The following is a 288,358-nucleotide window of genomic DNA, read 5'->3' as shown; positions in this document are numbered from 1 at the left end:
GGCCCCCTCAATGTCCCCTCGAGGACTTTGAATGGCCCCACAAACCGCGGGCCCAGCATCCGGCAGGGCAGGCGGAGGGGCAGGTTTCGGGTCGAGAGCCAGACCCGGTCCCCCAGGCCTCACTGCGGTGTCAGTCGGCGCTCATCTTCTGACGCCTCACGGCCCGTTGCAGGTGTACATGAGCGGCATCCCAGGTCTCCTCCGAGCGCTTAAACCACTCGTCCACCGCAGGAGCCTCGATCTGGCTCTGATGCCAAGGTGCCAGACCTGGCTGATACCCCAGTACGCACTGGAAGGGGGAGAGGTTAGTGGAGGAGTGGAGGAGCAAGTTTTGGGCAATCTCTGCCCAGGGGATGAACGCCGCCCACTCCCCCGGCCACTCCTGGCAATGAGAAAGCAGAAACCTGCCCACATCCTGGTTTACGCTCTCCACCTGCCCATTACTCTCGGAGTGAAAAACCCTCGGTAAGGCTGACCGAGACCCCCAGATGTTCCATGAATGCCCTCCAGACGCTTCACGTGAACTGTGGACCTCGATCAGACGCTATGTCCTCAGGCAACACGTAGTGACGGAAGACGTGTGTTAACAGGGCCTCTGCAGTCTGTAGGGCCGTAGTGAGACCGGGCAAAGGAAGGAGACTTAGAGAACTGACCCACAATAACAAGGATCGTGGTGTTACCCTGTGAGGGAGGAAGATTGGTGAGGAAGTCCACGATAGGTGTGACCACGGCCGTTGTGGAATGGGTAAGTGCTGTAACTTCCCTCTGGGCAGGTGCCTAGGGGCCTTGCACTGGGCACACAGAGCAGGAGGAAACATAAACCCTCACGTCCTTATCCAAAGTGGGCCACCAGTACTTCCCACTAAGACAGCACACTGTCCGACCAATGCCCGGATGACCAGAGGAGGGTGACGCGTGGGCCCAATAGATCAAACCGTTGCGGACAGCAGATGAAACGTACAGACGCCCAGCTGGACACTGGAGGGGAGTGGGCTCTGTACGTAACGCCCGCTCGATGTCCGCATCCAGCTCCCACACCACCGGAGACCGGAAGTATGGGAGTGTGATCTGTGGACCGCTCCTCTGTGTCATACATCTGGAACAGTGTGTCTGCCATTAGCATTCTGGGAACCTGGTCTGTAGGACAGGGTGAAAACAAATTGGTAAAGAACAGGGCCCACCTTGCCCAGTGAGAGTTCAGTCTCCTCGCCGCCCGGATGTACTCCAGATTGCGCTAGTTAGTCCAGATGAGAAAAGGGTGTTTATGGACTGGATCTTTATATATACCACTTGGGTCCTGTTTCAGTAATAATGATATCAGACCTTCTTGTTGCATGTCTGATAATCTACTGTTTATATAGGAGTGGTTAAAACATGCTAATAATGGTCCTCTGAGTACATCAAAAAAAGGTTTTGTATACTTCCACTGGTATGCCATCCAGCCCTGGAGTTTTCCCAGCCTTAAAGGCCCCAATTGCAGTTCCTCTGTAATTTGGCCTTCACATGAGTCTGTCTGTACAGATGTTAATTTAACATTATTATTAGGAAAAAATCCATACAATTAGTTTCAGTTAGCAGAGATGGAGGAGACTGAAATGAAAACATATTCTTAAAGTACTTTACTTCCTCTTTTAAAATATCATTTGGTGAATCATGCGTGACTCCATAATTTGTAAGTTTCAATATATTTTTTGCTAGCATTTCTACAGTATATAGAAGATTGAAAAATAATTTGGTGCATTTTTCCCATATTCCCTCCAGTTTGCTTTATTTTTCATAATATATTACACTGGATCTTTCTTGAATAAGTACCTCCATTTATTTGTAGTAACTTATTCTGTGCCTCTATGGTAGTTTTTATTGCTATCTAACTGTACTGTTAGTCCTTCAATTTCCTTAGTTAATATGGACTCTTTTGATCTAAATTGCTTTTGTTTTATAGATGAGTACTGTATTGCATTGCCTCTAAAGGCACATTTAAAAGTGTCCCATACAATAAGGGGATCTGCTGTACCTATATTTGTCTGAAAAAGTCCATTAAAAATTCTTCTGTCCTAGTTGTAAACAATTTATCATCCAGTAGGCTTTGATTAAATTTCCAATATCCTCGCCCACGTGGAAATTCTGTAAGAGTAATATATATGCCAATTATTGTGATGATCCGACCGCATTCTGTCCCCTATCAACACTTTTACAATTTTTGGTGCCAGAGAGAATGGCACAAGAAAGTAGTCAAGATGACTAGCTTGATTTAGCCTCCGCCATGTATATCTCACTAGGTCAAGGTATGTAAGTCTCTACATATCCACTAACTCCAATATATCCATGCCATTCATGATTTCCTTAAGTGCCTGAGGATGATAGTTTGTAGTGTGATTTCCTTTCTGGTCCATAGAGGTATTTAAGACCGTATTAAAATCTCCCACCATAATAATAGAGTTTAGTGTTGCTTGTAGAGTTGATCAATTCTTATATATATTTTCAAAGAAGCTTGGATCGTCATTATTTGGACCGTATAAGTTAATAAGCCATACATGTTTAGCCATTGGGTATGGGTAGCCATTTGATTAGCTGTTCAGGAGTCTTATGGCTTGGTGGTAGAAACAGTCTATGACTAGGGTGGCTGGAGTCTTTGACAATTTCTAGGGCTTTCCTCTGACACCGCCTGGTATAGAAGTCCTGGATGGCAGGAAGCTTGGCCCTGGTGATGTACTGGGCCGTATGCACTACCCTCTGTAGTACTTTGCGGTCGGAGGCCGAGCAGTTGCCATACCAGGCATTGATGCAACCCGTCAAGATGTGATTGATGGTGCAGCTGTAACATCTTTTGAGGGTCTGAGGACCCATGCCAAATCTTTTCAATCTCCTGAGGGGGAATAGATTTTTTCGTGCCCTCTTCACGACTGTCTTGGTGTGCTTGAACCATGTTAGTTTGTTGTTGATGTGGACGCCAAGGAACTCAAAGCTCTCAGCCTGCTCCACTACAGCCCCGTCAATGAGAATTGGGGCGTACTCGGCCCTCCTTTTCCTGTAGTCCTCAATCATCTCCTTAGTCTTGATCACGTTGAGGGAGAGGTTGTTGTCCTTGCACCACATGGTCAGGTCTCTGAGGCCTGGACAAGTGGCTGAGGCTGGTGCCTGAACTAGGGGCTGTGTCTGGGCTCTGAGCTGGTAATAGACCCCTCCTGCTCTGTGGAAATACAACTGACATTGAAGCAAAATACTTACCCCACAAGGCCATGCTCCAGTTAGATGTTGGATGTTCTGCCATTTGTCCCACACGCCCAGGCCTCTCAGCCCACAAACCTCCAGCCCACCGGCCACCCAGCCCACCAGCACTGGTACCCAGCCCACCCCAGCCTGAGCCCATCCAGGCCTGCTGCCTGCTTTCTGTGGCTTCCCCTCCTTCTGGGTGGTCAACAGCTCAAGATGTGACTCGGGATAAGTCATGTGTGCTCCACATTCAATCTTCAGAGTGAGGGAACAAGAGAAAGAGAAAAAGAGAGGAAGACACAGAGGTAGAAGGAGGGGAGAGAGAGTTGAAACAGTATAGAACTGTCAGACATAATGACATTAGAGAGGACCATGTAGTGACCTTGTAGTGACCTGTAGTACTCACTTCCTATTCTAGATTTCTCTGTTTCCTGCAGAAACACACAGAGGGACATCATGTTTTTTCTTGCTGTAAATATTGTAGGCAACTTAGACACGGTTCAATATTGTACAGACCTGTATCATACTGTATGATCAGACCTACAGTCCACGGACCACAGAGCACATCAGGAGCGGCTGATCAACATAAAAGCTGTGTAAAAAAATGAGAAGAGCAGAGTTGCCTTCCAACTGCTCAGGGTAGTAAAGAGGCAGTACGATGCATTCATACTAGGCGCTTCCTACAGACCACACACACACACACACACATACACACACACCACTCACAGCACGGCTGCTATTTTATTACATCAGTGGGCGTTTTTCTTTCAAGGCATAGCGCTAAACCTCAGGAATGCTCAAACAATTCATTTGAGCGTACAGCCAGCAGAGCTATCGGACACACTCTTTGAAGTGCCTCGTCCAAATTCCATGTCGCTCGCTGGAATGTTCCACACATGGAAGGGGGTTGGGTAAGGGGAGGGGAGGGGGTGAAGTCAGAGGGAAAGAAACAGAGGGGATGAGAGGAGGAGGAGGAGTTGGAGGAGGAGTATAGGGGGGCTTTATATGGTTCTGGTTATTCTGTCGATTTAGATCTTGAATTATGTGGCAATTAAATGTTATTCATTTAACCACTAGGACAGCTAACATTGTGCATGAGCTGACTACATTTGGATTAAGGTTTACATTGCTTCAAAGATTATATTTAGATAAACAGTCAAACCACACTTGACAGATCCAGGGCTAAATACCTACATGGTTAATACCAATGCAAATCTTTTACATAGCAAGTAAACACGGCTGGGATATAAGGTTAGGGCTATATGGGCTCACACCTGGGTAAAGAGACTGTGTTGTTCTGGGTTGAGCTGTGTGCTTTCAGGTTCAGGAAGCTCTGGTTAGGACTGGGAGAGGCCTGTAGGGTGTAGGTCTGTAGGGTATATTAGGTTTAATAAAGATTACACGTGTCATTACATAAAGCACCGACTGCTGTTCTACATTTAGTAATGTAGGGCAACATAAATATTACATTAGTTCTCACACAGGGATACAGTGGCAGGTTTGACACTTCATTTATGGACAGATATAATTAGCTACTGTTTGTCTAAAAGGTTCATTATTCACCCTCCCTCCCCCTCCCCCTCCCCCTCCCCCTTCCCTACCTCCCTCCCTCCCTCCCTCCCTCCCCCCCCCCTCCTCCCTCCCTCCCCCTCCTTCCCTCCCTCCCTCCCCCTCCTCCCTCCCTCCCCCTCCTCCCTCCCTCCCTCCCTCCTTCCCTCCCTCCCCCTCCTTCTCTCCCTCCCTCCCCCTCCCTCCCTCCCTCCACATCTCTCTTTCTCTAATAGTAAATGTTTATTTGCATTTCAAAGAGGAAGTGTTGTGAATTTATTTGAATGATTTACAATGATGCATTTATGCACAGGCAAGACATTGTCCCTGGCCCAGTGCGGTGCACACACACACACACACACACACACACACACACACACACACACACACACACACGGTATGGTTATGTCAGTGTGTTAAGTGCAGACTGATTAGTAATAGGGTCTGAACAGCCTGGGGTTAATGATGATTAATTAACGTTGATACATATTAATTATCTGTGAAAACACTTTGATCTTCTAAATCACCTCCAGATGGATGAAGGAGTACATATACTGAACAAAAAATGTCAACGCAACATACAACAATTTCAAAGATTTTTGAAAGTTACAGTTCATTATAATGAAGTCAGTCAATTGAAATAAATTCATTAGGCCCTAATCTATGGATTCCACATAACTGGGCAGGGGTGCAGCCTTGGGTGTGCCTGGGAGGGCATAGGACTGCCCACTGGGGAGCCAAGCTCAGCCAATCTGTCAAACCTCCCCAAGGAGATGGGGGTGTGGAGTCAGGCGCAGGAGAAACAAGTTCAGAATGAAAAGGGTGTTTAATAAACCAGCTCAAAAATCACAGGACACCTGACTACAGCAGTAGCCATGAAACCCACTCAGACACAGTCCAGGAGAACACCACCTGTAAAACATGAACTAGCGAAAAACGCAACCCAAACAGACAGTAAATGAAAACAATCCCTCACAAAAACCCAAAGGAAATGTCAAGATAAATACCCCCCAAAATTAACCAAAATGAAACCAGGTGAAAACACAAAACAGACAAATCCAAAAGAAAAGGAAAAAGGATCGGGGGCAGCTAGTAGACCGGCGAGCGCCGCCCGAACAGGGAGAGGAGCCACCTTCGGTGGAAGTCGCGACACAAACAGAATTAGTTTTTCCCCCCAAAAGGGCTTTATTACAGACAGAAATGCTCCTCAGCAACCCCCTCAACCCATCCCCCCTCAGATAATATTGTTTAGCACAATCGTTAACTACTACCAAAAGCAGGTGGACACCCTTTCAAATGAATGGATTCGGGCTATTTCAGCAAGAACCTGTTGCTAACAGGTGTATAAAATCGAGCAAACAGACATGCAATCTCCATAGACAAACATTGGCAGTAGAATGGCCTGTACTGAAGAGCTCAGTGACTTTCAACGTGGCACCGTCACAGGATGCAACCTTTCCAACAAGTAAGTTTGTCAAATTTCTGCGCTGAGAGCAGAAATTTGAGCTGCCCCGGTCAACTGTAAGTGCTGTTATTGTGAAGTGGAAATGTCTAGGAGCAACAACGGCTCAGCCGCGTAGTGGTAGGCCACACAAGCTCACAGAATGGAACCGCCGAGTGCTGAAGAGCGTAACACGTTAAAATCGCCTGTCCTTAGTTGCAACACTCACAACCGAGTTCCAAACTGCCTCTGGAAACAACGTCAGCAAAGGAACTGTTCATCGGGAGCTTCATGGTATGGGTTTCCATGGCAGAGCAGCCGCACACAAGTCTAAGATCACCATGCACAATGCCAAGTGTAGGCTAGAGTTGTGTAAAACTCGCCACCTTTGGACTCTGGAGGAGTGGAAACGCGTTCTCTGGAGTGATAATTCACACTTCAATATCTGGCAGTCCAACGGACTAATCTGGGTTTGGCGGATGTCAGGAAAACGCTACCTTCCTGAATGCATAGCAGCAACTGTAAAGTTTGGTGTAGGAGAAATAAAGGTCTGGGGCTGTTTTTCGTGGTTCGGGCTAGGCCCGTTAGTTCCAGTGAAGGGACATTTTAATGCTACAATATACAGTGACAATCTAGACGATTCTGTGCTTCCAACTTTGTGGCAAAAGTTTGGGGAAGGTCCTTTCCTGTTTCAGCATGACAATGCCCCTGTGCACAAAGTGAGGTTCATACAGAAAAGGTTTGTTGAGATCGGTGTGGAAAAACTTGACTGGCCTGCACAGAACACCTTTGGGATGAATTGAAACGCCAACTGCCAACCAGGCCTATTCGCCCAACATCAGTGCGCGACCTCATTAATGCTTTTGTGGTTGAATGGAAGCAAGTCCCCGCAGCAATATTTCAAAATCTAGTGGAACGCCTTCCCAGAAGAGTGGAGGCTGTTATAGCAGGAAAGGGGGAACTCCATATGAATGCCCACGACTTTGGAATGAGATGTTCGATGAGCAGGTGTCCACATACTTTTGATCATTTAGTATATGTAGAATGGATGGTACTCTGCCTCTTACTGCAGCGTAGCCAACTATTTAACCTTGTTTGTCTCTGGTTTCAAGGGATAACATGAGAAAGGCTAAGCTTTTTAAAAATACAAGGGTAGTCTGTTGTTCCGATACCAAATTACCCCTATAGTTTTGCTCTTGTGCAAACCTCAAATGTGAATATCATTGGAAGTATTGAAAAAACTGAAAATGTACACTCTAAAATGTTCCTGTAATGAATTCCATAACAACAATTGAATTTTATAGCACTCATAATAAGAGACTGACACACACACCTTCAAGGGAAAGGTGGGAGAGTTCTTCTCTAGGAGAGAAGGGGAGTGTTTTCCTCTCTAGGATAGAAGGGGGAGTGTTCCTCTCTAGGAGACAAGGGGAGTGTTCCTCTCTAATAGAGAAGGGGGAGTGTTCTTCTCCAGGAGAGAAGGAGGAGCGTTCCTCTCTAGAAGAGAAGGGGGAGTGTTCCTCTCTAGGTGAGAAGGGGGAGTGTTCCTCTCCAGGATAGAAGGGGGAGTGTTCCTCTCAAAGAGAGAAGGGGGAGTGTTCCTCTCTAGGAGAGAAAGGGGGAGTGTTCCTCTCTAAGAGAGAAGGGGGAGTGTTCCTTTCTAGGAGAGAAAGGGGGAGTGTTCCTCTCTAGGAGAGAAAGGGGGAGTGTTCCTCTCTAGGAGAGAAAGGGGGAGTGTTCCTCTCTCGGAAAGAAGGGGGAGTGTTCCTCTCTAGGAGAGAAGGGGGAGTGTTCCTCTAGGTTTGAGGCCCTCAGTATTTCTTGTTGGCCAAGCCTCCTGCTGGCCCAGAGAAGATGCTGGGTCAGATTATTACAAATCAACATGGCTGCTCTCTGCTTTTGAACCGGACTATGTGTGAACTAGACGGGGGCTGCCCTCCTGTGCTAAGCCCTTTAAGTCACGTGCAGTTTGTCAAGCCTTGTCAGGAATAGAGAAGAAGCAGAAAGTTGAGGGGATGTGTGTTGCAAAGCGGCTCTGTCTCCATGGTGATGATGCTAGTTAGGCAGAGAGGGCCTTGAGAGACATGACAATACAAGGACTGAGCTGTGTGTGTGTGTGTGCATGCGAGCATGCGTGCAGCGTGCGTGTGTGTGTGACAATACAAGGACGTAAAAGCTCAGCTGAGGAGGATGAATTAATGAGATATTTCACAGTTATTATCCCTAGTGCAGTGAGCGCACACACGTAGGTGGGTACAGAGTTGTGTTGGTAGGGGGGAGCAGGGAGGGAAGGAAGGGGGAGGAAGGATAGGGAGTAGTGAAGAGGAGGGAATGAATACAGTTAAATCACATCCACAACAACAGCTCTAACTGGAGGCTTAGAACTAAGGGCCTTCATCTGTCTGGATCTTTGTTTGCTTATGAAGTGTGTGTGTGTGTGTGTGTGTGTGTGTGTGTGTGTGTGTGTGCGTTTTGTGTGTGTGTGTGTGTGTGTGTGTGTGTGTGTGTGTGTGTGTGTGTGTGTGTGTGTGTGTGCGTGCCGCACTGGTCCGGGGATAATAACTGTGAAACATCTCATTAATTCATCCTCCTCACCCTCTCCATCCTTGACACACACACACACACACACACACACACACACACACACACACACACACACACACACACACACACACACACACACACACACACACACACACACAAACCCACTTCATAAACAAACAAATAAACAAAGACACAGACAGATGATGCCCCCCCCTAAACCCTGACTATATCCTCCCACCTCCTCCCAGAGCCATCCATTTTCATCAGTACATTCCTCGTGAAATGGGGAATTGGGGTTCATTAGGCCTCTCTGACATCACATGATCCCTGGAGGCTAGAGAGGGCAAAGGGGAAAGACCCCTGTCACCGTGGCAACATTGTTCCCAGGGAGGATATTCACACAGAGCTGCTGTGTGTTCAGGTGCTTGATCTAAACTTGATCTGAAACATGGATCCCACTTTAAACAAACTCCAACTTAGAAAGGCTTGATAAAGCATACATAAAATCTTCCTAAGCACTAGATAGTTTCTTCACAAGTCATTTATAAGCTGATGTCATACTCTAAAATAGGGCTGTTCATTGTCGGTCCTGGAGGGATGAAATACTTCTGGTTTTCATCCTCTCCTTCTAATAAGGGATTAATTCAGACCTGGGACACCAGGTGAGTGCAATTAACTACTAGTTAAAACCATAAACCAGAAGGGTTTCGGCCCTCCAGCCCTGTGTCATGAACAAATCTTCTCCATCTATAAAGTGTGACATAACAGCTCCCTCCATTGGGTGTACAGTATTGCGTGCTCGTCAGGTGGTCGGGGGGGACTCTATCATCATGTCCCTGTTTGATGATATAACACATTTCCGGGAATAGTCACAGCCAATCAGTTGCCAGCAGTAACAGACACACTGTACTGTGATGAACGATCTTCTTTCATGTCAGACTTTAGAACAAAGCTATCCGCGCTAAGAAAAGTAATTACACATTTTTCCTCTGAAGAAAGAGCCAAGCAAATATTGAAATCTGATTTCAGTCTAACTCTTAATGCTGTATAGGGCTAAAGCAACACATTTAACAATCCCCTTCTCCTCCTGCTGTTCCTCCTTCTTCTGATCATTTTCCTGCACCTCTTCCTCTTCCCCCACCTTCCTCCAGTCACCACTCGGGTCTGGAGTCAGGGGAACAGATGGACCCAGAGGGAGAGAAAATTGTCTCACAACAGTCCCGTTGCGCTCCCTCTCTCCCCTCTCCTCCCTCAGCCCCGACAGGGAGCCACAGCATGTCTCAGACACAGAACAGAACATGTTAGACACACAGAGGTGAAATAGAGGTGAACCCTGACTCAACTGTACAGAGACAGAGAAGCAGAGAGAAACCTAAAACCCAACGCTGTTGAAACAACAGGTGAAACCAGAGGAGAATGAGAGGAGAGGATGTGGTTCTGTTTCTGGTGCTCCTTACACTGTAAATTCTAGAGACTAGAATAGAGCAAATGAGGTGGTTACACTGTCAACTGGGATTGATCATGTTTGTTCTGACTCACCAGGAGCTGAGTGAAGTCAGAGAAAGCAGTCCAGTAGGGATACAGCATGGCTCTTAGTGGAGGAGGTTAAGAGAAGCACCAGCAGGACTGACACCGGCACCGGCACCAGCACAACCCGATCACTGATAAAGACTGATGCAACCCAGCACTTAGAGGGTAGAGGGATCTGGCTCCAGCACAGTGAATCACAGCTCCAACAGAACTGCCCTGGATCCTTTGTGCTTTTTGAAACAGACAGACTGGGACTCTGAATTCAGTTGTCAACCATTATGCCTGTTTGCTTGTCTATGTCCCATGATGCATTGTGAGATTCCTTCCACAGACAACCTTTCTTTCTTTCTTTCGTTATTTTTTTATTTCTTTCTTTCTTTCTTTCTTTCTTTCTTTCTTTCTTTCTTTCTTTCTTTCTTTCTTTCTCATCCCAGGTCAGAGGAGGAATGTAGAAAGGTTATGGTAACAGTGTGGGTTGTGTAAATCTGTTTTCTTCTCCTATCCGGTATGATCTGTAGTGAAGTGATCTGTGAAGTGATCTGCTGCTGATAACAATAATTGAATAATTGCATTGAGAGTGCCGTCATACAGATTAGTGGTGTGTGTCTGCTGTGTCTGCTGCCTGGTACATGGAATGATATATCCTGTTGGTTTGTCTCTGGCAGGCAGGAAACAGCTCTGATGGGTTGTTCCAGCAGCAGAGGCAGCAGCAACAGCATCATGTTGCTCTGAGTGTCTCCTCTCCTCCATCCATCAGAACGTATTAGATTTTCACCAGTTCTCTAGTCCGCAGGCTAAGGCACTGCTACATTACTGCAGAGGAAGATCAGATTTGACAAGAGCAGCAGCAGTAATACGAACTGAGATTCATCATTCGGAACTTTGGGTTTCTAAGGCTGCAGTTTGTGTTGATAGTTCTGCCACAGCTTAAAATCTGGGGAAGAAAACACCTCCGGGAGCTGAAGGTTTGGTAATAAATGGATGGGGATGAAGCAGGGGTGGTTTAAAGTAGGTGAAGAGACATTCATAATAACTGTTGAGTGATAAAATTGTGCTCTGTCAGGGATGATGTCAGTAACCTCTGACACAATTTTTTTTTTAAACCCTAATGACTTTACTACCGCAGGACAAGAGGAACAACACACAGACACACATCTTCTGTCTCCAAACGGAGCCGGCGTCGTATCAGTCTGTCTACAAGGCTGTTCTTATCTTGTTGTTCAGAAGGAAGGAATGAAAGGAACTGAATTGTTTAGCTGTGGGTTTGAGTTTGGGGTGGGTGTGTGTTGAATGCAACTGAATGGTTTAGTTGTGGGTGTGAGTTTATGGTGGGTGTATGTTGAATGGAACTGAATGGTTTAGTTGTGGGTGTGAGTTTGGGGTGGATGTGTGTTGAATGGAACTGAATGGTTTAGTTGTGGGTGTGAGTTTGGGGTGGGTGTGTGTTGAATGGAACTGAATGGTTTAGTTGTGGGTATGAGTTTGGGGTGGGTGTGTGTTGAATGGAACTGAATGGTTTAGCCATGGGTGTGAGTTTGGGGTGGGTGTGTGTTGAATGGAACTGAATTGTTTAGTTGTGGGTGTGAGTTTGTGGTGGGTGTGTGTTGAATGGAACTGAATGGTTTAGTTGTGGGTGTGAGTTTGTAGTGGGTGTATGTTGAATGGAACTGAATGGTTTAGTTGTGGGTGTGAGTTTGGGGTGGGTGCATGTTGAATGGAACGGAATGGTTTAGTTGTGCGTGTGAGTTTATGGTGGGTGTATGTTGAATGGAACTGATTGGTTTAGTTGTGGGTGTGAGTTTGTGGTGGGTGTATGTTGAATGGAACTGAATGGTTTACTTGTGGGTGTGAGTTTGGGGTGGGTGTATGTTGAATGGAACTGAATGGTGTAGATAATAACCCTGATAACATCTCCAAGGTATTCACAGCCAGGAGGAGAAGATGCTGCATTCGTTATATCTCTGCAGTGATGAGTGAAATAAACTCTGTGGTTGACAGCCAGTCTGCTTTCTCTCTCAGGTATCTACCTACACCAGGGCTCTCCAACCCTGTTCCTGGAGAGCTACCATCCTGTAGCTATTGGCTCCAACCCCAATCTAGCCATCTGAGTCTAAGAATTAGCTGGTTTATCAGCTGAATCAGGTTCATTACAATTGGGGTTGGAGTGAAAACGTACAGGAGGGTACTTCTCCAGGAACAGGGTTGGAGTGAAAACTTACAGGAGGGTATCTCTCCAGGAACAGGGTTGGAGTGAAAACCTACAGGAAGGAGGGTATCTCTCCAGGAACAGGGTTGGAGTGAAAACTTACAGGAGGGTATCTCTCCAGGAACAGGGTTGGAGTGAAAACTTACAGGAGGGTATCTCTCCAGGAACAGGGTTGGAGTGAAAACCTACAGGAAGGAGGGTATCTCTCCAGGAACAGGGTTGGAGTGAAAACTTACAGGAGGGTATCTCTCCAGGAACAGGGTTGGAGAGCCCTGATGCATCTGATGTCATCCACCCATCAGATACCAACATACCTAGTGTACATTCCTTTAGACAGAGACCCTGGTAAGATGCTAACCACACTCTGCGCCCGTCCTGCCCAGCAACCAACACGCAGAAACCATCTGATTAATGTGTTGAATATTCTAATAGGGGTTAAATGTACAAATTAATATCTGGGAAATAGGAAACAATGTTGCTAATTTATGCACATTTCAACAGATGTCGCACTTAGGCGGGAAAGAAAAAGAGTAAATGTGTTGTAACTGTAAGATAATTATAGGAGGTGGAGGACTAATCAGTCCATTTGCGGTGCAGCTCTTAAAGGTGCATCTGAAAGGTGATAGATTTTTGTGTGGTTTCAGAGGCCAGACAGACACACAGCAGAAGGAACCGATGATCAATGTCTGCCTCCCAGCCAGCCAGGCTGTAGGTATTAACAGCTTCATCTCCATCCTGAACCAATTGAACTCTACTATAATACAGATGAATGGAGCTGGATGGAAAACTAGAAACAGACAGAAAGAAACAGAGCATTGAGAAAGGGCAAAGCTCACCCAGAACCCACAAAATGGCCCCCTGTTTCTATGCACTATTTTTTCCATGAAGATAAAAAATATATATAAAAAACATTAACAGGTTTAAAGATTTGAAATAACATTGACTGTTGTCCTTCTAAGTGTTTGGTGTTCCTGGGAATTGTGTTTGAAGTTTTTAATCCAGACAGAATATATGGGAACAAAAGAAATGTGTTTTTACAGAGGTAGAGTATTTTCTTAGCAAGTCATTGTCTGTTCTGCACTGACAGATAAAGCTGTTTCTTTCATGACTGTTGCAGGTTTAGGTCTCTGGATAATACTGGTGTGTCTTGTTGTTGTTACACAGGCTGCTTACATGGCACTGTGATCAGTCGCACATGTGTGTATGTGTGTTGTATTGTGGCACCGTGGTGGTTTGACATTTATTTTCCAGAGCAATCACAGACACAGGAAGTGAGATGAGCAGTTTGTGTGTTTAACCTGCTTATAACGGCTGTTGGAAGGAGAGGACCAAGATGCAGCGTGGTAAGTGTTCATGTTAGATTTATTCGATAAACTGAAGACTGAAACACAAAGTAAACAAAAGAACAACCGAAACAGTCCTGTCTGGTAGAGACACAGAGACAGAAAACAACTACCCACAACTCAAGTGGGAAAAACAGGCTGCCTAAGTATGGTTCTCAATCAGAGGCAACGATTGCCAGCTGCATCTGATTGGGAACCATACCAGACCAAACACATAGAAATGGAAAACATAGAACACAAAACATAGAATGCCCACCCCATCTCACGCCCTGACCAAACTAAAACGGAGACATAAAAAAAAGAACTAAGGTCAGGACGTGACACTGTTCTACAAAACCCTTCACCACTACAGTATCTATAGTACGGTTTACTTAAGTGATAATGCCCGAGATGCTGGTGTTTGGAGGATATATTGGCACAGCTGGTCGTTTGTTCAATCAGTTCGGTTGCTAGAGATGCGGGCCAATCGTTCAGTCTATTTGTTCTGTATCTATGGATGGGAGCGACCCAGCCATTCGTTGTAAATGTTCCATTGCCATACTGGCTGACAACGTTCTTATCCCTTGCTTGCTAGCTAGCCAACTACGGGTAACTTACAGTCACATCAAAGAGTGCAGCCAGAATAACAGCAAAGTAGCTGCATTGGCATTTGTTTAAGCTGTTTTCTAGTGACATTTATTTGGACACATCCATAACAATGAGCTAATGAGGCACGATTTACCCTGGCATAGCAAATGTGTTCACTCATTAGGGCACTGTTGTTCAGAGGAGCTAGCCAACGACACAGCTAACACAATCACTTCAAACTGAAGCTGGAAAGACTGCAAACTAGCTGCACTTTGTTTCATTTGGTCTTTTTTCAATTGAAATGTCTTTGTATATATCCATGAAAATGATGCCAGCTGATTCATGATTTTGACTGGCTGAGAAACGCTGCCTGCCTGTCTGTTTCATCCCGACTTCCGACACGTTCATTACTATGGGACAGTTGGAGATCGAATTTAAATATTGAAACGATGTTGCAAATGTCAGAGAGACATTGTTGATAACTAAATGTTAGTCTAAAAGAAATAGGAGATAATGTCTAGATGCTTTCAATGGTTGAGATCCAGTTTATTCGTTTCTTGGTTAATGAGACATTTGATTGCGCAATCAGACGGAACAGATTAAATAGGCATTTTAACGTCATAGACTTAGCCGGTGGTAATTTGTGGAACAGACACCGGCTGGAATGTGGTTTAAACCAATCAGCATTCAGGATTAGACACACCCGTTGTATAATGATCTATAAAAATCACACATATCCCAGACAGACTACTATGGATGAAGAGGGTGAATAGGCGGCCTTGGAAGAACAGAAAGCTGAGAGAGATTTTATGGGACCGAATGACTTACATTAATACCATAATAACTTATTAATTCCATTTAATAGTGTCTACCAGATCAACTGAGGGTTTTAGGGATAAGCAACCTAAACTGTTGTCTTACTCTGTATGAAATGGGCTAATATAATGGACATACATTCATCAGTTAGGCCTGCTAAACACACCTTTCTTTGATATAACGACAAAAGTATTAAATTGACTAAAAATGTGTGCCTTTAAGATGTGATTGTGTGTGTGTGTGTGTGTGTGTGTTCTAAACAAAGCAGTATAGGTGTAGCAGAGAGAGGTAGAGAACAGAAGGAAACCTCACTCACTGTCTGTCTGCATCTATCTTTTACCTTGTAGTGGGCTGCTCTCAACAGTGCCTTAAACACATACAAGCAGAAACACACACACACACACACACGTACACGCACACACACGTGAAAACGTAAAGCCTCAGAAGCACCCACATCCTGAGGCTGGGTGGGAGGTGAGCTGGTCTACAGAGGCTGTGTGAATGTCAGGCGTAGGAAGACACTGCGGTGTGTGCATGTGTGTGTGTGCATGTGTGCGTATGCACGTGTGTGTGCGTGCACGCGTGTGTGTCTGTGTGTGAAAACTGAGTCTCACAGAGACAGAGTGGCTGTAAGCTTCAAAGGTTGTTTGTGGACCATCACAGGGCTGCAGACAGAGAGAACCAGAGAGAAGGCAGATAAACAGAGCAGAGCCAGTGAGAAGGCTGGACCTCACAATCAACATCCCAACCATCCCAAACATCCTGTTGACACTAATAAACCTCTGTACAGTAAAGGACTGAAACCAGAAAACGAAACCTATAGACTTCACCTCTCTACAGTAAAGGACTGAAACCAGCAAACTAAACCTACAGACTTCACCTCTCTACAGTAAAGGACTGAAACCAGCAAACTAAACCTACAGTATAGCCTTCCTATAAGAGCAGCGTTCCCTATCACCTGTGCGTACAGACGTCTCTCTTTACTGTACAGGAGGTGGCGCTGGTCCACCTTCAGATGTCCCTGGGTGTGATGAAGCCATTTTGTCATGACTTAAGTCAGGGTAACAGCAGGATAAAACCTTACTAACAACCACTGTCTCCACTGGAACCTACCCTGGACTCAGTCACAGCACTCAATACTGCCTGGATAGCTAATAGAACATGTACAGTATATCCACAGCACTTTGTCCTGCCTGTGGTGATCGATCCAGACCAGCAGATGGTGAAATGTACAGCTGCAGGAGTCCAGAATAACACATGTCCAGGATCCATACAGTTAGATGACAATCCAGGAGCAGGATAAGGCCTGGGATGGAAAGCTGGAGGTGTGGGGCTGGGGGTTGGGGCTGGTTGCTGGGGCTAAGGCTGGAGGCTGAGGCTGGGGCTGCGTTTATTATTATTATTTTTTAAAATAATTTCACCTTTATTTAACCAGGTAGGCTAGTTGAGGACAAGTTCTCATTTGCAACTGCGACCTGGTAAGATAAAGCATAGCAATTCGATACTGTCACGTTCGTTATAATGAGTGGACCAAGATGCAGCGTGGTATGGTTCCATTCTCTTTATTAGGAGGTGAAACTCAGAGAAAATAATAAATCTCAAAATGAAACATGAAGCAACAATAGTGGTCACAGGTACATAGTCAAGATCCCACAAAGCACAAAGTGGAAATGGCTGCCTAAATATGATCCCCAATCAGAGACAACGATAAACAGCTGCCTCTGATTGGGACCATACCAGGCCAACATAGAAATATAATCACCTAGATGACCCACCCTAGTCACACCCCGACCTAACCAACATAGAGAATAAAAAGCTCTCTATGGTCAGGGCGTGACAGATACATACAACAACACAGAGTTACACATGGAATAAACAAAACACGCAGTCAATAATACAGTAGAACAAAAGAAAACAGAAAGTCTATATACAGTGAGTACAAATGAGGTAAGGAGGTAAGGCAATAAATAGGCCATGGTGGCGAAGTAATTACAATATACAGTTAGACTGCAAACTCTCCTTCCAGACTCATATTAACATTCTCCAATCCAATTTTTTTTATCTAGAATCGGCTTCCTATATCGCAACAAAGCATCCTTCACTCATGCTGCCAATCATACCCTCGTAAAACTGACCATCCGACCGATCCTCGACGACGGTGATGTCATCTATGAAATAGCCTCAGGTATTTGTAGGTTGGGGCTGGGAGGAGTGGGGCTCTGGGGGTCCGGGTTGACTTACTTCATGCTGCTGCTGCTGCTAATGTGAACCAGACCTTCCTCGTCCGTCTTCAACCGCTGACACCTCGTAACACTGGACAGTTTCAGGAGGGGGGGATGTGTAAAGAAGTGGAGGTGGTGAGGAGGGAGGAGTGAGGGGGGTGAGGGGCGAGTCCATATGTTCCTGCAGGAGACAGAGGGAAGGTGGGACGAAGGAGGGATGTGTTTTATTTTTTTTGAGTCGGCAGACTCTCCCCTTCCATTGCTGGTCTAAACCCCTGTGCCATGTGGACTGTTACTCCAGTGGACCCAACGGACTGCTCTACAGCCTGACAGAGATGCATAGCAAGGCCTCATACCTCACCTCCATGCAGATATACTGCAGATGGTTTGAATATAATGTGTAATCTATCTACTTGAATACTTTATGAAAATATTCTATGTTGGGGAGCACTTACATTCATAGCAAAGTTGGGTAACATCTTCAATGAGGTCCTGAAGTGTTAATTCGGGAATAAAAAGGGATTATGTTGTGTTGGAGAGCCCGGTCCCCTGCGGCCCCCTGCCACCAGCTCAGCTCAGCTTTGATGGAGTGTGTGTGTGCGTGCGTGAGTGAGTGCGTGTGTGAAAGCGTGTGATGGAGTGTGTTTGGGCCTGCATAATAAAAGGCAATCAGCCAGCAGCCTTTTTAAATGAAGGCAGCCGCTGCACGGCGAGAGAAAGAAAGGAGAGAGAGGGAGGAGGAGGAGGAGGAGGAGGAGGAGGAGGAGGAGGAGGAGGAGGAGGAGGAGGGGGAAAGAGAGGAGGAGGAGGGGGAAAAGAGAAAGAGAGGGAGGAGGAGGAGGAGGGGGAAAGAGAGGGAGGAGGAGGAGGGGGAAAAGAGAAAGAGAGGGAGGAGGAGGGGGAAAGAGAAAGAGAGGGAGGAGGAGGAGGAGGGGGGGAAAGAGAAAGAGAGGGAGGAGGAGGAGGAGGGGGAAAAGAGAATGAGAGGGAGGAGGAGGAGGGGGAAAGAGAAAGAGAGGGAGGAGGAGGGGGGAAAGAGAAAGAGAGGGAGGAGGAGGGGGAAAGAGAAAGAGAAGAGAGGAGGAGGAGGGGGAAAGCTTAAAGAGAGGGAGGAGGAGGGGGAAAGAGAAAGAGAGGGAGGAGGAGGAGGGGGAAAGAGAAAGAGAGGGAGGAGGAGGAGGGGGAAAGAGAAAGAGAGGGAGGAAGAGGGGGAAAGAGAAAGAGGGAGGAGGAGGGGGAAAGAGAAAGAGAGGGAGGAGGAGGGGGAAAGAGAAAGAGAGGGAGGAGGAGGGGGAAAGAGAAAGAGAGGGAGGAGGAGGGGGAAAGAGAAAGAGAGGGAGGAGGAGGGGGGGAAAGAGAAAGAGAGGGAGGAGGAGGGGGAAAAGAGAAAGAGAGGGAGAGGAGGAGGGGGGAAAGAGAAAGAGAGGGAGGAGGAGGAGGGGGAAAAAGAGAAAGAGAGGGAGGAGGAGGAGGGGGAAAGAGAAAGAGAGGGAGGAGGAGGGGGAAAGAGAAAGAGAGGGAGGAGGAGGAGGGGGAAAAGAGAAAGAGAGGGAGGAGGAGGGGGAAAGAGAAAGAGAGGGAGGAGGAGGGGGAAAGAGAATGAGAGAGGAGGAGGAGGGGGAAAGAGAAAGAGAGGGAGGAGGAGGGGGAAAGAGAAAGAGAGGAGGAGGAGGAGGGGGAAAGAGAAAGAGAGGGAGGAGGAGGAGGGGGAAAGAGAAAGAGAGGGAGGAGGAGGAGGGGGAAAGAGAAAGAGAGGGAGGAGGAGGGGGAAAGAGAAAGAGAGGGAGGAGGAGGGGGAAAGAGAAAGAGAGGGAGGAGGAGGAGGGGGAAAGAGAAAGAGAGGGAGGAGGAGGAGGGGGAAAGAGAAAGAGAGGGAGGAGGAGGAGGGGGAAAGAGAAAGAGAGGGAGGAGGAGGGGGGAAAGAGAAGAGAGGGAGGAGGAGGAGGGGGAAAGAGAAAGAGAGGGAGGAGGAGGAGGGGGAAAAGAGAAAGAAAGGGGGAGGAGGAGGGGTGAAAGAGAAAGAGAGGGAGGAGGAGGGGGAAAGAGAAAGAGAGGGAGGAGGAGGGGGGGAAAGAGAAAGAGAGGGAGGAGGAGGAGGGGGGGAAAGAGAAAGAGAGGGAGGAAGAGGGGGAAAGAGAAAGAGAGGGAGGAGGAGGGGGAAAGAGAAAGAAGGGAGGAGGAGGAGGGGGAAAGAGAAAGAGAGGGGGAGGAGGAGGGGGGAAAGAGAAAGAGAGGGAGGAGGAGGGGGAAAAGAAAGAGAAGAGAGGGAGGAGGAGGGGGGAAAGAGAAAGAGAGGAGGAGGAGGAGGGGAAAAGAGAAAGAGAGGGAGGAGGAGGGGGAAAGAGAAAAGAGAGGGAGGAGGAGGGGGAAAGAGAAAGAGAGGGAGGAAGAGGGGGAAAGAGAAAGAGAGAGGGAGGAGGAGGGGGAAAAGAGAAAGAGAGGGAGGAGGAGGGGGAAAGAGAAAGAGAGGGAGGAGGAGGGGGAAAGAGAAAGAGAGGGAGGAGGAGGGGGAAAGAGAAAGAGAGGGAGGAAGAGGGGGAAAGAGAAAGAGAGGGAGGAGGAGGGGGAAAGAGAAAGAGAGGGAGGAAGAGGGGGAAAGAGAAAGAGAGGGAGAAGGAGGGGGAAAGAGAAAGAGAGGGAGGAATAGGGGGAAAGAGAAAGAGAGGGAGGAAGAGGGGGAAAGAGAAAGAGAGGGAGGAGGAGGGGGAAGAGAGGGAGGAGGAGGAGGGGGAAAGAGAAAGAGAGGGAGGAGGAGGAGGGGGAAAGAGAAAGAGAGGGAGGAAAAGGGGGAAAGAGAAAGAGAGGTAGGAAAAGGGGGAAAGAGAAAGAGAGGGAGGAAGAGGGGGAAAGAGAAAGAGAGGGAGGAGGAGGGGGGAAAGAGAAAGAGAGGGAGGAAGAGGGGGAAAGAGAAAGAGAGGGAGAAGGAGGGGGAAAGAGAAAGAGAGGGAGGAAGAGGGGGAAAGAGAAAGAGAGGGAGGGAGGAGGAGGGGGAAGAGAAAGAGAGTGAGGAAGAGGGGGAAAGCAGCAGAAGAAATGGGGACATGTTTACCTCTGTTCTCCAGAGGCCACTGCTCCGTGTCCTTACTTGGTGGGGGTGAGGGGGGATGAGAGGCGGGTGAGAAGGGGTGAGGGGACTTTCAGGGGGTACACTCCTCTACTTCTCCATTGCTCTTTCAGCTCCTCTCCCCAGGCCTGTAGTGTTCAGCAGGGTTTGCTGTGAAAACACATTAAGAGAAGCCAAGTCATGCCCCAGTCAGAGAAAAAAAACACACCCCACCCTTCTACCCCCACCAGCCTCCCCTTTCACCCCCTTCTACCCCTATCCTCTCCTACACCCCCATTACACACGCACGCACACACACAAAACCCTGCCAACAAAGAAGGGGTGAGGGGAGGGGTAACAAAAAAAAGCAAGCGAGAGGGAGAGAAGGAGAAGAAGGAAAACCAGTGCATTACTAAATCCTGCATTCAGCCTCTGTGGTTCTTTCTCTTTTCTCTGGTTTGGAATAAAAGCAGCATTGTTTCTCTGAGCCTCTGACCTTGACATCTACACACACACACACACACACACACACACACACACACACACACACACACACACACACACACACACACACACACACACACACACACACACACACACACACACACAGGGAAGCTGATCGCAGATTGATGTTGTTTTGGTTCAATCAGGGAGTCCGAGAGCTCCAGCTTGCAAATAAACACTCTGCTGGGATCCTTCTGCAGCCTACACACAGCACATCTCTCTCTGCCTCTCTCTCTCTCTCTCTCTCTCTCTCTCGCTCTCTCTCTCTCTCTGCCTCTCTCTCTCGCGTTCACTCTCTCTCTTACTTTCACACCCTCTCCAGCTGACTTTCATGCTATAATCAAATCAAATTGTATTTGTCACATGTGCCGAATACAACAGGTGTAGTAGACCTTACAGTCAAATGCTTACTAACAAGCCCTTAACCAACATTGCAGTTCTAAGAAAAATAAGAGTTAAGAAAGTATTCACTAAAATAAAGTGAAGTTTAAAAAAATCCGACTTTTTTTTTCAAGAGCATCAATGAAATAACACTAGCGAGGCTATATACAGGGGGTACTGGTAAAGAGTCAATATGCGGGGGCACAGATCTTTGTCTAACCCAAACCCTCCAACCCTCTGTGAGTCTGCCTATCGGCTCTGTCCTTGGTGCAGTAGGCCTGCTGTGAGGCAGGGGTCGTATCAACCCCTAACCTTCCTGTCTTCCACCTCTAACCAAACTAACCAAACTGCTGTCAGTCGACAGATGACCGAGTTCTTTGAAGCCTCTCCACTTAGGGGAGCATTCTGTTACAGGTTAGGTGTGTGTGCGTGTGTGTGTGTGTGTTTATGAAGACAGAGGGTATCTTTTTCTGCAGTACACTGAGTAGATAAGCGGATCTGTGTGTAGCCCTGGAGATGTTTGTCATCATGTTTACCATTACACTCAGCACTGTTTGCTCTGTGAGCCCACACCACCCTGTACAGTGCTGCTCAGACATCTTCCTCTCATCTGTCCCGGCTGTGATGTGCTCAGCAGGATGGTTTTTGCTCTGCACTGTGTGTCTGCTACTCTCAGGCTGCACTCGGCTCCTTGAATGAGGGCGTCTGCTGAACAAATGAGGCCTTAACAATAATGACGATGATTATTATGGGACACAGAGAGAGAGGACGAGGTAGATAACCTAGTTGAAGCGGACAGGGAGTGGGTTCTAGGGTTATAGAGCTGTGGAGAGAGAGGCAGGAGCTCCCAGTCTGGTTGTAATTTACAGGAGAGCAGGTAGAAGACAATTAACCTCACTTCCTGATGATGTCACTTCCTGAGTAGGAAGAGTATGAAATGATCAACTTAAAAAATACACCAAGGGGGGAGAACGGAGTTCCTCTATGCTTTTATACTGCAGCCTTTCAACTCTGCAGTGTGTCGTTAATGTTTAATGCCCACTCTGTTAGCAGACAGACTGCAGAGCTGTGGTCTCCGAGAGATAGACACAGACAGACAGACAGTCAGACAGACAGACAGACAGACAGACAGAGTGGTGCCAGAACCATGGAGTCAGTAACTTCAGAGTGTTTCCATCTAGTAGTGCAGAGAAAGGACATCTCACGCCACCATGCCTGCTTCTGACCAGGACAGTGGAACCGAAACACAGCAGTATAAAAGTTGACGTTGCGGCACTAGAAATGTGTTGTCAATCATCGCCGGCTCTGGGGGAGGCCGTAAAAGTACAGCTTTGCTTATGTTGAGCAGCTCCACTCTGTCTCTCCCTCTATGAGATCATCATCATGACTTCCACACAGAGACAGTGTCACGTACGGCAGAACTCCTTAATCATAGAAACAGAGATTCAGAGGGTAGAGGGATGGAGTGGTAGAGGGGATGATTTGGGAGGTTCCTCCTCCTCCTCCTCCCCCCTCATTCTCATGACTAGCTGACAGTGGAGTCGTTTAAATACTCTCTATATATTTCCGGATGTTCCTTTGTGATTCAACATGGCTGGATTAGATCTCTTAATCTGCTGGGATCCAGTTTCAAGCAGAGGACCACTGGACTCTGACATGTGGTCCAGTAATGGAGGGAAGAAAAGTGGCTTTAAGACTCAGATTGCTGTCTGCCTTCAGGGTCTGTGTCTTTGTGTAACACTGAAACCAGTTAGAGGAAAGAAGAAGAACAATGATCTTCTAGGGAGTAAAAGGGAAAGTTACTGTACTGCTTTCAGGGAACTCAGATCCATTCCTTCCTGCAGCAGGACTGGCCTCCAGCTCCAGTAGCAGGAAATGATGTGTTTAGTCTTGGCCAGAACATTGTTGTTTTCTCTGCCTCAGTAAACAGACAGCTGGATAATGTGGATGATGTATGACATGTTTACTGTGTAATATTGGGTTTATCTGTTATCGGTTAGGGCAGCTACAGAGCAAATAAATAATGTAGTTTAATAATGTTCTCATGTAATAATGTAGGCTAGTCCTGTAATATGTGATTGTGATTGTAAACACCTCAGGGCAAGTCTCTCTCTCCCTCTCTCCATCCCTCCCTCTCTCCCTCAGTCTCTCTCAACATCTCTGTGTTTCTCTGCCTCTCTCCCATGAATGTAAACATTGTTAGGGCTACTGATTTCAAGTGTCAGGGAGAGAGAAGAGAGTTTTTGCTCTATTATTGTCCTGTCAGACAGTAGAACGCTCTCAGCAGCTGCTACAGTCATAGCAACATTCTCAAAACCAGAGAATTCTCAGAGTTTTGACCGTTTGGCCCAGTAGATGCGTTTGCATCCAGACACTCTTTAAATGAATTTGACTTCCCTGATGATCTCAGTCTATTTATGTTCCTTGACTGTGAAATATAGTTTTATAAAACAGATGTTTTGTTTTACTCCCTTTAACCTTCAGTGAACTCTCTCTGATGGTGTTATTGGAGCCTAATCAGGACTGGGCCAGCATGCTTTGTGATGAATTAATAAACTGTAACAGAGTACTTCCATTTGATTTTATTTTTTTTGATTTGATTTGATTTGGTCTGTTCTTTATGCAGACCAGCATACGTCTTATATAGTTGTAGTGACCTCTGCTGGCCATGTGACATATTGTAGGTATGTTTCATTTTGAAAGGTGCAACAAAAACTACCTCAACAAACAGCTATACCTAGTTTTAGTCAATTGATTTAATGTATTTTTTTTAATGCAACAGGGCAGACGTGTGTGGAGCTGTAAGACCGACCAAGAGAGTGCACAGACAGAGCGGGCTTAATGCAGAAGAAATAGTGGAATTAAATACTTACCCGTCATCTTTACCGTTTAGTTGTGTATCTAGCAGTTGTGTAAAATACATCAGTAAAAAATACTTGAAGGTAGCTGTACTTTAAAAAATGTATGTTTTTGAAATGTTTTACTTTTACTTCACTATATTCCAAAAGAAAATAATGTACTTTTAAACAACATAAATTTTCCCTTACACTCAAAAGTACTCTTACATTTTGAATGCTTATCAAGAGAACATCCCTGGTCATTCCTACTGCCTCTCATCTGGCGGACTCACTAAACACATGCTTCATTTGTAAATGATATCTGAGTGTTGAATCGTGCCCCTGGCTATCCGTAAATGTAAAAAATAATAATTGTAATGGTGCCGTCTGGTTTGCTTAATATAAACTATTTATTCTTTCACTTTTAATACTTAAGTATATTTTAGCAATTACATTTACTGTTGATACATAAATATATTTAAAACCAAATACTTTTAGACTTTTACTCAAGTAATATGTTACTAGGTGACTTTCACTTTTACCTAAATCATTTTCTACTAACATATCTTTACTTTTACTCAAGTATGACAAATGGCTCCTTTTTCCACCACTGGTGTCTAGATACATGCTCTGGGTGAGTAGGCGTAGATTTACTTTGATTAGAATATCTGATTCTTTCAGATACCTCTAGCTAAGGTCTGCCACACTAGTTGTTTTGCAATACTTCAAACCTTCCTGATGCCATACCTGGGCGTTGTTTTCCACTGCCACCAAGCTCTAATATTTAGGAATCATCTACCAGGCACTATTTTTGGACTGCATGGCTATACTGATACTGGGTGAGGTTCCCTAAAACATAAATACCATCTTTACCCAAATTATAAAATGATACAATCTGTACTGCATTCTGTATCAATGTCTGGGCTGGGGCTTCCTATGCAAACCTATTAAAACTGTGGTGCGCATGTGCAATGACCTCAGAAGACGCACTCCCCTGTGTATTTCCTTAGAAAGTGAAGCAAAAACGTCTCATTTGGCTCTATACTCCAGCATTTTGGATTTGAGATCAAATGTTTTATGTGTGTATTTTCATACATGTCTGTTTTACTGTTTTGAAATGAAAGCACTTGATGTATCTAGTCCCCCATATGAAGGTGTGATAAGTATTTGGACCAGTTCACTTATGGATGCTACCATGATTCTGGATAATCATGAATGAATTGTGAATAATGATAAGGCATGCTTGGGGGTTTGAGGGGGGGAGGGTATGATATTAGTGCATTTGTCCACATTTAGAAACATTTAGAAACATTTGTCCACATTTAGAAACTGTCAGAAGGTGAATATAGCTGGTGCATGAAGTCAGGCGCAGGAAAGCAAAATGAGTGAGCAACGTACTTCACTCAAAAATAAAGGCACAAGGTAAACCAATACAAACGGTAATATTACGCACGGGTGAAAATAGCACCCATCGAAAAACCAGCCATCATGAACCGAAATTAACAATGAAACAATCACTCACAAAAACATGGGGGAAACAGAGGGTTAAATACATGAACATGTAATTGGGGAATGAAAACCAGGTGTGTAGAAAACAAAGACAAAATCAATGGAAAATGAAAGGTGGATCAGCGATGGCTAGAAGACCGGTGACGTCGACCGCCAAACGCCACCGGAACACGGAGAGGAACCGACTTCGATGGAAGTCGTGACAGAAACATATTCTATTCGTATTTACAATAAAAGTGACTCCAAAATGACACAATACATTATTTACCATTTATTTCTATTGGGCTAAAAAATAATCGGAAACAACCAAAACAAACAGAAAATGCACCCAAAATGTTTGTAAAGTCACAACCTTGATGTAGTCATTGTGAGCTATGAATATGGGACCAAATATTTATCTTTTTACTACTTGAATACTTTATTTAAGTGAATTTGTCCAATGTACAGAAGTGCTGTAATTTCTAAACAGTTCACACATGTGAAAGATACACAAAGGGTCAAATTGTTATAAAACAGACTGTAATCCTATTTTTATACAAGGAAAACAAAAAACACACACAGAAAATATACATTTGAACTTTTTTAAAGGAAAGAAAAATTGAAATAGAGAAGAGAAAATAGTAGATACGATTGGGAATAAATTGTTCAGGTAATCTCACTAGTCATATTAGAAGGAATCGTTTGTTATCGATTTCCATAGATTTCCATAGAGGCCGTCTAGGTCAACATCTTGAAACGTATGGGAATCAAATCATAAAGGAGCTAGCTAAATGTAATTGCCTATAGTCTACTAATTTAAGTGTGGCAGTTTTTCAATCAGTAGGAAGAGAAGAGAGATCCTCAAAGTACGAGTTAAAGGGTTGCCAAAGTGAGTAGAACCTGTCTGTTGATCCTCTCAAGGTGAATTTGATATTTTCTAACTTAAGAACAAATATAATGTATTTGAACCACACAGCAAGAGAGGGAGGGACTGAGGATTTCCAACTCAATTCTGTGAAAAGAAAGAAGAGTTGTGGAAATCAATAATATCTGTGTTTGGATGATATAAGAGTGGGGTCTTCTACAGTTCCAAAAGTAGCAACATGGAGTGATGGTTGAAGTTGAATAGCTCTGACATGTGACAACATTTCAAAGATGGAAATCCAGAAGCTTATCAGTTATAATCAAAACCAGATCATGTGTGTGAGGTTAGCAGGAGAATGTGAGCAATGTTCACACTTGTTGTCTAAATCAGGGTATATCTCTGCTAGTCTGGGCTTGCTCATATGAACTGATGGAGCACCTTAAACTGGATTATTCCAAGTCAAGCACAGGAAGAAGATGAGTTTACTTTTTTATAGCGCTTTGCCACCAACAAGTTCAACTCAGCTTCCCACCTCTCCCTAGTTCTGTTAAAGGAGTGTTATCGAAACCCATAAAACACGAGTATGAGATTAACCCCTTCTGGCCAGGTAGATTTTTAAGCTGTTTGTTCCATGACAATGCCACCGGAAGGTTGGGAAAAGAAGGACATTTATTAGCTATTTAACTAGGCAAGTCAGTTAAGAACAAATTCTCATTTATAATGACAGCCTACCACGGCCAAACCCTAACGACGCGGGGCCAATTGTGCGCTGCCCTATGGGATTCCCAATCACAGCCGGTTGTGATACAGCCTGGAATCTAACCAGGGTCTTTAGTGACGCCTCTAGCACTGAGATGCAGTGCCTTAGACCACTGCTCCACTTGTGAGCCTCAAAATAAGTATGAATGCAGTGCCTGACTTGAAAGTAGCAAAAGAGGTTGTTAAGTGACAAACCATATTTGGAACAAAGATCTTTAAAACTGCAGAGGACTTTGAAGCTTATCAAGCCTTTATTTTTCCAGATAGAAAAGGCGGAATCCAAAGTAGTCTGACCTCCATGATAATCTGAGTCTATTATTGTTTCTGGGCTGGAAAATATGATTTTATGAAACAGTAGTTTTGCTTTACTCACTTTAACGTTCAGTGAACTCTCCATGACGGTGTTATTAGAACTGAATCAGGACTGAGCCAGCACGCTTTGTGATGAATCAAAAAAGGTTGCTGGACTGAACTGTAACTGGGTATTTCCTTGGCCTGTTCTGTGTTGAGACCAGCTTTCATGCCTAATTATCTGTGGTTATAGTGATCTCTACTGGCCATGTGATATATTGTAGTTATGTTTCTATTTTGAAAAGGAACAACAACAACAACACCAACAATAGCATCAAACTACTGTACCTGAATGACATTTAAAAAATGAAAGCTAACTCTTGCAACAATTTAGTCTCTGAGTTAAGAAGTCGTCTTAAAGATAATATTACATTTGTCAAATCTCTTGATTTATTTTTTAGATACATCTGGGTTAACATCTGGAGGCATGAGTTTGGCATGTTCTCAAGGCAGAGCTTTTATTTGATCTGGACAGACTGGTCAAAATCACCCCCTCTGCAAGAACAGAGTTGATATTATTCATCAACAATCAATACACATAAGTACTTTACATTTTTGCTCATAAAATGTTCTGGTATCCACTGCCTCTGAATGTCACTGGTGAATTGGCAAAAAAAAGTATCTGGCAGAACATTCTGATATATTTTCATTTAAAGGTGCACTATGCAGAAATTGCTCCTCCATTTCCCGTCTTTTATTTTCTGTTTTGTACATCAGCTTCAAACAGCAGAAAACAAAATGTTTTGAGATATTTCACAGCGGTTTCAATGGTTTTTAGCACATTAATGGAAATTAGGCAAACTCTTAGAACTTTTGCAACCAGGAAATGGTGGAGTGATTCCTGCATTTCTGCTGTACAGGCTGCATAGTGTATTGGCCACGCAAACTAGTCTAATACTGCAGTAAACAGTGGAGTGGCTCACATAAATTGATAAGGCATTTGGAGATCACCAACACAACTGCAACTACAGAAAATCTTGCCCCAAGTCCAAAGAGATGCACAGGAAATGTAGTCCGAAGCTGATTCTTCCCAACAAAGTATAGGACCGAGGCAAGTAGCACTGATGTGACCTCGGGTCCACATCAGAGCCATGTGCCACATCTTAGACAATGTATACTAAGAAAAGTCAAACGGATCTAGACACTATTTTTTGGAAGTAGCGCTAAGTCTGAGCTATCACCGAGAACACGTATCCAGACGTAAAACTACACTAAACTAAACTAGACTAAATATGAATGCAAGTACTGTATGGCGACGTATTGCAGATAAAATATTTTCTATTATTATTACGAGATACGATCGTGCTTTTAAGAAATTATTCAATAACTCGTTATAACAAGAAAGATACCGTTATAGTGAGAAAGGTGTCGTTATTTTGAAATGCGTGTTGCGTGTTATTATGAAAATTAGCCTTCACTGTGCTGAAATGTTAGCATTGGCTACTCTGCAATCTTGGCATCCTCTCGTGAACAGGTTGGCATTATGCCCGGTTTGCACGAGTTGATCAACTTTTATTTTTTCCTCGGTTTGAGGCATTGGGAGATATTAGTGTCATTAAGAAATATAGATGGTGTTGTCATTAGTTTACGAACATTGCTTACATTGCTAGATACCTTACCTTTACAACCAAGAGGGCAAAGAGGAACAGCTTGAGTAAGTGTCCTTTTTGATTTCACATGTGGAAAGTGTATTGAAACAATTAGCTTGCACGGGGCTGCGAACTTCCAAAGATAGTTTGGAGTGAGATGTTCTACCATAAATGTCATTGGTTCCACCCCTGGCCATGAACTGGCCATGACTGACCCAGCAGACCAGCTGCGCGACTCCATCTCCTCCTAAGGAGCCACCATCGGGAGGAACTGCTTTGTGGCCTTTTGGAAGGGGTACAAACTTTGGCTGAACGGCATGACCGGGCATTGGACGGTTTGCTGGAGCAATTCTACGGGTTGTCTGGGAGGCAGCCTACCATGGTGGTAACCCCACAGCCCCTCAGTAACCCAGATGCTAGCAGCACCGTCTCATCGGCCACTCCACCTTTTTTGGAGCCCATTCTGCCACGTCCATTGCCGGAAGTCAGCACAACCTGCCCCGGGGCGTCTTCCTGGGGGCTCGGAAGGTGCCCCAGACCTCCGCGCCATTCCCCCGGAGTACCAGGACCTCTGGGAGATGTTCAGCAAGGCCCGGGCCACGTCGCTTCGGCCTCACCGAACCTATGACTGCGGGATTGACCTTCTTCTTAGCACCATGCCGCCCCGGGGACGTCTGTACTCTCTGTCAGGACCGGAGACCAAGACTATGGATACCTACATTGGGGACTTCCTAGCTGCTGGATTTATCCATCCCTCTTCCTCTCCTGGCAGAGAGACGGCCCGACTCATGGTACAGCACGTCTTCCAGATTCATGGACTCAGTGGACTCCTCAGTTCTCATCCCAGTTCTGGAAGGCGTGCTGCCTTCCAGATATGCTGCCGGCATACCTTCTGCCAAGATGTGTGTGCGCCACTGTCATCATACCTGGAGGAGAGCCGGGTCGGCCCTCTTCAAGACCACCTCCAGGTATCGACAACAAGCGAATCGCCATCGGACCCCGGCTTCCTCGTATCGTCTCGGGCAGAAGGTATAGCTCTCCACCCTGGATCTGCCCCTCCGGGTGGAGTCTCGCAAACTGTGCCCCCGATTTATCGGCCCTTTTCCCATCTCCATGGTCATTAGCCCCTCTGCTGTTTGTCTTCTGTTGCCCCGTTCCTTTCGTATACACCCCACCTTTCCCGTATCAAGCCCGTGTCTCACAGTCCCTTGTCTTTAATTTCCAGGACCACCTCTCCTCCCCGTGTCATCGATGGCCATCCGGCTTACACGGTGAGACGACTCCTGAGTGTTCGACCATGGGGCAGGTGTTTCCAGTACCTGGGTGACCGAGAAGGGTTATGGCCCGGAAGAGAGGTGCTGGGTCCCCACTAGAGACATGCTGGACCCAGCCCTCATCGCCAACTTCCACCGCTGACACCCCGGTCAACCAGGTATGCGCCCAGGCAGGACGCCAGGTGGCGCTCCTAGAGTGGTACGGTCACGCCCTGATCTGTTTCACCTGTCTTTGTGATTGTTTCCATCCCCCTCCAGGTGTCGCCCATCTTCCCCATTATCCTCTGTGTATTTATACCTGTGTTTTCTGTTCGTCTATTGCCAGTTTGTCTTGTTTGTCAAGCTTACCAGTATTTTGTATGCTAGCAAAGCCACTACACAACACAACGCTAAACAATACATGAATTGCACTATAACGGTGACAAACTGTGCCTACAAACTGTTAGGGCCTACAGTACATAAAGCTGTCCCTCTCGACAGCAGTCCCAACATCTTACCACTGCTACACCTGGCTATCAGCAGAGCCTTGTCTGCCAGCGAAACAGTTTATTCAGCCTCATTTACTGCCTTTTGGCTGACCTGCTTAAACAAATGTGGTTTCTAATGACAATTGAGATGTACAAACTGTGGCATAAGCAGTTAAGACAATGAGTGAGCGAGGATGGATGTAACGTTAGTCAGTATAACTATTTGCTCAGCACTTCTGAAATGTACAGTGACAGAATTCAGAACATAGGCCACAATGTTCTTTCTGTACACCAAGTTAGAGCCGTATGATAAGTAAACCGGGAAAATAAGCAGACAATGAAAGCTCTTACTATATTCAATGATTATCTTTCCCTAAAACAGGTTACAGGCTACAGTAGAAAAGTCAGAACAGTTGGTGAAATAAGAGGGGTAAATAGACCAAATTATTAGGGTGAGGCACATGAGCTACTTTCTTAGCTACAGTATACATGTCTCCCTGGCATATTACATCATTTAGGAAGCAGCATACAATACATTTGTTGTGCTCAGCTCACTTGAACAGGAAGATCGTGCCGTGGTCTTCAAGTTAACAGTTGTTTTGAGCGTGGAACAAATCATGCCTCATTGACAGCATGGCCCATGCTGATGGTTCATCATTTTAAACTTGGAAGAGTCCCTTAATCCCAGCCTCTGTGTGTAATGTTTATGTCCAACACTGATACATTTTATATATAATTCATCTTCATTATTTATCTTCATATGACAAGGATTAAAAAGGATTTGCCAGTAGATTGTCGACTTGATTCATGATGATGACTGCTAGCTAAGATTTTGAAAGTATGATGTTGACATGATCAGTCCAAGCAAAGCTACTGTACAAATAACGTAATTTGACGTAATTTAATCTGTGGCCAATGACCTTGAGCCTTCTTGGATGTGCACTTCTATGGAGCAGCAGAAGGGCTAGAATTTTCAATGTCTCCTCATACACTTGGCAGTGATGTAAAGTCCTCATGAGTGACAGAACACTGAGCCTATCACGGCACAAAGTTCCATATTTTCTGCTGGCTTGCCCCACCACCACAGAAAGCACTGAGCTAGGTTGAAACACCTGCATTTTGGACCTGCCTTACTAAAGAAAACAAAAAAAGAGACCATGTTTGTATACGGCTTTATTAACTCAATGATATATATGATTTTTGACATTGTTTGCAAACTGATATGTGACACGTATTAATGCCCCCCCGCCCCCCCCAACAAAACATAAAATGCCCTGAATGACGGGTCGCAACTGGCCTCTAGTGCAAATGTTGCATCTGGTTTCAAAGACTATGTGGTAGTGGGGGAAAGGAATGCAGTTTGTAAAATATGTTGGTCTAAAATCAGTGATGCATTGCAATTGCAAAACACTTCATCTTTGACTTGAACTCTTGAAACCACAAATTAGGGACTTGTGACTTGACTCGACCTTAGCTTTGGAACTTGAACTTTCTCCGGTGAGAGCGTTTCAACAGAGGCAGAGGCTAAGCGGGAGGGCTCACTCTCGCCAAAATCTGTCCAGAATAAGCCCAATACGTTTCCATGGGCATAATATGCAGCCGAAAGTTGAGCATCTCATCATTATATACAGATCTCTGGTTTCAGCCTCTTGCGAATTGGACATTAATGTTGGAGGGTGCACAGTGTACTGTTAGGATGCTGGCTTCCCCTAAAGTAATTGTACGCTACTGGTCAAAAGCTTTAGAACACCTACTCAAGGTTTTTTCTTTCTTATTTTTTAAACTATTTTCTATATTGTAGAATAATAGTGAAGACATCAAAACTATGAAATAACACATATGGCATCATGTACTAACCAAAATAATGTTAAACAACTCAAAATGTTTTTTGTTCCAACATTTTTAATAGCGCCCCCTAATGCATAACTGGTTAAAAAGCAGCATGTCTTTTTCCGTTCATATTTCGGAGTACACATGACTCGACCTTCGCCTCTCCCGAGCTCGTTACGGAGTTGCAACAATGAGACAAGATCGTACTCACCGATTGGATATCACCAAAAAGGGGGTAAAATTACAACAGCAAAAAAAGTTTGCATCAATGGATCCAAAGGTTATTCTCTTGATGTGGCAGAAGTAGCTTTCACCATTACAGTCCTTGGTCTCGTTGGATTTGGAGCTGGGCTATCTGCAAGTGCAGCTGTGTGTGTGATCTACAAATGCCTTATCAATTTATGTCAGTCACTCCACTGTTTACTGCAGTATTAAATTAGTTTGCATAGCCAGTACACTATGCAGCCTATACTATATAGCAAAAATGCAGAAATGCAGAAATTGCTTTCCTGGATGCAAAAATTCTTATAGTTTGCCTAATTTCCATTTATGTGATGAAAACAAGAAATGTATAGTGTAGAGAATCATTCTACCATCTGAACTGCTGTGAAATGTATTTTCAATACCCCAAAATATATTTTTTAAATTTTCTGCTGTTTGAAGCTGTTTAACAAAACCCAAAGTAAAAGACAGGAAAAAGCAGAGTGATTTCTGCATAGTGCACCTTTAATTATTTCATTTTTTTGTCAATTCAACAGTGATATCTCAGAAGCAGTGGATACCAGACCATTTTATGAGCAAAAATGTAAAGTACTTATGTGTTGATGATTGATTGATTGTTGATGAATAATATCAACTCTGTTCTTGCAGAAGGGGTGATTTTGACCAGTGGGCTGCATGGGGATGAAGTCAGATCAACTAAAGATATGGCTTCAGCTCCACTTTGAGAACATGCCAAACGCACGTCTCCAGACATTTACCAAGATGTATCTAAAAATAAATGAAGAGAATTGACAAATTGAATATGATATTCAAGACTGCTTCTTAACTCTAAGACTGAATTGTCTTAAGTGTAAGATTTCATTTTTTTAATGTAATTTGGTACAGCAGTTTGTTTCTATTGTTGGTGTTGTTGTTGTTGTTGTTGTTTTTCAAAATGAAAAGGATTCAAGGTCTTACAAAAAGAGAAACATAACTACAATACATCACATGGCCAGCAGAGATCACTATAACCACAGTTGCTACTTCCAAGTCAGGCACTACATTCGTACTCGATATCCTTCTTTTCCCAACCTGCCGTTGGCATTGCCATGAGACAAACAGCTTAAAAAGCTACCTGGCCAGAAGGGGTTAATCTCATACTTGTGTTTTATGGGTTTCGATAACACTCCTTTAACAGAACTAGGGAGAGGTGGGAAGCTGAGTTGAACTTGTTGGTGGCAAAGCGCTATAAAAAAAGTAAACTCATCTTCTTCCTGTGCTTGACTTGGAATAATCCAGTTTAAGGTGCTCCATCAGTTCATATGAGCAAACCCAGACTAGCAGAGATATACCCTGATTTAGACAACAAGTGTGAACATTGCTCACATTCTCCTGCTAACCTCACACACATGATCTGGTTTTGATTCTAACTGATAAGCTTCTGGATTTCCATCTTTGAAATGTTGTCACATGTCAGAGCTATTCAACTTCAACCATCACTCCATGTTGCTACTTTTGGAACTGTAGAAGAACCCACTCTTATATAATCCAAACACAGATATTATTGATTTCCACAACTCTTCTTTCTTTTCACAGAATTGAGTTGGAAATCCTCAGTCCCTCCCTCTCTTGCTGTGTGGTTCAAATACATTATATTTGTTCTTAAGTTAGAAAATATAAAATTAACTTTGAGAGGATCAACAGACTCCCTGTGGCAACCCTTCTACCCCCCTTGGTCAACCCTTTATCTCATATTTTGGGGATCTCTCTTCTCTTTCTACTGAATGAACTGCCGCACTTAAATTAGTAGGCTATAGGCAATTACATTTAGCTAGCTCCTTCATGATTTGACCCCCATACCGTTTCAGGATGTTGACCTAGACTGCCTCTATGGCAGTAGAAAACAAACGATTCCTTCTAATATGACTAGTGAGATTACCTGAACAACTAATTCCCACTCTTATCTACTGCTCCATCTTCTCTTTTTTTTCTTGTTTTCCTTACATAAAAAATACTATTAAAGTCTGTTTAATTTTTTAAAATCCCTTTACGCATATGTGTATTGTTTACATGGGTGAACCGATTAGAAGTTACAGCACTTTTTGAACATAGTCCCCCCATTTTAGTGGGACCAAAACTATTGGACAAGTACATTTGTATGAAAGTAGTAAAAAGTTAAGTATTTGGTCCCATATTCATATCAAATCAAATGTATTTATAAAGCCCTTCTTACATCAGCTGATGTCACAAAGTGCTGTACAGAAACCCAGCCTAAATCCCCAAACAGCAAGCAATGCAGGTGTAGAAGCACAGTGGCTAGGAAAAACTCCCTAGAAAGGCCAGAACCTAGGAAGAAACCTAGAGAGGAACCAGGCTATGAGGGGTGGCCAGTCCTCTTCTGGCTGTGCTGGGTGGAGATTATACCAGAACATGGCCAAGATGTTCAAATGTTCATAGATGACCAGCAGGGTCAAATAATAATAATCACAGTGGTTGTTGAGGGTGCAACAGGTCAGCACCTCAGGAGTAAATGTCAGTTGGTTATTCATAGCCGATCATTCAGAGTATCTCTACTGCTCCTGCTTTCTCTAGAGAGTTGAAAACAGCAGGTCTGGGACAGGTAGCACGTCAGGTGAACAGGTCAGGGTTCCATAGCCGCAGGCAGAACAGTTGGAACTGGAGCAGCAGCACGGCCAGGACACCGGATAAGACAGGATAAATACTCCAGATATAACAGACTGACCCTAGCCCCCCGACACATAAACTACTGCAGCATAAATACTGGAGGCTGAGACTGAAGGGGTCAGGAGACACTGTGGTCCCGTCCGACGATACCCCTGGACAGGGCCAAACAGGCAGGATATAACCCCACCCACTTTGTCAAAGCACAGCCCCCACACCACTAGAGGGATATCTTCAACCACCAACTTACCATCCTGAGACAAGACCGAGTATAGCCCACAAAGATCTCCGCCACGGCACAACCCAAGGGGGAGCGGGGTATGTACGGCAGGACTAAATCGTAAAGATAGGTAAGAGCAAGCCCATGTAATGCTTTGTAGGTTAGCAGTAAAACTTTGAAATCAGCCCTTGCCTTAACAGGAAGCCAGTGTAGAGAGGCTAGCACTGGAGTAATATGATCAAATATTTTGGTTCTAGTCAAGATTCTAGCAGCCGTGTTAAGCACTAACTGACGTTTATTTAGTCCTTTATCCGGGTAGCAGGAAAGTAGAGCATTGCAGTAGTCTAACCTAGAAGTGACAAAAGCATGGATACATTTTTCTACATCATTTCTGGACAGAAAGTTTCTGATTTTTGCAATGTTACTTAGATGGAAAAAGCTGTCCTTGTGAAACAGTCTTGATATGTTCGTTAAATGAGAAATCAGGGTCCAGAGTAACGCCGAGGTCCTTCACAGTTTTCTTTGAGACGACTGTACAACCATCAAGATTGAAAGCAGAACATTTGCAGCCATCCACTTCCTTATGTCTGAAACACAGTCTTCCAGGGAGGGCAATTTTCGGGCTTCACCATGTTTCATAGCACGCAATGACTACACCAAGGTTGTGACTTGTTGGAGGCATTTGCTGTTTGTTTTGGTTGTGTTTCAGATTATTTTGTGACCAATAGAAATTAATGGTAAAAAATGTATTCTGTAACTTTGCAGTCACTTTTATTTGAATTAGACTCCAATAACATCATCAGAGAGAGTTCACAGAGGGTTAAAGGGAGTAAAACAAAACAAAACTTCTGTTTTTATAAAACTATGTTTCCCAGCCAAGAAACATAAATAGACCGAGATCATCAGGGAAGTCAGATTCATTTAAAGAGTGTCTGGATGCAAACGCATCTACTGGGCCAAACGGTCAAAACTCTGAGAATTCTCTGGTTTTGAGAATGTTGCTATGACTGTAGCAGCTGCTGAGAGCGTTCTACTGTCTGACAGGACAATATTAGAGCAAAAACTCTCTTCTCTCTCCCTGACACTTGAAATCAGTAGCCCTAACAATGTTAACAGTCATGGGAGAGAGGCAGAGAAACACAGAGATGTTGAGAGAGACTGAGGGAGAGAGGGAGGGATGGAGAGAGGGAGAGAGAGACTTGCCCTGAGGTGTTTACAATCACAATCACATATTACAGGACTAGCCTACATTATTACATGAGAACATTATTAAACTACATTATTTATTTGCTCTGTAGCTGCCCTAACCGATAACAGATAAACCCAATATTACACAGTAAACATGTCATACATCATCCACATTATCCAGCTGTCTGTTTACTGAGGCAGAGAAAACAACAATGTTCTGGCCAAGACTAAACACATCATTTCCTGCTACTGGAGCTGGAGGCCAGTCCTGCTGCAGGAAGGAATGGATCTGAGTTCCCTGAAAGCAGTACAGTAACTTTCCCTTTTACCCCCTAGAAGATCATTGTTCTTCTTCTTTCCTCTAACTGGTTTCAGTGTTACACAAAGACACAGACCCTGAAGGCAGACAGCAATCTGAGTCTTAAAGCCACTTTTCTTCCCTCCATTACTGGACCACATGTCAGAGTCCAGTGGTCCTCTGCTTGAAACTGGATCCCAGCAGATTAAGAGATCTAATCCAGCCATGTTGAATCACAAAGGAACATCCGGAAATATATAGAGAGTATTTAGACGACTCCACTGTTAGCTAGTCATGAGAACGAGGGGGGGGGGGGTTCCCAAATCATCCCCTCTACCCTCTGTAGTGGTGTAAAGTACTTAATTAAAAATACTTTCAAGTACTACTTCATTAAGTACTTTACTTTACTATTTTTGACTACTTATACTTGTACTTCACTACATTCCTTAAGAAAATGTAATTTTTACTCCATACAGTTTCCCTGACACCCAAAAGTCCTCCTTACATTTTGAATGCTTAGCAGGACAGGAAAATGGTCCAATTCACACACTTACAGTATCAAGAGAACATCCCTGGTCATCCCTACTACCTGATCTGGCGCACTCACTAAACACAAATGCTTCATTTGTAAATTATGTCTGAATGTTGGAGTGTGCCACTAGCTATCTGTAAATTTAAAAAACAAGAAGATGGTGCTGTCTGGCTTGCTTAATATAAGGAATTTGAAATGATCTATACTTTTGATACTTAAGTACATTTCAGCAATTATACTTACTTTTGATACTTAAGTATATTTAAAATCAAATACTTTTAGACTTTTACTCGTGGTATTAATAATGACTTTCACTATTACTTGAGTCATTTTCTATTAAGGTATCTTTACTTTTACTCAAGTATGACAATTGGGTACTTTATCCACCACTAACCCTCTGAATCTGTTTCTATGATTAAGGAGTTCTGTCGAATGTGACACTATCTCTGCGTGGAAATCATGATGATGAGCTCAGAGTGGAGCTGCTCAACGTAAGCAAAGCTATTCCCTTACGGCCTCCTTACACATTAATGACACACTGCAGAGTTGGGTGAAGAAAAACTGCAGTAGAAAAGCATAGAGGAACTCTGTTCTCCCTTGGTGTATTTTTTAAGTTGATAATTTCATACTCTTCCTACTCAGGAAGTGACATCATCAGGAAGTGAGGTTAATTGTCTGCTACCTGCTCTCCTGTAAATTACTACCAGACTGAGAGATCCTGCCTCTCCCTCTACAGATATATAACCATGGAACCCGCTCCCTGCCTGCTTTAACTCGGTTATCTATCTTGTCCTCTCTCTCTGCGTCGCATAATAATGATTGTCACTATTGTTACGGCCTCCTTTGTTCAGCAGACACACAGTGCAGAGCAAACACATCCTGCTGAGCACATCACAGCCGACATAAATGAGAGGAAGATATCTGAGCAGCACCGTATAGTGTGGTGTGGGCTCACAGAGCAAACACATCCTGCTGAGCACATCGCAGCCGACATAAATGAGAGGAAGATGTCTGAGCAGCACTGTATAGTGTGGTGTGGGCTCACAGAGCAAACACATCCTGCTGAGCACATCACAGCCGACATAAATGAGAGGAAGATGTCTGAGCAGCACTGTACAGTGTGGTGTGGGCTCACAGAGCAAACACATCCTGCTGAGCACATCACAGCCGACATAAATGAGAGGAAGATGTCTGAGCAGCACTGTACAGTGTGGTGTGGGCTCACAGAGCAAACACATCCTGCTGAGCACATCACAGCCGACATAAATGAGAGGAAGATGTCTGAGCAGCACTGTACAGTGTGGTGTGGGCTCACAGAGCAAACACATCCTGCTGAGCACATCACAGCCGACATAAATGAGAGGAAGATGTCTGAGCAGCACTGTACAGTGTGGTGTGGGCTCACAGAGCAAACACATCCTGCTGAGCACATCACAGCCGACATAAATGAGAGGAAGATGTCTGAGCAGCACTGTATAGTGTGGTGTGGGCTCACAGAGAGTCCAGTGCTGAATACAATGGTAAACATGATGACAAACATCTCAATGGCTACACACTGTATGCTGCTGGAAAAATGTATATCTTATGGCTCGACACCCCCTGCTATACTGCGGATTGAGAGTTACAGAGCCTTCGGAGCCTTTACTTTTTCCACATTTTGTTACGTTACAGACTTGTTCAAAATTGGATTAAATTTGTATTTTTCCTCATCTATCTGCACACAGAACCCCATATTGAAAAGGCAAAAACAGGTCTGTAGACATTTTTGATAATTTATTTAAAAAATTTTTTAAATGAAATATCACATTTACATAAGTATTCTGACCCTTTACTCAGTACTTTGTTGAAGCACATTTGGCAGCGATTACAGCCTTGAGTCTTCGGTATGATGCTACAAGCTTGTCCCACCTGTATTTGGGGACCCATTCATCTCTGCAGATCCTCTCAAGTGTACAACTTTCACATTTAACCCAGCCCCTCTGAATCAGAAAGGTGCAGGGGGTTGCTATAATCAACATCCACAGAACCCATGCAACAGTTGGTGAACTGCCTTGCTCAGTGGTAGAACAACAGATTTTTCCCTGGTCAGTTTCGGGATTTGATCCAGCAACCTTTCAGTTACTGTCCCAACGCTCTAACCACTAGGCTATCTACCGCCTTGGATGGGAAATGTTGCTGCACAGCTATTTTCAGGTCTCTAGAGAGACGTTCAATCGGGATCTGGCTGGGCCACTCAAGGACATTCAGAGACTTGTCCCGAAGTCATTCCTGCATTGTCTTGGCTGTGTGCTTAGAGTCGTTGTCCTGTTGGGAGGTGAACCTTTGCACCTGTCTGAGGTCCTGAGCACTCTGGAGCCGGTTTTCATCAAGGATCTCTCTGCACTTGGCTCTGTTCACCTTTGCCTTGATCCTGAATAATCTCCCAGTCCCTGTCACTGAAAAACATCCCCACTGCATGATGCTGCCACCATCATACTTCATCATAGGGATGGTGTCAGGTTTCCTCCAGACGTGACACTTGGCATTCAGGCCAAAGAGATCAATCTTGGTTTCATCAGACCAGACAATCTTGTTTCTCATGGTCTGAGAGTCTTTAGGTGCCTTCCGGCAAACTCCAAGCGGACTGTCATGTGCCTTTTACTGAGGAGTGACTTCTGTCTGGCCACTCTACCATAAAGGCCTGATTGTTGGAGTGCTGCAGAGATGGTTGTCCTTCTGGAAGTTTCTCCCATCTCCACAGAGGATCTCTGGAGCTCTGTCAGAGGGACCATTGGGTTCTTGGTCACCTCCCTGACCAGGGCCCTTTTATTTATTTTAATTTTATTTAACCTTTATTTAACTAGGCAAGTCAGTTAAGAAATAATTCTTATTTACAATGATGGCCTACCCTTCTCCCCCGATTGCTCAGTTTGGAGGCCACAGTGTTCTTTGGAACTTTCAATGCTGGTACCCTTTCCCAGATCTGTGCCTCGACACAAACCTATCTCTAAGCTCTACAGACAATTCCTTTGACTCATGGCTTAGTTTTTTATTCTGACATGCACTGCCAACTGTGGGACCTTATATAGACAGGGGTGTGTCTTTCCATGTCCAATCATTTGAATTTACCACAGGTGGACTCCAATCAAGTTGTAGAAACATCTCATTGATGATCAATGGACACAGGATGCACCTGAGCTCAATTTTTGAGTCTCTGGAGAGACGTGAAAATAGCTGTGCAGCAATACACCTCACCCAACCCGACAGAGCTTGAGAGGATCTGAAGAGAAGAATGGGAGAAAGTCCCCAAATACTGGTGTGCCAAGCTTGCAGTGTCATTCCCAAGAAGACTCGAGGCTGTAATCATAGCCAAAGGTGCTTCAACAAAGTACTGAGTACAGGGTCTGAATACTTATGTAAATGTGCTATTTCCGTTTTTTTGTTTATACATGTGCAAAAAATTCTAAAAACCTGTTTTTGCTTTGTCATTATGGGGTATTGTGTGTAGATTGATGAGTAAAAAAAACAATCACTTTTAGAATAAGGCTGTAATGTAAAAAATGTGGAAAGTGAAGTGGTCTGAATACTTTCCGAATGCACTGTACTACCATACCCCGTTCAAAGGCACTTCCATTTTTTGTCTTGCCCATTCACCCTCTGATAAATCATTATTTAGCCTGTCTCCTATCCTTAATCTACACGGATGGAAGTGGATTTAACAAGTACCATCCAGAAGGGACCATAGCTTTCACATGGATTCACCTGGTCAGTCTATGTCATGGAAAGAGCAGGTGTTCTTAATGTTTTGTGTGCTCAGTGTACAGTAGCCTACACAGTACAGCATTTAAATATTTTAGAATCTCCCACAGGTTGAGTTTTTCAATATACTTGTGATAGTGATATTCCGAGGCAGTGGATACAGGGACATATTATGAGCAACAAGACACAGTACTTATCTTTTTACTGATCGTTTACTAATAATATCAACCTCATTGTTGCAGAAGCAGAAAAAATGGAAAACGCATACTAGGCATTCCCTACAATGATTTCCAAGACCAGCCTACCGAAGTCATGATAGAATTAGCCCATTCCAATGAGATACATGGACACTGAAAACACATATTATAAAAAAAGGAAATACATGAATAGTATGTAAGTCAATGATTGTCAATAATGGTTCTATGGATGTGTGTGTGAATGGGTGTGTGAAGGCGTGGTGTGTGAATGAAGGAGTATGGATGAGTGGGTGGAGTGGGTGGATGTGTAGAGGGGTGGTGAGGCGTATGAGAGGAGGGGAGTGAGGAAAAGACGGAGGTTGGGATGAACTGGGTCTGGGTGGGTAAGGGAGGGCAAGGAGTGAAGGTGGTGATAAGCTTGGCTTGGGGCATGGCAAGGGTGGCTAAGGATGGGTGGGTAGGATACGCTTGGCTTGGGGGGTAAGGGGGAGTTAGGATGGGAGGTGGGGATAAGCTTGGCTTGGGTGGGGTAGAAGGGGGGGTGGAGACGGATGGATTTGATTGGGGAGGGAGAGAGACGGAAAGACTTCATTATAAATGAGTGAGAGTGCTGGCCAGCTTAGGAAAGGAAGTCAATTCGTTATTGTTTTTTTGTTTGTCATTGCAACTAGGATTTGATGGTGGTTGTTGGTGAGAGTGGAGAGGGTCTGTGTCCGGGGGATTGCGAGGAGGGGACTGGTAGTGCATATAAGGTTCATTTTTGTTTTTTGTTCTTTCAGTAGTGGGATCAGTTAGCATAGTATCTATTGTTGATCGCTAGGTCTGTGCATGCATTTTGAATTATTGATAATCATGTTTTATGTTGGACATGCTTTGACAATCTAATTGTTATTTGTCCAATGATTTATGCTGCCTATTGCTTGAACATATAATACAACAATTGATCTAAAACATATGTTTATGCTCTGTGGCTTAATGATTTCACACGCCGTCATTAATCACTGTAAAGGATCAGGGTTGGGCTGCCTGTATAAACGCAGCCATAATGTCCTGTGACTGTTTGTGGTTGATCATGTCTAGGGCCAGTTGTCTTGGTTGGTGGACGGCAGATAGCGAATGTGCCCTTCAGCAAAGCATTTAACCCTAATTGCTCCTGGAAGTCGCTCAGGATAAGACTGTCTGCTAAATGACTAAAATATAATTAGCCTTGTAATATATGTCCATTATATTAACCCATTTCAGTGGACAACAGTTTAGGTTGTGGCATTCTATTGTTTATCCCTAATACCCTCAGTTGATCTGGTAGCCTGGCTGGCTGGGAGGCAAACATTGATCATCGGTTCCTTCTGCTGTGTGTCTGTCTGGCCTCTGAAACCACACAAAAATCTATCACCTTTAAGATGCACCTTTAAGAGCTGCACCGCAAATGGACTGATTAGTCCTCCACCTCCTATAATTATCTTACAGTTACAACACATTTACTCTTTTTCTTTCCCGCCTAAGTGCGACATCTGTTGAAATGTGCATAAATTAGCAACATTGTTTCCTATTTCCCAGATATTAATTTGTACATTTAACCCCTATTAGAATATTCAACACATTAATCAGATGGTTTCTGCGTGTTGGTTGCTGGGCAGGACGGGCGCAGAGTGTGGTTAGCATCTTACCAGGGTCTCTGTCTAAAGGAATGTACACTAGGTATGTTGGTATCTGATGGGTGGATGACATCAGATGCATCAGGGCTCTCCAACCCTGTTCCTGGAGAGATACCCTCCTGTAAGTTTTCACTCCAACCCTGTTCCTGGAGAGATACCCTCCTGTAAGGTTTCACTCCAACCCTGTTCCTGGAGATACCCTCCTGTAAGTTTTCACTCCAACCCTGTTCCTGGAGAGATACCCTCCTGTAGGTTTTCACTCCAACCCTGTTCCTAGAGAGATACCCTCCTGTAGGATTTCACTCCAACCCCAGTTGTAATGAACCTGATCCAGCTGATAAACCAGCTAATTCTTAGACTCAGATGGCTAGATTGGGGTTGGAGCCAATAGCTACAGGATGGTAGCTCTCCAGGAACAGGGTTGGAGAGCCCTGGTGTAGGTAGATACCTGAGAGAGAAAGCAGACTGGCTGTCAACCACAGAGTTTATTTCACTCATCACTGCAGAGATATAACGAATGCAGCATCTTCTCCTCCTGGCTGTGAATACCTTGGAGATGTTATCAGGGTTATTAGCTAAACCATTCAGTTCCATTCAACATACACCCACCATAAACTCACACGTACAAGTAAACCATTCAGTTCCATTCAACATACACCCACCACAAACTCACACCCACAAGTAAACCATTCAGTTCCATTCAACATACACCCACCATAAACTCACACGCACAAGTAAACCATTCAGTTCCATTCAACATACACCCACCCCAAACTCACACCCACAACTAAACCATTCAGTTCCATTCCTTCCTTCTGAACAGCAAGATAAGAACAGCCTTGTAGACAGACTGATACGACGGCGGCTCCGTTTGGAGACAGAAGATGTGTGTCTATGTGTTGTTCCGGATTCCATTTATTACCAAACCTTCAGGTCCCAGAGGTATTTTCTTTCCAGATTTTAAGGTTTGGCAAAACTATCAACACAAACTGTAGCCTCAGCAACCGAAAGTTCAGAATAATGAATCTCAGTTCGTATTACTGCTGCTTCTCTTGTCAAATCGGATCTTCCTCGGCAGTAATGTAGCAGTGCCGTAGCCTGCGGACTAGAGGCTGAGGAACTGGTGAATATCTAATACTTTCTGATGGATGGAAGAGAGGAGACACTCAGAGCAACATGATGCTGCTGCTGCCTCTGCTGCTGGAACAACCCATCAGAGCTGTTTCCTGCCTGCCAGAGACAAACCAACACAATATATAATTCCATGTACCAGGCAGCAGACACAGCAGACACACACCACTAATCTGTATGACAATATAATACTCCTTGACGGCACTCTCAATGCAATTATTCAGCCAGGAGCCAGATCCCTCTGCCCTCTAAGTGCTGGGTTACATCAGTCTTTATCAGTGATCGGGTTGTGCTGGTGCCGGTGCCGGTGTCAGTCCTGCTGGTGCTTCTCTTAACCTCCTCTACTAAGAGCCATGCTGTATCCCTACTGGACTGCTTTCTCTGACTTCACTCAGCTCCTGGTGAGTCAGAACAAACACGATCAATCCCAGTTGACAGTGTAACCACCTCATTTGCTCTATTCTAGTCTCTAGAATTTACAGTGTAAGGAGCACCAGAAACAGAACCACATCCTCTCCTCTCATTCTCCTCTGGTTTGGCCTGTTGTTTCAACAGCGTTGGGTTTTAGGTTTCTCTCTGCTTCTCTGTCTCTGTACAGTTGAGTCAGGGTTCACCTCTATTTCACCTCTGTGTGTCTAACATGTTCTGTTCTGTGTCTGAGACATGCTGTGGCTCCCTGTCGGGGCTGAGGGAGGAGAGGGGAGAGAGGGAGCGCAACAGGACTGCCGTGAGACAATTTTCTCTCCCTCTGGGTCCATCTGTTCCCTTCACTCCAGACCCAAGTGGTGAGTGGAGGAAGAGGGGGAGAAGGTGGGGCAAGAGGAGGAGGTGGGGGAAGAGGAAGAGGTGGAGGAATAGGAGCAGGAGCAGGAGGGGGAGCAGCAGGAGGAGGAGGAGATTGTTAAATGTGTTCCTTTAGCCCTATACAGCATTTATAGTGAGACCAAAGTTGATATCTTTGTTCAAAAGTCTGACATGAAAGAAGATCGTTCATCACAGTACAGTGTGTCTGTTACTGCTGGCAACTGATTGGCTGTGACAGGTTCCGGAGATATGTTACATCATCAAACAGGGGCGTGATGATAGAGATAGTCTCTCCAGTTAGAGCTGTTGTTGTGGATGTGATTTAACTGTATTCATTCCCTCCTCGTCACTACTCCCCCTTCCTTCCCTCCCTGCTCCCCCCTACCAACACAACTCTGTACCCTCCTACGTGTGTGCGCTCACCGCACTAGGGATAATAACTGTGAAATATCTCATTAATTCATCCTCCTCAGCTCAACCTCTACAACCTTGCATGGTCATACACACACACGCACGTTGCACATACACGCACGGTGCACACACACAAGACACACAGAAAGTTATTTTTGTGAGTTTAATGCTTAATGCACTGCTGCAAAAACAATGCCTTGCCTTAAATTATAATTTTACAACTGTTTGTTATAGAAGTGTCCAGAAATGATTCGGTCATTTTCACTTGTTTTTGAGAAACATACCCCAACCAGCGATTTCGCTTCCTCGTCCTCGTTGTGCAGTATGGGGGCTCTGAGAAAACATGAATAAATGTCCAAAAACACCCAAAAACTTCCTTTTAGAAAATGGAGAAGCTCTCAGTATAGGAATGCAGGACTCTGCTTCCTTTACTTTTACTCTCTCTTCTGAATGCACTCGGCGACCAGTTCTTCTAGCCTTTATCCCTTATTCTTCTTCTCCTCTGTTCCTCTGGTGATGTAGAGGTTAACCCAGGCCCTGCAGCCCCCAGAACCACTCCCATTCCCCAGGCGCTCTCTACTGCAGAGATAGCCTGCAGAGTTCTGTCATACTATCCAGGTCTATGCCCAAACCATTTGAGCTTCTACTTTTAAAAATCCACCTTTCCAGAAACAAGTCTCTCACTGTTGCCGCTTGCTATAGACCCCGCTCAGACCCCAGCTGTGCCCTGGACACCATATGTGAATTGATTGCCTCCCGTTTATCTTCAGATTTCGTACTGTTAGGTGACCTAAACTGGGATATGCTTAACACTCCGGCCTACAATCTATGCTAGATGCCCTCAATCTCACACAAACCTTAAATCCGTAACCATGGGCAACCTCTTAGATATCATCCTGACCAACTTGCCCTCTTAAATACACCTCTGCTTTCTTCAACCAGGATCTCAGCGATGACTGCCTCATTGCCTGCATCCTTAATGGGTCCGCAGTCAAACGACCACCACTCATCACTGTCAAACGCTCCCTAAATCACTTCAGCGAGCAGGCCTTTCTAATCGACCTGGCCCGGGTATCCTGGAAGGATATTGACCACATCCTGTCAATAGAGGATGCCTGTTTGCTCGTTAAAAGTGATTTCCTCACCATCTTAAATAAGCATGCCCCTTTCAAAAAATGTAGAACCAGGAACAGATATAGCCCTTGGATCACTCCAGACTTGACTGCCCTTGACCAGCACAAAAACATCCTGTGGCGTTCTGCATTAGCATCAAATAGCCCCTGCGATATGCACATTTTCAGGGACGTTAGGAACCAATATACACACTCAGTTAGGAAAGCTAAGGCTAGCTTTTTCAAAGAGAAATTTGCATCCTGTATCACTAATTCCAAATAGTCTTTGGACACTGTAAAGTCCATGGAGAACAAGAGCATGTCCTCCCAGCTGCCCATGGCACTGAGGCTAGGAAACACAGTCACCACAGATAAATTAACGACAAGCAATCATTTCAACAAGCATTTATGTACGGCTGGCCATGCTTTCCACCTGGCTACCTCTACCCCGGACAACAGCTCTGCACCCCCCACAGCAACATGCCCAAGCCCCCCCCGATTCTCCTTCACCCAAATCCAGACAGCTGATGTCCTGAAAGAACTGCAAAATATGGATCCCTACAAATCAGCTGGGCTTGACAATCTGGACGCTCTCTTTCTAAAATTATCAGCAGAAATTGTTGCAACCCCTATTACTAGCCTGTTCAATCTATCTTTCGTATCGTCTAAGATCCCCAAAGATTGGAAAGCTGCCGTGGTCATCCCCCTCTTCTAAGGGGGAAACACTCTAGACCCCAACTGTTATAGCCCTATATCCATCCTGCCCTGCCTTTCTAAAATCTTCAAAAGCCAAGTTAACAAACAGATGACCGACCATTTCGAATCCCACCGTACCTTCTCTACCATGCAATCTGGTTTCCGAGCTGGTCATGGGTGCACCTCTTCCACACTCAAGGTCATAAACGATATCATAACCACCATCGATAAAAGACAGTACTGTGCAGACGTATTCATCGACCTGGCCAAGGCTTTCAACTCTGTCAATCACTGCATTCTTATCGGCAGACTCAATAGCCTTGGTTTCTCAAATGACTGCCTCGCCTGGTTCACCAACTACTTCTCAGATATAGTTCAGTGCTTTAAATCGGAGGGCCTGTTGTCCGGACCTCTGGCAGTCTCTATGGGGGTGCCACAGGGTTCAATTCTTGAGCCGACTCTTTTCTCTGTATATATCAATGATGTCGCTCTTGCTGCTGGTGATTCTCTGATCCACCACTACGCAGACGACACCATTCTGTATACATCTGGCCCTTCTTTGGACAATGTGTTAACAAACCTCCAAACGAGCTTCAATGCCATACACTACTCCTTCCATGGCCTCCAACTGCTTTGAAATGCTAGTAAAACTACTGCCCACACCCACCCGCCCGACTAGCATCACTACTCTGGACGGTTCTGACTTAGGATATGTGGACAACTACACATACCTAGGTGTCTGGTTAGACTGCAAACTACTCAGCAAATTGGATGTAGTTTATCAGAGTGCCATCCGTTTGGTAACCAAAGTCCCATATATTACCCACCACTGCGACGAATACGCTCTCGTTGGCTGGCCCTCGCTACATATTTGTCGCCAAACCCACTGGCTCCAGGTCATCTATAAGTCTTTGCTAGGTAAATCCCCGCCTTATCTCAGCTCACTGATCATCATAGCAACACCCACCTGTAGCATGCACTCCAGCAGGTATATTTCACTGGTCACCCCCAAAGCCAACACTTCCTTTGGCCGCCTTTCCTTCCAGTTCTCTGCTGCCAATGACTGGAACAAACTGCAAGAAATCACTGAAGCTGGAGACTTATATCTCTCTAACTTTAAGCATCAGCTGTCAGAGCAGCTTACAAATCACTGTACCTGTACTCAACCAATCTGTGAATAGCACACCCATACCTCATCCCCATATAGTTATTTATCTTCTTGCTCTTTTGCACCCCAGTATCTCTACTTGCACATCTATCACTCCAGCGGCAATGCTAATGTCACACCCTGATCTGTTTCACCTGTCCTTGTGATTGTCTCCAGCCCCTCCAGGTGTTGCTTACTTACTGTAACCACACTTCAATTAGCCCTGTAAGACACACTCACCACCCTGTTCATGACAGTGAGTGAGTCACGTGGCCATGGCTTGCTGTATAAAGCGCGCACACACACACACACACACACACACACACACACACACACACACACACACACACACACACACACACACACACAGCTCAGTCCTTTGTATTGTCCTTGTATTGTCACATCTCTCAAGGCCCTCTCTGCCTTACTAGCATCATCACCATGGAGACCGAGCCGCTATTTAACATACATCCCCTCGACTTTCTGCTTCTTCTCTAATCTTGACAAGGCTTGACAAACCGCATGTGACTTAAAGCTTAGCACAGGAGGGCAGGGTCACCCCTGTCTAATTCACACATGGTCCGATTGTAATAATATTTTGTTTTAATTTTAAGCATTTTCTCTGGGCCGGTAGGAGGCTTGGCCAACAACACATATGAATAAATGACACTCCCCTTCTCTCCTAGAGAGGAACACTCCCCCTTCTCTCCTAGAGAGGAACACTCCCCCTTCTCTCCAAGAGGGGAACACTCCCCCTTTCTCTCCTAGAGAGGAACACTCCCCCTTTCTCTCCTAGAGAGGAACACTCCCCCTTCTCTCCTAGAAAGGGACACTCCTCTTCTCTCCTGGAGAGGAACACTCCCCATCTCTTTGAGAGAGGAACACTCCCCCTTCTCTTTGAGAGAGGAACTCCCCCCTTCTCACCTAGAGAGGAACACTTCCCCTTCTCTTCTAGAGAGGAACACTTCCCCTTCTCTTCTAGAGAGGAACACTTCCCCTTCTCTCCTAGAGAGGAACACTTCCCCTTCTCTCCTAGAGAGGAACACTTCCCCTTCTCTCCAAGAGAGGAACACTCCCCCTTCTATTCTAGAAAGGGACACTCCCCTTCTCTCCTAGAGAGAACACTCCCCCTTCTCTCCTAGAGAGAACACTCCCACTTCACTCCTAGAGAGGAACACTCCCCTTCTCTTTGAGAGAGGAACACTCTCCCTTCTCTTCTAGAGAGGAACACTCCCCCTTCTCTTCTAGAGAGGAACACTCCCCCTTCTCTTCTAGAGAGGAGCACTCCTCCTTCTCTCCTAGAGAGGAACACTCCCCCTTCTCTCTTAGAGAGGAACACTTCCCCTTTCTCTTCTAGAGAGGAGACTGACATTTTTTCCCATTCCTCTTTGCAAAACAGCTCGAGCTCAGTGAGGTTGGATGGAGAGCATTTGTGAACAGCAGTTTTCAGTTCTTTCCACGGATTCTCGATTGGATTCAGGTCTGGACTTTGACTTGGCCATTCTAACACCTGGATATGTTTATTTTTGAACCATTCCATTGTAGATTTTGCTTTATGTTTTGGATCATTGTCTTGTTGGAAGACAAATCTCCGTCCCAGTCTCAGGTCTTTTGCAGACTCCATCAGGTTTTCTTCCAGAATGGTCCTGTATTTGGCTCCATCCATCTTCCCATCAATTTTAACCATCTTCCCTGTCCCTGCTGAAGAAAAGTAGGCCCAAACCATGATGCTGCCACCACCATGTTTGACAGTGGGGATGGTGTGTTCAGGGTGATGAGCTGTGTTGCTTTTACGCATTGTTGCCAAAAAGTTCAATTTCGGTTTCATCTGACCAGAGCACCTTCTTCCACATTTTGGTGTGTCTCCCAGGTGGCTGTGGCAAACTTTAAACAACACTTTTTATGGATATCTTTAAGAAATGGCTTTCTTCTTGCCACTCTTCCATAAAGGCCAGATTTGTGTAATATACGACTGATTGTTGTCCTATGGACAGAGTCTCCCACCTCAGCTGTAGATCTCTGCAGTTCATCCAGAGTTATCATGGGCCTCTTGGCTGCATCTCTGATCAGTCTTCTCCTTGTATGAGCTGAAAGTTTAGAGGGACGGCCAGGTCTTGGTAGATTTGCAGTTTTCTGATACTCCTTCCACTTCAATATTATCGCTTGCACAGTGCTCCTTGGGATGTTTAAAGCTTGGGAAATCGTTTTGTATCCAAATCCGGCTTTAAACTTCTTCACAACAGTATCTCGGACCTGCCTGGTGTGTTCCTTGTTCTTCATGATGCTCTCTGCGCTTTTAACGGACCTCTGAGACTATCACAGTGCAGGTGCATATATACGGAGACTTGATTACACACAGGTGGATTGTATTTATCATCATTAGTCATTTAGGTCAACATTGGATCATTCAGAGATCCACACTGAACTTCTGCAGAGAGTTTGCTGCACTGAAAGTAAAGGGGCTGAATAATTTTGCACGCCCAATTTTTCAGTTTTTGATTTGTTAAAAAAGTTTGAAATATCCAATAAATGTCGTTCCACTTCATGATAGTGTCCCACTTGTTGTTGATTCTTCAAAAAAAATACAGTTTTATATCTTTATGTTTGAAGCCTGAAATGTGGCAAAAGGTCGCAAAGTTCAAGGGGGCCCGAATACTTTCGCAAGGCACTGTATATTACTCCTTTATCCATCTGAAGGTGATTTAAAATATCAAGGTGTTTTCACAGATATTGAATTTGTATCAAAGTTAATTAATCGTCATTAACCCCAGGCTGTTCAGACCCTATTACTAATCAGTCTGCACTTAACACACTGACATAATCATACCGTGTGTGTGTGTGTGTGTGTGTGTGTGTGTGTTCACCGCACTGGGCCAGGGACAATGTCTTGCCTGTGCATACATGTATCATTGTAAATCATTCAAATAAATTCACAAAACTTCCTCTTTGAAATGCAAATAAACATTTACTATTAGAGAAAGAGAGACATGGAGGGGGGGGAATAATGAAACTTTTAGACAAACAGTAGCTAATTATATCTGTCCATGGCTAAATGAAGTGTCAAACCTGCCACTGTATCCCTGGGTGAGAACTAATGTAATATTTATGTTGCCCTACATTACTAAATGTAGAACAGCAGTCAGTGCTTTATGTAATGACACGTGTAATCTTTATTAAACCTAATATACCCTACAGACCCTACAGCTCAACCCAGAACAACACAATCTCTTTACCCAGGTGTGAGCCCATATAGCCCTAACCTTATATCCCAGCCGTGTTTACTTGCTATTTAAAAGGTTTGCATTGGAATGATGTAGATATTCATCCCTGGATCTGTCAAGTGTGGTTTGACTGTTTATCTAAATATAATCTTTGAAGCAATGTAAACCTTAATCCAAATTTAGTCAGCTCATACACAATGTTAGCTGTCCTAGTGGTTAAATGAGCAACATTAATTGGGACATAATTCAAGACCTAAATCAACAGAATAAGCAGAACCATATCAAGCCTCCCTATACTCCCCCCTCATCTTCCTCCTCAACCTCCTCCACCCCTCCTCCTCCTCCTCCCACCTCTCATTCTCCTCCTCCCCCTCATCCTACTCATCCTCCTCCCACCTCTCATCCTCCTCCTCCCACCTCTCATCCTCCTCCTCCCCCTCATCCTACTCATCCTCCTCCTCAACCTCCTCCTCCCACCACTCCTCATCCCACCCCTCCTCCTGCTCCTCCCCCTCATCCTCCTGCCGCCCCCTCGTCCCCCTCTTCCTCCTCCTCCTCTCCTCTCATCCTCTCTGTTTCTTTGTCTCTGACTTCACCCCCCCTTCCATGTGTGGAACATTCCAGCGACCAACATGGAATTCAGATGAGGCTCCTCAAAGAGCGTATCCGATAGATCTGCTGGCCGTACTCCACTCAAGTGAATTGTTTGAGCATTCCTGAGGGTTAGCGCTACGCCCACTGATGTAATAAAATAGCACCCATGCTTTGAGTGGTGTGTGTGTGTGTGAGTGTGTGTGTGAGTGTGTGTGTGTGTGTGTGTGTGTGTGTGTGTGTGTGTGTGTGTGTGTGTGTGTGTGTGTGTGTGTGTGTGTGTGTGTGTGTGTGTGTGTGTGTGTGTGTGTGTGTGTGTGTGTGTGTGTGTGGTCTGTAGGAAGCGCCTAGTATGAATGCATCGGTCTGCCTCTTTACTACCCTGAGCAGTTGGAAGGCAACTCTGCTCTTCTCATTTTTTTACACAGCTTTTATCTTGATCAGCCGCTCCTGATGTGCTCTGTGGTCCGTGGACTGTAGGTCTGATCATACAGTATGATACAGGTCTGTACAATATTGAACCGTGTCTAAGTTGCCTACAATATTTACAGCAAGAAAAAACATGATGTCCCTCTGTGTGTTTCTGCAGGAAACAGAGAAATCTAGAATAGGAAGTGAGTACTACAGGTCACTACAAGGTCACTACATGGTCCTCTCTAATGTCATTATGTCTGACAGTTCTATACTGTTTCAACTCTCTCTCCCCTCCTTCTACCTCTGTGTCTTCCTCTCTTTTTCTCTTTCTCTTGTTCCCTCACTCTGAAGATTGAATGTGGAGCACACATGAGTCACCCCGAGTCACATCTTGAGCTGTTGACCACCCAGAAGGAGGAGAAGCCACAGAAAGCAGGCAGCAGGCCTGGATGGGCTCAGGCTGGGGTGGGCTGGGTACCAGTGCTGGTGGGCCTGGTGGCCGGTAGGCTGGAGGTTTGTGGGCTGAGAGGCCTGGGCGTGTGGGACAAATGGCTGCACATCCAACATCTAACTGGAGCATGGCCTTGTGGGGTAAGTATTTTGCTTCAGTGTCAGTTGTGTTTTCCACAGAGCAGGAGGGGTCTATTACCAGCCCCAGTCCCAGCCCAAGCCCCAGCCCCAACCCAGTCTTAGTTATATTCCTAATCCTAGCCCAAGCCCACACAGCCCAGTTCAAGCTCCAGCCCCAACACAGCCTTGCCCATGGGGAGTCCTGTGTTCCTAAGAGCAGAGTTGTTAAAGCCATGCATTCATCCTGGTCAATGCTATTTACTGATGACATTTTGAAGGCTCGCACACATCACACTGAATGTGGATTGAGCATTTATGCTGTATGACATGATGAGTGTTTGAATCTTTGTTTGTGTATTTTAAATTAATACGGAGCCACCCAGACCAGAAACAGACATAGAAATCTGAGGTAGGAGAGAGAGACAGAGCGAGAGATGGAGAGAGATAAGGTGAGCCAGCCGTGCCTCCTGAAACTGGGCAGACCTTACAGTAGGCCACCCTGCCAGACACAGAGGCTGGCATCATGTACAACCATTCATCTGCCAACACAAGTGAGAGAAATATCTTTACCCAGATTAAACAGGAGTGATATCCTCGACACCTCAACACTGCCGAGATGTTATGTTCCACCAGCCTTGGTATAAACTGGAATATAATTAAATCAAATTATGGAAATGTTTGTCGAAACCATCTAGAATGGATCATTTTAACCCAAATTAATCTCTGTTTACTCTTTACTCCTATTGAATTACCTCGATGCAGAGACACACGTTGGGTTTTGTTCCGGCAACACTGAACTATAATTAGATTTAACGGTATTATATATTTAGGAGCTTCTGCCTGCCTGGCTGGCTCAGAATGATTTCAGCTCCTTATCCAATAGATTAGCGGCATCAAATGTATATAACAGAGGTATTATGTTGCAGATACCATAACAACAGGAATGTGTCCATAATAATACGATACACTATCCTTTAAACCCCTAGAGTCGAAGTCCTCGCCCTCACGAAAATCGAATTAGCATAATAAAAAGATTCCCCCCCCCCAAAAAAAGTTGGTCCCCCTTTGCTGCTTTAACTGTCTCCAGTCTTCTGGGAAGGCTTTCCACTAGATGTTGGAACATTGCTGAGGGGACGTCCTTCCATTCAGCCACAAGAGCATGACGGATGTCGGGCACTGATGTCGGGCGACTAGGCCTGGCTCGCAGTCGGCTTTGTGCACAGGGGCATTGTCATGGTGAAACAGGAAAGGGCCTTCCCAAAACTGTTGCCACAAAGTTGGAAGCACAGAATCATCTAGAATGTCATTGTATGCTGTAGCGTTAAGATTTCCCTTCACTGGAACTAAGGGGCCTGAACCATGAAAAACAGCCACAGACCATTATTTCTCCTGCACCAAACTTTATAGTTGGCACTATGCATTCGGACAGATAGCGTTCCTCTGGCACCCGCCAAACCCAGATACATCCATTGCACTGCCAGATGGTGTAGCGTGATTCATCACTTCAGAGAACGCTTTTCCACTGATCCAGAGTCCAATAGTGGCGAGCGTTACACCACTCCATCCAACGCTTGGCATTGCGCATGGTGATCTTAGGTTTGTGTTTGGCTGCTCAGCAATGGAAACCCATTTCATGATGCTCATAACGAACATTTATTGTGCTGACGTTGCTTCCAAAGGCAGTTTGGAACTCGATAGTGAGTGTAGCAACAGAAGACGTTTATGCGCTTCAGTACTCTGCGGTCCCGTTCTGTGAGCTTGTGTAGCCTACCACTTCCGGGCTGAGACGTTGTTGCTCCTAGACCTTTCCACTTCACAATGACAGCACTTACAATTGATCGGAGCAGCACGAGCAGGGCAGAAATTTGAAGAACTGACTTTTGGGAAAAGTGGCATCCTATGATGGTGCCACAATTAAGTCACTGAGCTCTTCAATACGGGCCATTCTACTGCAAATGTTTGTCTATGGAGATTGCATGGCTGTGTGCTCGATTTTATACACTTGTTAGCAACGGGTATGGCTGAATTGTCCAAATACACTAATTTCAAGGGGTGTCCACATACTTTTGTAGTGTTGCTCTCAAAGGGGGTTGGCCACCTCTTACAAATACCGGGGGTTTGAATATGTTCATGTGACATTTGATTCCCACAAATGACTCCACATTCAAGATAAATCTAATGAATATCGGTCTTCAGTTGATTGAGGCTGATTTGCAAAACCTTTTCATCATCTTACTCTACACATAAGCAACATCTTTTGCGACTTGAGAAAAAAACACTTGCCTCCAGACTTCGAGTTGAGCATCTATGACTCGTGACTTAACTTGGACTTGAGCTGTATGACTCGAGAGACTCTATTTGTAATCTTGTGCACTATGTAAGCCTATCTGTCCTTTATATCGGAGTGCTGCAGGTTCTGTGTGTTCTGTTCTGTGTCTTGACCAACCAGATTCACGTAAATCACTGGTTGAGCAGGTCAGGCACAAAGCACATTATCTAGCAAAGTGCGCACAGTTCCACTGTCCTCCGGTATTTATTTAGCAAACGTGATAACACATAATTCCCGACATACACAAGCAGGAACTCTTCACAGAAATGTTGCAGCAGCCTACACCTGAACTGTATGTGAAGAAAACAAAATGATTTCTTTCTGATCAACTAGACTATTGATAACTACAGCCAGCAGCTGCAAATCCTACAGACAATGCACCCTGACCCCTCTTGCCCTCTTGCCAGGGTTATGTAGCCTATTTATAGCCAAATTATTTGTGTTCGGGAAAAAAATGTGAACGTGATCAAAAAATTGTGGCTATATTCAGATGTGAGTTGGCTACCTTGACCTTTTCAATCCATAATTCTTAACTGATATGACTGAAATGACTGAAACAACACAATACAATACAATATTGTGGCGGCAGGCAGCCTAGTGGTTAGAGCATTGGGCCAGTAATTGAAAGGTTGCTGAATCAAATCCCTGAGCTGATGAGGTAAAAATCTGTAGTTCTGACCCTGAGCAAGGTAATTAACCCACTTTGTGAGTTATCTTGCGGTTGCATAGGCCTATATGCTGAAAGCTCAGCCCTGTGAGTTATTTTGTCCAATTGCAGTGTCTGTGTAAAGTCTCATTTTAAAATATAATTCATAATAACAAGTACAAGGTTGCTGGAGTTTGACAGGGTTTTCGTTCCTAAAAACCCTGTGACGTGTTTAGAAAATATCTGTATACCTAGGCGGCAGTAAGTGAAAGGTCAAGGGTTCAAATCCCTGAGCTGACTAGGTGAAAATGTATCGGTGTGCCCTTGAGCAAGGATCTTAATCCTTATTCGCTCGGGATAGGAGAGTCTGGTTAAATGACTATAAAGTAAATGTGGTTGCATTTCCCATACAACTACTTAATCCCTTTCAGACCCTACAACAGGGTTGTGATTTATACATGGTTACTAGAATAGGAAACGCTCCGGGCCCCAGGGGAAACAATTTGCCCCACCACTCCAGGACCTGTAGTGCCACCTCCGCATATGGGCATCATCAGTCCCAAAAATTGTTGCATTCAGTTTCAAAGACTATGTGATAGTGGGGGAAAGGGATGCCGTTTGTAACACACGTGGGTCCAAAATCAGTGATGCATTTTCATTGCAAAACACTTAACCTTTGACTTGAGGATTCGAAATCCAAAATTAGGGACTTGTGACTCGACCTGAGCTGTGGAACTTGGGACTTTCTCCAGTGAGAGCATTTCAGCAGAGGAAGAGGCTAATCAAGAGGGCTCACTCTCGCCAAAATCTGTCCAGAATAAGCCCAATGCATCTCCATGGGCATAATATCCAGCCCTAAACTTGTCACCTGTCTTCGTGCCTTTGGGACACGCTATTGTTAGGGTGGAGACATGAGCATCTCATCATTATATACAAATCTCTGGTTTCAGCCTCTTGCGAATTGGAAAGGAAAGTTGGTGGGGTTTGCAATGCAGTGTTATCATGCTGACTTCCCATAAAGTAAATGTAAATTTTGCCCAAATTATATAAATGCTCCTGTCTAAATAAAAACAAAAAATATATACTTCACCAGAGAGCATGACTGAGCCAGAGAGGATTGTTAGCTTTTTTTGTGTTGCTGTGGATTGTTTCAAATCACAAGTGTGTAGGCCTTTGCCTATTTGGGAAGCCCACAATTTTGGCAGGGTGGGTTGAACCGATTAGAAATGACAGCACTTTTTGTACACAGTCTGCCCATTTAAGGGGACCAAAAGCATTGGGACAAATATATGTGTATTAAAGTTGCAAAAAGTTTAGTATTTGGTCCAGTATTCATAGTACGCAATGACTACATCAAGGTTGTGACGCTACAAATGTGTTGGATCCATTTGTTTGTTTTGGTTGCGTTTTAGATTATTTTGTACCAAATATAAATTCATGTTAAATAATGTATTGTGTCAATTTGGAGTCACTTATTGTGATTAGGCTCCAATAACACCATCATAGAGAATACACCAATGGTTAAAAGGAGTTAAATAAACGCTCTGCTGAGAGCATTTTACTGTCTGACAGGACAATATTAGTGTAAAAACTCTCTTCTCTCTCCCTGACACTTGAAATCAGTAGCCCTAACAATGTTTACATTCATGGGAGAGAGGCAGAGAAACACAGAGATGTTGAGAGAGACTGAGGGAGAGAGGGAGGGATGGAGAGAGGGAGAGAGAGACTTGCCCTGAGGTGTTTACAATCACAATCACATATTACAGGACTAGCCTACATTATTACATGAGAACATTATTAAACTACATTATTTATTTGCTCTGTAGCTGCCCTAACCGATAACAGATAAACCCAATATTACACAGTAAACATGTCATACATCATCCACATTATCCAGCTGTCTGTTTACTGAGGCAGAGAAAACAACAATGTTCTGGCCAAGACTAAACACATCATTTCCTGCTACTGGAGCTGGAGGCCAGTCCTGCTGCAGGAAGGAATGGATCTGAGTTCCCTGAAAGCAGTACAGTAACTTTCCCTTTTACTCCCTAGAAGATCATTGTTCTTCTTCTTTCCTCTAACTGGTTTCAGTGTTTCAGAGTCTTAAAGCCACTTATTCTTCTCTCCAATTCTGGCCCACATATCAGAGTCTGGTGGTCCTCTGGGTGAAACTGGATCCCAACAGATTAAACTGATCTGAAGAGATCTGATCCAGCCATGTTGAATCACAAAGGAACATCCGGAAATGTATAGAGGGTATTTAGACGACTCCACTGTCAGCTTGTCATGAGAACGAGGAGGGAGGAGGAGGAGGGGGAACCTCCCAAATCATCCCCTCTACCACTCCACCCTTCTACGCTCTGGAATCTCTGTTTCTCTCAATAAAGAGTTCTTCCGTGTGTATGGAAGTCATGAGAATGAGCTCACAGAGGGAGAGACAAAGTGGAGCTGCTCAATGTATGCAAAGCTATACTCTTACAGCCTCCTCCAGAACCAGCAGCGATTGAGAAAACATTTGCACCGTCACCTTTAATACCGCTGTGTCCTGGTTCCAGTGTCCTGGTCAGGATGGAGATGAAATGGGAGCAGGCATGGTGGCGTGAGACGTCCTCTCTCTGCACCGTCACCTTTAATACCGCTGTGTCCTGGTCAGGATGGCGATGAAATGGGAGCAGGCATGGTGGCGTGAGATGTCTTCTCTCTGCACCGTCACCTTTTATACCGCTGTGTTATGGTTCCAGTGTCCTGGTCAGGATGGAGATGAAATGGGAGCAGGCATGGTGGCGTGAGATGTCCTCTCTCTGCACCGTCACCTTTAATACCGCTGTGTCCTGGTCAGGATGGAGGTGAAATGGGAGCAGGCATGGTGGCGTGAGATGTCCTCTCTCTGCACCGTCACCTTTAATACCGCTGTGTTCTGGTCAGGATGGAGGTGAAATGGGAGCAGGCATGGTGGCGTGAGATGTCCTCTCTCTGCACCGTCACCTTTAATACCGCTGTGTTCTGGTCAGGATGGAGGTGAAATGGGAGCAGGCATGGTGGCGTGAGACGTCCTCTCTCTGCACCGCTGGATGGAAACCCTCTGAAGTTACTGACTTCATGGTTCTGGCACCAGTCAGGAAAGCTCTGTCATCTCCTCTCTGTCTGTCGCTCTCGCTCTGTCTCTCTCAGAGACCACAGCTCTGCAGTCTGTCTGCTAACAGAGTCGGCATTAAACATTAACGACACACTGCAGAGTTGGGAAAGAGAAAAACTGCAACATAAAAGCACAGAGGAGTCCATTCTCTCCTCCTGTGAGTGTTTTTTATGTTGATTATTTCCTTCTCATGACTCTGGAGGGCAGGCTCTGACATTATCAGGAAGTGACATCATCAGGAAGTGAGGTTAATTGTCTTCTACCTGCTCTCCTGTAAATTACAACCAGACTGGGAGCTCCTGCCTCTCTCTCCACAGCTCTATAACCCTAGAACCCACTCCCTGCCCGCTTCAACTAGGTTATCTACCTCGTCCTCTCTCTCTGCGTCCCATAATAATCATTGTCATTATTGTTAAGGCCTCATTTGTTCAGCGGATGCCCTCATTCAAGGCAGCAAGTGCAGCCTGAGAGGAGCAGACACACAGTGCAGAGCAAACACATCCTGCTGAGCACATCACAGCCGGGACAGATGAGAGGAAGATGTCTGAGCAGCACTGTACAGGGTGGTGTGGGCTCACAGAGCAAACAGTGCTGAGCACAATGTTAAAAATGACAAACATTTCCAGGTCTACACACAGTATGCTACTGGAAAACCGTATATGTTATGGCTTTACACCCCCTGCTATACGGTGGATTGAGAGTTACCTGTCTAACATAACACAGAGGGTGTTCTTTAATGGTAGCCTCCCCAACATAATCCAGGTAGAATCAGACATTCCCCAGGGCAGCTGTCTAGGCCCCTTACTTTTTTCAATCTTTACTAATGACCTGCCACTGGCTCTGAGTAAAGCCTGTGTGTCTATGTATGAAGATGACTCAAAACTATACAGTGAGTGAAATCACTGCAACTCTTAACAAAGAGTGGGTGGCAATATGGGTGGCAATAAATGAGTTAGTTCTAAATATTTCAAATTTTCTAAAAGCATTTTATTTGGGACAAATCATTCACTAAACCCTAAACCTCAACTAAACCTTGTAATAAATAATGTGGAAATTTAGTTGAGGAGACTGAACTGCTTGGAGTAACCCTGGATTGTAAACTCTTATGGTCAAAACATATTGATACAACAGTAGCTAAGATGGGGAGAGGTCTGTCCATAATAAAGCGCTACTCTGCCTTCTTAACATCAATATCAACAAGGCAGGTCCTACAGGCCCTAGTTTTGTCACACCTGGGCTTACTGCCCAGTCGTGTGGTCAGGTGCCACAAAGAGGGACTTCAGAAAATTACAACTGTCCCAGAACATGGCAGCACAGCTGGCCCTTAAATGTACACGTAGAGCTAACATTAATGATATGCATGTCAATCTCTCATGGCACAAAGTAGAGGACAGATTGACCTTGTCACTACTTGTTTTTGTAAGAGGTGACATGTTGAATGCACCATGCTGTCTTTTTGAACTACTAACACCCATGCAAACAGTTCATTCAGCCTCATTTACTGCCTTTCAAAAAAGCATCACTGATATGGCTGACTTGCTTTGTAATGGCTGTTGGAAGGAGTGGACCAAAGAGCAGCACGTGTTCATCTTATTTATTTAGAACTGAACACTGATTAACAAAAACAACAAGAGAATAACAGAAACAGTTCTGTCTGGTGCAGACACAAAACAGAAAACAACTACCCACAAAACACAGGTGGGAAAAGGCTACCTAAGTATGGTCCTCAATCAGAGACAACGATAGACAGCTGCCTCCTATTGAGAACCACACCCGGCCAAACACACAGAAATAGAAAACATAGAACACAAAACATAGAATGCCCACCCCAACTCACGCCCTGACCAAACCAAAATAGAGACATAAAAAGGATCTCTACGGTCAGGGCGTGACAGTACCCCCCCCCAAAGGTGCGGCCCTATAGGGGAGGGTCTGGGTGGGCATTATTCCGCTGTGGCGGCTCTGGTGAGGGACGTGGACCTCGCTCCACCTTTGGCTTGTCCCACTTAGGTGACGCCTCTAGAGCGGGGACCCTCACCGCCGACCCCGGACTGAAGGCCCTCGTAGAGAGCCCCGGACTGATGGGCGCCTCTGGACTGAGGGGCTGCAAAGACCATGTCCATATTATGGCAAGAACAGCTCAACTAACCAAAGAGAAACAAAATTCCATCATTACTTTAAGACATGAAGGTCAGTCAATATGGAGCATTTCAAGAACTTTTGAAGTTTCTTCAAGTGCAGTCGCAAAAACTGACCTCAGAAATTGCAGCCCAAATAAATGCTTCACAGAGTTCAAGTAACAGACTCATCTCAACATCAACTGTTTAGAGGAGACTGTGTAAATGTTAGTGTTAGTTTCTTTTTTTTAAATGTAATTAAGGTACAATATTTGATTGCTATTGTTGGTGATGGTGTTGTTGTTTTTCCTTAAAAAAAAAAGATTTACAATCCTACAAAAAGAGAAACATATACAAAACTACAATATATCATATGGCCAGTAGAGATCACTATAACCACAGATAATTAGGCATGAAAGCTGGTCTCAACACAGAACAGGCCAAGGAAATACCCAGTTACAGTTCAGTCCAGCAACCTTTTTTGATTCATCACAAAGCGTGCTGGCTCAGTCCTGATTCAGTTCTAATAACACCGTCATGGAGAGTTCACTGAACGTTAATGTGAGTAAAGCAAAACTACTGTTTCATAAAATCCTATTTTCCAGCCAAGGAACAATAATAGACTCAGATTATCATGGAGGTCAGACTACTTTGGATTCCGACCTTTTCTATCTGGAAAAATAAAGGCTTGATAAGCTTCAAAGACCTCTGCAGTTTTAAAGATCTTTGTTCCAAATATGGTTTGCCACTTCATAACCTCTTATAATACATTTAGCTTTCTCCTTCATGATGACTCCCATACCATTTCATGATGTTGACCTAGACTGCTTCTATGACAGTAGAAAACAAACGATTCCTTCTAATATGACTAGTGAGATTACCTGAACAACTAATTCCCACTCTTATCTACTGCGTTATCTTCTCTCTTTCAAATTTTCTTTTCTTTAAAAATCCAAAGGGTGGGAGGGTGGGATGGGATATGTTTCATATATGGCTATTTTTCTATTTTTGGTCTTTTTTGGTCTTTATTGCTTGCTAGGTCTGTGCATGTATTATAAATGTACACGCTCTGACAATCTAATTGTCATTTGTCCAATGATTTATTCGGCCTATTGCTTGAACATATCATACAAAAATTGATCTAAAACATATTTTTATGCTCTGTGGCTCAATGATTTCTCTTGCCGTCATTAGTCAGTGTAAAGGATCGGAGTTGGGCTGCCTGTATAAACGCAGCCATAATGTCCTGTGACTTGGGCCCTGTATTCTGGTTGATCATGTCTGGGGCCAGTTGGCTCGGTAGGTGGGCGGCAGGTAGCCCAGCAGTTAGGAGTGTTGGGTCAGTATCCAAAAGGTTGCTGGTTCTGTTAATGTGCCCTTCAGCAAGGCACTTAACCCTAGTTGTTCCTGGAGAGATACCCTCCTGTAAGTTTTCACTCCAACCCCAGTTGTAACGAACCTGATCCAGCTTGTCAACCAGCTAATTCTTAGACTCAGGTGGCTAGATTGGGGTTGGAGCCAACAGCTACAGGATGGTAGCTCTCCAACAATTAACCTTTTAGACCAAGGGTGGGCAACTCCAGTCCTCGAGGTCCTGATTGGTGTCACACTTTTTCTCCATCCCTAGCAAACACAGCATCCAGGGTGGCAGGTAGCCTAGTGGTTAGAGCATTGGGCCAGTAACTGAAAGGGTGCTAGATTGAATCCCTAAGCTGACACAGTACAAATCTGTTGTTCTGTCCATGAACAAGACAGTTAACCCACTGTTCCTAGACTATCATTGTAAATAAGAATTTGTTCTTAACTGACTTGCCTAGTTAAATAAAGGTTCAAATTATCATAAATCCAGAGTCACATCTTGAATTGTTGACCACCCAGAAGGAGAGGAAGTCACAGAAGGTGGGCAGAGAGGCCTAGGTACGTAGGACAAATAGCAGAACATTTAAGTGGGGAAAAGCCTTGTTGGGTAAGCATTTCGCTTCTGTGCCAGTTGTGTTTTCCACAGTGGTCTATTACCAGCCCAGAGCCCAGCCTCAGCCCGAGGCCTGTCTGAGCTCCAGTCCCAACACAGCCTTGCCTATAGGGAGTCTTGTGGTCCTAAGAGCAAAGCTGTTACAGCCATGCGTTCATCCTTGTCAATGCTATTCACATTTAAAGGTTTGCATACATCCCATCGAATGTGGATCTAGCGTTCATCTGCCGACTTGATGCTCTATACCTACGTGATGTCTGTTTAAATCTTTGTTTGTGTATTTTAAATGAATACGGAGCTACGCAAACCAGAAACAGACACAGACATCTGAGCTAGGAGAGAGACAGAGTGAGGGAAAGAGAGATGAAGAGCAGACCAAGATAAGATAACCTTATCTCTCTCCATCTCTCTTTCCCTCACTCTGTCTCTCTCTCCTAGCTCAGATGTCTGTGTCTGTTTCTGGTCTGGGTGGCTCCGTATTCATTTAAAAACACCTCAACACTGCCGAGATGTCATGTTTCACCCAGCCTTGGTATAAACTGGAATATAATTAAATCAAATTATGGAAATATTTGCCGAAACAATCTCGAATGGATCATTTTAACCCGAATTAATCTCTGTTTACTCTTTACTCCTATTGAATTACCTCGATGCAGAGACACACGTTGGGTTTTGTTCCGGCAACACTGAACTATAATTAGATTTAACGGTATTATATATTTAGGAGCTTCTGCCTGCCTGGCTGGCTCAGAATGATTTCAGCTCCCTATCCGCTAGATTAGCAGTGTCAAATGTATATAACAGATGTATTATGTTGTTGTCTGACTGACTGTCAGCCGATACCATAACAACACGAATGTGTCCACAATAAAAAGATGCACTATCCTTAAAACTGATGTCATCGCCCCACTCTCTTTTTTTAAGGAAAAAAGTTTTAGGGAGCAGGGAATGTAGAAAAGGACAGAAAGAGAGGGAGAGAGATATTAGGGGAGAAAGAAAGGCTGCTGTGTTCTGAGCCCCTCACTAATCCTGCAGATTAACAGAGGTGTTTCAGAACTCCGACCTCAGAGGGTCTTCCATATCACTGAGCAACATGGTTCAAAGGTCATCATCTGGATATTTTTAACTATTAGAAAAGGTCCCATTTAGCCCTGATTGGTGTTACACCAAGCCCCCCGAGACCTGTGACCCTTAATCCTACTGCAGTCATGTGGCCTCGGGAGAGTTTCTGCTCTCTACCTCTCTACTCCTCTCTCTGCTGTGAGTGCCAGTCAGCCAGCTTGCCAGCCAGCTCTGACCAAGCGGTGGCGAGGTGACACTTCATCTACAAGGTTGTGTTCATACAGTATTGTTAATATAATAACAAAGTGTTAATAACAGGTTTTATGGAATGTGTACTCTAATTAAATAATGTATGGTAGGGATGACACTGAGGGGATGCTGTTTTTCGCCATGCGGTTAAAGTTGTGGTCCTGTAGACTACAAGGATAGTCTTCAAGATGGACAGGGTGTAATGGTCTACAGATGGCGCTCAGCGGTCGGCTCGGCCTGCAGACGAGGAGCAGCGGGAGGCCAACTGAAAGCTGCTCCACATTTTACTGACTGAGCCCCATATTACTGAGCCCCACATCTACATTATTGAGACCGGGGCAGGAACTAACTGGAGCCTCACATGGCTGACTGCGGTACCTGACCTGCCACATATCTGATCCCAGGCTCTACCAGACCTATGCCAGACACTCGACACACCTGGGTCCAAAAAGTGTTTGACATCTTTCAAATCTAAGTGTGTTTGCTTGAGCCTGCCTGGACTGTCATCTGAGTGGGGGTTTTGTACTTACGGGACTCTGCCATTGGTTCCATTGCACCACGCAAGCTCAAGTAAACACAAATGAAATATTGCAAAGGTTTCCGATACTATTTGAACCCAGGTCTGGCTCGCACCACCTCTCCAGCCCAGAGCAGACCAAATCATTATTGGTCACATACACATGGTTAGCAGATGTTAATGCAAGTGTAGCGAAATGCTTGTGCTTCTAGTTCCGACTATGCAGTAATATCTAACAAGTAATCTAACAAATTCACAACAACTGCCTTATATACATACACACAAAAATGTAAAGAGATGAATTAGAATACGTACATATAAATATACGGATGAGCGATGGCTGTGCGGCATAGGCAAGATGCAGTAAATGGTGTAGAATACAGTATATACATATGAGATGAGAAATGTAGGATATGTAATCATTATTATAGTGGCATTATTTTAAGTGACGAGTGATACCTGTATTTAGTCCATTTATTTATGTGGCCAGAGATTTGAGTCAGTGTGTTGGCAGCAGCCTCTCTATGTTAGTGATGGCTGTTTAACAGTCTGATGGCCTTGAGATAGAAGCTGTTTTTAAGTCTCTCGGTCACCAGCTTTGATGCGCCTGTACTGACCTCGCCTTCTGGATGATAGTGGGGTGACAGGCAGTGGCTCGGGTGATTGTTGTCCTTGATGATCTTTTTAGCCTTCCTGTGACATCGGGGGCTGTAAGTGTCCTGGAGGGCAGGTAGTTTGCCTCAAGTGGTGCGTTGTGCAGACCGTACTACCCTCTGAAGAGCCTTGCAGTTGCTGTACCAGACGGTGATACAGCTGTTGGGATTCGTTCCTCCTTGTTCCTTGTCAATCATTGGCTCATGGGTAAAATTAGCATTATGACAATATCTTTAATTAAATAATTCAAAAACCTGTATTAATGCAATTGCAGACAGAATATGACAATCAGGAACATGTTTCTAAGTAAGTTCTGCATCAAAGAAAAGGTTGCATGTTATTTTATCAAACTCGAAGTCCATGCCTGCAAAGCTATATAAACAAGGCTTTTAGTGTTATCTAAAAGCCTAGCAGTAAATGTCCACTCCCCAAAGTGGATTTATCGTGGAATGTCTGACTAGTCCAATCTCCTACACTCCCCTGCAGAGTTCTGTCTCAGTCACACTTTTCTCAGAGGGGTCTCTTTATAAGAGAGAGAGAGAGAACTATAAAACAACTGTGGAACAATTCTAAACCTCTATAATTAATATATATATATTTTTAATCTGCAGTCTAGGACCCTATAAATGTAAGGAGGGAGGGGTCTTATAACCCCTCCCCTTTAATTAATACAACATAAGCATAATAAATTATTCTAATACATCAAACATGTGTACAGCCCCAATCATGACCCCTAGTGAACCTCTAACACAGCCCAACAGGATGCTCTCGATTGTGCACCTGTAAAAGTTTGTGAGTGTTTTAGATGACAAGCCACATTTCTTCAGCCTCCTGAGGTTGAAGAGGCGCTGTTGCTCCTTCTCCACCACACTGTCTGTGTGGGTGGACCATTTCAGTTTGTCCGTGATGTGCACGCCGAGGAACTTAAACTTTCCACCTTCTCCACTACTGTCCCGTCGAAGTGGGTGGGGTGGGGTGGAGGGGGGGCTCCCTCTGCTGTTTGCTGAAGTCCACGAACATCTCCTTTGTTTTGTTGATGTTTAGTGAGAGGTCATTTTCCTGACACCACACTCCAAGGGCCCTCACCTTCTCCCTGTAGGCCATCTCGTCGTTGTTGGTAATCAGGCCTACCACTGTAGTGTTGTCTACAAACTTGATGATTGAGTTGGAAGCGTGCATGGCCACGCAGTTATGGGTGAACAGGGAGTACAGGAGAGGGCTGAGAACGCACCCTTTTGGGGCCTCAGTGTTGAGGATCAGCGGGGTGGAGATGTTGTTTCCTACCTTCACCATCTGGGGGCAGATGACTAGTATTATGACTAGTCTCTCAAAGCATTTCATGATGACAGAAGTGAGTGCAATGGGACGATAGTCATTTTGTTCAGTTACCTTAGCTTTCTAGGGAACAGGAACAATGGTGGCCATCTTGAAGCATGTGGGGACAACAGACTGGGATATGGATTGATTGAATATGTCCGTAAACACACCAGCCAGCTGGTCTGCGCATGCTCTGAGGACACGGCTAGGAATGCCGTCTGGGCCGGCAGCCTTGTGAGGGTTAACACGTTTAAATGTTTTACTCACGTTGTCAATGGCACAGTATTGTACTCAAAGCGAGAAAATAAGTTGTTTAATTTGTCTAGGAGCAAGACATCGATGTCCGCGACGGGGCTGGTTTTCTTTTTGTAATCCGTGATTGACTGTGGACCCTGCCACATGCGTCTTGTGTTTGAGCCGTTGAATTGCTACTCTACTTTGTCTCTATACTGACGCTTTGCTTGTTTGCCTTGCCTCAGCCTTGATTGCCTTGCCTCAGCCTATGCTGCCCTCAGTTCCTTGATATTTTTGGCCCTGACGGAGAAATGGATCACCCCAGCTGCACTGCTACTCCAGCTGCACTTTCTTCATCTGTCTATGTTTTCTCTCATAGTCCGAGAGCATCTGGTCGTGGAGGTTGTGGCACAGGTCTACTCATTTCAAGTGGAGATTTTCTATTTTCTCCTTCGCTCACCTGTCTATCTCCTCATTTGAATTCCATGCTGTCACTGTCACTTGTCCACTCAAACTTAACATTCTTGTCATCTATCACCCACCAGGTGCCCTTGGAGAGTTCCTCAATGAGCTTGACACCTTGATAAGCTCATCTCCTGACAATGGCTCACCACTCTTTGTACTTGGTGACTTCAACCTCGATTAGTTTCTTTCCAACTCTTTCTTTCCCCTCCTTGCCTCTTTTGACCTCACCCTTTCCCAATCCCCTCCAATTTACAAGGCAGGCAATATGCATGAACTCATCTATTCTAGAAGCTGCTCACCTACTAATCTCAATGCAGCAACCCTCCAGGTCTCTGATCACCACATTGTTTCCTTCTCTGTCTCCCTTTCCTCCAATCCTAACCACTCAGCCCCTACCCATATGGTCATGTGCCAATGCAATCGTCGCTCTCTCTCTCTCCGACTACTCTCTCCTCTTCTCTCCTGTCATCTCTTCTTTCTGCTAAATCCTTCTCTCTCCTGATTCTGCCTATTCAACCCTACTCTTTTCCCTTTCCGCATCCTATGACTCGCACTGTCAAAGGCACACAACTGTCTATAAAGTCCCACAGTTGACAGTGCATGTCAGAACAAAAACCAAGGAATGAGCTCAAAGGAATTGTCAGTAAAGCTCAGAGAAAGGATTGTGTAGGGGCACAGATCTGGAGAAGGGTACTGAAAACTTTCTGCAGCATTGAAGGTCACCAAGAACACAGTGGCCTCCATTCTTAAATGGAAGAAATTTGGAACCACCAAGACTCTTCCTGGAGCTGGCCACCCGGCCAAACTGAGCAATTAGGGGAGAAGGGCCTTGGTCAGGGAGGTGACCAAGAACCCGGTGGTCACTCTGACAGAACTCCAGAGTTCCTCTGTGCAGCATCATGCTGTGGGGATGTTTTTCAACAGCAGGGACTGGGAGACTAGTGAGGATTGAGGGAAATATGAACAGAGCAAAGCACAGAGAGATCATTGATGAAAACCTGCACCAGAGCGGTTCAGGACCTCAAACCTGCTCAGGACCTCAGACTGGGGTGAAGATTCACCTTCCAACAGGACAATGACCCTAAGCACACAGCCAAGACAACGCAGTAGCGGCTTCGGTCCTTGAGTGGCTCACCAGAGCTCGAACTGGAACCCAATCGAACATCTCTGGAGAGACCTGAAAATAGCTGTGCTTAGGTTGGATGCTCCCCATCCAACCTGACAGACCTTGAGAGGATCTGCAGAGAAGAATGGTAGTAACTCCCCAAATACACATGTGCAAAGCTTTTAGTATCATACCCAAGAAGACACAAGGCTGTAATCGCTGCCAAAGGTGATTCAACAAAGTACTTATTACAGGCTCTGAATACTTATGTAAATGTGTCATTTCCTTTTTTTTTGTATAAAAAAATACAAACTGTTTTTGCTTCATCATTATGTGGTATTGTGTGTAGATTGATTAGGGGGGAAACAATTTAATCCATTTTTAGAATAAGGCAGTGAAAATCGGAATACTTCCCAAAGTCACTGTAAATAGAAAGGGAGAATATCCACTCACTGTTAAACTGCTCCCAAATAGGTCTATTTTTTTAATGAACATATATCAAACCGCATTCACACATCTCCAGAAGCCACGGACGTTGTCACGATAAAATCAGGAAGGTGAATAAGTTTGGTTGTAATAAAATTAAACGAAAAACAAGCAATCCATTGTTATTTTAGAACAACAACGATAAATAAATACCTGTAAAATGTTGTGATGTCATAAAATCGCATAATAAAAGAGATCCGCCTTCGTTATAGTAGGCCTAAGGGAGGGCTTTGGTTTGAACATAACAAACAGAAGATAAGCAATTTTCCACAGGTTACGGATAACTTGTAAATATGAGGTTCACCGGTATTCACCAAGGTTCTCATCTTCATGATGCGCATGGACACGTAGCCTATATCATCGAGGGGGCGTTAAGCACGTCCAAAACGTGTCCTGCATGGCTAAAATAATGTGGGCCTGCATACCTTGCATAGATAAAAAGGGAATGACAGCTCACTTTTTTCCTCCTCTCAGACTTGATATTTTAATAATGCTTTGGTGATAAAGATGTATTTACAAGTGGTCTCAGGAGCCAATCCCTTTATTGACAGCCTTGACTACTTTGGGATTGCAATGAGCAGACAAAAAAGCCTTCATTAAGAGGAGGGAAGGCTATGCTTGGTTTTTAATCAAATTAAACTGAATGGGGGGAAAAACATTTTTTTTAATGTTTCTAAATACAAAGTATACAGGCACAAAAGCACATTAGGCTACTCTAGGTCCTTGGGCATATGTGCAGTGTACGTCGCGGCTGGATAGGCTGCGTTTCCACTGTTAACATTTGTACCATAACTAACTGTGTTACCGCTAAAACCAGCTTTTGGTTGGTCTTTAATATCCCTATCAGCGCTGTCTGAAATTAGCATTTTGGATCATGTCTTTAAGGACAAACTTCAAATATTTCCAACCCGCCCATCTGAGATCAAGCGAGCTGATATAAGACAGGTAATTCGCCGGTAATACGCCGTTAGGGCTTGAAAATGCTCGTTTTGCAGTTTTTACGTGACAAATAATGTTACGTAGATGGAAAAAAGCTGTCCTTGAAACAGTCTTGATATGTTCGTCAAAAGAGAGATCAGGGTCCATAGTAACGCAGAGGTCCTTCACAGTTTTATTTGAGACGACTGTACAACCATTAAGATTAATTGTCAGATTCAACAGAAAATCTCTTTGTTTCTCGGGTCCTAGAACAAGCATCTCTGTTTTGTCCGAGTTTAAAAGTAAAAAGTTTGCAGCCATCCACTTCCTTATGTCTGAAACACAGGCTTCTAGCGAGGGCAATTTTGTGGCTTCACCATGTTTCATTGAAATGTACAGCTGTGTGTAATCCGCATAGCAGTGAAAGTTCACATTATGTTTTTGAATGACATCCCTAAGAGGTCAAATATATATTGAAAACAATAGTTAAAAGGTCATATGGCAGCACCCAAAGGGCTTGAATTGTCGAGCTCTTCCTGTAGATTTTGCAGTGATGTAGTGTTCCCATAAGCACTGAGCCAATCAAAGCACAACTAGAGAACATGACCTATTACCTATTGTATTTTCCGCTGGCTGCTCCACCACAACAGAAAGCACTGAGCCAGGTTTAAACACCTGCATTTTGGAGCGGCCTTATTTAAGAAAGCAAAAAAGAGACCATGTTTGTATCCTGCTATATAACTCAAACATTTTTTTTTTTACATTGTTTGCAAAACAGGCAACAACAAAAAAAATTTAAAAATAAGTAATATATGTATAAATATATACACGCATAAATATGTTTGCTAAACAGGTAGGGCTCAAAACAGGTGGGCTCTGCCACACCGGCCCTGAATGACTGGTGCCCACTGAATACAAATATAGTAAGTACTGTCTATTTTTGCTCATAAAATACAATACTGAAATAAATCAACAGTGGATTTAATACCAGGGGTAGTTTTGTAGATCAAAACCCCAATTGCACCGACAGTAACCACTGCTGTTATTGCAACGAGAGCAGGGCCTGTAACAGAGCAAGTTGCGGCTGTAACGGCACCACTAGCGACTGCAACAGACACAAATCTTCTGGAGAAAAACAAGTACTTGATTATATTGATTCATATCAAAACTTTTCATTTGTAACCCATCAGTAAACTATCAGACTATATTCAGACCGGCAGACAGACGGAAGGCAGCTAAGATTATACAGATTCACCAATAGATAGAACTGACAGCAGGCAAAGGCATAACATTACAGTGTCACTGTAAAATAATTGTTTCAGAGACAGAGGATGCTAATGCAGAGTAAATAATGAAACAAATTACTCACATGTCAATCTTTAGTTTAGTTAAGTATAGTTTGGTGTCTCGATAGTTGTTCTTGGTGATAGCTCTGACTTAGTGCGTCACTACCGAACAATTGTGTCTAAATCTGTTTCACTTTCCTATACATTTGTCAATGGTGTGACACATGAACCTGGTGTTGAACAGAGGACACACAGGCTATGTGACTTGGTCCCATAGTTGGACTGCTGCGGTTGCTGCAGGGAACAGAAGATTGCTGGTTAATTCCCATAAAAGAACAGACAATCTTCCTTGTTACACACACATATAGGAAAACTCAAAAGTATTCCCGCAAATGTATCTTTATACTGTAAATATAATATTATACCGATACTATCTGACTTTGGCTCAGACTGTTGATCACGCTCTCTGCAGCCGATGTAAGACCTTTAAACAGGTCAACATCCACAAGGCCGCAGAGCCAGTCGGATTACCAGAACGCGTACTCCGAGCATGCGCTGATCAACTGGCAAGTGTCTTCACTGACATTTTCAAACTGTCCCTGACTGAATCTGTAATACCAACATGTTTCAAGCAGACCACCATAGTCCCTGTGCCCAAGAACACTAAGGCACAACCTGCCTAAATGACGACCTACCCGTAGCACTCACGTCTGTAGCCATGAAGTGCTTTGAAAGGCTGGTCATGGCTCACATCAACACCATTATCACAGAAACCCTAGACCCACTCCAATTTGCATACCACCCCAACAGATCCACAGAAGATGCAATTTCTATTGCACTCAACACTGCCCGCCTGGACAAAAGGAACACCTATGTGAGAATGCTATTCATTGACTACAGCTCAGTGTTCAACACCATAGTGCCCTCAAAGCTCATCACTAAGCTAAGGACCCTGGGACTAAACACCTCCCTCTGCAACTGGATCCTGGACTTCCTGACGGGCCTCCCCCAGGTGGTAAGGATGGGTAACAACATATCCGCACGCTGATCCTCAAAAGGGGGGCTCCTCAGGGGTGCGGGCTCAGTCCCCTCCTGTACTCCCTGTTCACACATGACTGCATGGCCAGGCACAACTCCAACATCATCATCAAGTTTGCTGATGACACAACAGTGGTAGGCCTGATTACCGACAACGATGAGAAGGCCTTTAGGGAGGAGGTCAGTGACCTGGCCGTGTGGTGCCAGGACAACAACCACTCCCTCAACGTGATCAAGACAAAGGAGGTGATTGTGGACTACAGGAAAAGGAGGACCGAGCACGCCCCCATTCTCATCGACAGGGCTGTAGTGGAACAGGTTGAGAGCTTCAAGTTCCTTGATGTCGACATCACCAACAAACTATCATTGTCCAAACACATCAAGACAGTCGTGAAGAAGGCATGACAATGCCTAATTCCCCCTCATCATGAGACTGAAAAGATTTGGCATGGGTCCTCAGATCCTCAAAAGGTTCTCAACCTGACTGGTTGCATCACTGCCTGGTATGGCAACTGCTCGGCCTCCGACTGCAAGCCACTACAGAGGGTAGTGCGTATGGCCTAGTACATCGCTGGAGCCAAGCTTCCTGCCATTCCTGCCACCTCTTTGCCAGGTGGTGTAAGAGGAAGGCTGTAAAAATTTTCAGACTCCAGCCACCCTAGTCATAGACTGTTCCGGAGGGCCAAGTCTAGGTCCAAAAGGCTTCTTATCAGCTTCTACCCCCAAGCAATAAGACTCCTGAACAGCTGATCAAAGGGCTAGCCTTTTACGCTTTTGCTACTCTCTGTTTATTATCTATGCATAGTCACTTTAACTCCACCTACTTGTACATATTGCTATTGTTATTTTACCTCTGCTGTTTAATATTTTTTTACTTTTTTATTTTTATATTTTTTACTTTAAACTTGTTTTTCTTAACTTCTCAAAGAATTGTTGGTTAAGGGCTTGTACAGTTGAAGTCGTAAGATTACATACACTTAAATTGGAGTCATTAAAACTTGTTTTTCAACCACTCCACAAAATTCTTGTTAACAAACTATAGTTTTGGCAAGTCGGTGAGGACATCTACTTTGTGCATGACACAAGTCATTTTTACAACAATTGTTTACAGACAGATTATTTCACTTATAATTCACTGTATCACAATTCCAGTGGGTAATAACTTTACAAATTCCAGAAAATTGTGTCATGGCTTTAGAAGCTTCTGATAGGCTAATTGACATAAATTGAGTCAATTGGAGGTGTACCTGTGGATGTATTTTAAGGCCAACCTTCAAACTCAGTGCCTCTTTGCTTGACATCATGGGAAAATCAAAATAAATCAGCCAAGACCTCCGAAAATAAATTGTAGACCTTATCAAGTCTGGTTCATCCTTGAGTGCAATTTCCAAATGCCTGAAGGTGCAACATTCATCTGTACAAACAATAGTGCGCAAGTATAAACACCTTGGGACCACGCAGCCGTCATACCGCTCCCGAAGGAGTCGCGTTCTGTCTCCTAGAGATGAACGTACTTTGGTGCGAAAAGAGCAAATCAATCCCAGAACAACAGCAAAGGACCTTGTGAAGATGCTGGAGGAAACGGGTATAAAATGTTTTTATTCACAGTAAAACAAATATCATACTTTTTGGAGAAATGTCCTCTGGTCAGATGAAACAAAAATAGAACTGTTTGGCCATAATGACCATCATTATGTTTGGAGGAATAAAGGGGAGGCTTGCAAGCCGAAGAACACCATCCCAACCGTGAAGCACGGGGGTGGCAGCATCATGTTGTGGGGGTGCTTTGCTGCAGGAGGGACTGGTGCACTTCACAAACTAGATGGCATCATGAGGTAGGAAAATTATGTGGCTATATTGAAGCAACATCTCAAGACATCAGCCAGGAAGTTTGAGCTTGGTCGCAAATGGGTCTTCCAAATGGACAATGACCCCCAAGCATCCTTCCAAAGTTGTGGCAAAATGGCTTAAGGACAACAAAGTCAAGGTATTGGAGTGGCCTTCACAAAGCCCTGACCTCAATCCTATAGAACATTTGTGGGCATTACTGAAAAATCGTGTGCGGGCAAGGAGGCCTACAAACCTGACTCAATTACACCAGCTCTGTCAGGAGGAATGGGCCAAAATTCACCCAACTTATTGTGGGAAGCTTGTGGAAGGCTACCCAAAACGTTTGACCTAAGTTAAACAATTTAAAGGCAACGCTTCCAAATACTAATTGAGTGTATGTAAACTTCTGACCCACTGGGAATGTGATGAAAGAAATAAAAGCTTAAATAAATCATTCTCTCTACTATTATTCTGACATTTCACATTCTTAAAATAAAGTGGTGATCCTAACTGACCTATGACAGGGAATTTTTACTTGGATTAAATGTCAGGAATAGTGAAAAGCTGAGTTTAAATGTTGTTACGGTAATATTGTCCTGTCAGACAGTAGAACACTCTCAAAGCTGCAGTCACACTAACATTCCCCAAGCAGAGAGAATAGAATCTTTGAGTTTTGACCGTTTTGCCCCGGCAGAGACATGCGGCAGAAACTCTGTAAATGAGTCTGACCTCCCTGATGACCTCAATCTGTTTCTGGACTGGAAAACAAGATTGAATTTTTCTCCTCTTCAACCCTAAGTGTTATTAGAACTTAATCAGGAATTAGCCAGCATGCTTTGTGATTAACCAATTAAAAGTTGCTGGACTAAACTGTAACTGTGTATTTCCTTGGCCTGTTCTGTGTTGAGACCAGCCTTCATCCCTCATGGTTGTAGTGACCTCTGCTGGCCATATGATATATTATAGTTATATAAAATCCAATTTATTGTTTTTCTATTTCAGAAAATTATTTGTATTTTTAAAGGTGCAATAACAACAACAACAACAACAACAAGCACAATACACACAGACAAAAAAAATGAATAGTTTCAGTCCAATTTCTTTATTAATTGTTGAATGCATCAGAGCAAACATGTTGAGCCTTGAGTTTTGCCTGGTCTCAAAGGAGAGCTGGAAACATATTTTCAGTTGATCTGACCTCATCCCCATGCAGGTTAGGTTGTTTAAAATCCCCTTTTTGCAACAACAGCGTAGGTATTATTCATCAACAATCAATACAAATGCACAGTGAGGTCCAAAAGTATTGGGACAGTGACACATGCGTTGTTGTTTTATCTCTGTACTCCAGCACTGGATTTGAAATGATACAATGACTATAAGGTTGAAGTGCAGACTGTCAGCTTAAATGTTAGCACTTTTTATACACAGTCTCACCATTTTAGGGGACCTAAAGTATTTGGACAAATTCACTTATATGTGCATTAAAGTAGTCCAAAGTTTAGTATTTGGTCCCGTATTCCTATCAGACAATGATTACCTCAAGCTTGTTGGATGCATTTGCTGTTTGTTTTGGTTGCGTTACCGATTATTTTGTGCTCAATAGAAATTAATGATAAATAATGTGTTGTTTCATTTTGGAGTCACCTTTATTGTTAATAAGAATAATATGTTTTTAAACACTTCTACATGAATGTGGATGCTACCATGATTACAGATAGTCCTGAGTAAATTGTGAATAAATATCATCCCCGCAAAAAAATGCTAACCTCTAACCATTACAATAACAGGGGAGGTTAGCATTTTTTTGCGGGGATGATATTTGTGCGTCTAACTTTCTCACTTATCATTATTCACGATTCATTCAGGACTATCCGTAATCATGGTAGCATTCACATTGCTTGGTACCTAAAGACGGCCACATGCTTCCCCGCCAAAACAGTTCAGAAGAGTTTGTGTATAAATTATGACAAAATCTTTTGACGTTTTTGTTTGTTTTTGTACGTTTTTTTACGGCTGTTCGGGCACACCAATTTTTTCTGGAAGCAAGCTGATGTTCAGAGCAGGTCTAGAACAGCCCTTAGCCATGGTATATTGCCCATAACCACACCCCCTGTGGCCTTATTGAAATGATAATGCCAAGAAGCCAGTGTTTGGAGGATATATTGGCATAGGTGTTGTTAGGCCCGAGACAAAGTCGAACTAACATTAGCAATTTTATACAACAGGTTACACATGTTCAAATAATGATTATGCATATTTTCATTAAAAACTTTATTTTGCTGAGTTTATTCATACTATTTCATCCTTCCACAAGATATAGTCCCGACACAAATCTAGGGTTGCTACCTAAGCCGGCTGGTCGTTCATTCTATCGGTTTGGTCACTGGAGAGCTACCCAGTAGTTCAGTCTTTTTGTTCTGTATCTATGGATGCGACCCAGTTGTTTGTTCTAAATGTTTCATTGCTATCTAGCCAACTACAGCCAACTTACTCAAAAGGTGCAGCCGGGAATAACAGCGAAGTAGCTGCATTTGTTTAAGCATGACATTTGTTTTCTAGTGATAATTATTTGGCTACATCCATAACAATGAGCTAATGATGCCTGATTTTGCCTGGCATTGAACATTTGCTCACCCATCAGGAAACTGTTGTTCAGGGGAGCTAGCCAACAACACAGCGAACACAATACCTTGAAACTGAAGCTGGAAAGACTGCAAACATCTGTGCTTCATTTTGTTTAACCTTTTTTCAATCGCCATTTCTTTGTACAGTGGCTTGCAAAAGTATTCACCCCCTTGGCATTTGTCCTATTTTGTTGCCTTACAACCTGGAATTAAAATTGATTTTTTGGGGGGGTTTGTATCATTTGATTTACACAACATGCCTACCACTTTGAAAATGCAAAATATGTTTTTATTGTGAAACAAACAAGAAATAAGACAAAAAGAGACCTTGAGCGTGCATAACTATTCACCCCCCAAAGTCAATACTTTGTAGAGCCACCTTTTGCAGCAATTACAGCTACAAGTCTCTTGGGGTATGTCTCTATAAGCTTGGCACATCTAGCCACTGGGATTTTTGCCCATTCTTCAATGCAAAACTGCTCCAGCTCTTGCAAGTTGGATGGGTTCCGCTGGTGTACAGCAATCTTTAAGTCATACCACAGATTCTCAATTGGATTGAGGTCTGGGCTTTGACTAGGCCATTCTAAGACGTTTAAATGTTTCTCCTTAAACCACTCGAGTGTTGCTTCAGCAGCATTGTCCTGCTGGAAGGTGAAGCTCCATCCCAGTCTCAAATCTCTAGAAGACTGAAACAGGTTTCCCTCAAAAATGTCCCTGTATTTAGCCCATCCATCATTCCTTAAATTCTGACCAGTTTCCCAGTCCCTACAGCATGAACATCCCCACAGCATGATGCTGCCACCACCATGCTTCACTGTGGGGATGGTATTCTTAGGGTGATGAGAGGTGTTGGGTTTGCGCCAAACATAAAGTTATCCTTGATGGCCAAAAAGCTACATTTTAGTCTCATCTGACCAGAGTACCTTCTTCCACATGTTTGTGGATTCTTTCACATGCCTTTTGGCGAACACCAAACGTGTTTGCTTTTTTTCTGGCCACTCTTCCGTAAAGCCCAGCTCTGTGGAGTGTACTGCTTAAAGTGGACAGACACTCCAATCTCCGCTGTGGAGCTTTGCAGCTCCTTCATGGTTACCTTTGGTCTCTTTGTTGCCTCTCTGATTAATGCCCTCCTTGCCTGGGGTTGAGCTCCTTGATCTTCATGGTGCCGCTTGCTTGGTGGTGAGCCTTGCTTGGTGGTGTTGCAGACTCTGGTGCCTTTCAGAACATGTGTATATATACTGAGATCATGTGACAGATCATGTGACACTTAGATTGCACACAGGTGGACTTTATTTAACTAATTATGTGACTTCTAAAGGTAATTGGTTGCACCAGATCTTATTTAGGGACTTCATTGCAAAGGGGTGAATACATATGCACGCAACACTTTTCCATTCCATTTTTTTAATATTTTTTTTTTAAGTACTTTTTTTCATTTCATTTCACCAATTTGGACTATTTTGAGTATGTCCATTACATGAAATCCAAATAAAAATACATTTAAATTACAGCTTGTATTGCAACAAAATAGGAAAAACTGTATGTATCCATATAAATGATGCCAGCTGATTCATGATTTGGACTGGCTGAGAAACGCTGCCTGCCTGTTTGTCTCGTCCTGACATGTTCATGTCTTTGAATATTGAAACAATGTTGCAAATGTCAGAGAGACAGAAATCAAGGTTTATACAAATCTCTGGTGTTGAAAACTAAAGACATGTGACACGTCTTAAAGTTAGAGAGAGAGATATGAGTCTCCAGATTCAGTGATTTTTTTTTATAGTGGAGATCAAGTCTAGACCTTGCCTGGCTGGGCTGATGAGACAGTGGTTTGCTCAGTCAGATGGAACAGAGTAAATAGGCATTTTAATGTCATAGATTTAGCTGTTGGTAACTTGTGGAATGACACCGCAGTTTTAACCAGGATTAAACCCATCTGTTGTATAATGCTTAATTATAAACTGGTTGGTTTGAACCCTGATTGGCTGACAGCTGTGGTATATTTATTTTACTAGGCAAGACAAGAACAAATTCTTATTTTCAATGACAGCCTAGGAACAGTGGGTTAACTGCCTTGCTCAGAATGACATATTTTTACCTTGTCAGCTCAGGGATTTGATCTTGCAACCTTTCGGTTACTAGTCCAACACTCTAACCACTAGGCCACACTGCCACCCTGTATATCAGACCATATACCACAGGTATGACAAAACACTTATTTTTACTGCTTTAATTACATTGATAAACAGTTCATAATAGCAATAAGGCCCCTCAGGGGTTTGTGATGTAACGCCAATAAGGGCTGAGGGCTGTGTCCAGGCACTCCAGTCCTTAGCCGTGGTATATTGGCCATATAAATCAAATCAAATGTTATTGGTTGCATAAACATATTTAGCAGATGTTATTGTAGGTGTAGCAGATGCATGTGTTCCTAGCTCCAACAGTGCAGTAGTATCTAACAATTCACAACAATACACACATCTGAAAGTAAAAGAATGGAATTAAGAAATATATATTAATATTAGGACGAGCAATGTCAGCGTGGCATTGACCAAAATAGAGTAGAATAGAATACAGTATATTCATATGAGATGAGTAAAGCAGTATGTAAACATTATTAAAGTGACTAGTGATTCCGTGTCTACAGTATGTACATAGGGCAGCAGCCTCTAAGGGGCAGGGTTGAGTAGCCAGGTGGGAGCCGGCTAGTGATGGCTATTTAACAGTCTGATGGCCTTGAGATAGAAGCTGTTTTCCAGTCTCTCTGTCCCAGCTTTGATGCACATGTACTGACCTCGCTTTTTGGATGATAGCGGGGTGAACAGACCGTGGCTCGGGTGGTTGCTTAAATAACCCTTGCTGAAGACCAAAACTAACAAAAACTAACAAAATGTTGTCACGATATATGCAGGAACTGTTCCAAACTGTTCCGGCTGGGAAGGATGCGAACGCCTAAGGCCAGGGGCCGGTCCAAATCATACTACAGAACACAATCACACCTAGAGCAGATAGTGGTCCAGTGGTGAGAGCAACTTTGTTGCATTTTCTGGGGAGAAAGAAGACTTGCTTTAACTTTTCACCATTGATTTAGTTGAGCACTCTCCCTTAGTAAACTATTAGACTATGTTCAGATACACAGACAGACAAGCAATAAGTCAGATTGCTTGTTTGATTGATCAATTGGTAAACTGGAGCGGAGAGGTCAGCTAAACACCAAGCAGAAGTAGAAATGAAGGGAAATTGAATAGACAGACCAAGAGATAAAGAGACAAACACTATCAGTTCAGATGATTACAGGCCTGGTCATCCATTTTGAATTGCTTTGTTTTTTTCTTTGAAAGGGAAAGGGGGGGATACCTAGTTAGTTTTACAACTAAATGCATCCAACTGAAATATGTCTTCCACATTGAACCCAACCCCTCTGAATCAGTAACAAGGGTCCTGTCCTGACCGACAAGGTTATATCATTACAGTATCACTTTCAAATAACACGTTCATAAACAACGTAGACTAACGCAGCAGAAATGATGTAACAAAATACTCACACCTCCATCTTTAGTTTAAATGTAATATTGCGCCTAGATACCAGCTCTGGTGGTAGCTGTGGCTTAGTGCTCCTTCCTAACAATATTCTCTAGCTCTTTCACTTGACTTTAGACACATGTATAAAGGGTGTGGCACCGGTAGTCGATGGGGAACAGAAATGGACAGTGTTAGTAATAATCCTTGGAAGCCAACATTAGAGTCTGCCCGACTGCAGGTGTTGCTGCGGGGGCCAGAAGATTGCTGCTTGTTGCCCACTGTAGAGATGGGACATAATCTACTCTGTCACAAACACAAGTCATAAAATATTCAGGCAAATTCATCTTTATACTATATGTAGTATCATACTGATACTATCTGTAGACTGTAAGTTAGGCTATTTTATCAACATCTGTCTGGGTCGTCATGCCGACCGTGCCAACATCCCAAAATATGGGCACATGTGCAATGACATCCACAGTCCACTGGACTGCAGTCTAAGCTTGGGACAGGTAGTTTAGTAGTATGTCAATTGATTCAATGCCAGACCAATATGAACTACATTATCTAACATCTGATATATGTATTTCTGGTCAGTCCATAATACTCCATTTGTAACTATGATTAATGTTTTAAATATTACTTTGACAAACTTTGTTACTATCAAAGTGACACTTCTGATCTCGACCAAACTGTTATGATCTCAAATAATACAACTATTATAGATCCTACATAACATAGTAATATCTTAAAGTTATGGATATTTTTCAGATGCACCTTCAGGCCTAACTCCCACATTCTGTTTGAGGCCTTAATCAGGATGAAATGATATTCACTTTTGGTTTCTTTATAGTGCACACAATAACACAACAGGCCTAGAGTAGAAAAACATGAGTGTTTAGAATGATGTTTACAGTGTGAGGGGAGGAGGTAGCTTCACACACAGAGTCAACAGACACCCAGCAGGTCAAGAGATGCTCCTGTAGCCTCGCAGCTTGGAGCAGAGGGCTGGGCTGCAGCTGTTCCGTTCTGCAGGCGTCTCCATGCCTCCAGAATGCAGACACAGCTCACACACACACACACACACACACACACACACACACACACACACACACACACACACACACACACACACACACACACACACACACACACACACACACACACACCATGACCATGCTGCTTTATACAGTTACAGAAATCTCTATCCTCATGGCTGGCCCTGAATAACTTGGTGTCTTTCTTGGCATATTATGTGGATCTCTCTACTAAGCATATCAATTATTTCTAGTAAAAAAAATAGGACTAAGGGGTGTATACAACACAGAGTTAGAGCAGTAAAAATACATGTTTTCTCATACCCGTGGTATACAGTCTGATATACTACAGCTTTCACCCAATCAGCATTCAGGGCTCGAACCACATAGTTTATAATGCTTATTCTAAACCAGATAGTTTGGGTCCTAAGCATTATAAACTGGGTGGTTCAAGCCCTGAATGCTGATTGGGTGACAGCTGTGGTATATCAGACCATATCAAATCAAATTTTATTTGTCACATACACATGGTTAGCAGATGTTAATGCGAGTGTAGCGAAATACCACAGGTAGAACAATTCCTGTATTTTTGCTGCTCTAATTACTTTGGTAACCAGTTTATATTAGCAATATGACACCTCGGGGGTTTGTGGTATATTGCCAATATACCACGGCAAAGGGCTGTATCCAGGCACTCCGCAAGAACGGTCCTTAGCCGTGGTATAATGGCCAATGGCATCGCGTCCCCTGGCGTCTTGGAGGACGTGTGTTTTGGGAGGGTTGAAAGCTGAAAACGTTCATGCAGGAGCTCGATGATGTCATCTGCGAACTCACTCCCCCAAGTCAGAGGCACCGATTTGTTGTCTTCGTTTCATTTCCCCCCTGAAGTTTCTCCAATGCGTCTCGGACCGCAGCACAAACCGAGAAAGTCAGTTAACTAAACTTTGCTGTCTAAACGACGTGGGATTTAAGGGATTTAGCGACTGGACATAGACCCGAACAGCCCCTTTTCTGTGGGCGAGCGCGTGAACTTTTACTGGAACCGCAAAAATGAATCGGAGTTTTAATAAATCCCAATCTTCCCTGCAATATTTTGATTGCATCGCGGTTGAAGTGAAAAGCAAGGTAAGCCGACTAGTCTATCGTTGGAACACATTTAGACACCATCATGACAATTTTCTTTGAAGTAGGCTAAATAGTTAGCCTTAGCTACTTCACATGCTCTGGAATGGGGTTTCTGGCTAAATAGACTCGGCTGTGGTGGAAGAGGTAGTAGACTGTACTGCTACTTGTCTAGATTTGACCAGCTACATGCAATGGGAATACTCACAAACTCTCAACATTAACGCCACAGTTGGTTAGTTGATGAATTGGTTGTAAACTACTGTGATTTTCACAAGGCAACTTTTTGAAATTTCTAGTGGAAAACCCGCTGAAGATTGGGACTATTCATGCGAATCCTAATGCCATGGCAGATGTTCTAGAAAAACGGGTTTTGCATTGAGGAAGGATCGATTAAATGTGTTAATTATTCTAAAGAAAGTATCGTGGTAATTCCCAAGAGTAGTGGTCGAGATATGGTTATTTTTTGCAACATTTGTTGCAACTACTCTTGATTGTTTTGCTACTAACAGAGTTGACACTGACAGCGTGTTGATTTCAACACAACAATACACCGACTGACTTTACAATATCATAGCCGAGCTTTCTCAACCAAATTACATTCCAATAGACCTAATACCGATTTATTTCGTTATTTTAATACAAATATGCTCTCTCATTGTTGTAAAACTGTAATGTAATCGTCTATCGATGTGGGCTAGAAACCGAGACATGTTGTATTTTAGTTATTCGGTCAAGCAGCTCTTGACCTGCTGGGTGTCTGTCGCTCTCGTGTGTGTGTGTGTGAGTGAAACTACCTCCTCCCCTCATACTGTAAACATCACTTAAGTCTGGAGTGTGTGCCAGTTGCCTACCAACCAACAGACACTGGTGGGTGATAAGACGAATATGTGCCATTGAAACCATTAGTGGAATAGATCAGTTCTCCATCCTGACATGTCAATATATTGTACTGATAGTATATTTTTCTACTTCTATGATATCTGTTGCCCATTTATGTTCCTCCATCATTCTTCTCTTTCCTCCTCTCTTACAAGGTTTAGGATGGTGCTGATGTTGTTTAGTTTATCCTCAGGTGGATTTTACAGCCTGGACATTTCTTAGGCGGGTTGTATAATCGAAGGCTCAAGGCTCTCGTTGGTGAAGTGCATCAATGCACCTTGCCTGCCTGCCGCAGAGCTGATCCACCTCTATTGTTTCAGAGGGCTGAGTGAGTATTCAGCTCTAATTCAGAGTTAATATTCAGTCTCACTAATTCATACCGGGGCTGGAATGCTGCTGACCCATTGTCTGTCTCACTGTCTGTGGTGAAAGGAGGTCCTCTTTCAGGAGCCCTATCAGAGTGTTAGGGCCCCCTTCTGGCTTATTTCTCCTGGGAACCCCTTAAGGAGCAAGCAGTTTAACATTTTGTTTGTGTGTTTTAAAACAACCTCTGACAGGTGGAGAGGAAACTTGTCAACTTTAGGAGAAACTTGTCATCAAGAGCCATATTGGGTTGGGCTTGGTAGGGCAGGACTAAATGTGTCATCACAGAACTAATTGGCTGTTGTAGTGAGTCAACCGGTGTCATCCTCTAGTGACACGACAACCTAACTCACCATCACCACTCTATTCAGGCCTGTTGGAGTGTGACCTCAATCAGGCACCATCTCTCCCCACTGAGGGAGGGAATCGGTATCAGCCTCTTAGTGATGTCATAAAGGAGTTTAGTTTCTGTTTTTCACTGACCCAGGAGGAGAACCTGTTCTCGGGAATTGTTCTGATAACACCAGACTCGGAACAACGTGGCTTCTCAAAGATGAGCTGTGTTGCAACGGGCTGGTTTGTCTCAGCGCCAGCTGTTCTCTGTAGAGATGTCTTTAGACGGTACTGTAGCATGTCTTCATTCACCCGACAGTATCTACCTCACCCTCCCTCACCCATCACGGTTCATCTCTCAACCACTGGAATTTGCATCTCCATACAAAAACTGGTCGGCTGGGTAGTTTAGATTGTCACGCGGGGAAGAAGCGCGATAAGACCGAGAAGCCATTAGCAAACTTAGTCTGGCCTCCATCCATGTCAGTCAGTGTGTCGGGCCTAATGCTTGAGCAGCGCAGCCTGTCAGTCTGTACCTGTCTGGACCCGTTTTAACATTCTCCCGTGAAAGAGGAGGAGGTACTCTTTGTTAGTGTGATGTATTATTTTCAGGTTCTGATTCAAATTTAGCTCATGATCTTGTCCAGACTTGAAGCTGGCTGACTCCCTTTAGGCTGTGTTCATGTTTTAAACACAGGCTGGTTTAACAGCTCAGTCAGACGGATGACATGGTAACATACTGAAACACTGACCTCTACTTTTCAACAGCTAACATATCTAGCACTTTTAGGATTCTGTTTTTGAATCTATTTTATTGAGGGTTTTTTTTCTTCATAAAATCATATCATGACTCAGTGGTTTTCACAAGACCTCATCAGCCCACAAGCTGAGGGAGAACAGTCTGTCACAAACCCATCACTTATTGCTAAATGTAGGTTTCATTTGATGATTTATTTTGGTCTGTGTGTGTGTGTGTGTGTGTGTGTGTGTGTGTGTGTGTGTGTGTGTTTATTCATGTTTGGCATCAGTATGAGTTGGATAACACACCTGGCATCACACTGCCTCACCAACATATTCAGATGATATTTCACATTGTAATGACAAACTGCATGACAGGCCCAGTCTAACACAAACCTTCCAGCAGTCTAACCTAGGCCTTACTCTAGAACAGACTGTCATCCGGCCTTCCTCTCTGAGCAGATAATTACCGCATCATAGCATAGTGCAGCACAGTTCACCACCATCCACAAGTGACTACTGTTGTAATGTGACTGCTATTGTCAGAGACAAAGCCCAGCTTGTGTTATGCAGACCCAGTGCCCACGCATACAGTGATAGGGTTTCTACTGGCTATGTCAGTTACATGACCAGAGCTGTGACCCCTGGGTCACCCCAGCTGCTCTCCATGGTGGTCCAGTCTCTCTCTCTCTCTCACACACAGACACAGACACGCCAGTACAGACAATCACGCCTCTGGGCATCCTGTTTGAGCAAACCTTGGTGTGTGTGTGCATGCTCAGTCAGTTTGTCCACCCCTATATAATGTTGTTCTGACCCGAACTGTTTTGTCTGTTGGCGTCATCTCATCCAGATAGGCTTGTTTACTGCTGACTCATTCACCTGCATTGTTCCTTTGTCTCAGACTCCTTCCCAAATGGCACCCTACTCCCTATATAGTGCACTACTTTTGACCCGGGTCCTTGATCAAGAGTACTGGACTAGAGTGAGCTCCAAAAGTATTGGGACCGTGACAATGTTAATGTTGTTTTGGCTCTGTACTCCAGCTCTTTTGATTTGAAATGATACAATGGCTATGAGAGTAAAGTGCAGACTGTCAGCTCTAGTTTGAGGGTTATTTTCATCCGTTATCGTGTGAACCGTTTAAAAATGAAAGCACTTTTTGTACATAGGTAGCATCCACGTTAATGTAGAAGTGTTTAGACACATTCTATTCTTATTTACAATGAAAGTGACTCCAAAATGGCAATACATTATTTACTATTAATTTCTATTGGACTCAAAATATTCTAAAACACAACCAAAATAAACAGCAAGTGCATTCAACAAGTTTGTACGGGACCAAATACTAAACCTTTGACTACTTTAATACACACGTGAATTTGTCCCAATAACTTAGTCCCAACATTTCAGGGGACCAATGTACGAAAAAGTGCTGTCATTTCTAAATGGTTCACCCGATATGAATGAAAATACTCTCAAATTAATGCTAATTAACCTCAGTCATTATAATTTCAAATCCAAAGTTCTGGAGTACAGAGCCCCAAAAAACAAACAATTGTCACTTTCCCAATTCTTTTGGAGCTCACTGTGTATTTAGGGAAAAGGGTGCATTTGGGACAAGCCTAAACCTCCACTTCCCTCTTGCTTCAGTGGGATAAATGGAAGACATGGACATAGCAATTACGTCTCTTTTCTTTTTTTCATGGCTTGTTTGAGTGTTACATTGTGTAAATCGTTTTATTGTGGTTAGACTGTCTGTGAAGTTCCCGAAAAATCATCTTCTTTAGACATCCTGAAGGAATATTGTGTCTGTCTGATTCTGTTTTGGCTGAACATCGTCTGGCCTTGGTGGTGGATTAGAGAACAATGTGAAACAGTTGTGACACTGATTACCTAGCATTTTAGGACTCTGTCCCACTGAGGTCCCTTGTGTCTAACTATACGTTTATAGGCCAGGTCGATATCGATCGAGATTCAAGTATAAGGTCGGCTCAAATTGTGTTCAGTGCTGTGCTCGGTCACCAAGCAGCTGTCTTGCTAACTCACCCCTATGTGTTGTCCTTGCAGTACGGAGCAGAGTTCCGGCGGTTCTCCGTGGACCGGTTCAAACCGGGGAAGTTCGAGGACTTCTATAAGCTCGTCATGCACGTTCACCGCATCGCCAACATGGAGGTCATGATTGGCTACGCTGACATCCACGGAGACCTGCTGCCAATCAACAACGACGACAACTTCTGCAAGGCGGTGTCTACGGCCCACCCACTGCTCCGGGTCTTCATACAGAGACAAGGTGAGGAGGAGCTCGACTAATATATATATATATATATATATAGTGATGCTGTTTCTGATCGAGCAGACTTATCGTTTTCTTCTGCGTCGTCATTGGTTGTAATGATTTAGGGTCTGTTTTCTCACCTATCGGTCAGGATCCTTTTCATTTCGCTCACACTGGGGGGGGGTTTACTGTCCTGTACTGCTGGTCCGCCGTGGGTGGGTGGGTGTGTGTGATGGGTCAGTCCTGTGTGCTATCTAAAAGGGGAATGCTTGCAGGCGAAAGCAGCCAATAGAAAGGAGGTCGATGGGAAAGTATTCTTTCATGCCAGGCATGACTTTGAACAAAAGCCCTGCTTGAATGAGATGCTCCTCACTATGTAGGGCTGAACTGAGCGCAGCTACTCCAAAGGCACCGCTCCTAAACACTGAATGGGAGCCCCCCCACCCCCCATATACACAAGGCCTGCGGAGGCCTCTTCCCCTGTATACCAGGCATGGGACCAGGCATGGGCATCCGACTGCAGCCGGCCCCAATGAGGGTGGAATATTCACCCTCATTGGCCGTGTTGCGTTTCAAATCAAATTTTATTTGTCACATACACATGGTTAGCAGATGTTAATGCGAGTGTAGCGAAATGCTTGTGCTTCTAGTTCCGACAGTGCAGTAATAACCAACAAGTAATCTAACTAACAATTCCAAAACTACTGTCTTATACACAGTGTAAGGGGATAAAGAATATGTACATAAGGATATATGAATGAGTGATGGTACAGAGCAGCATAGGCAAGATACAGTAGATGGTATCGAGTACAGTATATACATATGAGATGAGTATGTAAACAAAGTGGCATAATTAAAGTGGCTAGTGATACATGTATTACATAAGGATGCAGTCGATGATATAGAGTACAGTATATACGTATGCATATGAGATGAATAATGTAGGGTAAGTAACATTATATAAGGTAGCATTGTTTAAAGTGGCTAGTGATATATTTACATCATTTCCCATCAATTCCCATTATTAAAGTGGCTGTTGAGTCACTGTGTGTCAGTGTGTTGGCAGCAGCCACTCAATGTTAGTGGTGGCTGTTTAACAGTCTGATGGCCTTGAGATAGAAGCTGTTTTTCAGTCTCTCGGTCCCAGCTTTGATGCACCTGTACTGACCTCGCCTTCTGGATGATAGCGGGGTGAACAGGCAGTGGCTCGGGTGGTTGATGTCCTTGATGATCTTTATGGCCTTCCTGTAACATCGGGTGGTGTAGGTGTCCTGGAGGGCAGGTAGTTTGCCCCCGGTGATGCGTTGTGCAGACCTCACTACCCTCTGGAGAGCCTTACGGTTGAGGGCGGAGCAGTTGCCGTACCAGGCGGTGATACAGCCCGCCAGGATGCTCTCGATTGTGCATCTGTAGAAGTTTGTGAGTGCTTTTGGTGACAAGCCGAATTTCTTCAGCCTCCTGAGGTTGAAGAGGCGCTGCTGCGCCTTCTTCACGATGCTGTCTGTGTGAGTGGACCATTTTCAGTTTGTCTGTGATGTGTATGCCGAGGAACTTAACTTGCTACCCTCTCCACTACTGTTCCATCGATGTGGATAGGGGGGTATTCCCTCTGCTGTTTCTTGAAGTCCACAATCATCTCCTTAGTTTTGTTGACGTTGAGTGTGAGGTTATTTTCCTGACACCACACTCCGAGGGCCCTCACCTCCTCCCTGTAGGCCGTCTCGTCGTTGTTGGTAATCAAGCCTACCACTGTTGTGTCGTCCGCAAACTTGATGATTGAGTTGGAGGCGTGCGTGGCCACGCAGTCGTGGGTGAACAGGGAGTACAGGAGAGGGCTCAGAACGCACCCTTGTGGGGCCCCAGTGTTGAGGATCAGCGGGGAGGAGATGTTGTTGTCTACGCTCACCACCTGGGGGCGGCCCGTCAGGAAGTCCAGTACCCAGTTGCACAGGGCGGGGTCGAGACCCAGGGTCTCGAGCTTGATGACGAGCTTGGAGGGTACTATGGTGTTGCATGCCGAGCTGTAGTCGATGAACAGCATTCTCACATAGGTATTCCTCTTGTCCAGATGGGTTGGTGGTGTACTGTCCCGCTACGTACTGCTACAGTTCGTGTTATGACAATACTCCCAATGGTTGTAATGCAAGAGGCTGAACAAAGTGGGGTGTTATCATGGCACATTGCTGACACAAAGGATTTGTCTGTTGAAAGGATTGCGGCTCCAGTAGGAAGGAAGATTATACAATGCCTCTCCTAACAAAGAGTTAGTTTTATCAGGTGGTTGTTGTGAAGAGTTAAGTAATGATAGTGAAGTATTCATGTGTGTGCAGCAGGGTAAGGTGAACTTATTGCATTGGAACTCACGGTGTAAGCGTGGGTACTATTTACAGGAATTCGCACTGTAGTTACTTTGGAGATGAGTCAGCATTCTGGAGCCGTGTATTGAACTTTACTGGAGGCCATTGTTCTAACGTCTATTCATACTGAGGCCTATTCCTGCCTGTGTATCTGGGGGTAAAAATCCCCTGTGATGAGTAGTGCTGGGTAGTACCAACCTACAAGCACCACAGGTTTCCCGTCAATCACGCTGTCCAAGCATCTCCTGACCACCCGGAGAACAATCCAGGCCTCTGTCAGAGACGGTCAGTAGTTAGAACTGCTGCCCTCTCTCAGGGCCTCGCATAGAGACATTAGTTTGACTCAGCGTCACGACTCTGTCACTCTGATCACACGGATCCTATTCTAACGCAGTATGGGTCGTCTGGACCCACTGACTGAACAAACACTTAACTAGATCCTAAGATCACAGAGACAGCAATACTGCTCATAACAGCAACAGTCTTAAACATTGTCCCTCTTTCTGTTTTGTGAAAAAGCTGGAAAGGAAATTCCTTATGCAAAACACTCCTCTCTGAGTGAAACTCTGGAATGGGTTTATAAGACTGAACAGAGCAGGTAAATGTCCCTGACAATTGAGTTCCAAAGCCCAGAACCCCTCACTGTCTGTCAATTTATAGTCTTCTCTCTCCCACCACATGACCTCGGACCCAGCCAATCAGAGTAGAGACATAAAGTCAGATGAGGCCCCTGGGGCCAGGGTAGGGTGGTCACTAGATCACCTCCATGGTCCACTGCCATGAGAAGGACCCATTTGATGTGCTGCTGCACAGGTGCACTTCTCCCCTCTGCCCGGGACCCACTAAGACCCTCAGATCTCTGGGTAATGACTAATCTGAGTCCAGGGGGGAACTGAACCTGTAAGAGCCCCGCAAAGGGCCCACTTCCTCCTGGTTTAATTTGAACTCACCACCCTACCCCCTACCTTTCCCCAACCCCCTCCCCCGTGTGAGTGTGGAGACCTTGCTGCTGCTTTTACAAGGTTGTCTTTCTCTCTGGCCGGTAACCAGGCCTGTCGGCAGTTTAGAGGGCTCAGTCAGTAGCCACATGCATCATTGCATCTGGCTTTCACCCATCCTTCCTGTGCTCTCCGTTGTTCAGTGAGTTATGAGGTTGTAGGACAATCAACATCGGACTGAGGAAGAGCGGGTTAAGGATCGTTCTCCACCTGCTGTTATGCAGTATTTTCCTGTTTAACGGGGAGATCCAGGGAGATTGGAATGATTCCTTTTGCATAATTTACTAATCCTGTTACTGGAGCCACGTCTGTTTGCAAAATCATGATTAATGAAGTGCAGAGATGGGGAAGCTGTGGCCTCGACTAGTAAGCTGATTACGGAGGGGCAACAGTATTAGGATTGTCCTGTAGACGTATAGAGCAGAGACAGTTGAACTCTGGAACAGTCCATTCTAGTGTACAACTGTTACAGTTCGGGAGCTTTGGAAGATACAGCATGAGTATGAGGACAGAGGGGAAAGGAGTAGTGGGAAAGCATGCCTGTATTCAGGCTCCCTGCCTGAGATGATGGTGTGGGTGTGATTGTAGCTGTCCAGTCATGTGGAGCCTGCTGGTCACTCACATTAGCTCTGGGTCAGAGAGCTGCAGGGGTGGAGCTTTGTCTGGCCTCCCTGGTTCTGCAGTGGTGGAGCTTTAGGTTGTCTCTGAAATGTCACCTTGTTCACCATATAATTCACTACTTTTGAGCAGGGCCCTATAGAGAATAGGGAGACATTGTGGAAGCGGCCTTTAGTCTGGCCTCCTCTTTAGACCAGCTCTGGCATGACCACTTCTAATGGAGCTCAAGCTGATAATTGCTGCATAGGGTTAAGGTTCAACTTGTGAGTTGTAACTTTTTAATAAAAATCTTTGCCACGATGCAAATGGATTCAAATTGCATTATAAATACAGAATGAAATAGCTGGCACTCATGGTGTGTATCAGGGGTAGGCAAATAGTTTCAGCTGTGGGATGGTTTTGTCAGAGTGAAAAGTCGTGGGGGCGGCCGGAACATAATTATAATAATTTTTACACTGCAAATTGATCAAAAATAAATTGTATTTGAAAAGAATTGCATACAGTGCCTTCAGAAAGTATTCACAACCCTTTTCACACATTTTGCTGTGTTACAAAGTGGGAATAAAATGTCATTTCTTTGTTATAGACAAAATACTCAATGTCAAAGTGGAAGAAAAATTCTAACCTTTGTAAAAAAGAAAATCATGAAAAATGAAACTATCCCTATAGATATGTATTTGACCCTCTCAGTCAATGCAAATTAGAATCACCTTTGACAGTGATTATAGCTGAGAGTCTTTCAGGGTAAGCCCATTTATTATTTTCAAAATTCTTCATGCTCTGTCACATTTGTTTTTGATCAATGCTAGACAACCGTTTTCAGGCAGATAGTCTGTAACTCGGCCACACAGGTACATTCACTGTCTTGGTAAACATCTCCAGTGTAGATTTGGGCTTGTCCTTTAGGTTATTATACTGCTGAAAGGGGAATTCATCTCCCAGTGTCTGGTGGAAAACGGACAACCAGGTTTTCCTCTAGGATTTTGCCCCTTGGCTCCATTCCGTTTATTTTGTATCATTAAGTAATGGGGAGTTTAATAGGGACCGACTGGCGCAGCTGTCTAAGGCACTGCATTGCAATGCTAAAGGCGTCACTACAGACCTGAGTTCGAGCCCGAGCTGTATCACAACCGGCCGTAATCGGGAGCCCCATAGGGCGATGCACAATTGGCCCAGCGTCGTCCGGGTTAGGGGAGAATTTGGCCAGGGTAGGCAGTCTTAACTGACTTGCCTAGTTAAATAACATTAAAAAAAGATATACAATCATACCCATAACATGATGCAGCCACCACTATGCTTGAAAATATGGAGAGTGGTACTCAGACATTTTTGGGGTAAATCCAATATTACCACGACTTTGTATTCAGGACAAAAAGTGAATTGCTTTGCAAGGATGCCTGTATCTTTGTAGTGACTGGGTGTATTGATACACCATCCAAAGTGTAATTAATAACTTTACCATGCTCAAAGGCATATTCAATGTTGGCTTTTAATTTTTTTTACCCATCTACCCTTCTATGCCCTTCTTTGCAAGGCATTGGAAAACCTCCCTGATCTTTGGTTGAATCTGTGTATGAAATTCACTGCTTGTCTGAGGGACCTTTTTAGAAGATAATTGTATGTGTGGGGGTATAAGGATGAGGTAGTCATTCAGAACTCGTGTTCAACACTATTGCGCACAGAGTGAGTCCACACAACTCATTATGTGACTTGTTAGGCAAATGTGTACTCCTGAACTTATTTAGGCTTGCCATATGGACTGAATACATTACAAATATAAATGTTTGAATCATTTGTAAAAATGAAATTTGTCTTTGACCTTATGGGGTATTGTGTGTACGCCAGTGACAGAACGTTTTTAAATTCAAACCAAATGTGGAAAAAGGTGAGGGGTATTGGCACTTTCTGAAGGCGATGTACCTTGATTACATACAGACATGATCACATGTCTTTAAAAAAAATATATATATTAATGGGAGTACTTAGATTTCCTAAATTGAACTCATTTTTTAAAGCTAAATTCCTGGTGATTTTATAGATAGTTAGATCTATCTACCTACCTACCTTTCTACACACACAAAACAACTTTGGGGGACCAAAATAAATGACTCGCTGGCTGATTTTTGCATCACGGGCCACCTGTTGCTACCACTGGTGTACATGCAGAGCATAGATAGATTGGTTTTATTGTTTTGCATTGGGTCAGTTCCACAATAACAGAATTTCAACGTTTAACAAACTATACAACTCTATGCACAAGGACTACTTTTAACAATTTCCACAGAAAAAATGTATCAAAAAGAATTTAGTGGAAGCTGTGGTGATGTAAACTTTGGGAACAGAATTTTGGTAAAATCTCCCTCTGGTTTTTATGCGACCACGTTTGCCAAAAACTCTGTTAAATATCTGCACCGAATTTTACTTTTACCTACTTTTCTCCCCAATTTCGTGGTATCCAATTGGTAGTTACACTCTTGTCTCATCGCTGCAACTCCCGTACGGACTCGGGAGAGGCAAAGGTCGAGAGCCTTGCATCCTCCGAAATACAACCCAACCCAGCCAAGCCACACTGCTACTTGACACCATGCCTGCTTAACCCGGAAGCCAGCCGCACCAATGTGTGGGAGGAAACACCGTACACCTGGCGACCGTGTCAGCGTGCATTGCGCCCGGCCTGCACAGGAGTCGCTAGAGCACGATGGGACAAGAACATCCCTGCCAACCAAACCCTCCCCTAACCCGGATGACGCTGGGCCAATTATGCGCCGCTCCATGGGTCTCCAGGTCACGGCCGGCTGGGACAGAGCCTGGACTCTAATCAGGTTCTCTAGTGGCACAGCTAGCACTGCAATGCAGTGTCTTAGACCACTGTGCAACTCGGGAGGCATCTGCTCCGGATTAACATGACACATAGAAAAAATTGTTTTTGGTTATTGAACTACAGTAAGTGAAGTGGATTTACACCCAGTAACAGAATTACGGTAATGGAATTACATCACGGGTCCCTGATCTGTAGTACATAGAAATGCATCATTATGGATATGAATGAGATTCTCCAAAAGTCATGTTTCACAAGTTTGAACAGCAGAGCAGAGTAGAGTTCCGTGCAGTACAATCTAGCAGAGTAGAGTATAGTACATTATACTATACTTTACTGTACTCTTTCTTTGCTGTATTGGACTGTACTCTGCTGTGCTCTGCTTACTGTATTGTCCAAACTTGTGAAACATACGCCTATGATTGGTCCAGTCCGTCTGTGGACTTTAACAGCAAGGCCAGGGTGAACCGACCAAATTTCAACTACTTTTCAACGTCCATGGATGTCCGGTGTTGGTCGGTGCTCAGTGGGTGAGGATGCTGGTTACAGTAAATGGAGAGAGAGGGGGCTCATGGGTAGGTTTCAGTAAGAGCTGGGAGAGGTGACATTAACTGGAGAGAGAGAGCGCGCAAGGGATGGGTTCTCCAGACTCTTGTCCTTTGGTAAAACCAAGAGTGTTAACAGAAAGACAAAGAGAACTGCTATGAGCTGAACTTAGTATGCCAGTGGAAGGGAGGACAGTAGCAGGTGACCCAACTGTGGTTTGTGACCAATTTCCCATTGTAGCCAATTCCCTTGGAGTAATTCTGTTACTCAATCTAATTTATTTAAAAAGCCCTTTTTACATCAGCAGATGTCACAAAGTGCTATACAGATCCCAACCTAAAACCCCAAACAGCAAGCAATGCAGATGTAGAAGCACAGTGGATAGGAAAAACTCCCTAGAAAGTAGAAAGGCAGAAACCTAGAGAGGAACCAGACTCTGAGGGGTGGCCAGTCCTCTTCTGGCTGTGCTGGGTGGAGATTATAAGAGTACATGGCCTTAAGGCCAGATCGTTCTTCAAGATGTTCCAACGTTCATAGATGACCAGCAAGGTCAAATAATAATCACCGGGGTTGTAGAGGGTGCAACAGGTCAGTACCTCAGGAGTAAATGTCAGTTGGTGTTACTAATGTTTTAAAATGTATTTTATTATTCTGAATTTTAATCACTTAATAATTAATAAACAAAATTGAAATCCGTTAAATCACTGCAAGTCATTGGTAGGTCTACCATTACTTGTTACTTATGAACTTTCTTCATCCTCTCAGGAGAGAAACTAGAAAATATCTTAAAGATGAGTGGGATTTTGATAATGGAATTACAAGGCACAAGGAAATATTTCTTACATTTACAGAAGCTAAAACAATTCTACAAAACTAAATGTGTTGAGATTATTCGGCATGGCTCTTTTACGTCAACATATTTGTGTTTTGATGTATTTCTTAAATGGTCATTTCCATGTAAAAGACCCATGAACACCAAAATGTGAAGTTCATAGGAGCATTTCAAATTTGGTGTCAAATAAATGCTAAGAGTCTCTATATTTCAGGGAAATAAAGGCATGTATACATTTTTTTCAACCATTTCCATCCTAAAAATTAGGACTAAGCAAAATGCTTTGCTTTCTGGTCAAACGGAAAACATCTCCCAGAAAAAGTCTTAAAAGGTATTAGAAATACAAAGCTCGGTGATGTTGAGGTAAAGACCAATGCCAACTAATATCAACACTTATATTTCGTTTTGGAGATATTATACTGTCTTCTTTAATTTGAATAAATATTGCCTTGTGCCTTGAAATTCCATTACCAAAAACCCAGATCTTTAAAATAAATTCTCATTATTAAAATTAAATTCTAATTCTCCTCCCTCATGGAGGACAATGAAAGTTCACAGAAGTAACAAGTAAAGGTAGACATATCAATTACTTCGTGTTTTTACTATCAATTTTGTTTATGAATTAACTTCTTGACGCACCCATCCGTTAGCGGGATCATTTTCGTCAACATCCTCTGAATTGCAGAGCGCCAAATTCAAATTAAATTACTAAAAATATTTAATTTTCATGAAATCACAAGTGCAATATAGCAAAACACAGCTTAGTTTGTTGATAATCCACCTGGCATGTCAGATTTCAAAAAAGCTTTTCGGCGAAAGCATACCAAGCGTTTATGTAAGGACATTTCTCTCAGCAGATAAAACATTTCAAACAGCTAGCAGCAAAGTAGATTGGTCACGGAAGTCAGAAAAGCAATAAAATGAATTGCTTACCTTTGATGATCTTTGGATGTTTGCACTCACGAGACTCCCAGTTACACGATAAATGTTCCTTTTGTTCCATAAAGATAATTTTTATATCCAAAATACCTCCATTTTGTTTGGCGTGTTATGTTCAGAAATCCACAGGCTCGAGCGGTCATGACCGGGCAGACGGAAATTCCAAATAGTATCTGTAAAGTTCGTAGATACATGTCAAACGTTTTTTTATAATCAATCCTCAGGTTGTTTATACAATATATCATCGATAATATTTCAACCGGACTGTAGCTTCAATAGGAGAGAGAGAGAAAATATCTGCTCCACTCTGTTGGCGCATGCAAAACGCTGCTGGCACCCAGCCATCCAATGACGTGATGTGATCTTTCTCGCTCGATGTGATCTGGTTGATATCCTTTTAAATGGACGGAAGGCATGCAATGGAACAGAGAGCTTTCAGGAAAAACCTTCCCTTCCTGGTGGGATTTTCCTCAGGTTTTCGCCTGCAACAGCAGTTCTATCTGTTGTCACAAACAATATTTTGACAGTTTTGGAAACTTTAGAGTTTTCTAATCTGACAATTATATGCATATTCTAGATTCTTCGCCTGAGAAATAGGGTACGTTTTTCATCCAAACATCAAATTACTGCCCCCTACACTCAAGAGGTTAAGTGATTAAAATGTGAAAATCTGTTACCTTTTTGGTAGTTTCAGCTCAGGTAAGTGTCTTGCGCTTTTGTCGTGTTGCTGTTTTTGTTTGTCTTTCTGTTTTTTCATTTGCGAGTTTGACTTTGAGCATCTCTGGATGTTAGCAAGTCCTCCATGGATGGGTAGGTTGGTTCTGATGCGATGTCCCATCAACATTTGTGCTGGTGAAAGTCTGTTCTGCAGCAGTGCGCTGCGGTAGATCATTACACTTTTGAGGAAATCCTCCTTTCCATCTTGTGCCCTTTTCATCAGACCTTTGCCAATTTTGACTGAACTCACTGCTAAGCCGTTGGGACTTGAGGTGTTATCTGAATCCCCAGTCGTTAGCGAATGATTGGGATTCGGAACTTGAGAACTGCGGGCCATTGTCCGAGTACAGTTCAGACGCAACCCCATGTCTAGCGAAGACTGATTCCAGGTAGGTGATTACAGCGTTGCTGGAGGTAGGTGGCAGTGTTGCTACTTCAGAGTAGTTTAGGTAGTAGTCAGTAACAACAATGTATTTTTTGCCATTGCAGTCAAAAAAGTAAACTCCAACTTTGTAGTAGGGTCTGTTGGGTGCTGGATGAGGCATTAGTGGTTCTGCTTGCTGCTTTGGCCTGTAGGTCAAACACAGTTCACATGAAGCAGTGGTCTGGCTGATTTCCTGGTTGATTCTTGGCCAGTACATTACTTCTCATGCTCGTTGTTTGCATTTTACCTCAGCCAAGTAGCCTGTGTGTGTTTTCTGTAGCATTGCTTTGCGTAGTGTCATGGCAATGACAATCTTGTTGCCTTTGAATACTGTCATCCACAATGGTGAGCTCTGCTCTGCACATCCAGCAATCCTGTATTCTCCTTGGACAGTTGTTTTGTTCTGTGTGGGCCATCCTATCAGTATTGTTTCTTTCAACTCTGTCATTGTTTCATCAGCTGCTGTCTCTCTTTTGATCTGCTCCATTATCTCAGAAGACACAGGAAGTGATGCTACGATCATATCGACATAGGCCTGAATCTGATTTTCTGTGTGTTGGCACTCCTCTTTCTTGTCAACTACTCGAGAAAGAGTGTCAGCGGCAAACTTAGCTTTCCCGGGGTGTAGATCATCTTCACTTCATACTTTTGCAGTATGATCAACATTCTGGATTCTCATTGGACAATCATTCAGTTGCTTAGACATGATTGACACCAATGGTTTGTAGTCAGTTTCTACTTCAAGGCTTGTCTATAGACTTATTGGTGAAACCTTTTGCAAACTCATGTTCGCCTGTAGTTCTTTCTCTATTCGTGCATAACTTGTTTCTGCACCTGTTAAGACTCTGGACGCATAAGCAATGGGTAGCCATGTGTCGTCATGCTGAAGAACTACTCACAGGCCAAACTGTGACACGAATGCAGAAATCCTTGTGCTTTTTTCTGGATCATAGAACCTGAGCACTGGCTCTTCTGTGATTGTCTTCGGGTTGTTTTTTGAAGCAGTTTTCCTGCTCATGATTCCATATCCATTTGTTTATCTGTTCCAGAAGACATCAGAGTGGTGCAGACAGTTGAGAGATTAACTTTTCAGACACTTCGTGCATGAAGCGTCTGAAGTCATCCTTGTTCTTCGGGTACTCCATGTTGTTGAAGGCTGATATTTTTCCTCGGGTTTGGTTTGACTAGATCCTCTGAAATTATGTCTCTCACAAAGGTATGTGTTTTCACATCACTCTCATTTGACCTTGTTTAGTTTCAGGCTGACTTTCCGTGTCAGGTCCAGCACTTGTCTCACTCTCACGTCATGTTCTTCTTTTGTTGACCCCCAGACGATGATATTGTCCATGGTCTCTAGTCCTGGAATGTGCTCATAGATTGTCTTGTGGTAGACCTCTGGCGCTGAGAGAATCCCATATGGTAGACCAAGAAATCTGTTTCTGCCCTCAGGTGTGTTGAATGTGCCTAGCCCTTGAGCTTGCATCATCTAGCTTCATTTGCCAGAATCCTGATGAGGCATCAAGCTTACTGAACCACTTTGCTCCAGCAAACTGCAAAATTATGTCTTCTCTGGTTGGCAACTTGAAATGCTCTCGCTTGATAGCTTTTTGAGATCTCTCCGGTCTAAATATATCCTGAGATCGCCGTTCTTTTTCATCACAATAACCAGTGATCTTACCCAATCTGTAGGTTCATCCATGTTTGTGATCACATCCATCTTTTCCATGCGTCAGAGTTCCTTCCTCCTTGAGCTTTTTTCATGCACAACTGGAGTAATTTTGTCATCAATACATATTTTGTGTTCTCCAGGTTAACATCCGAGACCCTAAAACACATCCTCGTACTCAGTCAGTAGTGACTCTTGGTCATTTTCAGTCTGTCACTACATACTCTTTTCACCAAATGTAGCTTTTCACAAGCACTGATTCCTAGGATAAGCTGTACACTCTTTTCCACATTTAGCAGCTGTGCTTTGAAATGTTTTTCCTTTGTGCTGTAAAGTTACTATGTAGCTTCCTTTGACTGCTATGTTCTCCCCAGTATACAGTGAGGGGGAAAAAAGTATTTGATCCCCTGCTGATTTTGTACGTTTGCCCACTGACAAAGAAATGATCCGTCTATAATTTTAATGTTAGGTTTAGTTGAACAGTGAGGATGTCAGGGACAAGATTGTAGACCTACACAAGGATTGGAATGGGCTACAAGGCTGGAATGGGCTTCAAGACCATCGCCAAGCAGCTTGGTGAGAAGGTGACAACAGTTGGTGCGATTATTCGCAAATGGAAGAAACACAAAAGAACTGTCAATCTCCCTCGGCCTGGGGCTCCATGCAAGATCTCACCTCGTGGAGTTGCAATGATCATGAGAACGGTGAGGAATCAGCCCAGAACTACACGGGAGGATCTTGTCAATGATCTCAAGGCAGCTGGGACCATAGTCACCAAGAAGCCAGGTCAGGTCGCAGATCGCAATTGTAAATGAGAACTTGTTCTCAACTTGCCTACCTGGTTAAATAAAGGTAAAATAAATAAAAAAGAAAACAATTGGTAACACACTACGCCCTGAAGGACTGAAATCCTGCAGCGCACACAAGGACCCCTCTGCTCAAGAAAGCACATATACGTGCCCGTCTGAAGATGTCCTCTGAATCATTCAGATGTTCATTGGCAAACTGGGTGATAGTGTTGTGGTCAGATGGGACCAAAATGGAGCTCTTTGGCATCAACTCAACTCGCAGTGTTTGGAGGAGGAGGAATGCTGCCTATGACCCCAAGAACACCATCCCCACTGTCAAACATGGAGGTGGAAACATTATGCTTTGGGTTTGTTTTTCTGCTAAAGGGACAGGACAACTTCACCGCATCAAAGGGACGATGGACGGGGCCATGTACCGTCAAATCTTGGGTGAGAACCTCCTTCCCTCAACCAGAGCATTGAAAATGGGTCGTGGATGGGTATTCCAGCATGACAATGACCCAAAACACACGGCCAAGGCAACAGAGTGGCTCAGGAAGAAGCACATTAAGGTCCTGGAGTGGCCTAGACAGTCTCCAGACCATAATCTCATAGGAAATCTGTGGTGGGAGCTGAAGGTTCGAGTTGCCAAACGTCAGCCTCAAAACCTTAATGACTCGGAGAAGATCTGCAAAGAGGAGTGGGACAAAATCCCTCCTGAGATGTGTGCAAACCTGGTGGCCATCTACAAGAAACGTCTGACCTCTGTGATTGCCAACAAGGGTTTTTCCACCAAGTAGTAAGTCATGTTTTGCAGAGGGGTCAAATACTTATTTCCCTCATTAAAATGCAAATCAATTTATAACATTTTTGACCTGCGTTTTTCTGAATTTGGTTGTTATTCTCTGTCTCTCACTGTTCAAATAAACCTACCATTAAAATTACAGATGGATCATTTCTTTGTCAGTGGGCAAAAGTACAAAATCAGCAGGGGATCAAATACTTTTTTCCCTCACTCTAACCAGTAACCATGATTTTCATAGGGTGTATTTTGCTCTTCACATTCAGTGTTTTGTTGTCATCCAGCACCAACAGGTTAACCTGAGCTCCAGTATCGGGCTTGAATGGTATTATAGTTTAATTCGCAGTCAATGGCACAATCCATTCAGCTTTTGTTGTTATATAATTTGCCATATGCAGGGCAATTTTTGGGCTTGTGGATAACTCCACATTTTCCACATGTGGTATTTAGATTTTTCTCTTTTGGTTGTTTTTGTTTTGTGTGTGTGTGGCTCCTCTCTTTGTATTGCATGCACTGACGTCTCATCCCTGTGCAGCTCTTTAGCTTGTGCTCTGGTGGATTCAGCTGCTCGCCACGTTCACTGCTTTATCCAAAGTTACATCTTGCTCACGCAGCAATCTCTCCTTGAGTCAATTATCAAGTATGCCACAGACAATCCTGTCTTTCACTCGTGAAAATATGAAGACTCACATGTTATGCTCAGTGTGTTCAGCTCTGCCAAGTACTGGTCAACTGACTCCCTGTTTCTGATCATTAGAGAAACATCTCTCAAACGTGATGTTCTGGCTTGATACAAAGTACTCCTCAAATTTAGCCACGAGGACTGTCAAGTTTGCCTCGTCTAGCTGAAAGCTATTGTAAATGTCCAATACATCCCCATCAAAAACATGCTGAAAAATGGAAGCTTTCAATTGATCTCCCTTTGCTCCCCTGGTTGCTATGTAGATATTGGATTTCTGCTTGAAACGTTTCCATTTGTCGGCTAGATTGCCTGTTAACTGCATAGGAGTAGGAAGGTTAATCCTATCCATGATCGTGAAACCGGTACAGTTTCAATTTCTCTTTGGTAAGTTGCTCATCAACTTGCTCATATATTCCAACATATTCCAACTCAGCCCTGTTCTTCGTATGATGACAAACCAGAGCTTAGGTTGAACTACTTTTACTAAACAGATACTTCAGCTAGAAATGTCCTTGTGTAGCCATGCAAGGCATACTTCAACTCCCCCACCCTCGCATAGCCTGCTGGGTGACACAGTCTTAATGTGATTAACACGTAACAACACAACTTATGCTTAATTCTTAAGATGGAAAATGGTTCAAATGTATCTATGCCTTCATTTCTCAATAAAGACTTCAATTTCCTTTTGACACCCAATTTGAAATGCTCCAATGGACTTCACATGTTGGTTCTTTTGTTGACCCCCAGATGATGATATTGTCCATGGTCTCTAGTCCTGGAATGTTCTCATAGATTGTCTTGTGGTAGACCTCTGGCGCTGAGAGAATCCCATATGGTAGACCAAGAAATCTGTTTCTGCCCTCAGGTGTGTTGAATGTGCCTAGCCCTTGAGCTTGCATCATCTAGCTTCATTTGCCAGAATCCTGATGAGGCTTCAAGCTTACTGAACCACTTTGCTCCAGCAAACTGCAAAATTATGTCTTCTCTGGTTGGCAACTTGAAATGCTCTCGCTTGATAGCTTTTTGAGATCTCTCCGGTCTAAATATATCCTGAGATCGCCGTTCTTTTTCATCACAATAACCAGTGATCTTACCCAATCTGTAGGTTCATCCATGTTTGTGATCACATCCATCTTTTCCATGCGTCAGAGTTCCTTCCTTCTTGAGCTTTTTTCATGCACAACTGGAGTAATTTTGTCATCAATACATATTTTGTGTTCTCCAGGTTAACATCCGAGACCCTAAAACACATCCTCGTACTCAGTCAGTAGTGTCTCTTGGTCATTTTCAGTCTGTCACTACATACTCTTTTCACCAAATGTAGCTTTTCACAAGCACTGATTCCTAGGATAAGCTGTACACTCTTTTCCACATTCAGCAGCTGTGCTTTGAAATGTTTTTCCTTTGTGCTGTAAAGTTACTATGTAGCTTCCTTTGACAATTTGAAATGATCCAATGGACTTCACATGTTGGTGCTCATGGGTCCTTTTCCATGGAAATGCCCATAGACATTTCACTTAACATGTTACTGAGGTGCACACAGTCAACACAGGTTTTCTTTAAGGGTCTTATTGACCTCCATTGTCAGGTACAGTTAAGTGTTTTTCTTCTGGCTCAAAGCACTGCTTGTTTGACGTACCAGAATCCCCTCCAGTGCAAGGAATTAATCAAAACTGAAAGAAAAACACTAATGTAGAGTTATAAAGTTAATGTTGAGTGTGTGCCAGTCATAATCCTACCTACAACTACACTAATGTAGCGGACTTCCTGCCTTTAAGCAAAATATGTTTTTGCTTTGGTTTTGGGGGAAAGTTTTTTTTTTTAAGACAATGCCAGCGCTAAACAGACTGAACTTTAAACAGACAAGAGCACCTCTTTCGCAAAACCCACAGTTTAAATAAATACTGGGAAGTTGGGATCTAGGAGGTGGGTGATATAGGCCAAGGTCGTCTCGGTGGCGGTGTAGCTTGTTTAACATGTGGTGTTATGGGTACATAACCTGATTAACCTTCTAGAAACCCGCCCGGGACACTAGACTGATAATAGTGTTAGCGAAACAGTGTCTCCCTTGTTTTAGTACAAATGCACAGTACTGGCTGTCAGAAGGAAACTGCTTTAGCAACATTTAAGTTGAACTCTTAGTGCATCTTTAAGCGTTAAATGTGGTCGAGCTATTGTAGAAATCTCTTCGCTATTTCCTGGTTGCAAAAATTCTAATAGTTCTCTGATTTTCAGTTTGTGACGAAGCAAGCACGGATACTGTAGAGAATCATTGTGCCATCCAAACCGCTGTGAAATATATTCTCCATTACCAAAAAGATTGTGTTTTCATCTGTTTTGAAGCGGGTGTACAAAACCCGAAAGTAAAAGACACAAAACTAAACTTAGGAACTGGAATCATAGAACATAGCTTCTTAGACTTGCTTTCAATGAGAGTGACAGATCTATAACACACACACATTTCTATGTGGGTTTGGTCAGGTTGCCCAAAAAGTTAGATATTGCAGCTTTAATGTGGCATGGAGAACTAAAATTCAGTCCATCATAGTGAACCAATTGTTACTATTGTTTTTGCTGCTTTTAGACTCAAACGTGTATTGAGTTGTTTGCGCAGCAGACGTTCAGGGAAAGTATTATTGTAATTACACTGAGTATACAAACATTAAGAACACACTCTTTCTATGACTGACCAGGGGAATCCAGGTGGAAGCTATGATCCCTTATTGATGTCATTTGTTAAATCCACTTCAATCAGTGTAGATGAATGGGAGGAGAAGGGTTAAAGAAGGATGTTTAAGCCTTGAGACATGGATTGTGTATGTCTGCCATTCAGAGGTTGAATGGGATAGACAAAAAATGTAAGTGCCTTTTGAACGGGGTATGGTATTGAGACCCGGGCGCATCGGTTTGTGTCAACAACGGCAACGCTACTGGGTTTTTCACTCAACAGTTTCCTGTGTGTGTCAAGAATGGTCCACCACTCAAAGGACATCCAGCCAACTTGACAAACCTGTGGGACACATTAGAGTCAACAAGGGCCAGCATCCCTGTGGAACGTTTTCGACACCTTGTAGAGTCCATGCCCTGACGAATGTATACTCTGTGTATAGACTCTATTTCAAGCATAAATCGGTTGTTGAGGAATGTAACTTGGCATGGTCCGAATAGAGGAATGTCATACACACTGCAACAGAACCCTGCTGTGGGACAGTGAACTGGACTGAGTGAACCAGCTGCTTTGTTTAATTTCTCTAATTGCTAATCAAAGTGTGGTGGTGCTTTACAAAGTGTCGCAACAAACATCCCTCTACAGTAAGTATAATTTAATTCCCCAGAGAGGACCAGACCCGTGTCTGAAGTCCCAACAGATGTCTGAGATGGAGAGCCAAGACTGCAGACTGTATTGGCCAGCTAGAGACCTAGAGAAGGCCCAGACTGACAAATAACCCCTCAGATGAGATCTAATTGGGTCGAACTTGTAACGAGATGGAAGTAAAATTGTTATTGCCATTTTAGATTTGAATTTTATCCATAGTTAATCTTCCGTGACATTGTTTTTCTTAGATCCATAAGTTTCTCCTTCTCATCATGATAATGTGTTATTGTTGGAGCAACATGTCTCCTTTCCCCCAGGTGTAGCCCCCCGCCCACCAAAAACAAAAAATCCTGAAGACTTGCCTGTAGCTTCACTGCACCATTAGTCTGTCAATGCATCCCTCTTATGAAGGCTGGGTGTTATTTGTGTCTGTCTACCACAGCAGCCAACCACGGGGTACTGTCTGAACATCTGGTCCGCCCAGACCCAGACCTTTCATGATGACGGGGCTTCAGAGAACGCTCCCTGGAACAGGACCACGATTTGTTACCACCGTCATTGTACTGGAGACTCCTCCTGACGAGACACACACCTGACAGACGTGTTTTCACCTCTCCACCAGTGTAGTGTACAAAGCTGTGCCCTCTGAGCGTTTTGAACCAGGGTGTAGAGTCATATAGCATTAGCCCTTTATCCCCCCCCCCCAGACAGAACAGTGACAGCAGAGCAGGGTTAGGGATGTCACTCCTGTGCTGAGCTCGGATTAGATGTCTGATTAGTTTAATGTAGTATTTATTCATGCAAGAGTTCTGCCTTTCTCCTCCTCTCCAGGCCTTATGTAAGTGTGCTACTGGATTATGCAACTCACATGCTGCCTGGCCAGAGGAGAGGACTGCAGCAACCCTTGTATTATCGGCCATGGCTCCCTTCCAGAGGACAAAAGAACGGCTACAGCATGAAAGTAGAGGCCTGCTGTCAGGGCCACGTTGACTTGAAATAAAAAAGAATCTGAGCAGGAGATGGACAATGAGACAGGTCTAGTGCACAGTTAATTAGTGATGCACCGATATGACATTTTTGACCGATACCGTTATCCGATATTTTCCTTGCCAAAAGAAAAAAACGATAACGATTTATTTTTACATTTTTGCGGCCTTTTTAAGCATTCTAGCACAGTTAAATAGTTAACACACACGGATGCACACACGCACACACAGACGCAGCGGTCTAAGGCACTGCATCTCAGTGCAAGAGGCATCACTACAGTCTCTGGTTCAAATCCAGGCTGTATCACATCCGGGTGTGATTGGGAGTCCCATGGGGTGGCGCACAATTGGCCCAGTGTCGTCCGGGCTGTCATTGTAAATTAGAATTTGTTCTTGTCTAGTTTAATAAAGGTTACTTACACACCACACTGACCCAAAAAATATTTTGTTGGCATTTTACATATGTCCCCATTACCAGTAAAGCATAATCAAAACCTATTTCTTTCACTTACTTGCTGTGCTGTTTCGTTGTTCAGTCGTTTCATTCTCAACCAGGATTTCTATGGAATGCTGTTTAGCTAACTATATATAGCTTGGTGTCATCTAAAATAACCCTAATTTATAAGACCGTTCTTATTTGATTAATGGTGGTTGGACCCATCTATGTGAAGCTAGCCACAATAAGGATTAGCCACAATAGTGGACGTTGCTGTTAGCCTTCAACATTAAAGTATGGCATAATTCTACTATTTGTATTCACTGTCAATGACATACTTTTATTTTGAAGGCAAACCGCAAATTCCGCTATTGTGCCTAATCCTTATTGTGGCTAGCTTCACAACACATAACCAAGTCCGGTCAAGCCTCACTAGCCAGATGAAGCTAGCTGGCTGCTTATAATGTTAGCTTTGGGCAACAGGGTTAACTAGCTAGCTATTTATTTTTATGAATTGAAGTTCAATTTCAATAGGCGAACAACAAGTGGCAACCTAGCTAATACTTACTCACAAGGATTCCTAAATCATTGCTAAGAATAATGAAAATGACTGCAGTTTCTACTGGTCATTGTTTTCAGGCTGGTTGTACTGGTGCTAGCTAGGTACCAAGCTAAAGCTAGCTACCGCAGATGTTGCGGTCGAACAAATGATGCTTTATTACCAACGCGGTATTGTAAACACATCGTTCTTGGCCGGTGTCTGCAGACTTTTGTTTGTACAGCTTTGACAGTGCTACTGTATATTTTTTGACACGCAAAGACCCAAACCGCGTTTCATAGTATGTATGCAGTGACGCTATTACTGTGTAACTCCGGTTGGGCAACATCTGAAAAATAGCACACATGGTAGTGTGTACCGGTGCTCGACCAGGCATCGGAAGCCAACATCACCCACGACAGAGAACGGTTGGTTGTCAAGGGCAATGAATTCCATTATCTTGGCTTTGATGGATTTCGCATTCGAGTTGTCAAGCTTGTTGACTGCTTGAACCACACAGCAGACATTGTGGGCTAGGTTAGGAATGCTGTGTTGCACGTGTAGCGCAACATTTTACGTGGCGTCATTACATCATGTACCTACATTATGTAGGTATGGCACAGTAGCTTTTACATGGGTTTTTAACACCAGTGTTAAACTAGACATCTGGCTGATACCGATGTTGGCATTTTTAAGTTTTATTATTATTTAGATTTATTTATTTATTCAAAAAAATATATATTAAAAAGAAAAATGTATATTATTATTTAAAAAAATAATATGGTGCATCCCTACAGTTAATGCATTTCCGATATCTGAATGCTCTGCAGGGATAAAAGCCTGGTTCTGTTTGGGATAGAGTGGTTCTGAAATGGGTCCATATGTATGAGCTGGTCCACATGTTGCTCTGGACAAACAGACAGGCTCTTGAAAGGGGAGGAAGGAACCAGCTGTCAGTAGCCCCTCCACCCCTGTGCCCCTCCCCCACTCCCCAGCGTTAGGTTTCTTTCCTCTCACTTTGGTGAAAGTGCTGAAGCTGACGGTATGACCGTTCAGAGAAAGTCTGAAAGAGGGTGAGCTGAAAGGGAGAGAATGGCCTCTGCAGGTTTAGGCTAGTCCCGTCTGCTGTGGTTCTGTTACTCCGCTGTCAGACATCAGACAGCCCTGTCTGGGTCATTGGTAATCCCAGTCATATCCAGAGGGGAGACAGTCTGAGCATCACAGCACCATACTGGACAAATAACTCCCAGAGAGGGGGGACACTTGCTGGCTGCAGATGAACAGACCAACATGCTGTTCCTATTTGTTTCATAGCAGGTCTGTATTTGGCTTACCTCTACAGTATATTTGCTTATCCTGCCTGCTTCTGGTAGTAGGCTGTCCTTTGTGTGTTCCTGGACCATGTCAAGTGTATCTACTCTAAGGTGGTATGGTGGCATGGCTAGAGCAGTTAAAAGTGGTTAGTGTGTGTGGAAGGGGGATCGTTTTTCTCCTGTGCTCCTCACAGAGAGGGAGAGAGAGAGAGCAGGAGTTGGAGTGTGATGGCGCTAGGAGCAGCATGGAGGGGTAGCACCATGCCTGATTGGGACAGGCCCTCTGTCCGCCGGCTCTGTTGTAGCAGGACCATTATCGGCAGTTTAGATGGGCCCTAAGTCAACCCACTTGTTAGTGTCTCAGTCGTGCCACACCTCCCCCTCCTTCACCCCTGCTCTTCCCATCAACAGGGGCCAAATAGTTTGGTTTAGTTTACACAGGCAAGTTTTTTTCCCCCATGGCTTTACTCTGATTTCCCCTGTTTGTGTCTTTGTGTTTGTTGATGTTTTGTAGTTTAATGGTTGTTTGTGGAGTTGGTCATTATACGTTCATGGCAACAACACAGCAGCTGCTTGTTGTTTAGGAGATTCACGGGAGCAGGGATGGTTGGGATGAGAGCAGACGTGTGGAGGATTGGTGGGAGGAATCTGCACTCCTTCCTTTATTAATCTCCCCCCCTCCTTGGATTCCTCCTTCCTGGTCGCCTCTCTCCTCTGTCTGCTCCTGAGATCACACACACTCCTTCCTTTATTAATCTCCCCCTCCTTGGATTCCTCCTTGGTCGCCTCTCTCCTCTGTCTGCTCCTGAGATCACACACACTCCTTCCCATCCTCTCTCTCTGATCCCTACACTAGAGTGGAGGGAGGAGGGTGTTCACTTTAATTCAACTCTAAACGTCTGTTGTATTTGGCAAACTTGGAGGTGTTTTTTTAAATTCTCTCTCCCTGTTTTGTTTAACGACCTGCTTTGAAAAGGCCTCGCTGTGTCAGGCCTCGCTGTGTCAGGCCTCGCTGTGTCAGGCCTCGCTGTGTCAGGCCTCGCTGTGTCAGGCCTCGCTGTGTCAGGCCTCGCTGTGTCAGGCCTCGCTGTGTCAGGCCTCGCTGTGTCAGGCCTCGCTGCGTCAGCTCCCACAACCTATGTTTCCAGACACACTGCCATGATTCCTGTGTGAGTTTCTCTCCCACATAATCTGAGACTGTTTCTGTACCAATACATGTTTAGCCTATACGACCTGTTGTGATTAATATGGCTGCAGTTCTCCGGAGACTAACAGTTTAACAACCACCAGCAAACCCTTTCTGTCAGCTCTGTAAATACAACTGTCTACCTATTCCCTCCAACCCTGCAGCAGCTTCAACCATGAGTGTATGTTTTTAGACCGGGTAAATGAGGGGAGGTTAAGCCTAGAGCGAGGCTATCGTTGTTTATAGCCCCAGCCAGGCTGTGTTTAGTGGATTCTGGACCCGACCCAGTCACATGTGGTTTAGGAGAGAACTATCCCTGTGCTGGGCGAACCCTGGAAGAGGTTCATTGTGGGTGCTGGTTGGGGAGGGAAGCATTTAGTGTACTTCGTCTGCGGGCTGTTTGAGCAGAGGAGAGGTTAGGATGGGAGCAGGCAGTGTATCTATGCAAACCAGAGACCAGCTCTCTCTAGTTCCTCTAATTACTGATCTACTGTAGGACAAGGCCGTGTGTGTGTGTGTGTGTGTGCGCGTGTGCGTGCTTGCTTGCTTGCGTGGAGATTATGGTGCCCTTAACCTAGTTCCTTCTCTATCTTGTTTTAAAGTCTCGCTGCATTCACCGTAAATTGGCACAGACATGCCTCGTCTCCTGTCGAGTGCTGTGCTGAGATGACGTCCTTTATTCTAGTTCTCACATTTTTTAACCAACCAGTCTATTTCTGTTAGTTTTACTGTCTCGTACATCGTGGTAAGACTATATTAAGGTTAACTTTTGCTTTCAGCATTTTTCTTGTCTTTCCCACAAAAAAAAATGGTCTCTCTCTAAAGCATTCTGGAAAGCTGTAAACATTAATATCTCTGTCCCTGTAGAATCCTGTGGTGTTTGATGACCGGGCAACAGAGAGATGAGTTCTGTAGCAGTATATAATCAGGCCCATTTGTCTCTCAGGCAGCACAGCTACATGTGCTACTGGGCCTTTAACAGTCCCAGAAGCTATTGAACACATAAAAATTTTTTTAATGTAACCTTTTATTTAACTAGACAAGTCAGTTAAGAACAAATTCTTATTTACAATGACGGCCTACCGGAGAACAGTGGGTTAACCTTTTTCATGGATTTGAGCTGTGAGGAAAAAGTAGTGCGAGAGTCAACGGAGCGGTGCAGGGAGAGTTGTTGTGTTCTAAACATCGCCACTGCCTCCCGTGCCACAGTTTTATTTCTGGAGGACATAATTACTAAGGAGGGCTTCTCCTCCTCATCTACTCACAACACCAAACACCCAGCAATACGCTGGTCTGTCTGGGAAGCAGAAGTATGGTATGGACCATGAAACACAGAATTAGAAGAACAGAATTGCTCTAGGAAGCTTAGATTTGGTTATTTAGGGACGTCCACATGTATTTGTTGCAGTATTGCCCGATACCTAGCATGTAGGGATCCACATATCCCGTCACCTGAAAGCCATCACATCTTCATCCACAAGACCAGCCACCCTGTGTACATGTTGACGGCAGTCAATATCTAGTCTATGAAGCAATGGAAGAAAAAAAAAACATATCTGCATGGTCCCAAGTTCACTTTGCCTGATCAAGCCCTGCTGGGGGGGGCTCTCTCGCTACAGCCTCTCCCCCTCCACCCCTTCTCACTGAACTAACATGATTAGCCCTGATGCAGCGATTCATTGGGCACAAGTAAAATATCTGTTTTTCCTAGAAAGGCTCAGTTGTGACTTGCAGTCAGATGAGATGGGGTGTTCTACAGGGTGTGATTGTTCATCTGCTTTATTCTGGATCACCTTGGCGATAGCATGTTAAATTCTGATTCTCTGTTTGTCCTTGTTTCGCTGATCTCCAAATGGTGTTATGAATAGATGAAGTATGAACAGGCTTAAACAACACTCTTTGGACTGTAGTATGGGCTTCTAGTCCACGGTTGGTGGGTGTGGGGTGCTGAATCCGCTGAAGGGGAAGTAAAGGAACAATTAAGCTGAGTTTTTAGAATGTGTTCAAAGAAGAAGCATATATAGGTCATCGTGCTGTAAAACAATGAGACAGCCTGCTGTGCCATACCCCCCCCCCTCTTCACTCTAACCTCCCCCACCCCACAAGGACCAGGGAGGCACTTGTTCAATGTTTGATTGGCTGCAGTGGACCAGGAGAGCTGTCAATCACAAATATATTGGCTGAGCTGGGACATGCAGGCAGGTGACAGACCTGCTCATGAACTTTTGAAATAAAACAATGATGCCCAACCTCTTTAGTCATATTGCAGAAAATATATTTTAGAGGATAACAATTTCAGTTGTTTAAGCATAATCCCATCCCTTGTGTACCTAATATAAACATCCCTATCCTTCTCTATGGTCCTTTGCTCACAGGAGGTCTGTGATTTAAGCCCTCTCTTATTGTCTGTGTGACTGCTCCCCAATAACTGACAGCAGACAGACACACAGAGGGAGAAAGGGAGAGAAGGAAGGATGGAGGAGACTGCCCCTTTGGCCAAAAGCCCAGATGTTTGTAATCAGGCCAGATCAGCAGTTCAACCGTTCAGGGCAGTGGGATGGCGGGAGGAGGAGTTATGAGCTCCAACTCTTCTCAGATGACTTGAGGAGACTAGACCTGTAGACAATATGAATTGTTTAGATTTGTAGTCGATAGATACTGACAGCTAGAATGGAAGCACTTCAGTTGATCATACAGAAGTTTGGCTCAGCAATCTGGGGAAGCTCTGATGCTACATTATAATACATCCATTTATTGAGGACAATTTGTGTTCCTGTCTTATCGCTGTTGTTAGCAGTCCTTACCTTTAAAGTAGAGGCCTTCACTGGTCCAAAATCATGTCTTAGGTATTCAGGTACAGGTGGACCTGTGATATTATCTCAGCGGGCCCATTGTAGCAAAATGGTTATATTTCACTTTTTTGCTTTGTTGGAGAAATTGAGATCTGGGCAGGGTAGGATCTCGTTAATGTGTGTCATCGTCTACAAACAGAGTCAGTGGAGCCTGGCAGGAGGCATGCAGGAGTGGAGAACCTGACACTTGAGAAGCACACAGGAAGCAGTCTGGTTGTGTACAAAGGTGTGGATGGTTCAGGTGTAGCAGCAGAGCTCCAGACCAGTCATGTTGTTGTTTCAGGTGTAGTTCTAGCCCGGGCCTGTCCCAGCATGCAGCCTGCCTAACGGTTACCCAACAACACCCAGGGACGGTGAGCCTCAACTGGGGAGGAGAGGCTGATACTGCCCCGTGTGGACATAACCATCCTGTGTCTTGCACAATGTAAACAGGGGAATTTCACAATGTGATACAGTATTATGGCTAAGGAACATAATGAACCATATTCTCTGCACAGTAGGACTTTACATACGCAGGATATTATCAGATTATCTCGCGTTGTTATGGAGATGTGATTTACATACAGTAAATTGAATTTCATATTCTTGTCAACCACCGAATAAGATGCATCTCTGAGGGAATCATAGTGAAAGCAGTTTTACTGTGGTTGAATTAAACCCTAATCAGCATTAGGTGTGTGTGTTGTCTGTCTTTAATGGTGGATGAAACATGAATCTTTGCCACCATTAGACTGCAATTACCCGTCCAAATCCCTTCTTTCCCGTTCCTCCTCCCCTACCATCGTGTTAATGATACGTACTAGTTCACTTCTCCCTGTGCCTGACATGAAAACCACAAGTTAATAGGCCGCGGTGAAGTCCCAACTCCACTTGGCCGCTGGTGTGATTCTCACTAGTACGTGAGTTTTTGTTTGCCAGTATGAGTCGTGTGTGTTTGCCAGTGTACATTGATAGAGCTGGTATGTGAATGTCAACCTGGATTGTTGTGCTTGGACAGGCTGGGTATTAGGATTAACATCGGTAACCAGGATCCTGTCCCGGTAACACTACACATTTTCAGAAAAAAATGACATTACAAGACCCGGGAAACATTTCCCTCCTATGTCACACTAATGCAATTCCCGAAAACACACATGTGCAGTAGCAGATTAGCAAAACAATAAAAGGGCACATTATCCAAACCGGTTGTAGCATGGAAGCCACAAAGTCGCCATAAATTCAAAGCGCACGCTTAATTGACACTGCCGATTACACACGTGACCCAAAAGCAGTTAATAAACCCTATAAGAAACCCCTACAGTAATAGCCCATCAAATGTTTGCCTCTGATCTGTCATTGTGACTCTTCACACTGTCACAAATGTGATCGGCCTATGCACAATACACTACCGTTAACAATTCAGAGAGACATGAAGGAAAATTCTATTGTCCTAGAGCCTAGACTATTTTTCTATTCAGTCCCAATGCCACTGAAACCCAAAATCATGACTCCTGTCTCGCATGAAAATTCCTAACTTTATTCTGTAATCCATAGGTTGCATTATCAACGCACGTCTCTCACCCATGCATGTGATCAACAAACCGTATAAGAGTAGTTATGAATATTTTTTAAACGGAGTTGGTCGCCGTTAAGAGCTTGCTATTTTAAACGATTTCCACCCTTGGTCTCACTGTTTTATTAATGAGCTCATTCATTTGAAGGAGGTTCTCTAGCAAGTTTAGCAACTTTGGTAATTTGACAAAGTGTGTGTGAGATTCTGTAACGTTATAGGCGTACTCTTGGTGCACCCTGAGTGCTCTCTGTGTTGATAACCGACTGCTGAATTAATTGAGGAACATGATAAAGCTCTGAATTTATGAAAGACCTGTTTGGCAATTCACAACAATGTAATTGTTGTTCAAAGGTAGTTACTGTCATTACTAAATATCAGTTTAATTTACGTTGAAATCTTCACATAGTGGCACAGCCAATCCTTACTTTGGGAGAACCCTAGAATTGTGACCATATTTTGGTTTTAAACCCTTTAAATGTCCCGGGACTCTCAGGATAAATATGATTTATTCCCGGTATTAAAACATGGTAGATTTTCGGGCAACAATTAATCCCTACTGGGTATAGAGCACCATGTGGCATGGTAGTCAGACTCCCCAGATCCTCTCTGATGAGGGGGAGAAGTGGGGTCACAGGAGATGTTGGATGGGGATAGAGAGATGGGGGTGTCTGTCGGTGGGGGTACAGTCCTTATCCTAACTTCTCTCAGGACCTGTTAGTTGTTACCCAGAACCTGGGGAGATTAGAGAGAGGGTTATGAGGAGGTTAGGTTTAGGAGGTCTGGCTCTGCTCACTGACAGAGACAGCCAGGCTGGTGAGGGGGTGGAGAGAGGTCAGGCTAGGCCAGACCAGACCAGACCAGGCCAGGGAGAGGCTGTATCTAGTGTCGAGGCAGGGATGGCATCATCGGTACACCCTCATTGACCCCCACACTGAGTTTATCAGTGGGCCCTCTTCTTTCCCCTCCATTGCTGCCCAGGTAGATGTCTCACTGGGACAGTGGTGGAAAGACTTCTCTTTGGAGTTTAGGAAACTCCATTATTGGGCACTTTAATCAAATAGCACGCCCTCTCACCCCCTCCCCTGAACTAATAAACCATTCTGATATCATTACTGGAACATCCAACATCCAATGATACCCTTGATTTACAGTCTAAATGAGGCTGTCTATGACTAATACAGCTCTGTGAGTCTAGTTTATTAGGTTACTCCTCTTCAGCCTGGATCAGTGTAAATTACTTCTAATGTATCCACCAAGGACACATACATGTTCTCTCGTAATGAACAGTGTGAACCAGATCGAATAGGAATCTAATCTTTCAATCCGGAGCAGGTTAAACATTATTAAAGGACTAAAGAGTCTGAAGTTCTCGCTAATGTAGCTGTCCTCTGTCGGCGTGCTTTGTCTGACTCCTACTCTGTAGTGCTGTCTCTATCTGTCCCTTCCTACTCTATAGCGCTGTCTCTCTTCCTAAAGCTTAAAGCTCTATTGTAGCAGGCTAGAAACGGCAGCAGTCTCCTGCTGTTGTGGTTCTAATAACATCTGTCCCCAATGCACCATCTCTCCCCTCACTCTCACACTCTAGTGGACTAAGATGGCCATGAGCTCTAAATATGTCATTTTTTTAGAAAGAAGATTTTTGGACATCCTTTGTGGAAGCTTTTAGAAATCCCTTTTTTCCCCATTTTTGGAAAGTAGGAGGCCGTTGGACTCGCTCCCTCATATGAACTCCCTCCCTGGCGAGGTCCAGACTCCGATGTCTATTAGGAGAGATGTATTCCTTCGTGTTCTCTGTCTCTCCTTCCAGTCTATCTCTTGTTTGTAAACAGACGGGTGGCCCTGACTCCCAGCATGCCACTGTGATTTAAGTCACCCTGCTCCGATACTGTGCCAAAATCTGCCCCACAACCTCCTCTGTTTCTAAATTCTGCTGTGCTTGGCTGCTACTTTAAATGTGAAGTGGACAAAATTGCAATGCTATTAGCCTGTATTCACAGATCATCTGAGATCTAGGATGAGTCGTCGTCGTCCCCCCCCCTCCCTTATTCATTTTGATTTAAATGGCAAAGTCCGATGTCAAATATGGGTCCTGAACTCCCAATTCACTGCTAAAAGCCTGGAAGGCTTGTGGAACTTATGGACAGCGGTAAGACAACGCTCAACATTAACCGCCAACACGTGTTCTGACTTCTCTGGGTGGAGACCATTTATCATTTACCCCCCTGCCAACCACTAGACAAGTCGGCAACCATGACCTGTGTTAAAAAATGTGATGCGTCTGAAAATGAGGAGGAGAGAAGAGCTAATCCTCCATCGTAGTGCTGCCGTTCCTGTTCTCCACCCTGATCTCTTCAGCAGCAGCCCCCTAACTGGTCCCAGATGTCTGGTGGTAACAGGCAGGGGGGAGAGGAGGAAGGGGGAGGGCCGTGCTGCTGACTGTGCACTCTCAGGGAGCACGAGCTCCTCCCTCGCCCGTCTGTCTCTTGAGAGTATTTGAGTAAAGTCAAATCTCCCTCTGTCTTCCCCTGTCTCCAGCCTCTAGCTCTGCTCCCAGTTCTGGAGGAGCAGTGGTTGGAAGGGGTCAGTCTAATAGGTCTTGCTCGGGTTCTTTGAACTTCGTGTGTGACGAGCGAGACGACAGGATATTTCTGTTGTTATGGTAGAGCTGGAACTTAAATAACGTCCTCCCTCACCGGCCACTCTAGCTGTCATCTACTATGTAGATGTTCTTAGGCCCCTAAACATTCCCCCCTGACCCTGCTACCGTGGCAAACATGTTTGCTTATTTTAAATTCTAGGCGATTCCCTTTTTCCATGTTAGTGTTAAAGGAATGCCTTGGCAGCAGTCTTCCTGCTGCAACTCAGACCTCCCTGATGCTGGACGGACAGACGGGATCACACAGGTTTTAGAACCTCTAACTGACCCTTTCCCTGCAGGTGATGCAACACCTCTGGTGGCTGGTGTGGAGATGAGTGGATGGGGAATTTCTCGAGTAATCTCTGGCCAGGCTAGCCACGGCAGCCAGTCACATAATGGGAAAGGCAGCTGTGTCCCGTGCCCTGCATACCCTCTATACACCTCTCTGTGGTGGTTATGGTCTTTACCTCATGTCAAACTCATTCCACGTCGGGTTTTCGCTCCTCCCTTGCACTTGATTGATTGAATTAAGGTCACTGAAGAACTCCCCTCACCTGGTTGTCTAGGTCCATGGAATGAGTTTGACACCCCTGGTCTATACTGGCAGTAAGAGCAGTTAGTCACTGTTTAGTCCATGGGTAGTCACTTTGTTCCTGTGGTGGTGGAGGAAAGACCCTTTTTATTGTCTCTATGGAAGATGGATAGCCTAGCTGTGTTGTGTGAGTGGTGTTTGCGTAAGCCAGAGTAGTTTGTTGGCCCAGAGTATTGGTTACCCATGCTGTTTTTAAAGGAGGCTCTTGATCTTTGAGGTCATGTGTTCTTCAGTGAGCTGGCTGTTCAGGCCTAGCAGGGGTCTGTAGCAGGGTCACGTCTAAATACTAACATCTCTTCCAGTGGTCACTCCCAGTGGCTAGCCCAAGCCTGGCCTGGGGGGGAGGATGTTCTCACCCCTCTCTCTCCCTGACCTCTAACCTCCAATCTCTCACACCAGCCTGGCAGAAACCTGCTGGTTTGTTCCTCTCTGGCTACTGCTCGCTGACCAACATGGTTCTGAGGAGTCTATGTTTAGTAATGTACTCAAACTGAAGGAACATTCAAGGTCTAGTTCCCGTAGCCGACACCTGGTGAACAGAGGGGATCCTAGATGCCTACAGTATACCTGGTGAGCAGAGGGGATCCTAGATGCCTACAGTATACCTGGTGAACAGAGGGGATCCTAGATGCCTACAGTATACCTGGTGAGCAGAGGGGATCCTAGATGCCTACAGTATACCTGGTGAGCAGAGGGGATCCTAGATGCCTACAGTATACCTGGTGAGCAGAGGGGATCCTAGATGCCTACATCTAGGATCAACCAAACATCTCTGCATCATAACTGTTGCGTAATGGAGGTGTAATATGCCACGTGTTGTCGTCCATCACAAACACCACAAACACAAACACCAGACCCTGAATGTTCCCTCAGATCGGTAGGCTCACGTCAACGGAACAAGTCAACATGTGAGTTATGTTGCTTATTAATGTTCTGTATAGCTAGTGTTTGGTGTTTATTAACGTTTTGTAAAGCCAGGCTTACGATTGGTTTGTCACAGAGGTGTAGAATGTTACCATTATTTACCAGTCTTTGTTATGCAGAGTTCATTTTTTACATTTTTTTTTAACCTTTATTTAACTAGGCAAGTCAATTAAGAACAAATTCTTATTCACAATGACGGCCTAGGAACAGTGGGTTAACTGTCTTGTTCAGGGGCAGAACGACAGATTTTTACCTTGTCAGCTCGGGGTTTCGATCTAGCAACCTTTCGGTTACTGGCCCAACGCTCTAACCGCTAGGCTACCTGCCGCAACATTATACAGAGCCGACAGATTAGTCTAGACTAATGTATGTTAGTTTTCCCATCCACGTGAACTTATTATCACGACAACACTACATCACAACAATATGCACTGTTCTTGGATTTGAACTGAACAAATGGGCTCAGAAATAGTGGCTCAAAATATAACATTTTATTTTCTACTTTGTGTTTTATCGTTGTACTCTGTGCTGGCCAGTAGGCTACATTCTGGCCTAACACATTCCGCTTGCTGGCGAATACATACATTCAGCACTAAACGTACAACAAGGTGTTTGAGAACAGAGCACATGGGGAGGCCTAATGACTGATCATAAAACCCTTTATTGGACTTGAAAAGAGGCTCTTTTTCACAGGTCCAGTTAACAAGGAGGAGGAGAGTACTATGTAGGGAATAGGATGCCATTTCTGACCTAGCCCAGCCTAAAGGGGATGCAGGATTAGGACTAGGCAAGGCTAGAGTAGACACAGCTACAGAAACTGAGTTAAGTTAAACCTGTCCAGAGATATCTCCATATCTATCAAGTGCCACATTCCTGACTGGTGAAACCCTACAGAGCCAGCCTGGCAGTCTGACCGGATTGTGGGTGGGAGGCCCTCTCGGCCCTCTTACAAACAGAGGAATTTAGGCACTTCACCTTTAACCCCTAAACCCTGACCCATACTGGGATGGGAGAGCCAGGTCAGGTGACTGGCAGCATCACATGGCTTGGTTGAGGCTGTTTGTTGTTGTACCTTATAACTTAAATGCCACCCTATTCCCTAAATGGTAAAGTACTTTTGACCAGAGCCTATGGGGATGCCATTTCGGGTGCCACCTAATTAGTTTTCAGATTAGTTATCTTGGGGAAGATGTTTATTTGGTTCCTGTCAGTGTTTTCAGTTCCATGCCAAACTATTTAGCTGTATTCCCTCCGCATTAGTACCTTTATTACATGTCTTGTTTTGTGCTGTGTCAGTCAACATCAGACTGAAGGTATTGACTCGAAGCATTCAGACTTTTTCTAAATTCCATTTCCCCCCGATGCTCTACAAGCCACATAATCATCATGCTCTGATGATCATTCTCTTTTATCCAACAGGGCTGCAGCTCTTACATTACTGGGCTAATTGTCCTTCCATCTTACCATCCAATTATTTGTGTTTGTATAAATAGTCTTTCCATTCTAGTCAGCAGTCTGTTCATGTGGCCTGGATCTTGGTGAGATTCACTCTCTCTCTCTCTCTCTCGCTTGTGTTTCTCAGATAGTTCAGAGACTCTTGACCCTCAACTTTGTTGGTTTGGAAAGGACTTTGGGATTCAGTGGGGGGAATGTGTTGTTCTGTTTCATATCAGTGCCTGGGGTTTTGGGACAAGGTGTGCCTGGGGTTTTGGGACAAGGTAGGCCTGGGGTTTTGGGACAAGGTGTGCCTGGGGGTTTTTGGGACAAGGTGTGCCTGGGGGTTTTTGGGACAAGGTGTGCCTGGGGGTTTTGGGACAAGGTGTGCCTGGGGGTTTTTGGGACAAGGTGTGCCTGGGGGTTTTTGGGACAAGGTGTGCCTGGGGGTTTTGGGACAAGGTGTGCCTGGGGGTTTTGGGACAAGGTGTGCCTGGGGGTTTTTGGGACAAGGTGTGCCTGGGGGTTTTTGGGACAAGGTGTGCCTGGGGGTTTTTGGGACAAGGTGTGCCTGGGGGTATTTGGGACAAGGTGTGCCTGGGGGTTTTTGGGACAAGGTGAGCCTGGGGGTTTTTGGGACAAGGTGAGCCTGGGGGTTTTGGGACAAGGTGTGCCTGGGGGTTTTGGGACAAGGTGTGCCTGGGGGTTTTGGGACAAGGTGTGCCTGGGGGTTTTTGGGACAAGGTGTGCCTGGGGGTTTTGGGACAAGGTGTGCCTGGGGGTTTTTGGGACAAGGTGTGCCTGGGGGTTTTGGGACAAGGTGAGCCTGGGGGTTTTTGGTACAAGGTGTGCCTGGGGGTTTTTGGGACAAGGTGTGCCTGGGGGTTTTGGGACAAGGTGTGCCTGGGGGTTTTTGGGACAAGGTGTGCCTGGGGGTTTTTGGGACTAAAGGCGGGACAGTGGAGTGAAGTGTTTGTGCACCAGTCCACCTCGGTAATGAGATGGAGCAGTACAGCCTCAATGTGTTTCCCATCAGCAGACTTGCACTTGTGGCATAAATTCCTCCCCATAATAAAAGCCTGTCTGGCTTCAATCTAAATAATTATACTTCCTGCTGCCTCGACCCGACAACTAAGAATAATTTCTGCACCCTACTTTGATGATATTCAGAAGCTTTGGGAAGCTTTCTTAAAAACAAGAGTTGAAAGCAGCAGTGAAACAGAAAAGGGTGTCTACGGGTATTTTCCAGCCTCTCTCTGACAGGGTGGGCAGGGTAGGAGCTGGATCTGGAGCCGGCAGGGCAGGAGCTGGAGCCGGCAGGGCAGGAGCTGGAGCCGGCAGGGCAGGAGCTGGAGCCGGCAGGGTAGGAGCTGGAGCCGGCAGGGTGGCTTCTATATGAAAATCCACAGTAGAGCTGGCCAGACTGGGTTCTGTGGCTTGTGGTTCTGTACCTTCTATAGCTGTGGCTAGAGTTGCACATTTTGTGGAATATTCAGAGGTGGAAACCTTCTGTGAGAATATATGGGTATTAATGGAAATATATGAAAATTCATATATCATTTAAATATAGATGTTTTTTTTGCATTGGGTATATTTACCATATCATATAGAGACAAACATAAACCTTTTAACCTAATCATAAGTAGACATAATTGAAAATGATTAAATCCTCCCAATATACATTTTTAAAAGCAATTTAGTTACGAATTGAACTTTAATTAAATGAGTTGACTCTTCATATGGGATGATTTCACTGAACAATGAAAGAAAGGGAATATTGAATGATCCCCAATGATCCATTGCATCTCCCAAAAACATTTTCAACATACATCTGTAAAATGATTGAACTAAAGCTTTGGTTGTCCTCCTCTCAGGCTTCCATGTCTTCTCACTAGACCTCCTCAATGTCCACCTCTTGAACATCAGACTCTGAGGCCTCATCTTCCCTGTCACTTTCCAACCTTGTTGAGAATGGCTCATTGTCAGGCTCAACAAGCCTCAAATTTGCGCGGATGGCCACCAATTTTTCAACTCTTGAATTGGTCAGCTTTGGTGTGTGTGTTCCCAAACAAGGACCAGTTGCGCTCTGAGGCAGCTGATGTTTGTGGGATTTGGAGGATGATGGAGGAAACGGGAAAGAGCCTCAGATCCACAAAGTCCTACCAGGTGGCTGATGAGATATGTTGGCACGACTTCCATATTGCATCTCCATTCCAAAGCCCTTGCTTGGAAGTGTAGTTTGCCACTGCTAAGAACCTTGTCCTCATCCAGGCCAAGGTAGCGAGACACGGTAGTGATGACACTGTAGGCCTTGTTGATCTCTGCACCAGACAGGATGCTCTTGCCAGCATACTTGGGGTCCAACATGTACGCTGTGGCGTGTGTGGGCTTCAGGCAGAAATCTTCACACTTTTTGATGCATTTCAGAACTGCAGTTTCCTCTGCTTGGAGCAACAGTGAAGTGGGCAGGGCTGTACAGATTTCTTCTCTTACATCTGCAAGCAGAGTCTGAACATCAGACAGGGTGGCATTGTCTCTCTCAATCCGTGCAATTGCTATAGGTTTCAGGAGTTTCAGGCTGCTTATCACTCTCTCCCAAAATACATCATCCAAGAGGATCCTCTTGATGGGGCTGTCCATGTCGGCAGACTGTGATGTGGCCATTTCTTGGAGAGACTCCTTCCCCTCCAGGAGACTGTCAAACATGATGACAACACCACCCCAACGGGTGCTGATGGGCAGCTTCAATTTGGTGCTCTTATTCTTCTCACTTTGCTTGGTGAGGTAGATTGCTGCTATAACTTGATGACCCTTCACATACCTAACCATTGCCTTGGCTCTCTTGTAGAGTGTATGCATTGTTTTCAGTGCCATGATGTCCTTGATGAGCATATTCAATGCATGAGCAGCACAGCCAATGGGTGTGATGTGAGGGTAGGACTCCTCCACTTTAGACCAAGCAGCCTTCATGTTTGCAGCATTGTCTGTCACCAGTGCAAATACCTTCTGTGGTCCAAGGTCATTGATGACTGCTTTCAGCTCATCTGCAATGTAGAGACCAGTGTGTCTGTTGTCCCTTGTGTCTGTGCTCTTGTAGAATATGGGTTGAGGGGTGGAGATGTAGTTAATTATTCCTTGTCCACGAACATTTGACCACCCATCAGAGATGATTGCAATACAGTTTGCTTTCTCTATGATTTGCTTGACCTTCAACTCTGCATCCAGCAAATGAGTAGATAAATCATGTCTGGTTGGAGGGTGTATGCTGGGTGAAGAACATTCAGAAATCTCTTCCAATACACATTGCCTGTGAGCATCTGAGGTGAATGAGCTGCATACACAGCTCGAGCAAGACATTCATCAGCATTTCTCTGACTACGTTCCTCCAGTGAGTCAAAAAGAGCTTCTGATTCCAGGAGGACCACGAGCTGTTGCTATCGATAAAGTGTCTGATTCATCATTTTCAACTCTACTAGAAGTAGTGGGACTTTTGTCAGAGGTTGCTTGTTGTAAGTGCTGAGGGAACTTTATGCCCTTGGCCAGATGATTCTGCATCTTTGTTGCATTATTCACATATGATTTGGCACAGTATTTGCAAATGTACACAGCTTTTCCTTCTACATTAGCTGCAGTGAAATGTCTCCACACATCAGATAGTACCCGTGGCATTTTCCTGTAAAGATTAGACAAAAATGTGTAAAAAATATATATAACATTCCATGTACAAATAAATAGTTAAGCAAATTTGATTAAACTCCTTTTTAAGAAATGTTTTTTTTTAAATCCCCATTTTATTTCACCATTTATATTTATATATATATATATATGATTATATATATATAGAAACAGTGAATTAACACTCCTCAGTTCACAGGCTCAAGCAAGCTAAAACCCACATGGTAACAAAAACTAACTAGCAGAAGTTGCTAACAAGTTAGAAATGATTTATTAAACACACTTTGCTGTAGGCTACTATTTACTAGTTAACAAAAAATCATGTATGTCATATAAAATATATTCATCCCACCCAGTATTGTAATCAAAACTTACCAGAAAGCATGTAGTCCTTGACTCTGACAGTGTAGCAGTGTGGGCTCATTAGTGTGCAAGATCTTGAGAATCAGCTGTACATGTGTTGGAAGAATGCACTGTGCATGCAGAGGGTTGCAATTCCATTGAATTGGGGATGGTTTAACCAAAATATGACGCAATACCTAGAATTGCCTTCTATCTATCCCACAAAAAAGGTTCACTGTTAGCTTATAACTTTTTAAAAATACATTTTGAGCAAAATTCCCCAAATTCACAGACTTAACGTCCCATGGAAAATTTCTGGAAATTTACCAGAAAGTTTCCGACCCTTTGCAAACCTACCTGTGGCCATCTGTATATGTAGCAAGGAGTGCAGCAGTTTGCTTTCAGAACAGCGTTATTAAAACAGTGTGTTGTGTCCTGTCATTAGATTCTGTCATTAGTGGGGAGGAGATGCAGAAAGTCATTAGTCGGCCTGGGAGGTTGGGTCAGTACAGTGGTGCACAAAATACTCCCACTGAAACTATTAGCACAGAGAATTGGCCCCTCCAAAAATACTTTAGCATAGGTACTAACACACTTTTCCAGCAGAGGGAACACATCTATACCACGTGACCATATGGTTATCCCACTTGCATATGCTATAACATCAAACACATACACCCAGGCAAGTGTCCACCCCAGGAGGGACTATGACTCGTGGCCCATTGCCATGGAAGTGGTGGATGTCCCCCCCCCCTTGTAGGACCTCTAGTTCCTGTTCCTGCAGCACTGTGCTTCACACTGTCCGGACCAACTTCCTCCTTGGATCTGGATCAACACAGCTAGCAGTACAGACATGTCCTGAGAGGAAGATCACAGGATGAGTTTATTATGCCTGAGCAGTCCTCTCACTATCATACTGTAGCTCTGTTTCTGGCATTCTCTGTCTCTCTTTATTTCTCTTCCTGTCATTGTCAAGCTGGATAGATAGTAGCTACCTAGTGTCATTTTCAGTGAGTGTTTACATTTTACAAACGGAAGTGAATGAGAGAAATTGTGCAAATGAACAAAGTTGTGATGAATGCTTTTCTGAAGGAAGAGCATTATGTGTACAAGGAGCAGAGGGGAGAAGAAAGGAGGAGGGGGAAAAAATGCTAGGAGGAAGCACAGGGGGGAAAATGCTAGTAGGAAGCACAGGGGGGAAAAATGCTAGTAGGAAGCACAGGGGGGAAAAATGGCATCTGTACAGAACTGATCCAGAGCTTTTTGACTTCTCAAACACGGCAGAAAGATGTAAGATATCTGATGGCAAAAATGTAGTAGTGAATTGCATACAGGTGTAACTTCATCACCTCATGTGCGCTGCACAACAGAGACTTACCGATAGATATACAATGCTTTGGACTCACCAGCTCCCGCTGTTTATAATGTGAGGGGTGGAATGAAAAGGGCAATCTGCTTTGTCTCCGAACGTATTGCACAAGTTGACTGTAGGTATTAACTTAAAAAGTTGCTATAAATATTCAAATATATTGAACAACTTCAAAGAAGTAGTTTTGACGGTATTGAAAAACCATCCTGAGGTTTTTTTTCCCCCAAATACCCCAGTATATCGTATACCGCCTAGACATATTGGGTTGGTTGAAATGTTTTTATATATTTTTTGAACTGTGAAAATAGTTTTGCGTGAACACACTCCGTTGCCCTTGCTTGCAGACAGCGAGTCGTGTACAACTGAAGCTCAGAATGATCGGTATTCCAACTGTAATCCCATCCTGGTGTTTGCTTACAACTGTTCTTCCTGTGGCTCTGTTCCACCCCACTGACTGCAGAGCTACACCAGAGCAGCACAGCACTCGTCAGGCTTTCTCTACGGCCCAGAGTGCAACAGGGTCCGCCACAAGTTCAGCCCAGTTGAAGCTTTGTTCTGAAGTGGAGGGAAAGGATTTCACAGTAAACAAGCTGTGGAGTTTTAATGATAAACTTCCCTTCGTCCTCAACTCCTTGTGTGGGTGTTTCTTTAGAGTGGGACTGGTAAACAGTCAGTACGCTGTGACTCTGGTCCCATTTTGGCCATGGTTTGGCTTGGCAGGCAGGCAGGGCCTCCCCACCAGCAGCTGTCTAAGCAGTACCAGTAAAGCGGGACAGCTCTGTCAGCACTGTCAGCACAGACAGGAACGCCCCACACACACACACACCCCCACGCTGTCAGCTCAGCTCTGCCCTCTCAGCGTTTTATTAATGACTCTAGGACTGCAATCTGGAATGTATTGGCAGCTTCACTATTCTGTTGTGTTGATGTCCCAAGTCTGGAATAGTTCATCTGTGTTCATGTTGTCATCTTGCAGTTTCATGTGTGTTTTGGTCATTTGTCCATTTTTAAAAACATGAAGGGTTGATGCTTGCTTTACCCAGGGGTAGAGTTAGAGGAGTTTGGACTAAGACCTGTTGATGTGTATGGTAATGAGCACTGCATACATTTCTTGCTACAAATAAAACCTTTATGTATTGTGTTCTTTCAAAGGAAAACATCTGCTCACCATTTGAGGCTCATATGCTTTAAGTGAAGTGTTCCTGAGAGCTAAGCTGTTCTAAGTAGTTCTGTTCTGTGTTTCAGACATAGTTCTGAGCAGTTGTTTTCTCCTGTCTTCCAGAGGCCTTAACGGGTTCTATATTTTCTGTGTTTCAGTTCTTAGCAGTTCTGTTCTGGGTTTCAGAAAAGGCTCTAACCAGTTCTATTTCTCCTGTTGTGTTTCAGAGGAGGTCGACTACAGCAGCTATGGGACTCACTCTCTGACCCGAAAGAAGAAGGCTGTGGTGGCGCTGCGGAACGACGTCAACAGGAAGCGACCTCACATCCGTATTGGCATGCCGCAGGACTTCCGGCCAGTCTCCTCCATCATCGATGTGGACATCTTACCAGAGTCCCACCGCCGCGTTCGTCTCTACCGCCATGGTTCTGACAAACCCCTGGGGTTCTACATCCGGGATGGGACAAGCGTACGGGTGACGCCCCATGGCCTGGAGAAGGTGCCTGGGATTTTTATCTCCCGCATGGTGCCTGGGGGCCTGGCTGAGAGCACGGGCCTGCTGGCCGTCAATGACGAGGTCCTGGAGGTCAACGGCATTGAGGTGACTGGGAAGACGCTAGACCAGGTAACGGACATGATGATCGCCAACAGTCACAACCTGATTGTCACAGTGAAGCCGGTGAACCAGCGGAACAATGTGGTGCGAGCCAGCCGGATATCCGGCAGCTCCGGTCAGTCGTCAGACAGCAGCGGTTCCACTGGCTACCCCAGCCTGTCCACCGCAGCAATGGCAACCGGTGCCCATGGCTACCCCGACGAGCTGGAAAGCGATGAGGAGTCAGACATCGTTATCGAGAGCACCCTCAAGCGGCCGTCGAGGCGCTCCAGCGCATCAATGGTGTCCGTGACTTCAAGAACGTCACGCTCCCATATCCAAGCCCCTCCCCAGGCCCCCGTGGAACCCACCAACCCCCCGATCCGACCCCTCTCTGTGGTTTCCACCTCCTCCTCCCACTCCCAGGCCAGCCTCAATGGCCTTTCTCACCACGGCAGCCTCAGCTACATGCTGCACAGGGACCTGAACCTCCAGCAGCCCCAGTTACAGAACCCGCAGCATCACCAAACCCAGCACCACAGCAGCAACCCAGCCCTCCGGGAGAGCAACAGCAGCCTGCACAAAATCCTCAGCACCATGAGGACGGACCCTCGACACAGCCTGGCTCTGCCCCGGGGAGGGGTGGAAGAGGATGGCACCGTCATCACCCTATAATACACACACCTACACTAATAATACACACATACACACACACATTGGACGTGAGCTGGAGCATCCCCTGCCCGGTATACCCACCATGAGAATGAACGTTGTTCCTCAAACCTCCTACTAATTTTATTACATTTTTTATAAAACAAATACGGACAGTTTATTCTGTATTGTTTGAGTTAAGGTTTTCAATGTCTTGTAAATGAGCATTTTAGGCCACTAATGTGTAGGCCTGATGGGGTTCACCTGCTATCCTATAGTGGCCACTTTTAATCTGAACCTCGATCTCCTCTTTGGGACCAACTTTGAGCTTTTGTTTTTAAGAACAATTCTATGTTTCTGTACGATGCTGCCTGTCTACTGATTCTCTATATCTGTATTTTACCTGTGTATTCACAGGTGATTTATCTTCTCCAATAAATTATTCTAAGCTTTAATAAGGAGAAGTGTTGGATCATCACATGTACTAAAACTCTTACTTCCCTTACCAGCAGTCATTTATACCTGGTACATTTTGAACTGCTATCAAGCAATACTTCCTACACTGAACATAGTCTATATCCTGTTTCGTCTTCTCCACTGGTTGTCTGTTTTTGGAGCTCCAGGAATGCAACATGCTCTCTGGAAAAAAGCCACTATCTGACTAGCACCCCTCTCACTTCACCGCTAATGGATCCTTATCTTTACTGTTTACTCACCTTCTTGGCTGTGAACCCTGTTAGTTACAGCAGGCAGGGGGATGTGAACCCTGTTACAGCAGGCAGGACTGCTAAGAGGTGAAGGTGATAACACCTGAATCTGCATCTGCTTAACCTCACTCATTCACTTTCCTACACTGTGTTGGGCACACACATTGAGACCCATGTATGGATCCAGTGGTACTTTGGTTAACAAACGTCATCTATCCATCCATGGTATGATTAACTTTCATAGAGTACATGGATTCTGTGGGACACTAAGCCATCATCCATTGGTGGTTTGATTTTTGTATGGGATTCTTCTCACCATTATTCACATTGTAGTTCAAGGCTTTTAAGCTGTCAAGGTTTGCAAAGTATTTTTTTTAACAGTCTTGTTGTTGTTTCAACTCTTTAAATCTCCAGGATTAACATTGGATTATCGCCCTATTTTGGTTCACAAATATGTCATTTGTGTTGCTCTTTCCTTTTCCTCTCCCCATAGGCTGCTTTGGTTACCTTGACACTGTTCTTATGACCATAGTGCGGTTATTCCATGCATATCTTTACTATGCACAGTCAGTTCAACCCTGTTGAGTAGTGCTATAATGTGTTGGTCACTGCCCCCTTCTGGTAGTACCCTGTACCATCGACTGTGTGAGCCAACATATTCACGCCTAGGAAATATTACAGGTTTTATATTTATTACAGAAACATCTAGATTTTTCTGGAATGATGTCTATTGTTTTACTGTCTTTTTAATGTACATACGGATTTTATAATAGATTTTTACAAGGGAAAAACAATGACATATGAACAAATAATCCCATGAGGTGTTATGGTACGAGGATGATTATGATGGGGAATATTTCAGCATATCATGTAAACTGGACTGTTTTTATTCTATGGGATGATGATGATGCTGTACAGACATTGCTATACATTCTCCACACTTATTGGAGAAAAGGTTTGTAAAACACTTTGTGCCTTTTAATTCATTTTCGTCCAGATATGTACTGAGCACTCAAATGTAAACAACAATTGAATGGATATTAGGGCTTGATCTGTAATTGCTCAATCAATATTTAGTAGGCCTAGTTGCTCTTTCAACATAGTAAACCATAATTATCACTTCAACTAATTTCCACAGTTGAAATTCAAACCCTTAATGCAATTAATTTGAATTGTATTGTGAATATTGTGTTTATATTTTCTTACTGTTTTGTACGTTTTGGGAGATACATTTTGAAATAAAGGTTTAAAATGCACTTGCTGTCCAGTTGTTCATTCCCATTTTCTACTGTGGAAAGTTGACTCATTGTTTCCTGTGTTTTTACACGTTTCTAATGGCGATTGAGTCATCAGATTTCAGTATTCAACTTCAGAGGAAATTAGTGAGAAAGAGCCCTGATTTAACATTGCGCCTTTTCGCTTAGCTCTACTTGATCCTTGTAAGCCGCCATTAAAATATTCAACCACGTGATTTAATCAGCTGACAATCATAACACGGTAGCTGAAAACCAAAATAAACAAAAGGGGGAAAGATGGAGCCTAGGATGGAAAATAGGGTAGATGTTCTCTCCCCGCTGGAGGAGTCCAGTGCCGAGGTGAGTCGGGACAGTGGCATCGTGTCGCAGAGTGTGAGCAGTTTATCCATGTTGAGCGAGGCCCTAAGCAATGGTACCGTGTCGCAAAGCCCCAGCTTCGACGCAGCAGTCTTGCGGAGTCCGAGCTTCAACTCCGAGGAACCCGACACGGACCCAGACCACAACGAGGAGGATGATATCCTGAGACACACTACCCTAAGTTACTCCTCTTACATCAGAGATACTGCTGGAGACGAGGTTAGAATTAATCAACCTTTCTGATGAATGTAAAATATATCATACCGTCTATGCTGGGAGGTGCAATAGCGCTGGCCAAAGCTAGCTATAACTGGATACGCGTGACAAGGGAAATGTCACTTGACTGGTTATAACCATGTCCTGCTTTCTATACCCCACAGATCCTGGGTTTGGAGAAAAGTCTGGAGGAAATGCTTACTAGGGTGGATGAATTTGTTGGAATGCTTGACATGGTACGTGCTCAAAGATCGGCAGTATTTGATATATGTATTACGTTTACTTGAGTAATTTGTATTACACAAGGCTGAACTGCACTCTATTGTATTTTTTAACAAGATACTTTCAGGAGCTGTAATTTTGTATTTTCAAAATACTAAAATCCTTTTCTATACAATGCATTTTTTATAGCGCTTCAGTGTTGTGGGCCCCTCGCCCTGCATTGGTATCAGAAGTCTGATGGCACTATGGTGTGATAAAATAATCTGCGAAATCAGGGCTGTCCAACCCTGATCCTGGAGAGCTGCCATCCTGTAGGTTTTCATTCCAACCCTAATCTAGCACACCTGATTTGTAATAATTAGCTGGTTGATAAACTGAACCAGGTTAGTTACAACTGTGGTTGGAGTAAAAAGATACAAGGTACCTCTCCAGGAACAGGATTGGACACCCCTGTGCCGAATTAACTAAATATAATTGTATATGTAAAAATTGACATTTGCAAAACATGCCGAGTATTATTGTAATGAGTTCTGACTGACACAAGGCTAATTATACCTAGTGTGCTTTGCAGTTCATTTTGGTATGTTCATTTTCACATTTTGGTAATTTAACTGACGCTTATCCAAAGTGACTAACAGTCAGTGCATTCAACTAAAGTAGATAAACAACATGTTACAATTAGAGCAAGTCAAATGTTTCTGTAACCGTTACTTATTGAGAATGTTGTTGCTGTTCGGGCCGACTACTTGGAAATGTATTTTGTAGTTTGATACATAGCTTTTTATGGTATATTGCCATTTGTGCGCATCCCTTTATGTGCTGCTCATGTCTTTGTCTGTGACAGTGGGTGAGAAATTACATTTTCTTGTTCTGGTTATAGATCCGCAACGACACATCACAGATTGTCAACGAGAACCTACCTCAAATACATAGAAAATCAGAAGAGATGAGACAAATATACAGAAAGATTGACAAGTTGGATGTAAGTGTGATTTACTTAACGTAATTGTTAATGACCAGTATGACGTCATTGAAATCCTGACATGATCTGTGTACCAAATGACACCCTATTCTCTATATTTGGTGCACAGATATGGTAGTTCTGTATCTGACTCTGTTCCCTGGTGTTGTGTCCAGGTGTTTGTGAAGATGGTGGGTGCCAATGTGAATGTCATGGAGGAGCATGTCACTCAGGCAGAGAAGGAACAAGGAACCCTGCCGGGCGCCTTTAGAAAGATCTTCCGTACCATTAGTGTCCCGAGCTTTCTAAATGTGAGGAGTCAATCAATCAATGCACATCTCAGTCAACCATTAAGGCAATATCCATTTGGAGTGTAAATGCTGTATTCCTATACTTAATCACTATCCCCCTGAACCAGTATCTCTGTGTTTTTAAAATTTTATTTAACCATTATTTAACTAGACAAGTCAGTTCTGAACAAATTATTATTTACAATGAAGGCTTAACCTGGCCTAACCCGCACAATGCTGGGCCAATTATGCGCCGCCCTATGGGACTCCCAATCACGACCGGGTGTGTTACAGCCTGGAATCGAACCAGGGTCTGTAGTGACGCCTCTAGCAAAGTCTTCTGTAACACCCAAGAAGTTCCAACTCAAACTGTCATTCACCAGCTCTGCAAGTGTTATAATGTCAAAATATGTTTGCTGATCACCAATTGTGGAGTTTCGCTGAGCAACTATCTTCATTTTCTCCAGTTATGGCCGGTATGTACTTCCAAAAAAAGGTATAAATAAGAATGTACAAGCATCTGAAAAAAAAGCCTTTTTGGCACCTCCAATCACTCATTATTGCCACGCACAGGTCGGAAGTCTATAACAGCTCAAAACATTGGAGGTGCCGAAGAAGCATTTTTTTCAGTTGCTTATAAAAAATGTCCATAACGTTAGTAACATCAAAATCAAATGTTTCTTGTCACATGGGGGCAGCAGGTAGCCTAGTGGTTAGAGTGTTGGACTAGTAACCGAAAGGTTGCAAGAACGAATCCCCAAGCTGACAAGGTAAAAATCTGTCGTTCTGCCTTTGAACAAGGCAGTTAACCCACTGTTCCTAGGCCGTCTTTGAAAATAATAATTTGTTCTTAACTGACTTGCCTAGTTAAATAAAAGTTTAAAAAAATACATGAAATGCTGAATACAACAGTTGTAGACCTTACTGTGAAACGCGACACTGCTTCTTGACACTGCTTGCTTAGCCCGGAAGCCAGCCGGACCAATGTGTCAGAGGGAACACTATACAACTGGTGACTGAAGTCAGCGTGCATGCACCTGGCCTGCCACAAGGAATCGCTAGAGCGCGATGGGACAAGGACATCCCGACCGGCCAAACCCTCCCCTAACCCGGACACCGCTGGCCCAATTGTGCGCCGCCTCATGGGTCTCCCGGTCGTGGCTGGCTGCGACACAGCCTGGGGTCGAACCCGGGTGTGTAGTGACGCCTTAGACTGCTGTGCCACTCGGGAGGCTCTATAATTATTATTATTAAATGTTAGTTCTCCATTGCTCTCAGTGGATATATTTGTATTTTCAGAACTGCATTGTTGGTTAAGGGCTTGTAAGTAAGCATTTCACGGTAAGGTCTACAACTGTTGTATTCGGCACATGTGACTTAATTTAATTTAAATCCATAACTTCTGTCTCTACAGAAACCAGCCAGCCCCAGTAGGCAGCAGCATCAGGAGCTTCCCCCAGTGTTGAGAACAGATGATTATTTCATCCCACACCCAGGACACTGAAAGCTTGTCTCAAATAGCACCCTATTCCTTACATATTGTATTACCCATTGTTTTCTGGTCAACAATAGTGCACTATATAGGGAATAGGGTGCCATTTTAGGAGGCTACTTGAAACGGATGCCTGCAGCTCCCACACATCGCACATGCAATGGTCAGCCTGACTCCTCTAGGTCAGGTGACCTCAGTCTGCATGGCTGTCTTAACTGGACCAGAGCCATAGATGGATACGGCTCTGGACCTGACTATAGACAATAATACTAGTGTCCTCTGGACTGGAGGATCTGACAGTACAACAGTTTCAACAAGCAATATAGTGTTGGCTCTCTCACTATCAAGTGGCTGTGAAGACGCTGAAGAAATCAGATGATGCGGACACCTGAAAAAGGAAAATTGTGTTATTGATCTGAAGACTTCTTCAAGATTCTGTTTTTCAAGTGCCTCTGAGTGTTTTCCTTTATTTTATTGCGTGGTCACCTGTTGAATTAAATTGCTATAAGGACAATGTTATTAATCATCACACTTGTACTCTCACCAATTGTATGATTTGAAGTATATGATGTTCAAGCTTGAGTAAACCTTAACATGATGTTTTTATAATGCTATTGTTTCCTGTTTGTATGGCCTAATACTGGAGTGGAATTGGCACTTAGTAATTCTCAACACACTGCACCAAGCAACATTTATTTGTTGAACATATTTTTTCATAGTTGTATATTATTTGATACTTTTGTCACTCGTGATCATCATACTAAATAATTATCAACAAAGTGGTTTCTTTCTTATTGACTATCAGTAAACCATCTGGAAAGCTGTTACTGAGTTTCACACCACCACAGATATCAAAATATATCAGAGGAATACACAGCTAGCTGCTACATAAAGCACTTGTTGAAAACTAAACTATTTTATGTCACTTTCTCTTGGCTACAAAGAGCTCATGTGTATAATAACTAAATAAAATGTGTTCTTAACTGACTTGCCTAGTTAAATAAAGGCTTAATTAAAAACATCTGATTCTCAATGCTATATAAAAGTATACATTGTCATATCCATTAACTCACAGTTGTCCATGTAGGAATTTGTTCTTAACTGACTTGCCTGGTTAAATAAAAAATATTCTCAATGTTATACAAAAGTATACATTGTCATTAAACGTAACATTTAATATACATTTAATTATCAATGGGCTGAAAATAATTGAGCTACCAAGGTTGGTTGCACTTTGGTATTTCTCCCATATCATTTTGATGGAAACGCCCATTTGGGTGCCATTCCCGCTCGTAGGTACCCGTCAATCAAGTTGAAGAGCGCATCTATTGGTTGTTTGGCCCCAGTATATGACAACACAAGTTTTTCTCCGGATGAAGCGGGAGAGACCTGTTGTGCATCCACACTGGATTACTAGCAAATTGCATATTAAGGTAAGTTCCATATGAAGTTTTATACAACTATTCAACAATAAAACATGTAGTTTATAGGGGAAATTATTCTTTGCAACACAAAGTAAAAGTTTAGCTTTCTTTTTCTGAGTGGAATAATGTACTGACATTAAACTAGTTAGCGAGCTAGCTTGCTCCTGTATATAACTAGTTCGCTATGTAACGCAGTATTCATTCCGTTAACTGACGTTAGCTAGTGTTTCCAGTTTTGAGATCTAGATAGCTAGTTAGCCATTCTCGTGCTCATGTTCTCTTGATAAGTAGATAAATACATGATGACAAACTGTGAAGTTTTATCTTTTCCATTCATTATAATTCAGAATGATTCTGCAACACGTGGAATGTGCTCATCAGAGATGCGCTGTTGGCTACGTCATATTCAAGTCGCATTTTCCTCTCCAGATTCCAACCTGCACTTTGAATCATGGCAAGCAAACCGGTTTGGGAGCAGATAGGTGCAGGCTTTGTGCAACATTATTACCAACAGTTTGATTCTGATAGAACCAAACTCGCCGATCTCTATGTGAGTATTTACATTTCAACACAGTTAGAGATGTGTAATGGTGTTTCATGGACCAACCTTGTCATCTGGAAACCTGGGGTGACTCCTCTCTTAATTCCTTGCCTACTTCACTTGGACACTCTCCTTCAAATAACCCTACAGTTTTCAGCTTTGCTCATGTGAACCACAATCCCAACGCTGTGTTTTAACGTTTAGAAACGTCAATCATTGCTTACAATATGGCTTCTGAAACATATGGCCCTTTCATCGTTGAGAAAAAAAGCATTAAAATAAAGATACTTACTGTTGCAATTTTTCAAGATCCATACAGCTATGGGTACTGCAAGCGATGCGTGTTAATGTTCAGATTGAGTGTCAGGACTTAACTCCCCTGTACAGAAGACGCCTTAGTCCAATGACTTATGTGTAATGGATTGGAATTGAGTCATGTTCAAGGGCTATCCTCCGAAGTGCTTTGAGAAAGTGGCATGGATGAGAGGATAGAAGGAATCGAGGAAAACTTTTGAGATGGACCCATGGGGTGTATTCATTGGTCAGATTCCGTTGCAAAACATTTGGGTTGGTAACCGTTTACTCCAAGCGGAAAACATTTTACAACGAAAACAATCATTTCTATTGGTCCAATTCAGGTAGGTCCCTCCCATTCCGCAAAGCGTCATGCAACGGAATCTAACGAATACACAGCTGCTCATGTTGTTCAGTGTGTAACTGATGTGAGAGCTCGCTGTCTTAATAAATTATTGATGTTTGTGTGTCCAGACTGATGCGTCATGTTTAACATGGGAAGGAGTTGGTTTCCAGGGGCATAAAGCCATTATGGAGAAGATCACTGTAAGTGACATCTTCATTTAAACTTCAAAGTAATTATAATATATAGCCTAATTATTTTAACATGGTACAGACATAAAATACCTCTTCTCTCCCTTACTGCAGAGCTTACCGTTCCAGTCAATTCAGCACAGCATCACCGCACAGGACCACCAGCCCACGCCAGACAGCTGTGTAATGAGCATGGTGATGGGACAGCTCAAGGTAGGTAATTTCAAAAGTAGTGGACACACGTTGAGTGACTTGCTGGTGTAACAGGGAGATCGTACCAGAAACTCACCCACAGCTTGAGGTGGCGCCAGTGATATGCATCCTTTTCAGTGGCACAACTGGTGTATATATTGTCAAGTTGACAGTCATGTGTGTTAACTGTTTGTAGCAGAGGATTGTAGTCAAGCCAAGTCAGAGGCAAGTTGAGAGAATAAGCTAACACAGTGACGCGGGTTATAGTGGTGCCGTGACCTGGATTCACAGTTAAGTTAGATCAACAGCTGGGGTCAATGTAGTGCAAGTTGAGGGGCGAGAGTAACTGAGTGACATCGAACCAGAAACTCACCAACTGCTTGAAATGACCCTACTTTAATCCCAGTCAAAGATAAGTTGAGGAAAGGAATGAAGCTGCTAAGCTAGCATAGTGACACCGGTGAACCTGGGTACAAAAAATGTCACGAAATAAAGTTGGATATCTGCACACTTGGGCTGAAATGTTGCACAATAAATTGCAGGAACATTCATCGGTGTCTTTGTTTCACCGCTGAACATGGGAACATGGAAGGAGCTCCTGCTCCTGTTTTCATTTTAAAACCACTTAAAAACACTTGAGCTTAAATGTAATCAATTTTAGAATCAAATCGATGGTTCTTATTGTGGTTAATTTCTACTGTATGTAATGATTAGGGTTGCACATTTTGGGGAATATTCAGAGGGAAACTTTCCATGGGAATTAACAGAGATATATATATATATATATATATATATATATATATTAATACCTTTTTTAAATGTAATGTTTTTTGCATTGGCTATTTACCATGTCATATGAAGACATATTTTTACCTTGAGTAGACATAATTGAAAATGATTAAATCCTTCCAATAGAAATAAACAATTTAGTTAGGAATTTAACTTTAATGAAATGAGTTGACTCTTCACATGGGAGGATTTCACTGAACAACAAAAGAAAAGGAATATTGAATGATCCTCAATGATCCATCGCATCTCCCAAAAACATTTTCAACATAAATCTGTAAAATGATAGTCCAGAAACTAAAGCTATGGTTGTCTTCCTCTCAAGCTTCCATGAGTTCTCCCTGGACCTCCTCAATGTCCACCTCTTGAACATCAGACTCTGAGGCCTCATCTTCACTGTCAATTTCCAACCTGGTTGAGAATGGCTCGTTGTCAGGCTCAAAAAGCCTAAAATTTGCCCGGATGGCCACCAATTTTTCAACCCTTGTATTGTTCAGCCTGTTGTGTGCTTTGGTGTGTGTGTGTTCCCAAACAAGGACCAGTTGCACTCTGAGGTGGTGGGATTTAGAGGATGATGGAGGCAACAGGGGAAAGAGCCTCAGATCCACAAAGACCCTTCCACCAGGTGGCTGATGAGATATGTTGGCACGAGTGCCATATTGCATCTCCATCCCAAAGCCCTTGCTTGGAAGTGTACTTCAGTGATTGGCAGCTTACCGATCACTGTTCCTGTACATAGCCAAATTGTAAATAGCACACCCAACTACCTTATCCCCATATTGTTACTGATCTCTTTCTCACCCAGAATCTCTACTTGCCCATCTGCACATCAATCACTCCAGTGTTAATGCTAAATTGTAATTATTTCACATCCATGGCCTATTTATTGCCTTACCTCCCTACTCTTCTACATTTGCACACAGTGTACATATATTTTTCTATTGTGTTATTGACTGTGTTTGTTTGTGTAACTGCTGTTTTTGTCGCACTGCTTTGCTTTATTTTGGTCAGGTCGCAGTTGTAAATGAGAACATGTTCACCTGGCCTGCTTGGTTAAATAAAGGTGAAATAAAAACTTTGCCAGACTGCCAAGAACCTTGCCCTCATCCAGGCCAAGGTGGCGAGACACGGTAGTAATGACACCATACGCCTTGTTGATCACTGCACCAGACAGGATGCTCTTGCCAGCATACGAACATGTACGCTGCAGTTTGTATTGGCTTTTTGATGTATTTCAGAACTGCAGATTCCTCTGCTTGGAGCAACAGTGAAGAGTGCAGGGCAGTACGGATTTCTTCTCCTCCATACTGTTATAGGTTTTAGGAGTTTCATGCTGATTACCACTTCAGGCAGAAATCTTCACACTTTTTGATGCATTTCAGAACTGTAGTTTCCTCTGCTTGGAGCAACAGTGAAGTGGGCAGGGCTGTACAGATATTTTCTCTTACATCTGCAAGCAGAGTCTGAACATCAGACAGGATGGCATTGTCTCTCTCAATCCGTGCAATTGCCATAGGTTTCAGGAGTTTCAGGCTGCTTATCACTCTCTCCCAAAATACACTCTTGAAGACTCCTTCCCCTCCAGGAGACTGTCAAACATGATGACAACACCACCCCAACGGGTGTTGCAGGGCAACTTCAATGTGTTGCTCTTATTCTTCACACTTTGCTTGGTGAGGTAGATTGCTGCCATAACTTGATGACTACTATTTACTAGTTAACAAAAAGTCATGTCATAAAATATATTCATCCCACCCAGTATTGTAATAACTTACCAGAAAGCATGTCGTCTTTGGCTCAGACAGTGTAGTAGTGTGGACTCAATAGCATCTCATTAGTGTGCAAGATCTTGAGAATCGGCTGTACATGCGATGGACGAATGCATCGTGCATGCAGAGGGTTGCAGCCACAAGATCTAGAATTGCCTTACATGTATAATACAATAAAGGTTCACCTTTATAAGCTAACTTTTTGGTGAATTTAAGCAAAATTCCCAGTCTTAACTTCACATGGAAAATTTCCTGAACATTGCCTGAAATTTTCCAGAAAGTTTCAGACCCTTTGCAACCCTAATAATGATAGATTTAGTAAATTATATTGGTAGAGGATGATGCTCATCTGTTCTCTTTTCTTTAAAAGGCTGACACGGACCAGGTGATGGGTTTTCAACAAACGTTCCTGCTGAAGAACGTGGACAACAAATGGATCTGCACAAATGACATGTTCAGATTGGCACTACATAACTTTGGAGCATAGGAGGAAATGGAAGGATCATGTACCTTCCACAGAGTTAGCTTTTTATATTACTTTTCAACTTTACGTGTGTGTGAGAGAATGATTGTCAGATTCTTGTCTTCAATAAACTCATTAACCAGTTATTCTGTATTAGGAGGAAATTGAGACAAATGTGTTCTGGACAGTTAACTGCATACTATTACAGAGGTGGTGAATTGTGATGTCCAGACTAGAGGTCGACCGATTATGATTTTTCAAGGCCGATGCCGATTAATCGGCCAATTTTTTTTAAGTGTGTGTATGTATGTATGTGTGTGTATATATATATATATATACACACATTTTTGTAATAATGACAATTGCAACAGTACTGAATGAACACTTATTTTAACTTAATATAATACATATGGGCTTTTGGATGGGTGTTCCTAAGGTGATTCCACAGGTTGGTGGTATTTTCCATCTGTAAAACACACAGCTCTGAAGTGACTGATACTGAAGAGTCTGCTTAGGAGACAAATACTCATCTGTTTGAATAAAAATAGAGTTTAAGTTACCTGTGATGAATGTTGAAAACAAAAACTAATTTCTATATGCAGGAAATCCTATTTTAATAGTGGACATGGTAAGAATTGACTACCAAAGTGCGAGTCATAATTCCCATGACACCTAGCAAAATCTGAAAAGCGGTTCCTTCATTCATTCCATAGGATATTTTTAGATTCACTTAAAATAAGGTCTGTGTTTGTGTAAGCTTACACCACCTTGCCAATTTTATAACTAGATATCCATAGGACAAGGTAACTGATCAATATTGGCTAAATATAAGCAAAGATAATTTTTTTTGTAGAGTGGATTTATGAAAATATTTTGACAAACGTTACCTTACCCTAGTGAGATTTACACGGGTATTGAAACGCAGAGGCGGTTTAAGCCTGCACGAAACAGACATTATTTGAAGTAGATCAAGACATTCTATGGAAGACAGGAACCGTAAAATAACGAAGGAACCCCTTTCAAGTTCAGCTGCAAGTTATTACAGGAATTTCAACGTGTCAACTATTTCTCTCTAAACCATATACCTTTGACTATTACGAGCCTGCTGCTGCCTACCACCCCTCAGTCAGACTGCTCTATCAAATATCAAATCATAGATTTAACTATAATAAACACACAGAAATACGAGCAGTAGGTCAAATCTGGAAACTATAACCTCGAAAACTGTTCCGTATTTTATCTAACGGGTGGGATCCATGAGTCTAAATATTCCTGTCACATTGCACAACCTTCAATGTTGTGTCATAATTACGTAAAATTCTGGCAAATTAGTTCGCAGAGCCAGGCGACCCAAACGGTTGCATATACCCTGACTCTGCGTACAATGAACACAAGAGAAATGACAATTTCACCTGGTTAATATTGCCTGCTAACCTGGATTTCTTTTAGCTAAATATGCAGGTTTAAAAATGTATACTTGTGTATTGATTTTAAGAAAGGCATTGGTGTTTATGGTTAAGTACACATTGGAGCAACGACAGTCGTTGATTGATTGTTTTTTATAAGATCATTTTAATGCTAGCGAGGAACTTACCTTGGCTTACTGCATTCACGTAACAGGCAGGCGTTGGACTAGTTAACTGTAAGGTTGCAAGATTGGTTCCGCTGAGCTGACAAGGTAAAAAAATCTGTTGTTTTGCCTCGTTCCTAGGCCGTCATTGAAAATAAGAATGTGTTCTTAACTGACTTGCCTAGTTAAATAAAGGTGTAAAAAAAAAAAATGGCACCCAGAAATACAGATTTCCAATTGTTATAAAAACGTGAAATCGGCCCTAATTAATCGGCCATTCCGATTAATTGGTCGACCTCTAGTCCAGTCATGGTGCACAGGAATACAACCTAATAAATTCATTCCCAAATACGTTTCTGCTACGATTTGCCTTATTCTGTTATTCAAACTATACGTATTAGTTCCCAATATTGGATAACATTTCATCCATATATGCCTTGTTATTAGGAAATGGCACCCTATAAAACCCTCAAACTCAACTTTAGACCACGAAGCCAGTTCCACAGCATTTTTTCATTGTTCAGGGACTGATTTAGACCTGGGACACCAGGCATGAGTAATTCAGGTAGAACAGAAAACCAGGAGGCGCCGGGCCTCATAGGGTAAGAGTCGAGTATCCCTTCTATAAAGTATAGGGTACCATTTCAGAATGTACCGATCGCTGCAGCTGTACACAGCCCATCTGTAAATAGCCCAACCAACTATCCCCATATTTGTTTTTGTTTTTCTGATCTTTTGCACACCAGTATTTCTACTTGCACATCCTCATCTGCACATACATCACTCCAGTGTAAATTGCTAAATTGCAATTACCTCGCCACTATTGGCCTATTTATTGCCTTACCTCCTTACTTCATTCGCACACACTGTATACAGATTTTTCTATTGTGTTATTGACTATGATTGTTTATCCCATGTGTAACTCTGTTTGTTGCACTGCTTTGCTTTCTTGGAGAGGTTACAGTTGTAAATGAGAACTTGTTCTCAACTGGCCTACCTGGTTAAATAAAGGTGAAATATATTGTTATTATTTTTTAAATTTTACCTGCTTTTCTCCCCAATTTTGTGGTATCCAATTGTTAGGAGTTACTATCTTGTCTCATCGCTACAACTTCCCGCACGGGCTTGGGAGAGGCGAAGGTCGAAAGCCATGCGTCCTCCAAAACACAACCAAACCAAGCCAAGCCGCACTGCTTCTTAACACAGCGCGCATCCAACCTGGAAGCCAGCCGCACCAATGTGTCGGAGTTAGGACCTGGTGACCTGGTTAGCGTGCACTGCGCCCGGCCCACCACAGGAGTCGCTAGTGTGCGATTTGACAAGGATATCCCTACCGACCAAACCCTCCCTAACCCGGACGACGCTAGGCCAATTGTGCGTCGCCCTACAGACCTCCCGGTCGTGGCCAGCTGAGACAGAGCCTGGGCGCGAACCCTCAGTTAAGAACAAATTCTTATTTATAATGAACTTGGACGATGCTGGGCCAATTGTGCGCCACCCTATGGTACTCCCAATCACGGCCGGATGTGAAACAGCCTGGATTCAAACCAGGAACTGTAGTGATGCCTCTTGCACTGAGATGCAGTGCCTTAGTCCGCTGCGCCACTCGGGTTTGATGCTGATCATGTGAAGCACATGCTCAAATGAAGGCTAGCCAGCTTCATCCTTCCTGTTTTCAGTTTCCTTTTTGTGTTATTAAGATCCCTTGACCCACAACCTTATACACTTTTATAGTAATGCATGTCAACCATTATGTAAACTCCTATAAGTTGACTAGGCTATGCGTATGTTGTCCTGCAACACAAAACAAATGTCTGCTTCTGAAATGGCACCGTATATACTTCCTATATGGTGCAATATTTTTGACCAGGGCAAGTAGTGCCCTATATAGGGAATAGGGTGCCATTTCAGATGCAGTCAAGCAAATTATGACGGCAGGCTCTAGCTTAAGATCAAGACATAGGCCCAGATGACCTATTGACCCTGGTAGTAAATGCAACCCAGACACCAAATCCTCTTGACAGTAAGATGAGCAAAACTTTGTGAATGCATTCTGCTACAGTACTTAGTTTGTCACTTCTGAAACAATGTACACCAGGGGTGTCAAACTCATTCCGCGGAGGGCATAGTGTCTGTGCCTTTTAGTTTTTTCCTTTCAATTAAGAGTTCCTCACCTGGTCATCAATCAAGTACAAGGGAGAAGCGAAAACCCCCAGACACTCGGCCCACCGTGGAATGAGTTTGACACAATGTACACTGTCATCTCGCTACCATGACTGGCCCCTTGTTCACATATGACGCATATTGAGTAATTTCACAGTCAATGCCATTGAGTATTGCTCTTGAAAATACATTTCCATCATGAGGAATACAATAATACGTAAAGAATGCTGAGTTTTTCTTTGAGGAGATAACAGTAGCCTGTAACAATTTTGGGCTAGGTCAGCAATATTAGTGTTGGCCTCCAGGGGGCGATCACAGTTGGCCAGAAGTTATTTATTTTCAACTGAAGGTGGCGATGCAACTGTTGACAATAGAACCCTGACTATAGGAGTGAAAGTTGAGGAAAGTCCAACTTTACGAAATGTATCAGCAACATGTTAACCAATTGGGTTGAATTGTTTGATTTGTGCAAATGAAAGGCATATGCGCAAAAATAGTTGATAAGGTTGTTTTAAGGGCCTTCAAGAGATGGTAGCCTAGTGACTGGTGAGTGACTACGGCATTAGGGCACCAATTAAGACATTTACAAGCATATATGATGAACCAATTAACAATTTGTAAATCTGTGTTTATGTCTTGTTACAGAAGATAGTTTTACCGAATGGTGGTGATTGAATAGCTTTACATGGCGAGCCAAATTTCACTGGGGCTAGACCTTTGGATTTATCATTTTTTGCGTAACATTCAAAATATAACGATAAAAATTGTTATTCTTGATTTTTACCTTTGAAATACCATTGCAATTTTTGGGGGGATATTAATAAAACATTCATTCATTATCATAAAGATAGCTACGTTCTTACAAAAACATTTTCTTCAAATAATGGACTGGAAGAGTCGTCTACTATTGGCTGATGAACAGTGGCATGATATGACGTCACCATACTCTCTTTGGCCCTCCCCTTTGCCTCAATTTCCGGACAGCCTATTGGTTGTTTTGAATTGTACCATGTGACTAGCTAGCTTTTTCCATAGCATTCATTTTGTCTGTAGCCACTCCCACATCTCTTTAGTGCTCTTATATAAATGTTTATTAGCCCAATTAACCAATCAATTAAGCGTGAAATGGATTTAAATCTCTACGAAACTTCCAACTATGTTTGGAACATTCCTCAATTTAGTCCACAGCTAACATCAATCTCATTGGTCACCTTCCATATATGCTAATTAGGACCCAAACGTCATGTCCTGAACACAGCGCCATTTTTTTTTTTATACTTCAGGAGGAGGGTGAAACAGCATAATACACCAATTATTTCACTTTAATGTAAATCATTTTTTCCTGAATTAACTTTGGCGGCTGCATGTTGTCTGGAGAGGTAAGTGGCAGAGCATTGTCCAGGTGGATTGATTGCACACTTCCGTGACACCGAGACTGAAGCGCTTGCGGATTTGTGAAACTATCCAGATTGGGAAAAAAAGACGCGACAGCCATCCTTTTATAACCGGAGACGCCAAAGCAAAGGTAATTTAATGTCATGTGAGCATCCTCAGCAGTTCATCACAAATCTACACCTATTGTAGCCATTGTCAACAGTTGCGCAGATGCGCTGTCACAAATCAGCCAACCAGGCATGTGTGTATGCAGTTCAACCAATGATTTATCCTTGCGTTCAACACAACTAGCTAGCATTTTAGCTAATGTGTTTTTATTCCCGCCAATGCGTACAATTTGATGGGTTTAGTTAGTTCTCCGGTCTCCCGGACGCTTTTGATTACCGTTAATGGCACAGACGTCCCATTCGAATGGTAGTTGCCCTTTCAACTTCCATGGTAGTTTCTGTTCCTACCTAAATGGTGACCACGGGTAACTGCGAATCAGGTTTTAATTCCGAAGAGGGAGTCTGGAAAACGTCTACCACATCCAGGGAAAGCACCAGGAACACAAATGATCAACTCCCGAGTCAGGGAGGCAAGTAACTTTCGTTAGCCAGCTAGTGATGAAAAAAGCAATACTGGACCTTTTGTACACACAAAATACACACAAAGTACTTGAATGAGGATCCATTACAGATTTTTAGAACTGATGTTCAGAGTCATTTTTTTTGTGGTCAGAAATGTACATGTATGTTTTGAAAGTAACATTTGAATGCCAGTTGCGTATTTCGTGTGACAATGTCCAAATTGGTTCACGCCAAAAAATGAAAACAACAATTTAATTTATTTCTTATTTATGTTTGAGGCAGGTAACTTTTTTTTATCGCGGTTTAGTGAAATTACTATGAACCTTATTCAAAATGTAATAGCGAGAATACAAGGAATTTGTGTTTTTCAATTGAAATGCCAGATTATGATTACCGAAGTAACTAAATAACAATTATTTTCTTGTCAATTTGGGAATCATTCGACCTTTTTATATTAACATGCATTGTAATGTCACACCAGATGACACATTAAAGGCACCAATACATGAAATTGTATATTAAATTGTATATAAACTAAACATTTAAGGTGGCCAGTTGTTTAGACATTATTTTTTCACCTTTGTTTTGGCCATATGGCAACTACCCAATTGTTCATGTTATCTTGCAGTGGGTTGTGTGTTTTGATTTGGACAGTAGCTATATTAGCTACAGGATGATGCTGGGTGGGTGTAGCTATATTAGCTACAGGATGATGCTGGGTGGGTGTAGCTATATTAGCTACAGGATGATGCTGGGTGGGTGTAGCTATATTAGCTACAGGATGATGCTGGGTGGGTGTAGCTATATTAGCTACAGGATGATGCTGGGTGGGTGTAGCTATATTAGCTACAGGATGATGCTGGGTGGGTGCAACGTTATCTAGCTTCATGAATGCATTTACAATTCTTAAAATGATGTCACTAAGTTATATGGGCCATTAACACATGAATCCATAGGCTACATTCATGGGTAGTGTATTTTCATTTAGGCCTATCCATGTTGACAATTTGAAATGGACCCAGGTTGTTATACTAACCATGTCCCCAGGCTTATTGTTATGGTACTTTTATGCACAGTTTATGATAACCTAATAAGCTAACAGATCTGGGATAACTGAGTTAATAAGTGTAAAGTGTACTGTAGGTTATATTACCTGGCCTAACAAGATGCCTCTCTCTTTTAGGAAGCTGAGGAACAATGTATCAAGTCCCTGTTGGAAACTTGGAAAACGTCAGAAAAACAAGGAGAAAAGTTAAACATATTTTGAGTGACTTTGGACTGGAGAATTGTAAAGTCCTTCTGGAAGTAGGTATTTGTTGTGCAATTTTTACGTTTAATACTATCAGATCAGTGTAGCAACTATTGTTTGTCGGCTAGATGAATGCCTAATTATTGCCATTTTACCCATTGTTTAGAGTCATGATTGTACTTTACCCATAACTTTTAAAGACTCTGTGGCACCTTGTTCCCTATGGGCTATATAGTAGTGTACTATAAAGGGGATAAGATGCCATTTGGGATGCATGACAGTGAATGATCAGAGATCATTGATCAGTGTTGTTTTCTTCCTGTGATACTTAGCTGTATGTTGTCTGTCACCATCTTCCAGGAGCTGGAGAAGGAAAAAAACTCTGATTCTGATGAGGCGTTCCAGGAGACCGAGTGGGTGGACTTCAGTGAGCCCTTTCCAGGCAAGAGAAAGAAAAAGGTACAATAGCACCTGGAAAGATATTAGCTAGTCTGATGGGGATGTCAACAAACCAAGCAAGTGTTTAATTTGAAACAGAATAGTTTATAATTCAACTGATTCAATTAAAAGTGCCAATATTTCTGGGGTCTGTCAAAATGAATAGCTGTGTGTGTGTTTAAAAAAAAAAAAAAAAAATGTTGATTCAGTTCTTACTGAATCAACTGAAATGGATGCCTATTCCCCAAATTCCCACCCTATCCCCATAGGTCTCTGACAAAAGTGGTGCACTATGTAGGGCACACCCTTTCAGACAAAAAAAACGAACATTCATTCCTTAGAGTGAGGTAAATAATCTTATTTTGCTAATCACTCTTGTTGTCTGTGCATTTTCTTCCCCAGTGGCCATACCGCACGCGGCTGTTGTGCTGCACCCTCTGTAAGTACTCTACGCGGAACTGGTACTCCTACAAGAGTCATCTACAGCGGAACCATGAGTATGAGAGGAAACTGTGTGTCCTGGCTCCCTGCCAGATCTGCCCCTTTGTCGCCCACCCCCGGGTCCTCAAGAAGCACCTCCTCCTCTTCCATGGCTCTCCGAACGTGGACCAAGATGCAGAGTCTCTGCATTCAACTACCAAGAAAGGGGACCGGTTTAAGTGTCGTAAGTGCCGATATGTGGACTCAAACCTCTTCTCAATGAAGAAGCACATCCTGCTTAACCACCTGGAGAAGCTGTGGCACCACTTCTCAGGACGGATACCAGACACTAAGTTCCCCCATACAGCCTCCAGGCAGTTCTGTAAGGTGTGTAAGATGGTCATCGAAAGCACGGAGCACATGCTGCACCACATCCTGTCCTCTCCCACTCACCAGTGGGCCTGCGCTCAGATAAGGACCTGGATCTTAGAGAACACTCAGTACACCAAGCCTTCAAATTACCAAACACTGGCCCCTAAAAACCAGCTGCCACAGGTATCCAGTCCTGAGCAGCTGGCGGGGGCCAAGCAGAGCTTCCTCCCCCCACAGGCTTCAACCCTGGTTCATATGGCCGGTGCTAATGCTAAAGGCCTCCCCCAGCCTGGTGCTACTGTCAACCTGCAGAGTGCTATGCCACAGGGGGCCATCTCAGCCACCATGCCCATTGGCCAGACCATGGTCAGACTGCCCTCTGGCACCTCACTACCTGGTGCTCCTCACAACCAGGTGCCTTTCGCCATAGGGGTCCACGGTCAGCAACAGCCCCAGCAGGTCTTCCTGCCCCCGAGGGTGCAGATCAGCATTCCAGGGATGTCCCAGTCCCTCATGATGACTCAGCGCCTCCCCCTGAACCATGGGACCCCCCAGGGTACCGTTCTCCAGAGCACCCCTCAGGGTACCATGCTGACCTCCCAGTCCCTCCTCAGCCACCTCATCCCCACAGGCAACAAGGTCAACGGCATGCCCACCTACACTTTCGCCACGCCAGTGGGCATGCCTGGCCAGACAAGCAAAGTCCAGCTGATGAGCAAGGCTCCTCAACCCATCAAACCAGCAGGTAACCCCGCTCTCAACGCCAAAGCCAAGAAGTGGATCACCTGTCCCATCTGTAATGAACTGCTCCCCTCCAATGTCTATGAGGCTCACCAACAGGCTGCCCACAAGGCCCAGCCCAGAACAGCCAAGCAGCAGGGCCTGGCTGCCCGCGCTCCCTTCCTCAGGAAGATGCCTGACAAGACAGTCAAGTGTTTGAAGTGTAAGATCCTCCTGTCTGAGAAGGGCCTCTTTGAACACCTGCTGCACGGGCTCAACTGTCTCTACTGTCCTGGGATGTTCTACTCCATCCAACAACTGGTTGAACACACAAACACACAACACAACCCCACACAGAAGGCCAACTGTGACTTCATGAGGCGGGAGTATAGACTGTACACAGACGACAGCGGTAACCTTCTGTTCCCCTACTTTGACATTAACACTACGGCCCCCAAAGAGATCCTAGGAGACGCAGAACTAAAACTAGCTCTGGTCACGAACTCCCTGGACCTGATCTTCCTCAAGATGCAGCCTGGTGGTAAACAGGAAGTGTGTCGGAACCCCAGTAAAACGATGCAGACCGACTGCCCCTTCTGTGAAGAGAAGTGTGTCACACTGGAGAACTACCGGGCCCATCTGAGTGGGAAGCACTGCATTGCGCCCACTGTCCATGCCATCCTCAAGACCGCAGCGTTCAAATGCATCTACTGCAACGGTGTTTACACAGGCAAGACCACGCAGAAAGCTATAATCATCCATCTACAGCGGTGCCGCCGTGCACCCAAGACCCCTAAAGATGCAAACAGTCTCCAGTCCACCCCCACCAACGGACGCCAGCAGCAGGTCATGGCCTTTAACCAGATGATCCAGGTGCCAGGTCTGTACTCTACCCAGCTCCCTCCCGTCCCCATGGCAGCGCAGCCCTCCATCCCCATCCCCCAGCCCTCCGAGTCACCTGCTGAGCTGCAGAGCAAGCTGAGGCTGGAGGCGGCCTTCAGGGAGGCCATGGAGGCCAACAAGAAAGAGAGGGATGCGCGGGCAGCCTTCCGCAAGCAACAAGAGAAGGAGAAACGAGAGCAGGCACCGCTAACCGACCCCTCTATTCAGCTAGCCCTAGACCCCAGTGGGATGGAGAAACGCCCCTCTGAGGAGCGGAAAGACTTCCTCACAAGATACTTTCACACCAAGCCGTATCCCACAAAGAAGGAGTCTGAGGAGCTCTCCAAGAGACTGTGGCTGACCCGGACTGAGGTGTCCACCCTGTTTGGGATGAAGCGCACCAAGTGCATGAAGGCGATCCAGAGGAACAGCCCTACCATCTTCATGGGCTTCAACATGACTGAGCTGAAGAAACTTAAGCACGACCTCATCATCCCAGACGTGGAACCTGCAGAACCTGAGAAGATGGCTGAAGTGGAACCAGAACAGGCAGGTTCTCCAGAAGCGGAACCAGCAGAACCAGAAATGTCTCTTCCAGAAGAAGATCCTTTAGAACCACATCAGGATGTTCCAGAGATGGATCCTTTAGAACCAGAGCCGATGGCTGTCTGAGTTGTCACTTCAGAGTACATGTACAGTGTATATAGATCCCTTTACCTGGCTGACTGCAGCAGATTGCAGTGCCCTGAAATGTATACTTTTATATTGATGTTGAGCTGCCTGCTAGTGTTGTCAAGATTAAATGTCAATTTAATTTGAGGTGTTTACTTATTATTCTCCTTTTCGTAGAACTGTAATTCAAATGTTGACATTCTCACAGGCTACATGTTAGAACAAACCTCTGTATAAGTGTAAAAAAAAAAGTATAAAGCCAGGAATTTATTAGTTCAACGAAGGGTATTGATTCTGAGTGGCACTCCGTTTTCAGGGGTTGGTTACGAGAGCTGTGTTACATACAACCAACACATGGTTAAATCCACCATTTCTTTCTAGGGGGCATCTTTTAGAGATGGTTTTCAGCCCATTGACCATGATTCAGTTTGAAGGATATTTTACTTGCCGCTTGTTTTGAAATACGGTCTTAACTGTTAAAGCTATAAAGTACACCTGTATTATGGAATACTCATACTATACAAACTGGGATAATTGATTACTGACTTTTTAAGCAACTAAACTATTAACTCTCCTGTTCAAAACATAATGAACAGTATGTGTAAATGTTTATCAGAATACCTTTTTTGTTAGTGATGTCATTTTGTATGATAGTTACTGGCCACCGTTCTCAATAGAAACTCAAATCTATTATGTGTTTATGAGTCCGTTGACCAGATGAGACTGATTATAATCATAACTGTAAGATTCTGTCTAGCTTTTTTCTTTTCAGAATGTGTATCAACAGCTGTGCTATTCTTTCCCTTTATTGAAACTACGTAATGGATCGTTATGAGTACGCTCAGATACTGAATTTTTCCATAGCCTCAATCACTTTCACCGTTGCTTTCCTCACCCTTGTTAATTTGCTGTTTTGTCCACTCACTTTGTTGAATGTTAATATTTTTGGATAACAGAATACCTCACCTGGTGTTTTTACCATTATTTTCACATGTTAATTCATCTATGGCAAGGATGTCAAACTCACTCCATGGAGGGCCTAGACTAGAGTCTGCTGTTTTTTTTTTTTCAATTAGGACCTAGACAACCAGGTGAGGGGGGCTCCTTACTAATTAGTGACTTTAATTCATCAGTCGAGTACAAGGTGGAGCGAAAACCTGCATACACTCGGCCCTCCTTGGAAGAAGTTTGACTAGTGTGCTATGAGTTTGTTCTTTTTTTGTCTTTGTTTCTACTTCTTCCTGTCTTACTTGCAATTGATTGTTAGGTGTATGTACTGTATACCTGTTGGGTTTTCTATGGTTTCAGTCCTTGAGAAGCAAAAAATGTATTTAGTCTTGAAGGTTTGAGCCTGCTGATGCATTGTGGCAGAATTGTGCAGAATAAAAACTTTTTCCAATAAATACATATTTTACTCCTGCAACGTATTTCTCATGAATGGCTGTCCATCGGAGAAAGTTGGTCTCTATCAAAAGTGGGATATTGTCAAATCAAATAATGGCTAGCTTTTATTTCTATCTGTAGATACATAATTAGGATCTCTATCTGTGTAGCAATTAATTGTCTGACAAGTACAAAGGAAAATTTAACCAAGATACACCACAGCCCGTCGTTTCAAATGGGAACAAACGAGTCATAGTGGGCAGAACGAGAAGGGAGCTGGACAGAGCCAAGCACGAGCTAGTGAGATCCTATTGGCGCGTTCTAGCCTATATTTGCATATTTTCGTTCAGAGTAGCTGAAGTGCGCGTGTGCAATATCTCAATTTGCCTTTGCGCTCCGAAATAACGCAACAACTTTGGCAAAGAGTAAAGTCTACACAATGTAGTCCAATCTGTTCGTAACCGATTGCCCTTTCGGGAACAGAAAACTGTATTGAGATCAAATGTGGATTTAATGAGAAAATTTTCAGAATCTCTCCCACTGCCGGACACGCCAAGCGGATGCTTCACATCTATACATCCGGTGAAATATATATATTATTTTTATTAAAAACAAATCAATACAGAAAGTACATGAGGGAACACAAATATATATAGATTATAAACAATGGACAATCGAGCTAGGGGGTACAATATCACATTACAATTTTACACAAGGACCTTAAGGGACATACATACACTTACAATTCTAACAGCTTTTTTTGTTAGAGTATTTAACTGTCTTAAAATACAGTACAATTTATTTTTGTAGGGTAAGAAAATGTGTTTTTTTGTTTGTGAATATACATTTGTGTACATGAAATTTGGCCAAAAGAATAATGAAATTAATTACATAAAAATGTTTCAGCTTATTTCTATCGTATGTAAAGAATCAAAGCAGTACATCTCTCCACAAAATGTGTTCAATTATAAATCTACTGATGTCTTGCCACAGTTTTCATGAATTTAATGCCAAAACAGATGCAACACTGTTTCTGGGTGGTGATTACAAAAGGAGCCATTTGAGTTGATGTTTTCCTTAACCTTCTTATAGTGGTTGGCAGGATAATATTTATGAATAATTTTAAATTAAACTTCCTCAATTTTGTTAACAAGTAGGTATGTGTGTGGCAACATCCAAACTTTTTTGCCAACAGATATTATCAATAAATCCATTCCAATAAGGCATGACATAAGATATAGATACAACATCCTGCTGAAACAAGGTTCGTATCGCTCTGTTGTTGAATGGACCAAAAGAGAAACAAATCTTATCCAATTGATCTTAAAAGTATTATTTAAAGTAGTAATGTCCAGAAAATTCAGTCCACCATTATCATGTGTTCAATACAACAGTTTTCCTAATGTAATGGGTACGGTTTCTCCAAAGAAATTTGAAAAGCATCTGGTCTATCTCCTTGCTTATTTTACTGTCAAGATATAAAGATAGAGCGCCATGTTAGTCTAGAGATACCTTCGGACTTGGTTATTAGGACTCTACCTTTTAAAGATAAGTCCCTCTGTAGCCATTGATTTACCTTCTTCTTGGTATTTTTAATAAGAGGGTTAAAATTAAAAAAGTTAAAAACCTCTAGACTTTTGATCCTTTGTAATGGTTATGCCTAAATATGTAAGTTCTTCTTTTACTGGAATACCGTAATATGAAGGTGTCACACAATCTTTGACAGCTATGAGTTCACATTTATTAATGTTAAGATATAGACCAGACGCTTTGGAAAAGGATTGTAATCACGTTGATCGATATGGGAATTTGGTTAGCGTCTTTCAGAAAAAGTGTAGTATCATCAGCCAGCTGGCTTGTAATAATTTCTTTACCAGCTATGGAAATACCTTGTACAGGACTATTATTTAAAGAATTTGCAAGAAGTTGGGTGATTAATAAAAACAGGTATGGAGAGATATGACAACCTTGCCTAATTCCTCTCTTTAACTCAAATCTAGGTGAGGTGCCATATTTCAATTTGATAGTGCTGTTACCATTTGCATAGAGGGTCTTAATAGCCTTACAGAAAAAATCCCCAAAGCCAAGTCTCTCAAGGGAGTGGAAGAGAAACTGATGCTCTACTGTGTCAAATGCTTTATAAAAATCTAAAAATAATATGAAGCTATCCTCAGTTATTAGGTCTGAGTAGTCAAGTACATCTAATACTAGTCTGACATTGTTAGAAATATGTCTGTTCCTCATGAAGCCAGACTGTGTTTCATCAATGATTGCATCCAGGACTTCTTTAATTATTTTTGCAAGTAGTAAGTAGTAAATCTTATAGTCATTATTAAGAAGACAAATTGGACGCCAGTTATCGATGAGCAGCACTTCTTTTTTAGGCTTAGGTATCAGTGTTATTAACCCCTGACTCATTGTAGGAGGGAGAACATTGTTTTTAATACTCTCTAAAAAGACTTAAAATAGGAAGGGAGCTACTTGTTCAGAAAATAATTTGTAAAATTCGGATGTAATTCCATCAACACCTGGTGATTTATTGTTCTTTAGATGTTTGATAGACTCTATAATCTCTTCAACTTTGATGGGTTCATCACACTGTTTAGATTCTATATCACTGATAGAGTGAACATTATTCAGTGAGTTAAAATACATATCTGTGGATTCCTGACAGTACGTTGAGCTATAGAATTTTCTGTAAAAATTGCTACAGTATTTAGCGATTCATTTTTGGTCATCTGTAATAACACCATCAATGTTTAACTTATGGATAGTGTTATTTTTAGAGTGAAATTTCTCAAGTCTAAAGAAATAGGATGAATTCTGTTCTCCCTCCTCAATCCATTTTTTCCTAGATCTAATAAAGGCTCCTTCTGCTTTTAATTTATATATATTATCCAGTTTATTTTGTAACTCAATTAGTTCCATCTTCTCCTCCCCCAAGAGGTCGGCTGGGGACCTCTGAGAAAGGGAAGTTATCTTAATGAACACCTTTTCCTCCTCTGCTCTTCTGGTCTTAGCAAGATTACTACCATATTTTCTAAGATATTTGGACACCTCAAATGTAAAGAGCTCCCAGTTCTTGCAATAAGATTTTTCTTCACAAGCCCTTTCCCAAAAGTGTGAGAGCAGATCTTTAACCTCAAATTTAACTATATCATTATTTAATAATGAGCTATTTAGCTTCCAGTAGGATGCTCTACCAAGGCTCTCTCTCCATATATCAGTAAGATCAAACTTTTCCAAATAAAGTGACCAAAGGGGTCACATTCCGAGTGTAGAATATTACCACCAAAGGTATTTTTCATTGTAGTGACACCGGCGGAGCGTTCAGATCCATGGGAGAGCCAAATATCGTTGCCCCACTGTGACCTCCAGAAGTTGGCATCAGCCATAATTGAGTGAGACTCTTGAAAAAAGCAAAAATCTGTTTGAAATTGTTTAGCAAATAAATATGAAATATGTCTCATTGTGTTATGCATGTACTGACTCGTCTGGTAGGGTGCGTTCTGAGCCCTCTCCTGTACTCCCTGTTCACCCACGACTGCGTGGCCACGCACGCCTCCAACTCAATCATCAAGTTTGCGGACGACACAACAGTGGTAGGCTTGATTACCAACAACGACGAGACGGCCTACAGGGAGGAGGTGAGGGCCCTCGGAGTGTGGTGTCAGGAAAATAACCTCACACTCAACGTCAACAAAACTAAGAAGATGATTGTGGACATCAGGAAACAGCAGAGGGAACACCCCCCTATCCACATCGATGGAACAGTAGTGGAGAGGGTAGCAAGTTTTAAGTTCCTCGGCATACACATCACAGACAAACTGAATTGGTCCACTCACACAGACAGCATCGTGAAGAAGGCGCAGCAGCGCCTCTTCAACCTCAGGAGGCTGAAGAAATTTGGCTTGTCACCAAAAGCACTCACAAACCTCTACAGATGCACAATCGAGAGCATCGTGGCGGGCTGTATCACCGGCTGGTACGGCAACTGCTCCGCCCTCAACCGTAAGGCTCTCCAGGGGGTAGTGAGGTCTGCACAACGCATCACCGGGGGCAAACTACCTGCCCTCCAGGACACCTACACCACCCGATGTTACAGGAAGGCCATAAAGATCATCAAGGACATCAACCACCCGAGCAACTGCCTGTTCACCCCGCTATCATCCAGAAGGCGAGGTCAGTACAGGTGCATCAAAGCTGGTACCGAGAGACTGAAAAACAGCTTCTATCTCAAGGCCATCAGACTGTTAAACAGCCACCACTAACATTGAGTGGCTGCTGCCAACACACTGACACTGACAGTGACTCAACTCCAGCCACTTTAATAATGGGAATTGATGGGAAATGATGTAAATATATCACTAGCCACTTTAAACAATGCTACCTTATATAATGTTACTTACCCTACATTATTCATCTCATATGCATACGTATATACTGTACTCTATATCATCGACTGCATCCTTATGTAATACATGTATCACTAGCCACTTTAACTATGCCACTTTGTTTACATACTCATCTCATATGTATATACTGTACTCGATACCATCTACTGTATCTTGCCTATGCTGCTCTGTACCATCACTCATTCATATATCCTTATGTACATATTCTTTATCCCCTTACACTGTGTATAAGACAGTAGTTTTGGAATTGTTAGTTAGATTACTTGTTGGTTATTACTGCACTGTCGGAACTAGAAGCACAAGCATTTCGCTACACTCGCATTAACATCTGCTAACCATGTGTATGTGACAAATACAATTTGATTTGATTTGATTTGGTATGCGCCGTCCATTCATATTGTCGCGTATTAGTGACGTAACCAACAGGATTTCCACTAGTTACAAAGTCAACATTTTCTATATCGTAAAAATTCCTGAAAAAAAGAATGTCGCTTTTGGTCTTAATTTAAGGTTAGGCTTAGCAGTGTGGTTAAGGTGAGGGTTCAAATCAAACGTTACAAAGATAAATAGTAGAAATAGGCGGGGTTTATGACTTTGTGGCTGTTATAACTATACGACCAAAATAGAAGCCACTTTCTTGTTCGTCTTTTCACTGACAGACCCAGGCTACCGATTTGTTTCAATTCACGCGTTGGGGCTTGAATAATTTCATACTGTAAGCGTGTTTTTGAAACCTTAGCTACTTCTATATTTTCAATGCTGTAATTTTACTTGAGTTCTTTCAACTTTGACTTTCTGGGAATTTCCAAGCCAGTGCTAGCTAACGTTATCTAGCTAGGCTTCCAACAGTGGTAATAGTGCTTTCTCGCTTTTAGCCTCAGTAATCTAATTCATATCTAAATAAACGGGTGTTCTGCTGTGAAATATAGTTAATAACAACATTTTGATATTTCTCCGCAAATCTAAGTTGTACCAAGTCGTTTTAACGTTAAACGTGTTACTTTCCAACATGTCTCTCCCAGGAGATACGCGCTAACACTGCAGCATCAAGATGTCGTACATGCTACCTCATCTCCACAACGGCTGGCAGGTCGACCAAGCCATTCTATCCGAGGAGGACAGAGCCCTGGTTATTAGGTTTGGACACGATTGGGACCCAACATGTATGAAAATGGACGAGGTGTTGTACAGCATAGCTGAAAAGGTAAGATATATGTTATTGTACCAATGTTGATGTTTGTATTTCACATCTGTGACTACGTTTCATTGAACGTTGCTATTTTTACAGTACCAACATCACTATTCCTCACTACAGGTGAAAAATTTTGCAGTCATCTATTTGGTGGACATCACAGAGGTTCCGGACTTCAACAAGATGTACGAGCTGTATGACCCTTGCACTGTCATGTTCTTCTTCAGGTGAGTTTCAAATTATCATGTCTGCCTTCACTTCAGAGCCCTGCAAACCAATCTCTAGTTTTGACTTGCTAAATGAATGCAAATGTTCAACAAAAATGGGTATTGTGAACACAGGCCATATAGGCATGTTGTGAAAAGCAAAGGGATGCTCAGCTTTAAACAGCCCCACACTGCTGTTTTAGTCCTGCATGACTGTGAAACTAAAATATTCCTTCTCTTGACCTCTGCACTGTTCCAGGAACAAGCACATCATGATAGATCTGGGGACCGGTAACAACAACAAGATCAACTGGACCATGGAGGACAAGCAGGAGATGATTGACATTGTTGAGACCGTTTACCGAGGGGCGAGAAAGGGACGAGGTCTGGTCGTATCTCCGAAGGACTACTCCACAAAATACAGATACTGATTGGTTCTTCCCATTGCTTTGTGTGATGCCCAATGGGAGCGAATCTGTCTTTTCAATATTAGACTTTATGAACAGCTGGACTACAGACAGGCTCTCTTTTTATGTTACTGACAAGTCACCTTTTTTCCATCGCAGTTATTAAAACCAGTTAACCAGTTATCACAGCCTGTATTCTCAGACCCAGAATAAGGTTAGTCCTCGATTTTAAAAATAAATAAAAAATCATTCACAATTAATCTCAATTGAAAGTGTTTCAGTTCAGGGTGGCTTAATCTGGAAAATTGGCGCATATGTTTAATATGTGGTGTATATGTGATGTGCCTGGCTGCCTCGCGCTCCCTTCCTCAGGAAGATGACTGACAAGACTGTCAAATGTGTTGTAAGATCCTCCTGTCTGAGAAGGGCCTATCCGAAAACCTGCACGGGCTCAACTGTCTCTACTGTCCTGGGAACAACTCCACCCAACAACTGGTTGAACACACACAGAAGGCCAACTGTGACTTCATGAGGCGGGAGTATAGACTACACAAATGACAGCAGTGACCTTCGGTTCCCCAACTTTGACATTAACACCACGGGCCCCAAAGAGATCCTAGGAGACGCAGAGCTGAAACTGGCTGTGGATACCAACTCTCTGGACCTGATCTTCCTTAAGATGCAGCCTGGTTGTAAACAGGAAGTATGTTAGAACCCCAGTAAAACAACGCGGACCGTCTGCCCCTTCAGTGAGAAGTGTGTCATGGTGGAGAGCTACCAGGCCCATCTGAGTAGGAAGCACTGCATTTAAAGCACTGCGCTTTAAATACCTAATTCATTGCTTGAAGCCATACCAAGGCGCACACACCTATCGGAGCAAACTTGTCTCAAAGTCCACAAGAACATTTTGGGGAAATGTGTTGGTCAGTACAAACCATTCCGAAACGTAGCAAGTGTTCAAGCGAACTGAACACACCCCTGGCTATCCAAACGTCTTGCTACTCCACGCCCACGGACGTTCATTTTTTTTCCCTCCGCAATGAGTCTGGATCTGAGTGCCTCCTCGACGATTTCTAGAACACATTCTAGCCATTCCGATTGGTCCCAGAAACAGATGACCTTGTTTTGTACAACACTCCTCATGTTGATGTCACTTCAACAATATGGCAGTCTAGATTGAAAGTATTAGATTCAATTTTTATTTAGTCACATGCATAGGAACACAGATGTAGTTGCAGTGTATAGTGAAATTCTTAAGCTCCGGGATCCAGAAGTGCAAGTGTGAATGAAACAGAAACATAATAAATATTTTTAACAGTGACTGATATGTACATTCAGCATGATAAATGTCCATTGGGGTGGCGCCATAAAGTTTGCAAGTTTGTATTCCTAAAATCCGGATATGTGTTACCTCTGGTTGGTTCAGTCATTTTTAAAATTTAGCAAGGCCATGGGAAAAATGGAATAAACTCAGAAAATAAGGTCTGAGTTTAACACAGGCTTACGAGTTCTTATACGTTCTGTTCTATAAGATCATAACTGTCAGTTAACATTTTGTGAATTATGAAGCCTTTATGTGCTCACATAAATTCACAAAAAGTGACCTTGGTTGATGAAGATTATCTCATAGAACAAAAGGTATAATATCTCCTACGCCTGGGTTTACCAAATACCCTTTTCGGGGTTTATCCAAAAACACAATTTTCTCCATAGGCTTTGTCCAATGAACAACGGCGGAGTTAGTGCCTACAAAAATACGCCATATAATGAAACAAATTGTATGGCTGTTATATGCCGTTTTGTTACTTTTTAGTGACGTATTGCGCAAGCGTAAATAACAGAATTCTTGTTTTCACCAATAGACCCAGGCAACCAGTTTGGTTCAGGGCTTTGGTGCTTGTGATCATTTTATAAAAGTAAGCGTTTTTGAAACCTTACTTTTAAATTTTCTATGTTTAAATATTATTTGAGACCTTTCAACTCCGACTTTCTGGTGATTTCCAAGCCAGCCAGGCTAGCTACTATAACGTAGCTACCGTTAGCCACGGTGTTATCTATTTAGGCTTCGAATATTTTTTTTGTTTTTCATTATCGACAATATCTTAGCTTATTAAATAAAATGTTATGGGTTGCATTCGCATACACATATTTGGCTGGTGTTATTGCGGGTGTAGCGAAATGCTTGTGTTCATAGCTCCAACAGTGCAGTAATAATATCTAGCAATACACACGAATCTAAAAAGTAAAGGAATGGAATTAAGAAATATAAGAACGATAATCTACACACAATACCCCATAATGACAAAGCAAAAACAGGTTTTTAGAAATGTTTAATAATTTATCAAAAATACAAAACTGATATCACATTTACAGAAATATTCAGACCTATTACTCAGTATAGTACTTTGTTGAAGCACATTTGGCCGCGATTACAGCCTTGAGTCAGTCAGTCTTCTTGGGTATGATGCTACAAGCTTGTCACCTGTATTTGGGCTATTTCGCCCATTCTTCTCTGCAGAGTCACTTTAACTCTACCGACATGTACGAATTACCTCGACTATCTTCGCTACTGTTATTTTACTTTAATTATGTTATCTATGTTTTTTACTTATCTATTTTTTTACTTAACCAACAATGCATTTAAGAAAAATACGTGTTAAGGGCTTGTAAGTAAGCATTTCACTGTAAGGTCTACCTGTTGTATTTAGCGCATGGGACAAATACAATTTGATTTGAGATCCTCTCAAGTTCTGTCAGGTTGGATGGGGAGCGTTGCTGCACAGCTATTTTCAGGTCTCTCCAGAGATGTTCAAGTCTGGGCTCTGACTGGGCCACTCAAGGACATTCAGACACTTGGCAAATCAAGTTTTGTTTGTCACATGCGCTTAGGTTAATACAACAGGTATAGGTAGACCTTACAGTGAAATGCTGACTTACAAGCCCTTAACCAACAATGCTTTAAGAAGTTAAGAAAAATACATTTAAAAAGTGTTAAGTAAAAAATAGAAAATAAAAGTGACAAATAATTTAACAGCAGCAGTTAAATAACAAGCAAGGCTGCATACAGGGGGTATCGATACAGAGTCAATGTGCGGGGTCACCGGTTAGTTGAGGTAATTGAGTTAATATGTACAGTTGAAGTCAGAAATGTACATACATCTTAGCCAAATACATTTAAACTCAGTTTGTCACAAATCCTGATATTTAATCCTTGTAAAAATTCCCTGTCTTAGGTCAGTTAGGATCACCACTTTATTTTAAGAATGTGAAATGTCAGAATAATAGCAGAAATAATTATTTATTTCAGCTCTTACTGCTTTCATCACATTCCCAGTGAGTCAGAAGTTGACACACTCAATTAGTATTTGGTAGCATTGCCTTTAAATTGTTTAACTTGGGTAGAACGTTTCAGCTTCCCACAATAAGTTGGGTGAATTTTGGCCCATTCCTCCTGACAGAGCTGGTGTAACCGAGTCAGGTTTGTAGGCCTCCTTGTTCGCACACGCCTTTTCAGTTCTGCCCACAAATGTTCTATAGGATGAGGTCAGGGCTTTGTGATGGTCACTCCAATACCTAGACTTTGTTGTCCTTCAAGCCATTTTGCTACAACTTTGGAAGTATGCTTGGGGTCATTGTCCATTTGAAGACCCATTTGCGACCAAGCATTAACTTCCCGACTGATGTCTTCATATGTTGCTTCAATGTAACCACATAATTTTCCCTCCTTGTGATGCCATCTATTTTGTGAAGTGCACCAGTCCCTCAAATCAAATCAAAGTTTATTTGTCACGTGCGCCGAATACAACAGGTGTAGATTTTACAGTGAAATGCTTACTTATAGTGCACAAAAGGTGTTAGGTGAACAATAGGTAAGTAAAGAAATAAAACAACAGTAAAAAGACAGGCTATATACTGTAGCGAGGCCATAAAAGTAGCGGGCTACATACAGACACCGGTTAGTCAGGCTGATTGAGTTAGTATGTACATGTAGAAATGGTTAAAGTGACTATGCATATATGATGAACAGAGACTAGCAGTAGCATAAAAGAGGTGTTGGCGGGTGGCGGCACACAATGCAGATCGCCCGGTTTGCCAATGTGCGGAAGCACTGGTTGGTCGGCCCAATTGAGCTAGTATGTACATAATGTATAGTTAAAGTGACTATGCATATATGATACAGTTAAGAAGCCTTTTTATCCTAGACTTGGCACTCTGGTACCGCTTGCCATGCGGTAGTAGAGAGAACAGTTTATGACTAGGGTGGCTAGTGACAATTTTTGACAATTTTTAGGGCCTTCCTCTGACACCTCCTGCAGCAAAGCACCCCCACAACATGATGCTGCCACCCCCGTTCTTCACGGTTGGGATGGTGTTCTTCGGCTTGCAAGCATCCCCCTTTTCTCTCCAAACATAACGATAGTCATTATGGCCAAACAGTTCTATTTTTGTTTCATCAGACCAGAGGACATTTCTCCAAAAAGTATGATCTTTGTCCCCATGTGCAGTTGCAAACTGTAGTCTTGCTTTTTTAAATTGAGGTTTTGGAGCAGTGGCTTCTTCCTTGCTGAGCGGCCTTTCAGGTTATGTCGATATAGGACTCGTTTTACTGTGGATATAGATACTTTTGTATCTGTTTCCTCCAGCATCTTCACAAGGTCCTTTGCTGTTGTTCTGGGATTGATTTGCACCTTTCGCTCCAAAGGACGTTCATCTCTAGGAGACAGGACGCACCTCCTTCCTGAGCGGTATGATGGCTGCATGGTCCCATGGTGTTTATACTTGCGTACTATTGTTTGTACAGATGTACGTGGTACCTTCAGGCGTTTGGAAATTGCTCCCAAGGATGAACCAGACTTGTGGAGGTCTGATTTCTTGGCTGATTTCTTTTGATTTCTCATGATGTCAAGCAAAGAGGCACTGAGTTTGAAGATAGGCCTTGAAATACATCCACAGGTACACCTCCAATAGGCTAATTGACATAATTTGAGTCAATCGGAAGCTTCTAAAGCCATGACATTTTCTGGAATTTTCCAAGCTGTTTAAAGGCAGTCAACTTAGTGTATGTAAACTTCTGACCCACTGGAATTGTGATACATTGAAATATAAGTGAAATAATCTGTCTGTAAACAATTGTTGGAAAAATTACTTGTGTCATGAACAAAGTAGATGTCCTAACCGACTTGCCAAAACTATAGTTTGTTTACAAGAAATCTGTGGAGAGGTTGAAAAATGAGTTTTAATGACTCCAACCTAAGTGTATGTAAACTTGCAACTTCAACTGTACATCACTGGGGCCAAGCTTCCTGTCCCGAAGCCACTCCTGCGTTGTCTTGGCTGAGTGCTTAGGATCATTGTCCTGTTGGAAGGGGAACTTTCACCCCAGTCTGAGGTCCTGGGCGCTCTGGAGCAGGTTTTCATCAAGGATCTCTATGTGCTTTGTTCTGTTCATCTTTCCCTCGATCCTGACAAGTCTCCCAGTCCCTGCCGCTAAAAAACACCCCCACAGCATGATTCTGCCACCACCGTGCTTCATCGTATTTATTTTATTTGTATTTTTTATTTCACCTTTATTTAACCAGGTAGGCCAGTTGAGAACAAGTTCTCATTTATAACTGCAACCTGGCCAAGATAAAGCACAGCAGTGCGACACAAACAACAACACAGAGTTACACATGGAATCAACAAACGTACAGTTAATTAGACAATAGAAAAGTCTATATACAGTGTGTGCAAATGAAGTAAGATTAGGGAGCTAAGGCAATAAATAGGCCATAGTGGCAAAATAATAACAATTTAGCAATTGAACACTGGAGTAATAGATGAGCAGAAGATGAATGTGCAAGTAGAGATACTGGGGTGCAAAGGAGCAAAAAACAACAACAAAAAAACAATATGGGGATGAGGTAGTTGGGTGGGCTATTGGGCTATGTACAGGTGCAATGATCAGTAAGCTGCTCTGACAGCTGATGCTTAAAGTTAGTGAGGGAGATATGAGTCTCCAGCTTCAGTGATTTTTGCAATTTGTTCCAGTCATTGGCAGCAGAGGACTGAAAGGAAAGACTGCCAAAATAGGAGTTGGCTTTGGGGGATGACCAGTGAAATATACCTGCTGGAGCATGTGTTACAGGTAGGTGCTGCTATGGTGATCAGTGAGCTGAGATAAGGCGGGGCTTTACCTTTAGCAAAGACTTATAGATGACCTGGAGCCAGTGGTTTTGGCGACGAATATGAAGCAAGGGCCAGCCAACGAGAGCATACAGGTTGCAGTGGCGGGTAGTATATGGGGCTTTGGTGACTAAACGGATGGCACTGTGATAGACTGCATCCAGATTGTTGAGTATAGTGTTGGAGGCTATTTTGTAAATGACATTGCCGAAGTCAAGGATCGGTAGGATAGTCGGTTTTACGAGGGTATGTTTGGGTGCATGAGTGAAGGATGCTTTGTTGCGAAATAGGAAGCCAATTCTAGATTAAATGTTTGATTGGAGATGCTTGATGTGAGTCTAGAAGGAGAGTGTACAGTCTAACCAGACATCTAGGTACAGTGGGGCAAAAAAGTATTTAGTCAGCCACCAATTGTTCAAGTTCTCCCACTTAAGATGAGAGGCCTGTAATTTTCATCATAGGTACACTTCATCTATGACAGACAAAATGAGAAGAAAAAAAATACAGAAAATCACATTGTAGGATTTTTAATGAATTTATTTGCAAATTATGGTGGAAAATAAGTAGTTGGTCAATAACAAAAGTTTATCTCAATACTTTGTTATATACCCTTTGTTGGCAATGACAGAGGTCAAACATTTTCTGTAAGTCTTCACAAGGTTTTCACACACTGTTGCTGGTATTTTGGCCCATTCCTCCATGCAGATCTCCTCTAGAGCAGTGATGTTTTGGGGCTGTTGCTGGGCAACACGGACTTTCAACTCCCTCCAAAGATTTTCTATGGGGTTGAGATTTGGAGACTGGCTAGGCCACTCCAGGACCTTGAAATGCTTCTTACGAAGCCACTCCTTTGTTGCCCGGGCGGTGTGTTTGGGATCATTGTCATGCTGAAAGACCCAGCCACGTTTCATCTTCAATGCCCTTGCTGATGGAAGGAGGTTTTCACTTAAAATCTCACGATACATGGCCCCATTCATTATTTCCTTTACATGGATCAGTCGCCCATGTCCCTTTGCAGAAAAACAGCCCCAAAGCATGATGTTTCCACCCCCATGCTTCACAGTAGGTATGGTGTTCTTTGGATGCAACTCAGCATCCTTTGTCCTCCAAACATGACGAGTTGAGATTTTACCAAAACGTTATATTTTGGTTCTTCTGGATCATCCAAATGCTCTCTAGCAAACTTCAGACGGGCCTAGACATGTACTGGCTTAAGCAGGGGGACACGTCTGGCACTGCAGGATTTGAGTCCCTGGCGGCATAGTGTGTTACTGATGGTAGGCTTTGTTACTTTGGTCCCAGCTCTCTGCAGGTCATTCACTAGGTCCCCCCCATGTGGTTCTGGGATTTTTGCTCACTGTTTTTGTGATCATTTTGACCCCACGGTGTGAGATCTTGCGTGGAGCCCCAGATCGAGGGAGATTATCAGTGGTTTTGTATGTCTTCCATTTCCTAATAATTGCTCCCACAGTTGATTTCTTGAAACCAAGCTGCTTACCTATTGCAGATTCAGTCTTCCCAGCCTGGTGCAGGTCTACAATTTTGTTTCTGGTGTCCTTTGACAGCTCTTTGGTCTTGGCCATAGTGGAGTTTGGAGTGTGACTGTTTGAGGTTGTGGACAGGTGTCTTTTATACTGATAACAAGTTCAAACAGGTGCCATTAATACAGGTAACGAGTGGAGGACAGAGGAGCCTCTTAAAGAAGAAGTTACAGGTCTGTGAGAGCCAGAAATCTTGCTTGTTTGTAGGTGACCAAATACTTATTTTCCACCATAATTTGCAAATAAATTCATTAAAAATCCTACAATGTGATTTTCTGGAGAGAAAAAAATCTAATTTTGTCTGTCATAGTTGAAGTGTACCTATGATGAAAATTACAGGCCTCTCTCATCTTTTTAAGTGGGAGAACTTGCACAATTGGTGGCTGACTAAATACTTTTTTTACCCCACTGTATTTGTAGTTGTCCACATATTCTAAGTCAGACCTGTCCAGAGTAGTGATGCAAGACGGTTGGGCAGCTGTGGGCAGCTATCGGTTGAAGAGCATGCATTTAGCTTTACTTGCATTTAAGAGCAGTTGGAGGCCACGGAAGAAGAGTTGTATGGCATTGAAGCTCGTCTGGAGATTTGTTAACACAGTGTCCAAAGAAGGTCCAGAAGTATACAGAATGGTGTCATCTGCGTAGAGGTGGATCAGAGAATGACCAACAGGAAGAGCGACATCATTGATGTATACGGAGAATAGAGTCAGCCCGAGAATTGAACCCTGTGGCACCCCCATAGAGACTGCCAGAGATCCGGACAACAGGCCCTACAATTTGACACACTGAACTCTGTCTGAGAAGTAGTTGGTGAACCAGGCGAGGCAGTCATTTGAGAAACCAAGGCTGTTGAGTATGCCGATAAGAATGTGGTGATTGGCAGAGTCGATGTGGTTGTGGTTGCCAGGTCAACGAAAACGGCTGCACAGTATTTTATCGATGGTGGTTATGATATCGTTTAGGACCTTGAGCGTGGCTGAGGTACACCCATGACCAGCTCAGAAACCAGATTGCATAGCAGGGAAGGTACGGTGGGATTCAAAATGGTCAGTGATCTGTTTGTTAACTTGGCTTTCGAAGACTTTAGAAAGGCAGGGTAGGATAGATATAGGTCTGTAACATTTTGGGTCTTGTGTGTCTCCCCCTTTGAAGAGGGGGATGACCGCGGCAGCTTTCCAATCTTTAGGGATGCTTATTTAAGATGGTGAGGAAAGCACTTTTAAAGAATAACCAGGTATCCTCTACTGACGGAATGAGGTCAATATCCTTCCAGGACACCCGGGCCAGGTCATTTAGAAAGGCCTGCTCTCTGAAGTTTTTTTAGGGAGCGTTTGACAGTGATGAGGGGTGGTTGTTTGACCCATTTATGGACGCAGGCAATGAGGCAGTGATCGCTGAGATCCTGGTTGAAGACAACAGAGGTGTATTTAGAGGGCAGGTTGGTCAGGATGATATCTAAGAGGGTGCCCGTGTTTACGGATTTAGGGTTGTACCTGGTAGGTTCCATGATAATTTGTGTGAGATTGAGGGCATCTGGCTTAGATTTGTAGGATGGCAGGGGTGTTAAGCATATCCCAGTTTAGGTCACCTAACAGTACAATCCCTGAAGATACATGTGGGGCGATTAATTCACATATGGTGTCCAGGGCACAGCTGGGGGCTGAGGGGGTCTATAACAATCGGGAACATTGAGAGACTTATTTCTGGAAAGGTGGATTTTTAAAAGTAGGAGCTCAAACTGTTTAGGCACAGCCCTGGATAGCATGACAGAACTCTACAAGCTGTCTCTGCAGTAAATTGCAACTCCACCCCTTTTGGCAGTTCTATCTTGGCGGAAAATGTAGTTGGGGATGGAAATTTCAGAATTTTTGTGGCCTTCCTAAGCCAGGATTCAGACACGGCTAGGACATCAGGGTTGGCAGAGTGTGCTATAGCGGTGAATAGAAAAATCTTAGGGAGGAGGCCAGGATGGTGCCAGGTTTCTTCCAGAAGTGAGGCTTGACACTCAGGCCAAAGAGTTCAATCTTGGTTTCATCAGACCAGAGAATCTGGTTTCTATCTTGTTTTTCATGGTCTGAGAGTCCTGTAGGTGCCTTTTGGCAAATACCAAGCTGACTGTCATGTGCCTTTTACTGAGGAGTGGCTTCTGTCTGGCCACTCTACCATAAAGGCCTGATTGGTGGAGTGCTGCGGAGATGGTTGTCCATCAGGAAGGTTCTCCCATCTCTACAGAGGAACTCTGGAGCTCTGTCAGAGTGACCATCAGGTTCTTGGTCACCTCCCTAACCAAGGCCCTTCTCCCCCGAATGCTCAGTTTGGTCGGGCGGCTAGCTCTAGGAAGAGTCTTGGTGGTCCCTAACTTCTTCCATATAAGAATGATGGAGACCGCTGTGTTCTTGGGGGCCTTCAATACTGCAGATATTTTTTGGTACCCTTTAATATAGACAGGACTGTGCCTTTCCAAATCATGTCCAATCAATTGAATTTACCACAGGTGGACTCCAATCAAGTTGTAGAAACATTTCAAGGATGATCAATGGAAACCAGTGGCGAAAAACGTACCCAATTGTCATACTTAAGTAAAAGTAAAGATTAGAGGTCGACCAAGTATGATTTTTCAACTCCGATACCGATTATTGGAGGACCAAAAAAAGTCGGCCGATTTTTATTTTATTTGTAATAATGACAATTACAACAATACTGAATGAACACTTATTTTAACTTAATATAATACATCAATAAAATCAATTTAGCCTCAAATAAATAATGAAACATGTTCAATTTGGTTTAAATAATGCAAAAACAAAGTGTTGGAGAAGAAAGTAAAAGTGCAATATGTGCCATGTCAAAAAGCTAACGTTTATGTTCCTTGCTCAGAACATGAGAACATATGAAAGCTGGTGGTTCCTTTTAACATGAGTCTTCAATATTCCCAGGTAAGAAGTTTTAGGTTGTGGTTATTATAGGAATTATAGGACTATTTCTCTCTATACCATTTGTATTTCATATACCTTTGACTATTGGATGTTCTTATAGGCACTTTATCATTGCCAGTGTAACAGTATAGCTTCCGTTCCTCGCCCCTACCTGGGCTCGAACCAGGAACACATCGACAACAGCCACCCTCGAAGAATCGTTACCCATCGCGCCACAAAAGCCGCGGCTACGCTTTTAGCGCGCACTCTACGCTTCTAGCTAGCGATTTCACATCGGTTACACCAGCCTAATCTCGGGAGTTGATAGGCCTGAAGTCATAAACAGCTCAACGCTTGAAGCATTGCGAAGAGCTGCTGGTAAACACACGGAAGTGCTGTTTGAATGAATGCTTACGAGCCTGCTGCTGCCTACCATCGCTCAGTCAGACTGCTCTATCAAATATCAAATCATAGACTTAATTATAAGATAATTTCACACAGAAATACAAGACTTTGGTCATTAATATGGTCGCATCCGGAAACTATCATTCGAAAACAAAATGTTTATTCTTTCCGTGAAATACGGAACCGTACCACATTTCATCTATCGGGTGGCATCCCTAAATTTAAATATTACTGTTACATTGTACAACCTTCAATGTTATGTCATAATTATGTAAAATTCTGGCAAATTAATTACGGTCTTTGTTAGGAATAAATGGACTTCACACAGTTCGCAACGAGCCAGGCGGCCAAAACTGCTGCATATACCCTGACTGCTTGCACGGAATGCAAGAGAAGTGCATTGCTTGCTGTTTGGGGTTTTAGGCTGGGTTTCTGTACAGCACTTTGAGATATCAGCTGATGTACGAAGGGCTATATAAAATAAATAAATTTGAATTTGAAGTGACAAAAAAAAAATCTGTCGTTCTGCCCCTGAACAAGGCAGTTAACCCACCGTTCCCAGGCCGTCATTGAAAATAAGAATGTGTTCTTAAGTGACTTGCCTAGTTAAATAAAGGTGTAAAAAATTTTTTTTTAAATGAACATACAGAGAAGGAATTGCAGATGCGTCATAATAGCCTGGAAGTAAAGCCACACTGGGAGTCAAATTTTAAATGGAATACATTGAATACATGCAGCAGGGTGGAAAAAAATAGCATTAAAACACAATGTATTTTAAATGTATTGTCAGTAGGGCTGTGATCACCATTCATGCAACACATTCAATATGTACAGTACCAGTCAAAATTTTGTACAGTAATAGTGAAGACATCAAAACTATGTAATAATACATATGGAATCATGTAGTAACCAAAAAAGTGTTTAAACAAATCAAAATATATTTGAGATTCTTCAAAGTAGTCTTGGCATTCTCTCAACCAGCTTCATGAGGTAGTCACCTGGAATGCGGTTTCATTAACAGGTGTGCCTTATTAACTTTTAACTTGTGGATTTTTTTTTTCATCTCAATGCATTTGAGCCAATCAGTTGTGTTGTGTCAATGAAGGGTGGTATACAGAAGATAGCTTTATTTGGTAAAAGACCAAGTCCACATTATGGCAAGAACAGCTCAAATAAGCAAAGAGAAACAACAGTCTATCATTACTTTAAGAAATATGAACGATGATCTCGTCATGTGTGTTTCCCACCGTGAAGCATGGAGGAGGCGATGTGATGGTTTTGGGGGTGCTTTGCTGGTGAAAATGTCAGTGATTTATTTAGAGTTCAAGGCACACTTAACAAGCATGGTTAATGTCAACCCCAGTACATGTCATCGTCACCAATCAACTGCATTAAAATTAAAAACGACTGACTACCAATTTCTCTATGCCAGCTATGCTATCAGTTTATACGAACGGGAGTTAGCATTTAGCAGTCATTTCTTCTAAACCTGAAAAGGGACTACTTCTAAATGTGTCAATTTGACTTTTTGTAACCACATTGTGGGCCTGTTACAATACATCAATCTTGATGGATTTGACAAGTATCCCCTTAGATCAGAGTTCGGGCATGTGCGCCAATCTGGAGTTCTTCTATCCCCCACAGTCTGCTTTCCATTGACCTCTATCACATCTATCAAGTCTTTCGCCTAATTAACTAAACATGTTACTTCCCAGTATTTACTCTCCCAGGTTACGTGTTGACACTGCAGCGTCAAGATATCGTACATGCTACCGCATCTCCACAACGGCTGGCAGGTCGACCAAGCCATTCTATCCGAGGAGGACAGAGCCCTGGTTATTAGGTTTGGACACGATTGGGACCCAACATGTATGAAAATGGACGAGGTGTTGTACAGCATAGCTGAAAAGGTAAGATGTATGTTATTGTACCAATGTTGATGTTTGTATTTCACTTTTGAATACATTTCATTGAACGTTGTTATTTTCACAGTACCAACATCACTATTCCTCACTACAGGTGAAAAATGTTGCAGTCATCTAGTTGGTGAACATCACAGAGGTTCCGGACTTCAACAAGATATACGAGCTGTATGACCCTTGCACTGTCATGTTCTTCTTCAGGTGAATTTCAAATTATCATGTCCGCCTTCACTTCAGAGCCCTGCAAACCAATCTCTAGTTTTGACTTGCTAAATTGATGCAAACATTCACTAGGCTCCGCAAATGGGTTTAGAGAACACAGGCCCTCGTGCTATGTAGGCTAGCTGAGGACAGCAAAGGGATGCTCAGTCTTAGAGATTCTCTGGTACTTGTGTATACTTTTTAGCCAGTAGTTCTGAAAGTAGCCCTCGAGCCAAAAGTGATCCCCGGAAATTGCATACTAAGTCGCGTATGTCCACCACGTCATTGCTTTCTCTCGCTCTGCTGTGTGTGCATTTTGCTAGCTGTCACTCGAAAGATGAGGAGCTGAAGCTCACTGGAGTTGCTAGTTGGCAGGCCCACATGTGGGAACATTTTGAGGAAATAGCCTCACACATCTTCCAGTAAACAGTTGCTTTCAAACTAGGAATTTCATGGCTAATTGTGGTAAAACTGTTGTTCTGTTCATAGATTATACATGTCTGAACTACACATTGACAAATCTTTATTTATTTTTGTAAATGGCATGTTGTAGAAGGCTCCAGACACTTTTTTTTTGGTGATTTGGCTTGTTTTTGAGAAACGTACCCCAGCCGTGATTCACTTCGTCATTGCTCATTGTGCAGTATCAGGGCATGAGCAGAAGCTAAAACAAAACACCCAAATACATCATTTTAGCAAAGGACATGTGATGTAGGTAGGTCTTTAGATGTTGTACACATGAAATTGTGTCTTTCCGAACTTTATCCTTAACATTATGATCCATTTTGGTCGAGTTGCACTGTTTCTCCAATGCAGCTGTGCATGCCGTGCGTGTTCCTATAGTACACGGACACAGCTCACACAGCACAGCTGGTAGAAGAAACGGCTTGAGTCGCACAAAAGGGAATATAACGTTGACAATTTTAGAATGACAATTTAATGTGTACAAAATCTAAAAACCTGCATCACTATACTGGGAATGTGTTAGTTTCTTAAAGGATACATTTGTGTGTTTTGGGGGGTTTTGTTTGTGTCTTTTGCATGCCCTGATATTGAACAATGAGCAATGAGGAAGTGAATCGCAGCTGGGGTAAGTTTCTCAAAAACAAGCTAAATCACAAAAAAAGTATCTGGACCTTTCCATAACATTCCATTTACATCAAAAATAGAGATTTACTTCAGAAATAGAACAATTCTCCTTTAGTACAACAGACCCAAGCTGCTTCAATTAACTGAGCGCACCACAACGTTTTGTTGTTGTCCTGCATGACTCTGTGAAACGGAAATATTCCTTCACTGCACTCTTCCAGGAACAAGCACATCATGATAGATCTGGGGACAGGTAACAACAACAAGATCAACTGGACCATGGAGGACAAGCAGGAGATGATTGACATTGTTGAGACCATTTACCGAGGGGCGAGAAAGGGACGAGGTCTGGTCGTATTTCCTAAAGATTACTCCACAAAATACAGTTACTGATTGGTTCTTCGCTTTCCAGTACTTTGCGTGGAGCCCGATGGCAGCAAATCTGTGTCCTTCAATATGAGATATTCTGGACAACTGGATTACAGACAGGCTCTGATCTAGGGGCCCTGTTCTCTTTTTTTAATGTTATAACTAAGTCACCTTTTTTTTTCAACAACCGTTATAAAATACATCATTTGGTTTCTTCTTTATGTAATGAATGCCATGTTCATATTGATTGTTGTCACTTCACAGTCCATATTCTTGGACCCAGATTGAGGCTAGTCCTCGATTTAATAATTTTCAATGAAGAATCTCCATTGAAAGTGTGTTATAGTTCAGGACTAGACTTAATCTGGGCCTGGAAAATTGGCCCTTATGTTTAATCTTATGTTTAATCGTATGTGAACTGTTTCTTCTGAAATGTTATGGGTAGTGCCGTGATGACAGGAAGACTTGGAATGATCCAACCCCATCATATTGTTTTAAAAAAATGTGAAGACACATTGTATTATAGAAAAAATTGTATTGTGTCCATGTAACAATTGTTTACATGGTAAAATCCATCTAAGTGATATCCCATTAAATTATATAGCAAATGCCATAGGCTGATGTAACACAACAATAGATCAGTAATAACTAGACTCTGTGTAGCCCTTTGTCATGGCATATCTTCTGTCCCAGAAATCGGGTGAAGTTAGCCGATCTGATACGTGTTAACCCGAGGGCTTGGTCACTTAGAAGTCTGCTGCTCCTCCAAACCAGCCTGGGTCATCAGGTCAGCAACGTTCTTCTCCAGGTCATCAATTCGAATCCCCACTTCATCCAGTGGGTTGGTTAAGGGCAGTCTCGCAATATATGTAATTACATTATTATTATAATACAATGTGCATAGTTAGGTTGTACATGAAACAGGATTTTTTAACAGAGAAAATAAATTAAATGCATATTTTATTCTCTGAAAAACCACTGGATTTTCATAAACCCTTTTTTAAATCTCTGATTAAAAAAACAGCTGCAATTTTGAGATTAGGTCTATTGCTTGAATATCCTATTATTTGTATGCACTATAAGCTCAACGGCAGCTTTGAGATGCTGTTCTTCAATAGCAGAGAGTCATTCTATACAACAGTTGCTAGTAGTAGGGTATGATTAAAAGGATATTTTTTAGAAACAATCTGGTCGGAGATTATTTGAAATTTATTGTGAAGGTCCTGCATCGTCGCTTCCATCTTTGGGAGAGACCACACAAACAATAACTTCTTAGATACAAATGTTACCACCAAAACGCTATACAGATAAGAAACTTACCATTTCTGTTAATTCATTTGCAGCTTTTGAGTTGGATTCGGACATCCTGATTCAGCCGGGGTTTCAAAGTCAATGGGATTTGTCTATGAAGTTGTGCGTCCCTGTTCCTGCGTGTCATTCCTAGCAACAATGTTTCAACTGAAACGCACAGGCGGGAGTTAAACATTACTTTGGGAGACCTAATTAGGGCTGATTTCATAACAATCGGAAATCGGTATATATATATATATATCTATATATTATTTTTTTCACACCTTTATTTAATCTTTATTTAACTATTCTTATTTTCAATGACGGCCTAGGAACGAGGCAAAACGACAGATTTGTACCTTGTCAGCTCGGGAGATCCAATCTTGCAACCTTTCAGTTAACTAGTCCAACGCTCTAACCACCTGCCTCACGAGGAGCCTGCCTGTTACGCGAATGCAGCAACATGTAAAGTGTTGGTTTTATGTTTCATGAGCTGAAATAAAAAATAGAAATGTTTCATAAGCACAAAAATCTTATTTCTCTCAAAATGTTGTGCTCAAATGTGTTTACATCCCTGTTATTGAGCATTTCTCCTTTGCCAAGATAATCCATCCACCTGACAGGTGTGGCATATCAAGAAGCGGATGAAACAGCATGATCATTACACAGGTGCACCTTGTGCTGGGGACAATTAAAGGCCACTCTAAAACACAATGCCACAGATGTCTAAGGGAGCTTGGAATTGGCATGCTGACCGCAGAAATGTCCACCAGAGCTGTTGCCAGAGACCACATGTAATCACGCCAGTCCAGGACCTCCACATCCTGCTTCTTCACCTGCTACTTCACCATGACCGCACCCGGCCTAATTTATTTATTTCAATTGACTGATTTCCTATGAACTGTAACTCAGTAAAACCGTTGAAATTGTTGTATTTGTATTTCTGTTCAGTATAGCTAATGCATTGTGGCCTACTAGGTGTGGTTATACAGCACAGAATGGTTGGTAGTCAAACTGAAACAACATTTAAGAGGAATGGACTACAGAACGGTAGGCTCAACTTTTTTGTTTCAGTCTCGTTTTAAACACCAAATTCCTTTCTGTTGCTGACTTTTCTGACTTTTACCAACATGTTCCAGCTTTGTGATGATTGATGACCTTCAGGCATTTCTCTCAGGACACCAAGTTAAAACCCTTAGATGCACCTCTCTGTGTTGATCTGATCTCAATGGATATTTCAGATCCTTTGGGACTCCATGACAGTTTTTTTTTAAATATAAGCGACCATCCATTTAGAATGTTATTCTCTGACAGATGACAGTCATCCACCATTATGTAAACTCAGCAAGGCTTCTTAATCCGGGCTCACTGCAATCATCCCTTATTCTCAACATGATAATGATGTAAGAAAAGTACAAATACACAAATATAGGCCTATGTACAACATCTCAAAAGGACAAGTACAATAGTCGATGTCCCCTTCCAAATTAATTATGTCTCGGACCATGAAACCAAACACAGATCTTGGCAAAACAGGGCTGCTCGATCTTTCGTTTTATTTTTTATGTTATGTGCTGCATGGATTCCTGCTGCCGTCCAGTTAAAACTGCAAACCCATCCAGAGCACTGGGGATTTGAGTCGCTTCGACTAGCCTAGGGACAACTATAAAGGAAATGTCGAGCGTCGACTTTCAGTTTTCTATACAAATCGCGATCAAGCCATTAAATCGAAGCTGCTTTTAAATAATATTGCATTCATTTGATTTGTCGACCGACCTGCTGCAAGTTTGAGTTTTCTGGCGGACGATGTGCTCAATTGTAACATTCAACTTGTTAGATTGTGCTATTCTAACCTCTCATATATTTACATTAGTATCAGTAGCGCCACGTGAATGTTTATTGTTTATTATCGTCATTTCAACTCTGGATTTCTGCTAAAGTAGACCCTCTGGATTTCTGCTAAAGTAGACCCTCTGGATTTCTGCTAAAGTAGACCCTCTGGATTTCTGCTAAAGTAGACCCTCTGGATTTCTGCTAAAGTAGACCCTCTGGATTTCTGCTAAAGTAGACCCTCTGGATTTCTGCTAAAGTAGACCCTCTGGATTTCTGCTAAAGTAGACCCTCTGGATTTCTGCTAAAGTAGACCCTCTGGATTTCTGCTAAAGTAGACCCCCTGGATTTCTGCTAAAGTAGACCCTCTGGATTTCTGCTAAAGTAGACCCTCTGGATTTCTGCTAAAGTAGACCCTCTGGATTTCTGCTAAAGTAGACCCCCTGGATTTCTGCTAAAGTAGACCCTCTGGATTTCTGCTAAAGTAGACCCTCTGGATTTCTGCTAAAGTAGTCCCTCTGGATTTCTGCTAAAGTAGACCCTCTGGATTTCTGCTAAAGTAGACCCTCTGGATTTCTGCTAAAGTAGACCCTCTGGATTTCTGCTAAAGTAGACCCTCTGGATTTCTGCTAAAGTAGACCCCCTAGATTTTACGCTAAACTGTTCAATAGAACATAATTGATGGACACAGTTCTTCCTGCATTACATCCGAGTTGAAAGAAGGGACTTTTTTTTCAATGTCAGGAAGGCATCATTATGTCCCCTTCATTAGTTATTGATCCAGTAGTTGACTGTAAATAAGCATCCAAAGGCACCACTCTATCCACATTCTCTGACTAGGCTTCACCGCTTTATCGAAAGGCAAGTGCAGTTCACTAGAACTTTGCACAGCCCTTTGGCACTTTCCATGTTTTGCTGTGCTCAGAACAGAGAGAGAACATGGAAGATGAGATGTTTGAGCAGCTCATGTATGTCCTGAACCAACTGGTGGCATGGATTGCTGTGGGGGCTATGGTGTTTTGTGGAGTGGTGCCTTTACATCCCCCAGTACAGGGACATCAGACAGACACAGAACGCAGAGGGATTCTCCACCTATGACTGCCTCGTCCTACTGGTGGCCAACATCCTACGTATACTGTTCAGGTAAGTTTTGCCACAGGTGTGGTACACTTGTTGCATATTATTCCAAATGTGCATTGATGCATGTGAAGGCTGTAGACTAAGTGCATTTTAAAGAACAGACAGACGTCAACTATTTGGCCCTTCAGAATTGACAGTGTTTGAAAATGACACGGCCTCTCACTGAATAGTCATATGAGTTTGGATAGCACAGTTCTGGCTTGGTTTCAACAAATGCCTATTGTCTCCAGCGCGGGAACTGTATTACTGCCCTTGAGCCTGACTAGTCCCTCCCTCCCGGTCTTCTCTGTCCAGGTTTGGGCGCTACTTTGAGACACCACTCTTGTGGCAGAGCATGGTCGTGATCGCCACCATGTTGATCATGCTCGACCTGTGTACCAACGTCCGCGTGGCCACCGAACTCCAGACTAAGAAACGTTCATTCACATGTCAGTATCCTCCTCCCTGGCCTGTCCCTACTCACCTCTTTACACGTGTCTTTAACCTCCCGGTTCCTAGCTCCTCTTTGTGGCTTTATAATCAGTTCATAGCCTCTGTTCGCATCGTGGCGTGAGCTACTGATAATGCTTGGTTTTATCACCAACCTGTAGATCAAACATGCCTTTGACATGTAGAATAAGCTGGGGGGTTTATCTCTGTGAGTGTGTGCAGTTAGATTTAAGTGGTTTAAGCAGTAAATCATATTATGTCACATGTTGGCTCTTCATGACATTTTCTATCTGCAATGTTTGAAACCATTTGCCTACTGAACACGGCCTTGTACTGTACACCTCTAGTTCGTCTTTGTAATAGGAATTTCCAGGTGAACGAAAGAGAAGAGGAGTCACAGATAAACTCAATAAAAAAAAAATCTATCCAGTTTATTACAAGTTTGCAAAATGGAGAACAATATCCCGCACAGGAGCAGAGAAGTATCTAACTGGCCTCTTGGAGACAGGCCCTTAATATCCTAATCAGACAGCACCACATGTTCTGTAAACACCAGCCCGAGAGGCTTGTAGGAAAACAAAAAGGCATTGATTTGTTAGCTGCTGCAGTATCAGTGTCACAAAATACAGTAATAATCAGTGTGTTCTCGGGCCTTGCACCTCCAGTCTGGTGTCAAATACTATCAACAGAGATATGAAACCAATTCAGAATATTCACACTGATGATGCAGGGGGCTGTCAATGCTTTGACCCCGAGCTGCACCACACTTTCCCAAACCATCTTGCTGTTCAATGTGTAAATGGATGTTTTGTTTTTTAAAATTGTATTGCTGTGTGTTTTATGTTGTAAATGTGTCTGCAACTTTGTGTGCTGCTATTTTCGGCCAGGTCTCGCTTGTAAAATATATTGTTAATCTCAATGAGACTAATCTGGTGAAAAATAAATTTCACCCGCACCTTGAACAAACAGAAGACTGGTAGATTCATGTGTATTACAGAAAGGGAAATATAAAATGCTAAACATGAACATTCTTCATATTAAATATTGCCATAATAACAGGATGTGGATCATCAATAAAATTAGATTTGATCTGTTGCGGAACTAGAGGGTGCTGGCTGCTGTATCTGGCTCATAATGCCCTTCCTCAGCCTGTTGGCTATATACACTGACTGACTGATCTACACCTGTGTTCCTCTGCCAACGCAATATTAGAACATTAAACTCTCGGTGCTGCACTCATGGGGCCTCAATCCAGAGTTTGGTAACCAATCAAATTGGCAGGATCATGGGAGGTGGGTCAGTTGGTTTGAGATCAGTCAAACGTTTAAACGAACGTGGAAGTTTCAACTCTGGTCAACATTTGAGGTTTCTACTTTGTCCGACCCAAACGTTGAGGTTTCAACTCTGACTTATAACAAACATTGACATTTCAACTCTGTTAATTCCTACAGGGAATTAGTTATGGGGGTCGTCCTTTTGAAATCACTAAACGTATGTCAAGAATAAACCTCTCCTCACTTGACACTGTGGGTCAGTTCTGGTCTGTAGCACAAGGTGAAACCAAGCTCTATTTAGGGAAACCTCCCTCTCTTTAGGGAAACCAAGCTCTCTTTTCTCCCTTTCCTCTTATTTTGTAACAGTCACTAAGGAGGAGATCAAAGTCCCTAAGAAGTTCTTTCTGGGTAGGTGCCATCTGTCTCTCTCTGCCATCCAGTCATTCATCTTCCTTCCTCCCTTAAACTCGCTCTTTCTGTCCTTACTACATGGACTTATGTGGCACTCCCTCTGTTATTGCTCCATTTACAGTACTAACTGCCACTAACTCATCAGCATCCTCTTGCATTAACCTGGCATGCATCCTCCTGCATTAACCTGGCATGCATCCTCCTGCACTAACCTGGCATGCATCCTCCTGCACTAACCTGGCATGCATCCTCCTGCACTAACCTGGCATGCATCCTCCTGCACTAACATGGCATGCATCCTCCTGCATTAACCAGGCATGCATCCTCCTGCATTAACCTGGCATGCATCCTCCTGCATCGCATGTGATCCTTCCTCGTCATATTTGTGATTCATGAAGAACCAATATAGTTGTTATAGTGTTCGCATGGAAGTTCACAATGCATGTTAGCTATAGTCAATAGCTTGAAGTGTGTTGGTGTGTAAAACGCTTTTTATGCTTCTGATATTAGTTTACTATAGCATGCATATGTATTGCAGTGATTGTTCATGGAAATTGAATTTTGCTTCAGTTCGTTGCGATGTCTGATTGTGATGACTCAGATTCTTACTCAGAACATTAAAATGCATGCATTCTAGACTCCTATATATTGATTAACCATATGTATTGAGACTATGATTGTTGCTGTTTACTTAATGTTATTGACCGTGAGACTAACTGCTCGGCTATTTTGTGGCTAGAAAAGTAATGATTTGACTGTTTCTTGGTTTGAAATGAACTATGCTCAGTGTTTTTTGTTGTTGTCGATAGCGTGACAACAACAATTGTATTAAATGCTGCATGTGAAAGCTAATGTGCACTACCCACGGCCTCTCCTCTGTGGTCCTGTCTGGTAAAACACCAATGATGATGACTTGGATTCACACCAGCTTGCTGAAGAGGCACAGACAACTCAGATGGGACCGTTAGAGACTGTGGTCTTCCTAGCTCTCTCTTTGTTATTCTACCTCTATCTTTTCCCTTTGTTTCAACTCCCTCTTGTTACATTACAGCAGCTGAGAGGGGCTGAGGACCAGCTGCTATAATGTTGAGAGAACGGAGTCTCGCAACCTTTCAGTCGCTCAATTGTACCCGTTTCATTGTGCTGAGAACTTTGTTTGTGTGAGTAGCGTGTGATGCCCATCATACATATGGATTTACTAACAATGGATCTCAATGTTGTGTTAAGTTCTAGTTGACACTGCTGCTTTGTACTTGGAGAGCAGTTGCTATCCTCTATGTGAACAGTAGGTGGTGCTGGGGAATAACAAATGCCCACAGTGCCTGTGAAGATGCAGTAATGCTCTGTGTTGTATATTGGCCATAGTCCTCACTGACAGTGATGTAATTTACCTTCTCAGAACGGCTATCCATCACGCTTTATTGGGTTCACTTGTCTTCTCTCTTTGATTGATTATGCATTGTAGAATCCAATGATAGTTGCAGAGAAAGGTGCAGACTGTCTGAGATATTCGTTTCAGAAATCAAAAATACATTTTCACCCTTTATTCAGCCTCTGTGTTTGGAGTTGTGTGTTTCTGATTGGGAACTAGGAGTTAACTGGCGGAGTTGTTTCCAACTTCTTACAACTTATCAAATAGTTATCCACCCAGCATGATGTTGTTCTACAGCACTCCAGTGGTATGGTAAGCTGGCTTTCTTCTCATCACAAGAGAAAAAGCTTCATTCTGACTTCAACTTACCTCGTCAAAAGGGTCTCCCGAGTGTGCAGCGGTCTAAGGCACTGCATCGCAGTCCTAGAGGCGTCACTTCAGACCCTGGTTCGATCCCGAGCTGTATCACAACCGGCCGTGATCGGGAGTCCCATATGGTGGCCCACAATTGGCCCAGCGTTATCCAGGTTAGGGGAGGGCTTGGCCTTCCATTGTAAATAAGAATTAGTTCTTAACTGACTTGCCTAGTTAAATAAATAAACACATTTTAAAAGCTGCCGTTTTGTGTGCCACATGTACGATCATGGTTCTGGACTGTACATGAAACAGTTGGCACTTGGCAGTGGAACCAGAGTTCAGTTGGCACATTTCTTGGCAGTGGAGCTGGAACCAGAGCCAGGCTGTGTTGTCCTTGGCCTCTGCCTGGCTTTGGGCTGCCCAGGGCTGGATCTGGAGCTCAGCCTCTCTGCTTTCCGGGCTCTCTGGATCTCTGTCTCCCAGACCTCCTTCCTCTTCTCTGGTTCTGCCTCTCTCTACCTCTCTCTTTGCCCCTGCCTCTACCTCCTTGGCCCGTGCGGCCTCTCTCAGCCGTCTTCCTGGCCTCTCGCAGACTCTCTGGCAATCCATCACCTCTCTCTGCCAACCTTGATTATCATTGACAGAACTTTTGCTTGTCTGTCTGCTATACACGTATGGGTCTGTTCATCTATTGATTAATCCAGGAAGAGATATGAAGGAGAGGCATGTTGTAATCCACTATTCATGAAAGAGGAATTCCTCAGCCAACAACTCTCTGGCGAACTTCCTAAAGGGCGATTGTCTCTGTAGTTTGGGAGTAACAGATAGTTCTGACATCTCCTTATCTTTGTTGGGGTTTCGGGCTTTGAGGTTGGCTACAATTGAGTATTTCAATAAGATTTCACCTGCTTTCACTGAAGTTGTAAATGTGAGTGTCAAACTGAGACTGACGAAACAGTATTCTGACACATTACCACTGAAGTGTAATGCGGACCTGTGGAACCAGAATATTTCTGTGTATTCCTAACGTTGTTGTGTGTGTTCTGTGCTTGTATTGAACTGTTTGTACATCACAGTACGAACAGAGAACAGAGCTGGCTCCCCTCTGTGGCTCTCTCTCCAGGCTCCATTATCGCGGCAGGTTGTCCAATCAAAAACAATTATGTCCCAATCACTCTGGAGAAGTGCATTAAGCTTCCTCTTTGTGAGATCAAACCGAGAGCAAACTCTTTCCTCCCTCCCTGCGTCAGTGGACTGTTTCTTTGGAACCTGTTCTGGGTTAAATTGGCTGTGAATTTAGGGTAACGACTTCACAAGACCATTATGTCTCTGTCTCCGCCCCTGTCATTTGGTACTGTGCGTTTGTGTACCGTGCGTGCAAGCATGGAGACTGTACCCTGGATCTCAGCATATCTGTTTGTTAAAAATCCTCAAGGTAGTTCTGGTATTATGAAGTTAGTGACTGGTTCTGATAGGATCTGAATCTGGTTTATGAGACGGCTGTCAGGCCGACGGGAAGGTTGACTTTAAAGAGATCATTCAGGTTAAGAGAGTACGACGTTTAGGTGTATGAGTAAACCTACGGATTACCTACCCAGGTGGAAGTCAAATGTATTGAGCTGCTCAAACGGCGGTCTAGTTTGGATAATCTTTCTCAGCTTTGTGGTAGTGTTCTACAGATCCAGGGATACATTTTGTTTCACTCTGCATCAAAATTCTAATTCAAATCACATGCTATTGTTTGTCTTCTATTCTGTTCCCTTTTTAGGATGTCTGTTGACAGTTGGACCAGAGAATAGGAGCATTGAACAGTATTTGGCACTACCAGAGATGTGAGGGGAGTTGGTTATTAGGCCTGTGTACTGGTAAAGGGACAGTCAGGGAGGACAGGGACAGTCAGGGAGGACAGGGACAGTCAGGGAGGACAGGGAAAGTCAGGGAGGACAGGGGCAGCGAACGGGGGCATTGAGAATAGTCTACTTATATAATCTTTTGTTGCTTATTAGTCATTAGCCTTCCGGTTCACATCCTACTCTCCTCACACACCTTGCTTTGACTTAGCCCCAAAAAGCAGGTTCTGTTTTTTTTCTAGACCATTTTTTAGGTAGCTGTTTTCTCTGCATGATTATGGACTATGAATTACATGATTGACAACATGTGATTATGGGAAGTGTAGACCTGGCAGGCTAAACGACACCCTCTAACTAATGTCCTGGGGAGATAAACTACTGCAAAACAATATCTAGCTCTGGCACATGCCTGCCTGCTTACACATTTACCATTGCTCAGTGAGCAGAAAGCGTGTGTGCGTGTTGTGCACGGGCAACAGGGGGTACGTTTTGACATGAAGCCAGCTCTCTCCCCCACACTGTCCCTGTGGTGGACACACACACACACACACACACACAGTGGCACCGTGTCAGAGTAAACAGAGGGATGAAAGAGGAGAGGAGGAGGGGAACGAGAGCACCCCAGGGTAGATGAGTGGCACAGTTGGGTGTCGCACGCTAAGGTACTGCTGTTAACACCTGAAACAATTCTCTTCTATCACTACAAAAAGCAATTTCCCTCTAATTTCTTTCACGTTGGGAACCTGGAAGTAACATTTCTGTTCTGTGGTGTGTCTGCGGAGGATGGGTTTTAGTACTCCTTCATGTTGTTATCCCCAATACACTCATCTCTGGGCGTACATTTCCTTTAGATCCTGTATACAGGTCAGACTGCTAGCAGGACCCTGATTGGGTGCTTTTTGAGTTGCAGACCATAGACATGATGATTGATCATGCACACCCCGACTCTCACATACACACCCATACACCTGTCTGCAATGCGTATTAGTCAGAAATCCCATGTAAATCTCAGACCAGTTTAACATCAGTATTTCAATAAAATACATTAAATTGACATGTCAAACCTATTAGTTGTTCCACTCTAGAATGCAATCAGTCTCAGGAAGTCAGCAGGACGGGTAATGTAAGGTGTCGTACCTCTTCATGTGTATCAGAAGGCAATGTGATTATGGAAAAGGGTAGGAAACCAAATCCACCATGTCATTTTAGATGAAAGGGGGATATCTAGTCACTTGTACAACTGAACGCGTTCACCTGAAATGTCTCCCGCATTTAACCCAACCCCTCTGAATCAGAAAGGTGCAAACTGTATGAGTTTGTTCAAATTGCTCACTTTTATTTAGTTTCGATGTGTTGGAGTCGGAATATCAAGGAGCTTGTCTTTTAGATCAGTAGAATCTCTCATTTCATCATGGAGGTAGAGGGTTGTAAAAATCCTATTGAAGATACTGCACAGTGGACCCCCCCTCTCGCCACCTCTTCTCCCCCCTCCGTTCAGCGACACCTTAACGTTGTTTAGAGCAGGGTCAGGCTCCGAGAAGTATTCAAATACGTTACGTGCAGCTCAGTGTTGACAGCAGGGAAGGCATCAATGAAGACAATAACGTTTGACATTTTTGACATAACATTATCCTCAGCACTCCAAACAAGGATGCATCCTCCTCGCTAACCTTCTTATCCGTTCGCTGATCGTGTTTACGATTTGTTTTTGGGTACCCGTATAAGTTAGAGGTCAAAGGTTGAGGCAGAACAATGTGTTGTGGCAGTGCCAGTCTCCAAGCTGAGATGTCACTATAGATTTGTATTGCAGTCCTGCAGTTTATAATCTTCATGTTGAATTCATGACTTAAACTCAACTTTGTTGTTTATTTTTTGTTGTTTATTCCCCTGATGAAAAGGGAACAAAGCAAAAACTAACTTAAGGGAACACTTGGTGAGGCAGAAACATTTTAGAGTAAATCATTCAGGGTTTTCCAAATGCATTTTCCATGCAGCTATGTGTCCTTGTCTCGCGTCACACGCAATGCTTTTATTATGATCTTCTCAAAAGCCAGTGTATTATTATGGAGCTAAATCGAGCTGAAAAGGTTAAGAACTGTTAGTTTTATCACTGTTCGTAGTGTCTTACTTGTCTCCTCTCTTTGCATGTGTCTGTCTGCCTCAGACGTTGAATGGAGCCACTTCTGGTCGTGGAGTCGTTTCGTGGACTACATGCAGTGTGTGATGGCGTAGGCTGCCAGCAGCGTGAACATCACCTACCTGCTGCTGGACTCCTCTGTGTTCGTAGAGACCCTGGGCTTCCTGGCTGTCTTCGCTGAGGCCATGCTGGGGACGCCGTGGCTCTACTGTAACTACCAGAACAAGAGTACTGAGGGGATGAGGTGAGGACGAAACGCACACTACAGCCGCCATTCAGTTGTCTTCCCTTTCTCTCACTTGATATTCACTCTCTTTCATCCCATCTCTTGCTTCCTTACTCTTCATATCCCAGCTGCTGAGCTTCAGTGGTTAAGCAATAAGGCCCGAGGATGTGTGGTATATGGCCAATATACCACGGCTAAGGGCTGTTCTTATGCGTAACGCGGAGTGCCTAGACTCAGCCCTTAGCCGTGGTATATTGGCCATATATCACAAACCCCCGAGGTGCCTTATTGCTTAAATAAACTGGTTACCAATGTAATTAGAGCAGTAAAAATACATGTTTTGTCATACCCGTGGTATACGGTCTGATATACCACAGCTTTCAGCCAATCAGCATTCAGGGCTCGAACCACCCAGTTTATAATATGAGATCTATTACTTCAAACGGGTCTTTTAATTTTAATCTGCAGACCTGTGTATAAATGGAACACTTAAACACTTGGGTATGTAATTCACAGACCCGCCTGGGACTGAATTTAGTTCATTCAGTGAAAGGATTTTCTACTAGAAGTGAAGATATTGTTTGGTTTATATGATTTAAACGGATGACTTTGTTTTGAACAGGAAGCCTCCTTAGATTTGTCTTAAGTTGTTGAATTAATTGGCTTTTTACTGCCTTCATTCCTCCAGCGATTAAATCCTTAGGCAGGATTCACACTGAGACAATTAAATCCATTTAAAACATGAACTTTCATTGTTAATGCTCCATTCTAATGCTGTTATCATCATCATCATGATTATGGAGATGTTCAATAATGCAAGCTTTAGTGCCGTTGCTGTCATCATTTAGTTTTGTGGCTCTGTTCTCCGTGTTCTTATTGTGAGACATGCAGTAGTGACTAGTCATGACCAACACACATACACACACACACATGTACACACACAATTGAAATAGTCTCTGAATGACCACGCATCAGACTAATATGGGCGAAATAATATATCACTACTAATAGAAAGATTGAGTATTCATTACCATATTGATTATCAAGGCCACATAATAACAAATATACCTTTTTTTTATAAAATAATCAATTGGTTAAGCCAAACCTCAGAACATGCCATGCCAGTCAGGTCCAGAGATGGTTAATGACAACAGAACTGCATCCCAAATTGCACCCTATTCCCTATTGTCGTATTTTGGCTATGCTGGATTAAGTGCTATGACATGCAATTCTATAAAATCCTTTCTCTTTAATTAATATTACCTGATTGAGCTAATCATGTAAATGTAATTAACTAGAAAGTCGGGGCACCACAAGAGCTGTTATCTTCCGAATAAACTCTGAAAGACCTAGTAATATTTTACATCAATAGCAGTCAATATTAATCGTCACCTTATTTCAGTCTCATCTGAAAGGTGTAAATTCTTGATTGGACAGAGCCGACAATTTCTGGTTACACAAAGGAAAGGGGGTTGGGTGTGAGTGAAAGAGCGGGAAGACTGAGGAACAAAGGGAGAAGCCATGCTATGGTAAATACAGTATCTTATGCATTCTAAATGACCTCCCTGTATCTGGGAAAGTCTACACATTCTAGTTATGTTGTCCTGTCATCAGTCATGATGTCTCAGATGACAACCGTACTGACATCATATTCATTAAGTACCAACGCATATTTTCAACTGGTTCTATTACCGAAATATGGTTCCTTTCCCCTCACTTGTTTGATGTTCCCAGACTCTCTGTTTAACAAAGGCTATTCAAGAGTCCTTCAGTAGAGTCAAGAGAGAGAGAGGGGAGAAAGGTATTTATGGGGTGGTCATAAACCTTACCCACAGGCCAAAGTCATGACACTATATAGTGCACTACTTTTGACCATGGCCCATTAGGGAAAAGGGTGCCATTTGTGACAAATGATGCTATAGGCATGCTTCTGCTTTTCCATCACTACCAGTCAGAGCTAGGCGCAAGACCCCTCTAGCAGACAGTTACCAAACAGATCATTACTACAACACAAAGAGGAGGGCGACTGGGGACCATAGGTGACCCAACATGGCTGCTATAATGGTGGATGTTGGCTGGGGGAAGAGATTATAGGGGAGGCTGGTCTACAGGAAGTGAATGCTGATCTGTCTTGTCATGGTTTGATGGGAAATTAAGTTGAAAGTTGATGTCAATATAGTCCTTCATTTCTATAGCTACAGTACCGCTTCAAATCATGTATTTACTTCAAGGCTGCCAAGTCAACCCCATTTCTGCTGTGTGCACACACCTGTGCCTGGCTCTGTGTCTGTGCCTGGCTCTGTGTCTGTGCCTGGCTCTGTGTCTGTGCCTGGCTCTGTGTCTGTGCCTGGCCCCGTGTCCTGTCCCCAGTACAAACAGACTCTGTGAAGAGCAGATCTCAGTGTGGCGTTATCTGCTCAGCAGTGGCTCTGCCTGTTCTGTCCTGCTCCCTCTCTCTGCCTGCTCTGCTCTGTTAGGTGTCTGTACTTCGTCCGCCCCCTCTCTCTCCCACTGTTTTGTACCTGTTCAGGCAGTTTATGGACTGGGGTTTATGGTAGGCTGTTGCTAGGTTACTTTACCTCTGCACTCAATCCTGTATTTGTTTTAAGGGGATGAATGAGAGTTCTGATTAGCTGAATGACCTTGAGGAGAAAATGTTTGTTCTAAAGCTCCATTGTCAAACTAAGCTCCAAGGTCAAAACAAGCTCCATGGTCAAAGACAATGAATGAATTTGAATTTGAGGCTTAACTACAGGGCTGTGTGAACTGTTTGAAGATGAAACTCTGTTCCACAGTAAATTACGAAACACATAATGATAATCCTGCTGCATGTATCCCCTGTGGCCACTTTAGATGAGAGGTATTATGTTGTGAATATTTCCTGGTGTGGTGATTTAGCGTGAGGTTGGTTTGACCAGTGGTTTTGGAGACTGCTGTATGTAGTGTGTGTGTGTGGCTGCCCCTCTCAACCTCTCTGTGTGTAGAAATGATGGCACTTTGTTCTAGGTGTGCTGGCATAACACCAGTCTCCAGCGGTGTGTGGGTGTGCATGCGTCTGTGTGTAGCAGGGCAGCAATGAACAAAAACCGATGGGAGAAGTCGAACCAATGACGTTAATGTCTATGAGTAGAACAGAGTGTGTTTTCATGTTATGATCAGAGACTGGTCCAGACTGGGGTGGGGAAAGCGAGGCGGGGGAGACTGGGGTGGGGGGAGTGAGGCGGGGAGACTGGGGTGGGGAGTGGGGGGGGCGAGGCGGGGGAGACTGGGGTGGGGGGGAGTGAGGCTGGGGAGACTGGGGTGCTGGTGTCTGGGCCCCTGGCCTGAGATTCAGGTAATGAAACATGGAGGGACAGGTTCTGCAGACCACCTACTGACTGACTGCCCTTATAAGTCCTCTCTGTATATGCTGTTTCACAAGGACAGATAGCACTCTGGGAGACTTCCTTATTTAGCCTGCCGTCTGACTGTTTGACCAATAAATCAATTCAGTATACAAGTCTCTGTCTGCATTCAACAACACTACATCACTACCTTGTCAGACTAGTCTGCGACAACTTGTCTAAGCAGAAACATACCCCCCCCGGCTTTGGAGCTACTGATTACCTGATGAAATGCAGAGCGTCTTTCATCCTCCACCACATCCGATACATATTCTTTATTTAACCTCCTAGTCAGTCTTCTGTAAGTGGCTGGGGACTTCTAGAATCATCTCCCAGGTATGTTCTGACTCCGTCCCCGACCTCCCGGCATTCTCTCTGAGTGCGTCCCAAATGGAACCCCATTCCCTATATAGATGGGCTTTGGTCAAAAGTAGTGCACTACATAGGGTGCCCTTTGGGACGTAGACAGTCAGCAGGAGGACTGATAAAACCCTCAAACCAACTTTCACATCATTACACACTGGGCTGGCCCAAACTGTATGTCAGCACTCTGAGAGAAAATAAAGAAATGTTGCTCCTCTTCCCCAGGACTAACAAGTTTCGTACCTTGGAGGGGGAGGATGGAGGGAGAGAAAGATGCAAGGGGGAGGGGGAGTATGAGTAGATGCAGGGTACGGTTATTAAAAAGTTTGTTACAACTGAAAGGGCTAAATGGGAGCTAGGTGGTGGGAGGTGAAGATGGAGACATGAATAATGTAGAAGATTTGACAGGTCCCACTCCTCCTTCTCCCCTCATCCTGTGGGTGCGAGCTATTAGACAGACTGCGATGGGGGCTGTGTTTGGGTTGAGGGGTGAACCTGTTACCCTGTAATGAGCCTGAAGATAATTACCTCCAAACCCTTCTGAATATCTGCTAAGTGGCTTCTGCTAGAGAATAGTCCACCATTGTGGCCTCAATTGCATCAAATCTTCATCAATGGGACGGCAGGGTGGCCTAGTGGTTAGAGCGTTGGACTAGTAACTGGAAGGTTGCAAGTTCAAATCCCTGAGCTGACAAGGTGCAAATCTGTCATTCTGAACAGGCAGTTAACCCACTGTTCCTAGGCCGTCATTGAAAATTGTTCCTAACTGACTTGCCTAGTTAAATAAAGGTAAAAAAATAAATACAATTTCATTTGTATGGATCATTGAACATGTTACCTTGCCAATAACATTGATAAAGTGTCAGACAAATTACATTGGGAGAGTGGTACCATATTAGAAGTATTGGCAGTGTAGTCAATACTAGGCTTAGGCGGTATCCAGATTGTCATACCTTCATACCGACCTTGTGCCATACAGGGATATTTGGTAATACTAGCACTGAACACAAGGGGAGCTGTTTTCAAACCCATCTTAAATCCGAAGGTTAACAATGATTTTGATTTAAAGGATCCCTATTAGCCGACGCCAATGGAGACAGCTAGTCTTACTGGGGTCCGACACAAAGACTCCAATTTACATTCACTACATGATAATGTTTTTAAATGTGTGTGTGCATCTATCAGTTACACATACATGTCAGTACATACACACAACACGTAGGGCACATGGGGGAGAGATGTTGTGCCACAATGTGTTTTTTTGATTTGTTTAAAAAAAACTTGCGCTATATAAGATGGAATGGAGCTCCATGCACTCATGGCTCCGTATAATACTGGACGTTTCCTGGAATGCTAACAAGTACATGTAAAATCCCATAGAGAATGCTAACTAAATGCTAACGAGCACATTGAAAACATTTTATACAGTTTCTGACCTAAACTATGTAAGTAACTCTAAAATGCTCCTCGCGGTTTGCTGCACGCACAAAACAGGAGGGGATCTTCTGCTGTTACCAACCGAATGCTGGATTTTGGAAGAAGCTAACCACTTAGCTAGATAGCTAACTAGCTTGTAAATTAGAAAACAAAAGCACATTTTTAGACAATTCAATTGATAGTTATAAGATATCTAACTGGTAAATGTGTAGTTGTGAATTCCATACTGTAACTAGGTCACCTGGTGCATGCTGCACAACAGTGAGTCACTCACACGGCTCCGGTCTTCGTGTTCTTCGTCATCGTCTGGCATCCAATTTTGCATTACAGCTCCCAACTAAACTATAGTATAAATCCATTACACTTTGGGATACAAAAGGGGGAAAAACAGCTTCGACTATTCTGGGAAGGCTTTCCACTAGATGTTGGAACATTGTTGTGGGGACTTGCTTCCATTCAGCCACGAGGATTAGTGAGGTCGGGCAGTGATGTTGAACAATTAGGCCTGGCTCGCAGTCGGAGTTCCAACTCTTGCCACAACTCTTGCCACAGGAAGCAGAGAATCGTCTAGAATGTCATTGTATACTGTAGCGGTAAGATTACCCTACACGGTATACCGCCCAGGCCTAGTCAATACTAGACATTCATGTATGGTTATGACCCAATCCTTATAACCTCACAGATACAGTATAATATTCATAGGATGTATATTGGATTTATTATGGATTCATTTATTAGGCCTAGTACTGCATACCATGATGGAATATGGCATCAGTGTATTTGCTTAGGGCAGAAACCCATTCCCTGTAACGCCTAGAAATATTTTGTCTGAATAATTATTTTTAATTTTAAACGTACACTGCAACCATACAACACCCTACCCAGGTTTTCCCTTTGACACCAATTAGATTAGGCTTCCCCCCCGCAGCCTCTCCATCTCCCTCACCTTTTAATGAATGCGCTTCTATTCAGATTAGCGAAAGTCCTGACGTGTCAGGTTTGACTCTGGCACTCAGAGCAGAGGGCCCTACTCCAAAAAGCCACGACACAAGGCAGGTTGTATTAAGAAGAGCAGATGAAGGATGCCTCTGCTTTCAGAAAGGACTGTTGTTGCGGTAGGCAGTTATTGTAAACACTTCTGAAGGCTGAGTGCTGTTAGCTAACTGTGTTTGTGCCTCAGTCCTAACCTTGTCAGCGTTTACCTTCCGTCCTTGTCTTCAGTATGAAGCCTGGGGTGACAAACAAAGAGGAGAGAGGGAGGGTGGAAGAGGAGTAGCTGGGGCTACTGTCAGTCTATAGTGCTTCATCCATAATCACCAACACTCTGTCAAGGCTTTTCTCGTTTTAAAACAAACTGAGTAGAGCAGAGTTCCTGGGAACCCAGCTTGCCATGAAACTTTACGTTTACCCATTATAATAAGCAATGCTGTTTTCTTCATCTAAGAAGGGGGTTGTCAAAGCTGTGTTTGCACAGTAGACAACATGCACAGAGAGGCCTCCTGCTGTACCACCCTTCTACTGTAACTGTTAGTGTTTTACTTCCCTATCCACTCAGTGACACCGAGAGGAGTGACCACATCTCACCCTAAAGTAGGGCTCTCCATCACTGTTCCTGGAGAGCTACTGTCCTGTAGGTTTTCGCTCCAACCCTAACCTAGCGTACGTGATTCTAATATTTAGCTGGTTGATAAACTGAATCAGTTAGTTACAGCTGGGGTTGGAGCGAAAACCTACAGGAAGGTAGCTCTCCAGGAACAGGGTTGATGAGCTCTGCCCTAAAGAAACACTCTCGTCACAAACTCAAATCCAGAAGCGTTGAGGTGGCAAATGAACTTGAAGGAATTCCAGTAAATCTTTCCTTTTTAAAAGTTTGTTTTGGAAATAGTGGGTCAGTATCCCCATCTGAAACTGTTTGGTCTGTTATTGTGTTAATCTTTTCCGTCTCTTTCTGTCAGGATTAAGGCAGTGTCCGAATGCCTCTAGTTGCATTCTAAATAGTAAGCTTTTTTGGTATGCGAAAATAGAACGTTTTATAGTGTGACATTTTGAAAATGTAGTATGCTTTAAATTCCAGGATGTCATACTCGTTTTGACTTTTCATCTAGTAGAAATCACTGCACACTAAGGAAGAAAAAACATGTTTTCAGACCCACGTGTGTTTGACAACAGCTGATAATCAGTTGATAACTAGATTAGAGGTCGACCGATTATGATTTTTCAACACCGATACCAGTTATTGGAGGACCAAAAAAAGCCGATACCGAATAATCGGACAATTTTTTTTTGTTGATTTAAAAATAAAAAATTAATTATTATTCTAGTTTTTATTATTTGTAATAATGACAATTACAACAATACTGAATGAACACTTCCTTTACCTTAATATAAAATCAATTTAGCCTCAAATAAATAATGAAACGTTCAATTTGGTTTAAATAATGCAAAACCAAAGTGTTGGAGAAGAAAGTAAAAGTGCAATATGTGCCATGTAAAAAGCTAACGTTTAATTTCCTTGCTCAGAACATGAGAACATATGAAAGCTGGTGGTTCCTTTTAACATGAGTCTTCAATATTCCCAGGTAAGAAGTTTTAAGTTGTAGTTGTTATAGGAATTATAGGACTATTTCTCTCTACCATTTGTATTTCATATACCTTTGACTATTGGATGTTCTTATAGGCACTTTATCATTGCCAGTGTAACAGTATAGCTTCCGACCCTCACCCCGCCCCTACCTGGGCTCGAACCAGGAACACATCGACAACAGCCACCCTCGAAGCATTGTTACCCATCGCTCCACAAAAGCTGCGGCCCTTGCAGAGCAAGGGGAACAACTACTCCAAGTCTCAGAGCGAGTGACGTCACCTATTGAAACGCTATTAGCGCGCACCCCGCAAACTAGCTAGCCTTTTCACATCGGTTACACCAGCCTAATCTCGGGAGTTGATAGGCTTGAAGTCATAAACAGCTCAACGCTTGAAGCATTGCGAAGAGCTGCTGGCAAATGCACAAAAGTGCTGTTTGAATGAATGCTTACGAGCCTGCTGCTGCCTACCATCGCTCAATCAGACTGCTCTATCAAATATCAAATCATAGACTTAATTATAACATAATAACACACAGAAATACGAGCCTTTGGTCATTGATATGGTCGAATCTGGAAACTATCATTTAGAAAACAAAACGTTTATTCTTTCAGTGAAATACGGAACCGTTCCGTTTTTTATCTAACGGGTTGGGATCCCTAAGTCTAAATATTACTTTTACATTGTACAACCTTCAATGTTATGTCATAATTATGTACAATTCTGGCAAATTAATTACGGTCTTTGTTAGGAATAAGTGGACTTCACACAGTTCGCAACGAGCCAGGCGGCCAAAACTGCTGCATATACCATGACTGCTTGCACGGAACGCAAGAGAAGTGACATAATTTCCCTAATTATAAGAAATTCATGTTAGCAGGCAATATTAACTAAATATGCAGGTTTAAAAAATCTATACTTGTGTATTGATTTTAAAGAAAGGCATTGATGTTTATGGTTAGCTTTGGTGCAACGACAGTGCTAAATCATCACCCGTTTGGTGAAGTAGGCTGTGATTCGATGAGAAATTAACAGGCACCGCATCAATTAGATGCAACGCAGGACACGCTAGATAACCACACACGGTTGATGATATTACTAGTTTAACTAGTGATTATGTTAAGATTGATTGTTTTTTATAAGATAAGTTTAATGCTAGCTAGCAACTTACCTTGGCTTCTTGCTGCCCTCGCGTAACAGGTAGTCAGCCTGCCATGCAGGCTCCTCGTGGAGTGCAATGCAGTTGGTTAGAGTGTTGGACTAGTAACCGGAAGATTGCAAAAACGAATCCCGTTCTGCGTTCTACCCCTGAACAAGGCAGTTAACCCATCGTTCCTAGGCCGTCATTGAAAATAAGAATGTGTTCTTAACTGACTTGCCTAGCAACTTACCTTTTAAAGGTAAAATAAATAAATAAAACTTGCTTAGTTAAATAAAGTTGTAAAAAGGTGTAAAAAAAAAAGTTTTAAATCGGTGTCCAAAAAATACTGATTTCCGATTGTTATGAAAACTTGAAATCGGCCCTAATTAATCGGCCATTCCGATGAATCGGTTGACCTCTAAACTAGATAAGAGGACAGGCTGTAGCAAAACGAACGAATGAATGGCGGGAAACAAAGCAATTGTGCATTCGATGACGCATTCTCAGTATAGATGAGCATGTTTAATTTGTTGCTTACTGCATGCATTTGTAATAAATAGTATGTAGTATGATTAGTACACAGTATGTAGTTTTAGTATGTTTTAAGCAAGACATGTTTTGTACACAGCCACTGTCTCTAGCTCTGCCAACATTGAAATTCTGTTTATCACCCTCTCTGTTCTCTCGCCTCCCCCGCTCCCTGCAGTATAAAGGTGGTGATGATGTGGACGAGTGGGGACACCTTTAAGACGAGTTACTTCCTGCTGACCGAGGCTCCTGTCCAGTTCTGGACCTGTGGTCTGCTGCAGGTGGGAGTGGACATTACCATTCTCTTCCAGGTGTACTACTACAGCCGCTACCCGCAGAAACCCGTCTCACACAGTGCGTCACACACAAACCAGCACCAAGGCACTCTGACACCCCTAACACACACATCGTTATCAGTCGGTCATGTCGCACACAGTTTCAGTGTAACTTTGCCTGAAGAATTCCTGCTGAACACTTACTACGTTTTTTTTTCAAAACAGATGGGACGCCCAGTTATGTGTATTTGGTGCAGATGGTTATACAAATATATCCCTAAGAATGTATCCCTGTATACGAATATGCCTAAGCATACATACAAAATCTACATTGCAATCATGCACAGTGTGTGTATGGATGAACACTCAAGGACATGTGGACCAGCTTTCCTGTCCATAGACCTGCATGAAAAACCTTCAGACTCCCAAAGGGCTGGTTACCCAGCCAGTGATAACAATGTACAACCCATCATCAAAATAACTAACAGCAACCTCATTGAATGTACAATGGAATTATACTTTTTGGGGAATTTAAAATCGACATTTAGAATCTACATTTAATTTAGATAGCTATTTCTTCGGTCTCAGTGGATTGATGCTGGTCAGTTCTCCACTGGTCTGGTCTGTCTGACTCGGGCCTCTTCTGATCTGGTTGGAGGATGACCTGCTGCTGCTTGTAGGAAAATTCACAAGATGAATTCAGCTGAAAGCAATTGAAAACTTAATTTTTTGTAAAACCGCTAAGGCTGTCAGGGCCAGGGGCCAGGTTCCTGGGAGCCCAACATGTTTCCTTCAGATGACTCCTAGGAAAAGGTTGAAGACTCAGTGGTTCAGTGGACCACTATGTTGCTGGTATTACTGACAGTAAGGGAGTCAGTGGAGGGAGGGAGGGAAGTCTCAACTTGAGGAAATTGTATGAAACAAATCTATATTACGTTTGTTATGCTACTGTTTTAATTTCAATGAGTAGCAACCACATTGCTAGGCCAGGGTACTGGAGGCCCTTTGTTATGGAAACAACAAAGCATCAGGAAGGACATTAAGTATAAACCTTCTGCCTCTAGCACCATTTATACCTGGTTCTAACATGAGTCCTTTGTCCTGATCTTACCAGACAGGTGTGTGTGGATGTGTGTTAGCACCAGGTATAAACAAGGCTTCTGAGAACTGTTTGCTGGTCTGTGGACACTTCATCTTTAGTCTCCTCCCCTCCCTGCTCCTCTCAGCCTCAAGCACCTCTAGAAACCTTTCATTTGTTTAAATGTGATCTTTTTAATTCATTTATTTATTTATATATTTATTCAGCTGTTAAGTGTTTTCGATATCTGCTTTGGGTGGGAACAGTGGCTGAATCAGGAATCAGTCAAGGGTGGCCAAATCTTACCCTGCCGAGGGCTGGTGTGGGTGCAGGGTTTTGTTCTAGCCAAGCAGTAAGTGTGTCCAGACCACTTGGTATGTTTGACCATAAGGTAAGTAGAATCTCTCTGGGTGTAACCAAGACTATACCAGCGCTACAGCTGTTATACTCACCTCTGGACTGCTGGCTAAAACGTAGTTGTTGGTTGTGTCCAAAATGACGTCCTATTCCTTGTTTATTGCTCTACTTTTGGACCAAGTAGTGCAGTGTACAGGGAATAGGGTGCCATTTCAGACGCAGATTGAGTTTCACGCTGGATATTGTATTTATTTTTATTTAACCTTTTATTTAACTAGGCAAGTCAGTTAAGAACAAATTCCTATTTACAATGACGGCCTACCGAGGCCAAACCTGGATGACGCCCTCTGGGACTCCCAATCACGGCCGAATGTGCACAGCCTGCATGGTAAACTCTAGCTGGTTAACTTTCTTTTAATCACCGGTGATTCATATTTGTTTTGTTATCTATCTTTTTATAGTCCTGAAATGCCAATATAATCACACACCTTGTACACTTGCCCTTTTGTCAAGCTCTTTTTCATGGTGATGATGGGTGCATGCTGCGGTGCATGTCAAATGGTGATAGTTGTTGTAATTGTATGAAGAAGTTGTGCACCTAGTGACCTCTGGCTGTGTCTTATCAACAGGGCAAAAATGGCCTCAACCCCTCTCACTGTTCCAAATGTTTGTCATGTTAAGTTGTATTAGTGGTTATTCAGTTTTAGTCGTTCATGGGTAAAACTGACAAACCTTTCCTCTGTTCGTGTAGAATGTAGACGCTAATAAAACAATGCCAAACCTTCAATCCTTATTTTTTTTTCTAGTTTTAGGTCAGGATTCAAGCTAAGGCATGTTATAGTGCAGCTCAATGGACTGCTGACAATGCCCCTTTTAAAGGCAATTTACACTTAAGCCGATGTTCGCAGTGCATACCATGAATGCTGTCCTGCGAACGCGGGGGAAATTGCCTTTTAAAATACGCATTGTCGGCTGCCCAGTGCAGTGCTCTGGAAGGCACCTTGTACTGAATCAAAGCCTCAGTTTATGTACCAAAAATATATATTTTTTGTATGGCTATCAAAATGGTATGTTTATCAAACCCTTTTGTGTTATGAAAAAATTTGCATTTTTATATTTGATTCTTTATTTATTTTTTTACAACGTTATTAAAAAATGTTTTCCATGGAATGGCCAGTTCTTTCTATAGAATTGCCAGTTCTTCATCAATAGACACATTTACGGTGCATTCGGAAAGTTTTCAGACCCTTTGACTTGTTCCACATTTGTTATTAAGTTACAGCCTTAGTCTAAACTGTATTACATTGTTTTGTTCCCCTCATCAATCTACACACAATACCCCATAATGACAAAGCAAAAACAGGTTTTTAGAAATTTTAGCACATTTACATAAGTATTCAGACCCTTTTAGTCAGTACTTTGTTGAAGCACCTTTGGCAGCGATTGGTCTTCTTGGGTATGACGCTACAAGCTTGGCACACCTGTATTTGGGGAGTTTCTCCCACTCTTTGCAAATCCTCTCAAGCTCTGTCAAGTCAGATGGGGAGTGTAGCAGTACAGCTATTTTCAGGTCTCTCCAGAGATGTTCGATCAGGGTTCAAGTCCGGGCTTTGGCTGGGCCACTCAAGGGCATTGAGACTTGCCTCGAAGCCACTCCTGCATTGTTTTGGCTGTGTGCTTAGGGTCGTTGTCCTGTTGGAAGGTGCACCTTCTCCCCAGTCTGAGGTCCTGAGCTTTCTTCATCAAGGATCTCTCTGTACTTTGCTTCGTTTATCTTTCCTTCAATCCTGACTAGTCTCCCAGTCAGTGTCGCTAAAAAACATCCCCACAGCATGATGCTGCCACCACCATGCGTCACTGTAGGGATGGTGCCAGGTTTCCTCCAAATGTGACACTTGGCATTCAGGCCAAATAGTTCAATCTTGGTTTCTCATGGTCTGAAAGTCCTTTCGGTACCTTTTGGCAAACTCCAAGCGGGCTATCACGTGCCTTTTACTGAGGAGTGGCTTCCGTCTGGCCACTCTACCATAAAGGCCTAATTGGTGGAATGCTGCAGAGATGGTTGTCCTTCTGGAAGGTTCTCCCATATCCACAGAGGAACTCTGGAGCTCTGTCAATGACCATCAGGTTCTTGGTCACCTCCCTGACCAAGGCCCTTCTCCCCTGATTCCTCAGTTTGACCGGGCGGCCAGCTCTAGGAAGAAACTTGGTGGTTCCAAACATTTTTTGGTACCCTTCCCCAAATCTGTGCCTTGACACAATCCTGTCTCAGAGCTATACAGACAATTCCTTCGAAATCATGGCTTGGTTTTTCTCTGACATCCACTGTCAACTATGGGACCTTTTATAGACAGGTGTACCTTTCCAAACCATGTCCAATCAAGTTGAAGAAACATCTCAAGATCGACCACTGCGCCACTCAGGTCTTTGATCAAAGGCATCACAGTGCTAACTGTGCCACTAGAGTTTCTGGGTTCGATTCCAGGCTCTGTCGCAGCCGGCCACGACTGGGAGATCCATGGGGCGGCGTACAATTGGCCCAACGTCGTCCGGAATAGGGGAGGGTTTGGCCGGCAGGGATGTCCTTGTCCCTTCGCGGACTAGCGACTCCTGTGGCGTGCCGGGCGCAGAGCATGTTGACACAGTCACCAGGTGCACAGTGTTTCCTCCAACACATTGGTCCAGCTGGCTTCCGGGTTAAGTGGGCATTGTGAAGAGGCAGTGAGGCTTTGTTGGGTTGTGTTTTGGAGGACACACGGCTCTCGACCTTCGCCTCTCCAATATTGGAGTTGCAGCAATGAGACAAGACTGTAACTACTAATTGGATACCACAAAATTGGGGAGAAAAGGGGGTACAAATGAAAAAATATCTATATTTATTATAATAATAAAAGATTGATCAATGAAAACCGGATGCAACTGAGCTCAATTTCGAGTTTTCATTGCAAATGTTCTGAATACTTATGTAAATAAGGTATTTATGTTTATTTGCAAACATTTATAAAGCCTGTTATCGCTTTGTCATTATGGAGTATTGTGTGTAGATTGATGAGAGAAAAACATTTATTTAATCCATTTTAGAATAAGGCTGGAATGTAACAAAATGCAGAAAAATGGAAAGGGGTCTGAATACTTTCCGAATAACCTATAAATCAACCTCACTATGGTCCGTCTTATACTGTTACTTGTTGTCGTTAGCCCATATGGGGTAATAATGTTAAAAAGCCAATATTCATGAAAGCTCTGTGGCGCTGTCATTAAAGACCAATGTAAAAACGTGTATCCTACTGTTCTTTGTGTAAATGTATTATGCTGGTGATGTTTGCATGAAGGGTGTATCTGAAATGACACCCTATTCCCTAAATGGTACACTCATTTGTACTAGAGCCCTGGGGAAAAGTAGTGTGCAATACAGGGAATAGGGTACAATTTCTGACGCAGGTCTATTAGCACTGTCCTGATATTACTATTCCATCAACAATGGAGACCTGGTTAGTATCTTCTGTCAGAGGAACTACTGGCTCACCAACCACAGCCCATGTTTGGGCTCCAGGCATGTGGCCTCCACGGCTATCAACAACGTACATGGTAATGCACCTTTGCTGTGTCTTCACAACAAGCACTGTGTTGACCACACCAACATTAGTCAACATGAAAAGCGTATTCTAAACAAACAGGAATGTACAGGCCACCCGCAGCAGAACTAGTCCAGGGGAAATTATACTGGGTGTCAGTTCCAAATGGCACCCTATTACCTACATACGGTAGTAGTACACTATCTTTGAGCAAAGTCCTATGGGACCTGGTCATAAGTAGTGCACTGTATAGGATAAGGTGTCCCCTTTTGGAAAACTGGGAGGAACAAAAGAGCTGCTGAAGATGCCGCCATGCGTGCCCTTTTTCTCTCTCTTTTGTAGACATGACGTCAACGTTGCAAGTAGGACATTTTTCCCAGGCGTATCCTAGTATTTACTAAATTAAGAGATGTGATCGTAGCATTAGTCCAATCTGATCATAGGACGAATGGACTAATGATGCGATCACATTTTGTAAATTCATAAATATCAGCATACGACTAGGAAAAATCCCCTTGAACGCACCGCTGACGTCATTTGTCTACAAAAAAAAGAGGGCAAGCATGGCGGCAACTTATTTATATTCGCCATCTTGTTTATGATAAGAACAAAATACTAATTGTTGATAGAACATTTATTGTCTTGTTCACTTTCTAAATCAAAAGAAAGATCATCTCTGGATATACTTTAAGGGCAAAAAAGAGCAAGACAATCACAAGCCTTCTAACCTCCATGTTTGATGGTATTCAAATGTAAATGCACCCAACTCGTATTTATGACTAAACAACTGGTAATTACCACCTTCCCACTTGGTTATAAACGCAGCATTGTACCTTGCAAGCCTAATTATAAATTCTAGTAAACATACAAATTATATAAACTTTTTTTGAGGGGAGGAGGATGATTTCAATTAGTGTACAGAACCCACTGGGTCAGTTCAACATGGATAATTGGGTAATATTTTGTTGAAACTGATCAACGAAATTAGAACCTATAGTCACCCGCTCAAAAAGACAGCCAGAAGTTTGTTGAATTTCCTATGTGTTATCACTGCACTTTCAACCATCTAAAAGCACAACCAAAGTTCAAATGGGAATACAATGTGATATTTTGTTTATTTATACAGCATATTAATGTGATGTCACTGTGCTTCATCTAATAGCAGAACCAAATGAACTGGATTGCAGTTGAGATTACATTAAAAGTACATGGTGCAAGTGATCAATGCCATTTGAGATTCTGCACAGATTATTACCGCAATTGTGAAGCTCTCCACAGACCTGTGATGACTTACAGATGTTGGATCTTAATTTGATCACCTTGTTGCAGGACATTTTAAACTTGTAGTGTATTTGAGACTTAAAAAGGCTCCTGAAGTTTAATTTCCATTTAGACATTTCAGATTGGGAAACATTTTTTGAATGGTCATCCAAGTTGGGAGTCTTGTCCCGCTACTGAATGGACAAGTGTAGTGTTTGTAATGCCTGTCTCTTGTCATAGATTGCAAAATGACCTTTTCATTCAAGACAGGATAAACGCACTCGGGTGCCAATTGAATTAAGTACACCACCCCGTTCACGACAATGGTTTGCTCCTACAGTCAGTGAGTCACGTGGCCATGGCTTGCTATATAAGGCAGGCAGACAGGCATACAGTAGCTGTTAGATTTAACAGAATGGGCAAAATGAGTGACCTAAGCGACTATGATCGACGGTGCCAGGGGCACTGGTTCCAGTATCTCAGAAAATGTCGGTCTCCTGGGCTTTTCCACGCACGAGAGTGTCTAGGGTTTACCGAGAATGGAGTGACAAACAAAACATCCAGTTAGCTGCAGTCCTTTGATCATAAACAGCTCATTGATGAGTGGTCGAAGGAGAATGGCGAGAATTGTGCAAGCTACCAGGCGAGCTGCAAATAGCAGAGCAGAACGGCACCACGGAACGCGCAACTCGCTGATTCTTGTCACAATGATTGCCAGGACAGCTGCTCACCGATTTGACAGCTCCAATGCATTTCCACCACCAAAGCATCTGCTATGCGGGTGTCTGCTATCGTCTGTTAACGCTTGATCTGATTATTATTATTATTATTATTATTTTAATCTAGGATTTTATTTTCTCTTAAGAAATTGTATAAACCCTTACAAACATTTCCATTAATTGTAATCCACATAAATCCATTCCTGTTGCTATAGGATTATAATTTTCCTGCTGTAGCAAACTGGCTCAAATTAAGATCCTACATCTGTATCTACTGCTATGATAGTTCCGCATGAGCCACTGGCTTAATCCCATTTATTTTTGGTTGAGTTGGAGATATGAATCAACATATCATTTGTTGACAAGTTAATTGGCTATTTATCACCATTTGAAGGAGATGTATCTTCTGCTTGGATAGTTCCATCTGTGCCACTGACTTAGTCTGGCTTTAATTCCAGTTTGTCTACAAATTAATAAATTGTATTCATGTCTCCATCTCAACCGAAAATCTAAATTACAGAATAGGACTAAATCATATCAAACTTTAAATGTATTTTTGATTAAACACAGAAGGTCGCCAGTTCGAATCCCAATGTACCTTTCGTTTTCCAAACTTCCCAAACATATTAAAGGGCAGCTGAACTCAACAACTAATTTATCTGGTTGAAAATGGCCTGTTACATCGATAATAGTCAGAAACATTGATTAAGGTGTAAAGATGTACTACTAAGTGTAAATAGCATAATTTTGGTCAGCATCTACCAAAACGGATATTTGAGAGATATAGGGAAGCTGTTATGTTCTTAGCTCCATTCCGCTACATTTGCCGAGTTAAGCTGACACACAGGTGTTCAGAGCATGCTAGACAGCTAATCAGCACAGGTCGTCGCCTCGTCTTCTGTCTGTTTTTCCGTAAACAAGCGCTGTAACATGGAGATATGGCTGAGTGGGAACACTAACTCAAACTATCAATCAGCTTTGCTGATTGCGCTCTATTCAATCATATGGCAAAACCTACAGCCAGTGAAACAGAACTGTCCACATTGCGCTGCGCCTCGGTCTTGTTTACATAAGACAACACATCGTCAATGTATTATTTTAATTAAATTGAGAATTGAGGGAAAAATGAGAATTGAGACAATGCGCACTTCGATCCCAACTGTCACTTGATAATATAAAAAAAATTCAATCGTGTACCGCCGTGACCTGTTTCGTAACATGATTCGCTATGAAACACTGCCAGACGGACTCACTCCGGTAATACATAGTGAGAAAGTTGTAAAAACTAAGTGGCACCAAAGTACTTTGCCACTTGCCAGTGACTTGTTAAGCTGATTTAGCCAACGTGGCCTGCCTGCTAAATGTGCCTGCTAGCTAGCTACATGGACAAACACAGAGATGGAACTTAGCTAGCTAAGATGTAATTTAGGGCACTGATAAACAGCATGTAGCTTTGCTTTATTTACAATATTTTGACAGCTTGCTGATGAAGTTGTAGACATGTTCTTAGAAATCAGTAGTGAGCGCAGCATCAGCTGATTCTACTGTCTGCAGTAGAGAATGCATCAAACACCTTAGCTAGATGTAAAATTGCGCGACAAAGACCTCTGCAAAAATGTCCAAATGACAGATTTCTTTAATTATCATATTCAGACTATTTTGAGGTCGAAAGGTTTCTCCCGGGACTCAAGAGGGACAAAACAATAACTGCGGGTACGATATAGCGAACATAACACACCCTCATCCATCTTTTTTGAATGAGCAGCAGAAAAACATGCGGAATCAATGAGTTCAGCTGCCCTTTAACTAATCACATTTGTCATCTACTGACATTCCAAATGACTGATTTAACAGCTTTATGTATGTGGAAATAACAATGGTGATGCCCTCACCCCTACTAGCACAGTGGACTAGGCACTGGGATAGGGACCAGAAGGTCACAGGTTCTAACCTTGCCCATGCCCTTTCTCAAAAAATGTATCTATATCTACTTAACACACGATTCTCTAGATCTGATCAAGATTGTGTTTTAATTTGTTTCTAATCCCTTTAGTCAGTCTGTTCAGTCCATATTGATTCCCATGGGTTTCCATGATCTAATCCATACAATTATTCGTCAATAATTGTTAGATGCTTGTTAGATGCAGGGGCGCAACTGTCACTGGGGACGGGGGGACATGTCCCCTCCACATTCTGAAATTCAATTTTGTCCCCCCCAGTTTTATCATTGGAATGTGATACAAAGCAAGGCAATGGTGTGCTTTAGGACCATGCGGACGCCTCCGAGCGGTCGGGTAGGCTGTATGGAGTGTTTATCCAACTGGATAAAAAAATAATAATAATTATGTCCCCCCCACTTCTAAAACCAAGGTTGCACCTCTGATTAGATTGAACATAACATGTCTGGAAGGCCATTATTATTCAGAGATGTGAAATTGGAGGAAAACCTCCAGACAGAATCATGGGATCAAATGAATTTAATAAAGTGTAGAATCATACATTGTATCAGCCGAGGTCATGGTTTTCTTACATTTATTAAAATATGCAGATCCTGAGTCTATATAGACGCAAACTAAGCATTCTGAAATATGTAAATGTGTTGTTTATAGTTAAATAATCTTTCTTATTGCACTTATATCTTTTTGCAATATTTATTATCCTAAATATATACCAAAATTATATTTTTAGTGTTTTTTCCCTTAAAATATTAACTTTATCACACTGAATATTTGTGAGAGAGAAGATTTCTCCCCATGCTGTGCTGTAGGGCTATACACCTGTGTTGTAGGGCTTCTATACTCCTGGGTGAAATGTCCTTTGACCACAGAGAACTTGTGATTTTATAATGTGATCAGCTCTACACCAGTAATGTCAGCAAAAAGACTTATGCAGCTGTCTTATAAAATCTTAGAAACTCTTGAACACACTCTGATGGACAGAGCTATGGAGGCTCACAAAATGTTGGAGCTCCTTTTCTTCTTAAGCTTGAAAAAAACATCACATCCCTGTTTAGATCCTCCAGCTTTAGTACGAGTTTCCCACAGTGCACTGCACACCCACAGGCTCTCACGTTGCACACACACTCAGTCTTGAGTCTGTATGGCCCTCCTCTGTGACGCAAGGGCGATGGACTTCCTGCGTAAAGCAGAGGCGGCGACAGTGATGCCATGTTAACTGTCCGTCTCGGCCGAGTCCTCGCTGTTCTGAGACTTGCTGGAGTCCTGGAAGTCTGGTTTCTGTCTCAGTGTTCTGTTCTGCTCCTCCTTCAGCTCCAGGTAGGACCGAGAGAACGTGTGGAAGATGGAGGTGACGGGGAACGCCATGAGGAGGATCCCACTGAGGATGCTGCTGAGCGCCACCACCTGACCCGGGATGCTACGCGGCACCATGTCCCCGTACCCCACCGTTGTCATGGAGATCACAGCCCACCAGTAGGTGCCGGGGATGCTGGTGAAGTCGTACTTGGCGCCCATCTCGCTCTCCGCCAGGAACACCAGCGGGGAGAACAGTGCCATGGCAACACACAGGAACAGGAGGAGCAGGCCGAACTCGCGGGTGCAGCGTCGGACCGTCAGGCCTAAGGTCTGCAGCCCCAGGGAGTGGCGTGCCAGACGCATCACGTAGAAGATCCTCAAGGCCCGGAGTACCCGCAGCACCAGGCCTACCTTCTCCAGGTAGTTGTTCCCGCCGCTGGGCTTCTCCCCTCCCTCAGACAGAGAGTCTACGATCACAGTGATGTAATAGGGCAGGATGGCCACCACGTCGATGATGTTGAGGGGCGTCTTCAGGAACACACACTTACTCGGCGTCTGGATGAAGCGCAGCAGGAACTCCAGAGAGAACCAGGCCACACACACAGTCTCCAGGACAAAGATATTGTAGCACCTCTGAGAACACTCACCCTGGAAGACAGAGGAAACGTAGTGTTAAGAAAAACTCACAGTAGAAGAGAGTGAACACACAGTGTTAAGGCAAGCAACAATTATAATGCAAGACATTGGTAGGAAACGACACTACATTCACTATTATAAAACATTCTGGATAACTGTTTCCTAATCACACAAGTTGTCAGTTGTTCCTATCTGGCTCGAAGGACCAGTTCAACAGCCACCAGTGGCGTCAGACTCCTCTACACCAGCAGGGGCTCCAGGGGGGGTGAGGGGGTAGAGATTTGGGGAGGAGCAATGTTTCGAGGGAGAGCTGGAGAGGGTCTTGGAGCAGCACATAAACCATCTGAACATCCCTGTTAGTTGATTGGGATCATAAGGAAAAGAGACGAGTAACTTTGATCAAACAGCCTGAGGGATATGTTTTTTTCTTCCTGTGATTATAAAATAGACAGGCAGTCTGTCAGCAGTACTTTACATGATTTATAAAACTGAGAAGAGAGGCTTTGATGATGTCAGAAATTCCTTCCTTTAATTGGCAAGGCTAAGATGGGCTATACAGTACAATGTATTTATATTATTATAGGCTCTGTTTGTAGACTGTCATCTCCTTTAGACAAATCACCCTGGTAGCAATATCTGGTCATACATTCAGAATCTTTGTACCCAAAAAATGAATTACTGGTGTCCAGCCACAATAAATAAAGTCATACAAGTGTGCCATGAGACAGATCCATAGAACTCATGCAGCCACAATGTCAACAGCAACGTGAAGCTGAGGATAAACCATTGATTCCTTCCCTTTCCTCCCACTCTCTCCAATCTGACTGTTATTAATGCAACTTCATTAAAGGAAATTAATTTCCTTCCTGGGATCAGCGGGGACTAAGCTAAAGCCAACCTTGACTACATTATAAATATATTATAAATACTTTAATTTACTTCTGGCATGATGAAATATCCTTACTTCCTGTAGTGTAATCAATTTTCCGTCTGCTCTAAATGGGTCCATAAATATTACATAACTGTATTTACATGTGATTATGAAAACAGACCCAGAAGGAGAATGAGGAGCGAGGTGGGGGTGGTGATGGGGTGTATGTGTAAAGGTTTATACTGTACAAACATCTAGAATAATTCATTTCTATGAAAGAAAGACGCCAAGCTGTCGGCCTCTCCTTTTATTGCACTCTCGCTCTGGGGAACCTAGCTACGCTTCATCAACATGTTTAGGAAGAAGTGAGCATGAAATAATGTCTTAATTACTTTTGCCAACTTTTAGTAACTTTCCTCCAGTTAGTACATCCTTCCGTTCCATCATAGTCTCCTCAATTACTCCTTAAATGTGATTAGGGAACACGTGTTTTTGACCAGCAGTTGAGCTCTAACCTGTTAGAGAATCATCACTTGTGAATAAGATGCTAGAGGTGCTTAAAAAAAACAACCAATAGAATATGCATCTTAAAAACCACTCCAGTGTATCCTTGGAGACATAGTGGAGTGAGGAGGGAGTGTAAAAACCAGGCTGGGTGACTTAATCAAAGCAAAGCTGTATCTGAAAGGCTTGAAAGGCAAAAGGCAGCACAGAAATCAGCATTCAAAAATATAAACCAGAGCAACATAAACCTTTCTTCCACGTTTACTAATCCAAACAACATGCAACTGCTTCACTATGCTTGGTTATTCACAAAGCACAACAATAAACCCACGGGGCCCAGACGTCATTTCAACATCTAGTTTTGATTTACATTTGGTTGAGTTACCAACTAACATGAATTCAACGTGAAATCAACAAAAGATATCACCATGTCATTGGATTTAGGCTAAAAGTTTTTTTATTTTTTATTTAATAGGAAAATCCCTTGATGACTTTGCAAATCCAATCAGTTTTCCACTTTGATTCACGTGGAACAACGTTGAATCAACCAATTTCTCCCCCAGAGGGAAGTGTGTATGTGTGCGTAAGTGCTTGAAAGTGTGTGTGCATGTAAAATAAATGCACAATTTGGCCAGTTGTTGTTGTAGTAAAGTCCTTTGATGGGTTGAGTCAATAAGTATTCAACCCCTTTGTTATGACAAGGCTAAATAAGGAGGAAGGAAACCACTCAGTTACAGAGTGGAATGGCTGTGATAGGAGAAAACTGATGATGGATTAACAACATTTAAGTTTGTCATTGTAGATACTCCACAATACTGAGTGAAAAGAAGGAAGCCTGTACAGAATAAAAATATTCCAAAACATGCACCCTGTAAAATTGCTAAAAATGTGGCAAAGATTTTAACTTTATGTCCTGAATAGAAAGTGTTATGCTTGGGGCAAATCAACACAACACATCACTGAGTACCACCGTTCATATTTTCAAGCTTGGTGGGTACTGCATCATGTTATGGGTATGCTTGTCATTGGCAAGGACTAGGGATAAAAAATAAATGGAATAGAGCTAAGCACAGGCTAAATCCTAGAGAAAAACCTGGTTCAGTCCGATTTCCAACAGAGACAAATTTACCTTTCAGCAGGACAATAACCTTACACAAGGCCAATTCTACACTAGAGTTGCTTACCAAGAGGATATTGAAAGACTTAAAAATGGCTGTGGAAAGACAAGCAATGATCAACAACCAACTTGACAGAGCTTGAAGAATTTTCAAAAGAATAATGTGCAAATATTGTAAAATCCAGGTGTGCAAAGCTCTTAGAGACTTACCCAGAAAGACTCACAGCTGTTATTCGCTGCCATAGTTGATTCTAACATGTATTAACTCAGGGGTGTGAATCCTCATATAAATTATATATTTATGCATTTAATTTAATACATTTGTAAAAATGTATCACTTTTCAATTCAGGCTGTAACACAACAAAATGTGGAGTACTGTAAGTCAAGTGGTATGAATACTTTCTGAAGGCCCTGTACATGGCTACAGTGGATCAAATGAACACACACACAATAATCAGATTCAGCAAACACGCTACTCTGACCATATCAGAGCTCCAGATAGGTGTGTAGCAGCCATGTCGTGTGTTAACTAAACAACATGGCCAATCACCACAGGAGGAGGACAACCTTTGTTCCCCAAGGTGTGTGTAAGTGGGCATGATTTCAAAAACAGGCTTAGCGTAATGCTGAGCTGGCTGTTATTACACACAGTTTTTCAATGGCTTTAGTCAATTTGTTTACCTCAGCCCTTATAACATTCATCTCCTTCACCTCACTGGGCGGGGCAGGGCTGGGAGAGGAGTGTGTGAACATAGGAGCTACTGAACATGGCCATATTACGTTTCAAGAGTTCCCCATACGAGAACACCCAAAACGCACCATAAAGTACATAGTGCAAGTGATCAATGTCATTCGATATTTTCTGCAGATTATAACAGCACTTGTGAAGATCTCCACAGACCTGCGATGACCTATGCATGCTATCCTGAACATGCACGCTTTATATGATTACATAAGTAGAAATGTATAGTTACAGTAACCTCAATGTGGCCATTTTAAGGTTGAATGTTACACTCGTTTGAAAGGCTATTTACGTATTACAAAAGTAATACTGAATTTTGTTTGGTTGACAATGCAACCAAATATCTACATTTAAAGGAGATGTATCTACTGCTTGGATAGTTCCATCTGAGACACTGGCTTAATCCTATTCTTTAACTTTTATTTTGGTTTGAGTTGGAGATGTGAATTCAACATATCATTTGTTAACTTGACAACAAGTTAATAGGCTATTTATGGTATTTCAAAAGTGATTCATATTTCCATCTCAACCAAAAATTGAAGTTATACATTAGGACTAGATCAAATCAAACTTTAAATGCGCTTTAAATAATGTTTTATTTGATTTAGTCCTATTCTTTCACTTTCATTTTTGGTTGAGGTAAAGACGTGAATCCAACATATCAATTATACATTTTTAGACAGACTGAAATTAAAGCCAGACTAAGTCCGTGGCACAGATGGAACTATCCAAGCAGAAGATGAATCTCCTTCAAATATTGATATTTGGTTGCTTTGACAACCAAACAATTAAACATGGCTGAATATCATACAATTTCAAATCAACCAGAACTTGAAATCATAGGTCTATTTTATTATTATGGGTTAAATTAAAACAATAGCTGTGTTATATAGGTCTATATAGCATCATTGATGGTATATGAGTGAAAGTATGGCTACGTTTCATTTGCTCTGTTTAACCTACCCTTTGGAATGACTTTGATAGCAACAGTGAATCTATTTCATTTTTAAATGGAGATCTATTAACAATCATTCTCACAATAACACATTGGTAATAGTTAGTGACAATATTATAGCTAAGCAGGGCTGGGCTTTGTTAAAACCCTGGATGGGAGACCAAATGGTAGCCATAGATAGATCAATTCTCCAGTAGGTGGTGCTGCTCAGCCTATTGTTGTTTTTCCTGATAGTGGATATACTGGTGAAGACCTGACATTGGTTTAAAAGGTACAAATTCAACATATTTTTCTACAAGGTTTCTCTGTTGAAATTGAGTTACCATAATTACATAATCATGTGATGGAAATCTCACCCTCAAAACAATAGTTTAGACTTTTTTCAAATCCAACATATTTTCCCCTTAGATTCCACATCACAATACTTTGACAAATTACACTGAAACAATGTTGATTCAACAAGTTTTTGCCCAGTGGGATGTCCCTTTAATTGTCAGCTGACTGCTTGCAAGCTTTGCTAATGATCAAATTGCACACACCTGTGGCCTCCTCCCTCAAGCACTGCAGTTTCTTTGAATGGGAAATGGTGTTCAGTGTGTGAAGGTTACTGCTGGTATGTCATGCAAGTTAATAAAAATAGCTTATTTATTATAAAATTATAATCTCCTTCTCATCAATGTGAGAGGGCACTGGCCAGCTATCTCACATTCAGTGAACAGGAGAGCCTGCACCTTGTGATTCTGAAGGCTGTTGTGGTTTAATGTTTAGATGTTAAAGGTGCTACACATAGGATATTTTACATTTTTGCATTGTAATTTCTGGAAATGTCCATAATATACAGTACCAATCAAAAGTTTGGACACACTTACACAGAGACAGTTTTGATATGCCTTTTACAATTATTCTACAATGTAGAAAATAGTAAAACAAAATAAAGAAAAACCCTTGAATGAGTAGGTGTGTCCAAACCTTTGACAGTTACTGTATATTTGTTGATAACGATAGTGATTCACAGTATTACTCCCCCACCAGTGTTGTGATTGGCTGTGATATTCACCTATTGATTTCTACCACTGGAGCAGCAACTGTTGTCAAAATGGGAAAACTGTTCCGAATTTATGGCTGTATTATCTAGCAGAAATTGCTCAGTCATTTCCTGGTTGCTTAAATTCTACACTGTTTGCTCAATTTCAGACTGTGGGCTGACACCGGATTTGTAGACTGCATTGTACTCAGCACTCTATTGTCCCTCTAATCAAACACTTCATGGGAGCCTATGAGCTCATGTTGCGCAACGTTTCAATAGGTGTGAGAAAACAGAGGGATGGCCTCTACTAAAAATAGGAGGCTCAGTTTTATATAGGATAGGCCTACTATATTTGTTTCTCAACTTTCCTAATATTAAGCACATTGCTTATATTTACAACAGGAGTATAGCCTACCTGGCTGGCATGAGAATAAACCACAGGAAAAAGCATCCTCCATTCACTATTTAAGTGCATAGATGACATGTATTTTCCCCACTGACCCGGTTTCGATACAGGTGCATGATAATGGTCCATTCTAAAACAAAACAAATTTTACACATTTACTAAATAATATATGTAAAGTCAAGATTAAATCAAGAATAGTCTGATCGCTGACAATATTATCCTCTCACTTGTGAATGATATATTATCAAGTGAATTATGCCAAATCCAACGTAAGAAACAAAGTATTTTTTTGTGTGACTTTTTAAAATCATATTCGCACACCTCATGTAGCCTAGCCCATAGGCCTATATGTTTTAATATGGTTTGTATTACAACTAAAGTGGCCAAATAACTTCTTAAAATTAAGCACATTAACCCGCTTTACAAGGGGTGTCGAGACTAACTGGCAAATATATGCAGCGTGTGAGTTTCAAGTTTGGGGAAGATCATTTTCACCATAAAAAAGCACCTTTATAATAAAAGCATGACATGCATAATTGCATTTGCGATTACTTTTGATAATGGTGTTTTCCGCTAATGGAACATTTGCGCTTATAGCCAACTACCATGTGCACATTGCTGCGCTTATAGCCAACTACCATGTGCACATTGCTGCGCTTATAGCCTACTACCATGTGCACATTGCTGCGCTTATAGCCTACTACCATGTGCACATTGCTGCGCTTATAGCCTACTACCATGTGCACATTGCTGCGCTTATAGCCTACTACCATGTGCACATTGCTGCGCTTATAGCCTACTACCATGTGCACATTGCTGCGCTTATAGCCTACTACCATGTGCACATTGCTGCGCTTATAGCCTACTACCATGTGCACATTGCTGCGCTTATAGCCTACTACCATGTGCACATTGCTGCGCTTATAGCCTACTACCATGTGCGCATTGCTGCGCTTATAGCCTACTACCATGTGCGCATTTCTGCGCTTATAGCCTACTACCATGTGCGCATTGCTGCGATAAACGTTCTAATCTGTTGCATCAGCCACATTGTGTAAAAAAGTTTTTGGGATGCTACGGACACACAAAGGGGATGTGCCGTGACATTCTAGGCATTATCATTATCGAGTCCTTGTCAAATTGTGAATGAGTGACTGATGTAGTGTGTGCAGCCTGCACAGAAAACAAAGCAGAGCTCATGCCTTTCAAGCAACTATTTTCAAATCATCATTAGTCACGTCATGCAACGTATTAAAAATCAAAACAATGTTAGTAGAACAACTAAAGTAAAATGAATAACTCTATATCAAGCATATAGGATTGACCTATTTCTTTGTTCACTGCTCAACACAGAATGTATGTGTGCACTCCCTCAAATCTCTTGGAGAAAATATCCTTTTTATTTTATTCAGCTTTGCTCAATTGTATTCTTCATCCTATCAAATAATGTCACGGAATTCTAAGCAAATCTTGTCTGCTAAATGAACTAGTGTAGCCCACAGCCGTTTGACATAGCCAGATCAGGACCTAACATAGGGACAACTCATAATATGCTATTCTGTTCTTCTGAAATAGACTACATTATCATGCTGTCACGCCCTGGTCAAAGTATTTTGTGTTTATCTTTATGTATTTGGTCAGGCCAGGGTGTGGCATGGGGTTTTTGTAATTGTGGTGTGTTTGTCTTGGGGTTTTGGTGGTGGTATAGGGATTGTAGCTTAGTGGGTTGTCTAGCAAGGTCTATGGCTGTCTGGAGTGGTTCTCAATCAGAGGCAGGTGCTTATCGTTGTCTCTGATTGGGAACCATATTTAGGCAGCCATATTCTTTGAGTTTGTCGTGGGTGATTGTCCTTAGTGTCCTATGTGTACTCTCTGTTAGTTTGCACCAGATAGGCTGTTTCGGTTTCGTTTATTGTTTTGTGTAGTGTTCGTGTTTTCTTTGTTGTATTAAACATGGATCGCAATCGACACGCTGCAGTTTGGTCCGACTCTCCTTCATCACCACTAGAAAACCGTTACACATGCTTCTTTAGACCTGTCTAATATCAATAATGGATTTATTGTGAAGGTGTAGGCTATATTACCTGGATTTATTATAGATAGGGATGTTCCAAAGGTCTGCATCAGTGGCTTGTAGGCTGCGTGTGGAAGCCAAGAGATGCTAAATGTGTTTATGTTAATTAACGGTCAATTACCGTGAGACAGTTATTTGCTTGACAATTACCGTCTGACAAAACTTCATGACCACCACAGCCCTGACCAACACACATCTGTTTTTCTAACTACTTGGACCTACCATTCGGTTTTGAAGTATCGAAACCGAACCATATGATTTGAATGAAAAGGTGACTAAGAATCGCTCATCATTTCAAATAGGCTGCATGAATGTACAAAACAGCATATAAACACTAAATAAGTCAAGAGCCAGACAGGTAGCCTAATTAAATACGCTATACTATTTAAATTATTTCAAGGTTTTAGTCTACAAAGAAATATATTTTGAAGCATTTGTGAGTGTGACGCACTAGGCTGGCAGAGACATTAAGCACTCAGCATTTAAACAACATTTAATTGTATTAAATCATTATAGTTTATAAATTGCACATATAGGCTGTGACTTGCTTAACATTAAATACAATTTTTTTTAAATGCCTTATTAGGCTCAGTCTTCAGTGTCTTTGAATTAATTTTTAGAAACACGGGTTTGACCAGAGTCTGTGGCTTCAGGCTCATGCGATGGTGCCTGGAGAGCAGGTCAGCAGTGGAGAATATTCTCTCCACACTTGCAGAGACACTGGGATGCTAAACACTCTTCGGACTATTCTTGCCAGGCTGGGCAGGATGCATAGTTTTTTTCTTTTTTCTGTAGGTAAGCCCAAAATATCTGAGGTAAAATAACCTGATCAAAATGGAAAGCTCCTTGAAAGAGGAAATATGCCAGGACTATTGGGCCAAAATCTATGATGGCCTATTGTATAAGAGGTCAGATCTTTGTTCATAAATACTTTGCTACAATGACACATTTACCTAGCTACCCACCTCATTCCTTTCTGTTAGCATGTGCACGTAGTAAGTACACTATCCTGCCTTCGGGATATGTGTCTTTTCAGATTCCACAATGATTCTTTAGTTGTGGACATCACCACACTCCGTCTCTTGCTCTTGGTCCTCCTCTTGGTCCTCCTCATATTGGTAAGTCACCTTGATTTGTCACCTGTGTGTTTTAGTAGTTTCTTTATGAAAATATTTAGGATACTTGGTGACAGTAGCTAAAGCAAGGTGCAGCACACAAGTAGACTACAGATGCATGCTGGGCCGGGCATGCCCATGCCCTGAGCTCGTGAAGTGAGCGCTACTGGAGTGGAATAGAAGGCCACTCCACACTCTAGTCAAATTGGGCAGGATCCAGCTCCACTCCGCTCACATACTCTGACACCTGGTAGAAAATGTATCATTTCAATAAGCATTTTTCCACATCTGGCCATGCTTTCCACCTGGCTACCCCTACCCTGGCCAACATCTCAGCACCCCCTGCTGCCAATGACTGGAACAAATTGTAGAAATCTCTGAAGCTGGAGTCTTATATCTCCCTCTCTAATTTTAAACAGCAGAGCAGCTTTTTATTTTTTTATTTTTTTTTACCTTTATTTAACCAGGCAAGTCAGTTAAGAACAAATTCTTATTTTCAATGACAGCCTAGGAACAGTGGGTTAACTGCCTGTTAAGGGCCGGAACGACAGATTTGTACCTTGTCAGCTCGGGGTTTGAACTTGCAACCTTCCGGTTACTAGTCCAACGCTCTAACCACTAGGCTGCCCTGCTTACCGATCACTGTACCTGTACACAGCCAATCTGTAAATAGCATCCTCATCCCCATATTTTTACTTACCCTCTTGCTTTTTTGCACCCCAGTATCTTTACTTGCACATCATCATCTGCACATCTATCACTCCAGTATTAATGCTAAATTGTAATTATTTTCGCCTCTAGAACCTATTTATTGCCTACCTTCCTACTCTTCTACATTTGCACACACTGTACATAGATTTGTCTATTTTTATTTTATTTTGTGTTATTGACTGTACAGTTGTGGCCAAAAGTTTTGAGAATGACACAAATATACATTTTCACAAAGTTTGCTGCTCCAGTGTCTTTAGATATTTTTGTCAGATGTTACTATGGAATACTGAAGTATAATTACCAGCATTTCATAAGTGTCAAAGGCTTTTATTGACAATTACATGAAGTTGATGCAGAGTCAATATTTGCAGTGTTGACCCTTCTTTTTCAAGTCCTCTGCAATCCACCTTGGCATGCTGTCAATTAACTTCTGGGCCACATCCTGACTGATGGCAGCCCATTCTTGCATAATCAATGCTTGGAGTTTGTCAGAATTTGTGGGTTTTTGTTTGTCCATCCGCCTCTTGATGATTGACCACAAGTTCTCAATGGGATTAAGGTCTGGGGAGTTTCCTGGACATGGACCAAAAATATCAATGTTTTGTTCCCCGAGTCACTTAGTTACCACTTTTGCCTTATGGCAAGGTGCTCCATCATGCTGGAAAAGGCATTGTTTGTCACCAAACTGTTCCTGGATGGGGGTTGGGAGAAGTTGCTGGCTTGAATGGGGGATGTGTTGGTACCATTCTTTTTCCGGATGCCCCAAACCATCAGAAAGGGGATTCATCAGAGAAAATAACTTTACCCCAGTCCTCAGCAGTCCAATCCCTGTACCTTTTGCAGAATATCAGTCTGTCCCTGATGTTTTTCCTGGAGAGAAGTGGCTTCTTTGCTCCCCTTCTTGACACCAGGCCATCCTCCAAAAGTCTTTGCATCACTGTGTGTGAAGATGCACTCACACCTGTCTGCTGCCATTCCTGAGCAAGCTCTGTACTGCTGGTGCCCCGCAGCTGAATCAACTTTAGGAGATGGTCCTGGCGCTTGCTGGACTTTCTTGGGCGCCCTGAAGCCTTCTTCACAACAATTGAACCGCTCTCCTTGAAGTTCTTGATGATCCGATAAATGGTTGATTTAGGTGCAATCTTACTGGCAGCAATATCCTTTCCTGTGAAGCCCTTTTTGTGCAAAGCAATGATGACGGCAATTGTTTCCTTGCAGGTAACCATGATTGACAGAGGAAGATCAATGATTCCAAGCACCACCCTCCTTTTGAAGCTTCCAGTCTGTTATTCAAACTCAGTCAGCATGACAGAGTGATCTCCAGCCTTGTCCTCGTCAACACTCACACCTGTGTTAATGAGAGAACCACTGACATGATGGCAGCTGGTCTTTTGTGGCAGGGCTGAAATGCAGTGGAAATGTTTTGGGGGATTCAGTTCATTAGCATGGCAAAGAGGGACTTTGCAATTAATTGCAATTCATCTGATCACTCTTCATAACATTCTGGAGTATATACAAACTGAGGCAGCAGACTTGTGAAAATGAATATGTGTCATTCTCAAAACTTTTGGCTATGACTGTACATTTGATTATGTGTAACCCTGTGTTGTTGTTTTTGTCGCACTGCTTTGCTTTATCTTGGCCAGGTCACAGTTGTAAATGAGAACATGTTCTCAACTGGCCTACCTAGTTAAATAAAGCTGCGTAAGGAGGCAGTAGGGGCACTCAACTCACAGAGATGCTGTTCGAGACAGCAGGAGATCCAGAGGATCAAGGTGCAGCCCGCCAGCCATGCTGTGTGTGTACGTGTGAGAGAAAGTACTTGAGGCTAGATGGCCTCAGGATCCTGGTGTATGATCAGAGCAGAGTGATGGTAGCTGTCTCATTCCTCTCCAAAGGGTGTGTGCGTGCGTGTTTATGTGGAAGCCTTGTCTTGGATGATTTTGTTTTTGGCAAAGCGTTCCCCATATGATGACTAACACACTAATCCAATACAATGACTGAGGAACAGACTTTCTCCACAGTAGGACATTTCTTTAGACTTTTGAAGTCATTGATATTTTTCATTTGAGTGAGAGAAGTATAATCTCCCACATTAAATAATCTATTTTCCTGGCTTCTTTTCCAGTTATTTAAATATTTTATTATGTTTCTTAAATGTATTTGTTTCTTACTAGACTGAAATAACTCAGTGGAATAATTCCCATAATTCACGCTGGCAATCAATTATATTCCAGCAGATGTACGCTGGCCTCAACCCAGGCGGGCTTGTTGCCTGTCGAGAGAGATTCTTGGGGACCTTCAATGCTGCAGAATTATTTTGGTATCTGTGCCTCGACACAATCCTGTCTCGGAGCTCTAAGGACAATTCCGTCGACCTCATGGCTTGGTTTTTGCTCTGACATGCACTGTCAACTGTGGGTCCTTATATAGACAGGTGTGAGCCTTTCCAAATCATGTCCAACCAATTGAATTTACCACAGGTGGACTCCAATGAAGTTGTAGAAACATCTCAAGGATGATCAATGGAAACAGGATACAGCTGAGCTCAATTGAGTCTCATAGCAAAGGGTCTGAATACTTATGTAAATAAGGTATTTCTGTTTTTATTTGTTTTTTTTAATAAACTGTCATTATTGATCATATTGTGTGTAGATCGATGAGGACCATTTTTTATTTAATACATTTTAGAATAAGGCTGTAACGTAACAAAATGTGGAAAGTCAAGGGGTCTGAATACTTTCAGAATGCACTGTATTATCAGAGAGAAGAAAATGGATAAAACAAGTTATACATTTCCACAGACGTTTACAGGGGGAGAAATAAGCCATTTTGACATTGAGGTGTGAAAAGAAATTGACACACAAATTCAGAGGACACACTACTTAGAAGCGTTTCCCAAACCCGGTCCTGGGACCCCAAGGGGTGCGCGTTTAGTTTTTGCTACGACACAGCTGATTCAAATAATCAAAGCTTGATGATGAGTTGGTTATCTGAATCAGCTCTAGTGCTAGGGCACTGAGGAAACACTCTACTCTGAGGACACACACACACACACACACACACACACACACACACACACACACACACACACACACACACACACACACACACACACACACACACACACACACACACACACACACACACACACACACACACACACACACACACACACTTTAATCCTCTATTCATCCAGATAGAGGCAATAAGCACACCCATAAAACTCTACATGTGTGTATGTGCAGCTGTTATGTGGGCCTGAATCACTGAGCTGTATCAGAACAGACAAGCTAAGTGCTGTCCATCACCAACACCACCTTGGCTTTGTCCTCTGATGCTTTTACAAAAACCACAACTTCTTTTCAGTTTTAATGGATCCACAACTGCACGCAGTCAAAGGGATATGAAGGTTAGAGTCTAACTGAGTCTGGAAGACAAGGGTTGTCAGAACATCTCTGTGCAGGTGAGACAAGCCTGCGGACGGAGGAACAACAAGCTAAATAATCAGAATCTAACATTTAACATGGTTGAGGACGCCAACTCTTACTGTAAGACTACAAATGTATTAGATTATTATCTGCTGGTCTAGTTCGTTCGTGAGTTTAGCCTATAGCTGAAACATATCATGATAAACTGCATCTGAATCTACACTGAGAAATAATTAACACAACATGCAACAATTTCAATATGTTTACAGATTTACAGTTCATAAGGAAATCAGTGAATTAAAATACATAGATTATGGCCTAATTTATTTATTTCACATGACTGGGAATACAAATATGCATCTGTTGGTCACAGATACTGTACCTTTAAAAAAGAATGTAGGGGAGTTGATCAGAAAACCAGTCAGTATCTGGTGTGACCACCATTTGCCTCATGCAGTGTGACACATTTCCTTCGCATAGAGTTGGTCAGGCTGTTGATTGTGGCCTGGAATGTTATCCCACTCCTCTTCAATGGCTGTGCGAAGTTGCTGGATATTGTCTGGAAATTGAACACTTTGTCGTACACGTCGATACAGAGCATCCCGAACATGCTTAATGGGCGGCATGTCTGGTGAGTATGCAGGCCGTGGAAAATCTGGGATATTTTCAGCTTCCAGGATATGTGACAAGATCCTTGAGATATGGGGTTGTGCATTATTATGCTGAAACATGAGATGATGGCGGCTGATGAATGGCACGACAGTGGGCCTCAGGATCTCGTCACGGTATCTCTGTGCATTCAAATTGCCATCGATAAAATTACATTGTGTTTGTTGTCCGTAGCTTATGCCTGCCTATAACATAACCCCACTGCCCCCGTAGGGCACTCTATTCACAACGTTGACATCAGCAAATCGCTCACCCACACGATGCCATACATAGTGGTCTGCCATCTGCCTGGTACAATTGAAACCGGGATTCATCCGTGAAGAGCACACCTATCCAGTGTGTCAGTGGCCATTGAAGGTGAGAACAACACCCAACTGAAATCAGGTCAAGACCATAGAGAGGACGACGAGCACGCAGATAAGCTCTCCTGAGAAGGTTTATGACAGTATGTGTAGAAATCCTTTAGTTGTGCAAATCCACAGTTTCATCAGCTATGTGGGTAGCTGGTTTCAGACGATCCCACAGCTGAAGAATCTGTATGTGGAGGTCCTGGGCTAGTGTGCTTACACGTGGTCTGCAGTTGTGAGGCTGGTTGGATTTACTGCCAAATTCTCTAAAATTACGTTGGGGCGGCTTATTGTAGAGAAGTGAACATTTAATTATCTGGCAACAGCTCCGGTGGGCATTCCTGCAGTCAGCATGCCAATTGCACACGCCCTCAAAACTTGAGACATCTGTGGCATTGTGTTGTGTTTTACAGTGGCCTTTTATTTTCAGCAGCACAAAGTGCACTTGTGTAATGAGCATGCTGTTTAATTAGCTTCTTAATATGCCACTCCTGTCAGGTGGATGGATTATCTTCGCAAAGGAGAATTTGTTCACAAAATGAGAGAAATCAACTTTTTGTGCGTATGGCACATTTCTGGGATCTTTTATTTCAGCTCATGAAACATGGGACCAACACTTCACATGTTGCGTTTATATTTTTGTTCAGCATACCCCTCAATAAAGACAGCGTCCTAGGGATTTCATTCAATTTACATCCATAGTGGGAAGATCTATGCTGATCACCATCAAAGCCTCCCGTTAATGAATATTAGCTCAACTAACGGAGGAGGATGGTGGGCGGACCCCATTCAAACGGCTCAGGTTATTAGCTCTTACTAATGAAGATAGTTGATTTGGATTTCTCTGAAGTGTTTAGTCACAATATTGCTCTGCTTAACATTAACACATACAAAAATACAGCCCGTAGCGTAACCTACAACATGAGTCTAGACAACCCTCCTTAACCTTCAAACATGGACATGAGAATAAACAGAGAACATTCCATAGATACTGCTCCCTATCAACAAGTACAGAGTATTCTTGGCCGTTTGTCAAGTCTCTCTCTCCCTCTCATTATAACACAGCATTTGTATATATCCTTGCCTGACCTTTGTCTCCCTCAATCACTTACAGTATTTACTCTTTTAAAGCTCAGCCAGTAACCTCACCTAATAGGAGATGAGCGCTTCAAGAGAAGGTATTGTTTGGGGAGTTAGCTCGCTAACACCAACCCTCCTTGTAGCTAGCTCGCTAACCCTCCTTGTAGCTTGCTTGTTAACCCTCCTTGCACTCTGATTTCCACTTTGAAGATACAGCACATCCTCAGCCCCCTCACCACCCTCCTCTCACCCCGACGCAGAGGTCTCTTTGGTAGCGGGAGAAGCCTGTGAAGGTTCTCTATAAATCATTCTAAAACTTTATTAATGTCATTCAGGAGGTTGACTGTGTTGCCCCACAAAGACACTCCAGCAGGAACACTGAGATCTCAGAGGCACAACTACTAGACATGAAACACCCAGAAGAAGAAGATAATATAATTACTTATCTCGGTCAGTGAAATTGGTGCAGTAACATTAGGTGGCCACTGGCCAAGTTCTAAGCCCTATGGGACCCCTGAGGACCACAAGAGGACAACCTCTGGCTTAATGTACTGATTATTAATCTACAGTGCCTTCAGAAAGTATTCATACCCCTTGAACCCTTGTCTCACACACACACACACACACACACACACACACACACACACACATACACACACACACTGTGAAAGTGGAATTATGTTTTTAGAAATGTTTACAAAATAAGTAAAAATGAAAAGCTGAAATGTCTTGAGTCAAGAAGTATTCAACCCCTTTGCAATGGCAAGCCTAAATAAAGTTCAGGAGTAAAAAAGTGCTTAACAAGTCACATAGAGTACCACAGTATGTGTCATAATACCCATAAAACCTAGCGGTCAAACAGAGAAACGGTTCTAATTGTTTTTACACCATACATTTTCCCACTTCAAATAAGGGCTGTGTTTCATGTAAGCTTACCCTGACCTGTTTTGATAACCATGTAAATCTATCTCAGACAAAGTGACTTTTAAAATCAATATATTTGCCTGTATTTAGGATTTGTAGTCTTGCATGATGTCTACTCTGATGCTAATTAGCATTTTCAAATTGAGCCAAATATATTGATAATAGTCATCTTGTTGGAGAGAGATTTACACGGTTATCAAAATATCACGCCAGGGTAAGCCTACACAAACCACAGCCCTTATTTGAAGTATTTCTAAAATCCCCTATGGGAAAAATGAATGGTGGAAAAACCATTGGGACAAAAAAAAAAACGATTTTCCCTGTTTGACCGCTAGATGTTATGGGTATTATGACACGTCCACTGTGGAGCTTTATAAGTTGCATGGACTCACTCTGTGTTCTTTTTTTATTGACTACCTCGTCTCTGTACCCCACACGTACAATTGTCTGTCCCTCGGTCGAGCAGTGAATTTCAAACACATTCAACAAAGACCAGGGAGGTTTTCCAATGCCTCACAAAGACGGCCACCTATTGGTAGATTAAAAACAATTTAAGCAGACATTGAATATCCCTTTGAGCATGGTGAAGTTATTACTAACACTTCAATATACCCAGTCACTAAAAAGGAAATCACTCAGGGATATCAACCTTGACGCCAATGGTGACTTTAAAACGGTTTGAGTTAATGGCTGTGACAGGAGAAACTGAGGAAGGATCAACAACATTGTAGTTACTCCACAATACTAAACTAATTGACAGAGTGAAAAGAAGGAAGCCTGTACCTAATATAAATATTCCAAAACAAGCATCCTGTTTGCAATAAGGCACTAAAGTAAAACTACAACAAAAATTGGTCTAAGAAATTAACTTCATGTCCTAAGTACAAAGCGTTATGTTTGGAGCAAATCCAACACAACACATTATGTTATGGGCGTGCTTGTCATCGGCAAAGTCTATGACTGTTTTTATGATAAAAATAAACGGAATGGAGCTAAGCACAGGCAAAATCCTATAGGAAAACCTGGTTCAGTCTGGAGTTGCTTACCAAGATAACATTGAATGTTCCCGAGTGGCCTATTTACCGTTGACTTAAAATTGGTTTGAAAATCTATGGCAAAACTTGAAAATGGCTGTCTAGCAATGATCAACAACCAACTTCACAGAGCTTAAAGAATTGTTAAAGAATGTGCAAATGTTGTACAATCCAGGTGTGCAAAGCTCTTAAAGGCTTACCAAGAAAGTTTCACAGCTGTAATCACTGCCAAAGGAGATTCTAACATGTATTGACTTAGGGGTGTGAATACTTATGTAAACGAGAGATTTCCATATTTCATTTTCAATACAATTGCTAATATTTCAGTCTGTAACAACAAAATATGGAATAGGTCTTAATACTTTCTGAAGGCACTGTATATTCTATGTTCATTATTCCTTTACTGCCTGAATAAGAGCAATACGAGAGTGCCTTAACAGCAGCAGCAGTGATCTGGCAAATGGAATAATCTGGTATTAATGTGATTGGAGTTGTAGCGTGGCAGTCGTCCCTGACAACATCCCTGAGCCATCACATTACCTCTGTGAAGATTAGTTACTATAAGGGGGAAGACTCGCCATGTGGAGGTTGTCCCTCAAACATCATCCTACTAAGAGCAGAATGTAGATGTGGATGTGCTCAGAGTTTCCAGGTCTGTAACTCGGTTAGGTCAAACTCCTGGTCCTATGTATAACCCACCCTGTGAGTAGGGAGTAAACAGGAAGTGAACTCACCCTCTCCTCCTCCTCCCGGAGGTCGGGCATGGTACTGATGCAGAGCGTTACTGCGGTGATGGCCACAAACACCACCGACAAGAAGGCAAAGATCTTTCCAGGTAGTCCAGATTGAGGGTTCTCCACCATGTCGTGCAGCCTGCGCATACACCCCGCCATGCGGCTCTCCTCCTCCTCCCCCCCTCCCTCCCCGACGTGCCCCTGCCCATCCTCACAGCTCTGGGGGGTCAGGGTTGTGGTGAGCTCTGCCTCCTCCATCCTCAGCTGCTCCTTGAGCTCCTCCTGCCTGATGCGTAGCTTTCGGAGGCAGCACCACTCCAGCCTGGTGTCCTCCACGCCCCAGTAGACCAGCTCCTCCTGGAAGGACAGGGCACACATCTCCCTCAGCAGCCGCAGCCGCCCTGCCGCTAGGAACGTCACGATGGTACGGAACGCAGATGGGCTGCGGTCAAAGAAGTACTCCTGGCACCCGTCGTCGTAGTCATCACACACCTCCATGATCTCGTCCAATGAGCTACAGCCCCTCAGCCGGCCCAGCCGCGTCAGAGGGAACTCCTCCAGAACGGACCAAGGGATACGGTACCTGGTGAGAGGAAAACTCACAATGTTACCGCTGCACAATGACTTTGCACAATAGTCACTGAAATACTCTTCAAGTTATAATGCTCTTGAGCAGCAGCAAGACCAATGCCTGGATTATTTGCCTTTTAAATCTTGCACCCAAAGACTTCTGATTATGGACTATTGATTATTGAGATGAACACAGCAACTCTTGACTCTGTTGGTATTGTACCTGATCCCGCCCACGTTGATGACGGCTGATAGGTCGTTCTCCTCCTGCCCCTCATTGGGCCTCCGCAGCAGCCGTTGCCGCTTGAAGAACACACCCTTCTTAGTTACCACCTCCTGCTGGTTCTCAATGGGGAAGTGGAAGGGCGTGAACTCTTTCTCCGTGCTGCCCGCTAGGAAGGCCACCTCCTGGTACATCCCTGCTGCTCCTCTGGGTGACCCAGGGGTCCTGGTCGGGAGGCGATGGGTGGGGAGTGGGGGGGGTTCACTGACCGACTGGGTTGGCAGGGACCTCACCCATCCAGGAGCAGGGTTGGGCTCTATGGAAACAAAGCAGATGAAAGAAAGTTTAGACATAGAAATGACTTCCACTGGTTTATTGGGACGGATTACTTCAGAATCTCAGGATGAACCAGATACAAGTCACTCTTCAGGCTCCTCTTGTCCCCTCTTTCTCTCGTCACACCAACAAGTTTTGCATCAGCAGGAACCCCGATGCAGAGAGAGGAATTCGTTAAGTTGTTGTGGTATTTAACGCATCGCTGAGGCCCTAAATGAGATGTTTCTCTTTAAAGGATTGTTTATCAAGGTTCACTAAATTAAAATAAATACAGAGCAATTAGCTGTGGAATGTCGACAAAGACAAGAACAAACTGTTTGGATATACTTGGTAAAACTTCCCGTGATTAATCTTTCACGGGCCATTGACTTTGTTTATGATAACAGAAAAAGTGCAATTAATTCTGCAGCAATAATATCTTGCTTTAATCTTCTTATTCCAACATAGATTTTTATATCAGTATAACCACAGCTTCAGCTGATGAAACAAACTCCTAAAATGTGGCACTTTCCAATGGCACCTTCCAGTCTTACGACTGACAGAATGCAGCTCTGCGTAGCGAGGGTTAAATGATTCATACAAAGCCAAATTAGATCACAGTGAACTACTGTCAGCCACAAAACTCCTCTTCATGATGCAGCCTCACACTAAAACTTTAATCAGTTTCGTTCACGAGAATGTTCTGAACCTCAAAACAGGACACATTGTGACTGTTGGTGAATAAGAGGAAAACTTTACAACCTCTTCCAAATCTTTTGAGAAACTCATATATGCATATATATATACACACACACACCGTACAGTTTGAAGTCAGAAGTTTACATACACCTTAGCCAAACACATTTAAACTCAGTTTCACAATTCCTGACATTTAATCCTAGTAAAAATGCACTGTTTTAGGTCAGTTAGGATCACCACTTTATTTTAAGAAGGTGAAATGTCAGAATAATAGTAGAGAGAATGACTTATTTCAGGTTAAATTTCTTTCATCATATTCCCAGTGGGTCAGAAGTTTACATACACTCAATTAGTATTTGGTAGCATTGCCTTTAAATTGTTTAACTTGTTTTGGGCAGCCTTCCACAATAAGTTGGGTGAACTTGGCCCATTCCTCCTGACAAAGCTGGTGTAACTGAGTCAGGTTTGTAGGCCTCCTTGCTCGCACACGCTTTTTCAGTTCTGCCCACAAATGTTCTATTGGATTGAGGTCAGGGCTTTGTGAAGGCCACTCCAATACCTTGACTTTGTTGTCCTTAAGCCATTTTGCCACAACTTTAGAAGTATGCTTGGGGTCATTGTCCATTTGGAAGATCCATTAGCGACCCATTAACTTCCTGACTGGTTGTCTTGAGATGTTGCTTCGATATATCCACATAATTTTCCTGCCTCATGCCATCTATTTTGTGAAGTGCACCAGTCCCTCCTGCAGCAAAACACCCCCACATCACGATGCTGCCACCCCCGTGCTTCACGGTTGGGATGGTGTTCTTTGGCTTGCAAGCCTCCCCCTTTTCCCTCCAAACATAACGATGGTCATTATGGCCAAACAGTTCTATTTTTGTTTCATCAGACCAGAGGACATTTATACAAAAAGTACGACCGTTGTCCCTATCTGCAGTTGCAAACCTTATTCTGGCTTTTTTTATGGTGGTTTTGGAGCAGTGGCTTCTTCCTTGCTGAGCGGCCTTTCAGGTTATGCCGATATAGGACTCGTTTTACTGTGTACCTGTTTCCTCCAGCATCTTCACAAGGTCTTTTGCTGTTGTTCTGGGATTGATTTACACTTTTCGCACCAAAGTGCGTTCATCTCTAGGAGACAGAACTCCTCTCCTTCCTGAGCGGTATGACGGCTGCGTTGTCCCATGGTGCTTATACTTGCGTACTATTGTCTGTACAGATGAATATGATGCCTTCAGGCGTTTGAAAATTGCTCCCAAGGATGAACCAGACTTGTGGAGGTCTACCCTTTTTCTGAGGTCTTTCTTTTGATTGTCCCGTGATGTCAAGCAAAGAAGCACTGAGCTTGACGGTAGGCCTTGAAATATATCCACAGGTGCACCTCCAATTGACTCAAATTATGTCAATTCGCCTATCAGAAGCTTCTTAAGCTATGATATCATTTTCTGGAATTTTCCAAGTTGTTTAAAGGCACAGTCAACTTAGTGAATTTAAACATCTGACCCACTGGAATTGTGATACACTGAATTATAAGTGAAATAATCTGTCTGTAAACAATTGTTGGAAATATTACTTGTGTCATGCACAAAGTAGATGTCCTAACCGACTTGCCAAAACTATAGTTTGTTAACAAGAAATTTGTGGTGGTTGAAAAACAAGTTTTAATGACTCCAACCTAAGTGTATGTTAACTTCCGACTTCACTGTATATATTCTGTATACCTTCTGTATACCACCCCTACCTTGTCACAACACAAATGATTGGATAAAACGCATTAAGAAGGAAATAAATTCCACAAATGAACTTTTAACAAGGCACACCTGTTCATTTAAATGCATTCCAGGGGACTACCTCATGAAGCTGGTTGAGAGAACGCCAAGAGCGTGCAAATCTGCCATCAAGGCAAAAGGTGGCTACTTTGAAGAATCTCAAATATAACATATATTTTAATTTGTTTAACACTTTTTTTGGTCACTACATGATTCCATATGTGTTATTCCATACTTCACTATTGTTCTACAATGTAAAAACAAAAGTCAGTCCCTTCTCCAGCAACTGAAGTAGAGCGTTGAAAGCTGCTACACTAATGGCAAAGATGACAACCTAACGAGCTAGGGACAAGACTACAAACAGAGAATGATTTGACCTGGACACAATTTACTGCTGTGACAGGACAGACAGAAAGACAGAGGTGCATGGACTGAGAGACAGGGAGAAAGGGAGAGAGAGAGAAACAGAGAGGGAGAGAAACAGAGAGAAAGACAGACACAGTGACAGCATGACAGAGTATATGTGTTAATGCTGTAATGTGTATGCATGAAAGACAACTGCAGATTTAGAAAGTCCAGAAGAAAACAAGGTTGGGCCAGGAGTATCCATCACCTGCTGATTAAACACAGTGAAACGTGTCAGTGCGCTCCAGTGCCTGGGTGGATTGGCTCAGTAACGCTCCTTTCACACGTACTGATGTGACAACCGAGGGGAAAATAAGCTCCAGATAAAATGTCACATCTTCTGCTGAAGCCTTGTGTGTTCTAATGTATTTACCTCATGCTCTTTGTTTTATTTTACAATGGGCAGAAGGGGCACAAAAATGGGAATGGATTCAGGGTCAAGTGCAGATAATTGAGTGTGTTTGTCCAGAGTTGGGTAGGTTACTTTCTAATTCGATACATTTACTCCTTACCTGTCATCACAGTGGTCTCTGACTTGTGGTCAGACTCGCTCATGTGGAACAAACTTACATTTACGCCTTTTTTCAATGCTGAATTGAATATCATTGACAAAACAGGTATTTTTTTTGCAAACATCCTTTCTGAATTTAAAAGTAATCCAAGAAGTAATACTCTAGTTTTTCAAAAGTATCTGTAATCTGCTTACAATATTTTTCCGGGTAACTTAACTGATTACAATGAGTTTTTTTGTAATCAGATGACATGTAACTACATGTAATCAGTTACTCCCAACCCTGCGTATGTCAATAGATTTGCAACATACAAGCAGATGGAAAAAAGTTGTCTGTGTAGTGTACACAAATGTCATTGGTTAGCAATGTCAGTCAAACTGGCCCCTCCCTCTCTCTCTCTCTCTCTCTCTCTCTCTGTGTGCTCAGAAAATGACAGGTCCATAAATGCACAGAACACCACCCCTGAGAGGAGGTGGTTATGGACCGTAACATAACACCCAGGAGACCTAAAGACCATACACTGTAGTCACTTACAGGTGTAACATCTTAAATTTGATCACTCTTACTGCTAACAATTTTCCTGCACTGCATGAAATACAGATTAACTCAGTGATTTACATAAATTAACTGAAAACTTGCACTAACACACGGTTATATTAACAGAGTTGCACTTTTCATGTAGCCTACTTTTGTCCAGCTAATAGCCTAACCACCGATCAAGCAACAGTATGGACTAAAGTTAAAATGCTGTTGCTGCAGGATTATTTTGCAACAACAATATTGGTCAAATTAAGACCCTACATCTTTATAATGGACCATGTATTCATACATATAGGACCTTTGACTAGTAGTCAACATAATAATGAATGCTGAGACAGTAGCCTGGTCCCAGATCCGTTTGTGCCGTCTTGCTAGTTAGACAGATCATCAATCTGAGGGTAGTACAATGCTTGGTCCTACATGCAGGACTACTGACAGATGTGAAACACAAGTTAGTCCTCTGTGACTTTGCACTGGTGGCAAACTATAAGTAGCCTCACTCAGGTAGTGCTCACCAGTTGTGACTGCTGGAGGGACTACATCATCCTTCTCAAAAAGGAGTCCCGTGTCGTCTCTATAGTAAGATATTGTATCATACATAGCAACATGTCTACTCTACATATCCTGCCATACTAGAGTAATTTGGGCTTCCAACTTAATCTGTGATAGTGTCTGTAACAGTGCTCTGACGGTTTGGGGAAGAAGCCAATATCCATATTTGAAGGACTAAACGTTTATCTGCAGAGATAACAGAGAGCTGCTGTGCTGCTCTTTCAGCCATGGCTGTTCTAACATTGTGGAATTGGTTATTTCCTTCTTAGTGCTGCTGGTTTTTGACTGAACTACTGAAACATGGAAGCATAGTCCTGCTTCACTAACCACTTTCACAAATTCACATTTACCATAAACATTCTGAAAGCCCAAGATGGGGTAATGAAAATGACAAAACCAAAAATCCATTCTAATGAATTCACTTCAAATAGAAGTTTTCAGGTTATAAAACGTATTTTCTAAAGTCCATCTCCTGCCCCGGGGGGTTATAGAAAGGAGTTTGTGTCACTCATTTCCTTGGATGCATGATAATTGTGACCTATTTAGGCAGCCCTGAAGGGTGCATTCGTAAATTCACTCTGGCTATCTACTCCGATTTCATAGCACTCTCGTCTGAGTGTGCCAGAGCGCAGAATAACTGATGAATTTACGAACGCTCAACACCCGTTGAATATGGCCGGTGTCAGCAAATGTCGGCAAAAAAGCATAATTAAATTGTCAGCGGCACAGTTACAGTCCCCAACGCTCTGGAGAACATGAAAACAGCCTAACCAGCTCTGTTAGGGTGAGTAAAATGGTCAGAGTGAAGTGTTCTCTCATTTGTGTCTGGAAGTGGCTAGCAAGTTAGCGTGGGTGCTTGACTACTGTTGTGAGGTCAGAACTCTCGGATCAACCCTACTCCTCGGCCAGGGCGTCCAGTGTGCGCTCTGAACGCCCCTATCAGATAACATTTTATTGGTCACATACACATGGTTAGCAGACGTTAATGTGAGTGTAGCAAAATGCTTGTGCTTCTAGTTTCGACAGTGCAGTAATATCTAACAAGTAATCTAACATTTTCCCAACAACTACCTAATAAACACAAATCTAAAGGGGTGAATGGGAATATGTACACATATGGATGAGCGATGGACGTGCGGCATAGGCAAGGTACAACAGATGGTATAAAATACAGTATATACATGTGATATGTGTCACGTTCGTCGTATTGATGAGACTTGATTTGAATACATTCTTCTTTATTACAAAGAACACTAAACAAACCGTGCCACTAATCATAACGAGTGCTGACATGCAACTACACATAGACAATAACCCACAAAACCAAAATGGAAAAATGGCAACCTAAATAGGATCCCCAATCAGAGACAACGATAAACAGCTGTCTCTGATTGGGAACCAATTCAGGCCACCATAGACCTAAATTTACCTAGACAATACCAAAACCTCATTGATATACAAAAAACCCTAGACATGACAAAAACACACATACCACCCTCGTCACACCCTGACCTAACCAAAATAATAAAGAAAACAAAGATAACTAAGGTCAGGGCGTGACAATATGAGTAATGTAAGATATGTAAACATTATTAAAGTGGCATTATCTAAAGTGGCATTGTTTAAAGTGACTCGTGATCCATTTATTAAAGTGGCCAGTGATTGGGTCTCAATGTAGGCAGCAGCGTCTCTGAGTTAGTGATTGCTGTTTAGCAGTCTGGTGGCCTTGAGATAGAAGCTGTTTTTCAGTCTCTCAGTCCCAGCTTTAATGCACCTGTACTGACCTCGCCTTCTGGATGGTAGTGGTGTGAACAGGCAGTGGCTTGGGTGGTTGATGTCCTTGATGATCTTTTCGGCCTTCCTGTGACATTGGGTGCTATAGGTGTCATGGAAGGCAGGTAGTTTGCCCCCAGTGATGCGTTGTGCAGACCACACCACCCTCTGGAGAGCCTTGCGGTTGAGGGCGGTGCAGTTGCCTTACCAGGCTGTGATACAGCCCGACAGGATGCTCTCGACTGTGCATCTGTAAATGTTTGCCAGAGTTTTGGTTGACAAGCCAAATTTCTTCAGCCTCCTGAGGTTGAAGAGGCGCTGTTGCGCCTTCTTCACCACACTGTCTATGTGGGTGTACCATTTTGGTTTGTCTGGGATGTGTACACCGAAGACCTTAAAACTTTCCACCTTCTCCACTGCTGTCCCTTCGATGTGGATAGGGGGGTGCTCCCTCTGCTGTTTCCTGAAATCCACGATCTTCTCCTTTGTTTTGTTGACATTGAATGAGAGGTTGTTTTCCTGACACCACACTCTGAGTGCCCTCACCTCCTCCCTGTAGACTGTCTCGTCGTTGTTGGTAATCAAGCACACTACTGTTGTGTCATCTGCAAACTTGATGATTGAGGCATGCATGGCCACGCAGTCGAGGGTCAACAGAGAGTACAGGGGGGGCTGAGCACATACCCTTGTGGGGCCCCAGTGTTGAGGGTCAGCGAAGTGGAGATGTTGTTTCCTACCTTCACCACCTGGGGGCAGGATGTCAGAATGTCCAGGACCCAATTGCACAGGGCGGAGTTGGGACCCAGGGCCTCCGGCTTGATGACGAGCTTGGAGAATACCATGGTGTAGAATGCTGAGCTGTAGTCAATGAACAGCATTCTTACATAAGTATTCCTCTTGTCCAGATGGGATAAGGCAGTGTGCAGGCGATTGCATCATCTGTGGACCTGTTGTGGCGGTGTGCAAACTGAAGTGGGTCTAGGATGGCCGGTAAGGTGGAGGTTATATGTTCCTTGACTAGTCTCTCAAAGCACTTCATGATGACAGAAGTGAGTGCTATGGGGCGGTAGTAATTTAGTTCAATTATCTTTGCCTTCTTGGGTACAGGAACAATGGTGGCCATATTGAAGCATGTGGGGACAGCATAATGGGATAGGGAGCGATTAAATGTCTGTAAACACACCAGCCAGCTGGTCTGCGCATGCTCTGAGTGCTAGGGTGCCGTCTGAGCCAGCAGCCTTGCGAGAGTTAACACGTTTAAATGTTTTACTCACATTGGCCACGAAGAAGGGGGAGGAGGCGAGGTCGGTGGCACTGTATTATCCTCAAAGCGTTCAAAAAAAGTGTTTAGTTTGTCTGGAAGCGTGACGTCGGTGTCCTTGACATGGCTGGTTTTCTTTTTGTAGTCCGTGATTTCCTGTAGACCCTGCCACATACGTCTCGTGTCTGAGCCATTGAATTGCGACTCCACCTTGTCCCTGTACCGGTATTTTGCTTGTTTGATTGCCTTGCGAAGGGAATAACTACACTGTTTATATTCAGCCATATTCCCAGACCTCTTTCCATGGTTAAATGTGGTGGTTCGCACTTTCAGTTTTGTGCGAATGCCGCCATCCATCCACGGTTTCTTGTTAGGGTTAGGTTTTAATAGTCACAGTGGGTACAACATCTCCAATGCACTTCTCTATAAACTCACTCACTGAGTCAGTGGATAGATTTATGTTGTTATCTGAGGCTGACTGGAACATATCCCAGTCTGCGTGATCAAAACAATCTTGAAGCGTGGATTCCGATTGGTCAGACCAGCATTGAATGGTTCTAGTCACTGGTACATCCTGTTTGAATTTCTGCCTATAAGACGATAGGAGCAAGATGGTGTCGTGGTCGGATTTGCCCAAGGGAGGGCAGGGGAGGGCTTTGTATTAGAGGTCGACCAATTCAACATGGCCGATTTCAAGTTTTCACAACAATCGGTAATTGGCATTTTTGGACGCCGATTTTGGCCGATTACATTGCACTCCACGGGGAGACTGCGTGGCAGGCTGACCACCTGTTAAGCGAGTGCAGCAAGGAGCCAAGATAAGTTGCTAGCTAGCATTAAACATATCTTATAAAAAACAATCAATCTTAACATAATCTTATCTAATAGTTCTTCCCGGCTGTATGTAATAAGACTTAAGATTTCCTGGGGTAACAGTAAGAAATAATACATAAATAAATCAAATACTGCATAGTTTCCTAAGGACTCGAAGCGAGGCGACCATCTCTGTCGGCGCCATCTTTCAATCCTAGAGCTAAAGGCTCTGAATTTAAGAATGGACAATCTGACAACGCTCTGAATTTACGAATGCCTAGAGCGCACTATAGCACTCCCTGATTGAATTTACGAACACACCATTAATAAAAGCAATTATAAACTGCACCAGGTGAAAGTAGATATTCAAAAATGAGCTGTGAGCTATCTAGTGGACCAATACTCAGATGATCTATTGAAACAGAAAGGAATGGAATCTTAGTAGTTGGGTAGTTTTGTTATTAAAAATGCAATACTTTGTTCATTTGCAAAGGGCTTTAGAGAGAATGCAAGGTACAGTATCAGATAAATAACCTCAAGGTAAAGACTTAAGAGTCGCTGTTTGATGCCCTCTGTGATGCACAGTAGAGCACTGGTTTCTGTACAGGCACCGGTATGAGAAGTCCATCAACAATAACACTTTCAGGCAAGTCTCTCTATTTTTCCACACATTTGCATCTTTACACAACCACACGAAACAGTGGTTGTTTTTCTATTGGTAGAATGTGATGTATGAAATGTAGGTGGTCTATAGTGGCTGTATCATGTAGTTTATAGGTGGACATCATCGCTGCACTAAGACTAATTTCCCCCTTGAGGGCAATAAAGTTGATCGTGCCTACAGCATCGGCCTTGAAGGTAATCATCTCTCCTTGTAAATCCTCACGTATTACATGGTCTGTCTATGTGGCTCCAGGAAACGTATAGGACAAATGGGAGAAGTGTCATATGTACCAGCCTCCCGACCCCCAGTCCACATCCCTATACTTCCACCCTAACCCGAACCCGAACCCCAGTCCAGACCACACATCAACAAGTTAATGAAATGCGGGAGGAGTGTAAAATATATAGATAATCCATACAGGCAGTAAAAGGAGAGCCCTTCGAGAGGGTAGGAGCTGTTTTAAAAGGGTGTATAACCCATTGACTTGAAAAGAACTCAATCTCCCAGGTATTGACTATTCACCTGTAAAAACAAATAGTCTGTATGGTGGATCCTCTGATAAGGGTCCATGATAGGTTCAAGACAGAGTTTAGCCTAGAGGGTAACATTTAGACGCCTGCAATAGAAACATAATTTCTATTGCCTTATATACAGTTATAGCCCCTTTTGTTTTGGGGTTATACAATTATTGGCATCCAGAATGCTTGCACTGAGCCAAATTGGTCAAACCCGAATACTCAGGTTTAAAAGCCTATATTTGAAATAATCTAGAGATTAATTTTATATAGAGACAACTTTCAACCTGTCTCTGTCAGATTTTGCCCATCTTGCAAAAAAGAGCCACTGCCGTAGCCTACCGTGCCTAGGGATATGAGAGAGAGAGAGAGAGAGAGAGAGAGAGACCGAGAGACCGAGAGACCGTTGGACAAGTAATTCATTGTAAGGGAAGGTTTAAAATGCATTTTTTTTAATCCACACAACATGCACCGTGAATAAACATTAGGCTAGCTAGCCTATAATATGGATGGACATTACAGCATAGCCGACAATAGCCGGGAAGCCCAAATTCGCCGCGCACTCCAACATTTACAAAAATAAATGCAGAATAAATATTTGTCTAAAGTGTCTGTACAAACATTGAAATATCATTCATGATTATCACACCTACCCGCTGTGTTCGGCTTGTGTCCATTGGCAGAGAACTTCCCCACATTTCGATATCAGTTATGAAAGCGCATATTGGTCAACATAAAATACATGATCCAATCTACTCCGTCCTCTGTATAAATGGTCCTAACATGGTTACTTGACTTTATACCAGGACAGGTGCACTCAGTCCCAGGTAACGTCGCGTGCTTTACTTCTGAACCATTAGGAGCAAGTTTGAAGGTTTGGTAAACTTGCTGCACACCCGCATAGAATAATCAAAATACTGAACAATACTATGATTGTTTTAAATCGAAGGAAATGACATTAACAAAATAACCCACTCAACCGGACGAGACTCACGAGAGAGCAGTTGGAAAAGACGCCGCGGATTTGAGAAGAGCCCAGCGTGAATGAATGGGGGTTGCTGCTCTGTGATAATTCCAATGTTACGTCTCTCGTCTGACTGTCTTGGAGTCGGACACCGCTCTGCTCACGCGACAAAATCGCGCTCCGCGGTGTGCTCCCTGCTCTGCTTCGCTTCTTCCCGGAATTGACTTCTGCTTCCAACAGCCAATTCAAGTAGCTCACACTGTGATTGCAGAATAATAAAACAAATCATGAGGCATACAAATCATTAAATGCGCACAAGTGAATTGTAGGCGTACAAATAAAATATAGGTTATGCATAATTCGAGTTTGGAACTTTCTGTTAGTTATACAATATCGACGGGATAAACACAGCTAGGACTACTACAGTTATGTTACTGCATTATTAAATGGTTATAGCCTCCTCATTGTCCTATAATGGTGTAGGACTACAGTATAATACGGTGTAGGCCTATGAAATAAATGGTTTAGAGTGATAGTCCACCAAATTGAGGGAAACCTAATAGATGAGGGGAAGTGAACGATGGTGAGGCAGTTGGTCCTCCTTGATTGATAGGTGTGATGATCGATGCCTAACTTACAACGCAGGATGAAGCCAGGCACAGAAATACATCATTTGTCTGTTCATTTCAGTGCTCGAGTCTGTTACAACATATATCAATACCATAGGACCCATCTGCGTCACAAGGCTGTAATTGCTTAATGTGTTTGATGGATGAAGAAACAAAGCAAACCCGGATAATGATTACGTCACTAATGAGGGTCGGAAGGATGGACCTCTGCAGACGAACAGCCTGGTAACCGATGAGGGTTGACACAGGGCAGGTGATGACACAGGCCTTTTTACACTGATACTGCTATGACTATTCACCAGCACACCATTGACTGGAATGAACAATTGCCACACTCAGTGGTGACTGGATTGAGTTAGCCTCTCAAGAAATATTACAGTAAATACAAATAGAGAAATAGAGAGTTGGGGCCAGGAGTTTTTCCTGGTCCGGTAACTCTGGACACTAGTTATGATGAGGTCTAACTATGAGAGCTTGAGCATTGGTGCCTTTCACTGTAAAGTCCATCAGTCAGCAGCTGACAGGTCCTAGTCCCTCACCTCTAGAGGGAGACAGAGAAGTCTATCCTACTGTTCAGTGATGATTAAAAGGGTTAACTAGCTGTTACCACTATGGCATATCAATGAAATAAAATCCTTTTGTGGTGAAGGATGACTCGGGTTATGATGTAATTCAGCTTCACCTGAAGATGTGAGCCCCAGTGGAATAATTTTACTGATAAAAATGCAAAACTTTGTTGAGGATAGAGTTAATTGGATTTTCGACATTGGGACATCACAAAGTCTCATCTCAAAGAAAACATCCCTCAGAAGTATCCAGCAAGAGATAATGAGTAGTTAGATGAGATCTGGAGGAAATGCCTCCTTTTGTCTAGGCTTGATTCGTAATGTCCCTCGGACATTTAAATGTCTCTGTAACTTTATGATGGTACCAAAATGTCTCACCTTTGGTGGAAAATATAACGTTTTAGAGACTGTTCCCGAAAATAAACGTTTTTGGGGGGTTTGCCTGGAGCTAACCTTGTCCCCAGCCTCAGATTGCTGAGAGAAAGCTGACTTGTGGACAAGATTAACCTTGAACTATATGAAATGGGAAGAGATTAAGTTGTGTTAGAAAGAGTTATAGTCTATTGATTGACTGTTAATTACTTCTAAAGGCTTGTATGTCCTCAGGAGGTTTTCTGAGTGCACATTACAGGTTTACCTCTTCCTACCACCCTGTACAAGAAAGCAACAAATCAGCAGAAACTTGATTACACTAAAATGAGTAAACGTGAATTACATTACAGCACTATTAAACGGTCCCTACGGTTTGTGACATTGATGAATTACGGTGTTTAGAATGTGCAACATCAGCTTGGGAGGAGGTACAACATTAACTCTGGTTCCACTGTCTCTGTCACCACTCCTCCTGTCCAACCAACCCCTTTTAGGGAGAATCTACTGACTCCATCAGGCTCGTTGTGAGTTTCTAAACCCATGATTATGTTTACACACTCTCAGGGTCGGAGGTTTAGGATGGAGGGATGGAAGAGCATGAAGAGGCAGAGAAGGGAAAGTAAGATGAGGGAGAAGAGAAGAAGACTCAGTCTGAATGGAATACAGTGGTCCTGTAAGGCTCAGTTGGTAGATTGTGGCGCTCAGAACGGCAGGATTGTGGGTTTGATTTCTAGGACCACACATACGTAAAATGTAGGCACCCATGACTGTAAGTCTATTTGGATAAAAGTGTCTGCTACGTGGTATATATCATTATTATTATTATGGTCTTATACAGTATTTGGGCTCAAGAGTGGCGCAGCGATCAAAGGCACAGCATCTCAGTGCTAGAGGCGTCACTACAGACACCCTGGTTCAAATCCAGGCTGTATCACAACCGGCCGTGATTGGGAGACCCATAGGGCGGCGCACAATTGGCCCAGCATCTTCCGGGGTTTGGCTGGTGTAGATCGTCATTGTAAATACAAATTTGATCTTAACTGACTTGCTTATTTAAATAAAGGTCAAATATAATTTTTTCCTATTTTCACATGTACAAGTGTGTATTAATACACAGGTGTGAATTGGAAATGTGCTTTTTTGCATATCCAAGAGAGTGGGGTCATGGCCATGGTCTGCCATTATCAATGGCGACCCTGGAGCAATTAGGGTTAAGTGCCTTGCTCTAGGGCACATCGGCAGAATTTTCACCTTATCGGCTCAGGCATTCGAACAAACAACCTTTCGGTTACTGGCACATCTAACCGCTATGCTACCTGCCTATTCATTTATAGTCTGTTGTGAGTCCAAAATGGCACCCTATTCCTAATATAGTGTACTACTTTTGACCAGATGGCCAGTTAAAAGAAGTGCACGATAGGGAATAGGGTGCCATTTAAACCCCTGTGTTTCCACTGAGGTTAAACATGCAGTTCTGTTTGTTCTGAACTAATGACTCATAATGATGCTGCTCTCAGTATTAGGTATTGATTAACCAGACTAGGCTGTTCCCAGCCATTACGGATCAATGATACACAGGATGAGGAGAGTTTAAACCTTTAGAATGGTACTACCACAGCAGGCTCTCTTACAATGTCATGCTGGCCAACCACACTGGAAACATCTCCTAATTAGGAATAATCAAGAGAAAATATGACACATTAGCTTGGGGAGATAACGCTAGTGTTCAGGTCACGGGCAAATCATAAAAGCTTGGGTCACTGAACCATCACCCCCGCTTGCTGTTTGGACTAATCCCAGTTAATCTAGATGTCAGATGTTTACATAGTCTATCCACAAGAGATTATGTTTGGACAAACCATGCCCTCTTTAGTAGTACGTCAAAATATCACTTCTTCAGTTCTGCTCTGTGCAAATGGAGGCACAAACACGATGACCACACTTTCACTGTAATTGTGGTGCTTCTTGACCCATATTAAATTGACACAATCATAATTAGTTCCAGAACAGTGCCGACACGGTCTGGCTATGCATTATAATGTTTAGATTAGTTTGTATTATTGTGTTGCTTTATTCTCTATGTACACATACTGTACACACACACACACACATGCGCACACACACACACATACACACACACACACACACACACACACACACACACACACACACACACACACACACACACACACACACACACACACACACACACACACACACAGTACCAGTCAAAAGTTTGTACACACCTAGTCATTCAAGGGGTTTTCTTAATTTTTTACAATTTTCTACATTGTAGAATAATAGTGAAGACATCAAAACTATGAAATAACATAGGCAATCATGTAGTAACCAAAAACGTGTTAAACATATCAAAAGATATTATATATTTGAGATTCTTCAAAGTAGCCACCATTTGCCTTGATGACAGCTTTGCACACTGAGCACTTGTTGGCTCCTTTTCCTTCACTCTGCGGTCCAACTTATCCCAAACCATCTCAATTGGTTTAGGTTGGGTGATTGTTGAGGCCAGGTCATCTGATGCAGCACTCCATCACTCCCCTTCTTGGTCAAATAGTCCTTACACAGCCTGGAGATGTGTTGGGTCATTGTATTGATGAAAAACAAAGGATAATCCCAGCACAAACCAAATCACCGCAAATCACCGCGTATCACCGCGTATCACCGCAGAATGCTGTGGTAGCCATGCTGGTTAAGTGTGTCTTGAATTCTAAATATATCACTGACAGTGTCACCAGCAAAGCACCCCCACACCATCACACCTCCTCCTCCATGCTTCACGGTGGGAACCACACATGCGGAGATCATCCGTTCACCGACTCTGCGTCTCACAAAGACACAGTGCTTGGTACTAAAAATCTCAAATTTGGACTCGTCAGACCAAAGAGATTTCCGTCGGGTGTAATGTCCATTGCTTGTGTTTCTTGGCCCAAGCAAGTCTCTTCTTATTATTGGTGTCCTTTAGTAGTGATTTCTTTGCGGCAATTCGACCAGGAAGGCCTGATTCATGGGTCTTCCTTTCCTGTGACGGTCCTCATGAGAGACAGTTTCCTCATCATTGTAAAAGTTCTTGAAATTTTTCGCATTGACCGACCTTCATGTCTTAAGTAATGATGGATTGTAATTTCTCTTTGCTTATTTGAGCTGTTCTTGCCATAATTTGGACTTGGACTTTTACCAAATAGATTTTACAATTTTACAAAATATTCTGTATACCACCCCTACCTTCTCACAATACAACTGATTGGCTCAAATGCATTAAGAAGGAAAGAAATTCCACAAATTAACTTTTAACAAGGCACACCTGTTAATTGAAATACATTCCAGGTGACTACCTCATGAAGCTGGTTGAGAGAATGCGAAGAGTGTGCAAAGTTGTCATCAAGGCAAAGGTGGGCTACTTTGAAGAATCTTAAATATAAAATATATTTTGATTTATTTAACACATTTTTGGTTACTACATGATTCCATATGTGTTATTTCATGGTTTTGGAGTCTTCAGTATTATTCTACAATGTAGATAAAAGTAAAAAATAAAGAAAAACCCTTGAATGAGTAGTTGTGTCCAAACTTTTGACTGGTACTGTACAGACACACACGCACACTCAATATTTCACAAATGCATTTCATGGGCACACATAATAATTAGAAATATTCACACAAATAAACTGACACCCACACAAACGTAAAGTACAAACCTCTATTCTAAATAACATTTATTACCAAATCTGCCTTTTATTCTGGCTAAGCTTTCAACCTTATTTCCTTCTACTTCGACAAGAAAAGCATGGAGAGAAACTATCACTTAAAGGCAGCATTCAAATGAATTATAACAAGCTAATAAAAATTAATAGCCACAACCATTTGAATAAAGTGCCCATTTGGATAATGTATGTCTGAATCATAGATAATTTCTCATTTTCAATTGCTCTACTTTGAAATGTTACTTCTGTAATGACTTGGAGCTGGGAGTGCGTTCAGCAGGGACCTTGGAGGAGAGAGTTGACTGGAGCTGGGAGTGCGTTCAGCAGGGACCTTGGAGGAGAGAGTTGACTGGAGCTGGGAGTGCGTTCAGCAGGGACCTTGGAGGAGAGAGTTGACTGGAGCTGGGAGTGCATTCAGCAGGGACCTTGGAGGAGAGAGTTGACTGGAGCTGGGAGTGCGTTCAGCAGGGACCTTGGAGGAGAGAGTTGACTGGAGCTGGGAGTGCGTTCAGCAGGGACCTTGGAGGAGAGAGTTGACTGGAGCTGGGAGTGCGTTCAGCAGGGACCTTGGAGGAGAGAGTTGACTGGAGCTGGGAGTGCGTTCAGCAGGGACCTTGGAGGAGAGAGTTGACTGGAGCTGGGAGTGCGTTCAGCAGGGACCTTGGAGGAGAGAGTTGACTGGAGCTGGGAGTGCGTTCAGCAGGGACCTTGGAGGAGAGAGTTGACTGGAGCTGAGTTGAGGCGAGAAATGTTCATTCCTGCTCTTTACTCAAGGTTGGAGCTCAACTAGGATCAAATCCAATGACATACCGTGGGTCTAAACAGGAAGACGGGTTGCCATTCCTTGTATTCTGTCACATGACACAAAGTACAAGGAGTGGAATGTTAGCTAAACAGAGACTGGCAACCAGGCTACTTTACAGGTCTTAGAAAGAATCCTCTGTGGGTTATATCTGAGATCTGAATATAATGACGAGATGCCCATGTCTCCGCCCTAACAATAGAAGTCATTGTCCCAAAGGCGGGAAGGCAGGCGTTTAGGTCCAATTTAAGCCCATAGGAACGCATTGGTCTTATTTTGGACAGATATTCGGCGAGAGTGAAATCTCTGGCTTTGCCTCTGCTTCTCTTGTTATATTGATAAAGACCCAACAGGCACCAACTACTAACAGAGACCAGCTTTGCATATAAATCCATAACCCTTGTAAATACGCCTCGTAAGAAATGCACTCCATCCAGTTCCATTAAACTGTAATTGATTAGATGAAATTAGATGAAAAGTAGGCAAGCACATTCAAACACACTTTCACAAACATGGTACCAGGTATAGATTCTATATTGTCAAACCTAAGAATAGAAGTGCAAACATATGGTAGAAATGAACAGGTATACGGCAGCTAAAGATCTATGTTTCCTCAATTCTTTATTCAAATCAAATCAAATCAAATTTTATTTGTCACATACACATGGTTAGCAGATGTTAATGCGAGTGTAGCGAAATGCTTGTGGGATTAAGTGATTAATTAATTATTAAGTGTCTCAGTATTTCCTAACTAGATAACTGAATTGCCTGCACGACCCTCGTTCACAGAACAAGGAGCACAATAATGTCATCTCTTCCTGTAATCTCAGCTTCAATTCTTAGAACCTCTTTATCTGTAACCTCTTGAAAGACGATGATGTAAACACACCTGACCACGGGGGCCATCGCGACGGGACTACTGAGACGCTACGGAGTGCGTGTTTGTTTTACTGGAGCGCTGAGAGTTGGAGAGCAAGAAAAGAGGACAGAAGAGGAGCAAAAGAGAGAGATGAGAGGGGGAACTGTGGCATGTCTCCAGGAGGAGTGTGTGTGTAGTTTTGTGTCACATCTTAGAGAAAAGTGTGTGTGAGGTTTGTAAAGTAGACATGAAGTTGCAGAAGAGATTCAATAATGCATAATCTTACTGTGATGTCAGAACCCTTCCTCTCCTGATTGGTCCTGTCTGAAAGGGAGACTTGTGTTGTGTAATACTGAAGAGCGTTGTCTGCACTGAGGGACGAGTATCACGCAGGAGTGATGCCATCTGACGTAAGACAATGACTGAAGAGAGGAGAGTGAAAGAGAAGAACCCTGGTAATTAGTAGGTAGGCCTACTGTACACAATAAGAACAAGCTTTCTCTGTGGCGGACAAATAAATTATATTCCTGAGATGAATCGTGACTCATGTCCAACTAAAAAGATAGGAAAGATTGGAATTCACTCACCCAAATGTATTTACAGTAAAGTATTTACAATGAAATAAATCCAGTTTATTTACAACTCATGCCACTACAGTAGCCTGATGCTGAGAGGCAGTTTTTACAAGAGGCAGTTCTGACCCTCCACCTTCTACAAAAAGACAACGTCACAGGACCCAGACTTTTTGGTAGGCTGCTGCTGTGGGCGTCATCCTCCTCCTCCTCCTTTCTCCACCTCACATTTAACCGCCAAACCATATACTGTAGGCTACAGCTACTGTCATGGTTCTTACGAAATGTCTTCTGCTGCAGATGTTAGAGAGTTTCTGCCTTTCTTCTGTCTTCATGTCAGCCCACCTATTATAAGGTCCTGTAATGTATGGAAGGCGATTGGAATCATGTATCACAGTGTGACGACAACAGCATCCGAGACCTCAGCACTGTGCACTGCTAGTTTTTCCGTGAGACTCAAGTATTCAAGCACATACTGTGTAAGTTTCCAAGAAGCTGGTGAAGCCAACATTTATTAAGGGGCTACACAGTACTTGAAAATGAAAACCATGATGATCTCTCACGTCCAAACATTAAAGCCTCAAAGTCTCTCTAAATATCTCCAGGCTCTATGCTACCCTAGAAGCTTCTCATCAACTGAGCCGGTCTGGAGTGGTTTGCACTTTGGGGACTATGGCATTGGTTCCATTGCACTAGGAAAGCTACACTGAACAAAAATATAAACGCAACATGTAAAGTACTGATCCCATGTATCATAAGCTGAAATAAAAGATCCCAGACATTTTCCATATGCACAAAAAACGTATTACCTCCCTGTAAGTGAGCATTTCTCCTTTGCCAAGATAATCCATCCACCTGAAAGGTGTGGCATATCAAGAAGCTGATTAAACAGCATGATCATTACTTAGGTGCACCTTGTGCTGGGGACAATAACAGGCCACTGTAAAATGTGCAGTTTTGTCTCATAACACATTGTCATAGATGTCTCAAGTTTTGAGGGAGCGTGCAATCGGCATGCTGACTGCAGGAATGTCCACCAGAGCTGTTGCCAGAGAATTTAATCTTAATTTCTCTACCATAAGACGCCTCCCAATGTCGTTTAGAGAGTTTGGTAGTATGTCCAACAGGCCTGTAACGGCTTTCGTTGTCGTATGAGGAAGAGTAGTCGGAACAAAGCGCAGCGTGGTAAGTGTTCATGTTTATTGAACTGAACACTAATACAAAATAACAAGAAAATAAATGAAACCGAAACAGTCCCGTAAAGTGCAAACACTAAACAGAAAATAACTACCCACAAAACCCATGTGGGAAATGTCACGAATATTACCGAAGGTGACTCCCCTTCTTGTTCGGGTGGCGCTCGGCGGTCGTCGTCACCGGTCTACTAACTATCGCCGATCCGTTTTTCTGTGTTCCTTTGGTTTTGTCTGATTGGTATCACCTGTTTCTTGTTTGGTTGTTAGGGTAGGGTTATATATAGTTTGTTCAGCCCGCTTCTGTTTCGTGCGGGCTTGTTAGTCTGTTTTGTTGTTTGAGTGTATTTTGTTTGTATTTGGGTTTCACGCTGTCCGTTTATATTTCTGATCATTTGTTTTTCTACTTTTGGTTCATGTTATGTTTCCGGGACATTAAAGCGTGTTTTTTCCCACATCTTTTGCTCTCTGCGCCTGACTCCACACCTCCTCACTCATTTATCGTAACAGGAAAAAGCTACCTAAGTATGGTTCCCAATCAGAGACAACGATAGACAGCTGTCCCTGATTGAGAACCATACCCGGCCAAAACAAATGAATACAAAACATAGAAAAGGGACATAGAATGCCCACCCAAATCACACCCTGACCAAACCAAAATAGAGACATTAAAAGCTCTCTACGGTCAGGGCGTGACAAGGCCTCACATCTGCAGACCACGTGTAACCATGCCAGCCCAGGACCTCCACATTCAGCTTCTTCATCTGCGGGATCGTCTGAGACCAGCCACCCAGACAGCTGATTAAACTGTGTGTTTGCACAACCAAATAATAATTTCTGCACAAACTGTAATAAACCGTCTCAGGGAAGGTCATCTGCGTGCTCGTCGTCCTCACCAACTTCAGTGGGCAAATGATCATCTTCAATGACCACTGGCATGCTGGAGAAGTGTGCTCTTCAAGGATGAATCCCGGTTTCAACTGTATTAGACAGATGGCAATTCACACATATGGCATCATGTGGGCGAGAGGTTTGCTGATCAAATCAAGCTTTATTTATACAGCACATTTCAGACATGGAATTCAACACAATGTGCTCACAAGAAATATTTAGTACAAAACAAACATAAGAGGAAAAATAACAAAAGAATAACAACGAACTGAACGACTAAAAAGCACCCTAAGGAAAAGCAAAGCGAAAAAGGTGTGTTTAAAGATCTGTTTCAAAAATGTCCACAGTTTCAGCCCCCCTCAGATACTCTGATGTCAACAATGTGAACAGAGTACCCCATGGTGGCGGTGGGCTTATGGTATGGGCAGGCATAAGCTACGGCCACAAACACAATTGCATTTTTTTTTTATGGCAATTTCAATTTACAGAGATACCGTGACGAGATACTGAGGCCAATTGTGGTGCCATTCATCCACCCCCATCACCTCATGTTCCAGCATGATAATTCTCGCCCCCATTCAGCAAGGATCTGTATACAATTCCTGGGAGCTGAAAATGTCCCAGTTCTTCCAAGGCCTACATATACTCACCAGACATGTCACCCAATGAGCATGTTTGGGATGCTCTGGATCGACATTTACGACAGCATGTTCCAGTTCCCGCCAATATCCAGCAACTTCTCACAGCCATTGAAGAGGAGTGGGACAACATTCCACAGGCTACAATTAACAGACTGATCAACACTATGTGAAGGAGATGTGTCATGCTGCATGAGGCAAATTGTGATCACATCAGATACTGACTGATATTCTAATCCATGCCCTACCTTTTAAAAAAAAACACATCTGTGACCAACAGATGTATATCTGTAGGATATCTGTATTCCTAGTCATGTGAAATCCATAGATTAGGGCCTAATTAATTAATTAAAATTGACCGATTTCCTTATATGAACCGTAACTCAGTAAAATCTTTTAAATAATTCCATGTTGCGTTTCTATATATTTTAGTGTAAACCAATCCCAGCTGAAGTACTGTGCCTTCGGAAAGTATTCAGACCCCTTGACTTTTCCAACATTTTGTTATGTTACAGCCTTATTCTAAAATTGATAAAAAAATAACAAATATTCAGCAATCTACACACATCACCCCATAATGACAAAGCTTAAACAAATTCATAAAAAAAACAACTTATTAGCCTCCCGGGTGGCGCAGTGGTTAAGGGCGCTGTACTGCAGTGCCAGCTGTGCCACCAGAGACCCTGGGTTCGCGCCCAGGCTCTGTCGTAACCGCCCGCGACCGGGAGGTCCTTGTCTCATCGCGCACCAGCGACTCCTGTGGTGGGTAAAAAAAAAGACTTATTTACAAAAGTATTCAGAACCTTTGCTATTACACTAAAAATGTAGCTCAGGTGCATCTTGTTGACATCATCCTTGAGATGATTGGAGTCCACCTGTGGTAAATTCAATTGATTGGACATGATTTGGAAAGTCACACACCTGTCTATATAAGGTCCCACAGTTGACAGTGCATGTCAGAGCAAAAACCAATACATGAGGTTGAAGAAATTGTCCGTAGAGCTCAGAGAAAGGATTGTGTCGAGGCACAGATCTGGGGAAGGGTACCAAAAAATGTACGCAGCATTGAAGGTCCCCAAGAACACAGCGGTCTCCATCATTCTTAAATGGAAGAAGTTTGGAACCACCAAGACTCTTTCTAGAGCTGGACGCCGGGCTAAACTGAGTAATCGGGGAAGAAGGGCCTTAGTCAGGGAGGTGACCAAAAACCAGATGGTCACTAAGACAGAGCTCCAGAGCTCCTCTGTGGAGATGGGAGAAACTTCCAGAAGGACAACCATCTCTGAAGCACTCCACCAATCAGGCCTTGATGGTAGAGTGGCCAGACAGAAGCCACTGTTCAGTAAAAGGCACATGACAGCCCGCTTGGAGTTTGCCAAAAGGCACTTAAAGGCCTCTCAGACCATGAGAAACAAGATTCTCTGGTCTGATGAAACCACGATTGAACTCTTTGGCCTGAATGCCAGGCGTCACATCTGGAGGAAACCTGGCACCATCCTTACGGTGAAGCATGGCGGTGGCAGCATCATGCTGTGGGGATGTTTTTCAGTGGCAGGGACTGGGAGACTCGTCAGGATTGAGGGAAAGATGAACAGAGCAAAGTACAGAGAGATCCTTGATGAAAACCTGCTCCAGAGCATTAAGGACCTCAGATTGGGGTGAAGATTCACCTTCAAACAGGACAACGAAAAGACTCAGAATGTCCTTGACTGCCACAGCTAGAGCCCGGACTTGAACCTGATCGAACATCTCTGGAGAGACCTGAAAATAGCTGTGCAGCAACGCTCCCCATCCAATTTGACAGAACTTGAGAGCATCTAAAGAGAAGAATGGGAGAAACTCCCAAAATACAAATTCCCTCAATGTATAATATCTCACCATCAATGAAAATATGATTATTCCTACTATTCATTTATACTGTAGGGATTCCTGAAAAATGTATAAGCCAATCACTATATAAAATGAAATGATCTTCATCGGCTGTCTGAGTATGATGAGCTAGCCTCGTAACAGCTAGTGTATAAAAACACAGAAGCCAGCGAGGATATTATAAAGGGAAGGTTGTTGTGTGCTTGCTAGCTCTGTCAGAATCCTTGTGAAGCGACCTAAGGAAGCATGGTGATAGGCAGACTGTGTGGTGGAACAAGGACATGGCCATCAGGACATTTACAGGAGCTCTCAGACCTCTGGTTCTGCTTTGAGATAAACTTCATGATTCTAAAGGTCAAGTTCAGAAGGAGCATCAAAGACATGGCTCCAGGTGTTACCTAAAATACAGGGTTCCTGGTATTTTGATTCAAGGTTAATCTTATTTTAAAGGGGAATATTGAACTGGGCAAAGACTAAAGGCAATTTCAATGGAGTTTGTACAGTGAGAGTGAAATTGCAGCACAAATCATTGAGAACATTTCGGTTGAATATATACATAGTTACTATAAATAAATCCAACGTTCCTAGAAGGTAATATTGAAGCCAGTGATCCCCTAATGTCTCAGAGATAGATAGAAGAATGGTATCTGCACAGCACTGTCAAATCTCCAAGTCCAACTATTTCTTACTGAACCCAGTATAGTTCAGATAAAAAAATTCTAATTTAACATATCGTGTTTTCCCCAGTTCCATCTGTGATGTCACAAGGGGTCCCCTCAGGCTTCTACCTCTTTGTGAGCTCTGGTGACATTGTTTTAATTTTAAAGCCCTCCATTACATTGTCAATTAATGGATTTTTAAAGTCAAATAGGTGCATGCTGCCATAATGTACTCCACTTTAATATTTAAAATAAGCAGCAGCTAAAACGCTACTCTGCCGTTGGACAAAAATACCCACAGCATTAACAACCCACCTCTGTATGACTGGAGGAGCGGAAATTGGCTGTTGAGGTCTGGGATGCTGAATAATATGCCCTGTCACTACGGCTGACACAAGGGACAGAGTCACAGGCTGACAGACAAAGAGGGATATGTAATAAGCATGTGAGAGGGACATGACTGAGTTACAGAGCAAAAATTTAAAAAAGTCATTTTTCATTCACTTTGACAGTAGCACCGTTGGCACGGAATAGTTGCTCCCTAAACAGCACACACACACACACACAAACAAACACACACGAGCCTCTGTCTTGTTTGGTTGAACTGACCCAGTTATTACCAGCAGCACTAAATACATGATCAGATTTACACTGCAGCTATTGAAATACAGTCCAGGAGTTATTTTGGGAACCTAAGACTGGGAAGCACTCAATAGCTCCAAAACCATGTTTTCAAAAGTTGGCTTTACTCAGTCTGCAAGCAGGACAACCAGGAAACAGGCCATCTCCAATGACCCTTTATTCCCTTTAAAGTTCACATGACTTTTGGCCAGGGCCCATAGGGGTCCCACTATATAGGGAATAGAGTGCCATTTGGGAAGCATACACAGCCTCTGTGAAAGGCAGCTGGAGGTTCACTCAGAAACTATTCTCATTGCTGATGATGTTAACTTGAAAAAACATTCAAACAGAACTTGAGAAACTTGCATGGCGGCAGTATGTTACTGATCTATGACAGTAAAGCCCAGCCGGGCAGTTTGAACACTATTGCGTGATGATTGAATGTGTTCTGTCATGCGTCTGAATGGCATCCCTCCATCATCTGCTGTGTTAAGGGAGCAACACTCAGAGTTGATTTACTCTAGTACCCTCACACACCCCTGCCAACCCAACCAATTTATGCAATAAATCGTCAAATTCTTGCAGTTTCGATAATTGACAATAAAGAAGAATGATGCTTTATTCAAAAGTATATGCCACACATCCCCACATATATTCTCATGACAAACCACATTGATTGTAATGGATTTGAGTAATAACTTTGATGCTCATGCTGCTATATTGGTGAACTCAGGGTGCTCAGTCATCCTCAATCTCCTGTTAACAGAACCTTTCTGTTTGAAGACCTTTCCACTAACAGCCGGTTTGGTTTCCTCTTCCTGGCCTTCATACAGGAGAGCAAAGCCTGACATTCTAACAACCCTGTTTAAAGGTGGTATCTTGGGATGAGGAGAGAGCTGTGGGACATAGGAGATCTGTAGGATGGCTGACTTGCTCACCAACAATATGTCTTTACCTTCAGGAAAGGTTAAAGTTCACAGGGGAAACTGTTACCTTTAACAGTAGAGGACAAGCTACTATGAAAAGAGTAGAGGTACCCTGTTGCTACAGAAGCGAAACATATCATAGTTGACAGCTCATGTAATCTCGGAACCCAGAGAGACTACAGCTCATGTAGCAAATTGGCCTCCTTTGAACTAATCTCTGAAATGGCAACCTGTATAGTTTACAACTACAGGTATATGGAGACAGCAGCAGGTTGACGAGGCAGTACAGACGGTAAAAGAAAGAAGCAGAAGGCTTCACACCATGTAGAAACAGAGACGGCCTGAGAGACTTAATGTTTTAATCTGTAAAACTTAACCATAGAAGATGAGACTACATAAACTCTTATATTACCAGTATTTATCCAAGAAAGACCCTGAGGTTAGAAGCGCTTCTTCTTCTGTGGTCTCCTCTTCTCTCTCCTCTCCACAGTGATTTACCGTCTCAAATACTCCCGTCCCCAGGGGACCTAAACCTGCTGAGATAGGTTGGTCTTCACATGTCAACCAGACCAGAAAGACCATTGGCTGGGAGTTTTGTCTGTCAGGCTGGAGACAGATGTGAGTGACACCTAAAACAGGAGAAAATACAGCAGAACAGAAGATATAAGCGGAAAAGCCAACTCGACAGAATCGTGGAATGAACGATGAACCATCTGTCAATCATCTGGAACAGGGATGGAGGGATCCCGGTGTGAAAGAGAGGATTCGTCTGAGTGATCTTTTTCCTCACCTACCCTGCCACTCTAAGACCTCCTGACTAAGGATGATGGATGGAGAGATGGATAGAGGAATGGAGGGATGGAGAGAGAGGTGGAGGACCATAACCAACACCTCACCTGGACACCCATTTAAGTGATTTAATGGCATAAAACAGACAACTGTAAAGCCTGTATAGAGCATACTTGTACAGAGACTTATATATTGCATTTCACTCCTGACGGAAGATTATAATTTCACACTGAATGAAATGAGATCAATGAGACCATCTCTGAAGAAGATCAGTTACAACTAAACACTACGTTATATTCTAGGATCTTTGTCTGGAGAGTAAGGATATGGTCAAATAGAAAATTATAATGAAAATGCTTTGGAAATCTCATGTTTTTCTCCCCAGTTACAGTCCCTTGGTCTCCATCCCCTTCGCATCATTACAAACTACTAATCAACTTTTACATGATGACTCCTGCTGTGTAATGTACATTCAGACAATGAGACTGTCTCTGTGATGATGAGAAACCCAGAGGTGCATTTCAGGTTCCATACATTAGAGTGGTCTCGAACGGCACCCTACTCCCTATTTAGTGCACTAGTAATGCAATATATATAGGGAATAGGGTGCCATTTGGGAAGCATCGGTACAATAAACTCCATTCGTTACATATCATTACACATGTATCAATTATAAAAGTTGTGTGAGAGGGATGTCTGACACAGGGCCTAATGGTCGCTGGGAATGGATTTCTTTAGATTCAATCTATTTTCCATTGATCAACAATGTCAAAAGGTGCAATAGAAATTGTGCGAATACAGGTCTATTAGTGAGTAAGCATTTCGAAGACAGATTGAATTTTAATATTACTCGTAAAAAATGTCCCAAATCAACTCATAATCAGCCGAAAACTGAGGAAAAAGTAGTTTTTCCAGTACCATGTTCCATTTTTCCAGTACCATGTTGGTAGATAGACGTCAGTCTGTCAGACTCCACAGAGCTTCCGTAGACATACTGACTGTAGCGAGGGATAATTAATTCATAACCCAAGAAGCCACAACAACAAAGTCTCAGTTCATATCCAATCATCTTATCATAAAGTCACATGCGGCTCACTGCCAGTCTATTAACTCACTCTTATGACCATATGTTGAGGTAATCATTTTTCTCCTGTGACATGGTGGTGGGGGAAATGAGGCCCAGAGATGTGAAGTAAAACAACACTAGTGTGTGTGTGTGTGTGTGTGTGGTGAGTATAGTGTGTGTATGGTGTGTGCACGATCCATATCTGGGCGAGCAGCAGTTCATCCAGAGGTAATGGACTGCCTGCTTTTCCTCCAACAGAAACATTGTTTGTAAAAGTTTTTTAGTCTGACTGGCTAAACAAATCTCTATCCACTGCTGCTCAATGCCACCACTGAGCTCGGCACCAACCAGATTTACCTCTGGGAACTCGTTATTTGTTATTTTTCTCAACACAGACACACACACAGATTGAGATAGACACACTTCAAAGACAATTAAAAAAACAAACAAATATTTATTAAATGAAAAGTATATTTTCTGTCAGGTCAAGTAAGAAATAGAATATACAAATACTTTTACACATCAGTCTTTTCATTGAAAATAATAACAAACCAAAACAGAATAGAGAAAACAACCAAGGGTGGGGTGAATGGCTTAAATGACACAATGAAAAAAATAACTATTTCATCTATCTATCTAATCAGGTTAATAATGAAGTGGCAGTCAATGTTCTGGGTGAGGACCCAGCATCACAGCTTTAACTCCTGACCCATGACCTCTCACCCTTGAACAATCGCAGCCCTGGATTCTAAAATGACCTAAGAGCAGGCAGGGCAAACCCGTTTTGGTGATTTCTGGTATACAGTGCATTCCGAAAGTATTCAGACCCATTGACTTTTTCCACATTGTTGTGTTACAGCCTTAATCTAAAATCCGCATCAATCTACACACAATACCCCATGATGACAAAGTGAAAACAGGTTTTTAGAAATGTTTGCTAATTTATACAAAATAAAAAACATACCTTATTTACATAAGTATTCAGACCCTTCCAATGAGACTCGAAATTGAGCTCAGGTGCATCCTGTTCCCATTGATCATCCTGGAGATATTTCTATATTGGTAAATTCAATTGATTGGATATGATTTGGAAAGGCACACACCTGTCTATATAAGGTTTCACAGCTGACAGCGCATGTCAGAGCAAAAACCAAGCCATGAGGTCGAAGGAATTGTCCTAGAGGTCCGAGACAGGATTGTTTCGAGGCACAGATCTGGGAAAGGGTACTAAAAAAATGTCTAGATTTAAAGGTCCCCAAGAACCTCCATCATTCTTAAATGGAAGAAACTTCCATTTAAAACTGAGAAATCGGGGGAGAAGGGCCTTGGTCAGGGAGGTGACCAAGATCCCAATGGTCACTCCGACATAGCACCAGAGTTCCTCTGTGGAGATGGGAGAACCTTCCAGAAGGACAACAGCACTCTCCCAAATCAAGCCAGACAGAAGCCACTCCTCAGTAAAATGCACATGACAGCCCGCTTGGAGAATGCCAAAAGGCACCTAAAGGACTCTCAGACCATGAGAAACAAGATTCTCTGGTCTGATGAAACCAAGATTGAACTCTTGAACGCCAATCGTCACGCCCTAAGGTGACGCATGGTGGTGGCAGCATCATGCTGTGGAGATGTTTTTCCAGCAACAGGGACCAGAAGACTAGTCAGGATCGAGGGAAAGTTAAATGGAGCAAAGTACAGTGAGATCCTTGATGAAAACCTGCTCCAGAGCGCTCAGGACCCGACTGGGGTTCACTTTGCAACAGGACAATGACCCTGAGCACACAGTCAAGACAACGCAGGAGTGGCTTTGGGACAAGTCTCTTAATGTCCTTGAGTGGCCCACCAGAGCCTGGACTTGAACACGATCGAACATCTCTGGAGAGACCTGAAAAAAGCTGTGCAGGGATGCTCCCCATCCACCCTGACAGAGCTTGAGAGGATCTGCAGAGAAGAATGGGAGAAACTTCCCAAATACAGTGTGCCAAGCTGGTAGCATCATACCCAAGAAGACTGGAGGCTGGAATCACTGCTTCAACAAAGTACTGAGTAAAGGGTCTGATTAGTTTCTGAATGCACAGTCTCATTAAAATAAATCAATCCCAGCACATTATTGGACTCAATCAGCAGTTCTTACCTGATTAAGTACAATGCCATTGGAAATTAATGTTGAAAGTTCAATTGAAAATCATGCTGTCGCTGCTTTCTGTTGACAAGCCATTTTAATATAGCCCAAAGTCAAAAGACTATTAAAGAGTCAAAATCAATAACCAATATGCAGTTTGTGATTTTGAAAACCGAACACAAAATGCACCATCTACAACAATAGTAATCATATGACTTGTACTGTAGCAATAAATCGCTCATAGATCTGTGGGGGTATGGAGATATTCACTGGTTAGAGAACAACCTGGAGAACACAACTGCACGAGAGAGGTGAGATGAGGTTGCACATCCTGTTAAAACCAACAGCTCAAAAGCCACACTGAATAAGGCTATAATGTGGACATCACTGGTTAGAGGAGAACTTGCAGAAGACAGCTAGCTCCATTTTGAAGTGTTGCATTTTGATTCAAGTGGGTCGCCAACGTGGTACGTGTAACGCAACACACGTTTTGTGAATCACTTCCACATCACTCTGAAATCAATAGGACAGGGGGCAAACGTTCATGCTATAGCGCTGTTTAAACAAGCACTACTCAAAGACCACGCGGAAACTTGGAATAATCTATACAGAGCCTTCAGAAATCATTCATACCCCTTGACTTATTCCACATTTTGTTGTGTTACAGCCTGAATTCAAAATGGATTATATATATATATATATATATATATATATATATATATATATATATATATATATATATATATATATATATAAATCTTACCCAGCTATACACAATACCCCATAATGACAAAGTGAAAACATGTTTTTAGAAATTGAAGCAAATCTATTGAAAATGAAATACATACATCTAATTTACATAAATATTGACAGTCAATACTTTGTAGAAACACCTTTGCCGGTGATTACAGCCGTGAGTTTTTCTGGGTAAGTCGAAGAGCTTTCCACACCTGGATTGTGCAACATTTGCCCATTAATATTTATTGTAAATTCTTCAAGCTCTGTCAAACTGGATGATGATCACTGCTAGACAACCATTTTCAAGTCTTGCCATAGAATTTCAAGTAGATTTAAGTCAAAACTGTAAATTGGTAAGCCACTCCAGTGTAGATTTGGCCTTGTGTTTTAGGTTATTGTCCTCTGAAAAGGTGAATGCATCTCCCAGCATCTGGTGGAAAGCAGACTGAACTTGGTTTTCCTCTAGGATTTTGCCTCTTGTCAGCATAAAAAAACAGAATGGTGCTAAGCAAATTCCCCAGTCCTTAACAATTACAAGCATACCCATAACATGCTGCAGCCACCACTGTGTTTGAAAATATGGAGAGTGGTACTCAGTAATGTGTTGTATTGGATTTGACCCAAACTTAACATTTTGTATTCAGGACTAAAAGTAAATCGCTTTGGCACGTTTACTGCAGTATTACTTCAGTGCATTGTTGCAAACAAGATGCATGTTTTGGAATATTTATTTTCTGTACAGGCTTCCTTCTTTTCACTCTTGTAATTTAGGTTAGTATTGTGGAGTAACTACAATGTTGTTGATCCATCCTCAGTTCTCTCCCATCACAGCCATTAAACTCTGTAACTGTTTTAAAGTCACCATTGGCCTCATGGTGAAATCCCTGAGTGGTTTCCTTCCTCCCCAGCAACTGAGTTAGGAAGGACATCTGTATCTTTATAGTGACTGGGTGTATTGATACACCATCCAAAGTGTAATTCATAACTTCACCATGCTTTTTTTTATTTTACCCATCTACCAATAGGTGCCCTTCTTTGTGAGGCATTGGAAAACCTCCCTGGTCTTTGGTTGAATCTGTGTATGAAATTCACAGTTCGACTGAGTGACCTTACAGATAATTGTATGTGTGGGGCACAGAGATGAGGTAGTCATTCAAGAATCATGGTAAACACTTAGTGAACACAGAGTCCATGCAAATTATTATGCGACTTGTTGAGCACATTTTTACTCTTGAACTTATTTAGGCTTGCCATAACAAAGGGTTTGAATGCTTATTGACTGAAGACATTTCATTTTTAATGAAATTTGTAAAACATAATTCCACTTTGACATTATGGGGTACAGTGTGCCTAGACCAATGACATTTAGAAAAAGAGGTGTGAATACTTTCTGAAGGCACTGTACATGGTTGGTTAGATGAAGACTTGTAGAATATCGGATGTTCATTTCATGAGGCTGCCAACATGGAAAAGGGAACAAACCACTTTTTCTGTTAGTCAACTTCAACGAATCACGACGCGGCATAGGATATCGACAGTGACAACGGTTGGCTGGTATGTAGGTAGGTGATAGTCGGACTGTCAAATCCGTATATAGGTGTGTGGCCAGCGACTTTTATAGAGATTTTATGGGGTGTAAATGGAAGCTTGTGTAAGGTAGTAACAGAAAGTGTCCACATTAGGGAAATTAGAGGAAAATAAAATTATTTAATATGGCAAAATAATTCAACATGTCAATTTAAGATGATATATACACTGAGTATACCAAACATTAGGAACTCCTTCCTTATATTGAGGCACCCCCCCATTTCGCCCTAAGAACAGCCTCAGTTCATCGGGGCATGGACTCTACCAGGTGTTGAAAGCGTTCCACAGGGATGCTGGACCAGGTTGACTCCAATGCTTCCCACCCTTTGGGTGGTGGACCATTCTTGATACACACAGGAAACTGTTGAGCATGAAAAACCTGGCAGCGTTGCAGTTCTTGACACAATCAAACTAGTGCGCCTGGCACCTACTACCATACCCCGTTCAAAGGCACTTAAATATGTTGTCTTGCCCATTCACCCTCTGAATGGCACACATACACAATCCATGTCTCAAGGATTAAAAATCATTCTTTAACCGGTCTCCTCCCCTTCATCTACACTGATTGATTGGATTTATCAAGTGACATCAATAAGGGATCATAGCTTTCGCCATGTTATGGAAAGAGCAGCTGCCCTTAATGTTTTATATACTCGGTGTTATGTTTCCTACTCACAAACTATTGCATCTATTTCTTACGCATCTAACAATTTAGAGAGTTAAAAAATGCTCTCAAACACAATTTAACCAGGCGCCCTAGACTAGAGCCTCCGTAGTGTCTGTGCAGCAGCCTGAACGTTTGATGTCCCTACTAAGAGCAGGGGACATTACTACACTTGCTGAACTCTATAACCTGGCTGAAATGTAGCCGTTAGCAAATCATTGACTCTGCAACTGACTAAAACATAAATCAGAAGTAGCTGTAAGACCTAATAAGAATGGCATAAAGCAAAACAACAAAACGCATCCCACCATCACAGGCTCCAGTGAGGGGAGGTGGTGGCAGTGACCTGGTTGGTGGGTCTTGACCATATAACTTTGACAGGTAATTGGGTCTCGACCATAGACTTAGATAGACATGGCATCATTGTATCTGTCCCATTATTGCATCTCAGAAAACCTGCAGTGCCATTGAGCCCATTTTTAAGTAGTCAATTTTCTTCTTCTACCATTTCTATAAGTTGGCAAACTAACTGAAAGGGTGCATACTGCCACCTGGAGTCTGTTGTTTGAACAGATATAAAGCCAAGGTTGCCGATTTATTGCCACCTGAGTTATGGATCATTATCGCTCGCTTACGAGTATAATTCATTGGCTGATCCCTCCTGATGACCTGGATGGAATTATGTGATCATTCCTTAACCCATCGGAAGTCCCATCTAGTTGACTAGTTCAAAATGGTGAAAGTCGTAAATGACACTGTCCATGTTAAAATGGGCTTTTGGGCACTAGAGTCATCTATGGTCGAGACCAGCTAATCTTTCGAAGTAAAACACATTAGTTGGTGTTGGAAATGTTGATCAAGACCATTGTTGGAGCCAGGTGGACCGGTACCGCTGATTGGCAGAACCAGGAGGACTGGCAAATCTCATTGGTGGAGCCAGGAGGACTGCCACAGTGCAACTCTTATACTTCCTGCTTGGAGCTTTCAGCCAGGTCAGTCAAAAGATAGACTGCTGATAACTAACAGTGGTATGATGAAGATGAGGATGATGTTGATATTGCAGTGCATCCTGGGTGTTTGTCTCAGATAGCTCAGTTGACTTTATAAAAAGGTACCAACCAGAGTCATACATACACATCGACCTCTATATATGGCTCTGGTACCAACACCAAGGTAGAGAAGAACAGAGGAAAAGAGCCAATGGGACACATTCAGGCATCTTAGTCTTTCTGCCGGTAACAACGTTTTAATGATCAACCCCTAAAAAAAAACAACAGGAAATAGGATCACAGAATGTGACGTCAAGAGTAAAATGTTTAGCTGCAGGCTCTGATTGGCCTAGTTCAAACTCTTTGGCATCATATGACCAATGAATAAAGTTAATAATTTGTTGAATTTATATAAAAAAGTCTTAATAGAAAAACAAACTCAAGTAAAACATCCTATTTTTTATCTCACAATAAAACAACACCACAAATGTGTTTGTCGAAAGTTTCTATATTAACCCTAAAAATGATCTACAACTATATTTACACACCAACGCTTTCCTACTGTACTAACCTACCTCTTCATTCTGTACAACACATTCACCTTGATAAAACACAAGCACGCACACAGCGTAGAGACAGAATGATTCTCAGGTACCACGTAGTTGAAAAGCTGCTGGGATAACTCGGGTGGGGGGGGTTCTGTGAGTTATTGTTCACAAACATCCAATCAAACATCCAGTTAATTTGTCCAATCAAATTCATTGCGGTCACATGAAGTCGTTAAGCTCCGCATCCAGGGCAGCGGCCATCTCATCAGCCTCTGAGCTGCTTCCTTCCTCTTCCTCGTTAGAATCCTTGGTGGACTCGTCCGCCGACTCCCCCTCTTCCTCCTCAAGCTTGCGCTTCTGTCCCCTGGAGAAAGAGGGAGAGATTGGTTGATTGATGAGTAAAACATTTTGGTCTTGACACTCACATATTGCAATTGTTACAAATTGAATTTTCTACTAATATGCATGATGTTATATCATGTGTATAGATCATACTGGAGGCATGTCATTTAGCCATTAGCAGAAAGAGCAATACAGCAAAACACAAAGGCAACAATGTTGAGGAGACAAACAGACTTGAAGACTGAACAGTATTGCAGCCATGTGATGGTCTTTGGTAACTATTGCATGCGTGATCTTATCTCAACAATATTCAGACAGAACAGGGAGTTACTGATGTACCAAACCGCATAGCTCCCTTTCCAACATGAAAAGGATTCATCGCTATATTAATAATTTGCCTCGATCCACATAAGACTGCTCTAACAGTAACGTGTCTGATGTAATGAGAGAGTAGGACTCTACTCTGGATCTAATTTTATTCTACTGGAACGGTGTAGTTGATGCTACCGTAGTTCCATTCTCCACCCAGCCGACGCCATTCACAATAGGCTAAGAAAGAAAAAAAGACAACTGCTAGGAGATGTGAAGCCTCGGTTATGTTAAAAGAACCAAACTGTGCTGTGGTGATGACGGACAGAGAACAAAGGAGAGAAGAAAAAGAGGAAAAAAAAGAGAGCGTAATAGAAAGTCACACATACAGAGGACTCTGTGTGTGATACAGAAAGAGAGAAAGAACACTAGACACTATGGAACACAAAGCTTTTACCATCTCATCCTGGAATATACAAGGGCTGAGGTGATCTGCCTTTGGCCTAAAAAGCAGGAACCCAGACTTCAAAGAAATTGGAAATACAGACATTGTCATCCTACAAGAAACATGGTATAGAGGAGACGGACACGCTGGTTGCCCTCTAGGTTACAGAGAGCTGGTAGTCTCATCCACCAAACTATCAGGTGTGAAACAGGGAAGAGACTCAGGGGGTATGCTAATTTAGTATAGAGCAGAACTAACAAACTCTATTAAATGAGTCAGAACAGGTACATTTGGCTCGAAAATAAGAAGGAAATTATCTCAGAGAAAAATGTCTTCATGTGTGCTACCTATATCCCCCCCCAATAGAATCCCCATACTTTAACGATGACAGTTCCTCCAACCTAGAGGGAGAGAACAACCACTTCCAGGCCCAGTGACATGTACTAGTCTGTGGCAACCTAAATGCTAGAACCGGACAAGAACCTGATACTTCTTCAGCACACAGGGGAACACCGACCTGGAGGTGACAGTACGCCCTCCCAAATATGCCCCCATAGACACAACTGTGACAAAACAACCAACAAAAACGGGTCACAACTTCTGTACCTCTGTACATAATCAATGGTGGGCTTCGAGGAGACTCCTATGGTAGGTACACCTACAGCTCATCCACTGGCAGTAGTACTGTAGATTACTTTATCACTGACCTCAACCCAGAGTATCTCAGAGTGTTCAGTCAGCCCACTGACACCCCTATCAGATCACAGCAAACTCACAGTCTACTCGAACGAAGCAATACTCAATCGTGAGGCATCAACGCCATAGGAACTGCACAACATTAAGAAATGCTACAGATGGAAGGAAAGTAGTGTAGAAACTTACCAAAAAACAATTAAGTAGCAAGAAATTCAATCTCAACTTCCTGGACAAAACATTTCACTGTAATAGTGAAGATGTAAATTTGGCAGTAGAATGCCTTAAACAGTATATTTGGCCTTTCAGCTTCCCTATCAAATCTAAACACTTCAAGCAGACAAGTAAGAACATTTTAAACGATGACAAACGGGAGAACCTTCCAGAAAGACAACCATCTCTGCAGCACTCCACCAATCAGACCTTGATGGTAGAGCTGCCAGGCGGATGCCACTCCTCAGTGAAACGCACATGACAGCATGCTTGGACATTGCCAAAAGGCACCTAAAAACTATGTCCATGAGAAACAAGATGGTCTGGTCTGTTGAAACCAAGATTGAACTCTTTGGCCTGAATGCCAAGGCTCTCGTCTGGAGGAAACCTGGCACCATCCCCATGGTGAAGCATGGTGGTGGCAACATCATGCTGTGGGGATGTTTTTCAGCAGCAGGGACTGGGAGACTAGTCAGGATAGAGGAAAAGATGAACAGAGCAAAGTACAGAGAGATCCTTGATGAAAACCTGCTCCAGAGCGCTCAGGACTTGAGGCGAAGGTTCACCTTCCAACAAGACAACGACCCTAAGCACACAGCCAAGACAACGCAGGAGTGGCTTCGGGACAAGTCGCTGAATGTCCTTGAATGGCTCAGCCAGAGCCCGGACTTGAACCCGATCGAACATCTCTGGAGAGACCTGAAAATAACTGTGCAGCAACGCTCCCCATCCAACCTGACAGAGCTTGAGAGGATCTGCAGAGAAAAATGGGAGAAACTCCCCAAATACAGGTGTGCCAAGCTTGTAGCGTCATACCAAAGAACACCCAAGGCTGTAATCACTGCCAAAGGTGCTTCAACAAAAGTACTGAATAAAGGGTCTGAATACTTATGTAAATTTAATATACAGGAAAAGGAGGGTTGAGCACACCCCCATTCTCATCGACAGGGTTGTAGTGGAGCAGGTTGAGAGCTTCAAGTTCCTAGGTGTCCACATCATCAACAAACTAACATGGTCCAAGCACACCAAGACTGTCGTGAATAGGGCACGACAAAACCTATTCCCCCTCAGGAGTCTGAAAAGATTTGGCATGGGTCCTCAGATCCTCAAAAGGTTCGACAGCTGCATCATCGAGAGCATCCTGACTGGTTGCATCACTGCCTGGTATGGCAACTGTTCAGTCTCTGGCCTAAAGGCACTACAGAGGGTAGTGCGTACGGCCCAGTACATCACTGGGGCAAAGCTTCCTGCCATCCAGGACCAGGCGGTGTCAGAGGAAGGCCCTAGAAATTGTCAAAGACTCCACAGCCACCCTAGTCATAGATTGTTCTCCCTGCTACTGCACGGCAAGCGGTACCGGAGCGCCTAGTCTATATCCAAGAGGCTTTTACCCCCAAAGCAATAAGACTCCTGAACATCTAATCAAATGGCTACCCAGACTATTTGCATTGCCCCCCCCCCTCTCTCTTTTATGACGCAACTACTCTGTAATTATCTTTGCATAGTTACTTTAATAACTCCACCTATATGTACATATTACCCGACTAACTGGTGCCCCCCCGCACATTGACTCTGTACTGGTACCCCCTGTATATAGTCTCACTACTGTTATTTTACTGCTGCTCTTAATTAAACTACTTGTTAATTTGATTTCTTATTCTTATTCATATTCTGTAAAGTGCATTGTTGGTTAGGTGCTTGTTAGTAAGCATTTCACTCTAAGGTTGTATTTGGCACATGTGACTAATCAAATTTTATTTGATTTATTTAAGTTTTTAATTTTATATAAATTAGCTAAAATGTCTAAAAAACAGTTGTTGCTTTGCCATTATGAGGTATTGTGTGTAGATTGTTGGAAAAAATATTTCATACATTTCAGAATAAGGCAGTAATGTAACAACATTTGGAAAAAGTCTAGGCACTGTTTATTTCAACGAATTGGCGAAGGCACTAGAACAATCTGAAACACCCGGCATCACCCTACTAGAACCAGTCAAATGTCTACTGTTTGCTGATGACCTGGTGCTTCTGTTCCCAACCATGGAGGGCCTACAGCAGCACCTAGATCTTCTGCACAGATTCTGTCAGACCTGGGCCCCGACAGTAAATCTCAGTAAGACAAAAACAATGGTGTTCCAAAAAAGGTCCAGTTCCCAGAAGCACAAAAACAAATTCCATCGAAACACCGTTGCCCTAGAGCACACAAAAACTATACCTACCTAGGCCCAAACATCAGCACCACAGGTAACTTCAACAAAGCTGTAAACGATCTGAGAGACAAGACAAGAATGGCCTTCTACGCCATCAAAAGGAACAATAACTTCGATATCCCAATTAGGATCTGGCTAAAAATACTTGAATCAGTTATAGAACCCATTACCATTTATAGTTGTAAGGTCTGGGGTCCACTCACCAACCAAGAATTCACAAAATGGGACTAACACCAAATTGAGATTCAGCAAAAACATTCTCCGTGTGGGCCTCCTGAGTGCCGCAGTGGTCTAAGGCACTGCATCACAGTGCTAGCTGTGCCGCTAGAGATCCTGGTTCGAGTCCAGGCTCTGTCGCAGCCGGCCACGACCAGGAGACCCATGGCGTGGGGCACAATTGGCCCAGCGTCTTCAGGGTTAGGCCGGCAGGGATGTTCCTGCCCCATCGCGCACTAGCAACTCCTGTGGAGGACCGGGCACAATGCACGCTGACACGGTCGCCACGTGTATGGTGTTTCCTCTGACACATTGGCGAGGTTGGCGGGCGTTGTGTCAAGAAGCAATATGGCTTGGCTGGGCTGTGTTTCGGAGGACGTATGGCTCTCGACCTTTGCCTCTCCCAAGTCCGTACGAGAGTTGCAGCGATGGGACAATTGGATACCACGAAATTGGGGAGAAAAGGGGTAAATAAAAAAATAACTTCCTCCGTGTGCTACGTAAAACCAAATAATGCATACAGTGCAGAATTAGCCCGATACCCGCTAATTATCAAAATCCAGTCAAAAGTATTTCCCCCAATTTTTGCCTAAAATGACCTAAAATACCCAAATCTAACAGCCTGTAGCTCAGGCCCTAAAGCAAGGATATGCATATTCTTGGTACCATTTGAAAGGAAACACATTGAAGTTTGTGGAAAGGAATGTAGGTGAATATAACACAATAGGTCTGGTAAAAGATAATACAAAGAAAAAAAACAAACGTTATTTTGTATTTTTTTTGTACCATCATCTTTGAAATGCAAGAGAAAGGCCATAATGTATTACTCCAACCCAGGTGCAATTAGATTTTGGCCACTAGATGGCAGCCGTGTGGGTGCAACGTTTGAGACTGTTCCAACAAACCACTGCATTTCTGTTCAAAATATTGTTTCAAGACTGCCCAAATGTGCCTAATTTGTATATTAATAACTTTTCAAAATTGTGCACTCTCCTCAAACAATAGCATGGTATTATTTCACTGTAATAGCTGCTGTAAATTGGACAGTTTGCAGTTAGATTAACAAGAATTTAAGCTTTCTGCCAATATCAGATATGTCTATGTCCAGGGAAATGCTCTTGTTACTCACAACCTAATGCTAATCGCATGAGCCTATTTTAGCTCAACCGTCCCTTAAGGAAGTGATTCCCAAACCTTCCATAACAAAGCCATCACCTACAGAGAGATTAACCTCAAGAAGAGTCCCATAAGCAAGCTGGTTTTGGGGTTCTTTTCACAAATACAATCAGACCCCACAGAGCCCCAAAGATAATAACTTGACACATTGGAATTTTAACAAAAAAACTGGAATGCTATTTGGCCCTAAACAGAGAGTACACACAGTGGCAGAATACCTGACCACTGTGACTGACACGAAATTAAGGAAAGCTTTGACTATGTACAGAGTGAGCATGGCCTTGCTATTGAGAAAGGCCGCCGTAGGAAGACCTGGCTCTCAAGAGAAGACAGGCCATGTGCACACTGCACACAAAATGAGGTGGAAACTGAGATGCACTTCCTAACCTCCTGCCAAATGTATTACCATACTAGAGAGACATATTTCCCTCAGATTACACAGACCCAAAGAATTTGAAAACAAATCCAATTCTGATAAACTCCCATATATATTGTGTGAAATATCAGTGTGAAATTACAGCAGCAAGCTGTGTGACCTGTTGCCACAAGGGCAACCAGTGAAGAACAAAACACCACTGTAAATACGACCAATATTTGTTTATTTGTTTTTCCTTTTGTACTTCAACTATTTGCACATCATAACTGTACATAGCCAAAATATGACATCTAAAATGTCTATTCCTTTGAAACTTGAGTGTAATGTTTACTGTACATTTTTTATTGTTTATTTCACTTTTGTTTATTTTCTATTTCACTTGCTTTGGCAATGTAAACGTATGTTTCCATGCCAACAAAGCCAGAGCGAGTGGGGTGAAACCAAACAGAGTGAGAGGATTCCATGTGTATTCAAGAATGAGGGACGCTCCTCTCTCTGCCCACAGAGATCCCTCCAGGGGGGTGAAGGGTTAAACATTCCCCCCTCTCCCCTCTTACACCCCTCGCTCTGTGGCATCTCCCCTCTCCACCCAGTGACACCTCTTCAGCAGAGGGCTTGTTAGCATGATGCTAATGAGGCAGGTAGGGGAACGTGTATAGTAGGATTACACCACACAGACCTCCACAGAGAGGTGGCGGCTCTCTCATTAGTGGTCTTCTGTCAGTTTGTCCCACTAACCTCCACCCGATGCCCACTGCCGTTTGATTTTGTGGTTCACCATAAGCACAACAAGTGGTGATGCTCATGTTTACGGCAAATAATTTGACCACACGTCTTCCGGGTTGATATTACTATTTTCTTTATAATTCATCAAAAGAAGCTGTTACTGGACTGTATTACTTACTCATGGTTGGACAAGTTACTTTCTAAATGTAATATGTTACTAGTTACCATACTTATTACAGTTGTGGACAGGTAACCTTTGGATTACCCAAACTCAGTAATGTAATCTGATTACTTTGGGAGTACTTTCTCATTAAGAGGCATTAGAAGAAGACAAAAAGGATCCATCGAACGCATTTGGTGCGTCATCATAGTGGTCTCCGACTTGGAAGGAAGGAACACATTTAAATGTGTATTTATCCAGCTAAAATACACTTTTACACTTGTTTACATGTACATTCCTTCCTCAATCCCTCCAGTACCCCTGCACATTGGAATAACAGTACTGGCTAGGCTTGGGCGGTATCCAGATTGTCATACATTCATAGAGACCTTGTGCCATACCGGTATATTCTGTAATACCGGCACTGAACACAACGGCCACAGTTTTCCAACCCCACTGACAGTCTGTAATACGAAGGTTAGCAATGCTAACAAATACATGTAAAATCCCATCGAGAATGATAACTAAATGATAATGAGCACATCACAAATATTTTATACATTGTCTGACCTAAATTATACAAGTAACTCAAAAATACTACTCACAGTTTGCGGTAAGCACAAAACAAATATTAGCCAGCAAGGCTCTTGATTCAGGAATGGATTCTCTGCTGTTATCAAGCGAATACTTGATTTTGGAAGAAGCTAACTACTAAATTAGCAAAACAAAATGTACAACTGCAGAGCATTTAGCACATTTCAGAAAGTTAACTTAATAGTTATATATACACACGTGTCAAACATTTAGTTGTGAATTCCATACTGAAATGAGATTATTTGAGTAACTCAAAAGGCTCCGGACTCGTCATTGTGCGTTTGTAAACCAACTCCATGTAAAAGTGACTGGGGACTAACGGAAAGCCTCATAATGAAAAACTATGCGACAGGTGAAATCAAGAATGCAATTTACTTTATCTCCTAACGTATTGCAGAAGATGACTGCAGGCATTTACTTCAAAAAACACCCCCAGGCTTTTTCCAGATTACCATAGATACCTTATACCAGGGTTACGGCCCAACTACCCTAAAACTAATCAAATCTATAATTAACATATATCAAACGTATTACATGGTGATGTTTTCATTGCGAGAAAAACCAAAACATATTTTAGGCCTGTAGATTAGGCAATACAAATAAGCTACTGTACATGCATATAAAAACAACTATTGTCCATCTATAATTGACTCTTCTTTCTATATAATTTCAAGGATATACACTGCTCAAAAAAACAAAGGGAACACTTAAACAACAAACTGTCCACTTAGGAAGCAACACTGATTGACCATACATTTCACATGCTGTTGTACAAATGGAATAGACAACAGGTGGAAATTATAGGCAATTAGCAAGACACCCCCAATAAAGGAGTGGTTCTGTAGGTGTTGACCACAGACCACTTCTCAGTTCCTATGCTTCCTGGCTGATGTTTTGGTCACTTTTGAATGCTGGCGGTGCTTTCACTCTAGTGGTAGCATGAGACAGAGTCTACAACCCACACAAGTGGCTCAGGTAGTGCAGCTCATCCAGGATGGCACATCAATGCGAGCTGTGGCAAGAAGGTTTGCTGTGTCGGTCAGCGTAGTGTCCAGAGCATGGAGGTGCTACCAGGAGACAGGCCAGTACATCAGGAGATGTGGAGGAGGCCGTAGGAGGGCAACAACCCAGCAGCAGGACCGCTACCTCCGCCTTTGTGCAAGGAGGAGCAGGAGGAGCACTGCCAGAGCCCTGCAAAATGACCTCCAGCAGGCCACAAATGTGCATGTGTCTGCTCAAACGGTCAGAAACAGACTCCACGAGGGTGGTATGAGGGCTCGAGGTCGGGGTTGTGCTTACAGCCCAACACCGTGCAGGACGTTTGGCATTTGCCAGAGAACACCAAGATTGGCAAATTCGCCACTGGCGCCCTGTGTGACAGTCTGGAGACGCCGTGGAGAACGTTCTGCTGCCTGCAACATCCTCCAGCATGACCGGTTTGGCGGTGGGTCAGTCATTGTGTGGGGTGGCATTTCTTTAGGGAAATGTGCTCGCCAGAGGTAGCCTGACTGCCATTAGGTACCGAGATGAGATCCTCAGACCCCTTGTGAGACCATATGCTGGTGCGGTTGGCCCTGGGTTCCTCCTAATGCAAGACAATGCTAGACCTCTTGTGGCTGGAGTGTGTCAGCAGTTCCTGCAAGAGGAAGACATTGATGCTATGGACTGGCACGCCCATTCCCCAGACCTGAATCCAAATGAGCACATCTGGGACATCATGTCTCGCTCCATCCACCAAAGCCACGTTGCACCACAGACTGTCCAGGAGTTGGCGGATGCTTTAGTCCAGGTCTGGGAGGAGATCCCTCAGGAGACCATCTGCCACCTCATCAGGAGCATGCCCAGGCGTTGTAGGGAGGTCATACAGGCACGTGGAGGCCACACACACTACTGAGCCTCATTTTGACTTGTTTTAAAGACATTACATCAAAGTTGGATCAGCCTGTAGTGTGGTTTTCCACTTTAATTTTGAGTGTGACTCCAAATCCAGACCTCCATGGGTTGATAAATTTGATTTCCATTGATAATTTTTGTGTGATTTTGTTGTCAGCACATTCAACTATGTAAAGAAAAAATGATTTAATAAGAATATTTCATTCATTCAGACTAGAATGTGTTATTTTAGTGTTCCCTTTATTTTTTTGAGCAGTGTATTTCCACAAAGGTTTCTTTACACAATTAATCTTTTAGATTTGTGTTTTGCATTATTTATCAAGTGTTGGTGATTATGTTTACGGTTATTTGACTGTGCCCGCTTGCGGGTTGATATTCTTCTTGCTTTGTGAAAAGAAGCTGTTGCTGGATTCTATTGCTTACTATTAATAATCGAATCGACCAAATACAATTTATAAAATGTATTACATTCGGATGTTTTTATTACAAGAAAAAAGAAACTACCTGTTGCAGTAGTTTTTCCGATGGTATTTATTTAGGTTGATAACACAGTAGAGGAATCTGATGCGCAGGTCATCTAATATTAGTGAAGGGAAAGCTCATAAAATGGCAGTACAGTAGCCTGCTGTGTAAAACCTTACCGTCTCTCTAAACTGAACCTCAATCACTATCGCCTAATGGTGTGGAATAGTATTGTCTAGCATCCTACTGAATGACTTACTGGCACCACGCTGTTTGTTTTGCAACTATAGAACACATATTAGGAGGTAAAAGTAAGGTCATGTAGTGAACAGAGTTTAATGATGTCTAGTATTATAGTTGTTTTATCACAGCAGTTACATGGAGGTTTTATTATTGTCATCTTATCAAAACAGGGCCATCTCAGCAGGCTGTCATCTGAGCAGTAGGGTAATCAAACTGATCCCATCAGTGAAGGCTGGCTGCTGACAGCGAAATGTGTGTGTGTTTGTATAACCGCTCTACCTTCAGACATTAATAGGCAGACTCAGAAGGGAGTCTGTGTGTGTGTATACACAGTGTCGCCAGAAAATAAATTCTGACTCCTTGACTTTTCCCACATTTTGTTATGTTACAGATACAAATGAACATATATCGGAATCGGACGATATTAGCTAAAAATGCCAACATTGGTATCGGCCGATAGTTCAAAGCTGATGTGCAATACCGATGCAAAGTGCATACCTAAACTCAGCAAAAAAAAAAAAGAAGAAACGTCCATTTTTCAGGACCCTGTCTTTCAAAGATAATTGGTAAAAATCCAAATAACTTCGCAGATCGTCATTGTAAAAGGTTTAAACACTGTTTCCCATGCTTGTTCAGTGAACCATGAACAATTAATGAACATGCACCTGTGGACTGGTCGTTAAGACACATAAGGTCACAGTTATGAAAACTTAGGACACTAAGGATGCCTTTCTACTGACTGAAAAACACCAAAAGAAAGATGCCCAGGGTCCCTGCTCATCTGCGTGTACATGCCTTAGGCATGCTGCAAGGAGGCATAAGGACTGCAGATGTGGCCAGGGCAATAAATTGCAATGTCCGTACTGTGAGACACCTAAGACAGCGCTACAGGGAGACAGGTTGAACAGCTGATCGTCCTCACAGTGGCAGACCACGTGTAACAACACCTGCACAGGATCGGTACAGCCGAACATCACACCTGCGGGACAGGTACAGGATGGCAACAACTGCCCGAGTTACATCAGGAACGCACAATCCCGCCATCAGTGCTCAGACTGTCCACAATAGGCTGAGAGAGGCTAGACTGAGGGCTTGTAGGCCTGTTGTAAGGCAGGTCCTCACCAGACATCACCGGCAACAACGTCACCTATGGGCACAAACCCACCAAAGTGCTCTTCACTGACGAGTAGCGGCTTTGTTTCACCAGGGGTGATGGTCAGAGTCGAGTTTATCGTCGCAGGAATGAGCGTTACACCGAGGCCTGTACTCTGGAGCGGGATCGATTTGGAGGTGGAGGGTCCGTCATGGTCTGGGGTGGTGTGTCACAGTATCATCAGACTGAGCTTGTTGTCATTGCAGGCAATCTCAACACTGTGCTTTACAGGGAAGACATCCTCCTCCCTCATGTGGTACCCTTCCTGCAGGCTCATCCTGACATGACCCTCCAGCATGACAATGCCACGACCCATACTGCTTGTTCTGTGTGTGATTTCCTGTGTTCTGCCATGGCCAGCGAAGAGCCCGGTTGTCAATCCCATTGAGGATGTCTGGGACCTGTTGGATTGGAGGTTGAGGGCTAGGGCCATTCCGACCAGAAATGTCTGGGAACTTGCAGGTGCCTTGGTGGAAGAGTGGGGTAACATCTCACAGCAAGAACTGGCAAATCTGGTGCAGTCCATGAGGAGGAAATGCACTGCAAGTACTTAATGCAGCTGGTGGCCACACCAGATACTGACTGTTACTTTTGAACCCCCCTTTGTTCAGGGACACATTATTCCATTTCTGTTAGTCACATGTCTGTGGAACTTGTTCAATTTATGTCTCAGTTGTTGAATCTTATGTTCATACAAATATTTACACGTTAAGTTTGCTGAAAATAAACGCAGTTCACAGTGAGAGGATGATTATTTTTTTGCTGTGTTTATATAACGAAGGTACATGCCATAATGACGCCACGTAAAGTTTTGTGCTACACGTGCCACACAGAATTCATAACCTAGCCCACAATGTCTGCTGTGTGGATTGAGCAGTCAACAAGTTGAGCAGTTATTTGAAAGAGTAAGAACATTTCAGCGAGACAACTCAAAAGACAAAATCCATTAAAGCCAAGATAATGGAATTCATTGACAATCAACCGTTCCCTGTTGTGGGTGATGTTGGCTTTCGCCGACTGGCCGAGCACCGGTACACACTACCAAGTGCGCTATTTTTCAGATGTCGCCCAACCGGAGTTACACAGTAATAGCGTCACTGCATACATACTATGGAATGCCGTTTGGGTCTTTGAGTATCAAAACAGATACAGTAGCACTGTCAAAGCTGTACAAAAAAGTCAGCAAAGAAGTAAAAACGATGTGTTAACAATACCGCGTTAGTAAAAAAACAAATTTGTTCGACCGCAACATCTGGGGTAGCTAGCTTAAGCTTGTTACCTAACTAGCACCAATAAAACCAGCCTGAAAACAATGACCAGAAGAAACTGCAGTCATTTTCATTATTCTTAGCAATGATTTAGGAATCCTTGTGAGTAAGTATTGGCTAGGTTGCCACTTGTTGTTCACCTATTGAAATTTAACTTCAGTTCATAAAAATAAATAGCTAGCCAGCTACTTAATTAACCCTGTTGCCCCAAGCTAACGTTATAAGCAGCCAACTAGCTTCATCTGGCTAGTGAGGCTTGACCGGACTTGGTTATGTGTTGTGAAGCTAGCCACAATAAGGATTAGGCACAATAGCGGAATTTGCGGTTTGCCTTCAAAATAAAAGTATGTCATTGACAGCAATGCAAATTAATACAAAGAGTAGAATTATGCCATACTTTTATTTTGAAGGCTAACTGCAAAGTCCACTATTGTGGCCAATCCTTTTTGTGGCTAGCTTTACATAGATGGGTCCGACCACCATTAATCAATTAACAATTGTCTTGTAAGTTTGGGTTATTTTAGATGATGACATCAAACTTTAGCTACTGAAACAGATTGTAGTTTTGCTCTTTTTGGGGAAGAACATTGTTCACATCCATGAGCTAGGTAGCTTTTTTATGACCAGCACTGTAGGTGAGCGAGACAACTTTACCAGCATCAAAGCATACGTATCGATGAATCGCTGTGACATGAAATACAAGTGATGTGCAATAACTATGTAAAAAATGTATGAACCCGTTAAATTATTATGTGACGTGCAGTCATATTCAGGTCCTGATTGGTCAACAAGCTAATCTGACATGTCAAATAGTGTTGTCTACTGGTCATTGTTTTATTTTTGACACGCAAAGACCCAAATGGCGTTCCATAGAAATCCTGGTTGAGAATGAAACGACTGAACAGCACAGCAAGTCAGTGAAAGAAATAGGTTTTGCTTATGTTTTACTGGTAATGAGGACATATGTAAATGCCAACAAAATAACTTTTTGGTCAGTGTGGTGTGTGTAACCTTAATTTAACTTGGCAAATAAGTTAAGAACAAACTCTTATTTTTAATGACAGCCTACCCCAGCCAAACCCGGACGACGCTGGGCCAATTGTGCACCGCCCTATGGGACTCCCAATCACAGCCGGATGTGATACAGTTTGGACTCTAACCAGGGCGCCTCATGCACTGAGATGCAGGGCCGTAGACCGCTGCGTCCATGTGTGTGTGTTAACTATTTAACTGTACTAGAATGCTTAAAAGGCTACTAAAATGTAAAATATCTATCATTTTTTTTGGCAAGGAAAATATATCGGATATCAGTATCGGCCAAAAGTGTCATATCGGTGCGTCACTAGTTACAGCCTTAATCTAAAATGGATAAAATAAAATCTTCAATCTACACACAATACCCCATAATGACAAGGAGAAAACAGCTTTTTTGAATTACATTTTTCTTCTTCTTACAAATAAAAAACAGAAATACCTTTTTTACGTAAGTATTCAGACCCTTTGCTATGAGACTTGAAATTGTGCTCAGGTGCATTCTGATTAGAATGTAAAAATATTTCAAAATGATCAAATTGAATGGAGTCGACATGTGGTAAATTCAAATAATTGGACATGATTTGAAAAGGCACACACCTATCTATATAAGGTCCCCACAGTTGACAGTGCACGTCAGAGCAAAAACCAAGCCATAAGGTCAAAGGAATTGTCTGCAGAGCTCCGAGAAAGGATTGTGTCAAGGGCAGATCTGGCGAAGGGTACCAAAACATTTCTGCAGCATTTAAGGTCACCAAGAACAGAGGCCTCAATTATTCTTAAATGGAAAAAGTTTGGAACCACCAAGACTCAGCCTAGAGCTGGCCGCCCGGCCAAACTGAGCAATCGGGGGAGAAGTGCCTTGGTCAGGGAGGTGACCAAGAACCTGATGGTCATTCTGATAGAGCTCTAGAGTTCCTCTGTGGAGATGGGAAAACCTTCCAGAAGGACAACCATCTCTGCAGCACTCCACCAATCAGGCCTTTATGGTAGAGTGGCCAGACGGCAGCCACTCCTCAGTAAAAAGTCACGACAGCCCGCTTGGAGTTTGCCAAAAGGCACCTAAAAACTACCAGACCATGAGAAACAAGATTCTCTTGTCTGATAAAAACAAGATTAAACTATTTGGCCTGAGTGCCAAGCGTCACGTCTGGAGGAAACATGGCACCATCTCTACAGTGAAACATGGTGGTGGCAGCATCATGCTCTGGGGATGTTTTTCAGCAGCAGTGACTGGGAGACTAGTCAGGATCGAGCGAAAGATGAACGGAACAGAGAGATCCTTGATGAAGTCCTGATCGCTCTGGAGCAGGTTTTCAGACTGAGGTTCACCTTCCAACAGGACAACGACCCTAAGCACACAGTCAAGACAACGTAGGAGTGGCTTCGGGACAAGTATCTGATTGTCCTTGAGTTGGCCCAGCCAGAGCCCAGACTTGAACCCGATCGAACATCTCTGAAGAGACCTGAAAATAGCTGTGCAGCAACACTCCCCATCCAAACTGATAGAGCTTGAGAAGATCTGCAGAGAAGAATGGCAGAAACTCCCCAAATACAGGTGTACCCAAGAAGACTCGAGACAAAGGTGCTTCAACAAAGTACTGAGTAAAGGGTCTGAATACTTATGTAAATGTGATATTTCATGGTTTAAAAAAATAGAAATTAGCAAAATTTTTAGAATAATGCTGTAACCTAACAAAACGAGGAAAAAGTCAAGGGGTCTGAATACTTTCCGAAGCCACTTTGTATATATCAGCAGCAGGGGGGAGTTCCTGTACTGCTCTCCTCTCCACATGATTACCACCCATCTCAGACACAAGTGCCATGGCTATTAACCCAACACACACACTCAAGCAACACCTCACCCTTTCAAACCAACTCCATCAATTAAACAGGTTTTAAAAAAATCAGGAAACTACATTGTTTCATTAGACAACTTTGCATTTTATATCTACTGTTCATATTTCTCTCCCTTCCCCAATTCCTCCTCTCCTCTCCTTTTTCTCCCTATCCCTTTCTCATCATCAGCATCTCAAATTAGCAAGGGGCTCGGGGCTCTGCCCTTAAAGCACTCCTTAACTAGCCCAAACACTGTGGTATTCCGCTCTCTAACAACCTGCTACGTATCGATGCACAATCGAGAGCATCCTGGCGGGCTGTATCACCGCCTGGTACGGCAACTGCTCCGCCCACAACCGTAAGGCTCTCCAGAGGGTAGTGAGGTCTGCACAACGCATCACCGGGGGCAAACTACCTGCCCTCCAGGACACCTACACCACCCGATGTTACAGGAAGGCCATAAAGATCATCAAGGACATCAACCACCCGAGCCACTGCCTGTTCACCCCGCTGTCATCCAGAAGGCGAGGTCAGTACAGGTGCATCAAAGCTGGGACCGAGAGACTGAAAAACAGCTTCTATCTCAAGGCCATCAGACTGTTAAACAGCCACCACTAACATTGAGTGGCTGCTGCCAACACACTGACACAACTCCAGCCACTTTAATAATGGGAATTGATGGGAAATGTAAATATATCACTAGCCACTTTAAACAATGCTACCTTATATAATGTTACTTACCCTACATTATTCATCTCATATGCATACGTATATACTGTACTCTATATCATCGACTGCATCCTTATGTAATACATGTATCACTAGCCACTTTAACTATGCCACTTTGTTTACATACTCATCTCATATGTATATACTGTACTCGATACTATCTACTGTATCTTGCCTATGCTCCTCTGTACCATGACTCATTCATATATCCTTATGTACATATTCTTTATCCCCTTACACTGTGTATAAGACAGTAGTTTTGGAATTGTTAGTTAGATTACTTGTTGGTTATTACTGCATTGTCGGAACTAGAAGCACAAGCATTTCGCTACACTCGCATTAACATCTGCTAACCATGTGTATATGACAAATAAAATTTGATTTGATTTGATTTAATGGTGGCTTGGCTATGGTTAAAGCTGCAGGAATCTATTCATCTGAAGGTCTGCACAGAAAGGTCAGGGGCTAAAGTCTAACTCTGGTTCCTCTGAGGATTCAGTCCAGGCAGAGGGAGGGGACAGAGCCCACCAGAGTTCAATTCAGTTGAACACAGAGAATAATGCCAGTTCTATATACAAATGTCTCTTTCCTCTGTATTACGTAGAGTCTATCAATTTAGGGAGATGACCAATCAGCATGATTCTATTAAAAACAGACCCCTGGGTTTCTATTCAGATAGAGTGGGTGAGAGAGATGGAGGGAAAGGAGGGAGGAGTGGAGAAGGAGAGACAGAGAGCAAACTCCAGAGCGACAGGGGGGCGGGGGAGAAAGAGAAGGGAGAGAATAGATGAAGGATAGATCTGTTTACTTGTCACTCTGCTGTGTATGTCTGTCCAGTCCCACAACCTGCTCTGCTGCAGCAGGGTTACCTAACTCTCTAAATGGAGACTTTCCCATTATTCCTCCCAGGCGCTGCTAGACTCTGTTAGAACACGAAGATGATGGAACCCTCTGAAATAGCGCCTTCGTTTGCATTTCCTCATTATAACCTCTGAGATCAGCCAATGACAGAGCACCACTAATGTGCATCCGAACCACTCAGCTAGGGAAGGAAGAGACAGAGAGAAACAACACCATACAACTCCTAGAAATCACTATGCAATGTAAGAGTAGCAGGGTGAAATAGGGACACAAAATGGGTTCCTTACATTTCCTTGAGTTCAACATACAAAGCTTCTGTAATGGACTTAGAGACCACAGGACCAGACTGTCAAATGAACACTTGAGTAGAAATTGTCACTGGCTGTTACCATGGTAACTTAGATTTATTAACAACTCATTCTGCATTGTATGCATCTTTAAATTACCACTGTTAGGTCGAGAAAGCTATCTTAAAAAAAAAGGTAATCAAAAGCTTTAGTCATCTTCAAAATGAGATTGGGGCATTCATCTAAATGTAATCTAGTGAACCTGGGTCTGTCCCACATGCCAATAACATTACGGTCTGGTTGATCTAATTAAACACAGTCAGAGACGGCTTCACACATGGATGATTCAGAACAGAAGACAAACAGCTTTCTCTTTTTACACAAGGCGCATCTCAAATCACTTCCTAATGCTATTATCTGTGAGCTGTGACGAGGCTTTGTGTGCTGTGGGGAGGCGGTGTGTGTTCTGAGGCAGTGTGTGTGCGCACGCTGTGACTAATAAGTGTGTGTGTGTTTGTGTGTGTGTGTTTGCGGAGGCAGTGAGTGTGTGCTGTGATTATGTTCAGGGCATGGATAGAACATGCTCCCCAGCCACCTGCCCTAGTGATGGTGAACTAACAGCCGTGGGCCACACCAGGCCATTCCAGCTCCACGCAACGTTATTAGTCTGATGGTAACTGATGTAAACGGCACATACTGATGAGAGAAAACAGGATTGGGAGGATAAAGATGACCTGAAGCGCTCTATCCTGTCTCAGAGCTGTGTATTTTAGTCACACAGACAGTCCAGGCAACAATTACACAGCCTACAGGCTGAGGATATGACAAGATTAACTGGGCTGGGAAAGGTATCGCAGAATCTGGCATGCTGCAGCAGTATTTTAAATCACACAACTATAACACAGGCTACAGGGGGTCTGGGAGAGCGAGGTGGGAGGGGGGGGTACCCAACCCAGTATCTGGGAGTTAAACGTTACCCACAGATAAGAGCAGGACAGGGCAGCCACTAGCTGGGAGCAGTAACAGCTCTGTGGGAGTCCTGTGTCCTAGGGAGACGGTAAAGGGAAACACCAGCAGAGAAGAAAGGGGGAGGGAAGAAGGGAGAGGAGTAGTGCAGTTCACCCGAGGAGAAGAGGTAGGCGCCAAATGCTAATGACTAGGCTAAATAACTCAAAATAAAACAAAATATCTATTTATTTTCTCTCTTGGTGTGTCAGTCTCTTCAAAGCAAAATCAGGTTATGCAATACAGAGGAAGAGGTGGTGATGATGGGACAGAGGGGTGTGTGTGAGAGAGAACGGAGGAAGAGCGACGGAGAGCGAGTAGAAGGAAGTGTGGTGGAAGCCCCGACACGGCAGCAGAGACTTGAAGCAGCTCTGAGCTGTTCTTGAGAACACATCTGACAGCTTAGAGTTACAGACCGCTTTGAGGCAGAGCGAGAGACAGAGTGGTTGTGAGAGCGAGAGACAGAGTGGTTGTGAGAACGAGAGAGACAGAAAAAAAGGGGAAAAAATAAAAAAAGAGGCATGACTAAATACATAGAGGAAGGGGAGAAAAATGGAAACTTTTCAAGTCAACTAAAGAGATTAAAGGGGCGCTCTCCTTCTGCTAAGGTGTATTGCGGGTGCAAACAGAGAATGCAGAGTACAGAACTTGTCACGGTGCACCAGCAGTTCCCATATGAACAGCTGATTAAAAACACCATAATGCTACAGAAAGACGTTTTCCATTAACACCGTGTCCCCATCCTACACACCACTGCGACCTGTACGCCCACGTTGGCTGGCCCTCGTTTCATATTCGTCGCCAAACCCACTGGCTCCAGGTCACCTATAAGTCTTTGCTAGGTAAAGCTCCGCCTTATCTCAGCTCACTGGTCACCATAGCAGCACCCACCCGTAGCACACGCTCCAGCAGGTATATTTCACTGGTCACCCTTAAAGCCAACTCCTGCTTTGGCCACCATTCCTTCCAGTTCTCTGCTGCCAATGACTGGGATGAATTGCAAAAATCACTGAAGCTGGAGACTTAGATCTCCCTCTCGAACTTTAAGCCACAGCTGTCAGAGCAGCTTACAGATCATTGCACCTGTACACAGCCCATCTGTAAATAGCCCACCAAACTAGCTAATTTTTTCCTCTCCTTTGCACCCCAGTATCTCTACTTGCACATTCATCTTCTGCACATCTATCACTCCAGTGTTTAATTGCTAAATTGTAATTATTTCACCACTATGGCCTATTTACTGCCTTACCTCCCTAGCACACACTGTATATATAATTTTCTATGGTGTTATTGACTGTACGTTTTGTTTATTCCATGCTTAACTCTGTTGTTTGTGTCGCACTGCTTTGCTTTATCTTGGCTAGGTAGCAGTTGTAAATGAGAACTTGTTCTCAACTGACCTACCTGGTTAAATAAAGGTGAAAAAAAAAAAAATATATATATATATATATATATATATATAGTCACCCTAGTGCACAATGTTTGCCCATGTCCATAGAGCTCTGGTCAAAAGTATATAAATGAAATAGGGTGGCATTTGGGGCACAGCCTGGTTCTTCTGTAACCCAATTAAAGATCCACACAGAGGAAGATGAAAGAAGGTCATTTGATGAGGAGAAGGAGGGGACAAGTTGTGAGGGATGAGTTGGGGAGCTTTGTTTAGCCATGCTGAAACCACAAGTCTCTGTTTCAACACAAGAGCAGGGGAGTGAAAAACACACAACTGCAAAACAGCACGACAACACGCACCCACATAATAAAAATGTTCTCTTTCTCTTCTCACACAAACTTGTGTCATCAATGACCAACACAGAGCAAAACCGCTGAGGTTCCCAAAGCTAAGCCATCTGTCTCAGCTGGACATGAGAGCCGAGTGTGTGGAGTCACCAGTGTGTCTTCACCGGTCCACAGAGCCCCTTAGCCCTCCCACATCCGTCACAACCAGGTTAAAGGCTCCGGGCTTCCTTTCGTACGAGTCAACTTGTCTCTGTTCCCCCTGAAGACACAGACACACCTCTGGTAGGACTGTCGATGAGTTCTGTGACAATTGGAGGTGGTTCCTCACTGGGTTGTGTCCAAAAATGCAACAGCCAAAAGTAGTGCACTAGGGAATAGGGTGCCGCTGGAACGCACCCTGGGAGCTGAGCCCAGAGGATTACACTATACCTCGATGCAGGTCTAACACATTTCAGTACCAAGTCAGCTTCCTTATCCTTGATGACTCATTATTTATTCATTGAGTTTGACCGTGCCAAACCATGCTAATTCATTTATCAGCTCAGCGTCTTCACATCCTCCGGACCATATTAAAGATTCGATTTGGGGATTTTGGTCTCTGGAGGTAATCTAGTTCATGTTCCAAAAATATGGAAGCACAAATATATACTACTGTATTACCCTGGCGTTACTGCATAGCCTATTTCAATTGACTTTGTTTGAACTAACTTTATACGAATCATCTCCAGCACAACATCAACATGTGTGAAAATGGTGCGTTTCTATGTTTTGTAGTAAAACAGAGGAAGATAATGTGTTTACAATGTCATCATCAGTGTGCATCCTGGGATTTTAACCAGTTATGAGTAGGCATTGCCTACTAAATAGGTTGATGATGTCATTGTGTTTCCAATCTTCCTCTATATGTTTTACTACAAAACATAGAAACACACCATTTTCACACATGTTGATGTTGGGATGGTGCTGGAGATGATGAAAATAGAAATATTGCTAAATTTGTTTAGCTTTTAAATTAGCATCCATTGATTCACAGAATAGTGTACAATCTGCAGTGTGATAAGAGTCATTATAAACAAAGAGGAAGCATTCAAAGCAAGATGCCTGCCACAAACAATCAGCATTCTAACCAAGATCTCATGGGGGAACAGAATCTGACTGGAACCTCAACCAGTTACATGACCTTATTTGTATTTTTTAAATATATTTTTTTTTACAGGCATAATAAAGACATTTAAGCGTTCAGCAGTGTCTTTTATGAGCAACATCATCACTGACAACAACGTAATCCATTTCAATGCAACACGTGCCTGCATGCTTTCGAGTTGTTTGTTTTCAATAACACAGATGTTTCACTTCACACTCGACTCAGCTGGCTTCCCTGAGGACCGACCAATCCGAGCATCAGTCTTCCCTGAGGACCAATCACAGCTTAAAGATGGAGGGTAATTAAACTAATACTTCTTTATTGTCTCCAGTCTGTAACTCAATAAGCCGTTTTGACCTGGGCCTGTTTGATTCTGCTCTGTAATGATGCTATTAACACGGCTGTAATGGGCTCACACTTGGCCACAACATCACAGGCCATAAGGTTTAACAGGCCATAAGGTTTTACAGGCCATAAGGTTTTACAGGCCATAAGGTTTTACAGGCCATAACATCAGGTTATAAGGTTTCATTAGGCTATCTAATGGCAACAGGCTTCCAAGTAAGGTAGTCTATCTACAGATGGACTTCAGACCATCAGTAACATTTCAACTACCTACTGAATCTACTAACCCTTATCCTAACACTTAACCCTTACCCTAGCCGTATCCATAGCAAGCAGTCGCTTATCAACAGATATGACCATCTGTAGACCATCTAGAGATGAAAAATCCAGACTATCCAAATAAAGTGGGACCATATCCTCCACGCCACCTCAACGACGTCACACGGGCACACACACAGGAAAGATAAGCACACACACAGGAAAGCACAAGAAAACGTGTCAAAGGACAACGAGGCACCACCGAAATATAGATGAGGTGAAGATCGAGGGATAAACCACATGGATAAAAGTATCAATATCAACAGGATTATCAAAGATAAAGAAAATAAATATTGCATTCGCTAGCTTCGTCTGGAGATAAACACCAAACCTCCGCTACCCCTGGAACAACTCAATTTCTTCAAAGAGAAAACAATATTTATTTCTAAAGCTACAGAGCGGCAACACAGTATGACATTATTATATAGGAGGATACAGTGCAGAGCAGACGGAGAGCAGTTGTGTAGTTGAAAAGCAGCAGACTAGCACAGACAACTCAAATCTTATACAGTGAAATCATTACTTACACGCCCTTAACCAACAATGCAGTTAAGAAAAAACAAGTGTTAAGAAAGTATTTACTAAATAAACCGATGTAAACAAAAATGAAAGAAAATAGTCAAATAAATAATTAAAGAGCAACAATAAAGTAACAGTAACGAGGCTATATACAGGGGGTACCGGTACAGAGTCAATGTGCGGAGGCACAGGTGTCGAGGTAATATGTACGTAGAGGTAAAGTGACAATGCATAGATAGACAGAGTAGCAGCAATGCAAATAGTACAAGTAGCCTCCTCTTCAGGATTTTGGCGTTCCGGTCCTGCTTGCCGTGCAGCAGCAGAGAGAACAGTCTATAACTGGGGTGGCTGGAGTCTTTGACAGTTTCTAGGGCCTTCCTCTGACACCGCCTGGTATAGAGGTCCTGGATGGCAGGAAGCTTAGCCCCAGTGATGTACTGGGCCGTACGCACTACCCTTTGTAGTGCCTTGCGGTCGGAGGCTGAACAGTTGCCATACCAGGCAGTGATGCAACCAGTGCTCTCGATGATGCTGCTGTAGAACCTTTTGAGGATCTGTGCCAAAATCTTTTCTGTCTCCTGAGGGGGGATAGGTTTTGTTGTGCCCTCTTCACAACTGTCTTGGTGTGCTTGGACCATGACAGTTCAATGGCACCAAGGAACTTGAAGATCTCAACCTGCTCCATTACAGCCCCGTTGATGAGAATGGGGGTGTGCTCGGCCCTCCTTTTACTGTAGTCCACGATTATCTCCTTTGTCTTGATCACGTTGAGGGAGAGGTTGTTATCCTGGCACCACACTGCCAGGTCTCTGACCTCCTCCCTATAGGCTGTCTCATCGTTGTCAGTGATCAGGCCTACCACTGTTGAGTTGTCTGCAAACTTAATGATGGTGTTGGAGTCGTGCTTGGCCATGCAGTCATGGGTGAACAGGGAGTACAGAAGGGGACTGAGCACGCACCCCTGAGGGGTCCCGGTGTTGAGGATCAGCGTGGCAGGTGTGTTGTTACTTACCCTCACCAGCTGGGGACAGCCCATCAGGAAGTCCAGGATCCAGTTGCAGAGGGAGGTGTTTAATCCCAGGGTCCTTAGCTTAGTGATGAGCTTTGAGGGCACTATGGTGTTGAACACTGAGCTGTAGTCAATGAATATCACTATCACATAGGTGTTCCTTTTGTCCAGGTGGGAAATTTGAGCGAGTCACTGGTTCTTCCTGTTTAGTTTTTGCTTGTAAGCAGGAGGATAGAGTTATGGTCATATTTACCAAATGGAGGGCGAGGGAGAGCTTTGTAAATCTGGTCTAGAGTTTTTTTCCCCCTCTGGTTGCACATGCTGGTAAAAATGAGGTAAAACGGATTTAAGTTTCCCTGCATTAAAGTCCCCGGACACTACGCGCGCCACCTCTTGACGAGTATTTATTTGTTTGCTTGCTTATGCCCTTATACAGCTCATTGAGTGCGGTCTTCATGCTGGCATAAGTTAGTGCTGGTAAGCTTTGAAAAATATAGTTCAACTCTTGATAAATAGTGTGGTCTACAGCTTATCATGAGATACTCTACCTCAGGCAAGCAAAACCTCGAGACTGAATTCATATTAGATTTTATGCACCAGCAGTTAATGACAAATAGACACAGATCGCCATCCCTCGTCTTACCGGAGGCAGCTATTCTATATTGCCGATGGACCAAAACCCCCGCCAGCTGTATGTTATCCATGTCGTCATTCAGCCATGACTCCGTGAAACATAAGAAAATACAGTTTCTAATGTCCAGTTGGTAGGATAGTCTTGATCGGAGCTCATCCAGTTTATTATCCAACGATTGCACGTTGGCTAATAGGACTGATGGTAGAGGCGGGTTACCCACTTGTTCTGATATCCAAAAGCTCTTTTTGGTTATAAGACGGTGGCAGAAACATACAAAATAAATCACAAATAACACGAAAGAAACCACACAATAGCACAATTGGTTAGGAGCATGTAAAACAGCAGCCATCTCCTCCGGCGCCATTATTAGTCTGACCCTGTGACCTGTAGCAGAACACATACTTAGGAGTCTTATCCTGTCACTTGCAGCAGACTGCATGCTGGGTATCAGGGCTAACACAGACAGAAAACAGATTCCACGAGACAGAATAATACTCTCATCTTAACTTCTTTGGGACTGGGGGGCAGTATTGAGTAGCTTGGATAATAAGGTGCCCAGAGTAAACTGCCTGCTACTCAGGCCCAAAAGCTAGAATATGCATATAATTAGTAGATTTGGATAGAAAACACTGAAGTTTCTAAAACTGTTTGAATGATGTCTGTGATTATAACAAAACTCTATCATATGGCAGGCAAAAACCCGAGAAAAAAATCCAACAAGGAAATGGGAAATCTGAGGTTTGTAGTTTTTCAAGCCATTGCCTATCGAATATACAGTGTCTATGGGGTTATATTGCACTTCCTAAGGCTTCCACTAGATGCCAACAGTCTTTAGAACCTTGTTTCAGGCTTCTACTGTGAAGGGGGCGAGAATGAGAGCTGTTTGAGTCAGGTGTCTGGCAGAATGCCATGAGCTCAGTCTTGCGCGCGCCTGTGAGAGTTAGCTGCGTTCCTTTTCCTTTCTAAAGACAAAGGAATTGTCCAGTTGAAACATTATTGAAGATTTATGATAAAAACATCATAAAGATTGATTCTATACATCGTTTGACATGTTTCTACGAACTGTAATATATCTTTTTTGACTTTTTGTCTGAACTTTCGCCTGGACTTGCCCGCGCCTCGTGAGTTTGGATTTGTGAACTAAACGCGTGAACAAAAAGGAGGTATTTGGACATAAATTATGGACTTTATCGAACAAAACAAACATTTATTGTGGAACTGGGATTCCTGGGAGTGCATTCTGATGAAGATCATCAAAGGTAAGTGAATATTTATAATGCCATTTCTGACTTTTGCGTCACCTCTCCTTCTTTGGAAAATGGCTGTATGTTTTTCTGTGACTTGGCGCTGACCAAACATAAATCGCAAGGTGTGCTTTCGCCGTAAAGTCTATTTGAAATCTGACACAGCGGTTGCATTAAGGAGAAGTTTATCTATAATTCCATGCATTACACTTGTATCTTTTATTAATGTTTACTATGAGTATTCTGTAATTTGATGTGGCTCTGCACTTTCACCGGATGTTTGTTTGAGACAATGTTTTTCTGAACATAACACACCAATTTCAAAACAAGGTTTTTGGACATAAAGATTAACTTTATCGAACAAAACACACATTTATTGTGTAACATTAAGTCCTGTGAGTGCCATCTGATGAAGATCAAAGGTTAGTGATTCATTTAATCGCTATTTCTGACTTTTGTGAGGGCTCTCCTTGGCTGGAAAAGGGCTTCATGTTTTTTTGTGACTAGGTGCTGACCTAACATAATCGTTTGGTGTGCTTTCGCCGTAAAGCCTATTTGAAAATCGGACACTGTGGCTGAATTTACAAGAAGTTTATCTTTAAAATGGTGTAAAATACTTGTATATTTGAGGAATTTTAAATATGGGATTTCTGTTGTTTTGAATTTGGCACCCTGCAATTTCACTGGCTGTTGGCGAGGTCGGACATATCCCAGAGAGGCTAGTGTCCCACATATCCCAGAGAGGTTAACTCTCGGCAGATGAGAGAAAAAGGCCCAGCAAGCCAGGACGATGGAGAAAAAGCAGCAGGACATACAGACCTTGCAGAGTTGTGTGTTTATAAAATGAACTTTTATCCTGGTGTCCAAGTCAACAGCTGTTTCAAATCAACAGCTCTGAGAGAACAGGAACTAACAGAGATACCTGGAACCCCTTCTCAGACGCCGACTTGAAAGAGTTTCTTTCAACTTCAACTACTCATTAACTCTCCCAGGTGGTGAAATTGGCACAAGACAAAATAATGCATCTTCAACAGAATGCTGCACAGATTACAAAGAGGACTTTAAAAAAAAGCTGGAAGTAAACATGGGAAATCCAGAACGACTGTTGGCGATGGGAAAACGGTATATTCTCAGATGTAAGACTTTGCTTGTAGAGATAATGAAGGTACAGTCGGAGTGGTAACCACCCAGCTTTCTACCACCAGCCTATAACACCACTCTGCCAAGAACATGAAGACTCCCACCACCACCACCTTCCTACTCCAACAGCCCCTCGCTCCCTTCATGTACTTCGTCAGACAACTAATTGCCCTGTTCGGCCCTGTGTGATGCATCATTCCTAAACGGGGTCTCTGGCACTCTCTACATCATGGTATCAGACAGTCCTCCCCTACAGTAACCATGGAGCCACCAGTCATACTAATGGCAAGCTCCCACTGACTGTAGGGGAAGGAGAATCGCATATTGTCCTTCCTTGATACGTGGCCCAATCATGTGTACTGGAGGTGGTTCGGCGAATCACACGTGTAATGAGTAACCTGGATCTGACACCTGAAGGCTGTACGGGCTAACACAGTCCTGTGGTACACACGAGATCCGGGTTTGAACCGGCAGAATCACATTAACCCGATGAGTCCCACCATCGCGCGCAGCATGATTTAGGACTTCAATTTGTGTGTTTAAATGAGGCTGAGCTAGAGCGGTGTTTGTGAGACAAGGGCGGATCCCGAAGGGGTCCGGGTCAGGTCATAAAAAACAAACATCTGTAGACCTAGAATGGTTTGAGCTACAAAGCTGCCTATGACAGGTTGAGACAATCACAAACTCGTAAGTGCAACATCTTTTGCTCGATGACGCTCACAAGCTACACAAGAGTTGTTAGAAGGTAAGGGGTTCTTCTACATAGAAGATCATTGGAAATTCCAGGACATAATGTCTATACTACTGTGATAAGCTCAAAGTTGCTGTCACAAACTCCACACAGTTGTCACTGACTAGTTGGATATTCATTTCCCATTGAGAAAACTATTTCTGTACTTACAGCATTCATATAAATATATATTTTTTTAAATCAGGTTTTGCAACTGTTTGTCAGATTGTAGCCATGGTTGTCCTGAAAATAAAATGGTAAACATTTAATTGTGAGGCTAAATATAAAGGCTGAACATGCAGATAAATGAAAGTCAGATAAATCTAAAGCTTATTTGCTGGGTTCTTGGGACTGATAGGGTTAAGAGGATAAAGGGAAAAATGCTTCCTGCACCACTGGCTTAGAACAGAGAGAGAAGAGAACTGGAAACTAGGTCAGATTACTTGCAGTTTTTTCTTTGTGCATTTTCATCTCTTCCGTTTTAGTATTTGTGAAAAGCCTGAGTAAGCATTCCCATTTCTCACAGTCAGACTGCCTCGGCTCTCTCTCCTCCCTCACACACAGCTCTGTTCATCCCACAGCAACAGCTGAGGTGGAGAGAAGCAGAGCCTGGCTAGAAGTGTGAATAACTCTGGACACGCTGCCTAGCGCTATACTACATATTCCTGCTGGACTGCCCTGGTCTGCTCTGCTGAAAGAAGCCTGTCACGTCTCTGCTGTCTGCTCAAGGCGGCAGCACCAGCACAGTGCAGGGCTCAGTAGGCACAGGTTGTGTTCCAAATGATACCCTATTTCCTATAGGGCGCGGGTCAAAAGAAGTGCACTACATAGGGAATAGAGTTATATTTGGAACGCAATCTCAGCATCTCAACAGAGGCAGTGGGGCAGGAAGGAAGGCAGTCAAACATGTGTCACACTCTTAATCTTCCCTTCTCCCTCCATGGGTGGGTAGGGCTGGACGATACGGACAAAATATCACATCACTATATTTTTCACGGTATGACGGTATTTTATGTTTTTGAATAATAAAAGTTCTAAATATGCTTTTTGAGTAGTTCATGGCAATAGGGGTGCCAACACAAATGAGAAGTATTTTCAAATGGGGCTTTCTCTATTTATACTGTTCAATCCAACTCCAAACAAAAAGATTTTATACATTTTCATCAATGTCTGCATTCCCTGCACTTTTATCATTTCCACACAGTGCCAAGCAGCATAATACGGGCCCAAAGAAATCCAGGCATAGTTAATTGAACTGTTGGGTGATTATTCTAATTCTATAGTGAATAAGCCAGTGAGGAATTATTGACAGGGTAGGTACCAAAGTTTGTCAGTGTTTCCAGGTGACCCCAATTAGACGTCAGTACATTTAGCAAGCTAGCTAGCCAACTAACTACCGATTAGCATTTGCGCCTAACACAAATTTTTTTAGTAACACCATGCTAAGAAAAGACAAAACTGACAAACAGTAGTTTGCATACAGTAAGATACCCAAGCGAATAGTGTAAGCTATAGAATGCTTAGGAAAGCAGCATGTCACTAACATTGTTGCATCATGTGACCATGCAGAGTGAACGGCAAGTGAGCGCCCCTAACCTCCTCTCCTTGTGTGACAGTGGGCAGGGTTTGGTGTAGTTAGAGGCATTCAGCAGCAGACGGGAGAGAGACGACTCAAGAAGCAAAGGGAATAAAACTATAAAAACAGATTATACCAGCAGCTATCCCACCAATTATAGAACACCGCATAGAAACCCCTGAGGGAATCCACTTTTCACTTTGGATGGAATAAAAACTATTTGGAAGAGAAAAAAAATATGTAAATGAAAGGAACATTCCAGTTTCAAATTCTATATTTCATGACAACATGGGAATTAGGCGTTTAGTCAATCCCCTGAACAAAGGGCAGAATGCCAGACAAACACATCTCTCTAGCTACGGAGGGAGGGAGGCAAGAGAGGGTAAGGGAGGATGGGGAGAGGCAAAAGAAAGAGGGAGGGAAGGACGGAGATATACATTTTAAAATATACAAAAATATGTTTTAGTCATTTAGCAGACGCTCTTATACAGAGCAATTTACAGGAGCCAATAGGGTTATTAAGTGCCTTGCTCGGTTACTGGCCCAACGCTCTTAACCTCTAGGATACCTGCCGCACAAGCACAGAAAGAAAGAGAAAAAGAGCATGCTGCTGCGATACTTTTGCCTCGTCTTTCCATTCCCGTCAAAGAAACACATTTGACAATAGGCAGCGATGGCTGATGACAGCCTGTCTCTGTGTTTTAGTTCTGCACTGAGCAGAGTGTAGAAGCCCAAAGCAGCAGCAAGATTGAAATAATCCACCGTCTCTGTAGTCTTCTTTTACCCAAAAGGAAAAAAAGAAAAATGCTCAACATGTTTATCATTATGAAAACTCTGATTGACGCGGTATTAATAATTTTGCTTGGTTGATTATCATTCACTGTATATACATTCTGATAATATGTTGATTATAATTCAGTCTACTCCATACAAGTCAAAAGTTTGGACACACCTACTCATTCCAGGGGTTTTCTTTATTTCTTTTTTTTTCTTTTTTTCTACATAGTAGAATAATAGAAGACATAAAAACTATGAAATGACACACAGTGGGGCAAAAAAGTATTTAGTCAGCCACCAATTGTGCAAGTTCTCCCACTTAAAAAGATGAGGCCTGTAATTTTCATCACAGGTACACTTCAACTATGACAGACAAAATGAGAAAACAAAATCTAGATAATCACATTGTAGGATTTTTTATGAATTTATTTGCAAATTATGGTGGAAAAAAAGGATTTGGTCACCTACAAACAAGCAAGATTTCTGGATCTCACAGACCTGTAACTTCTTCTCGTTACCTGTATTAACGAGTCAACTGGAAGTGTACATGTGGATGTATTTCAAGGCCTACCTTCAAACTCATTGCCTCCTTGCTGGACATCTTGGGGAAATCAAAAGAAATCAGCCAAGACCTCAGAAAATAAATTGTACACCTCCACAAGTCTGGTTCATCCTTAGGAGCAATTTCCAAACGCCTGAAGGTACCACGTTCATCTGTACAAACAATAGTATGCAAGTATATACACCATGGGACCACACAGCCGTCATACCGCTCAGGAAGGAGACACATTCCGTCTCCTAGAGATGAATGTACTTCGGTGCGAAAAGTGCAAATCAATCCCAGAACAACAGCAAAGGACCTTGTGAAGATGCTGGAGGAAACAGTTACCAAAGTATCTATATCCACAGTAAAACAAGTCCTATATCGACATAACCTGAAAGGCTGCTCAGCAAGGAAGAAGCCAATGCTCCAAAACCGCCATATACAAGCCAGACAACGATTTGCAACTTCACATGGGGACAAAGATCATACTTTTTGGAGAAATGTCCTCTGCTCTGATGAAACATAAATAGAACTGTTTGGCCATAATGGCCATCATTATGTTTTGGAGGAAAAAGGAGGATGCTTGCAAGCCGAAGAACACCATCCCAACCGTGAAGCACGGGGGTGGCAGCATCATGTTGTGGGGGTGCTTTGCTGCAGGAGGGACTGGTGCACTTCACAAAATAGATGGCATCATGAGGATGGAAAACCCTGTGGATATATTGACGCACCATCTCAAGACATCAGTCAGGAAGTTAAAGCTTGGTCGCAAATTGGTCTTCCAAATGGACAATGATCCGAACCATACTTCCAAAGTTGTGGCAAAATGGCTTAAGGACAACAAAGTCAAGGTATTGGAGTGGCCATCACAAAACCCTGACCTCAATCCTATATAAAATTTGTGGGAAGAACACAAAAAGCATGTGCAATGAAAGGAGGCCTACAAACATGACTCGGTTACACCAGCTCTGTCAGGAGGAATGGGCCAAAATTCACCCAACTTATTGTGGGAAGCTTGTGGAAGGCTACCCAAAATATTTGACCCAAGTTAAACAATGTAAAGGCAAAGCTACCAAATACTAATTGAGTGTATGTAAACTTCTGACCCACTGGGAATGTGATGAAATAAATAAAAGCTGAAATAAATCATTCTCTCTACTATTATTCTGACATTTCACATTCTTAAAATAAATGGTGATCCTAACTGACCTAAAACAGGGAACTTTTACTAGGATTAAATGTGAGGAATTGTGAAAGACTGAGTTTGAACGTATTTGGCTAAGGTGTATGTAAAATTCCGACTTCAACTGTAAGTACTCTTAATATGCTCTGGCTCAGATTAAACTGTGACCATCCTGACGGACGCAGGTAGCTCGACCATCCTGACTGACGCAGGTAAAACGACCATCCTGACTGACGCAGGTAAAACGACCATCCTGACTGACGCAGGTAAAACGACCATCCTGACTGACGCAGGTAGCGCGACAATCCTGACTGACGCAGATACATGGAAGAGGAATACAGTAGCGAAGTAGGGCATGCAGCACCTATAACCTAAATACTGCATTACATT

The 288,358-nt window shown here is 43.0% G+C and overlaps 7 protein-coding genes and 2 pseudogenes across 10 annotated transcripts in view; 7 read left to right on the top strand and 2 right to left on the bottom strand.

Moving 5' to 3' along the window:
* The first annotated feature begins 82,958 nt into the window (after window positions 1-82,958).
* LOC112264656 (partitioning defective 6 homolog gamma) lies at window positions 82,959-129,594 on the top strand. The gene is made up of 3 exons (XM_024441408.2): window positions 82,959-83,295; window positions 87,679-87,901; window positions 126,613-129,594. Exons 1-3 carry the CDS (start codon window positions 83,221-83,223, stop codon window positions 127,653-127,655), a joined length of 1,341 nt encoding a protein of 446 aa, XP_024297176.1. The 5' UTR covers window positions 82,959-83,220; the 3' UTR covers window positions 127,656-129,594.
* Window positions 129,595-129,801: 207 nt separating this feature from the next.
* Window positions 129,802-133,911, top strand: LOC112264654 (biogenesis of lysosome-related organelles complex 1 subunit 4). The gene is made up of 5 exons (XM_024441407.2): window positions 129,802-130,170; window positions 130,332-130,403; window positions 131,270-131,371; window positions 131,527-131,661; window positions 133,055-133,911. The coding sequence occupies exons 1-5, from the start codon at window positions 129,871-129,873 to the stop codon at window positions 133,142-133,144; spliced, it is 699 nt and encodes a 232-aa protein (XP_024297175.1). The 5' UTR covers window positions 129,802-129,870; the 3' UTR covers window positions 133,145-133,911.
* Window positions 133,912-134,439: 528 nt separating this feature from the next.
* LOC112264653 (nuclear transport factor 2) lies at window positions 134,440-139,279 on the top strand. Its single transcript, XM_024441406.2, has 5 exons — window positions 134,440-134,565; window positions 134,986-135,106; window positions 135,866-135,937; window positions 136,040-136,138; window positions 139,043-139,279. Exons 2-5 carry the CDS (start codon window positions 135,008-135,010, stop codon window positions 139,157-139,159), a joined length of 387 nt encoding a protein of 128 aa, XP_024297174.1. The 5' UTR covers window positions 134,440-134,565; window positions 134,986-135,007; the 3' UTR covers window positions 139,160-139,279.
* Window positions 139,280-144,015: 4,736 nt separating this feature from the next.
* Window positions 144,016-151,008, top strand: LOC112264652 (activity-dependent neuroprotector homeobox protein 2). The gene is made up of 4 exons (XM_024441405.2): window positions 144,016-144,393; window positions 146,016-146,137; window positions 146,442-146,540; window positions 146,922-151,008. The coding sequence occupies exons 2-4, from the start codon at window positions 146,030-146,032 to the stop codon at window positions 149,583-149,585; spliced, it is 2,871 nt and encodes a 956-aa protein (XP_024297173.1). The 5' UTR covers window positions 144,016-144,393; window positions 146,016-146,029; the 3' UTR covers window positions 149,586-151,008.
* A 4,872-nt stretch (window positions 151,009-155,880) lies between these two features.
* Window positions 155,881-157,448, top strand: LOC112264651 (thioredoxin-like protein 4A). Its single transcript, XM_024441404.2, has 4 exons — window positions 155,881-156,098; window positions 156,406-156,587; window positions 156,699-156,802; window positions 157,041-157,448. Exons 2-4 carry the CDS (start codon window positions 156,435-156,437, stop codon window positions 157,210-157,212), a joined length of 429 nt encoding a protein of 142 aa, XP_024297172.1. The 5' UTR covers window positions 155,881-156,098; window positions 156,406-156,434; the 3' UTR covers window positions 157,213-157,448.
* A 12,643-nt stretch (window positions 157,449-170,091) lies between these two features.
* Window positions 170,092-173,249, top strand: LOC112266004 (annotated as a pseudogene).
* Window positions 173,250-175,854: 2,605 nt separating this feature from the next.
* LOC112266003 lies at window positions 175,855-195,063 on the top strand (annotated as a pseudogene).
* Window positions 195,064-203,269: 8,206 nt separating this feature from the next.
* Window positions 203,270-234,274, bottom strand: LOC112264650 (potassium voltage-gated channel subfamily G member 2). Its single transcript, XM_024441403.2, has 4 exons — window positions 233,707-234,274; window positions 223,236-223,551; window positions 222,443-223,025; window positions 203,270-204,712 (listed from the first exon to the last, which is right to left on the bottom strand). The coding sequence occupies exons 2-4, from the start codon at window positions 223,427-223,429 to the stop codon at window positions 203,981-203,983; spliced, it is 1,509 nt and encodes a 502-aa protein (XP_024297171.1). The 5' UTR covers window positions 223,430-223,551; window positions 233,707-234,274; the 3' UTR covers window positions 203,270-203,980.
* Window positions 234,275-256,529: 22,255 nt separating this feature from the next.
* LOC112264648 (RNA polymerase II subunit A C-terminal domain phosphatase) overlaps window positions 256,530-288,358 on the bottom strand; it is a 128,908-nt gene continuing 97,079 nt past the window's right edge. For all 4 annotated transcript variants that reach the window (XM_042295502.1, XM_024441396.2, XM_024441395.2 and 1 more), the window contains one exon: window positions 256,530-257,200. In XM_042295502.1, coding sequence (XP_042151436.1) covers window positions 257,180-257,200 — 21 coding nt within the window. In that variant the 3' untranslated portion in view covers window positions 256,530-257,179. The remainder of the gene's footprint in view (window positions 257,201-288,358) is intronic.

The sequence above is a fragment of the Oncorhynchus tshawytscha genome, linkage group LG13 (genome assembly GCF_018296145.1).
Source record: "Oncorhynchus tshawytscha isolate Ot180627B linkage group LG13, Otsh_v2.0, whole genome shotgun sequence".
Classification (NCBI taxonomy): Eukaryota; Metazoa; Chordata; class Actinopteri; order Salmoniformes; family Salmonidae; genus Oncorhynchus; species Oncorhynchus tshawytscha.
This window is presented reverse-complemented; position numbering and strand designations above follow the sequence as displayed.

Bases quoted from the DNA above. Each gene is read 5' to 3' on its own strand.
- LOC112264656 (XM_024441408.2), top strand. From the start codon at position 83,221: ATGAATCGGAGTTTTAATAAATCCCAATCTTCCCTGCAATATTTTGAT. The intron at 83,296-87,678 runs GTAAGCCGACTA...TTGTCCTTGCAG, and splicing joins CGGTTGAAGTGAAAAGCAAG to TACGGAGCAGAGTTCCGGCG. The intron at 87,902-126,612 runs GTGAGGAGGAGC...GTTGTGTTTCAG, and splicing joins GGTCTTCATACAGAGACAAG to AGGAGGTCGACTACAGCAGC.
- LOC112264654 (XM_024441407.2), top strand. From the start codon at position 129,871: ATGGAGCCTAGGATGGAAAATAGGGTAGATGTTCTCTCCCCGCTGGAG. The intron at 130,171-130,331 runs GTTAGAATTAAT...TATACCCCACAG, and splicing joins GAGATACTGCTGGAGACGAG to ATCCTGGGTTTGGAGAAAAG. The intron at 130,404-131,269 runs GTACGTGCTCAA...TTCTGGTTATAG, and splicing joins TTGTTGGAATGCTTGACATG to ATCCGCAACGACACATCACA.
- LOC112264653 (XM_024441406.2), top strand. From the start codon at position 135,008: ATGGCAAGCAAACCGGTTTGGGAGCAGATAGGTGCAGGCTTTGTGCAA. The intron at 135,107-135,865 runs GTGAGTATTTAC...TTGTGTGTCCAG, and splicing joins CCAAACTCGCCGATCTCTAT to ACTGATGCGTCATGTTTAAC. The intron at 135,938-136,039 runs GTAAGTGACATC...CCCTTACTGCAG, and splicing joins CCATTATGGAGAAGATCACT to AGCTTACCGTTCCAGTCAAT.
- LOC112264652 (XM_024441405.2), top strand. From the start codon at position 146,030: ATGTATCAAGTCCCTGTTGGAAACTTGGAAAACGTCAGAAAAACAAGG. The intron at 146,138-146,441 runs GTAGGTATTTGT...ACCATCTTCCAG, and splicing joins ATTGTAAAGTCCTTCTGGAA to GAGCTGGAGAAGGAAAAAAA. The intron at 146,541-146,921 runs GTACAATAGCAC...TTTCTTCCCCAG, and splicing joins CAGGCAAGAGAAAGAAAAAG to TGGCCATACCGCACGCGGCT.
- LOC112264651 (XM_024441404.2), top strand. From the start codon at position 156,435: ATGTCGTACATGCTACCTCATCTCCACAACGGCTGGCAGGTCGACCAA. The intron at 156,588-156,698 runs GTAAGATATATG...TCCTCACTACAG, and splicing joins TGTACAGCATAGCTGAAAAG to GTGAAAAATTTTGCAGTCAT. The intron at 156,803-157,040 runs GTGAGTTTCAAA...GCACTGTTCCAG, and splicing joins ACTGTCATGTTCTTCTTCAG to GAACAAGCACATCATGATAG.
- LOC112264650 (XM_024441403.2), bottom strand. From the start codon at position 223,429: ATGTACCAGGAGGTGGCCTTCCTAGCGGGCAGCACGGAGAAAGAGTTC. The intron at 223,026-223,235 runs GTACAATACCAA...TCCTCTCACCAG, and splicing joins ATCAACGTGGGCGGGATCAG to GTACCGTATCCCTTGGTCCG. The intron at 204,713-222,442 runs GTGAGTTCACTT...TCTGTCTTCCAG, and splicing joins TCCGGGAGGAGGAGGAGAGG to GGTGAGTGTTCTCAGAGGTG.